The 252,500-nt window shown below is 40.7% G+C and overlaps 6 protein-coding genes across 22 annotated transcripts in view; 3 read left to right on the top strand and 3 right to left on the bottom strand.

Moving 5' to 3' along the window:
* Positions 1-52,739, top strand: part of epb41l2 (erythrocyte membrane protein band 4.1 like 2) — a 96,291-nt gene extending 43,552 nt beyond the window's left edge. The window contains exons 5-23 of one of the 9 annotated variants that reach the window (XM_081377962.1): positions 8,616-8,720; positions 10,028-10,070; positions 13,855-13,930; positions 14,003-14,221; positions 15,574-15,661; positions 18,965-19,117; positions 19,203-19,300; positions 20,404-20,576; positions 28,484-28,587; positions 32,453-32,527; positions 32,649-32,684; positions 35,010-35,168; positions 39,262-39,315; positions 40,233-40,778; positions 41,467-41,595; positions 42,001-42,099; positions 44,975-45,055; positions 46,426-46,537; positions 51,719-52,739. In XM_081377962.1, coding sequence (XP_081234088.1) covers positions 8,616-8,720; positions 10,028-10,070; positions 13,855-13,930; positions 14,003-14,221; positions 15,574-15,661; positions 18,965-19,117; positions 19,203-19,300; positions 20,404-20,576; positions 28,484-28,587; positions 32,453-32,527; positions 32,649-32,684; positions 35,010-35,168; positions 39,262-39,315; positions 40,233-40,778; positions 41,467-41,595; positions 42,001-42,099; positions 44,975-45,055; positions 46,426-46,530 — 2,343 coding nt within the window. In that variant the 3' untranslated portion in view covers positions 46,531-46,537; positions 51,719-52,739. Of the gene's footprint in view, positions 1-8,615; positions 8,721-10,027; positions 10,071-13,854; positions 13,931-14,002; positions 14,222-15,573; positions 15,662-18,964; positions 19,118-19,202; positions 19,301-20,403; positions 20,577-28,483; positions 28,588-32,452; positions 32,528-32,648; positions 32,685-33,376; positions 33,437-35,009; positions 35,169-39,261; positions 39,316-40,232; positions 40,779-41,466; positions 41,596-42,000; positions 42,100-44,974; positions 45,056-46,425; positions 46,538-51,718 lie in introns of all 9 variants that reach the window. The other 8 variants (XM_081377963.1, XM_081377969.1, XM_081377965.1 and 5 more) reach the window with 8 other exon arrangements.
* Positions 52,740-63,561: 10,822 nt separating this feature from the next.
* On the bottom strand, positions 63,562-77,761 carry LOC308698621 (uncharacterized protein). Of its 2 annotated transcripts, XM_081378826.1 has the most exons (12): positions 76,705-77,719; positions 74,334-74,405; positions 68,675-68,774; positions 67,105-67,318; positions 66,704-66,980; positions 66,436-66,616; positions 66,276-66,352; positions 65,929-66,109; positions 65,429-65,677; positions 65,051-65,222; positions 64,815-64,963; positions 63,562-64,645 (listed from the first exon to the last, which is right to left on the bottom strand). In XM_081378826.1, exons 1-12 carry the CDS (start codon positions 76,984-76,986, stop codon positions 64,467-64,469), a joined length of 2,133 nt encoding a protein of 710 aa, XP_081234952.1. In that variant the 5' UTR covers positions 76,987-77,719; the 3' UTR covers positions 63,562-64,466. The 2 variants fall into 2 exon arrangements, with proteins under 2 accessions (XP_081234952.1, XP_081234953.1); XM_081378827.1 differs by lacking the exon at positions 74,334-74,405 and having other exon boundaries at positions 63,588-64,645; positions 76,705-77,761.
* Positions 77,762-103,864: 26,103 nt separating this feature from the next.
* On the bottom strand, positions 103,865-117,621 carry tmem200a (transmembrane protein 200A). Its single transcript, XM_081378942.1, has 2 exons — positions 117,542-117,621; positions 103,865-105,858 (listed from the first exon to the last, which is right to left on the bottom strand). The coding sequence occupies exon 2, from the start codon at positions 105,838-105,840 to the stop codon at positions 104,347-104,349; it is 1,494 nt and encodes a 497-aa protein (XP_081235068.1). The 5' UTR covers positions 105,841-105,858; positions 117,542-117,621; the 3' UTR covers positions 103,865-104,346.
* Positions 117,622-141,059: 23,438 nt separating this feature from the next.
* l3mbtl3 (L3MBTL histone methyl-lysine binding protein 3) lies at positions 141,060-214,035 on the bottom strand. Its single transcript, XM_081378423.1, has 22 exons — positions 213,900-214,035; positions 211,888-212,013; positions 211,328-211,439; positions 207,520-207,670; positions 201,530-201,659; positions 198,296-198,380; positions 198,112-198,206; positions 188,687-188,791; positions 188,471-188,606; positions 186,880-186,971; positions 186,043-186,194; positions 183,642-183,718; positions 183,206-183,291; positions 182,669-182,779; positions 173,448-173,562; positions 164,570-164,672; positions 163,978-164,121; positions 160,963-161,067; positions 159,182-159,273; positions 154,324-154,478; positions 154,140-154,202; positions 141,060-142,531 (listed from the first exon to the last, which is right to left on the bottom strand). Exons 2-22 carry the CDS (start codon positions 211,987-211,989, stop codon positions 142,388-142,390), a joined length of 2,355 nt encoding a protein of 784 aa, XP_081234549.1. The 5' UTR covers positions 211,990-212,013; positions 213,900-214,035; the 3' UTR covers positions 141,060-142,387.
* A 2,964-nt stretch (positions 214,036-216,999) lies between these two features.
* Positions 217,000-228,384, top strand: tmem244 (transmembrane protein 244). Its single transcript, XM_081378383.1, has 6 exons — positions 217,000-217,468; positions 217,722-217,807; positions 219,101-219,177; positions 222,741-222,866; positions 227,991-228,035; positions 228,121-228,384. The coding sequence occupies exons 1-6, from the start codon at positions 217,376-217,378 to the stop codon at positions 228,216-228,218; spliced, it is 525 nt and encodes a 174-aa protein (XP_081234509.1). The 5' UTR covers positions 217,000-217,375; the 3' UTR covers positions 228,219-228,384.
* Positions 228,385-246,490: 18,106 nt separating this feature from the next.
* Positions 246,491-252,500, top strand: part of arhgap18 (Rho GTPase activating protein 18) — a 40,125-nt gene continuing 34,115 nt past the window's right edge. For 7 of the 8 annotated variants that reach the window (XM_081379082.1, XM_081379080.1, XM_081379079.1 and 4 more), the window contains exons 1-2: positions 246,731-246,764; positions 246,884-247,058. In XM_081379082.1, coding sequence (XP_081235208.1) covers positions 246,746-246,764; positions 246,884-247,058 — 194 coding nt within the window. In that variant the 5' untranslated portion in view covers positions 246,731-246,745. Of the gene's footprint in view, positions 246,765-246,883; positions 247,059-252,500 lie in introns of all 8 variants that reach the window. The other variant, XM_081379081.1, reaches the window with a different exon arrangement.

Below are 252,500 nucleotides of genomic sequence, written 5' to 3'. Positions count from 1 at the left end.
ATTGATTTTGGAAATGTACACATTTGTGTGTTAAAGACACACATAAAGACAATATATTGGCTATATAAAACTCGCTGCCAAATTATGAGATACTATTGAAAATATCTATATGGCCATTTTCACCCATGGTATTGATGTCAGAATTGTGGCCAGTGAAGATGCTGAGTGGCTAGTAACTCTGTAAAACCGCTAGCCACAGTGACTGGTGAACGAAAAGGTTAATGTCAATCCCTGGTTATCACTCAATTATGACTGTTTATGATTCATTCATGTATTTTAATACTCTCTCTTTACAATCACTTCATTTCAGCACAAGATTATATCTCCCGTTATAATCAATGAAGCTGCACAAACAAGCTCTTTATTATGTTGTGTTTACAGTTTGTTGGTTATAATCCCAAGCATGGAGAACAAAAGCTTTGTTTTGTGTGGTATTGAGTGAATTCGGGCTAACTTAAATGCCTCTGATCTGTCATTGCTTTCACACACTCAACTGGACATGTCTGTGATTGGTTACAGTGATCAATGCTTGAAAAAACACACAGGCCCCCCCCCCCCACACACACACACACACGTTGCACATTTAAATAGAAACGTTTTACACTCTTCACAGAGAGTGCTCACAGAATTGCTGCAATATAATCAATATCGATTACACAGTATTTGAATAAATAAATTGAAATTGATATGAAATAGCACGTAAATAAACTGTTAAAGACACGGTGCTCTGCAGGTGTTCTCGTGGTGGTTTAAGTGAGTCTAAAGGAGTGAGCGGGAGGCGTTCCCGGCGGATGCTGGAATGGGAGCAGTGCAGGTGAGTGTTGGGATATGATGTTCTGCGGTCTCATTACTGGCCGCTCTGTGAGCTTTCAACAGGCTCGGCTTTGTCCCGTCACCGGAAAGTGCTGAGGCATCACTAAGCGCTATTGTCCTGGTGTGTTCATGCACGAGACGGTGGCATGTTTGCTCAGAGATGAGCGCGACTGTCTCCGGGTCGCCCGGACGCATAAGCCGAAGCTCCAAACAAAGCATTCCAGGCGGGACGCTTTATCGGGACAAAGAGGGGCTCATGACTGCTGGACGACCCCTCATGGATGTTTCTGTCCATCCTTACTGCTCTTCTTCTTTGTGTTTCTGGCCTGATGCCAGGATTAATCCTGCTCTCTAGCCGAGACGAGAGCGTATGGACGATCCACTCAGCCAATCACAGCGCATGCACCTTCAGCCAATCACAGCGCAGTGACCTATATAACAGAAGCGCTGTGTTTTTAATGCCGTAAGATCCAGCCGTGTGTTTTCCTGGAAGCAGAATCCGGATGTGTTTGAGTTCTCTCGAATGTCCTGTTCATCATGAGACTCTCCTGATCAGGGTCGGTCTCCAGTCGAGGGACACACGAGGCCACAGCAGAGTGTGTGTGTGCTTGACGCTAATGCTTCCGGACGCTCCTTCACAATGACGCTCTGTGATTCCTCCTGTACGTCGCTGATCCTGAATAAACCCTCTTCAAACATCCCATCAGTGATTCTCTGTGACTTTACAACTCCATTATGCATCTTATTGTTCAGGCTGCAGTTGGAGCTCCTTCTTTTGTTCTCATTCATGTCTCTCTCTTTCTTTCATCATGTTCTTTTAGGCTTTCACTGTCGTTCATTTACTCTCTGATCCATTAGTTTCTTTCATACAGACCTAGTCTCTCTGTCGCACACAATGTCCTCTGATTGATAGTTTAGCAAGCAAAAGGCCTTTTAAATAGTAAAGATGGCGATGTGTGAATGTGGCATGCCGTCTGTTGCTCTCAGTCTCGTTTTAGATCTTGTGATTATGTTTGTCCCTACTAATTTCGGACTGTGACATGTCGCTTGTTTACGATCGCGTAACATTATTAAATATCCGCATTGCTATCGACTCAACCCAGAGTGACGTTGATGTGTCTTGCCGATTTCCCCTACCTGCTCACCCACACCTGTGGAGGCGGCGGCGTCGGAGGCAAGCGGGTGGAAGCGCTGTTCGGCTGAAGTCCGCCTGTGTGTATTGGACCTGTGCTGGCCTACGAGCGCCGCTCTGCCAGTGCCTTTGTATGGTCTCTTCCCTCGCATTGGTGGCTTCGACCTGTTGTTCCTCTTCGTCTGTGCCTACACGCGGCGTCTCCTCCCGCTTTCGACTCCGTGGAGTGAATCTCCTTAACCTCCGCTAAACCGGACGACACAGCTGGAGGAAGCAACATGGCCACCCTCGAGCTGCTGATGTTGCCAAACGTTAATACTTCTCAGAGTTGATTCTGTCTAACATCTATAGGCCCAATTGGCCTATTTTCAATAGATTCTGATCTTAATCCCACTACTAATCAGTTCCAGATAGATTTTAATGAGAAGATCTCACTGATTAAATCTCAAATGCCTGCGTCAGCCTATACGCCACGTGATGTCCCCGTCTGCTCTTCTATATGGTCTGTCTTTGAGCCTATCTCCCTAAATGAGATTGTCGCAACTTGCAATCAGGATGTGATTCCCACTACTCTTCTTAAGCAAGCATTTCAAGCTATCGGTCCTAATTTGTTGTCCATCATCCACAAATGTCTTCACACCTGGATCGTTCCCGAATGCTTCGGTTTTGCCTCGTCTTAAACAAACAAATTTGGATTCTACACTTTTGAGTAACTTCCGCCCAATCTCAAAGTCACCTTTTTTCTTTCGTAAATTCTAGAAAAAGTGGTTGTCAACTCCATAATCGAATCAGATCCGCCCAATCTTTGTCAATTTTTAAGTCTTCTTTGAAAATGTATCTTTTTTTTCAATATATCTTGTCTTGCCTCCTGTCTTTTTTTAATGATAACAGTATTCATGAGAAATTTCAGTTCGGTTTTAAAAATTGTCATAGCACAGAATCAGCTCTCTTGAGAGTCATGAATGATATAATGCTCTCCTCCGATACCGGGCAATCTGTGGCTTTGGTCTGTAGATCTTAGCTCTGCATTTGACCTGGTCGATCACAACATTCTCATGTCACGTATAAGGCTTTCGGGGTACGGCGCTGCAATGGTTCTGTTCATATTTAACTAATAGGAGTTACTCAGTCTGCATCGGGCAACAGTCTTCATCTGAAATGCATTTGGGCTCTGGCGTTCCTCAGGGCTCTGTTCTTGGTCCGGTCCTGTTTCATCTTTATATGCTCCCTTTGGGTTCTATTTGGTCTAGATGTGGCCTATCTTTTCATCTGTATGCTGATGACACACACATTTACTTGCCTTTAAAGCGTCATAAGCTTGCTTTAAAGCCAACATTGGACTGTTTGGATGAACTAAAACTCTTAATGAGAGCAAGACTGAAATGATCTTGTTTGGTTCAAATGATAACGCTCTTACCATACAGCTCTGAATCTGGGGGTCTTGTCTGATGACAACCTTAAATATGATAAACCGATACGTGCTGTGGTTAAGTCCTGTTTTTATCTTCTTCCTCTTTTAGCCAGGGTTAAGCCCTTTTTGTCTGCTAAGAACTTTGAGACTGCTATGCATGCTTTTGCAACTTCCCGATTAGATTATAGTAACTCTTTATATATTGGTGGCCGCAGATATGCATCACACGCTTGCAATTAGTTCAAAATGCTGCAGCACGGCTTCTCAAAGGGAAGCGTAAAAATGAACACGTTACGCTGGTTTTGATCTCGCTTCATTGGCTACCGGTTAAATACAGAATTGATTTTAAAGGTTTGTAAGTCTTTGCAGAACCAGCTCCACAGTGCCTATCTGAACGGCTGCATCCGCCCTCAGTCGAGATCACTCAGATCGGGGGATCTGATCTGACATCTGTTCCTAGAACTAGACTTAAAAGTAGGAGTGATCGTGCTTTTGCGGTCATCGCAGTTGTGGAATCAGATCTGCTTTTTTTTTTTTTTTCAATATCTTGATTATAATTTTTTTTTTAACCTTAGTTCATAGGTTTTCCATTTTTATTGTCCTTTAATTTGCTTTACTGTTTTATGTTTTCTATCTTATTGTTTGTTTCCTTGGCTTTTGTAAAGCGCTTTGGTCCACACCAGTTGTTTTTGAACGTGCTATACAAATAAAATTTTATTGTGTTTTAGTAGTATTGTAAAAACGTCCACTCTCAGCGCATGCTTCGCGTGTCTTAATGCTGTGAGATCTTTTATAAAACAAACATAAGAATGTCTTATATGCTTAGCAGTAGTTAAATTGTGAGGGTTTCTAATGTGCACAGCTCTCTCACAGATTTTCTATAGGATTCAGGTCAAAACATTCATCTCTCTTTGCTGAAGCCATTCTTTTGTTGTTTATGATGTGTGCTTTGGATCAGTGTCATGCTGAAAGGTGAAAGTCCTCTTCATTCATCTTTCTAGCTGACGGCAGAAGGTTCTGGAGATCTGGCTTGGATGTTTTTAGTCAGAGAAGGTTTGCGTCTCATAGCCCAGTAAGAGATAGTTGTCAGCTCTTGTGATGTTGCTGTCGGCCTCTTGACAGCCTCCCTTCCCAGTTTATTCTTGATGTCACTGTTGTGCCATACTGTTCTCCACTTGTTGATCGCTCTGCTCAAGTGTATCTAATGCCTTGGATGTGTTTTCGTAGCCCTGACCTGAGCGATACCATTCAACAATAACTATGTTTAGATGGACAGCAGTGATCTAATTATTGACCTTTTTCTGAAGACGACAATATTCTGATGAAGGGTTTACATGAGTTGCTTTAAAAATATTCCTTTCGTGTTCCTGTTTTACATGTTATAGAACATAGATCGGCCCACACGACCTTAATTGTGTGATTGAGGTGTGTATAATGAACTTCAATATAAGATATGTATATAATATAAGATATATATATTAGAAGGTGTGTATAATGAACTTCAATGTCTAAAATAGGAATACTCCACGTTTCTTAATTTGATCTTTAGGCGGATAAAGGCAATCAGAAATCCCTGTTTACATGGTAGTTTCTTAATCAGAGTATTGTCTTAATCGGCTTGATATGGGAATATTGTTCTCCGTGTAAACGCGCTGAATGAGATCCTGTTGATGCTTCATAAGCTCAAGGCTCCAAGATGTCAGACAAGAACAGCTGAGATTTACTTTGAGTTAATCCGTCACAAATACAATAAATCAAAGATCCATCCAACTGTTTATGTTCACTTGAGACGTAACCGACTGGGTTTGTGAGAACTTGAGAAGGGAATTTGACATCGTTCTGTGTGTATTCGACTCTTCATGCCCAACATGCCATGAAAGGTGTGTGTCGGACTGCGTGAAAGTTGAGTTTTGAATTCTCCTCAGGAGTGTGTTGTGCTTGTATCATCTCTTGTTTAACAAAGAGCATCTCCTGCTCTTTATCTTTACCCTCGTAGTTGTCTCTCTGTAAAGCAGTGGTGAAATCATCACTTCCTCGACTCTCGTTGTAGATCTGTGATCAGCTGACACTCATGAGTTGATGCTTGTGGCTCATAGATTCACCAGTAGCTGTAAATCCCTCTGGTTTGTTGAGAACATGTCTCCACCTGTGGCTTTCTTCAGCCATTAACACATGATCATCAGACAGCTGTGCAGTGAGATGAGCGTCGGTGTTTGTTTGCACTCGTCCTTCCCCTAATGCACTTTTCACTAATGCAGGCCTGCTGTTGTCCAGTATTGATCCACTGGAAACTGAAATCCATTAGCAGCATCTCTATGTGTGTGTGTGTGTTTCAGTGTTAAGTTTACGGAGCGTAACATCTGATCACTCATCAGTAAATCTGGTGCGACTGAACGCTCGGAACGGATTAGTTGGTGTGTAATTGCATCCATAACAGCAGCTTATGAGGTTTTGTCATGTCATAACAAGACACATTAAAACCTTAAACAAGCACTCTTGGTTTTTGTTTGTGTCTAGTTGATATGACCGTCACTTTGACTTATACTGTAGAAATGGGACAAAAATTCCCTGCTCTTTTGTAATAGACTTTAAGTACTGGAACCATTCACTCCTCTCTAATCCATCCAGACCATTTACTGAGACCGAACTGAAACACAAGGACATTTATCATGTTTATGATATTACAACAATCTCAACAGTCATATCATCTTTTAAAAATACAGTCCAAGTCTTAAAGGTACAGTAGCACAAGCTGTCAGTTTAATTGACAGGGTCATATTCACATTATTTCGAATGATTCACTGCGATCCATTCAAATTATGGCCGGAGCCTCTGGTTTGGGAAACTCCCCAAACTGTTTTCAAAAGTACAGAAACTAATCATTTCAAATTATAGGTTGTATTATAAATCAACCTTATTTTTATGTACATTTTCCGTCATGCTCCATTTTATCTGTGGGGAAAATAAGTACGCTAGCTGTCTTTTGTTCCTCCGTAATATTTTCTTTTTCTTTTCTGCTCTAAAAATATGTCTAAGACAACATACACTGCTCTCTTGTGGTCTGCCATCCTGATTAATGAACGCATTACACACATAATTCACTTGCAGTAAGAATTTCTAATTTTCTCCCAGAATTCTCATTCCCATCCTGGTTTTCACACACTGCATTCAAAATGTTCTGCTCACACCAAGAGCAGGAACTATATTATAATATAGTTAATATATTAACTATATTATATATTAACACAATATTGTTCTGTTTATTAAAAGCGAGCTGCAGTTTTGTCGTCTGCCTCTTAAATGCTCGAGCTCTTTAAAGCAGGATGGATTCTGATTTGCTGATGTTTTTTATCATTCATCAGCTGGAAAAAGTAGTTCTGAAAGTGATTCAAATGATATTGTTCCTCTTAGCCGTAACTAACACTGCTGTTTTTCATATTTAGAATAAGCTTTATCGTTATCATCCTTGTGTTAACCAGTCTTAAAGTAGGAAAATACAGTTTGTATGTCAAAATGACAACCATGTTCTAGAGATAATGACTGAACATTTAATTCATGCAGCATACAAACACGTTACATAATACTGACTTGTATATCTACAGTAATATTTTACATATCTGTAATGCTACGGAATTATTTCATGCTTAAGGCGAGACACGGCAGGCAAAAACATCGTTTTTTTTTTTACTGGTCAATTTTGAGATTTTTGGATATTTGTCATCAATAACATGTCAATAACATTTTTGTGGTGAAAAAAAGTCCGAAATACACATTTAGGTCTTTATTTAACTCGTGTAGTAACATCTGTTTGCGTCTGTAGATTTCGCGTAAATTCAACAAAAGTTGGCGTTATAAATCCTCCCGCCGCTCCACGATCGCTGTCTGCTTCCTGTCATCACACACACCGCTGGAAAGCTCTCTCTCTCCTGTATAATGCTGTCGGATCCAAATATGGTCATTTCCTTTTTATCAGCAACCAATCATGAAAGTAAAAGGGCTGAATGCGCAATCTCATTGGCTGATGATAAATCTTTAAAGCCCGTTTTCTCAAAATGACTTTTCTCTCATTCTCCAAGTCTGAAATCTCCACTTCAGTAGCGCCTATATACACCAAACCTTCCAGTCTTGTACCTAGTTATATTATGAAGACATTTCCAAAGGGATTTGTAAATATATTATTCCTAGCCTGATTTATATAACATTTTATTCCAAAAAACATGTCGAAAATCTTTTATTAAGGCTATTGACAGTATATTCTGATTGACAGGATAACAAAAGTAGATATCCATAAATCCCTCTGTAATCATCTAATATGTAAATACAATGAAAAAATAAATTTTAACCTGGCTTTATCCAATACTCAGATTTAGTTTTTTAAAAGATATGCAAATTAGCGCATATTTAATTAGATATTGCCTAATTTGCATATTTAAACATTAAAATACAGAAAACTTGTAATACATTTTTTTCTCATCTTAATGTACTGGGAAAGTTTCATGGTGATATCTGCTAGTTAAAAATGTTACCCTATTCACCTGTAGTGTCTCGCCTTAATATTTATGTGACTCCCATAATTTGCGCAGCGCTTCATGGGGGTTGTAGGATAAATGTGGATGGATAGCTCATTTTAACTGTTTTTTGGTGCAAGAAACCTTGATTGATGGATTAGAAAGTGCGTGAGCAGTTTGGCGTATGGGTGGGCTGAAGCCGAGCAGATTGAAGAATGCAGATCTTCCTCAATGACTAATGCTGGAAGCTCCTGGTGTCTGGAGAGGAGAGAGGGACCGTTGAGGGCCTCATTCCTCAGGAGTCACACCAACACTCACGCTATCAAGATGAATCAACAGAATGTGAGGAACGGCTCAAACGGGCCCATTATGAGCCGGCGCTTCAGACTCCACACAGTCTCCATTCAGACTCATCACAGCGCCAGCGCTGGCATTTACGGGAATACTTCAAGTGCCACACAAAAATAGCTCTTCTCCCTCATTTACTCACCATCACGTTGTTCCAAACCTGATTGCCTTTTGTTTTCGATGAAATTGTTCATGCACTAAAACTTGAGACATTTCTCAAAATATCAACAGAAGAAAATCATCCAGGTGTGTGAAGGCGAGTGATTTATTGACAGAATGATGAACCGCTGTTTCATGATTAATGGTTCTACAACTAATGAAGTGATTTGGATGAGCACCACAACATCGTCTATTAATAATGTCCAAATATTCCACTCATCTTTCTTCCTCTGTGTGTCTCCAGAAACGGGCGAAAGGCCAGTACCTGTTTTTTGAAGTCTGCGAGCACCTGAATCTGATAGAGAAGGATTACTTCGGCCTGAGCTTTAAAGACAACGCTGAGCAGAGGGTGAGTTCACACACAAGACACGGACAAAACTAAACACACCCTAACAGTACGGGGACAGCAGTCCATGTGACTCGAGCTCTGTGTTCCTGTGATGCTCTCTGAGAAGCAGAGACGGTCTATCCTGTGAGGTCACATTGGCGCAGGGCCGTGACAGTGGCCGCTTTTACCACCGCGCTGTAACGGACCAGCTACTGCCGGTGGTTAAATATTTAATAAAACATTAGCAAAAGCAGCTGACACGTTTCACCTTCTGCAGGAGCAAGACATCTAGGCGATATTTGATGTTGTGCTGCCAGAGAAAGCGAAAATAAATGAACGGTGTGTGTGAAACACTCCTTTCCTGACCAAGTCTAACAAGCACAAACTGTGTTAAATAGAAAAATAAAAAGGTATCTGTCCTACCGTGTTTTTCCACTTTTAAATGAATTGGCTCATTCAGCACGAATCCAAAGCACTGATACTGAACAAGCACTGATATTGATTAGCTGTGATCAGTCCTTTAACTGCCTTTGGTGATGAAGCATGACGTTGATGCTAAAAGCATTAGTGTATATACATGTGTTCTTGAGAGGTGCATCATGGGATTGGTCAGGCATGTTGTTTTCTAGATCTAACATCAGTCTCTCAGTCCAGCCGATTGAGCCAGTAATAGAGACCTTATGTTTTAGACGCATGTTTGTGAGACACTTTAATGTTGATGATATTCAGTGTTACACGCTTGATTCAGTTTCCATTTTATGACTGTTTTTCGTGATTTCCGCCTGTTTTCTGCGTGACTGAAATGATAGGACGCTTGTTCAGCTGTATCTATGCATACAATGCATACAATTAATAGAATTGTTCTTTCCTGTAGCTCAAACAGTAGAGCGTTGGCACTTGCAACGCCAAGGTCATGGGTTCGATTCCCAGGGAAAGCAAGAACTGATAAGAATGTAAATGTGTACCTTGAAATGTAATGTAAGTCACTTTGGACAAAAGCGTCTGGCAAATGCATAAATGTAATAAGAGAAATATACTAGTATTAAATGATATAATTCTGATATTCACAGTGGTCTGGGTTGATAAAAAAGAACGACATTTTTTTGAGATGCGTCACAAAGTAGACAGAAGAGTCCACTGTCAAGATCAGGTGCAATGGTGACCTTTCACTCAGCTTTCTCTAGGGACCCTTATGTCAGAATTCTGGACTCTCTTAAAGACAAACACTCTCCGTTTCTGCAGAGTCACAGTCACAGAAATGTGTATTTTGTTCAAACCTTGATATTGTAGTGCTGCTGCTTTACTGACTCTGAGTTGTTCTGTTGCAGTGCTGGCTGGACCCTACCAAGGAAATCAAGCGGCAGATCCGCAGTACGTGCCATCTCTTTCTCTTTCTCCACATGTGATCAGTCAGGCAGATGAAGGGGGTTTGTGGGATTCAGTCTCTGGCTCCGTCGTCCTCTCACACAGCTGTAATTATCAGAGCGCTGGAATGACGCACACAGGGTGGAGTGAGAGAGGATTCCTCATTCACACAACATTCAGAAACACAGGCAAAACCATGACAATACTGATGCGTGCTGTCAGCTGTTCTGTGTTCAGAAAGACGTGCTGCACATGCAGAGGTCTGTCCTTAAAGGGATCGACCACACTTCGGTTGAGCTGTGCTGCCTTAAAGCCTTTAACCCTGTAGAGCCTGACATATCTAATAATTGTCCCCAAAAAAAAATTTACTTTAAGTTTGCATATGAGTTTAAGTATAATTTTTGATATATCAGGCTTTTGTGGCTTCATATAGTCTGATAAAGTTAGAATATGGAGGAAAAACACCTACGTTTTATTACAAAAATAAGCAACTTCCTGCAGATGCTAATGTTTATATTGACAAAAAGAGTAAATTTTGCATTTAAATATGGACAATATAAAGAGTACATGAAAACTTTTTAACAGTGTAGCAAATACTTGCATAAAATGCATATAAATACCAATGATATGTCTTAGATTATATTTAAATTATTAGTTTTATGATCAAAGCTCTGTAGTTTTAAAGGGGTCATGAATTGTCCTTGATCTTTTGGCATGTAAGAGGTCATTGCATGAAAACATCTTGTAAGTTTCAGAACTCAAAATGTCCTCGTTTTTTCCAAAAACGGCTTTCATTGAAAGGGTTAGTTTTGGAGTCGTCACATTATGACTCTGCAGAATCAGATGAACACTTACTTCTACATTATCGCGTCTTTAGCCCTGCCACTCCTAAAGGATCCTTATGCTAGGAATTTTTTCAACTATGTGAATGTCTCAGTAGAGCATTATTTGTTTATTCTGTGCATTTAACTGTGGATTCTTTGGTAAATCAGTTGCAATTTCGGCGCAGGCTTTGCAAACCGGCGACAGTAACGCCACAAGTAACCATGTTAATTCTAATGCCTGATCTGTGACCAGTGATTTCTGATATGTAGTGTTTCATACATTCTGAGTCTCAAAATCATTTATTGCTGTTTATATGTCAGTAAATCAAGTCAGTGAGTAAACGATCAACTTCACATTGTTTCTTTTAATAGCATGAAAATAATGTTATTTAAATAGTGATTAAATTGTATACAGAAAGCGATCAAAGATAATCACTGTTAATCAAACAGTGTGAGTTCATCAGTGACTGAGTTCTGTGCTCTCCCCAAAACTCCTGTTATAGTCAATGACGCGGTCTACACTGCACAATGAATCTCTTATTTACGCTGTTAGTTGATGACCGCATTCGTGAGGGTGCAGAAATCGAGTTTCAATGATGAGATCACTGCATTCATGCGCTAAACAGTCATGTCTGTCATCGGCTACAAGCTCATCATTGCAACCTTTCATGCCACAGGATGAGGTCTAAATATAATGCCATAATCAACACTTTTCACCATTAGTAAACCTTGCGAGCTGTAATAGTGAATTCCAACATGTTCATATGCAAAGGTGTCAGCCAATCACAGCAGTGGGCGTTTACGCTGAAGTCTTACAGCAGACACGCCCCTTCAAACAGAGCGTTCAAATCAGAGGCTAAAATCCGAGTAGGAAAAATGCCTTTTATTTCTAAATTTGATGTACAAACCACACTAACATTATAAATGCACTTCAGGAAACATTATAAAATAATTAAATAAATGCAGATCATAACCCCTTTAAATCATATAATGGAGTGCAATACAATGATGATTGACTGATGAACAAATAAACCTTCCTCAAAAGCCCGATGATCATATTTTTCTAATAAATGATGATGGATGATCGAGTAAACCTCAGTCGCTTCAGTCCAGGTGAAATATAATAACAATATCAAAGTTATTCTTGCGTTTCCTTGATAAATCAGGTCAGATTTGACACAGAAAGACTCGTGAAGCTCGAGCTGAAGGAGGACGCTTGTACAGTTACACTGAAAGACTTTTACTGGATAAAACACTCTAAACTATCAATCAGAGACAGGAGAACTGCAGGAGATCAGGTGACACAGCAAAGTCTTCATCATTTATATACTGTAGCTTTAATACTGTGGCTTTATAGGGTTAAAATCTGCTTTTACAGCACTGGACTGAAGGTGAGTGTGTGCAGAACACTTCCTCTTACACTAAAAACTGAGCCATTGTTTGACATCCAGTCAGGTCCTGTATATCTCACACACACACACACACACACACACACACACACACACACACACAGGTGAATCAGATGTCTTATCTGCTTTTATGACTCAGTCTGTAGAGCGTCTGGAGGAGAGCTGGAAATAGAAAAACAGGACAGAGAGAGAGAGAGAGAGAGAGAGAGAGAGAGAGAGAGAGGCTCTCCTTCTGAAGGACACGTCTGTAAATATGGCAGCTGTGTCCTCGTTTCCAAAGACACTCAGAAAGAATGAGGTTGACTTTGTTTAGCTGCGTTCTGACCTCTGACCCCGAGTCAGCCGCAGCAGAATGATCAGTGAGCCAGCGTACATGCCGAGAGTTCATTCCACTCATTCTTGCATTTATTATTTTATGTCTGCTCTGTGAATGCGCTCATGGGTTATATGAGCCTCATTTCCTTCCAGTGGCACAGAGAGCATCACCGGGAGCGAAGCCGTCCTGCTTCTGCACCAGCGTCGCCTCGTTCATCTGAGTTAGTGCTGGCGTTCAGTTCAGCCATGACTCTAGAGGAATCATTGCAGACTGATTCATGAGAGAACTGAGAGAAAAGTTATAAATTCTAGGAAATGGCCTGGAAATACAGTATTAATAGGAACCTTTACATTAGATCTGATAACAGAAACTTTTCACCTGTTTGATTCATAGGAAATGTAACATATAATGTCCTTTACATTAAAACTATAGTGTTATCTAGACTGTTGGCAATTGTTGGATTCTGTGTAAAGTCAAACTTATTGAAGGAAGTCAGTGTAAAAACCCAGATTGATAACATTAAATGAGCAGTGTGCCCAGAATGCATAGATTTTTTATCACTAATGCTGAGCAATCTGTCGGTTTTGCAACATAATTCATATCCTCTCTCATCGGTCTAGTGTTGCATCATTTCTCATATGATTTCCCCCCCCCCCCCCCCCCCCGATCATGCTCGGATGTCCACATGAACAGGTTCTGTGGCAAACTCATCATCCTCAAAAGCCCTCAACAAAACTACACAAGGTCACAGCGTACAGTAAAATACAGGTAGTGTTATGTCGACGTCAGTGTTTTTTATGGCTGCCGAAAGATGGACCACTGACATCCAGAGACGTCTAGAAACCTGAAGACGAAAGCAACTGAGTGTGTGTCAGTCGAGTCGATGTGATCTCATGCGGTCTCAGGATCCTCATCTTCATCACTAGTGTGGCTCAGCCTTTAAAACGCTCATTTCCTAATGACGAACTAGGGAAGTGTTGGTTTGCTAATGGACTGAACAGACCCCATTATCGCCACTAGCTGCTGTATCCCATAATGCCTCCACATCTGCTTGTGTCCCTTAGTGAAAACCAAGGGCAAAGGGAAAATAAACTCTCTCTCTTTCTGACTCACACACACACACTCACACTTGTGATGTAATGTTTAGTGTAGTTAGCAGGAAGGACTGAAGCCGGAGACGCTCTACAGGAGGAAGTGCTGTTGTGTTAATCGACTCTTGTTCTCTGTGTGTTGTGCGCTAGACTCTCAGTGGCAGTTTGCGTTCAGTGTGAAGTTTTACCCTCCCGACCCGTCCCAGCTGACCGAGGACATCACCAGGTAGGTGACATCACAGAGTTCTGCTTATATCTGGTGTGATGAGGTGTGTGACGTGTGGTCTTCTCTCTCCAGGTATCTGTTATGCCTTCAGCTGAGGCAGGACATCGCATCGGGACGCCTGCCGTGTTCGTTCGTCACGCACGCGCTGCTGGGCTCGTACTCGCTGCAGGCCGAGCTGGGCGACCACGACCCGGAAGAGCATCGCCTGGACTACATCTCCGACTTCCAGTTCGCCCCAAACCAGACCAAGGAGCTGGAGGAGAAGGTGGTGGAGCTACACAAGTCACACAGGTCTGGCATCAGTCTCGTTCAGTTCCAGCAAGTTTAAGGGGAATTTATTGTAAAATTGCATCAGTTACTTTCTTGAATGCTGCCGTTCAGTGCTCCAGCGAGGACATAAACATGGCGGATGGTGTACGGCTCGCTCAGGGGAGGAGCTAAGCTAATAGGGCCCATCGTGGGCGGGGCCAGTTGCATGTGACGGCACAATGGCATTCCTGAACCGCTCATTTTGAGACACTGTTTCTGATTTATGGGGAAAATAGGCAGAGTGGATGGAGCTTTACCACAATAGGCTGGTTGTGTACACACACTGGGGATGCATAATTATGTTAAAAAACTATGTAAAAGTGAATTTAGCATAATAAGTCCCCTTTAAGGTCATAAAAGTCTTAAAGGGGTATAACAATCTTAATAATTTCTAAGAGCTCTTAAATTTGAGCATGGCTTAATGTGATTATTAAACTTAATGATATAATTAAATGAATGCACTGTTCACTGAATCACTGAATACCACACGTTTATGCCAAGCGATTGCTTATGATCTGCTGCTGATGAACTGTGACCAAATTTCTTCATGGTGTTTATATTTGTAATATGTTGTAGATGATTGAAAGAGAGTGTGCTTGATCGTACTCGTCTGTTTTAATGAGCAGCCAGCAGTAGTAAAGCAAGGAGATTTCAAAATAAGAGTCCGGTGTATTTCAGGCTTCTTTACAATTAAATAATATACTCTGCATTTTTTTTCCTGGATATTATTGGTATTTTAGTTACACAATAAACTGTGTTTGGCATTTACTTCCTCACTGTCACAGGAAGGAATGAATAAGAACATTATTTAACACATTTTAAACAGAGATATTACTAGTATTGGCACAATAACCGGTTTCTTCAAATTTTCTTATTAATATATATCAGCAAAATCCAATATCACTCAACCTCTTATATCATGGCATACAAAATAAACTAATTTCAATTCATATGTATCGAGTATTGAAGAATCTGAGATGCATTTATTTTGAGATTTTATGGGTTTGTTACGGTGCCTTAAAAAAGATCTCAAAAAGTGTAGTATTTCATATAAATGTTGAAAAAATAACTGTAAACTGATTGATTGTGACATCACTAATGGACCAGATCCAATGATTAGACTCAAATCAGGAATATATGTCCTCGTGCAGAGAGTAAACGGGTGTCTGTCTCTTCCATTCTCTAGACTAGTGTTCTTATATTAAACAGTGATGTAGTTCCTACATGAAGAGTCCTCATTGGACTCAAAGCCCGATGTGTGTCACGATCACAGGGTTATCAGGTGTAAATCTGCTCTGATGACTGATGTCTGATGTCTCCACCTGTTCTTTCAGGGGAATGACTCCAGCCCAAGCAGACGCCCAGTTTTTGGAGAACGCGAAGAAGCTGTCCATGTACGGCGTAGACCTGCATCACGCCAAGGTAGAAGATCTCCAGATGCATGATGCTCGCTCACGGTCCTGCAGAGTTCAGATCCGACTGCCTAGTAAAGCCCTCTGCGGACGCTAACTGTTTCTCATGGGGTCGTGAGGTATCTCCAGCATTTACAGGGGTTATCGCCGTCTGAATCCAGAAAGTCAGTGTTTTTCTCCCACCATCCGCGTGAAAATCCCCGGCCCAATTACCTACTGTTTTTGACAGACACCAAGGTCGTGCGGGGATTTATTCGCCGTCCGAATCCACATATCCTAGTTTACAACTAACAGTTTAATCCTTTTTGACCCCTGCCGAGCACCGTACGATAACTGGTGCGCTTAACTGTAATTTGCATGTATTTTAAAGATGTACCTTTTTTTTATTGCTGAAATGCTGGGATATTTTTACAAGAACAATATTTCATCACCGCTCCACAAAAGAGAAAGAGAAAAAAGAGAAATATGTCGGCTGTTATGCACTGATGCACGAGAACCAGTCAGCTTTATTATTACCTCGTGTAAATAAGAGGCTGCATTTACTTGTTATGCTGATTTCCATATTTTAATCCTTTTTAGATAAAATGCAAGAATATAAGAACCATTTTGAATATACCATACGCGCGTCCAGCTTCCTATTTTTAAAAATTAAATTAAATTGTTGAATAATAATTATAATTCTATTATTAAATTAAATTATTTATTTGTATTATTACAAGCATTTGACATTTTTCATTTATGCCACACGAGCAGTGCGTTCACAGGTTCGTTGTATTACAAAACTCGCTCCTCCACCGTCAGTAAATCACATCTGAACACACGAGTTATCACTGAGATGCCATGCAGAGGTGTTCTTACAGTCGTCCTCATGAGAAACGATTAGCGTGTGATAGTGCGTATGAGCTTGATTAGCTGGTTCAGGTGTGTTTAACTGTGTTGGGAGCTGAACTCTGCAGGACGGTGGCCCTTTAGGACCAGGATGAATGAACTGAATCAATGTATGAGAGTTCACAGTCATTAGCAGTCCAGTTCCAGCATGATCTGCGTTCACATTAATCACACATTCGGCTGCTTACATGGATCAGCCATTTTATTTGAGTGTGTTATGGTTATCAGTAAGATCTGTGATCTGTGACCTCTAGACCCGACAAGAGCAACAGAGGAAGACTCCAGCTGAACAAACACTCAGATAGTGTGTGTGTGTGTGTGTGTGTGTGCAAAAGAGAGAGCATGCTCAAGTCTGGGAAAAATATGTTGTTGCCATTTTTAAACCCTCTCAGGAATACCAGCTCTCCGGCACTTTTCCCAGTGGGAACGATGGCAGTCTCTCGTCCAAACTGTGTGTCTTTTTCTCTCTAAAGACTGAGGGTGAAGCTTGTGACGTTCAGTTGTCTTCATCTCATGACCTTTAAGGGCTGACACATGGTGCTGTATTAGTTAAGGTTAAAATAGTTCACGAAAACAATACAAATAAAAACTTGAACTGAAATCCAATATTCTGGAGAGCTGGACTGGCCAGAAAGGCATGATAATGTCCCGAGGCCCGGCAGCTGGTGTCCTCTCTTCACCGGCTCGTACGGGTGCGCTGATGTGTGAGAGATCACTGAGAGATGCCGGACCGCTAAAAGCCTCTCGTGGCGACAGATAGTCTGAGTTCAATCTGTTTATCAGCGCTATTGATTTCTCTCAGCGCTCTACAGTTAACACGGACAGATCAATAACCAGTGCTCGACGTCCCAGAAGCCCCGGCAATCAAGATCCATTTAAAAGCGCTCCGATAAGTGCCTGAGAGCGGAGTGAAAGGTGTGATGGATGCGCTTTGTAATTTCATTAAGACAATGAAAGAGTTTGAGTTTGAAATGATCCATAGTTATTATGTATATATGTGTGTGTGTGTGTGTGTGCATTGTTTCAATCTTTGCATCATTAAAGGGGTGGTATAATGCTAGTTTTAGCTCAAAATACCCTACAGATATTTTTATATAGCATGTTAAAGGTGTCACCTTTTGAGGGTGAGCAAAAACGCACAGTTTTTGTGTCTGTCCCTTTAAATGCAAATGAGCTGCTGCTCCCGGCGCAGAGGGGCGGAGCTTCAAGAGCTCATGTCATTGTCATTTATAAAACCACCTTTTTTCAAGTTTTGTCATAAAGGAATGTTCTTGGTTCAAGTTGAGCTCCATGTACAGTTACAATTAAAGTAAACTTGCTAACCTTATGTGTGCAAACTTACATCCAGCCGTTCAACATGTGCTGGTAACCTTCATATGACGTTCACAAGGATAAACTGAGTTTATGTGCTTTAACGAAAGAACACCAGCTTCCCTGTTCTTCTGTGACACTCTCGGGAGCGCTGACCTGCTTTACTTATACCGTTGAAAAGTATTACTGTAAAACTGAGGGACCAAACCGAAGTATTTTCATAAGTTAATAGACATTATTAACAGAAATACTAATGATTAACCAGAACATTCCTTTAAAACACAAGGGCACAACCTTTCAGGGCACAACACAATAACATATAACCATTCGGGCCTTTTTAGCTTTTATTTATTTGCATGTGACCGGGAAAGCATTTTTAAATACAGATTCAGTTTATGTCTAAAACTGTTAAAGAGCTCCTATTCTGCTTTTCCCATGTTCATCTCCAGTGTGTGATGTTGCTCATGAAGAAGCTCCAGTTCTTCTCTATTTCAGAGTCAGTGTTCCTGAACTCCTGAAACGCCTCCACTGTAGTCTTGAGTTTCTTCCGGGAACGAACACGTCACAATATTCCTCATTATAATAATTAATGCGCAGAATAAAGGGGCGGGGCCTGGTTAAGTTAGTTAGTAGTGTGTTAAACTGGTGGTTATGGTAAGGGGCGGGACATTTCCCAAACACACTTGAAGCGCTCGACCAATCACAACACACTGCTCCAGCCGACCAATCAGAGCACAGTGTGCTTTTCAGGAGGAGGGGCTACATAGAGACAGGAACTAGAATCTCTCATATCTCTCTTTGTACTCTCAACTAATTGTTCAGTTCGGTTCAGTACACACTGCGCAGAATTTTTTTTATGTGTTTTGTCAGAACCGTAAATAACTGAATTGCGTACAGAACAGGATTAAGCACTAAAAGGTGTATTGTATATTTAGCTGCAGTGTGTGTGTGTGGCCAAAATCAAGACTTTTTCAAAGGTCAGGGCTGTGAGTGTAGTTGTAGTTGAGTTATTACTGTTACACTTAAGTTCCTGAATATGAGCAGATCTTGTGCTGGAAGTGGATATGAAATGTTTCTGATGCCGATAAAGACTGGTTGTCTCCTCTTCTCTCAGGACTCTGAGGGAGTGGACATCATGCTGGGAGTGTGTGCAAACGGTTTGCTAATCTATAAGGATCGTCTGCGGATAAATCGCTTCGCTTGGCCCAAAATCCTCAAGATCTCCTACAAACGCAGTAACTTCTACATCAAGATCAGGCCAGGAGAGGTACGACTGCGCACAACCCACACACAGTGTGTCTGAGACTGATGGGAATGATCATGGTGTCTGTAATGCTGATGTTGTCTTTCAGGCGGAGCAGTTCGAGAGCACCGTCGGCTTCAAGCTGCCCAACCATCGGGCCGCCAAAAGAGTTTGGAAAGTGTGTGTTGAACACCACACCTTCTTCAGGTGAACACACACCTTTACACCCCATGCTAAAGTATGTTTCGATGAGTTGAGAGGCTTCAGGTGTGTGTGTCTGTGTGTGAGAAGGGGACTGGACTTCTGGAGTTATCAAGATTATAAATATGCAGTATCATAACTACACGTTTAAAAGGAGTTTTGTGTGATCTCCCTTCACGCGTGTATTCAATAATCCAAGATTTAGTCGAATTTCCTCCTCGCTTGTATTAAACCATAAAGGGCTTTGAATATGCCAGAAGAAAAGTTTTTATATGCATGTCCTTTAATGCGTAATGGATGAGAGGGTTCAGATCAGACAGGCGAGGGTGGAGAGAGAGGAGGGCGATCGGCTGAAGACATCGCAGTTGTGCTTGTGTGTAAGAGTCTTGTTTCCTCTGTTTGGCTCAGACACACACACACACACACCATCACACTCTGGAAACACATGATGTGGATTATCTCAGCTCAACCTTCCTCCTTTCCTTCTGTTTTCACCACCGGCTGTCACCGAGCCCTGCGTCAGATGCCTTGCTTCTGTGGTGTAATGTCAGCAGTAGATCAGGGATGGGCACGAGCGCTTGAGGACTCGTACGTGATGGCGACGATCCATCGTGAAAACGATGATCGCCCAAAAAACATTTCTCTCTTTTTCTGATTGGTTATTGCGGCATTGGGGGCGGATCCTGAGGTCTGATTGGTTAGCGTTAAGCCTGGTTTATTTCTTCTGTTTAGTCAGAACAGCTTCACCTCAAGCCGCTATTCCTTCTAGATGTTTCTTTTTCCATAACGTTGATGTTAATAATCTAGCAGTTATGTTTTCATGGACATGTTTTTATTTGTCAAACTTAATTATTGTAACAGTCTTCAAATATTTTCATTGTAATGACGGACACGCCCCCTGCACATAACCACTCGAGTGCTCGCTTTCTGAGACCTGTCAATGATTGAAATGAGAAATGAACAAAAATGGCCATCCCTACAACACGTCACAGATGTGTGTTTTGGAGAGAAAGAGCAAATGCTTTGACATCTGAGCACTGTTGGTGTGTGTGTGTGTGTGTGTGTGTAGTGTGTCCTCTGAGCGCTGTTGTTCACTGCTCTGTTCACAGGCTGATGTCTCCTGAAAACCCCACGAAGAGCAAGTTCCTGACCCTGGGCTCTAAGTTTCGCTACAGCGGGCGAACGCAGGCGCAGACGCGACAGGCCAGCTCCCTCATCGACCGGCCCGCGCCCTACTTCCAGCGCACCTCCAGCAAACGCATCTCGCGCAGTCTCGACGGAGGTACCGCTCTGCATGTGCTCTGTGTGTGTGTGTGTCACAGTAACACTTCCTCTTATTTCTAGCTGAAGAGACGCCCGTCCCTGATCGTCAGTGATCTCAGAAGCCGCCCGTCGCTGTGGGGTTCAGTGAAATCACCAGTTTAAATCAGTCTACACTTCACAATCAATCTCATATTCAAATAGTGTTTACACTTGTAGAGCAGAAGTGTGCTGAATGAGCGGATGTGCCACTGACTAACTTAAAGGGATAGTTCACCCAAAAATTAAAATTAGCCCATGATTTACTCGCCCTGAAGTCATCCTAGATGTAAATGACTTGCTTCTTTCAGACGAACACAATCAGAGTTATATTAAAAAATATCATGGCTCTTCCAAAGCTTTATGCTGCGTTCACACTGAACGCGAATAGAGCGTCTGGCGCGAGTGTTTACATGTTAAGTCAATGTACATCAGCACGTTTGCGCACGTCTGGAGGTCCTGCGGCGCGGTGGACGCGAATTCGCCTCATTTGCGCATCCAGTTCGCGCGAATTGACCATCTGGCGCGTTACCCACGAATGATTTTATTTGGTGCTTTTTGTGCATTCACGAGTTTGACACGAATTTGTGTCTGACGCCCGAGTTGAAAAATCTGAACTTTGGCGTCAGTTCGCACCATGTTAACCAATCAGGAGCCTGCTTGCTGCCGTCACATGGTGAAGTGATGTGATAAACGGGGGCAGTCCCGCTTTTCAGTTTATAATGTTATTTTATGTTTGGCCTCAATAACTTATTTTATATGTTTGGCCTCAATACATTATTTTTGTAATATGACTAATGCCTGGTGTGGCACAACAAAGCAAATCTTTTATCACATAAAAACTTGATTTCAATATATGAGACATTCATTTTGTATTGATTACTATGTATTGATTACTTTTGTATTTGAATACTATTTATTCCATATATAAATCTAGATTATATGAAACATTATTATTCTAATGTAAAGACAGCCAACATACTTTAGTGTATTAGAACATAGTTCGTGTCTGGGCGGTGTTGTCTGAGGGAAAAAAGCGCCAATTTCGCTTCAAACTTTTGCTTTTTACGCGCATCAATTTCGCTCTGGACGTGCTAATGGATTCAAAATGTTGAAGCGTCCAACTAGACGCGAATTTGACGCTCTATTCGCGTTTGGTGTGAACGCAGCATTATAAGGGCAGTGAATAATGGCCGGTTTATGTTTTGAAGTGCATCAGAGTGCATCTATCCATGATTAAAGTGCTCCGGCTCCGGGGTTAATAAAGGCCTTCTGAAGCAAAGCCATGCGTTTGTGAAGGAAAAATATCCAGATTTAAAACTTTATAAAGTAAAATAACTAGCTTCCGGCAGACGAGGCTGAGTAAATCATGGGGCAGTTTTCATTTTTGGGTGAACTATCCCTTTAAGCTCTTCTGATTGGACACCGTGTTCAGCGTTCAGCTGGCATGTCTGTGATTGGGAGACTCTACACAGAGCACACACACACACACGGCAGCGTTTGAAAGCAGCCGCCACTCGTCAGATAAAGCAGAGTGACTTTGCTAAACTTTATCATGATATACACAATATTCCCTAATTTTATATTGTCAGCAGAATTATTGCAGTAATATTGCTGATATTCAATGTTTCCCTATTGTAAATACTCTTGGTCAAAGCCAGGTGTGGAAATGATCTGTGTTTGTGTGTGAATGGCTTATGAGCATGTGATGTTGAGCGCTCAGGCATCCGTCACTGCCCTCACACACACACACACACACACACACGCGCGCACAGGAAGTCTTATCGTGTCGGGACTTACAAACGCACTGAGGCAGAGCCCAGATCTCATCGGCGCTCCATCAGAGGAGCTGAACACAAGCGTGACGGGCGAGAAGCCGCGTGTTTATCACTGAACTCTTGTGGACTTCCAGGTTATGAACTCGTTATCTGCAGGAAATCTCCCAGTGGTAAATGAGGCCAGTCATCTGAGGTCTGCTCTAGCACTGTGTGTGTGTGTGTGTGTGTGTGTGTGTGTGTGTGTGTGTGTGTGTGTACACACAAAAGTAACACACATTCTGGGGTTCAAATGTCCCCACTTGGATAGTAAAAACTTAAATCGGCTACATTGTGGGCTTCGCCTGTTTCTGTGAGGGTTTGGAGGATAGAAAACTTGACTAGCTCAGTATTAAAACACTGGAAGTCAGTGGAAAGACCCCACCGAGATACACAGCTCACTGACGGCTGAAAATCATTTGCAAATGTCTACAGTGGCTTTATTAAATGAATGCCTGTGGTGTTTATGGCTCATATGTAGAGTGACGTTCACACTCGCTGCGTTTCCATCCAAACGTGAAGCAAATCTTTTCCGAGTGCGCAAAAAAAAAAAAACTAAGAAACTTTTTTTTTTTTTCTGATGCAATACCGTGCGACATGAGTGACAGCGCTCGTCAAAGTTTGCCTTTATGCAAATGAGCAGTGATGCAGTGCAGTAGAGGTCAGACACAGGTGTACGCCTCTCCTGTTGTCCCTGAAGCGAGTGAGAGTGAGGGTCACATGATGCACCGCTGCAGTTCACGCACACACACTCTATAGGAGGATCTTTGTTGACATCTTTGTACGCATGCGCGAGTGGTTGTGTGGCAACAAATCAAACAGTATTGCGGGCTGTAAAGACGCGACGAGCACTTTCAAGAGAGTTAGCGGGCAAAATCCACAATATATAAGCACTTTAACATCTGAAGACCGGAGGAGGTTTGGAGAGAAGCTCAAAATTTGTATTGGTGACAAAATCGAAGTTATTCAAAGCCCATATGAGATCTCCGCTGACTGTGCGTGCAGCTCCCCAAACAGACGAGGCATTTATACTTGACGCAACTGTTTTGTTTTAGACTGAACACCAGACCATACAACTGATTTAGACGCGCAAACTGGGTGATGATGAGATGTACTAATATCCGTCTGCTCGGGCAGATTCGGCTCAAAGTCGTGCATCTGCGGATGCGGAGGCGCGCGCGCTGTTAAGCCGAATCTGCCCAAGCAGACGGATATTACTAGTTTTTTTATTACCTTCGCGCTCATGCGGACGCGTCGAGTATAAACAAGGTTTTACAGCTCAGCCACTTGTTTTTTCATATTTTTTTGCAAGTGGAAGATCTTGGTTTACATTTGGACTTGGGTGCGATCTTATAGGCTTGAAAAGGTTGGTGACCACTGCATAACGCAAACCCAGTCAAACGTTTGACAGCAGTAACGTTATCTTCTATTCTATGCGCCTTATAATCCGGTGTGCCCTATATATGAAAACAGTTATAAAAATGGCCATTCATTGAAGGTGCGCCTCTGCTTATAGTGCGGAAAATACGGTAGTCTGGGTGCTGTGGATCGCGGTTTGGGACACCTGAATCAGAACGCGAAAACATATGACTCGGTTGATTTGACTCAGTTTTATTATTTTTTATTTTATTCAATCTTCTATAAATACATAGTCACTAAGACTTAGGCCTACCATGAACAAAATGAGCCTCACAAACTCGATCAGTAACGTTAGGAATCCAGGCTTCGGAGCGTCCAGGTTCAATCGCCTAATTGCACACAACCATTTCTTTCGTTTTTCACGATCCTTTTCGGAGGGAATTCGAGAAAACTTTTTATCAGGCCCCCAACGAGCCGTACAATCGACCACACAGCAAGAGTGAACCATCCTCTTCTCTAAATCCTCCTCCAAACGTGCAAAACAATCAATTTACATGTATCTAGCGGTGTTTTCTGCCACACGATTCCCATGATGCAACGCGGCAAACATAAACAATGACGCCACAAAAGATCCGCCTATACCTACAGTGTTTTATCAACATCACTGTGACTTCTGACTTGTTTTCCAGTCTAAACATCCTTCAAACCAGACGAGTTAGCTGGAGGTCAGGCCAGTAAATCACTGCACGTGTGAACGGGGCTTCATTACGCTCGCTCGTTCATCTCTCGTTTATCAGGATTTCATCAATGAACCCAGATTTGTTTTTCTGCGGTTTGTCCATCGCTGTCGTTTATATGTTTTCCACCGAGCGGAGATCTTGTGTTGTGTTGTTGTGGATGGATGAAGCCACATTGTCCCGGCTCTCTGCGCAGACACAGGAAATGAGGAACATCTGTTTCCTGTCTGTGGAGCGAGCAGGAGAGATGAGCTCAGTGTGTGTGTGTTGTGTGTGTGTGTGTGTGTGCGGGAGGAAATGAGGGTTTTATAGGCAGAGAGCTCTGATCCTGCACAGAAACCATCAGCGTCAGGCTGATGAAGCTCATGACATCATCATCATCATCATCATATTTTTAATGTATTTAATAAAATATGAGCTTCACACTTTAGACCTTCTGGACTGTTAAAATTTACTTTTTTTTTACTTTTTTTTTGAGCTGGGCAGCGATTAATCGCGTCAAAAATAAAAGTTTGTGTTTATATAATATATGTGTGTGTGCTGTGTATATTTATATAAATATAGAAATATAAATATTTAATATTAAATTACATATTTTTCTTAAATATATACATGCATGAGTGTGTATTTTTATTTATATATATATATATATATATATATATATATATATATATATATATATATATATATATATACAAAATATTTATACAGAGTACACACACATACATTATGTAAACATGAACGTGTCATCAATCGTTGCCCAGCTCATGCGTCTCATCATGCAAAACAAGTTCTGTCATGGATTCCTCTCCCTCTTGTCATTCCAAACCCAAAGCTTTGAACACTGAAGCTGCTTTTCTGTGGCATGATGGGAGAACACAGCATCCGAGGTGTTCTCTAACTCTGAGGATGAGTAGTGGCGTGGTGCGTCTGCTCCAGCGTTCACGTGTTCAGAGGCCAGTGTGTAAACGCCCTCCGGCAGTGGCGCTCTCAGACGTGCTGAATTATGCATCTCTCATACGACTGACACTCAATAATCCATTATATCACACAGAACACATCATCCCTGTGCAGGACGCACACGCATGCATCAACTCGGTATGAAAGCTTCAGAGAATCTGCTTTCCCAGCTCCTCTCCTTTAAAATGACCCCATTTTTCCTCTTGCTGCTGGGAATCCTGCCTCTGTCACGGGCTGGTTGGTTTTAATAGCGCAGCGATCGCCCCCTGGTGGACGCGTGAGGCGCTGCCAGTGCCCCAGATCTGCCGCCGTCACAGAGACACATGATGGCATGGACGTCCCAGCAGCACTGGCCACATTAGCCTACTTTCCCACAGCTCAAACCAGGTCATGCCGATGCTGATGCTCCTCTATGCTGTCGCATTCATCATTCACCTCGTCCTGACGGAGAGCAGCGCACTGAGAAATACTCTATTTGCAGAAGTGTGTAGTGCTCCTCCAGGTCCGAATCCGGTTTGCGTTGTAGGAGTTGCGTGGATTGGCGTCTATGGATGTAAATGGCATTTGACCTCATAGTCCAGTCATTGTATGAAAAAAGGTTGAACAAATTGCAACAGAAGCAAACTCAACTGATTTGGTATCCTCAATATGTCCTGAGTAAGGAAAAAAAAGCCCAGAAGAATCCCATTAGGGGAAAGTTTCGAAAGACCCAAATATAGTCTATTCTTACGCCTATTCATTCTTTCTCTTACGTGAATTGGGTAAAAGTTTTAACCTTTAGATATCACCATGAAAATTACTGAGTTGATTACTTACATCAAGACAAAAAAATGTATTACAAGTTTTTTTAAATTGTTTGTTAACATGGACAAACGGTGCATAATCTAATTACGTATGTGCTAATTTGCATAAATACCACAACAGATCTAAACATTGGGTATAGCCATTAGACAGGTGAAAATGTCTTGTTGACACATAACAGTAAAATACTTAATGTTAAGGTCTGAATGAACCCGTTACGGCTACCCATGAGCATTAATACACAGAGGCAGGAAGAAGTACTTTAGAAACCAGCCTTTATTAATTATTATTGCAGAGACGGGTTTGGGTCTGTGGGACAGTTTCTGGGGATTCGCTTTTTATTTTGCCTACCTTTTGTCTTCTGCATTCTTCTTACCATTGTCTCCTGTTCTTCCCTCAGACTCGTCCCCCAGAAACAGTCCCACAGACCCAAACCCATCTCTTAATAATTAATAAAGGCTGGTTTCTAAAGTACTTCTTCCTGCCTCTATGTATTAATCTTTTTTCAGTTTTGGTCTTTTTCTAAACTTTCCCCTAATGGGATTCTTCAGGGCTTTTTGTTCCTTACTCAGGACATATTGAGGATACAAAATCAGTTGAGTTTGCTTCTGTTGCAATTTGTTCAAGGTTGACCCCCATTCTGGCTTAAAATGACTGGACTATCAGGGGTTTTAGAGTCCCAGCTCGAAAAGGAAATGCTAGCATACTATGTAATCAGTACTATCATGTTTTTTTGTAGTAAATGGAACTGGAGTAGAAGCATCTAAAAATGAGTGACCCCAACTCTTAGAATTTTAAAGCTCTTCAAAGCCATGAAACGAACATTGGAAAAAGCGCCCTGATTCAGATGGCCCTGAAGCTGCAAACACAAACTAGCATGACTGACGAGAGCATCAGGACACCGACACTCAATTCATCCCACAAAATTCAGCCCAACCAAATTATACAAGCACAACGAGAAAATCTTTAAGATAAAGAGGAGCTCTCTGGATTTGAACCACACAAACTTTTATACAACACATTTCCCGTTATGAATTATGATAGCGCTTTTTATTTATTTATTTTTTGGTCCTTTGGGTCAGATTGCTTTCTCACCGGCCCAGGGTTGGTTTTCAATCGGACCGAGACCACCTCGTTCAGGCGATCTCAGAGCGATTGTTCTGGTGCGATTGCAGTGTTCATATATTCCTAAACCAGCCGAACTAAGGGAGAAAACGCAGCAGGTTCAGACACCAGCGCTTCAGAGGAGGCATGTGTGAAACGCCCTCAGTCTTCATAGTGTGCTCTCGTTAGTACACTACATATTATGGCAAAATCTGGTTGCACTTCTGCATGCACTCCATGGGCAATCACTGCTTACTGCAAAATAAGATATACATATACAACATATGCCATCCTGTTCTATCTGAAGTGTTCATGAATTTGCTTTTAATAAATATGAATATGAATTATGTATATGAATTCGAATACACCTGATGTTTAATGAAAGATATCAATATTTAGGCATACAGTCCAAAAGTCTGAGACCACCAAGTGTTTCTTTTTATTTGAATACAAAATTTGGTATCCCTTTATATTAAGTGTCTTTAACTACCATGTACTAACATTTAAATGAATCATTTATACAGTGCAGTTATTGTGTACATGTTTTTGAATTGTACTATACACTGTTGACCCTTCCTTTACTCCTTAACCCACCCTTAAACCTACCCATCCCACCGAACCTGACCCATCTTACCCGCATCCACCTCAATAGCAGCATTACAAAGGGTTTTACAATACAACATCAACACAATAAGTATATTCTACCTGCCAATTATTTTTTAACCTAGTTGCCTAGTTAAAGACACTTAATATCAAGTGTGACCCAAGTTTATTATCAGCACACCAATTTGAGGGAAAGGTTGAATTGAAAATTTAACATGAATTTGAGACATTTGAGTAGTCACTTGGAAATAGTGCACAGTCTCATTATAAATGTTTTTTTTCCCCTCCTCAAAAATCCTACAAACTTTAATTTCCAGGTTTAAAAAATAAGTCTCAGATTTCCTGTGTGGTCTCAGACAGCACTGTTTAAAAATATGAACGTGTGTAAGGTGGGTAAAGATATGAACTGCTGGGCCAACAGTATGTGTTTGTGTGTGTGTGTGTGTGTGTGTGTGTGTGTGTGTGTGTGTGTGTGTGTGTGTGTGTGTGTGTGTGTGTGTGTGTGGCGGCAGCTCCTATGGTGAACGTGAGCGATTACAGTCACGCTGTGGACTCTGCTCTGACCGCCGGCGCTGGGGAGAACGGACCGGCCCTGGAGCTCAACTCCGACTCCAAGGTGAGAAACACCTCTATGATCTTCATCACAGGCCTCAGACTTACAGGAGCTGTGCCCTCAGTAACAACTGCTGATTACCCCGTCTCAGATGTTTCACACTCGTACTTCAACAACGAGTGTTTTATGAAAATGGGTGTCCCCCTTTCCCAATGATTTCATATATTTGAAATGAGAATATTGGTTCTGGTTTGATTGGATTGGTTGTGATAACTCAAGCTAACCCTTGAATCATGCTAGTTAAATGTTAATACATTCGGATCCACTAGTGTTTGGAAACGCACACACACACGGCTCACTCTGCTGAGTCCAGTACCCGGAGGGACCTCTATCCCCAGCTGACCCGACTGTCCGTCTCCCAGACGTGACATTTCCCTGTCCGTCAAAGGCCTGTATTCATGCGGTCCGCGAGCCCTGAAGGAGCGCTGGCATTCCTGCCGTAACCTACAGCTCTGACATGAAGGCAGTCTTTCACAGACACCCTACACGAACACCAATGGAGGATGGAAGTGCTTTGAGAACTTCATCCTGTCTGTCTAACGGCCCACAAACCGTCTTTGTGACAATAACCGAGTTATCCAGCCAGATATTGCCTGTTTCCATGGCGAACGACATTCCACCCCCCGTCCCGTCACCGGCCTGTTCATTATAATGATGTAGGACCACCCCTGATTGAGTCCCGACAGATGCCTCTGTGTGTTTCTCAGGGTGTTTTCACACTCGGTCTGAGCCAGAGTTCACTCTCTGCCCTCACCTCTCGATCACGCCGTCCTCGTGAACCCCGCCGTGAGCGTTAGCGGCCGCAGTTTACCAGTGTAGCAAGCAGGGGTGGAACGGTACACAGAAGTCACGGTTGGGTTCAGACATCAGGTTCGGTACGAGTTCGGTACAGTGGAGGGAAAAGCAAAACAGAAATACAGCAGGCTTGTGCATGTCTCAGGCTGGACCACCAAAGCAAAATAAATCACTTAAGCCTTGTATTTTTTAAATAAGTTTTATTAATAAAGTAAAGGCATAGAACCAGTTTATTTGTAGTGCACTGACAATAGTTTTATATAATTAGTTTATTAAATAAATTGATAAAAAGACAAAAAGACCTTGAGATATGTTTGGTAATTGTACCTGAATGAATTGAAAATTAATTTGCTACATTTCAGATTAATATATTTGTTTTCCTTCAAATTTTAATTAACAGTAACTTAAACACTTTGCAGTTTGAATGATGTCCTGTATAAACAAAATGACGGAGTATGTTTCCACTGTTCGATCGCGCCCGCGCCTTTCTCACACACACACACACACACACACACACACACACACACACACACACACACACACAATATAACACTTTGCGACTATTCGATCGCGCCTGCATCTCTTCCTCTCTCTCTCTCCCTCTCTCTCTCTCTCTCTCTCTCTCTCTCTCTCTCTCTCTCTCTCTCTCTCTCTCTCTCACACACACACACACACAACATATTCCAGCATTGAACACCGTTTCGGTTCAATACGAATACATGTACCGTTCCACCCCTAGTAGCCAGGTAATGACTTATTGGGTTTCACTACCAAACAAAAAAACTCCCAAAGCGTCAGTCTGCCACGGATGTATAGCATAAGATGCAAAGAATGAGCATGTTCTACTTACCTTTGAAAATCACATGATCAGAAATATTCTGCAGTTCACCCTTTAAAATGAAGCCAGATTACTTTTATACCGACTGCACTGTGCTGGAGTCCGTATGAACCAGACCCAAATGGACTCGAATGTGGTTCTCAACCTAAACAATTAAATCCTGACGACTTATAACCTCCCAGAATTCCCTAAAGCCATTGATTTTATTACCAAAACTTGACACAGATCAGCAAAATATGCATCAAATGCTCAATAATGGCCGTTGTTTGGAGACAATTTATATAGCGTTTTATAAAATACACATTCATTCAAACTAGCTTCACAATAATTAACAGAAAAAATATCATTATGTATTACTTTATTACATTAAGCATTGTTTTAAAATTCATCAATGTTTTTTTTTTTGTTATTATATTCAGATCAAGTCAGTTCAATGTAATGAAACAAGTTCATAATTATAAAGCAGCTCTACAGAAGTCAGTTCAGTGTTGATTCAGTTCGGTTAAAAAAACAGTGCAAATGTCATTATCCAGCTCAGTTCAGTTCACATTTTGTTATCTGATGGTGGCAGTGCAGTTAAATCAATAATATTCTGAATATTAACTGTTTAACTAAAACAAAAGACCATAAATAGCCAATAACTTTCACACGTTAGCCCGGATTGCTTTTAAACCAACAGGCCGTACCGAGTAGTGACCTGAAGCGAACTCCTCAGCCTGGTGTGAAACGCCCTCCTCTCCTCCCCTGAGCTTCTGCCCCAACACTGCCAGCTTTAGCTGTGATGTTGTCTAATGCTTGCCCACCCTCACACACACACACCCACACACACCCCAAGTCTCTCCTAATGTGTCGTCCCTCACACCCAGTCACTGCTGACCTGACCTCGACTCGGCTCACTGACTAATGTTGTGTTTCTCTCTCCCTTTCTCTTTCCCTGCGCATTCCACCATGTGTTCTTGCTCTCTCTTTTTCACCACGCACATTCCCGTTTCATGTCCGTGCACTCATGCAGTCTCTCTTCATGTTCCCATTCTCCCCGTCCTCCTCCACCCTCTCCTCACTCCCACCCACCCTCGACACCATCTCCGAGCTGGACGTCCTGTCCGACATCTCCGAGGACGAGCCCGACCTTCACCTCGAGCCCGACCCTGACCCTTTGACCTGGGTGCCCGACGGCTCCAGCGGTGTCTCCTTAGACGGAGAGGCTTCATCTAAAGCCCTGTCATCCTCGCCCGTGGAGTGTGTGTCGGGGTCCGAGGACCCCCCGCCCCGGCTGGGTGTGTCCCTGCTCCGGCTCTGTGAGGGTCTTCCCGAGGACCTGGCCCTCTCGTCCCCCGCCCTCCTGCCCTCCTTCCTCCTCATCTTCGCCGTCTTCCTCTCCGCCTGCCAGTCGCTGGTGCTGTCTCTGCTGCTGGCGCTGCCTCTGGCCATGTCCCTCTGCTACCTGGAGCCCAAAGCGCTGGCTCACTTCAGGCCGGCGGAGGCCATGGCCGAGACCACCTCTTCAGAGGAGATGCAGTGTGACCCCGCCGCCTAATCCGACCCCTAACCTCCCCCGTTCCTTTCTCATGTCTGCCGCCCTCCTGAAATGCTACCGTGTGCATTTTGTTGCTGTTTCCCCCCGTCCTGTAGCTCTTCTCTCTGTCCCGCTGTGCTGGAGTCCGTATGAACCAGACCCAAACGGACTCGAATGTGGTTCCCAACCTAAAGAATCGAATCCTGACGACTTATGACCTCCCAGAATTCCCTAAAGCCATTGATTTTACTACCAAAACTTGACAGATCGGCACATGTCTGCTACCGTCTGCTACCTCCCCCCGTCCTGTAGCTCCTCTCTCTGTCCCGCTCCCCCTTCCAGTGCCAGATTTTTAGTGTAAAATGCAGAATATGTTCCTGCTCGCAGCTTGTAGCCACATTCCAGTGGGAACCTATTTATAGTCCACATCCTGTCTCAAAACTCCCCGCGTTTATTAGACCTGAAACCGAATCACTCGACCAGCTCGAATCTTATACTTAACTTCAGATTTATACGCTTTTGGATCAACTTCTTAGCTGAGAATTCATCATAGTCCTTCAGGTGTTTTATAAGGTTAATAAAAAGTCGGAAAAGCAGAATAGGCACTACATCGCTCCTAATGACGTCACACACCCTGTGTGCGCTTTGATTGGGGATTCAGGCCTTCCCATCATCCATTTCACCTTTCCGACAATTTTGTCCATTATTCCACCAATTAGAGTCCACAGGTGGAGGTCGTGGAGAAGCCAGACACGGACGTGGCCACATCCGTCACCCATGAATCGGCCATTGAGGTCTGCTAACCTTCCCAGCATGCATCTGTAATCATATTCATATAATTAGCGCACAATCCAAAGGTATTGTAGGACATGTTTTGAACTAATCTTCATCTTTTATCTCTGATGGCATAAACAGACGGATAAAGGTGGCACTGGCGCTCCTGAGAAAAAGGTCTTTCACTTTTAAAATGCAGATTGCTGTAATTCAGTGTCTTTTATTTTTTAATGTCCAAATGAAAGTGATGGGGTTCTTGCATCATGGTTGTTTGATGTGAAATCTTTGCTTTCTTTGCTGTGCTGATGGTTGGTGGTTTTTTATTTGCTTTTGTTCTGGTTTTCCTGTGCTTTTTCTGTAATGTGACGTTTGTGTTTATTTCGATTGCAAATGAGGCACAAATCACGTGATCAAAAGGCCATGGATTTGCTGATTGATTGGCTAAGCAGTGCTTGTTTGATGACTTGTAATCATAATCAAATGTTGATTTTCCTGTTGGTTGGTTAAACTTCAAATAACCCTGATACAAATCAACATGCAGGAAATCTGAAGTGTCGTACATGAACCAAACTGGAGCAAGAAAGTCTGAGAGCACATCTGAGATTCAAGATCCAGTTGATGCCGTTTTCAATTCAACATTTCACTCAAATTGATATGCTAATAATATAATTTGTAATGAAAATGGTATTCGATGATAAAAATGAGCATTTTCACGGGTGCTCTCAGCCTTTTGGAGCCTTCCGTACATGTACCGTAATCATTTTCCATTACAGAACATTTTCTGATGTTCATCCAGATTTAAGACTCAAGTTCATTACCATCTGTTCATTTCCGTTTTGTTGAAATGTGTTCTCATTTTTAATCCACAGAGCAAGTTGAGAGTGCAGGGGGAAAATATATATGTCAGACATAGCAATTTAATGTTGGAGGTTCGTATGTGATCAAAACATTTATTTATTTTTTTAAAGAAAACAAAAGAAAGAGCAAAAGCATAATGGATGGAGGACCTGTGTCCCCTCTCTGGCTACTGTCCTGGGCTGCCTCTCACTCTTCCTCTCTCAGGCTTTGTGTGCATGCATTAGTGTGTGTGTGTGTGTGTGTGTACACCCATGCATAGGCTGCATGCTACACTGGGCGCATGTCTGCGGGTGAACTGAATGTACGTGATGCGTGGTGATTGTATGTATGTCTTTTGGGAATGGTTTTCATAACAACACTAATAGTATTTCCCTAACCAGACAGGTTGCTTTCTGCTTTGGTTGTGGTGATTGTTTACATTTGACCTTATAACTAGATGAAGTTACTCATCCTGGGGTGACCCCGTCAGTGCTAAAGACACCCGACCCATGATCACTTGCCAGATCACCAAACACAGGCGGATTTGGTTTGTGGTTACAAGGAAATGTGTGGCCTAAAAGTTTAAAGCTGAATTCATTGTCTAGTAGTAGATTAAATTATTTTGAAAAATGGCTAAAGTTTGGGCACATTACCCATTTTTCATGCGAACCGTGCCCCGTTTCAATCAAAATTTTCTCATCATCATCATAATTTTCTCTATAAATGAAACTGGAATAAGAGTGAGTGTTTTCTCATTATGGCGCACTCTAACTGAAGTGGCGTTCTCCGGGTGTGCCGCCCGCTCACAGTGGATATCTGGTTGTGTGTCTTTGGCATTGAGGCAGTGAATCACTGCACCGCTCCAGTCCTCAGTATTTGAACAAGTCCTGCCTCACTGCTCCCCACAGTCGCTGACCTCTGACCTCTCACCTGACCCTCATTATATGACCATTTAATCCATCCTTCAAATGTGGAAGACTTGATTGATATTATTCAGGACTTCCTGCTGTTACTTATTCATTTGGATGTGAATGGAGATGAGTTGGTGTGGTATAGATGTACAGTCAGAGCAATAGGCTATTCAATGTACAACATGTGAAGGCCTGGTTAAGTCTTCAACGGCAATCTGTTTCAAACCACGAAACGAAGTCTGTTTTAGCCAGATTTCAATAGAAATTATGCCACACCCATTCAAACTGAAGAATGAATGGGGGTGATGTAATTTTAAATGAAATCTGTCCAAAACAAAGTTCGTTTTGAGTTTGTTTCGGTGGTTCGAAATAGTTAGCCAAAAAAATAATGGGTGTGACATGATTTTGAATTAGCCAAGTTTCATTCACACAGCCTTCACAGTCTGTACTTCTGTCCCCCACAACCTCATTTTCCAAATGAAATATTCCATATAAATAACTTCAATGTGATTGTCCTAGTGGTTAGTTATTAAAGATGTTCCAGATGTGCTGTCTACATCAGCCGATCTGTCATCATGAGTGCGCTGAAGTACACTTGCAGACCTGTCGGGTGTTTGGCCGGAGCTCAGGACTCGACAGCAGTGAGGTCGGACTATTAACGGGGTTCAGGTCTCTCCATGACTAATGTGCTGGTTGTTGGTTGTCCCTTTGTCCTCCCTCTGCCTGCCTCTCCCTGGTGTGGTGGGCCCTTCAGGACTTGGATAAGACCCAGGAGGATGTATTGAAGCATCAGGCTAGCATTAGCGAGCTAAAGCGCAGTTTTATGGAGGCTACGCCCGAGCCCAGGCCCAGTCAGTGGGACAAGCGGCTGACGGGCAGCCCTGCCACCACCCTGCGCTTGCAGGCTCAAGGGGTACGTGTGCTTCTGCTCGGGGTTCAGACGCCGGCATGCCCTCGCTGTCCTTCCCCTCCTGCTCTCCTCCTCCGCTGGGTCACTGGGGGGCGTTTCTGTTGTACGGTGGGACAGTTGGGAACATATTCACAATTTTATCTTCGTAAATTAGTTGTGTAACCATTAAATCATTTTCTAGATGCATCGATTACAAATTCTGCCAATACGTCGATTTTGAAACAGTGGTGAATCGCTTGTTTCGGCCTTTAAGGATTTACAAAAATTGGAATATAGGATACTTTCCTAGGTGTGATCAGCTCTGAGATATTATCAGCACATTGCACTTTGTTATATAGCAAGTATCCTGCATTTACATGCATTTAAGGCGAGACACGGCAGGCAAATCATTGATTTTCATGCAGTGGTCAGTTTGGAGATTTTGGGCTAGTTTACTCCTTCGATATGTGTTCTTTCAAGCTGCTATAAAGAAAGCGTTGAAAATATACATTACGATGTTTATTTTACTACATTTTGTTTACTTGCGGCTGTAAGTTTCTCCCGAATTCACCAGGAAGTCAGCATTCCAACAGGACACGCCAAGATCCGTCTGTTCACTGACGTCTGTCGTGACCGGTGTCGTTGTAAAGCTCTGAGTCTCCTGCACAACGCTATCCCAAATATGGGCATTTCCTTTCTCTCAGTAACCAATCGTGAATGTCCAAAGGGGGATTTAAAGCTAACGACGAAATCTCATTTAGAGCTATTTAACGCTTTAACTGCCGTTTTCTCAAAATTAGTTTTTTGTCATTCTCCAGTACAAACATCTCAGCCTATGTACATCAAACTCTCCAGTTATACACTTGGCAGTATTCTGAAGATATTCTCAGAGGGATTTGTTAATAAATAATTTCTGGCCTGATTTATGTGACATTTTAATGAAAAAAAATGTTGAAAATCTATTTTCGGTATATTTTGATTTCCTAGGTAATGAAAGCATATATGCTGAAATCCCTCTGAATTTTTGTGTGTAAACAAAATGAAAAAATTATTTTGCACCTGGCTTTATCATATGTTCAGATCTATCTACCGAAAATATATGCAAAATCGTGCATATTTAATGAGATAATGCATAATTTGCATAATCAAACATACAAATTTATAAAACTTGTAATACATTTTTTTTATATATATACTTGTGTAAGTAATCAACTGAGGAGGTTTCATGGTGATATCTATTATTTTAAAATGTTACCCTATTCACCTGTAGTGTCTCGCCTTAATGTGCTTGCTTTCAAGTTGTTTAGAAAAAAATAAATAATAATTTGATAGTTTTTTTTTGTTTTTACCTAAGACACATTAGAAGCATTTACATAATCCTATGAATGCAAAATACAGAATCAAATCATTCTGAATTTGCACAAATCATTCCCTAACCCTAACCGAATCCAGCCTGTCCTTTAAAGCGTGTGTGTGAGCAGAGCTGCAGATGATTAGGGTCTCCTGATGAAATCCTGTAGATGATCGCATCCCCCAGCGCGAGACGGCGTGCGAACACCTGTCACTCCTGACGTCACGATGTGCTATTGTCTTACCGAGTCTAAGCAGATTTAAGAAGCCGCCTCATAATCCCAGCTGTCTCCCGCACACACTCCTCCTGTCCTCTACACCGGCCAATGGCAGCGCAGCTCTCGGTCTGACCGGTGCATCGGCTCTCTGAGTTCTGTCGTTCATGGCTCTCTCTGTCCTTTGGTTTCTTCATCACTGCTCATGTATATTGTGTTGTTTTCTGAACTCTTGTGTTTTCCAGCAGAATGCTTCTCTCATTTGTTTAGGTTTGCTGACCTCAGTTGCAGTTTTCAATCACGTTGTGTCTCTTTCAGCTCCTTCTGTTTATTTGTATGCGTTTTTAAATCATGCTTTTATCAGTCAATGTAAATGATGAGCTCCTGCCAAAGACTTTTTCACATGCGTGTTTTATGTGAGTGATTTTATTTGCACCCGTTTGACATTCTTGATTTTCTAAATCTGTGGTTTAGAAGCACTCCTCTCTGCATATGCTGTCTGTGTTCATTTTGAAATGCTTTTACTGCCATTTCTGTAGTGTGTGTGTGTGTGTGCATGTTAGTAGATCTAGTCACACTCAAGTGCTTTTGTGTTTCTCTCTCTCTCTCTCTTGTTTCTTCTGTTTCTGTGTGTGTTCTTGTCCTCGCACCCTCTCGTCTCATCCCTGTCCCTGCGGTGTGTTTTCATGACGCCTGTAGAGTTTGGAAGAGGAGCTCACCTCTCTCTTTCTGAGCAAGGCGTGCTTCTCGGGGCTGACGGCCTCCTGCAGTACCACTGCTCCTCCAGCAGAGGCCAGTAGAGTCTCTCCGTCTGCTTCTGCTCGCTGTCTCACGGCTGTGTGTTCTCTGCCTTCTCTTTAAACAAACCCAGTTCATGCTCAGATCTGGCAGATCTATCCAGTCCTCGTGCTACCAATGATGTTTAGTGAAGTTTTGTTTACTCATCAACTCAAAAAACAGCATAAGCTAAAAGATTGATTTCTTGGGATTTAAACATTTATTTTACTTGTCTACCTATAGCAGATACCTATTTCAATACCAAATAAATATATATATATATATATATATATATATATATATATATATATATATATATATATATATATATATATATATGTTTCTGCTATCAAATTTAAAGGGTTAACACATAAGATACATTTTTTGCACTTAAATGTTTTAAAAGTATTTATCGCATTTATTTATGGCTACTAGCATTACATTTATATGATCATGCTTTTATAAGCTGCACTTATGCGCACAGAAAGTTGCTTCGGACAACGCTTGCATGGATAAAACTTGTGCTGTCAAACGATTAAAATATTTAATCGCGATTAATCGCATTAATGTCATAGTTAACTCACAGTTAATCGCAATTAATCGCACATTTTTATCTATTCTAAATGTCCCTTGATTTCTTTTTGTCCCATTTTTTCCCCCTCATTTTAAAGCTCTTATCAACACGGAAAAGTGGATCGGCTTGCTTTGTGCAAATGTTTTATATTGAGTGTTCAGTTTCACACTTACAGTCTCACTCGGAGCAAATAATCGCATCAGAGAATTAGCATTCGTGTGTCTTCCGTACCGTAAAGCAAGTCGTGATTCTCGTGAGATTTGTCAGGACGCCACCTCTCAAACCATAATGTACATGCAGTCGGTTGTTATTAGTGCACAGAACACACTTATTACACGGCTACTTCCCACATCAATAAATGATTAGACATGAAATATTGATCTGAGGCGAAATATTTTATTAGGTCTTTAAACGCAAAGCTTCTGCGGAGAGAGCAAGCAGCGAGTTCACACTAGACGGACATTTAAGAGATACGGTATACGGCCGTAACACTCATTACACAGCATTTCACCACATTAATAATTATGGAGAGGAGAGATATTGATTTGAGATTAAACTCTTTTAAAATCGTACCTGTATCTCATAATCCAACAGTGTACTAAACAGTCATCGCAGAATGGCAGCCGCTGCGTTTGTACGAGACAAGAGTGGGTCTGCGATGACTTAAATACCTGTACACGGAAATTGATTTGAGTTTTAATATTTTATTAGCTCAGCAAACGCAAAACTTTCACGAGGAAAAACCGTTCCTAGCAAGAGTATAGCGCCGACTTCAGTTACAGTGACCCGGATGAGCCTGTGTTATCAGCTTTCACTGGTTGTAATCGGTGGACACACCTCTGGATGTTGCGATTGACCAATCAGAACCCAGTATTCCACAGAGCCGTGTAATAAGATCAGAGAGGTTATCTCACTGCCATACTGCTCATCAACTTCCTCTCATTGGCCAGTCATTTTCACCTCTGCCGTCGTGTGTGTTGTGTGTGTGTGTACTTGGTCTTCTAACTGTCGTCCTCCACCTCCCGAACCCGTTCCCCCAGACCCTGTGTACACCTGCTGTCTCGGGCGGTCCCATCACACGCGCGGGTTGAGACTGTCGACCCGGAGACCGCTTGCGATCAGATCGCCGTGAGTGGCAGGTGTCAGCAGTTCCTCAGAGTGTGTGTGTGTTTGAGTGACTGTGTCCTATGGTTGCCTTCAGGTTCCTCAGAAACGCCCTCCTCATCCCGAGACCGCCAGCGGAGACGCCAGCAAGGTCCTCGCTCAGCCACCTAACATCACCTGAGCAAACACACACACCTAACACTGCACACACACACATCTCATCCCTTTTCCGTTGCAGACTCAGAGATCATCATCATCTGTCTGTCCAGCCATGCTTTCTTCATCTCCAGCTTACGACTGTCTCTCTCCTCCTTATGTTGCTTGTTTGATTATATGTGTGTGTGTTGCAGTGTTTATGGACCTTAGTTGGAGCAGATGCCGTGTTTGATTCGCTGTGAGCGATGGACGATGTACAGTGTGTTCAGTGACATTCATAACTCTTGGTTTTCCAGAAAAACTTCACAGCAAGACAGATTTAACTGAGAGACAATAGTTAGGTGTGTTTCCAGAGAATAAACCCTGACAGTCGACCTGTGAAGACATGAGTTATTAACTTCATAAATCTAGCAGTTTAATTCGAGAAATGAAAAAACACACTATACTTTGTGTTTTATTACCTCTGCTTAATATGACAGTGAGCTAGTTACGGCCGCTGTGAGGGTTTCTAACACCGATCCTGAGGGATCTCTCTCTCGTCTGACCGACGTAATCAATCTCGGGTTTGTTCTTCTTCTGTTGTACAGTCGTAGATACACTATAATGGGATTTTATATTTGGAAATTAGATTTGCTGTCGTCTCCCATTCAACACTATACAAGTTTACCTGTGACGCTAAAAACTCTATTGTTGTCTATTGTCTAGATTTTATTATTATTCACCATTGTGCTGATTCTCAACTCCGTGTGTTTCTCCCGCTGAACACACTGTACATCTCTCTTACTCGCTCTGAAGTGGCTCTGACTTTGACTGAGTTTGTTTCCTTCAGTTTTTTTTTCTGTGGTCATCGTTTATGTTTTTTGCTTTTCTCTCCATCCCTCGTGTGTGTCTGTGTGTCGTTGTCTGGTGTAGAGCACAGAGGTCAAACCTGAAGTGAACGGCCAGCCCGAGGTCGTAGAGGTCGTGGAAGAGACCGTCGTCATCGAGGAGGTCATCAAAGCCAAGCCCAAAAGCCCCGCCCCCGAGACCCCGGTTACCGTGGAGACGGAGGTCAAGGAGGAGAGGAGTTTATCCTCGGACAGTGAGAGCGAAGAAGAGGCGGAGTATCACGCTCAGACACCCAGTGCCAGCATCTCCGTTCAGCAGATCGAGGAAGAGCCTGAGGAAGAACAGGAGGCGGGGCTTATACTACAGCAAGCTCCGCCCTCTGTGGTAGAGTCGCAGCCAATCACAGAAGCAGAACCAGCTGACTCCGCCCCTAGTGCAGAGGAAGAGCAAGCAACCGCACAGCCTGAGGAGGAAGAGTGTACAGAGAAAGACGACGCTCCCAATGGACACGCCCCCGCAGCCGAAGCCCCGCCCCCTCTCAGAGCCGTGGAGGAGGAGCCTCCCGTCGTCAACGGCAGCGTGTCGCGCGTGGAGGCGGAGCTCCTGCCGCAGGTTATCTGTTGCTCGGAGGTAATTGGCGTCGTGAGCTAGCGGAGACGCTTTCCCTGCTCTTCTCCTCATCTCCTCTTCCATTTCCCACTCCTCCCTCGTCCCGGAGGAAGATCCCGCTCGATCTGCGCATCCGTCTCTAGAGCTCTCCTTTAAGGAAGAGAAGCAGTATAAATGATGTGCTTCTGTCCGCTTTAACGTCAGTCATTCCATCCTCTCGCCTTTAAGTTGATTTATATTCCATCCTACTCTACTACACACGCACACGCACGCACACACACACACACACACACACACACACACACACACACACACACACACACTGGGAGCGTTGCATGGGGGGCTTATATTTTCTGCATGTTATGTATCGTCGCATGTTTCACACTTGATAGTTAGCGTTAGCTTGCGTTGATTCCTCACTCTGCTAGTAGATCTTCAGTAATGTCGCTGGCATGATTTGGTCACACTGATGATAGGAGTAGAGTCGTGATGTGTGGAGAGATCGTGCTTCTGCATGTGTGACATCACTGAAACCAAAGATCACTGACACCAAACCTGCACTCGTGTACCGTCACACGGCTGCATGCGCTAGACCAAAGACGTGTGGTGTGTAGTGGTGTGTGTGTTTAGACTGCATGAGCCTGGTCTCTGCGTGGTGTACGTCAGAGTGTGTGTGTTCCTCACACTCACGGCCTCTGTCTCTCTGTAGCCTCCTGTGGTGAAGACTGAGATGGTCACGATCTCAGACACGTTCGCGGCTCAGAAGACGGAGATCTCCACGAAGGAGGTGCCCATCGTCCACACGGAGACCAAGACCATCACGTACGAGGCCGCACAGGTGAGAGGGGTCACATGACCCGGGACTTCAGCATCACCGTGGTTTAGGAGACGTATTTGAAACAAACAACCCACTTTTATTGTCGTTTTGAAACAATGAAAGAAGGGCTTTTGAAGGGATTGTTGTTTGCCAAAAATAACTGATCTAATCTTTATTTCTAAATATACACTGTTATCTGATAAATGTGTGTGTGTGTGTGTGTGTGTGTGTGTGTGTGTGTATATATATATCTCCCCGAGGAATCGTCAGTGTCTTGTAGTTTAGCTCAGTACTTCAGAAGAGCAGCTTGACTGTCATTGAACTGCTTTGGAACTGTAACCATACCTTCATCTTCGCCATTAATGCGAACTCATGCGTCTGTGTTGAGTTCTGAACGTGTGTGTGTGCTCTGTGTGTGATTGACAGTTGGATGGTAATGGAGACGGGGAGCCAGGTGTGCTCATGACGGCTCAAACCATCACCTCTGAGTCCCTCTGCACCACCACCACCACACACATCACCAAGGTAACACACACACACACACACACACATCACCTCTGAGTCCCTCTGCACCACCACCACCACACACATCACCAAGGTAACACACACACACACACACACACACACACATCACCTCTGAGTCCCTCTGCACCACCACCACCACACACATCACCAAGGTAACACACACACACACACACACACACACACATCACCTCTGAGTCCCTCTGCACCACCACCACCACACACATCACCAAGGTAACACACACACACACACACACACACACATCACCTCTGAGTCCCTCTGCACCACCACCACCACACACATCACCAAGGTAACACACACACACACACACACACACACACATCACCTCTGAGTCCCTCTGCACCACCACCACCACACACATCACCAAGGTAACACACACACACACACACACACACACACACATCACCTCTGAGTCCCTCTGCACCACCACCACCACACACACATCACCAAGGTAACACACACACACACACACACACATCACCTCTGAGTCCCTCTGCACCACCACCACCACACACATCACCAAGGTAACACACACACACACACACACACACACACACACACACACATCACCTCTGAGTCCCTCTGCACCACCACCACCACACACATCACCAAGGTAACACACACACACACACACACACACACACACACACACACATCACCTCTGAGTCCCTCTGCACCACCACCACCACACACATCACCAAGGTAACACACACACACACACACACACACATCACCTCTGAGTCCCTCTGCACCACCACCACCACACACATCACCAAGGTAACACACACACACACACACACACACACACACACACACACACACACACACATCACCTCTGAGTCCCTCTGCACCACCACCACCACACACATCACCAAGGTAACACACACACACACACACACACACACACACACACATCACCTCTGAGTCCCTCTGCACCACCACCACCACACACATCACCAAGGTAACACACACACACACACACACACACACACACACACACATCACCTCTGAGTCCCTCTGCACCACCACCACCACACACATCACCAAGGTAACACACACACACACACACACACACACACACACACATCACCTCTGAGTCCCTCTGCACCACCACCACCACACACATCACCAAGGTAACACACACACACACACACACACATACACACATCGCCTCTGAGTCCCTCTGCACCACCACCACCACACACATCACCAAGGTAACACACACACACACACACACACACACACACACACACACACATCACCTCTGAGTCCCTCTGCACCACCACCACCAGACACATCACCAAGGTAACACACACACACACACACACACACACACACACACACACACACATCACCTCTGAGTCCCTCTGCACCACCACCACCACACACACATCACCAAGGTAACACACACACACACATCACCTCTGAGTCCCTCTGCACCACCACCACCACACACATCACCAAGGTAACACACACACACACACACACACACACATCACCTCTGAGTCCCTCTGCACCACCACCACCACCACACACATCACCAAGGTAACACACACACACACACACACACACACACACACACATCACCTCTGAGTCCCTCTGCACCACCACCACCACACACATCACCAAGGTAACACACACACACACACACACACACACATCACCTCTGAGTCCCTCTGCACCACCACCACCACCACACACATCACCAAGGTAACACACACACACACACACACACACACACACACACATCACCTCTGAGTCCCTCTGCACCACCACCACCACACACACATCACCAAGGTAACACACACACACACACACACACACACACATCACCTCTGAGTCCCTCTGCACCACCACCACCACACACATCACCAAGGTAACACACACACACACACACACACACACATCACCTCTGAGTCCCTCTGCACCACCACCACCACACACATCACCAAGGTAACACACACACACACACACACACACACACACACACATCACCTCTGAGTCCCTCTGCACCACCACCACCACACACACATCACCAAGGTAACACACACACACACATCACCTCTGAGTCCCTCTGCACCACCACCACCACACACATCACCAAGGTAACACACACACACACACACATCACCAAGGTAACACACACACGTCACTTGCAGTGCTTCATGGGAGTGGGCGGAGCTAAAGAGATATTTTGGTGCATTTTGCTTGTTTTGACTCTGATTGGTAAATCCACTGTTAAACATGATTATTTTAAAACTAAGTTGAAAGAATGCGGACTGACGGCTTCAACTGAAGCAAATACCATCGATTAGCATCCTCGGAGCTCACGGTAGAGCTGACTTTAAAGGTTTAGCAGTTACCGTTAAAAATCAGCTTCCTTGTGGAGAAAAGGTGCCGTTTTTGAACTGACAGACCGCAGTCTTCTTTTCTTTTCCCTGAACATTAAACACAGAGGAACCACATGTCAGAAGTGGGTTTAATCTGATCTAGGACCAGTGTTTAAACAGCACATCAAAACTCACACTCGCCTGAGGAAAACATGGGTGTAGGATTTACTTTAACAGTTGTTACTCAGAAATTGCTAGTAAATTCCACAAATAATTTCAAAGAAACATCAACATTAAACTTTGCAACAACTGAAATACTATTTTCTTGTAAAACGTACTAAAATAAAGTTTTAATGCAACTTTGACCAAAATCATTTTTACAGTGTACTTTAATTCACATTCCTGATCCTCTAAAACTACTTTATTATTTGTATCTTAATCCAATGTTCCTCCAGTATCTCCTGCTGAACGTTGTGTTTGACTCGGATGTGTCACATGACGTGTGTGTCTCTTTAATGATTGACAGACACTAAAGGGCGGGCTGTCAGAAACTCGCATCGAGAAGCGCATCGTCATCACAGGAGACTCTGACATCGATCACGATCAGGTGAGATACACACACACATACACAGTTACACAGAGACTCACTCACACACACACACTCTCACTCACACTCTCACACACACACACATACACAGTTACACAGAGACTCACTCACACACACACACTCTCACTCACACTCTCACACACACACACATACACAGTTACACAGAGACTCACTCACACACACACACTCTCACTCACACTCTCACACACACATACACAGAACTCTCATGTTCACACACACACACAGACACTGTTACACAGAGACACAGAGATACACATACACACTCACTCACTCACTCACTCTCTCTCTCACACACACATACACACACACACACACAGAACTCTCATGTTCACACACACACACACACACACACACTCTCACTCACACACACTCTCACTCACACTCACACTCTCACACACACATACACAGAACTCTCATGTTCACACACACACACACAGACACTGTTACACAGAGACACAGAGATACACATACACACTCACTCACTCACTCTCTCTCACACACACACACAGAACTCTCATGTTCACACACACACACACACACACACTGTTACACAGAGACACACATACACACACACTCAGTCACACTCTCTCTCTCTCACACACACACATACACACACACACACACACACACACACAGAACTCTCATCTGTATTTTTCACAAGAAAAAAGATTGACAGACTATCTAGGCCAAAGTAGTGGTGGACAATACGACCAAAATCTTATTTCATTTTATTTATCACTTTATTTATTTTTGTTATTAAAAATTAAGATCAAAGAAGTAATTTACAAATAATAGGACAAAAACAATATGATACAAAATAAATAAACAGTTTTTATTGATGTATTCAGCTATAGTGTGTCTATTTAACAGCAGCACTTAGTGTAATAATGAAATGTAAAACTAAAGCCTGGCATAGCATGTCCTCACTGACTGACCTGAATCTGGATCAGTCTCTCGTGATTTCCTCAGTGATGAGCATTAATGGCCGACCGCAGCTGATCATGTACGATACTGTAATATCTGGAGCAGTGTTCGTACAGTGTGTCTCGCTGGGCAGCAACAGTTGTAGAGGAGCTGCTCATTATAACCCTGAGCCATTCCTGTGACGCACACACACACTGCCCTGAGACACCGTTACCATAGCGATGAGACATTCGCCATCCTCACACACCGAGACGTGGTTCTCGCAGGTCCAGCGCTGCAGATGCATGTTCCCCCGTCATCTGTGTGTCATTCAGTTGAGTTTTCATTCTTCTGTTGAGTTGAGTTGTTCATTTTTTCAGTTGAATCTTTTGTTTGGTTTGTGTGTGTGTGTTTGTGTGTGTGTGTGGGTCACTGTGTGGGGTCAGGCGTTGGCCCAGGCTATAAAGGAGGCCAAAGAGCAGCACCCTGACATGTCGGTCACTCGCGTGGTGGTCCACAAAGAGACGGAGCTGGCCGAGGACGAGGACTGAAGGACAGGTAAGCTCATGGCAACTCGCCATGGCAACAGCAGCGCTCTTGACGACTGGCTCCTCCTCCTCCTCCTCTTCCTCCTCCTGCGCCCAGAGCCTCTCGTTTCTCCCCTTTTCTTTGTGTCTTTTCCTTGTGTTTGTCTCTTTATTTCCTCTGTCCTGGATCTGCCAGCTGTGTGTGTGTGTTCCTCATGCTAAAGCAGCGGAGAGTCTCACTCAGGGCTTCATTTCTGAACACACTGGATCTGGATTCATTTCACCATGAGATTACATTATTTTAGAGGCTCCTCATGAGACTCGTATACCAGTAAAAAACTCAGACTTCGATACCACAGTTAAAACTACGAGCCTGAAATAAATTTAAAACATAAGTAAACAATCAGTAATAAAATAAGAACAAATAATAAAATTACAAGCGATAACACAAATAAATACAATAGGACAAAGATGCAAATGAAATAATCAGGGTTTTCAGGAAGGTCTAACAGTCATTTTCAGGAACTGAAATGTTTAAGTAATCAAATGTAAAATAACACTGCATAATGTTCACTGTATAAATTAAACTGATTAATCCTTATCAAAGTTAGAAAACCTGTTCAGTCAAGAGCAGCGAGTCATTTTTTTCTTTGTCTTTTGTTAAACATTAAAAACACACAGCATCAGGAACATTAGGCCAAGAGCTAATGCACAGATCTGACACACTGATACTGTGCACACCTTTTCTTCCCCAACTGTTAAAGGGGTCATATAATGCCATTTTTGTACAAGCTAATATGATTCTTTAGGGTCTAAATTAAAAGTTTGTAATATACTTTAATTAAAAATTCTCATTAGTATTGTAAGAAAACACTAATTTTACCTGGTCAAAAACAGCTCTGTTTTCAGCACGCCGTTTCAGTGCATGTGTCTTTAAATGATAATGAGCTTTGCTGACTCCGCCCCTCTGTTCTGTGCGGACACCGTTTGTAATAATAACACAATAACCATAACGCGTTGTTCATTATAAACATGGGATTATGAATTATATTGATAACGTCGTACATAGAAAACATGCCATAATGTACCTGAGTGTAAACAGCCGCATTCATCGTGAAGCGTGCAAGCGATTTGCAAAGATTAATATAAAGATTAATATAAAGGTTAATAAAACGTTACACTCACTTCAGTTCCTCTGGAGGTGCAGCAGGAACACGAATAGTTGGTACCGATCCTTTTTTCAGGAGCAGCTTCTTCGCAAAACCAGCTTTATAATGACCCTCGAGCAGTCTGGTGTGTGAAATGATTTGCGCAAACATGAAAGCATTGACGTTGATCGTGGGGAATATTCCCTTCGAAAAAAAACTCATCCACTGCGTCTTCAGCGGTTCGGCTTTAGGAACATCAAAATGATGCTGTGTTCCTTATTACACCCGAGAACAGAACACCACAATCGCTTAGACGCCATTCTGCTCATAGACAGTGCTCCAGCGTATCAACAATGACGCGCAGACTATGATGATTGACAGCTCGCTCACGAGCGAGGGCGGGTCTGATTTGAAACGCTGCTGTCAATCACAAATCATGGGAGGGGCGTCCGACCGTGTGACATCACAAGATCGAACGGCTTGATTTTAGAGATTGGAAAACATAAGGAGATTAAAGAAAAAACACTGGATGGATTTTTATCATGATAGGATGGTTGTGTACAGGCACTGCCAACACACATTTCAGTGCAATCAACTTGTAAAAGTGCATGTACCATTATATGACGTTCACTTCAGACAAAACAGACTGTGTACAATCAGCACAGCGGCCAATGATCTGCGGCTCAACATTCACACAAACACCGGTGTGTTTCCGTTAGCAGTGCGGCGTCTCCCAGAAGCCCTCCCTCTTCCCCAGCTCCACCTGTGTAGATCAGCAGTGTGTAGATCAGCAGTGTGTAGATCAGCAGTGTGTAGATCAGCAGTGTGTAGATCAGCAGTGTGTAGATCAGCAGTGTGTAGATCAGCAGTGTGTAGATCAGCAGTGTGTAGATCAGCAGTGTGTAGATCAGCAGTGTGTAGATCAGCAGTGTGTAGATCAGCAGTGTGTAGATCAGCAGTGTGTCTCACAGGCTCACAGTAATGCCTGTGAATGTATTCGCAGTAGTGAGTCTCGGTACTTGCGTAGCAGATCTATTCCGCCAAGACCAAATACATTAATATTGCCATATCCATTACCATGCTAATCTCCCAAGAGCTGTCGTGACAGAACTGATATTTTGCACCAATTTCCCAGGAAATGACGATTTTGTTCATGGAAATGCTGCTTTATCCGCAACCGTTTTATGCCATATTAAAATTTTTCTATTCGCTTCTGTGACTTGAAACAGTTTTTAAGACCTTTAGATTAGTTGTGTTTTGGTAAAGCTGTCGTCTCTGAGGGGAAGCGCTGTCACGTCTCCAGCTGACCTCTTCCCCGAACACACAATGAAGATCTGTGAGCGGAGCGCATCTGAGAGATGAAAGCCCTAAGCCCTGATGCGCTTCCCTCCGCATGTCAACAGTGGCCGACTGGGATTAGGAACATCACAGCTCTACCACTGATTTCACTCACTAGAAAGTAAAGCTGAGCTTTCCGTGTTTCGTCAGCTTGATCATTTAACAGCATGTCACGTCGCACGCGAGTGTGTGTGTGTAGCTTCATCTGCAGTGGAAGACTAGCATGTGTTAGTATTCGCCGAAACACTCCGAACAACTCAACTAAACGCTCCCACCACTTTTAAACCAGCAGCTGAATTTGAGTGCCAGATCATCAGTTTTTAAAGAAGCTGTTTGCACAGTTCTCGTGCACTAGTTCAAGGAGACAGAGGAGTACGACCTCACATTTTTACACACTGCCTCCGAAACTTCCGTCATTCTGATCGGGTTCAGTTTTCTGCGTTTTTCGCATCCATAGCAAGCATTTTGAAAGGCATTTAGAGAAGCATTTCTTCTCTTTAATGTGTGTCTCCAGTACCACTAGCAGAGCATCAGACTGAGCCTCTGACATCCTGAAGTAAACTTTGAATCGCTCGGGATAATCCCGCAGCGAACTCTCCTTCCTGGACGGATGACGGACCCGATATTCCTCTTTCTTTTTAGAATTTATAAGAAGAGAAAGGAAAACAAAATCCTCCTCCCTGCTTGAAGACTCCATTTTGTATTGTTTTGTGGATTTTATTGCAACAGATTCATTAACGCGCATCGGTGTGCAAGGTTTCTGTGCGTGACGAATACGGAAAAAACGCATGCGAAAAATTTGGACTCCGTGTGCAAAGACCTTTAGATGTGTCATCACCTCAGGCTACGTCTACACTAATCCGGATAAATTTGAGAACGGAGTTTTCGTCTAAAAACACACTATCATTTTTAATCGTTTTCCAAAAGTTGCTCATCCACACTGAAACGTCTGAAAACGCTTGCATCCCCGAACTGCGCACGAGCAAATCCTGTTAAATGGGCCGACAGTGAGGTTAATCTTTAAGGCTGTCAAAACGGAGAGCATCCAGAACAACTGCGGCACAATGTCGTTCACCATCTTGGCTGAGTTGGTCATATGACTGCATCACAATATATCTGCTTTGGAGAGCGTTTTCCAAAAGCTACGTTTTCGTTGACTTGAAACGCCGTCTCAGTGTGGACGGAAGGCAAAACAGAGAGAAAAATATACATTTTCAAACTAAAACGTATTAGTGTGGACTAAGGCTTTGACTCCGAACTTCGTTATTTGAATATAATTCGAATATTTTAAAAAAATAAAGATATTCGAACGAATATTAGGCATCCTTTAATATTCAAACCTGTTTATGGGCATTATTTTTTGTAAATGTGTTTGCTTGTAAACGTTGTTTTCAATTCAGATTCCGAGGCTTTTCCACGCCTGGTGTAGTTGTGAATCACGAGCTCATTAGCAAGGCTATTATCAGTCATCTGGGCTCCGGTAGGTGACGTTAGCACCTATTTTGCATACCAAAACAATGGCCGCGCCAACGCCTACAACAACCACACCTGATGAGGAGTTTGAAATCTACACTCCTGACAATTTGAAAAGCAACGTGTGGCGCTACTGTGTGTTCCCAAAGAAACAGGGAAAAATCACGAGTAAGGACAAAGTCGTGACGGTGTGTTTTTCTTCTGAAAACATCATTGCCTGCCTATTGACATTGACTGATACACTGCCCTCTGGTGGACAGAACATATACAACTTAAATTTGATACCAATATAGGTCTTACTGAAAGCATTTTAATGGTCAAAATATTATTAATAAATGTTCGAATATTAATAAACAAACGAACTTCGAATATGATTTTTGGGCAAAAGTCAAAGCCCTAGTGTGGACATGGCCTTAATCTAACAAACTGCGTGATTTCGTGTAATTAGAAAAGTCTCCTCATTCACTGCAAGGTTGGAGGTCAGTGAGTGTATGGGAAAGGAAATGAGTGTATCAGTTAAACTGAAGAAATGACGCTGCACAATAATCGAGATATAGCTCAGCGAGATGATCACATCAAAGGCTGCGGTTTAGTTGAATAACTATAGTCTGATGCGCTGCGTGTTTCAGAGTGAAGCGCACAGTGCGTTTCATTATTACAATTATCATATACTCTTTAAAAATATTTTTTTATTTTACATTGCAATAGTAATTTACCACAGTAATGTACTTCTGTCTTCATTTTTATAGTTAAAGATGAAACATACCACTATTAATTATTATTATCGACATCAGAGAACCCTATGAACGTGCCATTAAAATACTGGATAAATTAATATAACTTAAAATAAGTGCATAATTAGTGAAACACTACAACCAGTGAAGTGAATCATGTCAGGCGAAATGAGTCCAGAGTAATCCAGAGATAAAACACTTATCAGTGTGTGAAACCACGGAAGCCGTTATGAAACGAATGGAAGTGTGTCAGGAGCTTCGGGGTAAGATGTGCCAGGGAAATGTTGACCATTATTCACGATTTGATTGGTTGCTTTGTGAAAAATGAAATATGTTCCATAAGTGAGATTTAGGTCAGGAATATAGTGCCTTTTTGCCATTTTAATTGAAATATAATCTGTGTTCCTCAACGATTCGCCTGACGTGACGCAGTGGAACAGTGTCGTGAACATGACGGCATTAGTTTGATCTCACGAGCGTCCGGATATGTGTGTGATAACTGTGTTTGCTCTTCCCCAGAGCTGAAGTCCAGCACGGTCCTCCAGGGGTCAGAGGTCATCTGTGGAGGAGAGCAGCTCTGATCCTGTACAGAAACAGCTTCATCTTCTAGCATTCAGAACCACTTAGCTAACATCTGTAGCATTTTATTTTTTTAGTGTTTGTTTTATCTCTTTCCCTCAAAAGATTGTCTTGACCATCTCTGAAGGCTAGATCTCTGTTATTTTTATTGTTAATTAGTCATTCACATTCCTAGTCTGGATTTGGAGGAGAGTCACGTCGTGGAGGAGTACAGTGTAATAATGATGATAATAATAATAATATGAGGAGCGTGAGCATATGAAGGTGATGCTGAACCTTTAGGGGGTGGGGGTGGGGGTGATGGGGGCGGGGCTAAAGATTGATTGATTGGTTTTCATGATGTGTTTTATAAGGGACCAGCAGCACAGGACAGTGGCACTGTGTGATTCCTCACTGGTGGACGGCAGTGCCAATCTTTCCTCTATGCAGTCAAGCACACACACACACACACACACACACACACATTCCACCGAGGGGAGGAGGAACGTCTTCTACCTCTCTGAGCAACAAGACGAAACCTTACAAACTCCAGAAAACTTCAAACCTTGGCAGCTCTTTGGAAAGTTTGGGATTTCAAGCCGTTTCCCGGCACCAATATTCAAATATATATTTGTAGAAACCTCGTTTTTTTTTTGTTTTTAAATCTGATGATTTTTTGGCAAAGTCGGCCTGTTCGCACTTTTAAATCTTTTTAATCTCTTTCCGATACTTTTGATGAAATGATCAAACGCGACCAAACTGCCAGTGCTAATGTCGAGCGAGGCCTGTGCTCTCTCTCTCTCTCTCTCTCCTCTTCCTTCATGGACCCTGTGTATAGCAGTTCATCGTAGAATTGACTTTCTCGTTCTTTTTTTAAGCAGCTTTGAATGATCTATCATGTTTTTATGCCCCACCCGACCCATTGTGTAACACTCTTCAAAATAAAGTTTGTTATTCTCTAATAATCCTGCTCTGTCCAGTTGATCTTCTGTGATTGGTTCATGTTTGATGATGTCAGTAGCTCTTTAGCATTAGCATCGCTGCTCTTTGTGTATTTTAAGTTCTAATAGCATTGTCATCTATCCACGTGTATCAGCATAATCGTCTGAGGTTTGTGAATGACTGACTCTAGAGAGCGCTCTACACAATCATGTCTTTACCCAACAAAACAAGCAAACTGGGTTTCACTGCTCAGGATTTCTCCATCTAATCTTTCCCCCTTGTGTTTGCTGTACTGATGTTTACACTTGTTTTTAGTCTTTATCGGTCTCTGTTCTGGCTTTCCAACAGGTGTGGATTCACGATAATCGGTGTTCGATTGACCCTTTCCACATTTGTGGGTAAACTTCTATAGTGGAAAACGAAAACTACAACAAATGTGTAAGGCCTAGTCTCAGTCTAAGTTTGCCTCGCGTCGCACATGTGTGTTTGTGTTTTGCTCCACCTATTCCTACACATTCGCATTTGAAAACAGACTCGTAGCAGCAATAGTCTAAGCAATTAACAATTACCCGAGGTGATGATCAGTGCGGAGGAGAAAGCACCAACTAAATCAAAAAGAAAACCCTGCACACTATCACTTCTTTGCATAAGTATCAAAATTATGTTATTGGCATATGGAAATGGCTGATGAAGGTCATGAGGTCATTTTGATATTTTTGTAAGTATTGATATAGTGTGCAGGTTTTTTTTTTTTTTTTTTTATTCTTATCCAGACCTGGAAATGACTCAAATCAATCCAAACTGCATAGGAGTCCTGTATTTAGTTTCCAAAGACACATTTTTCACCCTGGTGGACAATAGATGTATATTATATATACTTATTATATACACTCACCTAGACCATAAAGAGCAATCAAAAAGATTGTTGAATAAATAAGAATTATATAAATTGGAGGAAGTCTGTCATCAGATCAGTTTGAAGGACTGGTGAGATATCGTTAAAGGAGAACTCCGGTCAATTTTAACAGTGAGCGCATTTTTTTGTACATTTGGAGTGCTGTCAATACAGAGAACAACGACAAAAATTGGTGTTGCCTACACCGAGTTATTCTTTTTTTTTAAATGTGCACCCTGTTGACTTCAATGGGGCAAGTACTAAACCTGCTTTTAGGCTCTTAACATCCTTGATATGTCATTACAAGTGCACAGAAAATGTGAGTGATTCCTTCTGAGTTAACACGAGTGGATCTGACTGCAGTAGATGTGAAAGATATGGATAAAAATGATGTTATTTAAGCCAGCGCAAATACCTGTTTACATCCTGTTTTTCGGTTGAAGTCCAAAGTAGTCGATTGCCGAGTTCACGTGCATAGGTTTATCACGGCAAAAGAGCCTCTTACTGTATTATAACACGTGTAGTAAAAGAGATTTTATTAAAAGAGAGGAACTAACTACTGAATGAAGACCATGAGAAGTTCAGTACCTGAGATTGATAAATACATGTGATTGAGTTGGATGTTACTATGACAGTTATACTTTATCTTATGAAAAGATACACTGTTGTTTCTCTGCACTTATTCTGAACTCGACAATAAACTGAGTGAATATATATATGAACCAATATCAGCTATGCAATATCTACTTCAAGTCAAAAAGCATAGCAAACTGACGATACACACACTGATACTGAGGGTTATCGGTTAAAGTCCACACATCAGTGTCTGTAAGGTTTATATGCATTGTGCTGAACAGTGTCCAAACATGAGAGTGTGATGTTGAACTTTCACCTGTGCGTTCATGTATACCTGGAGTTCGAGTTCGCGTTTCCTCCAATAGCAACATTTCTATGACTTTACAAAAGACGAACAAACCCGAGAGATTGATTACGTTGGTCAGATGAGAGAGAGATCAGCCATTGTGTGTTGAAACTCTCAGACTCCCAGCTGTGTCTCTGATCTTGTTCTCTCAGCACAGGTGTGTGTGTGTGTGTGTGTGTGTGTGTGTGTGTGTGTGTGTGTGTGTGTGTGTGTGTGTGTCAGGTGCGGCTCCTCGTCTCTGTCCCGGGTCTGTAGCGAGGCCTGCTGTAGCGAGACGCTGTTTCTCTCGGGTCAGGGGTCATGGCCAGTTGTTCCTCTGCTGGAAGACACGATCAATACACACACATGAGCTGTGGAAGTCCTGCATCAGCGCACACACTCACAGAAGAACACACTCACAGAAGACCTCCAGAAACCCTCTTCTGCACAGTCATGTGTCTGTGTTATTAACCTTCGCTAACTAAACGCTGAAGTGCCTAGGCTAGTTGGTCTCCCAGTTTGACCAGTTAAACCAGCCTGGTCAGCTAAATAAAAAAGTGTCTGAAACCCCTATGAAATCAGCCAGCCGAGGCTCAATCCTCTCAGATGTTCAGCAGGGCTGATGGGAACTCAATCTCTCCGGGTCTGTGGAGGAACCGCTGCTAGTTTCTCACATGAGCTTTACGCTTCACACACTCCTTCATTGTTCAGATCATGTGATCATAAAGCCATCAGTCAGCATCTCTAATGCGTCATCATCCAAACACTGAGGAGATGTGCTTTATTCTTCTCATCATGAGCTTTTCTCTTTGATCGCGGGAAGAAAAATTATAAATGGTTTCACTTTGTTAGAAAGATACAGTAGCCTATAGAATTTATTTGTGTGTGTGTGTGTGTGTGTGTGTGTGTGTGTGTGTGTGTGTGTGTGTGTGTGTGTGTGTGTGTGTGTGTCCAAAATTGGTAACACTTTATTTTACAGTGTTTTGTTACGTTACATATAGAACTAACTGTAAATTATGCATAACATTTTAAGAAGCCGAATATAGTATATTGTTTATTTATATTTCTCTTTAAATGTATAATTACACTGTAACTAAGACACCTTAAAATAAAGAGTACATTTCTGATTGCTGTCTTAAGATGATGATGATGATGATGATGATGATGATGAAGTCTTACACTAGACGTGAGATAAAAATAATCATACGACTGCATGGAAAGATAGAGACATTTTAGTAAAATCACCTTTGATGTTTCAAAATAAAAAAAAATTGTTGCTTTTAAACACAACTCATTAGTTTATAAGTCTGAATGTGTAGAAATCCGAATATATAAATGTAAATCATGATTTACATTTATATATTCTGACTTATAACTATATTCAGATTTCATATGGCTCTTTATGTGTTTGCATTCAAAAGTTTGGTAAGATTTTTTTAAAGAAATGAATACTTTTATTCATCAAGGACGCATTGGTAGCGCTTTACTATAAGGTTTCATTAGTTAACATGAACTGATAATGAACTGCATTCTGCAGCATTTATTAATCTTAGTTAATTTCAACATTTACTACATTATTAAAATCAAAGGTTGAATTTGTTAACATTAGTTAATGCACTGTGAACTAACATGAACAAACAATGAACAGCTGTGTTTAATAAATACAGTAACACACACATGTTGTTCATTGTTAGTACATGTTAAATACATGAACTAATGTTAACTAATGAACCTTACTGTAAAGTGTTTCCACACTCATTAAATGGAGATTATATTTCAAATAAATGCTGATCTTTTGAACTTTCTATTCATCAAAAAATCCTGAAAAATACAAATATATGGCGGTTTCCACACAAATCTGAAGCAGCACAACTGTTATTTTCATCACTGATAATAATCACAAATGTTTCTTGATCATCAAATCCTCATATTAGAGTGATTTCTGAAGGATCATGTGACACTGAAGACTGGAGTAATGATGCTGAACATTCAGCTTTGATCACAGGAATAAATTACACTTTACTGTACATTCACATAGACAACAGATATTTTAAACTGTAATAATATGTCACTGTTTTTACTGTATTTTTGATCAAGTAAATGCAGCTTTGGTGAGCAGAAGAGACTCAGAAACACTGAAAACATCTCACCGACCCCAGACTCCTGAATGGTAGTGTGTGTACAGTAGTGTGTGTACAGTAGTGTGTGTGTGTACAGTAGTGTGTGTACAGTAGTGTGTGTGCAGTAGTGTGTGTGTGTACAGTAGTGTATGTACAGTATGTGTGTGTGTACAGTATGTGTGTGTGTGTACAGTAGTGTGTCTACAGTAGTGTGTGTACAGTATGTGTGTGTGTGTCTACAGTAGTGTGTGTGTGTAGATGTTTAATGAGCGGCTCTTACTCTGGCGGATCTTCCAGCTCAGGTAAGCGATGATCAGCAGCAGGAGAGCCGACACAGGCAAGAAGATCCCCGTCCACAGAAACCATCCCGGGACCTCGTTCAGGAACGCAGCCGGAGAGGACATGCTCGGCTCCGGCTCCGGCTCGGGATCAGGATCAGGACTGTGGGCTCTGAGCTCAGAGGTAAAGCTGAAACCCGTGATTTACAGCTGCTGGTTAATGCTTCACCGACTGACCTCTGAACTCCAGATCTGCTGTGTGGTTTGTGTTGTTATCAGAAGAACAAATTACATCAACAAAGACAAACACTAACAGAATTAGAGTGAAGTTCATGAATGACTTTATTCTGAACGGCTGTGATTGTATTATTGTGTGAACCGCAGATGTTGAGCTCAGAGGCGCTCCAGAGAGACTAACAGGAGAAGACTTCTAGAGAACAACTGATTATCTGTCCTGGACTGAGTTCTTCCGTGCCGATGATTGCTTGCAGCCTCTGATAAAAGCAAACGCTTTAACTGGACGTGTTTTAGTGTAAAGCAGCGCTCGGGTCATCCCGACATTGAGCAGTAGATCATAGATCAGGAGACACACAAATGATTTCTCATCCAGTATCAAGCTGTGGTGTGTGAGTCTGGCGGTCTGGTGTTCCTCAGCGTCTGACATGTTTCTGTTCGTCACAACACACTGTTGTTTTTCTCTAAAGACTGTGTGTCTTCAGTTATTCAGATGAGCACCTTCATTTTCATGAAGATTAGAAAGCCTTGATCATGTCTGTGTGTTCTGTGCTCTTGACAGCTTCATTTACATACGGTGGCATTTGATAAACCGGCCCAATGCAGCTTTGATCTCTCTCTCTCTCTCTCTCTCTCTCTCTCTCTCTCTCTCTCTCTCTCTCTCTCTCTCTCTCTCTCTCTCTCTCTCCATCAGTCTCTCAGTCTCTCTCTCTCTCTCTCTCTCTCTCTCTCTCTCCATCAGTCTCTCAGTCTCTCTCTCTCTCTCTCTCTCTCTCTCTCCATCAGTCTCTCAGTCTCTCTCTCTCTCTCTCTCTCTCTCTCTCTCTCTCTCTCTCTCCATCAGTCTCTCAGTCTCTCTCTCTCTCTCTCTCTCTCTCTCCATCAGTCTCTCAGTCTCTCTCTCTCTCTCTCTCTCTCTCTCTCTCTCCATCAGTCTCTCAGTCTCTCTCTCTCTCTCTCTCTCTCTCTCTCCGTCTCTCAGTCTCTCTTTCTCTCTCTCTCTCTCTCTCTCTCCGTCTGTCTCTCAGTCTCTCTCTCTCTCTGTCTCTGTCTCTCTCTCTCTCTCTCTCTCTCTCTCTCTCTCCGTCTGTCTCTCAGTCTCTCTCTCTCTCTCTCTCTCTCTCCGTCTGTCTCTCTCTCAGTCTCTCTCTCTTTCTCTCTCTCTCTCTCTCTCTCTTTCTCTCGCCCACTTCTTTCATTTCTTCCGGTGTCTTTTCCTCTGCAGAGATCAATGTGTTTTCTTGACTCTCCACAGAGATCAGAGCGGCTCCGCTGATTATACATCAGTCCAGCCGCTCCGATTAAACTAGTTGTTTTTTATATATAGACTATAACACTCTGTTCTCTCTGTTTGCCTCATGATTCTTGCTAAATTAGGTTTGCTTTGCTTTCTCATGCACTTAATTTGAGGTCTAGGTAAAAACTCAAAACAGACTCACAGACAAGGGTCATAGAATGAAAAATCTCATTTTCCTTGACCTTGTGTTAACATTAGTCTACTGTATTATATTTGACGCACATTTTTTTTCATGATGAACATGGTCAAGACTTTTCTGTCACTCAATCTCCTGCAGTCCTTCTGTCTCTGATTGATATTCAGACTCTTTTATCAAATAAAAGTCTTTCGGTGCAAACGTCCTCCTTCAGCTCGAGCTTCACGTGTCTCTGCTGTGAAGTGCAGGTTTCATTAAAAATATCATTAAAATTAAAATGTCATAAAAAATAATTCAGACAGTCCCTGAATTTGATTTAGACAATTACCATATTTCTGTTCATGCAATTATTTGAATTATTGAAGGAAATTATTTGAGGGAAAAATGAAGGAAAGATGGCACTGAATGTGCAGTACGAGATCAAGATGAAATGGCTTTTATGTCTCTGTGTGTTCCCTTCACTCAGCGGTGCAGTCGGTGGATACAGCTTTTCATCATGGAGTGTGTTTCTCTCCTCCAGACTGGAAGAGGATTTGTGCTGTGGACTGAAATATACGAAGAACTGCTTCCAAGCGTCTGACTCCAGTGTTTCATCAAGGCAGAATGACATATAACTGAGCGACAGCTTTTCAACTGCTTTGATTTGGCTCCAAATTTCTAAACGAACTGAAGGATAAAACTTTTGATTGCCAAACTAATTGCCAAAGAAATTGGGGAACGGGGAAATTTGCCTCACTGATGATGGCACTGTTCATTCACCCTAACAAACTCTAATGCCAGAAAGTGAACACGCATTTCTAAAGTGCTCAGATGACAGGTTTAGTGTTTTAACTGCTGCTCTCTTATGCTTTCACTGATTTAATTGGTTGACGGGTTGAAATTAACATCCTGTGTTTTTTCATTACTGATCTGAACAGAACAGAGTTGCAGATCACCAATGATCTGTGAGGTGTTAGCTTATGCGTTTCTCTCATCACCGTTTATTTGCATAAAGTATGATTGTGCATTCATGTTAATAACAATAGTAATGATTTTAATGAGGGTGATCAAGCAAGGTCCTTTGTGTCTGAGGTATAATTGTTTCACATCATCAATAACCTCAAATCACACTCCAGGTTTTATGCACTCACACCTGGCTGTCTCCCCCAGGATCAAAAAGCAAACTCCCCTGGCAACACATTTTTTAATTTTACTTGATAAAAGGGTAGCGTTCAGTGAAGAGGAGTCTGTATTCCATATTGGAGACCGGGCAATGATTGGGTGAGGTGAGAGTGTCTTTATAGTGGCATTGATTAGTGTGGTAATGAGGGACAGGTGCGGTTGATTAGTAACTAAGTCAACAGATGAATTGGAACTAAAGGTGACCGGTGAGCAAGGGAACTTTGACAGGGAGAAACAAGACAGGGGAAATGGGACATTAGTCCCCCCTCCAGAGGCAGGTGCCAACACCTATAAGCAACACCCTCACACTGAGTCCCGAAGGGTGTTTGTTGCCTGTGATGAGTTGATGGGGACCCAATATCAGAGGGTAGCCGATGGGGCTGGGAGCCAGGGTGGAGCTGGCAGAGTATGGGAAGAATCCGGTGGATTTGAGAGCATCTGGAGAGCGGAGAGACTCTGGAGGGCCGGCTGAGATGGAGGTGCTGGTAATGAAGGGGGGGCTGGAGGATTCTGACGATGGCCTTTCTGGTCGTGTTGTGGGTGTTTGAAGTGGCATTCTTGGCCATGTCGATAGAGCTTGGGACGTTCTCAGTGGCTGAAACAAAAGAGCATGGGACAGCCTCTCTGGTTGAGATCATGGAGCGTGAAGTGGCTTTCTTGGCCAAGCCAAAGGAGGTTGGGACGGCCTCCTTGCCCATGGCGAGGGAGAATAGAACGGCCTCCGTGGCTGCGACTAAGGGTCTTGGAACAACCTCCTTGGCCATGATAGAAGAACATTAGACCACTGGGACCGCCGGACCCTGGAAACCAAGACTTGGGGACCGCCGGACCCTGGAAAACCAGACTTGGGGATCACCGGACCCATGACAACCAGACTTGGGGACCACCGGACCCAGGAAAACAAGACTTGGGGACCGCCGGACCCTGGAAAACCAGACTTGGGGATCACCGGACCCATGACAACCAGACTTGGGGACCACCGGACCCAGGAAAACCAGACTTGGGGACCGCCGGACCCTGGAAAACCAGACTTCGGGATCACCGGACCCATGACAACCAGACTTGGGGACCACAGGACCCAGGAAAACAAGACTTGGGGGCCGCCGGACCCTGGAAAACCAGACTTGGGGACCGCCGGACCCTGGAAAACCAGACTTGGGGATCACCGGACCCATGACAACCAGACTTGGGGACTACCAGGACCTAGGGACCACCGGACTGAGGAGCCCTAGGACCACTGGACTGGCTCATCCAAACCTGCATGAAAATAGTCCTTTAAAGCAACCTCACTGAAATTCACCATAGCTCATGGTCCACAGAATTTCAATACTCTGGCAAAGGGGCGGCCATCTTGGGAGAGTAAGAGCAGCTGTTCGTCTGGGGGAAATGGAGCCATCTCTTTGCCTGCTGGGTTGGTCTGGTCTTCTGTCATGGAAACCCAGACGAGATGAATGTGGTTAAGAACAGTTGGGTAGCAATATAAAGATTCTAGGGGAGTGAGGCGCACACACACACATGCATACACACAAGGTGGGAATATAGATGAGGCTGGTGAACAGCATAACTGTGATGGTGACCAGTTAAGTAGCACAGTGGGGTACAGGTACATATTCCAAAGGGTTTAGCGAAGATAAATCTGTATTGCGTATATTGGAGACCAGACAATGACTGAGAGCGTCTTTATATTGGTGTTGATTGGTGTGGTAATGAAGGACAGGTGCAGGTGATCAGTAACTTAAAGCTGATCAATGAGCAAGGGAACTATGACAGGGAGAAACAAGACGGGAAATGTGACAAGTGTAAATTTAGTGTATTTTTGTAACTATGGGGTGTCTAGTGTCATCATCATTTTAGTTTGTGTGCTGGAGCTCACAGATGAACAAACGCCATTTGTGATACAGTGAGTCATCTCTTTGACATTTATATAGCGCTTTTTTCCCCACTCAAATTAGTTTATAAAGATGAAGAGAATGAGCTATTTTTATGATGTGACAGCAGTTACAGTTCACCAGAAAGCCCACTTTAACAAGTTCATGGGTGGACATCATTAGGATGAGAAACAGCTGGGATTTTAATATCCACAGTTTAACCTCAGTTTATTATTTCATGGAAGGAGAAAACTTAGTAAAACTAATAATTGTGGAAATCACTCAGTGGGAATATATCTCAAGTGTTCAGCACAGTCCTTTTCCCAATTAAAACTATTTATACATAAAATTCCATAATGGATAACATTATCTTCATAAACACTTTGATTCCATTATGATCCCATTTTAGACAAAATGATGTGGAGATAATTATGTACAAAAACCCCTCATAAAAACGTTCTGAAAAGCATAATCACAGCTTTCTCTGAATAAATATTTATTAGAGGTGGTTAGGGGTTTATTTTGCTGGAGGCACTGGCTTAGCTTCCAAACAAGAGAAAAAAAGAGATTTGACTTTAATTAGCAGCCACTGCCCCTCTATAAATGGAAATTTCAGACTTATTTGGAAAAATGCCCCAGCCTTCAAAAACAAACAAAAAAAGGCATGCATGCTAATGCAATTGCCAGCAGTAAGAACTGAATGACGTCGATTTTTCCACATTCAGTTCTTTATTATAATTATCAGTGGGTCAGAAAAGATTTTGAGCCTAACAAAAGGCCCATCTGAAATATCAGGACATAAATGTTCTAACTAATCAAGCTCATTCATAAATACGTCATCCAAGTAAAATGCACAAAAATGCTGTAGTTGTAATTACTGGGAAGAGGACAGATGTGATTTTTGTTTTCTCCTCTCTTGTTGATTCATATTGCTTTTCTGACAGCTGTATTTCCCTTCTTCATCTGTGCAATGTCAGATTATTATCTCTGCATGAATTTTCGAGATGAATATGATTATACATCCTTCATGGCAGTTTCTCTTCACAGTTTGAGTGTGACATGCATGTAGGTGATCAGAAAAACAGAATTCAGCATGTTACCTTTTCTCATACTGATTTTCTTGGTGTTTGGAGATCCTCTTTGCCAACATTTAAGCCTTCAGAGCTGTGTTAGCTGTCAGTAAAGCAGAACATCAGCTATGGCCGACTTCAGTGTCCCGTAGCCTGAGGAACACACAGACCCACATCTCCACTGCTCGCAGACTAGATGAATAGAGAGCAGAGCTGGCAGTAGATTACTAGTTTCCCCAGATAAATGTCAGTGGAAGAGATTTAATGAGCATTCTTATGTGTATTCTCATTTGTGTGTCCAGCTTTATGATTTGACGAACATTTTTTTGTCAGTTTTCTATTTGTTTTTGTGTGTTTCAGACTGTAGACGCATCTGGGTGAAGATGATGATTTTCAGGACTGCACTGCAACAAGTTTAACATGCTAAAATAAACTGAGTAAATTCATTGCCTCAAGGTCATTACTGTAATCTAATGTGGTCCTCACAATGAACTATTTTTGCTCATTAAACTTTTTAAAATAAATATAACAGATTTGTATATTTGCAGTTAATACTAAGTAATGCAATTAATAAATAAATAATTTTAATAGAATTGACTATAAACAATGAAAGATCAGTCTTGAGGCGTTACCGAGTTCCCTTTCAAAGCGGAAATCAACACTGCGTTTTGGACTGACGCTATGGGGAACGCCATCAGCACGACCGGTGTCTGAAGCACGTGTGTAAACACACACCAATAAATCATTGGCAGAAAATCGAGTACACGTCATCAAACTTCTTGCTTGTTTTTATGCACATGTAAGACGATCACTGCTGCTGAAGCACATTCGACTGAGGAAGCTGGACGTCATCATTATGATGCATTCGTGAGACTGACTGAAAGAAACTGGTACGCTGTGTTCGTCCTCGATTCTCACCCGAGGGATAGTAGTCAGCACAGTCCATTTAATTCCACTTTTTTTTTAGGTTTCCAGACATTAAAAAATATAATGCTGTCAATTTAGAATGAAATGAAGAGACACTTTTAAGAATATTTTAGAATCTCTCTTTCAAAGATTATACATAGTATACAATTTCTGTAAAACACACTTATTTGGTGTTGTGGTATGAATAATAAAAGAAACTCTTATGTGCTTAAATGCACAAGTAATCATACAGACAGCACATGTTAGCAGGCTAGAATGACTTTTACATATGCTCTCAATTATTTAGCAGACGCTTTTATCCTGAGAGACTCTTTGACCGTATATTTTGTAAAGTTTATTCTCACACCGCTGTCACTTGTGTCCTGTGCCTCTTCTCCTAACCTGTGTTTTTCCTGAAGGCCACTTTAAATGCCATGCTGTGCATCTTCTGCATCATCTACAGTAATGACCGAAGAAAGTCTGATCCCATAGAGCACCACAGGCTCACTTCACCCACACAACTAAACTAGTGAGTGTTTCTCACACACTACCAATGTGTGTTTTACATAAGAAGGTTTCTCTCTGAAACTCGCACCCTGGGTTACCAACAATGTTAGCTAAGTTGTACAGGTGTATCAAGACGGGAACAGCTTTATGAATGTTAACATGTATATGAAACACTGAAAATACACAAAACCATCTTTAAAGTCTTGTACAGCAAGTATTGCACGTTTTTGAAACAACGTTAGAATTTAACAAGCCAGCAGTCCTGATTCTCTCTCCACTGTTCTCAGCCGTTACAGACATCTGGCCCACAGAAGCTTTGTAAGCTGGGTTTGGGGCTTCCTGAGCCTCATGGGTAGTGCTACGCATACGGCGGGAGTTCCCCGACGCTCAGGATTCAGACCAGCCCTTGATTGAACCTTGACACATATGAGGCTATCACTTCCATCTTGTCTGGCTTTTCAAACTGGGCAGAGAGATCGTCAGGGATGGGGATCTTCTGCACCTCGGCCTCATATGGACCAGGGTCCTCAAACACCTTCTCAAAGATGAGGTCCATCAGTTCATCCACATAATCTGTAATACAAACAAAACGTGACTACATACTTCTTGCAATTGGTTAATGCCGTAGAAGGCCTTTTGCACATTTAAAAACAGTGCATTTTATATTATATTGTTCACGTGGTCTCTTTGCAAGTTTTCTTGGCTTGGTGTGGTTTTTACAGTAAAAGTTTGTAAAACTTACCGTACGTTGGATCTACTTTCACTGGCTTCATGGAAAATTCTCCCTTCTTGGACTTGGGCAAGTTCAATCTGTATAGCAGCTCACCGGTTGATGATGTTGCTTGGGGACGCCCAGCATTTTCGTTGAAGTGCATGGCAGCCAGGTAGAGTCTCAGGAAGACAAATAATACAAGTGTAACCCTTGAATACAATGTATGAATTGAATTCATTTCAGGACGGCAATGATGGTGTATGTACCTGCACAACGTTCCAAGAAAAGGAAATACCGCGTTCTTAGGCGCAAAGCGTGAAACACTGCTGTGAAAAGCCTCGAGCGACGAGGTCTGGTGGTGCGCGCTCATCTTCTCCACATCTTTTAAGATCCTCTTATTGGTCAAGGCCTTCTCTACTCTGATGAAGGCCTCTGTTCCTATGAAAACACGAGTAATACCACATATTTAATGTGTCGAACACAGAATCACTGTACATATGAGTAAGTGGTAATGGTTAAAAACTTTCCCATCATCTAAAAATCTAAATGCACAACCAGACAGAAGTTTGGAAAATTGTGATAGTGTGTATAGTCTGTATGAGGGGTCCACTCAACCTTTTCAACTAGTAATTGGGCAAACGCACCTGCTTTCAACCATTTGCTTTTGTCCCTCGATGTGCGTGGTGCATGCAGACACTGGGGGAAAGCAGGGTCTTCGTGGACGTGGACATCTCGGATATGATTCAGGATAGACGTCCACTTTGCCACCCTCTCTGGCCCTGATGATGATGAAGCTGCTGTCCAGTACAAGTGGTGTTTTATACTACGAATCCACTTCTTCAGTGTGACACAGTCCTTGTTCTTTGAAATCAGGACCAACTTTTTGGACAGTCCTAACAATACAAAAAGTGTATATCAGTTATGCAAATATACAGTTTATATGAAATACAAGACTATTTACCGAAGTCTCTCTAATATTGTAAAAAAATTACATGTTTCTGTTTTGATAATAATGGACACATGTCTATGATCATTTACGATACAATGTCATCAACCAAACAAACTTTTCACAAGTGAACAGAGATCCTCTTGTACTGGTGTTGTTCTCCTTCTAAAAGAGAAAAAAGAAAAGAGGACAGCATACTCTTTTCTAAACGCCAAACATCGTAGTAGTGCTTGATCCTGGCCTCCTTCAGGAATCTCTGTATTTGCGGACGACGGTCGGTCACGATACTAGTCAGAGTAACACCACGTTCCTCCAAAAGAGCAAGGCTTCTCTTCAGACCCTCCATCTCCATGTGGCAACTCCCAGCGACTTCATTGCTCTGATATAAAAGGGGAAAAAAGCGTAGTTCGCCATGTTAGCAAAACATTTTCAGTGCCATCTCTTCAATTACATTAATTTTTTTATTTTATTTCATGCACACCCAAACCGTTCCCCGTTACTGCCCACCGCACGGCTATTTCTCCCCAGCTGGCCCTCCCGCTCACCTGAACCAGCTGAAGATCAATAATCTTCTTGTTCCGCAGGTCCATCATCGTGTAGCTGCCATACTTTGCAGAATGACCTTTAAAAAACATTTTTTTTTTTACAAGTGTAAAATTGCTTTCCCATTATTCTTCAATGAAACGTACATTCAGAACTACACACCTGGCGAGTCAGCCCTCATGTCACCAGCTAGCATGACGTTCTGCCGTTGGCTAATAAGCTGCTCCAGCGTGGCGTCCTGCATCGTCCTCCACCTGTACACGATGGCAGGCTCGATGAATCTCTGCGCGAGTCTTCGGAAGGTGGCATACTTGTACAGCGGTAGAGTCATCGCCTGGAAGATCTGAGGTCCGATAAAATATATTCATTATATAGCAACATTATTTGGTACATTGAAATATTTGATACACAGCTGAGTGTTTGTCATTACCTTCTCGAGTGTGAAGAAAGAGGCGCCTGACGTATAAACCGCGGCAGTGAGCTGAAGGTTCCCGGCGGGAACGGACCCAATAATCGGCTGACTGTTCCACGTCCTGGAGAAATCACAACGTGGGCAGTTCTGCTCCACTCGGAGGAACGTGCCCATGGTCCTGGTCTTGGGGCGTGAAGCTCGTCCACACCGCGGGCACGCCTCAAACAGCTCCAGTAGACAGCTCTCATACACTACGTACTTTGACATCTTGTGGATCGGAATGGACGGCTCCGTTCTATCAGAGCGGAAAATATTTCACAGGAAAATAATCAATTCACACTCCGTTTCGAGCTGAAATAAATAGAAGATTTGTGTGATTTTTATCGTAAAATGATAATGACAAATATCATGTAACTCACGTCACATTTGTGGATTGGGTCGAAGTGAGCGAGTGTAGAGGATCATGAGTGACATCATGTGGATCTTCAGTGATCATAGATGAGCCACCTTCATAAAGCTCCTCCTCCTCCTCCTCTTCCTCCTTCAGGTCCAAGCGGGGTCTCTTGCGTGAGGGTCCTGAAGCTCTGAGCGCTGAGGAGTCGACGCCAACATCGGTGCAGGACACAGGGCCACCTTTGATCATTCAGAACAGGCATTCAGTGTCATTTAAGAATTACAAATTAAAAGAATTTCAACTTACTACAGCTGAACCATACAGAATGACAACAGTAATCGCATATAAACTAACTGCAGGAAAACATAATAATACATTGAATGTATAATACAATAAAAAAACGTTTTTAAAGACTAAAAAATACATCTATTTTGGCAACATTTGACTCAATATTAACACTTACTATTCTCTCTCTCTCTATACATATATATATATATATACACACACACACTACCGGTCAAAAGTTTTAGATCGGTAAGATTTTTAATGTTTTTAAAAGAAGTCTCTTCTGCTCACCAAGGCTGCGTTTATTTGATTAAAAATACAAACAAAAACAGTAATATTGTGAAATATTATGACAATGTAAATCATCTGTTTTCTATGTGAATATACAGTAAAGTGTAATTTATTCCTGTGATCAAAGCTGAATGTTCAGCATCATTACTCCAGTCTTCAGTGTCACATGATCCTTCAGAAATCACTCTAATATGAGGATTTGATGCTCAATTAACATTTATGATTATTATCAGTGTTGAAACATTTTTTTACATTTTTATTTCATGATGCTATGATGAATAGAAAGTTCAGAAGAACAGCATTTATCTGAAATCTACAGCTTTTGTAACATTAAACACTACCCTTCAAAAGTTTGGGGTCAGTAAGAATTTTAATTTTATTTTTGGGGGAAAGAAATAAAATAAATCAATACTTTTATTCATCAAGGATGAGTTAAACTGATCAAAAGTTACAGTAAAGACATTTATAATGTTAGAAAATATTCTATTTTAAATAAATGCTGTTCTTTTGAACTTTCTATTCATCAAAGAATTTTGAAAAAAAAAATGTATACAACAGTTTTCAACATTGAAAATAATCATAAATGTTTCTTGATCATCAGATCATCATATTAGAGTGATTTCTGAAGGATCATGTGACACTGAAGACTGGAGTAATGATGCTGAACATTCAGCTTTGATCACAGGAATAAATTACACTTTACTGTACATTCACATAGACAACAGCTGATTTAAATTGTCATAATATTTCACAATATTACAGTTTTTTTTAATTTACTGTTTTTTATCAAATAAAAAGCAGAAGAGACTTCTTTTAAAAACATTAAAAATCTTGGCGATCTAAAACTTTAGACCAGTAGTGTATAAATGCTTGATATGTGCTGGTCTGACTCTGGTGACGACATCTGCATATTGTTGCCCTATTGTTGATTTGACTGCTTCTATTTCTCTCCTCATTTGTAAGTCACTTTGGATAAGCGTCTGCTAAAGGATTAAATGTAGATGTCCAGTAAATCAGACCTGTGCTTCTGAAGGGAGGTGTGCGAGTCTTCATCCATGAGCGGGTGATTGGTGGGTCCGTCTGGCAGGCCGCATCCGCAAACCGCACAGATGGGCTTGCCTAAAGCCCAATGGAAAGAACAGTCAACACATGTTGCATACTGTGCTGGTCAGAATTATTTCCCCCCTTGGTAAATATGATCAAAGATAGCTATAAAAAAAATCTGCGTTGTTTATCCTTTTGATATTTTACTTTTTACTAAAAAAATGCAAGAATTGCACCTTTCATTGAAGAAAAAGAATTGAAACTGGGAGGAAAATCACATTATGAAATAAATGTTTTTCTCCAAAACACATTGGGAACAATTATTTGCCCCCTTTTATTAAATACTTTTTGCAACCTCCTTTTTCCAAGATAAGAGCTTGCTGCAGCATTTTGGCCAGTTTGCATGTGAGAGACGTCAGTTTGAGGCCGGCCACAGTACAGGAACCACAGCAGTCCAGACGGGACGTGCACAGCACAAATCTTTCGGAGGTAGACAGTTTTAATTTTGCAGCTGATCTCAGATGAAAGAAACCGCCCTTTACCACTGCACTGATTTGTTTCTACGCCGGGGACCAGACAGGGTCTCTGAGATATACTGGACTCACAAATGATCTTTGTCTCCTTGCTGTTTCTTCATTGCTCCGCATTAAAGTCAGTGTTTCAAGCACAGCATCTTTGAAGAGTCCAAAGACTCTTTCTGGAGATATTTATGGAGCTCCTCTTGAACATCACAAGCCTGTAAACACTTGAAAACCTGGACAGTTTTGGCAACAGTGTGGCAACTTTTTCCAGGCAACTTAACAAAGCTGTTAGATTTAATGTACATAAAGTGCTTTGGGCTTGAACTCCTCTAACTGCACCTTTCATCACTGAAGCCCCATCATACATGAGGTTTGAGCCACACACAGGAGATCATTCAAATCTTCTGATGTAAGCATCCGTGATCGACTCGGCATTGAAACTGGTGATGTTGTACGGGCTCTTTTACTGTGCCATTATCCGCATATATATTGCAAGCTTCTCGACATGACCATCCCTTGCTTCATCAGCCATAACTGCGAACATTTGAGATTTTTTCAGCTCTTCAACTAAACAAGCAGTTATTTCTGATGCACAACATTCAATCATCTCATTGTGTGAGGAAGGACAGAGGTAGGAAGCATTTGAGGTGGTTTGTAGCTTTGAAGGAAGGGGTCAAAGTTCTCCAGGAGTTTCGAACGGGTGGATTCTGGAATAAACTTCTGCTTCAGTGTATATCTAATGAGTGATTAATAATCAAGCTATTAATCAATATTTTTCCTTCTAAATATCACATGAGTTGAATGACTTCTCCAGGCTTATGATATTTTACTTACAGAAGTTAGCAGTGTGATTACTGAAATGTTATTTTCATGTATTCTTTAATGTCTGTATGAACTATCTGAGAGGTGAGGGTCTGGCCCATGCCAGGAATACAGCAACAGTGCTTGCTCATTCAGCCCGGCTTCCAGAAATGAAATACGGTCTCGTTTTGTTAGAGAAAGATCTTCAACACGTGTTAATATATATATATATATATATATATATATATATATATATATATATATATATTAACACGTGTTGAAGATCTTTCTCTAACAAAACGAGTCCGTATTTCATATTTTTCCACACTTGCACTGATATATATATATATATATATATATACTATATATATATATATAGTATATATATATATATATATATATATATATATATATATATATATATATATATATATATATATATATCTGTTCTTGTAGCTCACCATGACAACTATAGGTCACAGGGGTCACTGAAACCTATAGTTGAGTCACCACTAATGTAAGTAAATAAAAATGTTTAATAAAAAAGCATTGCTAAATTATAAATCAGATGTAACATTACGATGTCCAGCAATCAATTTAAATAGTACATTGGGTTTAATTTGTCGTTTAATGAGGTCTAATGTATGTTGTTAGTGGTGAAAATTTTCCTGTGAATAAATAAATAGATCCGACAATTTTAAGCTTGTGTTTAAATTGTCCAGTAGCAGAACTTTTGCCAAGCGTGTCTGAGGTTCTGGGTTCTAATCCGCCCTCGTATAGTTATTTTTCCTCAACAAAACCGATTATGTGTATCAGTGGTTGTATATCAGGCAGGGACACGTTTGTGTGCATTTTGTTTTGTAATTTCACCAGAACGGATAGAGAGTCTCCACAACGGATTGAAGCGCGAGTCCGAGTGAAGACAGGAGAACACAGTATCCGCGCCACTGATCGCAGCAACGAGCACTTTGATCACTTGATTTCAGAAACAACACATTTCAGCGCTAGATCGCCTCTTATTTAACAAATGAACTAAATGAATGCTCTGCTAGTTAACTGGAGATGTTTTATTTATTTGTATTGGTACATTCGTGCCGAGAGATGTTTCATAAGTGGTGGGGACATGTCCCACACGCAATTTAGGCCTATGGACTGACCATCTAAAGTCTTTACTGTTAGATTAAAGTCATGGCCGTAACCAGGGTTTGAAAATTAGTGAGGTCCGGGGTGAGGTGCAGGGCCGGATTAAGAATTCGGAGGCCCCTGGGCACAATGTGTTGTAGGCCCCCCTTAGGCAGGCCAAATGTATAGTTTGTCGAAGGATATTTGAATTTTGCATTAACAGTTTAGTTTACTGACTTAAAAGGAACTTTGTTATACTATGCTGGAGTAAATTTCATAAATGATCGTTCTTTCCCATAGGATTTTGTAAAACTATGATGGGTGGACCTCTGTCCCTCTAGGGGGGTTCGGGGGCATGCTCCCCCGTAAGAAAATTTTGTACATTTTAAGGCTAAATGCATCAATCTGGTGCTCTTTGAGAGCTCAAAATTAAGAGCTTCAACGGGCTTCAACCCATGAACTGTGCAAAAAGAAAAAACATTGACTTGTACCTGGACATTAAAGGGGGCTCAAACTTATTTTTTAGTTATGATATAGAGTTTGTCTACATTACATTATCACTGGTGTTTTAGTATGCCAAACAATTAGTGATATATATATATATATATATATATATATATATATATATATATATATATATATATATATATATATATATAATATGTATATATATATATACTGTATAAGAATATGACACATAGGCCTACTGATGATGAATAAAGTATAAGGCTATTAAATAGCAGTTCCAAAATAGTTTTTGTAAATACAAATAAGTTGGTATGTCAGACCACAATCATTTAGAAATATAGTGCAAAAACACAGTGAAAATAAGTGGCATTTTTGGGTTAAGGAAACAACAGTAACCATGGTAAATACACAATACTAACATGAGCTGTTAATGAACATGACCACTGATCCTGATGAATAGAATGAAAATTGAATGAACATAAACCTGCATGTAAATCATTCCAAACATGAAGTAAGTTGCGGAATTTATTGGCACTTTTTGGTAATTTCATGACTTACAAATTGACATCAACTACGATGTTGTTGCATCATGCTTGTAGTTTCTTTTGCGCTTTATTTATAATAAAGTGACATAAAGCGCTCTGCCGCATTTGCGCGTGTAATTGAAGAGGACGCGCAACGAGACTGACGGGACAGGAAAGTACGTTTTGTTTAGGTGAGAGACTTTTTATTTCGTAACAAGTTACAAATAACGTTAGAATAATGATACAGATCTGTATTATGCTATTGTTTTTGATAGTGTTGTAGCCTACATTTCTTACAGATAATCATGATCATTGCGTTTGTCTTACCGAATTTGGTATCTTCCTGTCAGCAATTACAGTTTGTCTAAGCTTCTTCTTTTTATTAATGCCACGAAAAACATTAAAAAAAAAAAAAAAAAATAATAATAATGAGAAAAAAGTTCAAAGCTTGTGTTTTGGAAAAGAAAATTAATATATCACTAGCCCTAACATTCAACTTTCCACTTTATTAACGTCCTAAAGTGTCACAATAAATGGGAAAAACGAGTCCAAAAGACGTATAATAGGTGGATCTGGCAACACAGAGGCTGCACCCGCGCCCTCACTCACAACCATAGACTGTAAGCTCACAACGCGCTCTCAAGCCCCGTTCACTGTTCCTTCTCTCAGCGACATGAATTGCAAACACACATATGACGTAGCTTAAACGGCTAATTAATCATTCAGAGAGCTTGAAATTTTATTTTTGAATATAAAAAAATGACCGAGGTCCGGACCTCGGTGACCTCATAGCTGGCTACGGCCATGATTAAAGTGTCCTCTCACTGAGAGAAAGAACATGTTATCTTGATGCTGTGAGAAGACTGTCTTGTTTATCGTTCGACATGTTGATGCCTAGACACACAGTCTTGTGACCTCGGAGGACCACTGACTCAGGGTCCTGGTGGCAGCCGTACAGACTATGAAGATGTGCTACTGCCTATCAGTGCAAGTGTGGAAAATTACTATGTTTATCTATTTCTTAGCCAATCATAATCTTTCAACCTGAAGTAATGACGTAGCTTAGAGCTTAGTGAAGGGTATATCTGCTGTGGTCTTTATAACTGTAAGCGGGGCGGCCTACGAACTCCTGAGTCTTGAAGCTGACTTCAGCTGAGGAAACTGCAAACTATCTTCAGTAAAGCTTTTCTTTCATTTATTATAATTCTGACTCTTGTCTTCAATTGACTGCACTTCTAACTCCTGGTCTTAATTAGTCATATCTGGTCTTTAACTGTAAACCCCCAACAGTTTCATCAACTGGACTCTACTTCTTCATGTCCTCAAAAAGAAATACCTTGCTTCCCTAAAAAGCTTAAAGCACTACCTTCTGTTAAACTGGCTTTGTAATTCCTCCAAGCAAGCACTGAAGCCCTGTGTCCTGAACTTGCCCCATGCTCTCTGAAACTGCCGAGAGCTCGTTTCCAGTTTGAAAACTATCAGACTATCTGTATTATTTCATGCTGGATGCTTTCCAAAGTTTCTGCAAGCATAGCAGAATGTGGCATCTCTGTTGTCAAAGCATTTCTGCTGAAAGGATCTCCTTTGAGATGAACTTGTTTTTGTCCTGATTTCCAAAGTTCCTGAATCATCGTGTTTCTCGCTAGATTCTGTGCCTAGCTTGCTCTCTAACTCATACTCATCTGCAATACAAAAGTAAAATACAGAGTATAATGTATTTGTATGTAAACAGATCATTTCTGATACAACTACAAAAAATGCTGTGTTATTCATAATTTTATATATTGTAGTCCTAATTTACATACACACACACACAGACTCACACACCACAAATGTTGTTTTCATGTTTTATGGGGATATTCCATAGACAAAGATTTTAATACTGTACAAACTGTATATTCTACCCATTACACTACAAAAAATGTAGTTTTTTTTCTTATTTCCAGTCATAATGTCTAAATATTCTTAAATCAAGATGCATTTACTTGATAAGCAAACTGACAAAAGTAGTCTTTTTTCCTGAGGAAAAAAATATAAATTATAAGTGCACTTTGCTTAAAAACAAGTACGATTATCTGTCAGTGGGGTAAGAAAAATAAGCTTAAAACATGATTTGTCCCCATAACATATAGGATATACCTGAACCACACACACACACACACACACACACACACACACACACACTCACACACACATACCCGCATCCAATTGTAACTGATCCTGTTGCAGGTCACTGGTACTGCCATCTGTGACACTGCCACCACTGCCATCTGGAAAGTTAAGCATCAAAACTTAAAACAATACTCTTCCTACTACTAAAGAAAACTACACGACTCTGCGGCTGATGTCTTGAGATTTCTATTTATTAAAAAAAAAAAAACTTATATGTTTGTAAATTCTTATGACTGTTACAGTGGTGGTACATTACTTTTGCACTTTTTTACTTATTTATTTTTTTACCAAATAGCACTAATATTCCTCCTTTTTTAAATATCATTGATCGATTTTTAACTTAAATACTACTTTTTATAATACAGAAAGTCATATGCTTGTTATGCTTAAGTGCTTTAAGTGCTTTTTAGGGCTGGGCGATATCTTCCAGATTCAGATCTATATTGTATTTAGCTTGTGTGCTTTCAGGCTTTGCTTTATGTATTTCCCCAGCATTGAAATCAGGCAAATATAAATGTCAGGAAACCCGATTCCTGGCCATTTAAAAAGTCATTAAATGTCAATAGACCCTTTTCCCATTTCCGGGTTTCTCAGAAGCGGAAGTCATCATAGTTGGGTAAACTTAAAGGGTAACTAAACCCCTGGTCAGAGCCTGACTCCACCCACTGGCGTGCATCTGAGACCCTCAGTGACGGAGTGATTGACAGCTGTTGTCAGACTCTAAAATGGAGAGTGACTGGAGTGACGCAAGTAGCGTTGCAACCATAGACAGTAAAAGAAATGGACACAGCGACCCCATTGGATTCAACAGAGAAAAGTGAAGTCTCTCTTCCTGATGGCTGAGCGACTGCAGACTCAAACCATAGACAGTAAAAGAAATGGACACAGCGACCCCATTGGATTCAACGGAGACAAAGTGAAGCCAATTAGAAAATCTTACTTCCTGGGGGTCCAGCGTACTGCGCAGACTCAAACCGAGCTCGACGACGTAGATGTGACGTGAGCAAACCGTCTGTCTTCTAGTAGCTGTGCCAAGATCAATCTGAATCATTCCCTTCCGAAACTCGCAGAGACGGAGAGCGTGAGTAGGAGCTGTCCATGAGCTGGAGCAGGAGAAACTTTTTGTAGGTGTTCTGATTAATTACTTTGTCATTTTGCCTCGACATCCTCCCGATTGCCCGCGAGCTTCTCCTCCTGTCCATACGGTAATCTCTCTACTGTGCGACAGAGAGTCGCGTGGCTGTGACGCAATCGTTAGCCTACTTTTACAAAAACTGCTTCTACGGGGCCATAACGTAAGATACAAGGTGATGGAGCATTTTATACATTATCGTGTTTCTTTAGAAATAAATAATGGACAAATGGAGTCTTTAAACGCCTCAGATGTGAAGTTATTCGCTGTCAAAGTGACGCCAAAATGAATGGGAGTCAATGGGATGCTAACTGCAGGTGGGGTTCCGCTAGCCAATGGCGGCGTCCGGGGGTACTTCAAAATAATACAAATCCATGCACCCTTGACTCAAACTGAGCTTGACGACGTGGATGTGACGTGAGCAACCCGTCTGTCTTCTAGTAGCTGTGCAGAGAGAAATCTGAATCATTCTCTTCCGAATCTCACAGAGACGGAGAGTGTGAGTAGGAGCTGTCCATGAGCTGGAGCAGGAGACACTTTTGCTAAGTATTCTGATTAATTACTTTGTCATTTTGCCTCCACGTCCCCCTGATCGCCCGCGAGCTTCTCCTCCTGTCCATACGGTAATCTCTCTACTGTGCGACAGAGAGTCGCGTGGTTATGACGCAATCGTTAGCCTATTTTTACAAAAACGGCTTCTACGGGGCCATAACGTAAGCTACAAGGTAATGGAGCCTTTTATACATTTTCATGTTTCTTTAGAAATAAATAATGGACAAATGGAGTCTTTAAACGCCTCAGATGTGAAGTTATTCGCTGTCAAAGTGACGCCAAAATGAATGGGATGCTAACGGCAGGTGATGGTTTGCTAATCAATGGCGGCGCCCGGGGAATCTTCAGTGTTTTCTGAAACATTACCCCCTTGGTTGCAACAGAGCTGTCATATGAAGTCAAGGACTTTTCTCCCCCACCTTCACCTGAAGTGGAGGAGGGTGAATTGTTTGTGAACACAGGGCCAGAGCCATATCAATTCGGGCTCAAACTGCGGTCTTAACTCCCGCGTCGCGATCGGCATCCGACGTAAAGTACATGCATCTGATGAGTTTTGTCGAGTTGATGCCAATAGCGCGTGCTCTCTGTAGGCATATTCATATTTTGCCGCTATGTGAAAAAATCCAGCAAAATGCGCCGGCGCGTTTGTCGACCCCAGAGGATTACCTTTAGCCTTACCATAAATTGTGATTAAAATATATATGCTCACTCACCTCAAGACGCCGCTGCGGTGGTGGAGTCCTCGCAGGAGGAGCAGCGTTTGGCACTGCGTCTCTTTTCAGCGCGAGCTGTGTGGAGAAGCCCATTTCCACCTCTATTGCGTTGGAGAAGCAATCCCGCGTAAAATGCAGGTTGCACACTCCAGCTCTAGGCGGGAACTCACGGTCTTCCAGGCCAAGTGCATGCAACCACTGGCGCCTGATTTCCAAGTCTGCTGGAAAGCTATGCAGTCCAGCAGTGCTTTTGCAACCAGCAACACTACACCTACGTACCATCCTGACCACTGTACTAAATACAGATAGATCTACGCTAACTTGAAGCTATCCTAACTGATGCAATACTATGCTTCTAACAATACTACACTAACAACTATGCTAATTAACTACCTAGGCTACACAAACTAATCTAAATAACTATATAAATGCTATGCTAAATAGATGCTAAAATACTCTATCCTGATCACAACTCCTGACTTGCTACAGTGGTTTTGACGAAACAAGATGGTTTTTATACCGCCAAAGGCTGGAACCTGCTTACATCACGGGTTTAGTTACCTTTTAAACGGTGAATGAGAGATTACATTAAATATATGTTTTGTGTGTTTGCTCAAATAGCAAAAGAAAAACTCCACAAGTGTTTTCACAACTTTCAAAAGAGTAAAAAATAGAGAGATTGATATAAGGCATTCAGAGCCGCTGTATTAGAAACACACTCACAGCAGCATTAACTAGTTTCTTGAGAGGTAATATCATACAAATTACAGTGTTATACATGTACATACATTTAAAAAAAAAAATGTAAATATAAAAAACGCGTCATCAGTCTGTGAAAAGGGTCTGCATCATTCATTAGGTCAGTTAATTTTACTCTAGTAGTTTTCACCTAACAGAGCTTCAGAACAGCTAAAAGATACCTTTCTTCGTGTTCTGCCAAAAATAAAGAAGACTCGTGATATTTATTTGTCATTGTCTGTGCTGTACTGACCGCGTTATTATTATTATTTTGACTGAGGTTGCGCACAACTCTTGCTAGGATAGGCTGAAATCACTCACGTGGTACGTGACGTATCTCTCTCTCGCTTTTTCTCTCTCTCTCTGTCTGTGTGTGTGTGTGTGTGTGTGTGTGTGTGTGTGTGTGTGTGTGTGTGTGTGCCGCTGTGCGAGGGAGAGGCAGATCTCTACAATCACCATCAGTCAGCGACAGCTCCGAACTAAGATTAAAGAACTAATATTTACTTAATTCGTATCAAATTTCCCCCAAACTCAGGGACCCGTTCCAGACCAGAAACATCCGGGACTCGAGCCCCTAATGATTAGTCCAGTGACGCCACTGCTTACACATACTTACATTTCCTTCATCTGCAGCTTTGCCTCGTTCAGTTGGGATCGCTCCCTCGTTCACGAACAACTTTGAAGCAAATCCTGCTTTATACTGTCCAAGGTTGCGAAAGCACTCCGGCTTGAAGTGATGCGCGCACACGAGCAGGTTTTTGCTGACAGTTTCTGGGGGATTCCCGCTGAAGATGAAATAAACCCACTGTTCTCTCGTCTTCTCCGAGGCGGGGACTCTGAACAGTGTCCTGTGCTCGTCTGTGCAGCCAACGACAGAACAGTTCGCATGCTTTGCTCGCACTTTTGCCATTGTGTTGGAACTGGTGACTCGCTTGCGAACCCAAATGGCGGCTCCGTGGGTGAAACGCGCAGATTAATATTATAATAAGATCCTCTTCCTACGCCAGAAGGGGAGCGAAATCTGATCGGCTTATTTGCAGAGAAAAGCTCACCAAAACAAAGTTACTGGGTTTCACTTCTCATGTGTTCTGGTAGATTCGCGCTCCTCTGGTTTGGCTGTTCTGGTGTGCTGTCCTTTACCAATAAAGATTCCACTATCAGCGCGATAAAAAATAACAACATAGCTGGACTCACGGTGCTATCACACACTTTATAAGTCTAACATGTTATTATGAACCTGACAAATTCAAAGGCAATTTGGAAAACAAACGCGCAATACTTACTTCCAGATGTGCAGCTGGATCGTGAATAGTTGGCACTGCTGCATTCTTCAGGACCAACTTTTTTGCGAAACCTGCTTTATACTGAGCCTCGTTCACAAAGCTGTCCGGTGTAAAATGATTCGAGCAGACGTAAACGAATTTTGGTAGAGTTGAGGGAGCATTTTCTTCAAAAACAAAATGAATCCACCTCGTCTTCAGCGGCTCAGATTTCGGGAGTAAATATATAGAGCTGTGTGGATTAATACATCCAGCTACACAACACCGGGAACGCTTGGGAGACATCCTTGTCAGTGCAGCAATGGCGGATGTGTACAACTCGATCAGGGCGGGGCTATGTTTAAACGGCAGTGTGGGCGGGGCCTGTGGCTTTAGTGACGTCACTAAAGCCGCATTCTGAAAACAGGTCATAGTATGGCAAGCCGTTTTAACTTTTATTCATTTCCAGGATATTAATTGTTGATGTCAAGAATTACATTTTTGATATCAACAATTTAATTCTTGATATCCAAAATGTAATTGTTGATATCAACAATTTTATTGTTGATGTCTGTAATTTTATTTTCACTAGTGAAATGCCACCATAGGCTGCCATTCAAAATCAATTGTTGATATCAAGAATTGATTTCTTACTAGTAGAAATATAATATTTGATATCAATAATTACATTGTTACTAGTAAAAATTTGAATTACTGACATCAATAAAAATTGCCATCAATAAGAAGAATCAGAATTACTGTCACTAGTTGAAATGTCTATTCTTGATATCAACAATTGAATTGCTACTAGTGAAATTTTTCATTTTTGATATCTGAAAATGTATTTCTGATATCAATATTATTTCAGATATCTAAAATGGCTTTCTTACTAGTAACAATCACATTCATGATATCAGAAATTAACATTGTCACTAGTGAAAATTGAATTATTGATATCAATTCATTTGTTGATATCAAGAATAGACATTTCAACTAGTGACAGTTGAATTCTTGATCTCAAAAATAAAGGTTTTTACTAGTAAGAATTGTTTGGAATTGAAATTTCAACAAGTAAGAAATCAATTCTTGATATCAACAATTGATTTTGAATGGCAGCCTATGGTGACATTTCACTAGTGAAAATACAATTATAGATATCAAGAATTATAGTTTTTACTAGTTGAAATTCAATTGTTGATATCAAGAATTAGCATTACTAGTGGAAATGTAATTTCTGATATCAAAAATTGCCATTGTTATAGTAGAAATCTAATTCCTGATATTAATAACTATCATTTTAACTAGTAAAAATTGAATTCTTGATATCAAGAATTAGTATCCTGGAAATGAATAAAAGTTAAAACGGCTTGCCATATTATGGCGAGACACTGCTTATGATTTATGGGGATTTAAAAAAAAAGGAGTGGGTGGATTTGATCACTGTAGGGTGGTTGTGTACACACACTGCCAACACACATTTATGTCCAAACACCATGCAAAAGTGAATTTTGCATAATGGGTGCCCTTTAAACACGGGAAAAGTCAGATCTTCATGATTGTGTCCTAGGCTATATCCCATTCCCACGAAACCGCACTAGCAGCACAACAACGCACAGGAAAATAATCAGCTTAACTGGAAACAGGTCAGTCAGTAACAAAGGAACCGAAATACAATCACAAGAAAACTAGATAAGTTGACCAGTATAAAGTGTAGGAAATAATCATACGTTTGGTTAATAAATGCAGGCCTATACATATTTGTATAAATGTGGAAAGTATAGAATATTCTATAGAAGTATAAATGTTTTTGTAAAAAAAAAAACTACTGTAACACATTTTGGTTATAGCTCAATTATTTAAAAAATAATTAAGTTAGATTAATCTTTTTTTTTTACACAAGCAACATACACATCTCTGCTGAACACTTCACGTTTTTTTCAGGACCTTCGATTTTCATACAGTTGCACTGAAAGTGACAGAAGTGCAAATGTTACAGCTTACCCCGTATGCAGGGTTAACTGTACAGACAGGGTTAGTAACACTTGTGTGTAACACACATAATTCTATTATATCTGTATAGTTGATATTGTTTGTACATCTGTATATAGATCTATATTAGATCTACGTTCTTCTACAGTAAACATAAACGTTTTCTATACGCAATGGTTAGCATAATCTGCTGAGAAAAGGGGGGAAAAAAACAGCTAAAACCAACCTAAGGTTCTGGATAATTTTTTTAGCTGGTCTTGGCTGGGCAAGCTGGGAGACCAGCTGGAAGACCAGCTTAAACCAGCAAAGATCTGCCAGACCAGACTGGTTTTAGCTCTTTTTTTTTTTCTGCCTCATACTGCGATCATAATCCCCATCAGATCGCAAATAAGTCATTTCAAACACTCGCTGGTTTCTGAAAGAGAGCTTTGAGCTGAACTGGTTTAAGATGTGTTAAATGTTGAAGTTAGCTGGTAGTCTGGTCTGATGAGAAATGAGCAGCGGAGCGTCTCCTGACTCGGATCAACTCCTCAAGCCCCAGGAGACGCTCCGGACGTCGGGATTTTGGCCTTTGATTTTTGGCCTGGCCTTTCACAGTGGAAACACAGCTATTGAAGCCCATCTAAATAAAGCTGTCTTAATTGAGAAAGGGGAGGAGGGGGGGCTCTGTTAGGAATATAGGGAAGATCTGTGACTGTGTGACTGTGTCTGTATGTGTGTGTGTGTGTGTGTGTGTGTGTGTGTGTGTGTGTGTGTGTGTGTGTGTGTGTGTGTGTGTGTGTGGCTTTTTGACATGTGTTTCCGAAGTATCTTCATCCCTGAGGGGCTCATTACTATGTTAAGAGACCAGATTTAAAGCTTAATGCCTTTCTCTCTCTCTCTCTCTCTCTCTCACACACACACACACACACACACACACACACACACACACACACACACACACACACACTCTTGTACATCTATCTTTACGAGGACATTCATTGACACAATGCAATCTCTAGCCGCTTACCCTAACCTTACCCATCACAACTAAGTGCCTAACCCGACCCCTGACCCTAAACCGACCCTTAACCTCTTATAACCTTATCCCTAAAACCAAGTCTTGACCCTCAAACACTTTAAAGGCTCTCAGAAACTGAGGACCGGCCAACATGTCCTCACTTTACTCTCTTTGTCCTCACTCCAATGGTCTAAAACTCAAACTGGTCCTCACAAAGATAGTTGTACAAGTACACACACACACACACACACACACACACACACACACACACACACACACACACACACACACACACACACACACACACACACACACACACACACACACACACACACACACACACACACACACACACACACACACTGTCAGAATCAGAGAGATTACGTTAGAGATAATCAGGCATAGATATACAGCAGTGTGGATCCTCATCTGGCTCACACAGATCACAGATATACACAGATGATTTCTGCCCTCGGGACTTTTCCAGCTTTGTTCGGTACAATCACAATGGTGATCATCACTCGTATATTTTTAGAGGTATAATAATGCGATGTTACACTCCACAGTATGATAATGTAACACTAGTAACCAGCACACAGCTGTTGGTCCGGGTCTCAGGTGCGGCTTCATAACTCTGACGAACGCTGAGGAAATCAGACGCGCGTGCAATAACACACACCACACACAGTTAGATGAGTTCATTACAGACAGCACAGCTCCTAAAACACATGATGTACACTGTTTCCCTGCAATCATTTAGCCGGACACTATTGTTTTTAAACATTTGCCATCTTTTTCCAATCCTTTATGATTCCTGGATAAAGATTTTTATAAATCCTTTTATATAGATTGCACTGACAGATTTCTAGCCAGTGAATTCTAGGAAAAATATATATTGAATAAACATTTCCATGATTTTGGAAACCCTGTTTCAGTTGGCTTGTTATTTTGAGTGCTTTGCATTTCTGAAATTGAAACTTGTTTTGTGCAGCTGAATTGTAAAATATACCAGTGTAAAAGATGTAAAAGCATTAGTAAATAAGGCCTATAGTCAAGATGCAGAAACTCATTTTCTCTAACAATGATTTATTCAGTTAAGACCAAAAATAACAAGTCTCCAATCATTCCAATTATATTCAGAATTTAAACTACTGCTAAATATTTGAAATGTTTGGCGATATTTTACGGTGTTGTATGTATTCAACAAAATGTCACAATTAAAATGACAAAATGAACACAATTTTGCAAACATTCCTTTTTTGGTCGTAGTTTATATCGTAGTTGTTACTTTTGTGGTTATTCAGTATATTGAATACCTTCTCATGAAGCAGACTGAAATATCTCCATAGTGGGGATGATGTTGCGGGAATGAGTTGTCATGGAAACAGCGTTGGATAGGATCACAGCATTATTTAGCATGATGACAGCTCTTCAGCAAATATTTGTTTAGAGGTTACAGTGGAGAGTGTCTCATTAGATATCGAGAACGCTCGGATGTTACTCACACTGTTGGTTTAATTTCAAGTATAATCCACACTAATCAACACCACGAGCCAGAGATGAAACATGAGAAGAAGTGATGGTAAAAATGAGTTTGTTTGATCACCTTAGTTGCCTCTTTATTGATGCAGTCGGACTTCATCTGACGCACTATATCAAGAAGTTATCATAGCAACGCAACATTAAAATTGACATTAAAAATACTGAGATTCATCTCTCTGATTCATTCATTTCATACTGAAACAGTTATTTATCTCTTAAGACAACAGCACAAGATTAAACAGGAACAGAGAAACATGGAGAGTTACTGGTGTATGGATATATAAAATTAAATAAGAAAATATATAGTATAATATGAAAGAGATAAAGAAGCAACACAAATAAATATGAGAATAAACTTTAAAAAAATATATTGTCAACGAGTCTCTCAGGAGTTTTGAAATCTATCAACTACTGGTAGGCTACAGTGCAGCTGAGGTCAAGTTTACATACAGAGGGATCACACAAATTGCTTGAGAATTGCTTCCGAATCCAAACAAATGGATTATTATACTTTATTACATGGCTTGGCTGAATTCTAATGTAGAATGTGGTGTGTAGAGATGGAACGGACTATTTTCTTTAGCGGAAGCAATACGCTGATTTCACGCTGCCGCCATTTTGAAATCGAAAGTGAGGCTCCGGTGGGCGATATTTTTTTCCCAGGATGGTAGGGGAAGACTCATGAATATTCATTAGGGAAGTCATCCCTGATTGGTCATTGGACAACAATGCCTTGGACTACCAACCTGAAGCTGCTGCCGCGATTGGATGTTAATATCCAATATAAGTTATAGGCCTATAGTTCATTCCTGCTTCTTTTTTTACTTTCTGAATTATATATATAAAAAATATTTTATTTAGAAATGAATTTCACTGTATATAGTCTAAATATAGTCTAAAGTATGAAAGAAATGCACAGTTTTAGAACTGACACAACATCATCAAACACAAAAATACGCCATCGCATTCACGACTCTCCTGTGATTAAAGGCGACACTTCCGGTTTTCTTCCCACCGGAGCCTCGCTTTCGATTTCAAAATAACGGCTGTGTGAAATCAGTGTATACAATTGTTTTTAAATCAATAAACTCTTTTTTAAATCAATATTTTGTGTCAAATTATTGATATATTTGGTAGGTAGCCATGTAATAAGCGGGATAATGTAGTAGTGTAATGTTGTAGTTCCAGCCTCTACCAGCAGGGGCTAATGGGGCAGTGCAAACCAGTCAAGTCATTTCCCTCTGTCATCTTCTGTTCTGTCCTGTCGGAAGTCTTTCATTCTAGATGTTTGACTGCATTAAAATAGTATCCCTTCTCTCCCGTGGATAAATATTTCAAGCAGTGTCGTCTTAATGGCCCATCAAATAAATTCATGAAGACCAGCTAGTCCTCACAAGGTTAGGTAAAACTTAGAATCTGACAAATTTACAAAATATTCATGAAGTTGAAGTAGTAATTCATTTAAAAAATAAAAAACGCATGAAACCTAACTAAACAAAGATAGATACAAGTAAGATAGGTGCATTACATTTATCCAATAGTGGCATTAGAGTAAAACAAAAAAGAGAGAAATTATATATTATATATAGTTATTATATTACATGTAATTATACTGTACAAAAATATAAAATATAACATATTTTTATAGAAAATTATTTTTTAACAAGGCTATACATATATATTTACAATAAAATATTATTTAGGGGTGTGACAAGACACTTATCTCACGAGAACGAGACAAGATTTTTATAGAAATCCTCAATGACAAAATTCATAACTGGAAAAATAGTCTGCATTTTTAAATGTTTTAACTAATAATCTTGTAATGAATGTCATTGCAGTTCTACTTTACGAGTATTGTAATAGTGGTTGTGTTATTCTTACTTATCTATATCTAAGGCTTTCTTATTGATATGTATTTATTGTATTGTTGTAGTGTATTTATTGTTATTTTAACCATCAACCTGCTAAGGACTGCAGATGAAAATTAGCCTGTATGGCTAAATCTGTCACATTTACATGTTGGACTTTGTACTCATGTTGATTAACGTGCGTTGTCCCATTTAAAAAAAAAAAAAATTAGAAAAAGTGCAGTTTATTTACAAAGCGCAAAGGGCTCTGGCATGGCGGCCATGGCGTGGAGAGGCTCTGGAATGGTGGCGGCCATCTTGGGACGAGACGTGTGTGCTGCCCACACACACAAAATAGCCATGGCCACTATGATCCGCGCTGCATCTTCCGGAGCGGACTCAGGCGGTGTCTGAAGACACAGGCTTGGCAGGCATGACGTGAAGAGTCTCTGGCTTTGCGGGTACTGTGGGGATGCAGGGCTCCTTATCCGCAAAACCCACAGTAAAAGTTGAGCCGCTTAACAAAAGGGCAGAGTCTATGTATTGGGCCAGGGAAAGTGAATTTTCCCCACTGGCAAACAAGAACGGATAGGTTTATTGAGACCCACTATAAAAATGTCCTTGAGGGCAATCTCATTGAAGTCAACTTGGTGACACAGTTCACAAAAGTCTGCCACATAATCCTTGATGGCCCGTTTGTCTTGACGAAGACGAAGGAGGGCAATTGCTGAGTTCATTGTTGTCGGTCAAGTATTCTATAACAATGTCCATTGAAGGCAAGTTGCAGAACCCAATGCAGTTTGGACATGGACATGGAGCTTACCAACCGTGGTTACACGAAACAACACTTGACAAGAAACAAGGACTAAATACACAAGGACTAATGACAAGACAAGGGACACCTGTGCACAATGAAACAATGAACCAATGAACGGAAATTCCCTTTCTCTCTCTGTCTCTCTCTCTCTCTCTCTCTCTCTCTCTCTCTCTCTCTCTCTCTCTCTATGGATTACATGCGTTTGAGAGCGCGTTGTGAATTCGGTGGTTTATTCAAATCCGTATTAAATCGATTCTTTCGGCTGTAAATACCCCAGTGTTTCTCATGTTCGGGTGTTATAGTAGATGTATCATGCGAGTTGTTTTGCTCCTCTTTTGGATTTACTCTGGTTTTTGCCTGTGTCTCCTGTGGCTGGGATGTTTTCTTGTTATTGTGTTAATAAACTGCTATGCTGCACTCAGATTCTCCTTTTCCTCATTTCTGAAACACTCCGCATTACAAATGGATTGGATTGTTTTCCACATGGATTTGCTTTTCCGTTGTCATGGCAGCAGTGTGTGTAAATTATTTCAATGGTAGCCTGAGATGTCCAGGTTGACTTGATAAGCTCGCTTGCCATTACATGCCTGACTTTCTTACCAAATGAGATAAATGAATTTCACATTCAAAATTCGACCTATCAGACATTACTGCCCTTGTGCCTTTTTTACCTATTATGCCTCATTATTGATCTACTTATATATAGTAAATTTACAGAAAGAGACAGCGCTGCACAAAAGACTGATAGCTTAAATAAACAAAAACGCAAGGGACTAAACAAGACACAGGTGAAATTAATAACCATAAACAAACTAGAGATGCGAACAAAGGAAACAGGAATGGAAAAACAAACTTTAAGTCTTAGGGAACCGAAACTAAAACAAAACCAAACATGTCAGTACGCCAAAGAGAGTTTATGCTTCAGTATTTTTTCTAAAAAATATGTTGTTTAAAGTTTTACCGAGCCCGATCTCACAGGAAAACGTACAAATTCTACGAGGTGGCTTATTCGTACGAATTCATACGACCTGACTCGTACGAATTAGTACGTTTTTTGCAAAATCGTACATATTTTACGAATTGGCCAATTCGTATGAATTCATACGAATGACCTACCCCTGACCCCGCCCCTAAACCTACCCATCACGTGGGTTTAGACAAATCGTACAAATTCGTACGAGTGAGGTCGTACGAATTAGTACGAAATAGCCAACTTTTTATCATTCGTACGAATTCGTACGAATTGGTCGTGAGATAGCGTTGGTTTTACCTGTATCTAAATACTGTATGTGCTTACATAATTTGTGTTAATGAACATCATATGCTTGAGATGTAAAAAAAACAACAAATTACTGTCTGTTCCTAATATCAACTGAATATCCTGATCCTGATCAAATGCAAGGCCGTATCCAGATCAGATGGAGGACCTGCACCTAGACACGAGCACAACGCATCCCTGAAGTGCCAGCAGAGATTGTGTTAACTAGACTCTCATCAAAGGCCTCATCGACATGACAGCCATCGGCACTGATCCTCAACAAACTCGTCTCCATACCGGTGTGATGACTTTGATCTTAAACCAGATGAACTGGATAATATTCTGAATGTTCTGAACCAATCTGAGGTTGGATTCTCCAAACAAGATTTTTTTCTCCATTCTGTCACTGATGGAGTTTTGGTTCCTCGCCACTGTTGCCTTTTTCACCTTAAGCCGAGTTCAGACTGCACGATTTTCAAAGTAGTCGGGTCACTGTTCTTTTCACACTGCGTGACTATCTGGGGTAACATTCAGTTGCTGGTGTGTTCACACTGCACGATGCATCGGCGACAGGAGGTTTCACATTGCATGACTTTTAGGAGGAAGAATCGCCGACAACTTCTGTCTGGTCCGCAAACTACGTTTCGCAACCAAACACACGCGAGAAGTGATAAGGAAATAGCGCAAAATCCCGCGTGCGTAAGACCGCAGTTCTCGCGCGAGACTGAAATTGTTATTAAAAATTATAGCCTGCAAGAGGCTTGCGATCCAAATTGTCTGTGCACTGGTTTGCAGCGAAAAGGAGAAAAAGAAAAACATATTAGGCCTATGCATGAGGAAATGGCTGGGAAGACAAGGGGAGCAAGGACTGTGTGTTCTGCAAAGAGAGTTGGGGGTAAATAAATAATGTTGCAATGTGCTGCTGTTGCTGCTGGTCAAGCAAATGTTTGTGCTTTGTTTCTGTTTGATATAATTGTAAATATATCTATTAAAATACTGATATTGTGGCCTATAACTCCTCCCCGAACTCCCCGCTGCTCTGTATCTTGCTCTCTCATTGGCTATCGGTCATCGCCGATGTAGTTTTCAGTCAGAACACTTTCACACAGCAGGATTTTGAATCGCCGACAGGTCCAGATATTTAGCATGCCAAATATCTCACGGGCGTCGGCGACTCGTCGGCGATTCTCTCAGATCGCGTCTTTGCTCATTCACACTGCGTGATTGTCACTATGTGAACGAGCACCGATTTGCCTGTGATTTCGGGCATTTGTCGGCGATTTCTCAAAACCTGTCGGCGAGCCAAAATCGGGGCTAAAATCGTGCAGTCTGAACTCGGCATTAGTTGCCATTGGCTTTTGGCTTGCTTAGCTGGGGACATTAAATTTAACATTTCATTTAATATTCAACAATAATATTGATCTTCCTGCATTGACACCATTATATGAGAACTAAACTGAGCTGGACGATGACATCATGGTTTTCTCCAGAGCGGCTATATATATAAATTAACTAAATTAATAACTTTTTTACAACAGAAATGAACCATCACTGAACTTACTTAAGCTGGACTGTGACGCTATTTTCTTCTCGAGACAAACTTTGTTGCATTATTCTCCTGTTATCTCTGTAAAGCTGCTGTGTTGTAAAAAGCGCTATAAATAAAGCTGACTTGACTTGACGACTTAAACAAGCATGTTATTTCAATATGTCAAAAACTGTTAACCCTAAAATGCATGTTTTGCCAAACATGATTTCTAAAAGTGTCAGCCCAGATCTGGCCCACATCTGGTACGGGTTGGATCCACATTTATCAGATGTGCCCCGGATCTGGGCCAACACTATGTTGCTGTCTGGGTTTCATATGGCGGTCCTTAGCGACTCCGATCTAAATCTAACATGGATGGATCTCTAACTGGCGCAATAGTATAAAACTCTCCGGATATTTTAACAATAACAAAAGATTAAAATAAAGAGTATTTTGTTCCCTTTTGTAACTTGGAAGAGTTCAACTTGAGCAGTCATTGGAGATTCAATTATTGTTGCGCAGGAAAATTATACTTGCACTATTACACACCTCGGGTCGCTAACGACCCTATACACTTTTTACAAACAATTAATTAAGTAATTTAATTAGACATTCTTTCATAAAAAGGTTTCTTGTTATGTTGTTTATAATGATTAGATCAAAGACTAATAAAAAGGCTGATGTCTAACTTCAAAAAAATGAATGAGTAGGTGGTAAATTACGTCCTGGGTCGATAAAGACCCGAGGTGTGCGTTCAAGGGTTAAAATAAGCGATATGAAGGGCTGTATGCCTCACTGTGATGTTTTCCTGACAAAGGGATGACTGATCCAATCCAACATATAAAGAGTTACAGTAGCCTAAACGGGACGTAATAAATGCATGTATGACTCTTTCAAAGTCTTTGCGTAGCAGGTAGGGCTTGACCTTAGCCAAAAGTCTCAGCTGGAAAAAACTAATCTGTTTGTCAAAATTAAAAGCACTGTCAAAAATCACAGCCAGATTCTTGGTAAAAGGTCGAATATGGGAACCTAAAGTACCAAGAGCATTTACACAGGCACTAAAATGTACCGCACGACCAAACACAGGAAAGGATTTCCACATGATTAACTTGCTTTATTTCAGCATTATTATGCATTATTATGCATTATTATGCAATTCTGTTATTCCAATTTAACGTACTTACGTTGGGTCAACTTAATTTATTAAGGTTGATTCAACTTATTTACTATGGTTGGGCATAGCTTAATTTAATAGTGTCAGCCCAACTAATTTGCAATGTTTTGGACCAACTAATTTACTTAATTTGCATTCAACTTAATTAAATATAGTTGAATCCAACTTATTTTACAGTAGTACAATTACACCAGTTAATAAAGTTGATCCAATCTATGCAATTTAAGTTAGCCTAACAAAAGTGCTTAATGCTGAAAGAAAGCCATTTAATCACGTGGAAATCCTTTCCATGATTTAATTACATGAATTCAAAGAATAGCTTTTGAGTGTTTAAAATCTATTAATTAATTAATACATGTTGTTCATTTAAATTAAAACCACTTTGCGAAAGAGGTTTAATGCATGTACAGTGTACTCTAAGTGCCCAGCCCTAAGCTAAACACAGTCGCCACTCTTCTGCATAATGGTAACCACAAAATTCAAAAACATTACAGAAAGTCCTCTAAGTTTCTAACATAACTGAATATTAAACACTAACATTAACTAACAACATCTTTCCATTTACAGAAAAACACATAAAATAACACTTTAATCCCTAATTTTACCCTCCTAATGCAGTCCCTTGCAAAGCATGCTGGGAACTACAGATCCACTGCCCAGTTAGTTGTCAACAAAAATGATTCATGTAGTTTTCACACAAATTAATTAAGTAAACTTAATTAGGTTGATTGAACACAGTTAAATTAAGTTGTGACAAAATATTACACAGTCGTGTTACTTTAGCTTATTTTAATTCATTAAATTGAACAAGAGGCAAACATTCTTTTTTTGAGTGCAATTTCAGTCTTATTATCATTGAGACAAAGAAAATTCTGATCCAACCAAATTTTGAGATCACTTGAGCAGTTCAACAAAGGCTGGACAGTGTCCTTCTCATTGTTTTTTACCGACAAATAGATGTGTACATCGACTGCAAAACAGTGAAAAGAAATGTTATGTTTTTGTAAAATAGAGTTCTTTGTTAAAATGAAGCCTGAAAACTTGGATCCTGTTTCAACTTTCATCTGTTTTTCCCCATGACAGTATCAGGACAGGCCGAGTAATCTTACTCACACTGCATTCATCCACACTAGAGAAGAACTGTCATCTAGTTCAAGTGAGCTACAGCAGCGCTTAAGTGCTTATTTGTTTTTGTGTTGTTCTTGTGTTATTTGATTTTGTGTTGCACACATCTCAAATTAATGTTCTTTATTGATTTTCAGCACTTCCTGTATACAGGTATGTCATTTCTGCACCATTTCCTCACTAGATTAATGGGAATGGAAAGCTTATCCAGGTATTTTCTAGTTTGTGTTTGTCCACCAGGAAGTGTTAGGATTGTTTATGGCAAGATAGGGCCCCATATCTGCAACTGAACCCCTAGTGCCACAGACGGCTGTAACACCCGTCCTTTCTCTCTCCTTTTCCACCTGTCCTTAACCTCCCCGTCCCGCTGACCTCTCATGACAGCTTTTGTTTGGATGAACAGCATTCAAGTGCAGTCCTTCAGCTCTCATTAATTCTGTTTTGGTCCTTGACGACGATAAGAGATTTCCAGCGTGGAGCCTCGAGTGTGACAGGGAGATCAGCGTCGAGGATCGGCTCTTCTGTGTTCAGTCGTGTTTAATTGACTGTGCGGAAATCTGCCATTAAATCTAGGCTTGTTCTACTGAAATGACTGCATTTGTTCCTTTTGCCCTGTAACATGCGTCATAACCATAAAAATTCATGGGAAGGGAAATGAGGCATAATTATTTCATGCAGTTGGGGATAAAAAAAAACGCAGTGGGTAATTGGCAATTAATCCAGTGTTAATCAAACCTAGCTGAAGGTGGGGGTGGAGGTAGAAGCTGGAGTCTGGCTGTGTCGCCATGGTAACGAAGGATGCGGACAGAGCATAAAAGAGTTTCCAGTAGCCTTATGTACATGTATCATATTCATATCCAACAAAAACAGTCAGTCATATAGAGATCTTGCCGGACTACTTCAGCATGTTACCGTAAAGACAGCAATTTTACAGCAGAGTGCAATTTTGCTCTAAGAAATGTTTTTTGCCGCATTCATTTCTTGTTCTTTAGCTGATGAAACAGTTCAAAGACAAGCTGAGCATAATAGTGACGAGGGAATACAATAGCTCTCAGACACACAGGTTTCCTATCAAACCTGTAAACTTTGTGATCAGTGAGTTTAGATCACTGTGCTTTAATCTATCACCGGTCCATTTAATGACACACGCACTGTTCTGTTCTCACTGTACAGTGGCACACAGATGATGTCATGACATGTGATGGCATAGCCAAAAGGACTTGTTAACAGTGCTGACACCTTGAGGCACTGCATTTGAAAATGTGCAAACGTGAAGAAGATTTGTGAGCTGTATGCGTCACATGACTAAAGTTGCATCATCGTTTTTAAATACCTCCGGTTTCACTGTCCACACTACAACACAAAACTGCGTTTTCAAAAAGCTTAGTTTTCATTAATTAAAACGCTGTCTCAGTGAGGACGGTTGACCAAAATGACGAGAAAAAGACGCGTTTTCACACGAAAACATTTTAGTGTGGACAAGGCCTTAACCTGAATGAATTTCTTTCTTCTGTTGGTCCATCAACTGTTTGGTTACCAACATTCTTTAAAATACGATTTTGAAGTTGGAGGAGAAAATGAGATGGAATTTTTCGCCCTTCTTTACCTTTCTGAACCGGAGAACACAGACAAATAACTTAGATGACGTGACGCGTGACCTTTCCAACGTGATGACGCAATACGTGGCGCATCTCAGAGATGATACACGACAAGCATTTGTGGTTAAAAAGTATATATATATTTTTTTGGTGAAAATGTCTGATCGTTTCGCGAGATAAGACTCTTATTTCTCGCCTGGGATCGTGTCGAGACTTTGAAGCTGCATTGAGACGGACATCTGTACCTTCTGTGAACATTGGTATAGTTGGTTGCCATTGAAGTCCATTCTGTGTAGAAAAATCCTGGAATGTTTTCCTCAAAAATCTTATTTTCTTTTCGACTGAAGAAAGACATGGATATCTTGGATGACATCGGGGTGAGTAAATTATCAGCAACATTTTTTTTTGAAAGTGAACTAATCCTTTAAATCTTGTGGTTAGTTAAAGTCATGTATTCGGTTAAACAGGCAACATGATGCTATCCTGATAAACTAAACATATAAAGCCACAAATGGAGAAAAAACAGCGGCCTGTATCAAATCAAGCTTTCCTCCAGCTAAAACAATCAGCACTGTTTTATCTTCTGCCTTGCCCGACGCACCATTTCAAATAACTTCCTTTATACAGTCAGGTGCTCATTATTGGTATCCATATATGGAGCAACTGGACATTAGTGATTGCTGATAAGCATAGTCTTGCTGGCTGGTCATTACTGTAGATTCACCATCTAAATGGTAGATAACCATATAGTGCTAGTATATAAGCATTAACATATATAAATAATTGTGAATCTGAAACTTCAAATTGATCAAATCCAATGATCAATGTTTTTTCTTTGTCCATGTTTTTTGCATTCACCACCATTACTTTCCCCCGCTGATGGTCATAAATAGATGAGTGGAAAAGTGACTGAAACAGATGAATAGGTTTTGGAACAGAGCTTGGATGTGCACAGATGTTATTTGTAGAAGTGCAGCCTGGACTTCAGTAAATAATTAAAGGCACACCATTAGAAAGAGTCTGAACACTAAGTGTTCCCGTGACCGGTGCTCCACAGAGCTGCCATTAATGAGCAGAGCTTCTCGTGCATCGGTGTGCTGTGGATCACTGTCTGTTAGGATTGTCTATGGCTAGAGAAGGTCAAACCGTCACTGTGACACACGTCACGCTAATCTAAGCACACTAGTTTCTCTCCTCCGAATACAACTAAAAACATACTTTAAGTGTATTGACTTGACACACTTCAAAAGGAAAAACTGCCCTGTTCCGACTACAACTAAACAATCCAATGCAATTCTTAGACTGCAAATATCCAGTTTTAAAAAATAAAGATTTAAGCTTTCAAGATGAAGAAGAAATTCGGAACAACAATACCTGGAGAAACTTGAAATAATGAAGTTGTATAGTGATAGCTGAAACAGGTATTCGTTTTGTTAGCTTTGAAATTGCAATACAGTAGGCCTATGTGTGTTGTTTCTGGACTACTGTGTTTTTCTAACTCACTCTGTTGTAATTCCTACACTGCTCACAGGACAATATGTCAAAAAATAGGGGCTTTTTTTAGAAATGTAAATTTTGGGTGTGCTCCCAGTTATTTTTAAAATGTCTTGTGATTTAACATTGTTTATGGTGTCATAGCAAAGTGAGGCAGAGCAGCTGAAATTACAGTGGTGTTCTGTTATAAGAATCCTGTCCTCTGGATCTGAGATTCACTGTGGCAGCGGTTGCTCTAGCAGACAATGGCTTGATACGCACATAATAACAGCATTGGGTTGCCAAGGGTTACAGCCACAGTTTTTTGTGAGGGCAATTACTGGAATTCTTAAAATGCGTTTCCTTCTCTCTGTTAAAAAGGATGTTTTCTCATTCTCATCACTTAAACAGTCTGAGACAAACATGATCAAGTGTTTAGAGCCGTTAAGGGACTTGTAAAACAAATGAGATTCCTTTTCTCAATTTAACCCATAACTATTACCTTAAGTCCTATTTTTAATTGAATGCGCAACTGTTGTTTTGAGATAAGAGCATCTACCAACAAGCTGCGCTGCTCTTTCTGTTGTGGTATAGATGCAGACTGCTGTGTTGATGTGATTTATTGAGGTGTAAGTGAGTAGCAGAGAGCTCTTCAGCAGCGAGACTCCTCCGTCTGTGGAGGATATTAGATACCTTGATTAATGCACACTCTTTAGTGATGTTGTTTCAAGCACCGATGAAGTAGGTGGTTAATCTGGCACAGATTAATCTGTGGTGTTTTCCTCGTCTTTATAGCACAGGGTCAGTTCAGGGGGCCAGGGAGGCGCCGTCAGTTCAGGGGGCCAGGGAGGCGCCGCCAGTTCAGGGCGCCAGGGAGGCGCCGTCAGTTCAGGGGGCCAGGGAGGCGCCGCCAGTTCAGGGGGCCAGGGAGGCACCGCCAGTTCAGGGTGCCGGGGAGGCGCCGACAGTTCAGGGGGCCGGGGAGGCACCGCCAGTTCAGGGCGCCGGGGAGGCGCCGACAGTTCAGGGGGCCGGGGAGGCACCGCCAGTTCAGGGCGCCGGGGAGGCGCCGACAGTTCAGGGGGCCAGGGAGGCGCCGCCAGTTCAGGGCGCCGGGGAGGCGCCGCCAGTTCAGGGCACCAGGGAGGCGCCGCCAGTTCAGGGGGCCGGGGAGGCGCCGCCAGTTCAGGGCGCCGGGGAGGCACCGCCAGTTCAGGGGGCCAGGGAGGCGCCGCCAGTTCAGGGCGCCGGGGAGGCACCGCCAGTTCAGGGCGCCGGGGAGGCGGCGCCAGTTCAGGGGGCCAGGGAGGCGCCGTCAGTTCAGGGTGCCGGGGAGGCACCGCCAGTTCAGGGGGCCAGGGAGGCGCCGTCAGTTCAGGGGGCCGGGGAGGCACCGCCAGTTCAGGGCGCCGGGGAGGCACCGCCAGTTCAGGGGGCCAGGGAGGCGCCGCCAGTTCAGGGGGCCAGGGAGGCGCCGCCAGTTCAGGGAGCCGGGGAGGCACCGCCAGTTCAGGGGGCCAGGGAGGCGCCGCCAGTTCAGGGGGCCGGGGAGGCACCGCCAGTTCAGGGCGCCGGGGAGGCACCGCCAGTTCAGGGCACCAGGGAGGCGCCGCCAGTTCAGGGGGCCTGGGAGGCGCCGCCAGTTCAGGGCGCCGGGGAGGCACCGCCAGTTCAGGGGGCCAGGGAGGCGCCGCCAGTTCAGGGCGCCGGGGAGGCACCGCCAGTTCAGGGCGCCGGGGAGGCACCGCCAGTTCAGGGCGCCGGGGAGGCACCGCCAGTTCAGGGGGCCAGGGAGGCGCCGTCAGTTCAGGGGGCCGGGGAGGCACCGCCAGTTCAGGGCGCCGGGGAGGCACCGCCAGTTCAGGGGGCCAGGGAGGCGCCGTCAGTTCAGGGGGCCAGGGAGGCGCCGCCAGTTCAGGGCGCCGGGGAGGCGCCGACAGTTCAGGGGGCCGGGGAGGCGCCGTCAGTTCAGGGCACCAGGGAGGCGCCGCCAGTTCAGGGGGCCAGGGAGGCGCCGTCAGTTCAGGGGGCCAGGGAGGCGCCGTCAGTTCAGGGGGCCAGGGAGGCGCCGTCAGTTCAGGGGGCCAGGGAGGCGCCGACAGTTCAGGGGGCCAGGGAGGCGCCGACAGTTCAGGGGGCCAGGGAGGCGCCGACAGTTCAGGGGGCCAGGGAGGCGCCGTCAGTTCAGGGCACCAGGGAGGCGCCGCTAGTTCAGGGGGCCAGGGAGGCGCCGTCAGTTCAGGGGGCCAGGGAGGCGCCGTCAGTTCAGGGGGCCAGGGAGGCGCCGTCAGTTCAGGGGGCCAGGGAGGCGCCGACAGTTCAGGGGGCCAGGGAGGCGCCGCCAGTTCAGGGGGCCAGGGAGGCGCCGTCAGTTCAGGGGGCCAGGGAGGCGCCGCCAGTTCAGGGGGCCAGGGAGGCGCCGACAGTTCAGGGGGCCAGGGAGGCGCCGCCAGTTCAGGGGGCCAGGGAGGCGCCGTCAGTTCAGGGGGCCAGGGAGGCGCCGCCAGTTCAGGGGGCCAGGGAGGCGCCGACAGTTCAGGGGGCCAGGGAGGCGCCGCCAGTTCAGGGGGCCAGGGAGGCGCCGTCAGTTCAGGGGGCCAGGGAGGCGCCGACAGTTCAGGGGGCCAGGGAGGCGCCGACAGTTCAGGGGGCCATCTTGGTTGATGGCTCAGGCATGGCGGTGGCCATCTTGTCTCGAAGACACAGGCGTGAAGGCGACCATCTTGTCCGAAGACACGGGCATAGAGGCGGCATTGTTTCTGTGTTCACTTCCTGTGTTTGGTTCCTGTTTTTCCTTGTACCTTGTTTGTCACCATAGTTACCCTCATTAGTTCCCATGACATCAATCAACAACACCTGTCCCACGTCAGCCCCTTGTTAACCAGTCTAAAAACCTCTGTGCTTCAGTTGTTGTTTGTTGGTCGTTACTGCTGTTTGTGTATTCCTGTCGTTGTTCTCCTGCCTTCTCTTTATGGCTTTTACCTTTGTTCCTGGATTATTTAGCATTTATGTTTGTCTATTAAAACTTGTGCTTGCATCTGTATTCCCTCTCTGCCTCATCCCTGCTTACACGTTACAATTATATTATCAACAATAGCGTTCATGAACAAATGTCTACTAGGAATGGTGTGAGAGAAGGGGGGGGGGGGGTTGACATGTTGTGTTTGCCTCGAGGACGCAAGAACACTCATTAAAATTCCTGCAACATTCATTTGGTCCATCTATAGACGTCACAAGAGAATAGCACTTAAAGGATGAGCCTGGGAGAGAGTTAATTTAAGAGAGAGACTAGAATCACACATTTAATCCTCTTTACACTCAGTCATGAAGCAAATTCAATTTTTAAAACCAATTTCCCCAATTTACAGGCAGCAGCTGTTTCACTCAGTGTGATGATACTCCACTTTCATCATGTCAGAGGTGAGAATGGTGTCTGGAGAGGTAAAGAGTGAAGGTGAAAGGATAGGTGGAAAAACAGAGAGATGAGAAAGAGAGAAAGTCTGACGAAGAGGACAGATAGGGAGAGATGGAAGAAGCTTCATTCTGATGCTGTACAAATATCTGATTGGGTTAAGAGAGGATTAAAACTCTTGTCCATGGTGAAACAATGAAGTTAAAAAATAATTAATCACAATAAGATGATGAAGAACGAGTAAAAGGAAAACATTAACACTAAATACAATAAAAAAACACTTGTTTTTATAAAGTTAAATGTCATACTATTCAAGTTGCTATAACTAATATTTGTACTGATTCAAGGGTGTTAGTGGCTTGTGAACTCTGTCGATATTTTAAATGCATAAATGCTTAACGCACTATTTTCATGTAAGAGCATGTCAGTCTGTGTCTACTTGAGTTTTGTGTCAAAAACACAAAACGCAGTCCCTTGTGTCAAAATGCGATTATTAAATGCTATTAAATGCAAAATGCTATTTTAAAGTTTCCTGATGTTGTTGTGGAGTCTCCTACAACAGGTTTACATGCATCAAATGTCAAAAAACTGTTTCATTTTCTCATAATATACATTTGCACATCATCACATTTTCAATGATTCTCAACCGACTCGTCAGATGAATCAATCTCTCTAAATCCCTCCTTTCCGCGAGCTACTCTGCTCTGATTGGCCAGAAAGCTCAGTCTGTTGTGATTGGACTACCATGTACATGTCAAAAACAAAAACGCCCATTGCCATAACAACGCCAGGTGTCCTGAGGCTTCCTACACCGTAAACTAAACACAGTAACGAACAATGCCGTTGATTTTACCATATCAATTCTAGTGTGAGTCCAATAATGAAATAATGAAACACTGGAAGAAATGAAAGCTTTATCTTAAAGGAGAACTCCGGTCAATTTTAACATTGAGCTCATTTTTTTGTAAATTTGGAGTGCTGTCAGTACAGAGAACAACGACAAAAATCGGTGTTGCCTACACCGTGTTATCCTATTTTTAAAATTTGCACCCTGTTGACTTCAATGGGGCAAGTTTTAAACCTGCTTTTAGCCTCTTAACATCCTTGATGTGTCATTACAAGTGCACAGGTCATGTGAGTGATTCCTTCAGAGTGAACACGGGTGAATCTGACTGCAGTAGATGTGAAAGATATTTGAAAGTTGAAAAATGTTGCGTTTACTTCACACAAGAGCAGCCATTTTCCCGTTGCCATGGGAACATTATGACAGTTGTAAGTATATTAGTAGCATGTAAATTTACGTTACAGTAAGAGATTGGAAGCACTTATTTTAACAGAAGTCTGTTTTGTATAGCTACCTCTGTAAAACAGGAAGCACACATTTTATTTTTTTATATTTTATTTATTCATTTTTATAGAAGTTATAGCATATTCCTTTTGTTAAGCTACAGAACTTGTTTGACTCATTAATGTTTTGTAAGTTTGAGCCATGTGTTTATTAAGGTCTGAAATCAAACAAGATGAGAACTTAAATATTCCCAGCACTTTCTGTAATGTAGTATGCTTCCTTATCATAGGAAGTAATAAGAAATGACTCTTTATATTAAGGTAGTAGTCTAGTGAGAACAGGGTGGTGGGGGAATCACTTTTTTTTCTCTTTTTCATCAAACTGCAGTTTTTGCAAGTTCCCGCAATTTTTGCAAGTTCATCGCATAAAATTGCATAAATATCCTGCAGATTCCATCAGCATTTTTAAAGAAAACGTGCCGCATAATCAAGAATTTTTGCCCACAACAATCACAAAAAAAACTCCGCATTTTTGAACTGAACCCTAGCGCTGTCCTGCAGATTGAGCCATGAGCTCGTGCAGCTCTGTCAGAAGCAATCTGTGCATGACATAAATGCATTCGAAAACGTAACATCTTGCAGTTTATTTAGTAAATGTTTAAAGCCATTTCGCGATTTAAATCATCAAGCTGTTTTCTCTCAATTATACGATTCACATGGGTCATTCTTTTCAATACGTAACATCTGTATAAATACAGAAAAATCACATCCCTGTGATTGGTCAGATGACAAAATCCCTCCAATTTATATAATTCTTCTTTATTCAAAATTCTTCCCTAATTGTACTTTACTGTCAAAGTGAAACTCCTTTGCCCGGTGCCCCGCAGACACAGCATCATCTATGACTCTCTCAACATTCACCTTAAGTGACATGACCAAAACTCACTATATTCATTTGGTGCCACCCGTGAGACCCACTAAATTCTGTATGTTGTAAGAGACTGCTAAATTAGTAGGATAGGAGGGCAGGAGAGCAGCCATCTTCTGAACGCTGGGATGGGCCACTGTCCTGCTGTCCTGCTGTCCTGTCAACAAAGCTGATGTGTTGTAGCCTCATTCTGGGTGGGTGCCATTTTCTTTGCTAAACATTTTTTCTCGCATGTTGGGTTAGTAAGGAAGTCCGGGAAGAGTTTTGTTGTTTATTTGTTTGTTTATTAGTTTACCAAATCTCTTACATTCTTGCTCTTTTGTTCTCGTTGGTAACTTGGTACACTTTTGAAATGCTACGCCCCTACTGCCCCTAGACACAAAGGGGACGTAACAGTATGTTTGTGCATGTACATGCATAATATGCTCAGAATTCATAAGAAAGAGTGCTTTCAGCTTGAAATATTAACACAGTGATAAAATATTGAAACGGTGGCGTGATAGGGATTTATACTCTTAGTGGATCTGGACCTCTCCTGGATCTTGTTCCTGTTTTGGAGATTTTCAGCATTTGAAATATTAATTATGATTCAGGAAAAAAGTATGATCTCAGACATGTTGTTTTGGAATGTCTTTCTGTGTGGAAATGCATTAAAGTAACTGATTTTTGTCATGAAATACTGTTTTTGTGTGTGTGTTTGTGTCATACTTATTTCAGTCCACTAAATTAGTGAGGTTACAGACTGTGCCATGTCACAAAAAAACATAATTTTAAAAGCTTTGACATCAGAGCTTTTTACCATTTTCAGGAGATATATGTCCATTTTCATAGCTTAGACTTTTTAGAGAAAGAAATGTCATTTTTGAGAGTCATCACAAATAGATGCAGACTAAATATTTGTACAATATGTATAGATATCTCAACCAAATGTTTATAGATAGAATTACAAATGCTGGATTGCTACAAGGAATTACTGATATGAAATGAGAATGTTTCCTCTGTGACGAACCCTGAGTCTGTCCAGATGTCCAAGTTGTCCATTGCAGTGTTTCCATTGTGAGGGGCCTTTGACGTCACTTTGCTAACTGGCAGGGGTTCTTGTGTTGCTATGGTGAGATTCTGTAACCCCAGTCACAGCGGGTGTCGGTAAGACAGGACCTTAATGAGACACGCAGGCAAATAAAGGTTCTTCTCTCCAAGAGACAACTCTAATTATAGTAGTTAAAAGAGAAAACGTCAAAGGATGACATTATAGGTATTCTAATGAAATAATGTTTTCATTAGCTCATTATTCATTTTAATTGCGGTCACATTTGGCTGTAAATGGTTTGATGATACATGATATACAGTATCAAATTAGCCAAAATTTGACACGGCGCAATAAAAATAAAGACTCTAAATAAGCGTTAAAATTAAAGTGTTTGTAATAATCGTACTTTGAATATAACGTATGTAATTCAGCAAGGTGGGCATTAGTTGAGCTGAATGAGTTTCCCAATGCTGCTCCTGGGAAACCCTAATCCTGCTCATTATTAGATGTCTGAATTCGGTGTGTCCAATAAGGGACACGTAATACACGTGTAGTGTCTGGGTCGCTCCGGGACAATGATTAGGCAACACTTCTCTATATCACTACAGTTGGTGTTAGAGAATCCTTGAAAATAACCTTGCTGTTATTACAGCTGTTTCCAAAGAGTTTGTTGAATATTCATGCAGAACACTGAATGTGAACTTGTAACACCACAGTAAGTGTGTAATATTCTGATGCACTAACATCAAGCAATAACAAAATGTGGATATGTGTGGCTGTATCCTATTACCAAACATGAGCTGTAATGTGGAGTATCCTTTGATTTCCATGGAAACAGGACGGAGTGGATTGTCAGTCACACCCTGACTGGTCATATTACTCCAGATGGATCATATCTGACTGGAAGCAGAATTTGGCAGTACTTTCAGTGATCCTCCTCGATCTGCCCCAGATGACCACACAAGAGCTGCTCGCTCTTCTCACAGGCACTTTCACATTGACAGTGGGCCTGTTGCTCTCAGCAAACATGAGCATGCAAGGAATTTAGGGCTGATAAAATAAGGAAGTTTTTGTTTGTTTTTTTTCTCAAATATTCAAAGCATTTTAGGGGCTGCTGTCTGGTCCTTTCACAGCAAGGTCACGGAGAAAAATGTGCAGTGATGTGCGGGATGACCAACACTGAATGTTGGACTGCTTAAAAAATAAAAAGGTACAGGTTAAAACCACATGTGAGTTTTTAGTAACATACAATTTAATCAAATACTATATTCAGAATTTAGTTTGCTCATTTTCTTTCATAACACAACAAGTGAAAATAGAAATTAGATTTCCTTGCATGGCGCTAGCAATAGCTTTGCAATAAACTGAATTCCCAAGAAACATACGTGCTGATAAATTGTGGGGTGAAAAAATTAGTTAAATGATGCTATTTTAAAAGTTTTTGATTATTTAAAAATGTTTGTTAATAGGGTGTAATAAAATAGTTTAACATGTTTTGCAATGGATACAGGCCTATTCATGAAGTTGACTTTATTTGGTATCAGAACTAATATGGTGGTAATTAGCCTAGGCTATTTCGTAATGTCATTAAAGCGTTTAAATTGGCAATCACTTTTGATAATTAAAATCTGGCAAACAATTTGGCTCTAAATGGCTAAGATCTATAAATGGGTAAGCTGTAAGCATGGTGGTGTCCAGTAAGCGACCAACTATGGCAGCGATCCAACGTGTCCTTGTATTGAATCAAAGACAGCGCCGGCCGCGGAGCCGTTTAGTCCATGTAAATTTTTTTATTCGGCAAAACTTAAGCCCTTTTGACATTTTGCCTGACGTGGCTATATTAAAAAAAATTCGCCTCCTAAGACAACTCATTATGGAGCTGCTGGACCTGGTGGTCCCCACCATATTCTGTATCTAACTCTCTCTCTCTCTGTTCATTGTAGATAGGATGCTTTTTATTGAAAACATTAACCAATGGCAATCAATACCGCATTAAACAGAAGTAACTGCAGCTGCTTGCCAATCAATTCTGATTGTAAAGTACCTTACCATTAATAATAAAGTGTATTACATAATTTTTAGAAGCCGTTAAACCCATGTCAAGAAGCGGCACGAGTGGCACAACGGGATAAGGAGGGTGGATGATTAGCGAGGGATACCCGGTTCGTCTACCCGTCACAACATATCGTGTGAACATATTAATGACAATTTGATCATTTAATTAATAGTCTATATTTTACTGATCACTTAAACTATGTTAAAATAAATGTTACTGGAATAATTTGAGGAATGTTTCATTTGCATAGAACGTGTTGTCTTTCTTCACGCCGTAATGCACCTTCGCGTGAAGTGGAAAATCGATTCCCGAGCAATCGATGCCAACTAATTCAGCACCTTCACTTGGGACAGCGCCTTTGTAACGTCGAACGTAAGAGGCAGCGTGTTAAGAAGCTTCCTAAGGGACACTTCGGGGAACACACTTAGGAACATAAACAACTTTGGTAAGATATATCTTTCGAGTCTTCTTAGCGCGCTAAGAGTGAGCGTTATCGGGGAACCGGGCCCTGATTTCTACAAAGCCATTCCTTCCGAAAAGCTCAGAGTGCTCTGATTGGCCAGCTGACCCAGTGTGCTGTGATTGGCCAAACACCTAAAGCGTGTGTCGGAAATGTAATGCCCCTTACCATAATCGCACATTATTCAGTGAAAGCCATTTTTGCACCAACACACTGGAGAGCCGCTCGTCTCGTAGAGTGAGGATAATTCAGAATGGCTTGTGGGAGTGAAGAAAACTCTTGGCTCCGAAGCGAAAACACAACTGCATGTTGCCAGCGTACTTCCTTATATACCCACGAGGTGGGGGCGGAGTTACACTATGCAAATTCCGCAGACCACCTAACTCGTAGTGACCACGAAAGGGAACTATAGTTACAATAAATTTTATTAGACTTAAATCTCATTATTTAGCTTCATGTTGTTCCAAACCTATATGCCATTTCTTTTCCAGTAGATGGCAAAAGAAAGTCAGCAAAATCTTCATACAGCTGTTTTATACAAGCACAGTTCATAGTGATGATGTCTGTCATGCTCCAAAAAGGACAAAAAACCCAAAACCATTAAAATAAAAGTAGTCAAAACAGGACGTTATCTGGAAAGGTTGTGTTTATTCTGAGAAACAAGTAAATTATACATTAATGAGCTCTCTTTAAAAATATCAGTGTGTGTGTTTTAAACAATAAATTATTTAAAGTAAAATAACTAGCAGTGCTGGTACAACACACATACTGTAGGACTCAAACAGACAATAGATCCTGTCTGAATGATAACGAAAACAATACAAACATATTTGAACAAGTTGCACTAACCTGTTGTTTTCTGCATTATTAGCTCTACCCATACTTTTATTTAGCATTACGGCTCACTTTTTGTATCTCAAATTCTGGGTGAAATATCATTTTGAAAATCCAGTGAAGAACAAAACAAAATAAAGCAGTACAACTGCTTAAGCTTTCTGTTCAAGGGCCTTGTGATTTTTATCTGTAAATTTAAAAAATAATTTTCAATAACTGTTTTCTATATTGCAGCTGGACTGTGGAGGCCAAAAGCCCATGGATTGACATTTGACAGCTCAGTTTTAAAATCTGGTCTCTGAGGTGCCTCTCTTCAGACAGTTGCTCATAAATTCATCATGCTCAAAGCTCAAGTTATTGTGAGACCTGGAGATCATAAGAAGTTTCTCCTTTTTAGTGTAGTCCTTCTTCACGGCCACTGGGGGCACTAAAAGCCTGTCCATAGGGTCCTCTTTGTCCTCCAGTTTAGTGTATCCTTTACTATTACTGCGGTCCAATCTGGGCCAACTAGGGTGTTTCCTCTGTTCGGGCTGGACAGTCAGCATTGTGGGCGCTCTCTCTAAATCCAGAGATTTGGAATGGGCTGACAAAATGTGGAGGGAGCTATTGGAGCCGAAGTCTTTACGCGCAGCTCCAGGTGACAGGAACCTCCCGCTGGTGGACCCAGGAGACAGTGAGGAATGGGAAGATGTGGCGGTAGGGGATTCGGTGGCTGAGTTGCTCCGGAGCAGCAGGGCGCCCGGAGGCTTGAAAGCTTTGGCGACATAGGGAACAGGTACTGTTAACGACTCCAATGACGGAGGTCTGGAGTGGACCCTGTTCTGCTCGAAGTCCTCCGTGATGCTATCGATGTCAGGCTCATCAATGACACAGTTGTTGAGTTTGATGACGGGCAGTGTGAAGGCGCTGATGGAAGAGGAAACGATGGAGCGTGTTTGGCATTTCTTGAGCGCGCCACGCTTGTCCTCCCACCGACGACCACCCTCATCATGGAACCCAAAGATACATTCAGAACGGTCCTTGTAAGTAGGCGACAACAGGCCAAAGCCACCTCGGGCCTCACTCATTAGACCCTCGTCGTCCTCAGCCGAGCTGGTCCTGTGGGAGAACCGGACGTCACCATCCAGACCGGAGAAGGACATTAGAGTGTTTGCTGCGAGCCGTGAGGCAAACTGGCCATCCAGACCGAAGGAACGGATCTCTGTGTCTGTGTAGGGACCCATGTAGGCCCCATTCGTCCACTTCTGCTCCTTAATCCGCAGGCTGTGAATGTCTATGACGGTCGAGTACATGTCCTTCATGTGGATGATCTTTGTCTCACGATCCCTGTTCTCGTGTAAGATAGCATTAGCACAGATGAAGATAAAAATCCCAATTCCCATAGTGAAAGGACCCAACATCTTCATCTTCTCGGAATGCAGGTGCTTCTCCAAGAATTGCGCAATGGAGCCCACCTGCTCTTGGCCAACCTGCGTATCGTTCCTGGACAACTTGCTTTCTGGTGCCTTCTGGGGGTCCTTATGAGGCCAGTATCCAAGAACAGCCATTGCAATGCCTGCCATGAGGATCAGCACTCCCAAAACCAGGAAGAATCCTGAGGCCGAATACAGTCTGATCTTCCCTCTTACTACCACCACATCAGCTCTAGGTTTACGCTTGGTGCATTTCTTCTCAGGAGCAGGGCCTGGGCTCTGGATTGGCAGATGATACTGAGAGCGGGTGGAGTCTTGTCTTTTCAATGCTGCGAGCCCCGTGATCACCCCACCCGTGGCAATCATTGCTGTGACAATGCAAGCCTGCAAATAAAGAAATAAACAAGTGTTTAAGTAAAGCTCGAGGCTTCCCACTTGATTCAAACGTCTTATCTTTGAAATCTGTCTCAGTCCATCTCTAGGTGTTAGGGAATTTGTTTGCTGAATGCTGGTTTAAGCACTGTTGGGGCTATTGTGAATCTTTTCAATTGTTTTTTAAATGCTACCCTTGTCTTGCTTTATACACAGAGCAAGCAAAACAAAGTCATGATAGCTGCATAATTATGATACACAAGAAAAAGAGAACAATGAATCAATATTACAATGTAACACAAATCATAGCATAATGGAGCTTTGTTTAAGAAGATGTCTCCATGTCTTGATCCCTCCACCATTGTAAATGCAAATGTTTGAAATCAAAGATAAAATCATTCTCTGAAAGTTTGATTCTATAAATAAAACACTGAAGCATTAGTCAAGAATGACTGCATATTTACAAGTCTGGCAATGTGATTTTGACCAAGTCTGCTGACCAAAACCTAAACAAAAAATTATTTTGTCAAATCTAAGAGATATTGTGTATCAATTTACTTGCATGGCTAATCTCAATCTTAGTGCTAGGAAAGAGCAAGTAAACTGAAATGTTTAGTATCCCTATATGAACTGTGAACTAGGATGTTTAGCATGAAACCAAAAACAATGTGTAATTTCACAAGTATACTGTAGGCTAAATTATTAGGTCAAAGAGAGACCTAATAATTGCTAAGAAAGAAGGTGAATCACAGTTTTCAGACAGAAGTTTCCCATTGTAAATGTATCTGTCATTTGAATGGTGAAAGTGTTTTATACACATCCCTGAGGCTCATTGCTCTCCTCTCTGCAGGGTACAAGTATAGTTTTTGTAAAAATAAATAAATAATTAAAAAAAAATGTTACAGGTCCTGGGCAGTCGAGAGGACTGTAAGAAGTGAGACACTTAACTTAACAATAAATGAGAGAGACAAGTGTTAGTGGTTACTCAAGCGGTGCTCTGTATTGTCTTTTATTAAACATTTTAAGACACTTTAAATCACAGTATTTATAAATGCATTGAAATGGATATTAAAACATATAAATGCTTAAATTAAATCACAATAAATAAATAAGACCTAACAATATGTACACAGATGCTTCAATTGTCACAGTCCAGTTGAAATATAAGGTGAGGAAAGGAAGTCCAGCAGTATAAAGTTTTTATTTAACAAAGAACTAAAAAACCTAAACCTCAGGGCACAAGAACAGAACAACAACGAGAATACAACGAGAACTGAAAGAAACACAGGGTTTAGACACACAACAAAAACAATCAATGAAATGAACCTCAGGTGTAACTGAATTAGTAAGCAAGGCAACAAACACGGTAATTAACACAGGCAGGAAAACTAGAACAAAGGAAACGTACAAAACACAGGAAAACTGAACATAACCCTGACATATCCCCCCCCCCCCATCAAGAAGGTGCATCCTCACGCCTCAATAATAACACAAAGTCCAACAGAGGAGGGCGGGAAGGGGCGTAGGTGGGGGACGTAGGGCAAGAACAGAGGGCAAGAGGGGTCAAGGCAGAGATTAAGGTGGGAGGAGCCAGGGTGGGAGGAGCCAGGGTGGGAGGAGCCAGGGTTGAGATTAAGGTGGGAGGAGCCAGGGTGGAGATTAAGGTGGGAGGAGCCAGGGTTTAGATTAAGGTGGGAGGAGCCAGAGTGGAGATTAAGGTGGGAGGAGCCAGAGTGGAGATTAAGTTGGGAGGAGCCAGGTTGGAGATTAAGGTGGGAGGAGCCAGGGCGTAGATTTAGGTGGGAGGAGCCAGGGCGGATCTTAAGGTGGGAGGAGCCAGGGTTGAGATTAAGGCGGGAGGAGCCAGGGCGGAGATTTAGGTGGGAGGAGCCAGGGCGGATCTTAAGGTGGGAGGAGCCAGGGTTGAGATTAAGGTGGGAGGAGCCAGGGTGGAGGCTTGGCTACTGGACTTAGGGAGACGACTGACTAAGATTAAAATTACAACCAATAGCCGAAAATGTGGAATCGTATCAGTATTTTATATTCCGAGTTGTGTTGCGGTAAAAATAGCAACAGGTAGCGCCAGTAGCTCACAGAGTGCAACCATTTGATTTCATCGACACAGAATGCACTGCGCACCTAAAATGGTGCCCACTTTGTGCAAAATATGTATAAAACGAGGTGGAGTTTTTAAATAACGTAAAACTTTTATGGGTTATCTACGGCTATCTATGGGTTATTTATGGGTATAGTTATAGTTATCTTTCTTGGTGTGGATGGGCATTAACAAAAACCAGCAGACATTAGGAATGTTTTGGCCTTCCCTGTAAGAACATTGTCATATATCTGATTTACCTTTGGTTGGTTTCAAAGTTTTGTATCTACAAGTAGCTTTCTTTATTAACATCTGTAGCACAAAGGGATCTTATTTCATGCAGTGCCAATAGCCACCTGCGCCTGTGGATTGTAAAAAATATTCAGGCTATGCTGTTACATATTTATATTTGTATTGCTGAAAAGTAATTACATTCTTTTTTGGCTGCATGTCTCTATCTTTCATATTTCAAATGAAAACGCCAAAAGAGTTTACAGGCATAAGAGGTAAGCTTCTGTCTAGTGTTCATTTTTGATCAATCAGTCAGAGCAATTAATGACTAAAGTGATGGCTTAATGTCAAAACACACAGAACAAATAAGATCCCCTCGGCTGAAGGTGATCCCTCTGAGCACACCCACTCATTCTGAGTTTAGGAAGAGATATTGGTGGTGTTTTCTCTTCTGATGTTGACTCTTTAATATTCATGGCAGGGGGCAGAGAGAGAAAAGGGTGGAAGGTTGAGAAGAGAGGGATGTCTTCCAACCTCTTCTAATAAATTAATGACTTGATGAATTTACAAAAAAATCAAATGGTCAGTCCACTATAAAATCATTAGGGAGGAGACAAGACAAAGGTAAAACATTGTATTTGACTACTTCCAATGGGATTTTCATCTCCATTGCTCGCATTTTCACTGTATTTTAATCTTTATTAGTTTCACATCTAATTATATGCAAATTCATTTTAATCAGCACTAAACAGGTGGTGCCCAAGGCCATGTAATCAGCTAGTCCTGGTATGGTGTTGTAGTTATAATTCAAGAGTATGACGCCGGTGAAGTCAATGATTGTGTACGACACAAGGCGAGTGGTGCAATACATACACAAAGTTATTCTGCTAAAAGGCAACAAAGCTGTGAAAATAAAATGTTAACAGAGTTGGAAGCTTGGGGATAGAAGAGGTGGAGATTATATAAGCAAATATTAGAACAAAAGCACACATTATGTGATCATATAGCCAACAGTCTTCTGTTGTCGGCTACAGTCTGGAACGGGTACTTTCCTCTAAAGAATGCTTAACTCGCAATGAGCCGTTTCTAATCGCCTGTGAGTTTATCAGCAGCTTCACACATCTAATCATCAAACATGTGATCCAAAAGACATTCACAATCACTTGTTATCTCTTTATCAATATTTTATTTTAGGCATTGGTTTTCAGTAAAGCTAGAGAGGGAATGTGATACAAGAAAGCTAGTTTAGGAGCATTTCACGAAGTGCTAATAACAGGCACTAGTTGATCTGAAACTCGATTTTTGTAGGAGATGTTACACCCAAGCAACAGTTTTTGCTGAAATCCCTCCACAGATTTACACACACAGATTATCTATACAGATAGATTTCATGCAGTACTTTTATTTTATCTTATATAAAAAATGTATATCTCATACAAGTATAACTTCATGTAATACACCGGATGGTAAATACATGGAGTCTGGTCATTCTATCTTATTATTCCACTTTTCTCATTTCACCTTGTATAACAATCATACGTTTTGATTAAAGACAGGGCGGGGCCTATTAGATTAGATTAGAATTAAATTAGAAAAACTTTCCCGATAGGGAAACTGGTTTGCCACCAACTTAGACCATACAGCCAACAAACACAACACACAACTAACAGACAGATAAATAATTCTGCATTAAGAGACAATTAAAACCTGATTAAGAACCAGTGAGACTTGATTAGTTAAAGATTCAGTTTCACAATTCAAAAGTGCAGAATACAAAAACTGTAAAAATAATGTTTAACAATTAACAGTGTTCGTTGAAATATCTGACCGCTACAGGAACAAAAGATCTTCTCATTCGCTCTAGAGCACCGAGGCATTACCAATCGCTCACTGAAAGAGCTTCTGAGTCCTTTAAAAAAATTGTGTAGTGGATGGCCTTCAAAAAGCAAGACAATTTTTAGTTTCAACCTTATCCTCTTCTCCACAGTAACCTCCAATAAGTATGGGGTAAGACCAATATTTTGGAGTCAAACAGTATCAAACAGCTCCACCCCTTTTTAAAAGTAGCCAATAGCATTTCGTTTATATCACAGTTCGACCAGAGCCGTTGAGCCACAGTCTAATAGATCCCCTTTTAGATTTAAAATAAAAGTGTTAGTAAAGCAAAACCGTGGTCATAATCATGCTGAAGATGTGTAGTTTGAAAAATGTGTAAGTTATGTTGGTGCATGGCACCAGTGTTATCTCCTTTACTCGTCACTGTTTCTAATGGCGAGTCTGTCGAACCGTTTCTCCTCCTAATCTCATCCATATCTCTTTAAAGCTGCTCTAAGTGATGTTGGGTGTCAAACTAAACGTAGGCTAGCTCGACCCTCCCTCCTCCTCATCCCGTCCACTCCCCCCATCGGAATCCTGGCTATTGCAGTAGGTCAGCGAACACCCGGTTTGTAAATCAACCCTCCACAAGAGGGTGCATCGAAAAGATATAATCCAGTCTTGTACTGTCTATTGAAAACCACAAATCTAGCTGTTAACAAAAGTGCTTTAACAAACAGTTTTTTTTCAACAAACCTATATTATTAATTTTAAAATAAAATTTGGTGCATTTTTAAAGCACCTGCAAAGTTTAAAGTGTCACTCAAAACACTTTATTATGAGCCATGTCTTCACTTTACAACACACAGCTTCAAAAATGCTTACCGTAATATAAAACATTTAATTAATGTTAATTTTTAACTATTTTTATTTTTACTAATTTAGTTGATAAGAAAATTAAACCAAATTCCCAAAGATTTTAAATAATAATTTAAATGTATCAACATCTAACAAAAAACGGGAAAATCATCCTTCCATCTTTTACATTTGAGTGTCAAAGTTCACATTTTAATCCCACATTCCTGCATTACTCTCTGTTGCTTTTAATGCATGATTCAGCGTCAGCGCCACGGGAGCAGCATGTGTTTTTCCAGCATGCAAATATGAAAGAAAAATATGACACTTTACAGTTTAAAAGAGTATAAAGATGAATGAACTCCATAAATTCCTCTGCTGGTCAGGTGAAATATTACAAAGCTGTCATAGTTGTGCATTTGTTCAGAAATCAATATTTTGAAACAAAGGTCTCCTGGTGATCTACCGTCCTGCAGAGTTTAATCAAACCAGTTTAATTTAGCATTTACATTGGTCTATCACATTCAAACCCAACATGAAACGGTTTTCACCCAATGAGGCTGTGCTGTGTGTTGTAAAGTGACAATAAACCTCACAATAACAAGTTTTGAGTGACTCAGTTCTCAGTAAACACTTTGCAGGCGCTCTGATCGCTTTAAAGTGCACCAAATTCAGTTTATTTTAAAATGTATAAAATTTTCGTGAATATAAAGCTATAGCATTTCACCAGTTTTGTAATGAGAAGCAATTTTCCACGAAATACTATAAAAGCAGCCTTCTTGTCAAGCTATACCAGTGATGTATAAGAAAGTGATGAAAATAAGACACTTTCTTGTCAAGAAAGTGATGAAAATAAGACAGAGCTGTACAAAATGATTGCACTGAAAAACAAAATCGCATTCAGCATAATTGCCAGCGAGTTCTTGATTTGGCCTTGTGGTAGTAATGTGACATTTGAGTAGTTTCGTAAGGGCCATCTCAGGGCCATGTCTAAGCATACCGATCTCGCCACAGTGCTGAGACACTTCACAATGGCCCTGAGCTTTCTATGGCTGTAATGACACCCGCTAGCTTCCACTGCTCGCTATCGTAAGTAACAATGTCTCAGAACAGTAACAATGTAGCGGAACAGAACCAGGGGCCAGTTACCGTTTTTATTTTTATTTGTTTAAGAAAATTTTTTATGTTATGTCATTGATTATCACACAATCTGTAAGTGTCTTGTCCTGATGTTATGTGTTGAGGACCACAATGGAAATAAGTCCTGGACTTTATTGTGTTTTTATCCTCGATTGTATTTGATGCCTTTTTGTTTCATGTGTAAGGCATTTTTGATATAATTAAATAAATCAAATCAAATTCACCCGGTGGAGGGCCGGGCGGAGAATCCTTCAGTTTGTTTCTGTTACGCCGCTGGTCTCACAGCCAGTGGTACCCAAAATCTCAGCAAAGGAGCAAATTCCTCAATCTCTGGGTTACAAGAAGTGTGGGTTGACAGTGGGCAACACAGCGCCTTGTAGTCAGAAGTGACTCAGGTTGCTTTATGCATTTCACATCCCAGGCGACCTCAATCGTGCAGCCAAGAGCTCCCACGCCAGCATACGTCCAGGGAAGAGTGGCGACTCCACCCCCGGACAGTCCAGCTGATATGGGACCACTTTGGACTCACTCAGGGGGGACCCTCAGCACAGATGCACTGGCCCCCAGGCCTACGCAAATATGTGTTTCCCCCCTGAGCCTACTCAAGGAGGACAAGGAGCAGGTCTTGATGGTTGCGTCTTACTGGCCTACACGGACCTGGTTCCCAGAACTCATGCTCCTCTCGACAGCCCCTCCCTGGCGGAATCCACTGAGGAAGGACCTGCTTTCTCAGGGACGGGGCAGCATCTGGCACCCGCGTCCAGATCTCTAGAACCTCCAAGTGGAGTCTCTGGATGGCACGCGGAGGGTTTAAGTGACCCACCCCCAGCGGTAGTAGACACTATCCCTTCAGCGAGAGCTCCCTCTACGAGGCAAGTCTGTAGGGAAACACGACTTGGTAGTCAGGTTCCTGAGAAGCGCCAGGAGGTTGAATCCCCCTCTGCCATCCCTCATTCCCTCTTGGGACCTATCCGTGGTCCTGATGCACTTACAGAGAGCCCCCATTAAGCCTTTGCACTCAGTGGAGATTAAAATCCTGTCCCTTAGATAGCACTCCTGGCTGCACTCACTTCTATTGATAGCCTGGAGTTCATCCCGAGACCTGGATACGTGCCCAAAGTTCCCACCAATCCTTTCAGGGACCAGGTGGTGAACTAGCAAGCGCCGCCCCATTCGTTACCTGTGTCCCGTTCGTGCCCTGTGTTGTACGTGGTCCACACACAAAGTTTCAGGGCTTTGCAAAGGCTCTTTGTCTGCTATGGAGGACAGCAGAAGGAAAAGGCTTGGGCAGGATGTGGCCTTCGCAGCATCCCTTTCCAAAACTGGAATAGGCAAGCTTTCCCAGTGTTATCCAACAGCCTCACTGTAAATGGTGAAAGGAACTCAATGATTGACAATCTTTGTGATTAAGCAGTCCCCTTCTCTGCCCCAGCCGGCAAACTCAGAGCGCTAAGGAGTTAGTAGTTGTGGCGACTTCCATAGGGATCCCAATTTGTCAGTCACTGACGATTAACATCAAATGTGACTGACTGACAGGGAACGTCTAGGTTACTAATGACATTAATACCTGTCGCCACAACTCCTGTGCCTTCGCTGACAGCCAGGACACCGTCTCGGCTCCGAAGCGAAAGCTTGATGTGAGTATTGCACGCACGCCCTTATACACCCGGAAGCGGGGATGCGGTTTGCGATGCAAATCTCACTAGCCAACGTGCATTGGCTCGTTCTGTTTCCACTTCAAGGTGATTGGGCTCTCAGGCGACACCCCAAATTGTCAGTCACTGTCGATTAACGTGGGAATGGGAGTTACATTAGTAACCTAGACGTTTCTGAATTCTACATATAACACCTTTACAGTTTTTTTTTTTTTTTTTTTTTTACATTGCTTATACACAATTTCTTAAACTATGGCCCCATTTCTAGAAACTACACACGCAACCACAAAACTTGAACACAACATGCAAAACGTTACACATCTCTTGCAAGAAAAAAATCGTTTTTACTTGTTCGTGTGCAGTGGAGTGGAGTTCAAACGTACATGTATGAGCACAAATACACTGTATACTGTATGTATGCAAAATTTATGAATTTTACACAGTAATGGAACTGAACCTTAATCAACACTGGAACTGAACTGAATCAACAATGAACTGACTTGAGCTGTATAATGACACTATTGACTTGTTAAAGCTGGTTTTCAGCAGAACTTGAATTTGTTGCTATTTTAAAGCTGCTTTGAATCTCCGCTAAACTTCACAGATTTCCGTGAAGGAGCGCCGCCATGCGCATGCGTGCCAGACGGAGCGCAATAGAATAGGAGCGCAATAATTCTGCCTAAAATATACATATTGCTAAAATATTTTTTGTTGGACAATAAATGTGCCATATGTAGAATTTTAAACTTACAAGTAAGTGTATTTTTATGATAGCGGCGGTAACTCTAAAGTTACTTTTGTAATGGGATAATAAAATGTAGGTTAATTAGTCTGTGCTTTTGTTTGTATTTATTTAAAAATTTAGTTTAGTGACTTTGAAAATAAAATCATTATTTTTGGTTTTTAGATTTTAATGTGTCAGAATATATAATAATGTGGTTGTAACCCTTTGTTTGCACATAATGCATACCAGAACCTACATGGTCACATTCACCATACTGGTTTTCATAGCCTTCAATATGAACATTATTTGTAGGACAACCTATATATAAATATATATTTAAAATAAATACAGTTATTTTTTTTTTATTCAAGTCGAAAAACGTAGAAAATACAGAGATATATACCATATATTGCCATTCAACCAAAAGATTCAGATACTATATTTTTTTTTTGGTCATTTCGCCCTATCCAGTGTTATTTTACATTTGATTACTTTATTCAGTTTCTGTAGTATTTCTGTACCTGAAGAGTGTTAGACCTTTCTCTTTTGTCTCTCTTTCTTTGTGAAAAAAAAAAGCCAATAATCGGGCCATGCAAAATGCACAGAAAGCTGGGATCGGAGTTCTTTTGAGGTTCTGGTGTGAACAAGAAAGGGTCTGAGGTCACATGTGGCTAGTTCCCTTTCTGGTTAACTTTAAGTGAAGTGGGTTTGGTTCTTTTAAAAGGAACTATATGTGAAAACAAGTGATCAGTTTATGTAAGTGTTTTCACACAAGATCATTTTGTGAAGGCAATCGGGAAATTATTGTGAAATTGGTAGAGTTTTCTAAATGAAACAAATGAGCTGTAGTTTTGAACGATCTGTCTAATGTAGAGAACTGTGTTAAGCATTTTGCCAATTTTGTGTAAAGCAGATAATGTGCTTGTAGTTTTGCAGACTTGGTCTGAAGATTAGATAGTGAATGGTTTCACTGAGTGAGCATCAAGTACCACTTTTAGTGTGTAAACAATTTGAAAAAAACGTAATATGTAAGCTAAATGTATTCATACATGTATATGTGTAATGTATAATTATACTGTACAGTAAGTGAAATGTATATTTTTCTTTTATAATTTTGTTGTGAGGTAGAATCAATAATATATTGAGAGATTTTCTTGATGGTGCCTAGATTTATGTATGAATATATGACTACCCACGGTCATCTGTTGTTCATAAACAGATAAGTGGGTGTGTGTGAGAGAGAAAGTGTGTGTGTGTGTGTGTGTGTGTGTGTGTGTGTGTCTATGTGTGGGTGGCAGAAGTAATAAAGTCCTCTCCAGCCCAATAATCATATGCTCTCCAATATTGGCAGGGCCGGTTCTAGACATTAGGAGGCCCTAGGCAAAATTCATGTTGGAGGCCCCCCACCCCCAATAAAAAAACACTTGAAACAAAAATGATTCCTAACCTTTTTATTTATACAACATTTAATTTTAAAAGCAGTATATTTTTACTTACACAGTACATAAGTTTGGACACATTACTATTTTTAATGTTTTTGAAAGAAGTCTCTTATGCTCATCAAGCCTGGATTTATTTGATCAAAAATACAGAAAAATAATATAGTGAAAATAGTTAAAATTTAAAATAATGGTTTTCTATTTTACTATACTTTATATTTCTGTGATGCAAAGCTGAATTTAGTGCCACGTGATCATTCTGATTTATTATGTTAGAAATGGTGCTTAATATTTATTTTATAACCTGTGATACTTTTTTTCAGGATCTTTGATTATTAAAAAGTTGTTTTAAAAAAGTCTTCACTGTCACTTTTTATATATTTAACACATCCTTGCTGAATATTCCTGTTTTTTTTTCTCTGTATTTTTGATCAAATAAATGCAGGCTTGTAGAGCATAATAATAAACTTCTTTCAAAAACATTAAAAATAGTAATGGGTCCAGACTTTTACCGGTACTGTATGTACATATTAATCAAACTTTATCTAAGGTAATCTCTTTTTTGTTTAATGAAGATGTTATTGTTGTTGTTGTTATTTTGCTGTTTTATTCAATTTATTCACAGTTCCAGAATCCCACTTCAGTAGATGAGCATAAGTGATTTTATATTGCATTGCTACCTTAAATATGCTATACACAAATCAAGTGGAAGAGAAAGACACGATCGCTACTGAGCAGAAAAAAATATATAAAGTGATATTATTGGCGTAATGTCTGGAATCTAATCATCAGCAGAATTTAGAAGATAGACCCATAGATATGAGATCCTTTATTTGAAACATTTAAAAATGTTGTAGTGTGTTGGCTTTTTAACTTAGAATACAGACGTCTTGTCTTTTAATTGTGTAGCTTTTTTACTAGTCAGCTCCCGACGCGATGTTATTCATTGTACGCGCAAATTCAAAGCGTCGCGTCTTGGGCACGTTACGCTCGCGCTCTTTTAAACTCGTAATAAAGCGGTGAATGATTTTTCCAGAAATGACGCTGATCTACAGTACAAGTTTATATTTAGAATACATTGCAATCACTCCAAAATAGATGACGACAACTCACACACCTGCATTATGAGATGTGCTTCTTTGTGTGCTTATTAGGCTTTTGCCTCGCAGCACCTGATGGATGCGTTCTTTACACATACTTTCAGAAGCCGGCACCCGCTTTGTAACGGACACATTAATTGGTTTAACTGTAGTAATGTAACAGTCTATGGTTAAGATAAACATCGTCACTATTTTTAGTTAATAAATAAATATTGAAATAAATTGTAGATAGGACATTTGTACATTTTTTTTTTTTTTTTTTTTGTCCCTCTGTCTGGGCCCCATCCCGCCAATCGGGCCCTAGGCACGTGCCTAGTTTGCCTTTGCGTTAATCCGGCTCTGAATATTGGTATTGTGTTGATCTGCTCATCTGTCTGATGGATAGATACTAACCTTTAACAAACCTGCTGAACATTTCCTTTAGCGCATCATGCACATAAAAAGAACCTCTCAAATGTTAATACAGAAAATACTTGTGAGACGTGAAGAAATACATTTGCAGTCTAAGCGTAATGACGAAAATTATCATAAAACATCCATAAAAATCGACCCCAAAACGACCACCAGATCCATATATTTGTTCTGATTTACTATTCAGTAATAAACCCTGACACTTATGTTTACTGACCAATAATACACACCTGTATGCTGAGATCCTCCTCCTGATGTTATGTGTCCATTACGCACAAGTAGATCTCACGATCATCACCATCATATTTCCACTCCAATGAAGAGGATGATTTAACTAATACTTTGCTTTAAAGGCTGTTTTTTTGTAGTTTCATTATTCAGTCCATCGGATTCTCTCTGTTTGGATGTTTGGAGAGAAAACTTCCATCTGAGCGCGCGCGTCCTCTCCATCTCAGCCCAGCGCGCGCCAGCAGCTGGATACGCGCTCGAGACAAACTTCACGATTCTTAAGCAAAAAAATGTGGTCTGAATGAGAATATCTAAAAACGAAATAAGTTCGTCTTTCTTTCTCTCCTTCCTTTTTTCTTTCAGCTCCCCAGTCGAACGTCTTTCCTCGTCTATAAATCCACAATAAACAGTTCAAAGGCGAGCGTGATATCCGTGATTTCACTCAGATGTTTGAATACTCCTATCAAACAGACGAGCTCGTGTCGATAAAAGTCACTCATATTTGGTTGCATTATTTTAGTAAATAATAAAAGCTAGTGTTCTTTGTGAAGTATCTCCTCAGAGGCGCGGTCTCGAGGAGCAAATCGTTTGTAAGGGGAAGAGCGCGAGCGTTGGCTTTTGTACTCCCACGTGACGCCATTCCAGATGACGCACACTGACAGAGGGAGAGAGAGAAAGAGAGAGAGAGAGTGCGAATTTTAATAATTTGCGTGGGATTGAAAAAAACAACAACTAACAAACACAGTATGTTACACCAAACCAACACCGACACGATCATTTCTTGGATGTAAATATTTCTGTAGCCTAGGATACACGTGAAGGGTGTTTAAACAACCACAGCTGCTGTCATTACAATGTGTGCATCTCTTATTAAAGAAGATGCACTTTGTGCATTTGAAATATAGACAGTATTCTCGCGCAGCCAGACTTTCAACACGTTCAGTGAACGGTGTGGGCGTGACGTCTGAGGCTGAGAGACTGTGCAGACAGTGACAGGGTTGCTAACTTTAAGCTGGAGTGAGATTTTGATGACATGAGCCGAATCATTGCAACATCTCTTCTCTTCTCTGATGATGAAGGCAGGGCAACCTGTCAATCACGTCATGAGGTCCACCAATAGCAAACCACAACCATTTAACCATCCAATCAATTCCCCACGGATTAAATTAAGCCCTGCCCTACATTAGTTCTTGTTCCAGAAGCGTTTCACTCGGATATATGGCACAATAGTAGCCTGGGAAAACCCAGACAACTTCAGGCAAATTTAGATTTGCTCTGCAAGTAGTCTGGCAAAGAGCCCATTCAAGCCCATTTCTAATCCTTCGAAATCGCGGCACCAATCAGAAACGTTGAGGCGGGCTCTACACGATGACGATCGTTCTGATTGGTTGTAGGTCTATCCAATTGCGCCCATTGAGCGACGTCCGTTGGTGAAGCGCAGCAACTTTTAAATGCATTATTATATTCAAATTGTTAACACACGAGGACAGTCTCCATGAAAGACCCACTGGCAGATGAATGCGCTACTACATTTCTCTCCGAAACGGTAGGAAATTAAATTAGATTTAATAGAGGATTTTAATTGTGACAAGATGATTGACAGGGCAGTTTACGTGACAGGACGCACGCGACAGATCCGTCCGATAAAGATGACGAAGTAGTATGTCCCAAAGCTTGCCTACTTTTTTGCTACACATTCAAAAGTAAATACCTTTTCTTCACAAAAAGAGTACATACTTTTATGGCGTAGTGTAACTTAGGACGCAGCATATGGCTTTACACGATGACGATCGCTCTGATTGGTTTTAGGTCTATCCAATTGCACCCAGAGGCATTTGAGCGACGTCCGTTGGTGACGCCCCTTTGGAAATTAGTTATTAATGAAGCTTTGCCAGACCATAACTCAGTTATGGTCTGGTTTTAACCAGGCTAGCGCAATAGGAGACCAGCGCAACTTTCTTTTCATGATGACTATAATATTATACTAATGTTGAAAATTTTCCTATTAGCCTAAGGCTATGTCTACATTAAAACGGATACATTTGAAAATGGCCTTTTCATTTGAAAACGCTCTTCGTCCACACTTGCATTTTGAAGCTTTTCCAAAAGATCACGTGAGAATTCCTTGTCATTGTCTTGTTTTGTAAGAACTCGAAGGTGATAGGCTTTCTAAGCGAAACCCCATTCGACAGTGTGAAAGTGAATAGCACATACCAACAGGCGCAATACTCGGTATAAACATAGATATTATGGGTTCAGTATGCGTCACGTGACTAAACAATGTCTAATCGGTTTCAAATACCTCGTCTTCACAGTCCACACTTCAACGCGAAAACTGCATTTTAAATTTTATCCGTTTGGGAGAGTGTTTTCAAAAAGCTCAGTTTTTGCAGGACAATAAAAGCATCTCAGTGTACACAGAAGGCCAAAACAGAGAGAAAGAAGAAATATTAACTGAAATATCTTACATTAATTTTTGTATTTTCTACTACAGTATGTGAGACAAAAAGGGATAGTTAAAATTAAATGTTAAAGGGATAGTTCAACCAAAAAATAAAATTAGCCCATGATTTACTCACCCTCAAGCCATCCCAGGAGTATATGACTTCTTCTTTCAGACGAACACAAAGCTAGTTATTATATTTTATAAAGTTATAAATAGGGATATTTTTCTAACAAACACATTGCTTCGCTTCAGAAGGCCTTTATTAACCCCCTGGAGTCGTATGGATTACTTTAATGATGGATGGATGCACTTTTTTGGGCTTCAAAATCTTGTCCTCCATTCACTCCCATAATAAAGCTTAGAAGAGCTAGGACATTTTTTGATATAACTGCGATTGTGTTCGTCTGAAAGAAGAATGTCATAAACACCTAGGATGACTTGAGGGAGAGTAAATCATGGGATCATTTTCATTTTTGGATGAACTATCCCTTTAAGAGGTCAGAGGAGTCTGGTGCGGGAACACTCACACATTCACTTCTTTCTTTTAATCTTTGAGAAATTCAATTACTGACTAGATTCATTACTATTTCTTTATTTTCAGTAAAATTTACACAATCTGTTCTTTCCTTGGGAAGTGTTTTCTCCTGCACATGGCAGTTAAAGAGTTAACATAGTAAAATCCTTTATCTAAAAGCCTACAGATGTCGGCATCTGTGTGGTTTCCTGTGTTTATGCTGTGCATAGCTGAGTTCCCAAGGCTTTCTCTCTCTCTCTCTCTCTCTCTCTCTCTCACACACACACACACACACACACACACACACACACAGATGAATATACAATCTCTCTCCTCGCTCTTTCTGTCTCTCACTCTCTAACAAGGGCTTTAATGACGTGCTATTTTCTCTTAAAATGTCTTTATTTTACACCCTTTTGTGGTGATCAAATATGTCTCTACTTCATTAACAGCTTTTAAAGATTTATGTTTTGATGTTTGTTATCTGCTTGTTAAATTGTGGCGTATCTCGCCAGCCGTTTATGGGAATGAATCCCTGAGATTTCACTGTGGAGATAAAGGTCAGGATCACACCGCACTTGAGTGTACAGTGCCTATAGGAAGTCATCATATCCTGTGAAAATCTTTACCTTTTGTCACATTACACCCTGGAAAATAAAATAAATTATGTCCAACTTTTATGAGTTGTTTGTACACATTATAACCCTCATAACCCTCATAACCCCAAAGTAAAAATAGCATTTTAAAACATTCTGTAGGATTATTACAAATTAATTAGTGAAATACCTAGTTTGGTAATGTAGCCTATGGTAGCCTATAGTCTAAGTTTACACGAAACCCTTTTCAACGGTAAAAACGTAAAACTTTTATGTGTTTTGGCTGTTCGTTTACACAAAAACGGCGTTTTAGGTTCCTTGAAAACTCAAAGTTTTGAAAACGGTCTCCGTGTAAACAACAAAAACGCAAATCTCTGAAGAAGATGACATCATACACATGCGAACGTGTTCAGTCTGTAGTGTTTCAGCGCCATCTACTGGCCTGGCAGCAGAAAACAGCGTTTTTAGTCGTTTTCGCGGATCCGTGTGAATGGGGATCGTTTGGACAATGGTGTCGTCTGTACGTGCGCGGGAAACTCAAGGGAAAAACGTCTCCGTTTTAAGCATATTGTTGTCGTGTAGACGTACCCTAATATAAACATGCTCAGGTGCAACCAGTCAACTTCCAGATCAAACGCCAGGCTAATGACCCCACCTGACATTAATTGTAGTGGTTTTGATTACTTCAGAATAAAACCAGCTGTTTCTTGAAGATGGAACTGCAAGGGAAATTCACCATGGTTGGGAAAGTGTTTTTCAAAAGGCCTCTGGGATAAAGAAAGGCACAAGTTAGGAGAAGGCTACAAAAACATTTCGAAGGCTTTATCTCTGAGTACTGTTCAGAGCATTAGGAAGTGGAAAGCGTATGGCACCACCAACACATTGCCTAGATCAGGCCGTTCGTCCAGACTGGATGACCGAGCCAGGAGGACATTGATAAGAGAAGGTATCTAGAGGCCAAAGGCAACTTTAAAGGACTTTGAAGGACACTGATGTACGTGTCAACTACTGTATCTCACAAGCGGTAACACTTTAGAATAATGGTTCATCATTAATAAGTAACGCAGGACTAAGGAGTAGTACTACATTAACACTTCAGCTACTATTAACTATAGAAACAAGCTTAAACTAATCAGTAAGTAATATAAAATTGATAGGAGATAGTTATTTATTAGGTAATCAATAATTAGTTGATGAGTTGATGAGCCTCATTAAGAACTATTAACTAACTGACAAATTATAAAGAACATTATCGTGTGTCTGAGTCGTAATCAGTCATAATATTATCTCTGAATATAGTCATAATGCATCATACTCAAGTGGCCCCTAGTCACTCTTCAAGGACTACTAGTGATCTGGACCATTATTTTAAAGTGGAAAATATGTTTTTCACTTTAAAATAATGGTCCAGATCACTAGTAGCTCCAGCATGGTGACTATAGGTAACAATTGAGTTAAGTGTTTGTGTAAGTGATGCATTTAATGACCATGTTGAGAGTAAAAGAAGAGTAACATCGCAGACACGTTAATGTAGTAATTAGTAATTATTTAGTAGCGTTTCCTGAAAAGTGCGACACTCAGTCTTGTTTGCGCTATGCAAAAACACACCTGTAAGAATCTGGCAAAAGGTGCGATTGTCTGATGATGAGACCAAAATTGACCTTTTTGCACTGAACTCCAAACACAGCACACCACCCAAAACACACCATACGAAGCATGTTATGTTGTTGGGGTGTTTCTCTTTAGCGGGGACTGGGCGATTGGTCAGAAATTAAAAGGGTGGTATAATGCCCTTTTCACAAGATGGAAAATCAGTCTCTGATGTCACCTGAGTGTGTATGTGAAGTTTTAGCTCAAAATACCCCACAGATATTTGTATATCGCATGTTAAAATTGTCACTTTTTGAGGGTGAGCAAAAATGCACCGTTTTGTGTCTGTCCCTTTAAATGCAAATGAGCTGCTGCTCCCGGCACAGGGGGCGGAGCTTCAAGAGCTTGTGTCATTTTACCTCACACACACACATGCACTGAAAATTTCAAAATCTTTTAGCCTTTTATGTTCAAACCGGAGTCAGACAATGATGGAGAGACTCGAGAAGAAGTGACAACATGTAGAAGCAACAGGACATTTCTGAATGGTTAGTTGATGAATTTATGAAGCTGATGTGTAGTTATCTTCTAGTCAGTGATTAGCATATTCTGTCTTGATAATCTATAAATCATGTTCCCGGGGGCGGGGTTTATGTAAATTTTAGGGTCGGTGATGTCACTAACCCGGGAGGAATGTGGTGTAGTCTCTGCCAGCCGTTTGTTGTAGTCCTTAAAAAGCGATTTCTTTAAAAGCAAATATCTCCCTTTGCTTTGAACTTTGAGCGTTGTAACTTTGCAGATGTTGTTTATGCTCAAACAGCAACATTACACGCTAACTAAAGTTAGAAAAGTGAAATCATATTCAACCACCCCTTTAAGGGAAAATAGACGCTGCCAAGTACATCCAGATTCTTGAGGAAAACCTGTGTCCCTCTGCTGGACGGCTGAAGATGGGCAGGTCATTCAGCTTCCAACATGACAATGATCCTAAACACACCGCCAAAAGAACAACGCAATGGCAGGATAGGAAGGTGAATGTCCTTGAGTGGCCAAGCACTGACTTAAATCTGATAGAAAATCTGTCTTGAAGACTTGAAGAGAGCAGTCCATATCTGCTCACCACAGAATTAGACTGAACTTGAGCAATTCTGCAAGGAAGAATGGACAAATATTCCCCAATCTAGGTGTGCAAAGCTACAGACATATCCAAAAAGATCAATGGCTGCAATCAAAGCAAAAGGTGGCTCTTCAGTGTATTAAATCAGATGACTTTTACAATGCGGTTATTCTTTTTCAGTTTTCTATTAACTTTCATAACTGTTGACTTTTTCTTGCATTAGTTTGATGTTGTAAGGCAAAATTTGTAAATAAAGCTGGAAAAGCTTTGATTTCAGGCTGTGACTATTTCACAGGGGTATGATGATTTTCTATAGGCTCTGTATATTACACAGCAAAATCCCCAGAGTAAAATTAACTCTGTTCAGAGAACATTTGGTCCCTCTCTACAGAGAGTTAAAATAACTCTGAATCAGAGTAAAAGTTAATGAGATACTTAAGTGATTAATTAAGTGATGATTGGGCATTAATGATGAACACCTGCTGTTAACAAGTTCTCAGCAGAGGAGGATTAAACAACTCCATAAACAGCATTACCAGCTTCACTTATTACTAACCTGACTGACTTTATTTCTGTCATACGTTTACAGAAGTTCGTATTGAGAATTGAGGTTTAGATGTTGACGATTTATTGAAAATGTATGATCACCATTATCGTGATGAGTGTTTCCTTTAGTTGGGCAGTTTGACTCTTATCTTATTTTTTTTGAGTTTGTGGTTTTTGTAACAGCTTGTACCAAAACACGTAATTTGTTGCAAAGAATGCCAGATGCAAAGATGTTCAGATGATCTAGTTTTCAACAACAAAAAGTAGAATGATGCGCTTATATCATCACTGTCCAAAAGTGGTCATTTGATGTTAATAGATTATATTCACTAACAATACTCTCTTGCCACAAATTGGACATTTTGAATTTTTTAAATACATAATAGGGGAAAAAAAATTTCTAAGACACAGACATCAAGAATCAGCTTATGAATCTCAACAATGGTGACATGTTTCATGCCGCAATGCATCCTGGGAGCCATGAGTTTTATACTATTGTGGCTCCCAGCATGCATTGCAGCATGAAGCATGTCACCATTGTTGAGATTCATAAGCTGATTATTGATGTCTTTGTTTTAAAAAAAAAAATTCCCCCATTATTTATTTTAAAAATTCAAAATGTCCAATCTGTGGCAAGAGAGTATTGTTAGTGAATATAATCTATTAACATCAAATGACCACTTTTGGACAGTGATGATATAAGTGCATTTTTTTTACTATCTGCTGTTAAAACCTATATCACCTGATCATCTTTTTTTGGCTTTCTTTATAACAAAGTACGTGTTTTGGTAAAAGCTGTTACAAAAACCATAAACTCGCAAGAAGAGTCAAACTGCCCAACTGAAGGAAACACTCATCACTATAATGGTGATCATACATTTTCAATAAATCATCAACATCTAAACCTCTGTTAATTCTTAATAAGACCTTCTGTAGACGTCTGACAGAAATAAAGTCAGTCTGGGGTGTGTTTCCCGAAAGCATCGTTGGCCAACTATGGTCGCAAGTTCCGTTGTTACCAATAGAGTTCAATGGACATTGCGTTGAACTTGCGACCATAGTTGGCCAACAATGCTTTCGGGAAACGCACCCCTGGTTAGTAATAAGTGAAGCTGGTAATGCTGTTTGTGGAGTTGTTTAATCCTCCTCTGCTGAGAACTTGTTAACAGCAGATGTTCATCATTAATGCCCAATCATCACTTAATTAATCACTTAAGTATCTCATTAACTTTAATTCTGATTCAGAGTTATTTTAACTCTCTGTAGAGAGGGACCAAATGTTCTCTGAACAGAGTTAATTTAACTCTGGGGATTTTGCTGTGTAGCAACACTCATTGCTTGCTTTTGGGATCTAAAGGAGCATTTGGACCCGGAAACGGTGACATACGGGATTGGGACAGACAGTAGCCTACAGAGAACTGACAGGCAACAAAGTGAAATACCCATGAGGCTGTCGGCTACGACCATTAACAGTTCAAATTTCAATTATTGCCTGTGTGTGTGTGTGTGTGTGTGGTTGTATGTGTGTGTGTGTGTGTGTGTCTTCCTGCCACTATCTTCTCTAGCTCACCTTTATTTGATTGACACAGGGAAACAATGAGTGGTTTAGAAAATAAAGGATTGTTATACAGTCTTTGAGAGGGAGACGTGCATCTAATAAACCTGCTGGTTGGAGCAGATCTCGCGGTTTAATGCCGTTAAAATGACATGTTTTGTCCTCTCTTCAAACATTAGTACATGCCTGCTATCCCAGGAGGAAAACTGCACATCCGGGATGAGTTCTCTTTGCTTTTCAGCACAGGCCCGGTGTCCCTACCCTTAAACTAGATGGAATAAACAGGAGTTTGACATTAGTATTTTGGCATCCATGAAGGCATCGCTGAATTCTGCTCATGAACAAGATCTCATAGTCTGATGAATGTTTTATTCAAGCAGAGCGTAGGCAGCTGGGAGCTTGTGTAGTGTAATACATATTCCTGCTGTGTTCATGTGTTTTTTCAGCGTTTCGGTGAGTACAGTATACACACACAGAGTATAAGGGGCTGTTCACTCCAAGGACGGTTACTATAATCATAACTACAGCTCTTTACACTGCTGAAAATAAAGCTTTTTGTTTTTTTTCTCTCACAGCGATGCCACAGAAGATCCATTTTTTTTTGTTCCCCAAAAAGCCTTTAAAGTCCCCCTGTGGTTAAAATCCAACTTTTTATGTTATTTATATGTCTATGTGGTGTTTTTAATATGCTTTAAGACAATTGCTGTCTTTTCCATATACCTGGAGTGAAGGATTTGTTAGCATCTCTTTGCTCAGCTGCCAGATGTGACTAATCACTCCAAGAACTCCAACAATCATCAGTATGTCATGCTGTTATTAATTTGGGTGCTCGTGAAGCATCTATGAAATAGGGGTGATTTATATGTTGATAGCAAAAAAAAAAAAAAAACTTTTTGGTCAGAATATTCGCCTACTTTTGAATGGCCATTAATGGAGAAAGATTCTGTTTCACACCTGAAACAAACTAAGGGCCCTATTTTACGATCTGAAACGCAATATCCAGCACAAAGCACAAGTAACTTTGTGGGCGGGTCTCGAGCGCTGTTGCTATTATATCGGCGGGATAAATGACTCTTGCGCCCGACGCAAATCTAAAATGTGTTGGTCTGAAGTCGCTTCATTACTCATAGGTGTGGTTTGGGCGTAACGTGAAATAAACCAATCAGAGCGTCATCTCACATTCCCTTTAAGAGCAGGCGCGCTTGTTCCATGGCGGATTGCTATTATAACGGCGGATTTGCCAGGAGCGGTTCACAGCCGAGGAGACCGACGTTCTCGTCAGGGCCGTAAAACACAGAGAAGTGACATTGGGGATGGAGAAACACACCCAAATTAGCTTCGGTTAAACAGGTGTATGATAATTTGGGTAAATGTGTAAGCTAGATTTACGCCTATTATTTCACATCTTCATAGACACAAAATGATTTCCCTCGTGTGGTATAACATGCGCAACACACCGCTGACTTCAGACGAGGTTTCTCCTGGTCAGTGGAATTGTTTTCTGAAACTGCAAAATAGCACCAGGGAATGTTTGCGCCGGAACACGTCTCCTCTTTTCGCTGAACCGCCCCCGGGAGCGCAAGTTCATTCCCTAATTTACCGACATGCGTCTGTGGAGGGAAAAGGTGCAAAATAGGAATGAAACATGCGTCAGTGTACAAAGTCAATTGCGCTGGGTGCAAGATAGGGCCCTATAGCTATGTTCAGACTGCAGGCAAATCAGTGATCAAATAAGATTTGTGTGTACAGAGTCTTTGGAAATGTGACGAGGCTTTAAGACAGATGCAGGACAAAAGGAGGTGTATCTCGCTCTCCAAATAAACATCCTATCGAGTCTTTTTTTTTTTTTTTTTGCTGTCCAGACTTTCAAAAACCCATCTGGATGTGCAAGAAATCAGATTTTTTTCTGGCAGTCAGAACACAGCCTATATTCCAATGGTCTTGGATTGGTTGGTGTTTGTCGAGGCAGTGTGACTAGTCTTCTCCCACAAACACCTTTTAAAGGGTTTTATCTGTCACCTCCAAACTACTCTGTGTTGTCACGAAGCGTAAGAGACTGCTTGTGTGTGTGTTGGGCTGGTATGGATCCCCACACATGAAGGGAAATCCATCTGTTGTCTGAATTACCCTGATCTGTCCTCAAACATTATGTAACAGAAAGCTGTTGGAGCAGTATTCGACACAGAGTTGTCAGCACCTTATAATGCTTGCACTTTACATAATTCTAACACATTATAAGTGGAGCATTTACTCATAATGAGCTTAAAACTGACTCATTGTATGTAAGAAGCATGCATGCATTCCTCCACAGTGAACATATCTGGCCTTCATGACAGCATCTGGCTTTCCTCTTTTAAGATGATCTTCTTTTCATGAATAATTAAATGAGAAAGCAAATATCAAAATCCTGCATCAATGCCAGGTGGGATTCCTGATCCCCCCCCCCCCCTCATTAAGAGAAGAACATGCCTATTTTTACCCTCTCTTTGACTATAGTGATCACACCTACGCTGTCTGTGGCGTTGGATTCATCCTCCGCTGCTCTTAAGACTCACGTCTCTATCCATCTCTTCTGTAATGCTGGCTCAATTGAACGCTTGAGTAGAAAATGAAGATGCTGTAACAGTGCTTACTCTACAAACCCCAAAGGTTGAGCACACATTTTCCCCAACAATTATCTTCATCTAGTCTTAACACTTAACCACCAAAAAATGTCTGTGGTTAAAGGAGCAGTTCGCTCAAAAAATAAATAAAAATAAACCTTTACTCGCTCGCCCACATGTTGCTCCAAACCTGTATCCTGCTCATTTAAAACCTTATTAGTTATTCGCACAGTTTGCATATTCAGACTTGGCACATCAAGTTTAGTGGTGAGCTGGGTGAGTCATTTTTCACAGGGGCGGTTCATTTCGTCTTATCTACCAATCCGATGTGGCAGACGACTTGTGTTGGACTGGGCTCTGACAATAAAAGGCATTCTTGTTATGACCATTAAGTTGGACATTTAATTTTCAGATCTATGCCTCAAAAAGTGAATACATTGATTATAACTACTGCATATATATAATTGAGTACCATAAAATCCCCTGAAAAATACAAAATATTTAATAAAAAAAAACATTATCGAACTAAAATATAGTACAATCATTTCAATAAATATTTCAAGTCATTTTTGACCAAACAGTACAGAGGGTTAAGAACTGATTGGTTCACTTAAAGTCCCATCTTTAAAGTCCCACACTTAAAAATCATCTTTAACCCACCCTTAAACCTACCCATCCCACCAAACCTGTCCCTAACCTACCCGTATATACACCTCAATAGCAGTAAGAGTGTTTTGCAATATGTCAACACAAGTAGTACACTGCATCTAACACATTAGTTTTTTTTTTTTTTTCGCAAGTACATAATATGAAAGTTATTTTAAAGTGTTACCCACATGTAACAAATTTGTTTGCATCAAAAGACTATATTAAGGAATAAAGAAGACATACATAAAATTTGGTACGGTGGACCCATTTAAGTTAAAACAAACCATCTACTGTACATCTGATTGGGTTGATGATTTCATCTGACATATCTAATGAATTCTTCTCCCTCTCTTGCTCTTTTCTGTGCTGTCTGAGATATTTGGGCTGCAGAGTGAATAGATGAAACTGCACATGTGCATCTGTGTCTCATGTTCAGACATCGGGACATCTCTCCTCAAAACATCTTTTGCTCCAGCAGAACACCAGCCATGGAATACCATCTGTTTCCAATCCGAAAAGGCCAGTCATATTTTCCATATTCATTACAAAACAGTGGGAGACATTTCTCATTTGACAACTGCAGTCCCCCTGTGGTGCAAATCCAGCTTTTAATGTAGTTTATACGTCTGTGTGATGTTTTTAATATGCTTTAAGACAAACCATGTGTAAATTCATAAGTCATTTCTCCTTAAAACTGCAGTGAACCAAAGACAGTCTCAAAAACACGCTTTGAAATCGCTGGTGTTTCTGACGTCACAAACTACCTTGTAACCAATCAGATCAACGTGTGATCGCCAACCAGTGGATCTCTGAGCTGAGTGAGTGAGTGAGTGGAGGCGGGGCTCATTTGCATATTCATAGAGTCACGTATACTAAATTAGGCAAGGGTGTCGAGTTACACTCAAGATATTTTTAGGCATGAAGGCATTTTTTTTCCAAGGAAAATCTTTTAAATATGTAATTTTGGTGATCAAAGATGAGGCTGAAGGGATACAATTATTGACTACAGGGGGACTTTAAGAAATGTGAACACAGCATAAAGAAATAAAACTGTTAAAATATTTGTAGGTTTAAAAAGAAAAAAAATGTACAACAAAACCTGTTGCAATAAAAGGAGAAAGATTATTGTGACGAGTCTTCCATACTCCAGAATGCATGAGTAACTGCAAGAAACTGCAGGCTGTGGGTTACACAAGGTAAACCAAAGGAATAAACCATCAAACTACAAGAAAGCCCATTAGCTGCAGGCATACATTCCATGTAACCCAAAGACCTGCGGGGATTTACAGGGATGTGATCTGCCCTGCTGATTGACAACACATGCCAGAGATTATGCAGACAGCCACAAATGAGGAACTAGTGCTGCATCTGAAATCAAACACTGTATACGTGTCACAGTGTCTGGTTGTGTTTCCCTGGGGTTCACTAGATGTCCTCGTTCTCACGGTGTCATTCACATTAGACTACATTTCCCAGCATTCTGTTCTGTCACTTATCTGATCATTGCACTCAGCTGGTTCCCATCACCTTGTTAGTTCTGTGTGTATATATGCCCTGTCTGTGTTAGTGTTTGTTACGGAGTCCTTGTTATGTATCACACCATTCATCTCCCACTGAGGCAAAGGATTATCAAGGCAGCTATTAAAAATATCCTTCAATGCTGCCTCGTTATATCCCATGCCTCTCGAGAGAGTCCAAAAAGTCTGAGATAAACAACCCACCGTCTGGCCCCGCTGGCGTAGGTTCGCTAAATTGAGGAAACGTTCCTTCCTCTCCTTCTTAGTGGTTGGGGGAAGGATATGAAAACCCATATCGCTGGATCTATGCAGTGGGACGGAGTCCTTCTGTCACGCGGCACACACGGGAAACAGGGATAGATCCAAATGCAATTTTTAATGGGTTAATCCGTATCCAATATCCAGTCCAGGCAAGGGTCAAAACCATATAAGCAATCCAAAAATACAAATAAACAAAACAAGAACAAACAAGAAAACAGACCTTCAGAATGGTGTGATACATAACAAGGACTCCGTAACAAACACTAACACAGACAGGGCATATATACACACAGAACTAACAAGGTGATGGGAACCAGCTGAGTGCAATGATCAGATAAGTGACAGAACAGAATGCTGGGAAATGTAGTCTAATGTGAATGACACCGTGAGAACGAGGACATCTAGTGAACCCCAGGGAAACACAACCAGACACTGTGACAATACGGTGTACTACAGTACGGACGTCACGGCTCAGTGCATGCAGTCAGGCGACGAATACAGTCAGTCACAGGCAATGCACACTCCAAACCAGAAGGGGGTGTACGTGGTAATGCAATGCTGTTTGCTAACCGCCACAACAGGAAAAAGAGCAGAAGAAGAACAGCGCATGTGCGAATGATTTGAGCGCTTGAAAACAAGTCCCAGATAGTGCGCACGCGTCAAATGCGTCTTTCTGCGCTCATGGACAAAGGAGTAAACTTGAAAGGCTTGTGCACAAGTTTTCTTTTTCATTATTCTATTTATTTTGTACTTTTGTAACACAAGATGCTTTTCAGTTTTGTAGCTATAATTGTGACCAAATACCTTTTGTCTTTTTTATCAGCCCTGCAAATTAAAAAGACCTATACAAGAGGGCATTCTGTTTACTGCGTAGTGCTAAATGCACTAAAGGAGGCTGTACTGTACCAGCTAAACTGTACTGTACCAGGGACTAAATGCAGCTAGTTGCAACAAACTACAAAATAAAATAAAATAAACCTAGCATTTTGGATTTGTTCCTTTTCCCGGTAACACTTTCATTTAGGGTCCACTTCTCACTATTAAGTTGCTTATTAGCATGTATATTACTAGGATATTGGCTGTTTATTAGTACTTATAAAGCACATATTAATGCCTTATTCTGCATGACCTTATTCTACATCCCTTAATCCACCCAATACCTAAGCTTAACAACTACCTTACTAACTATTAATAAGCAGTAATTAGGAGTTTATTGAGGCGAAAGTCATAGTTAATAGTTAGTTGATAGTGAGAACTGCACTTTAAACTAAAGTAGTGGCCATTTTTCCTATTGTAGCGAACTCGTATCGAACCGTGACCCCACAACCGGGGTACGTACCGAACCGCGACTTCTGTGTACTGTTACACCCCTACTTTATAATATTGTCAGGGAATACCAGACTCTGAGACATACAGTTAGTTGAACCCAAACAGGTATTTATTGAAACAGATGATCAGGTGCGTAATGAGGAAGTTTGTGATAATCTGAGCAGAATATAGGCTAACAGTCTGTGTTTCTTTACCAGGTTTCAGAGATATTGACTGTGACTGGAGCGTGGTGGAGCAGGAGCACACACCTCTTCAATGACAGGGGTAAGTAGCCAGGTGAGTAAACAGGTAAGTGGGATTCACAGGACAGGAGATCGGCGGTGGATATCAGGAGTCTTACTAAGAGATTTCTGGAGTTTCACAAGGAGATCACTGGAGTCTTCTCAGTATAGCAGATAAGGAGCCGGTAATCCACATTGGAGACCAGCTGATGAGTGACAGTAGCCGTGTTTCCATTACCCTTCAAATTGCGCAAATTGTAATCGTGAATTGAAAATACGCCCAATGGAAACACGTCAATTTCGCAAAAACTCCCATTTATCGCAAAAAAGTTCTTACGCTCGCATGAGGGGGTTTTCAGGCAATTCAAAAAAGAAATATTTCGCAAAGCTGCAATGGAAACAGTTTTTGCGCATTTACAGTCACCTGACGTAGATGACGCGGTGTGTTTGGACAGAATACGAGACAGAGCTCTTTATTAAACTCATATAAGACAAAAGAATGACAGGAATAATGGATTCTAAACCTCAAATAAATGCCACAATCAAGACCTAGAAGCAGAACTGAGGGAGAAACACCCAGAAACTCCTCATATGAGCCGCTCACAGTATAATAAGGGTCGTTCCTCACCATTAATGCTTGCAAACACACACACATCTCCTTCCATTAATAATAATGGCCAGTGCAGTGGCTGCTGGGATATAGTACATAAACCCACCAGCGTCTGTTAACATGGTTTTTGGAATGACTTTACTGATCGCGAGAGGAAAAATGAAGTTTTAGTCACATAACATCAGTTAATGGAAACACCGTCATTACGCAATAGTTTTTTGTCGGCATTTAGAAAAAAAATCGCAAAAGTTTTGCGCAAATCTGTAATGGAAACGTGCCAATGAGGTGTGTGCTCCTGTACTGTTCTTGATTGGCGTTCTGATGAGGAACAGGTGCGGGTGAGTGCAGGTGAGGGACTGGAGGGATGCTGGGAAATGTAGTTGAAGATGGGAAGATGGAGAGTGTATGTGACGAATATATATATATGTGTGTAGTATGAATGGAATAGAAACGTACTTGCCTTGTCACTGTCATGTGACCTATGGTGTCAGTCATCACTTCACTGTCATTCACAAATCCAGATAGTAAAGTGTTGCACTGCAGAATCTCGGCAGAAGTGGGTAATCCGAGTAATTTTTGCCTGCTTTGAGCAAAAAGGTTTTTGAGTTATATGTATTGGGACGTTTGGATGGGACATTGGGATGTTTTTTGCACATACTATATTGTAGGGAAGTATTAGATTTCTGGTAGGCGATTGTAACTGCTGACAGATATTAGCTGAAGGAGGTAGTGATGTGGGACTTACAGTAATATTTTGAAAGACAATAAGATGAAAAGTACAATGAGGGTTTTACTGTACAATACGGTAAAAAAACTAAACCAGCAATGACGAATAAACAGGGAACTCTGAACTAGGCGAGATCAGCGATGACGAAGACACAGGAGATTCTGAGGTGGGCGGGATCGGCTGTGTCGGGAGAAAAAAAGGAGACTTTCTCTTCTAAACTTTCAAAACAATTATACGCCACATAGTCCAACTTCAGCTCACTCTCAGTGGTGGGATGGTCCTTCTTCATACCATCATACTCCACCAAACATCCCACGGCGATACAAGGTGGTGCAGCTTCTCAATGCCACATTGATGGCAGTGATTTCCATCTTTCTTCTCATTTTTTTTAGGTCTGGTATTCTGTAACATTTAGGCTCCAGTAAAGATGAAGATGATCCAGAATCAAAATCAAAGTTACATTTTTTTAAAACTAAATCCACTCAGTTACAAACAAAAGCGAGAAACAGTGTGTTGTGCACAAACAATACCAAACACTGAATGAACCAAAATGAGGGACTTAATACACAGTGATAATGAATAAAATACAACAGGTGTGACCGTGAAATCAGTAACCATGGTGGCGGGAAAATGAGGACAAAGGAAACATGAAACCATAAGCAAACTAAAGCCCTATTGGGACGGGATTAACTTCACAAGGGTAGATGGAGTGTAATTTTACCACAGGACGTCTGTAATATTAATGGCCAATTCGCACGGGATAAGATATCTCAGTAAAACTAGCAGATTTGCATCGCCGTCACCCTCCTGTTGTGTATTACGTTGCTTCCTGATATCATGTGTGCAAACTTATAACCTATATTTATAAAACAGTTATGTCCGGTCGAACGATGTATTAATTAACTTCAGATTGGATTGTGTTGGTAATGGCCACTTACCTAACGCTAAAAGATGTTTCGTGCCTCTAACGAGTGCTGTCGATCTTCTTTTTGATCGTAATGGTTTGTGGAAAACACTTGAGTTTTGCCACAGACTCGTCCCAGCGTCTAGAACGCAACCGAATGCTTTTCCAAGCGTCTCCATACTTGAAAAACCACGGAAAGCTACTTTTAAACAGGAAATGACGAAATATATAGGTACATATTTACAGCGGGTCTATTCGCATGGGATTAGTATGACCTGAGGTTATTTTTCCGAACCTTTTTACTGAAGGTAAAAGCCGCTTTAAGCTTTACTGACATTGTCTGTCATGATCACTGAGATGCACATTCGGACGGGACTAAAATCACAGAGAAGCACTGGTGTCATGCCGCTTGAAAATGTGTTTGTTTCAGCAGTTCAGTGTGGTTTGTTTATCTTGTAACCATAGTAACTTAGTACTAGTGCATGTTGGGAAATAGGAAGTAAAATTGCCATGCGGTAATCAGCTACAGGAATGTGTGAGCTCTATCAGTCGTTCTGAGTCGATCGCTTTTCCTTCTTCCTTTTTGCTAAGGCAACGTCTGTAAGTATTTCTCATCGTGTAATATTTGGTTACTGCTTACTTTTAAGTTAGTAAGATTATTGAGATGGTTAAATTAGTTTGTTTATTGCTGCTGGTTGTTTCTACTAGCTTGATTGTGTTTATCATATAGGCTATGTTAGCTAAGTGGTGCTACTTACACTGTTAGGGCCCTATTTTAACGATCTGAAACGCAAGTGTCAAAGCGCAAAGCGCAAGTAACTTTGTGGGCGGGTCTTGGCGCTGTTGCTATTTTCCCGGCGGGATAAATGACTCTTGCGCCAGGCGCAAATCTAAAATGGGTTGGTCTGAAGTAGCTTCATTATTCATAGGTGTGGTTTGGGCGTAACGTGAAATAAACCAATCAGAGCATCATCTCACATTCCCTTTAAGAGCAGACGCGTTTGTTCTAAAGCGGATTCCTATTGTAACGGCGGATTTGCCTGGCGCGCGCCAGGAGCGGTTCACAGCCAAGGAGACCGGCGTTCTCGTCAGGGACGTTGGGGATGGAGAAACACACCCAAATTAACTTCGGTTAAAAAGGCGTATGATAATTTGGGTAAATGTGTAAGCTAGATGTATGCTTTTATAATAACTATCTATCTATCTATCTATCTATCTATCTATCTATCTATCTATCTATCTATCTATCTATCTATCTATCTATCTATCGTAATAATGTATGATTTGCAAAAATGAAAACTGCTGCTTATGTGTAGATGAGAGAATCAAAGTGCATTCGCGTTGTGCACACGCTACATTGATTATGGCCAAGCATGCGCCCTTAAAATAGCATATGAATAACATGCGCAACGCGCCACTGACTTTAAACAAATTTTTCCTGGTTAGTAGCGCAATTGTTTTCTAAACCTGCAAAATAGCCAGAGGGAACGTTTGCGCTGGAACACGCCTCCTCTTTGCGCTGAACCGCCCCGGGGAGCGCAAGTGTATTTCTTAGTTAACCGACGTGCTTCTGTGGAGGGAAAAGCGCGCTTTGCGCGGGTGCAAAATAGGAATGATACATGCGTCGGTGTACAAAGTCAATTGCGCTGGGTGCAAGATAGGGCCCTTATTGTGTATTTGAGTTTGATTAATAATATAGACATCTCATTGTACTGTATTGCAGTTTCACAAAATTCCCAGTAAACTTCATGGAAATGAATCAACTGTGTCCTGGAGTTTCTTGGGAGTGTTTAAGCTGAATGGAACATAGCCCATGACAACTGGTAATTATTACTTTACCCCACCTCTCCATGATACACTAGTCCTGTCCGAATAGGGCTTGAGAGTCCTTGAAAATGAAAAACAAACTCAATGACAGTGTGTGACAGTAACATTGTCATTGTATTTTTTTACTGTAAAGTTCTAGCAATCACAGCTGCCAAATTTTTGCCATAAATTTAACAAAACCCAGGAAAATAATAAACAGCAAATATAAAGCCCACCAGCGCATATCTGAATATGATTGAGCACGCAGAATGTCACCAGCAGCTTTTCAGAACATTAAGATTTAGAAAGTGAGGTCTCCATGGTGATGCTGATGCATGTTGCCGTGACGCTGGAGAAGGAAAACAACTTCACACTGAGGAAACAGTTACTATGTGCAGTCTGCTCATTTCTGTGCTGATTGCTGTAATAAGAAGGACGAAGCCGAGGCCTTGTTAGTTTAAAATGAATCAATGTTTCTTTTTAAAGAATATTTTGTGAAATGGGGTTGTGCTGTCTCCAGCATATAAACTGTTCATCAATCCATTTATATCAAATTTTACAATTAATAGTACAATGCCTATGAATACATAATGGAGCAAATTCATTTGAGATGTTTTGAAGTCAAACCAAATGATATATTTTCCATTTGTTTTGATGCTAAATTTTCGATTATTGGACAAATACCTAAAACATGTAACTTATGTTGCTCATGTTAATATGCAAGTTCATCTGTTATTGTTTCTGTTGCATGCCTTATTAGCCTATGTCACAAATACTCTTTTATGATGTATTTATGCATGTGTGATGATCAGTGTGCCAGAAAATTCTCACTGAGCACAGAACTGATCTACATTATCCACTTCATACACCACACGTCACAGCAGTTCAAAATACAGTCACTGTAGGCCAATAAACCTGGAGAAAACACTATCGGGAACACTTCATTTTGATGGTCTCTTTTGAACATTCTACTGACTATAAGTAACTTTGCAACTACATGTAAACTAACTCTTAGGGCCCTATCTCGCACCCAGCGCAATTGACTTTGTACACCGACGCATGTTTCATTCCTATTTCTCACCCGCGCACAGCGGACTTTTCCCTCCACAGAAGCACGTCGCTAAACTAGGGAATGAACTTGCGCTCCCGGGGGCGGTTCACCGAAAAGAGGAGGCGTGTTCCGGCGCAAACGTTCCCTGGTGCTATTTTGCAGGTTTAGAAAACAATTGCGCCACTAACCAGGAGAAAATAGTTTAAAGTCAGTGGCGCGTTGCACATGTTATTCATATGCTATTTTAAGGGCGCATGCTTGGCCTTAATCAATGTAGCGTGTGCACAACACACACACACTTCTGCTTCTCTCATCTACACAGAAGCAGCAGTTCTCATTTTTAGAAAACCATACATTATTACGATAGATCTCTTTTTTACGTCCCTGACGAGAGCGTTGCTCTCCTCGGCTGTGAACCGCTCCTGGCGCGCGCCTGGCAAATCCGCCGTTATAATAGCAATCCGCCATGGAACAAGCGCGCCTGCTCTTAAAGGGAATGTGAGATGACGCTCTGATTGGTTTATTTCACGTTACGCCCAAACCACACCTATGAGTAATGAAGCGACTTCAGACCAACCCATTTTAGATTTACGCCGGGCGCAAGAGTCATTTATCCCGCCGGTATAATAGCAACAGCGCCAAGACCTGCCCACAAAGTTACTTGCGCTTTGCGCTTTGACACTTGCGTTTCAGATCGTTAAAATAGGGCCCTTAGAGTATTAGTAGACTGTCTGTTTAATATCTGCAAACTCTTTATTGTGATGGTCCTCCAACAGACATTCTACTGACTATAAGTAACTTTGCAACTACGTCAACTTATTCTACTAGCCCGAACCCTACCAGTCTACTAATACTCTAATAATACTCTAATGAGAGTTAGTAGACATGTAGGTGTAACGTTACGAGACCATCAAAATAAAGTGAAACCACGTTATCTTCTTGTTACGTCACGAAACACAAGATCCAGTTGCGAATGAAAGGTGATGTTTATTTATGTAAACAGCAAAAGATCAAGACAAGAACCGTGACATTATCCCACCCCGTCTTCTGACGCTCCCAGAGGGTCCTACTTGGCGATTGTAATCATTAACAAGGGAGTGGTCCAATATGTCCCGGGCAGGAACCCAACTCCTCTCCTCCGGACCGTAACCTTCCCAGTCCACCAAATACTGGAATCCGCGTCCCCTCCGCCTTGAGTCCAGAATACGACTCACCGAGTGGTTAGTGGTGTTCGTTGATGTTCCAAAACAAGTAGCGTAGCGAAATACAGTTTCTGTCGTGTTCTATTTGGCATTTTGTAAAATCCCATTGATTTCTGTTGGAGGACTCATTGCTCGTTGATATTACTGCGCTTCAGACTCAAATATCGAGCGGAAGTTTATACGCGGTTGTGAGTTATCTGAAAAAATAATTCCACTATAGCAAATAACACGGATTGAAATCATACATTGCGCCGATATATTTGTTTTTAATCATCAACGAACACCACTAACCACTCTGTGAGTTGCACAGTTTTGAAAACGAACGTTAAGGGTTGTTTTAAGGACATGTTCGTGCATGCCCGTAGCCAGCCACTCTGAAGCGGTCAAAGGCGATTCTAGAAGAGTCTAAAAGTCGAGACAGGATCCATCGTCAACATTTCTGTGTCCACCATTCTAGTTCATCCAAAACAAACCAGAAAAGAGACTCAAAGTGCTAAATACCGGAATTATCCTTTAAGTTTCAATTCGTGACACCCTGGACGCTGGTTACGGAAGCATGAATGAATATTGAAAATTCATACTGTCAAATTTCTTTGAGGGCCTGTTAAAAGCACATATATATTTCCCTTAAAACTAAGATAGTGAGATTACAAGAGCAGGAATTATCTGTGAGTTTGTAGATAACGAGGGAAGGATGACAAGAATCTGGGTGAAATGTTAATTAATAGATTAATGAGTTTAAAGAAAGGAACGTACACAAGACGAATATATAAAGCTTCCTTCCAACACCAGACACATGTTCAGACTTGCCCAGTGTCCGTCATAGATCAATCCCTGGAGAATGTTGTTGCCGAGCACATCAAGTTCCAACACTTTTGACAACATCTCCAGAGATCAACAAAATAAGCCTTTGGTAAGTGTAGACATAACTGTATGATGCAAGTAGTAGATATGTTTAAGTGGCTCCAGCTGTCACATTTTGTTCGCAGATATTTCCTGCTTTTGTCTGTGGGCAGTTGCAGAAGCTGGATGAACAAACTCTGAGTTTCAGAGTATGTTTAATGCTCAAGAAAACAAACAAATCTAACCTGGTTTAGATCGAGTTCAGAGAGATCACAATGCATGTTCTCTCAGGGTTTTATTAAAGAGGGTTATCTATTCTACCAGTACCAATTTTTTTGGAGATCATTTCAAGAGTCATTAATCACATTGGGCCCTATCTTGACTTGCACCCAGCGCAATTGACTTTGTACATGACGCATGTGTCATTCCTATTTTGCACCCGACGCACAGCGGACTTTTCCCTCCACAGACGCACGTCTGTAAATTAGGGAATGAACTTGCGCTCCCGGGGGCGGTTCAGCGCAAAGAGGAGGCGTGTTCCAGCACAAACGTTCCCTGGTGCTATTTTGCAGTTTCAGAAAACAATTCCGCCACTGACCAGGAAAAAACGAGTCTAAAGTCAGTGGTGCGTTGCGCATGTTATTCAGAGGCTATTTTAAGGGCGCATGCTTGGCCATAATCAATGTAGCATGAGCACTTTGCTTCTCTCATCTACACAGAAGCAGCAGTTTTCATTTTTAGAAAACCATACATTATTACAAGGAAAAATATTACCACACGAGGGAAATCATTGGTGTGTCCATGAAGATGTGGAAAAATAGGCATAAATCTAGCTTACACATTTACCCAAATTATCATAAGCCTGTTTAACCGAAGCTGATTTGGGTGTGTTTCTCCATCCCCAATGTCACTTCTCTGTGTTTTACGGCCCTGACGAGAACGTCGGTCTCCTCGGCTGTGAACCGCTCCTGGCAAATCCGCCGTTATAATAGCAATCCGCCATGGAACAAGCACGCCTGCTCTTAAAGGGAATGTGAGATGACGCTCTGATTGGTTTATTTCACGTTACGCCCAAACCACACCTATGAGTAATGAAGCGACTTCAGACCAACACATTTTAGATTTCCGAGATCCGCCCACAAAGTTACTTGCGTTTCGCGCTTGATACTTGCGTTTCAGATCGCTAAAATAGGGCCCATGATGTGTATGGATCATGTTCCATGTTTTATTCAGCAAGACGTCAATCAATCAATCAATCAATCAATCAATCAATCAATCAATCAATCAATCAATCAATCAATCAGTGGTTGAGGAATACTGCAGTATAGTATACTAATGAAATCAAATCCTGAAAACCAGCAGCAAAATAGACACCACATTTTAATCTAAATTATGCAAACATTATAAAAGACCATTGTGTTGACACAGACGTTTGGATCATCAAGTTTATTTGCAAATGAATTACAGTGAAGTTTAGTAGTCCACACTACAGTGCTGCACATCCACACTAAACCATTCCTTATTTACACGTTTTTATACTTCATCTTAAATCCCCAAACATCACAAGCTCCCGTGACAAAAAAATTTACATGATAAATGAGTTTTGAATATATGAAAAATCATACAGCTGAGTAAAACCAGCATTTCAACACTATACAATTGTTTAGGATTTGTTAACAAACGTGTCCACATTCCATCACTTCATTTTAAATAGTCAAAATATTAAACGTGAATAAATGTGAAGTTTCCTGTATTTAATGCTGCATGCCTCAGCAACAGAAGCAAAATTAATACTCATGTCTGTATATTAAAGGAAAATTACACTTTTTTTCTTATACTGTGCACATTCTATAACAAAATACCAAATATGGCTCTCACAATGTTTATTTGTGCCTCGAGTGTAGCTTTAACCCTTCATTCTCCATTTATACATCCACCGTATCGAAACAAAAAAAGAGAGAACATGGAAAAATACATTGGCCTTTAAACTTTACACACCGCAATCCATGACTAATGACCGCAGTCATGATGAAGAAGAGAAGGACGGTTTATGATGCATTAATATGACATCACAGCACACTTGAAGCATGAAAATCAAAGAGGACCAGTGTTTATCTGTTGCACTGATATTCAAACACACCAATCCTTCACGCAGAACTGGTGTGATGAGGGATTTCGCAAAAAGTCTTATTTTCTAACCTCACACTTGCTCTTTTGAGTTAAATTTGACTAGCTCTCTAAAGTTCATCTGAACATGACAGAGACTGACTTGAATGGAAGCATTTTCAGGATAAATGATGACGTGCAAAGGACACAGATATCCCTCTGCAAACACTTAAATGATCAACAGCTATGAATTAAAGAAGAGAAGAATGAGTTGTAAGAGAAACTCTACCTGGAAACAGGCTCTTCAGTGCATGTACCTGCATTCGTCTAGCACCTGAGTTCAGAAAGGCGCTCCGATAACCCCTCAGCGAACGAAATATACATTCTCACCCACCTCGTAATGAGAGGGCACGACATGAAACCATCATGTGACTTAATAACTGCATACATATACACGTTTATAAAGGATGGTGCAGAGAAGTGTCTGTCTAAATGAATTATGAATGTCATTAAATGTGCTCAACCTGCTCATTCTGGCGTGATCTAAATCTTGTTCAGCATGTGCAATAGTGTCATGTATATACTGTATGAATCTTCACGACGAGCCCTTTGACTGAAGCGGTAATGGACGCTCTCGGCTCTGCGGTCCGGGCGGGTCAGAGTTCGTTGCAGGCCGAGTTCTCAGTGGTTTTAAACATCAGGATGGAGTTGTAAATCTTCAGCGCAGGTCCTAGTTTAATGCTGAGGATCTTCACCAGGTCCACCTGAGTCAGCAACAGGAAGGCCTCTCCGTCAATTTGCTGAAACCAAACAACAATAAATCAGCTGATACACACACACACACACACACACACACACACACACACACACACACACACACACACACACACACAGCTGTCAGTGCTGAAGATGAAGGTTCGTGTCATAAACTACTGACTGCTGATCTCACGTCTGTTTACAAACAGAGACATTTGGCATCGTGAGACATTTGGTGATTATGGAAGCTTGTTTCCGCCACAGAATAAAACATTTTAAAAGATAATTTGGACTTTTTATCTCACAATTGCGAGTTTACATCTCGCAATTCTGACTTTATTTCTCAGAACTGCGAGATATAAAGTCAGAATTGCGTGAAATAGTCGCAATTGCATCTTATAAAGTCAGAATTCTGAAATTTTTCTCGCAATTGCGACTTTATATCACACAATTCTGACTTTATAGTACGCAATTGGGAGATAATAAAGTCAGAATTGCATGATATAAAGTCGCAATTGCGTGTTATAAAGTCAGAATTGTGAGATATAAACCATTCTGAGGTTAAAAAAAAAAAGTCTCTTTTTTTTCCTTAGAATTGGACTTTATATCTCACAATTCTGAGAAAAGATGTCAGAATTATGTTATAAAGTCAGAATTGCGTGATATAAAGTCGCAATTGCGAGAAAAAAGTCAGAATTCTGACTTTATAAGATGCAATTCTGACTTTATATCACGCAATTCTGACTTTATATCTCGCAATTCTGACTTTATATCTTGCAATTCTGACTTTATTTCACGCAATTCTGACTTTATATCTCACAATTCTGACTTTATATCTTGCAATTCTGACTTTATATTTCACAATTCTGACTTTATATTTCACAATTCTGACTTTATATCTTGCAATTCTGACTTTATAACACGCAATTCTGACTTTATATCTCGCAATTCTGACTTTATATCACTCAATTCTGACTTTATATCTCGCAATTCTGACTTTATAACACGCAATTCTGACTTTATATCTTGCAATTCTGACTCTATAACACGCAATTCTGACTTTATTTAACGCAATTCTGACTTTATATCTCGCAATTCTGACTTTATTTAACGCAATTCTGACTTTATATCTCGCAATTCTGACTTTATATCTCGCAATTCTGACTTTATATCTTGCAATTCTGACTTTATTTCACGCAATTCTGACTTTATAACACGCAATTCTGACTTTATATCTCGCAATTCTGACTTTATAACACGCAATTCTGACTTTATATCTCGCAATTCTGACTTTATATCTCGCAATTCTGACTTTATATCTCGCAATTCTGACTTTATATCTTGCAATTCTGACTTTATTTCACGCAATTCTGACTTTATATCTCGCAATTCTGACTTTATAACACGCAATTCTGACTTTATATCTCGCAATTCTGACTTTATATCTCGCAATTCTGACTTTATATCACTCAATTCTGACTTTATATCTAGCAATTCTGACTTTATATCTCGCAATTCTGACTTTATATCTTGCAATTCTGACTTTATATCTTGCAATTCTGACTTTATTTCACTCAATTCTGACTTTATATCTCGCAATTCTGACTTTATATCTCGCAATTCTGACTTTATATCTCGCAATTCTGACTTTATATCTTGCAATTGTGACTTTATATCACTCAATTCTGACTTTATATCTCGCAATTCTGACTTTATATCTTGCAATTCTGACTCTATAACACGCAATTCTGACTTTATTTAATGCAATTCTGACTTTATATCTCGCAATTCTGACTTTATTTAACGCAATTCTGACTTTATATCTCGCAATTCTGACTTTATATCTCGCAATTCTGACTTTATATCTTGCAATTCTGACTTTATTTCACGCAATTCTGACTTTATATCTCGCAATTCTGACTTTATATCTTGCAATTCTGACTTTATAACACGCAATTCTGACTTTATATCTCGCAATTCTGACTTTATAACACGCAATTCTGGCTTTATATCTCGCAATTCTGACTTTATATCTCGCAATTCTGACTTTATATCTTGCAATTCTGACTTTATTTCACGCAATTCTGACTTTATATCTCGCAATTCTGACTTTATATCTTGCAATTCTGACTTTATAACACGCAATTCTGACTTTATATCTCGCAATTCTGACTTTATATCACTCAATTCTGACTTTATATCTAGCAATTCTGACTTTATATCTCGCAATTCTGACTTTATATCTTGCAATTCTGACTTTATTTCACGCAATTCTGACTTTATATCTCGCAATTCTGACTTTATATCTTGCAATTCTGACTTTATATCACTCAATTCTGACTTTATATCTCGCAATTCTGACTTTATAACACGCAATTCTGACTTTATATCTCACAATTCTGACTTTATATCTTGCAATTCTGACTTTATTTCACTCAATTCTGACTTTATTTCACTCAATTCTGACTTTATATCACTCAATTCTGACTTTATATCATGCAATTCTGACTTTATAACACGCAATTCTGACTTTATATCACTCAATTCTGACTTTATAACACTCAATTCTGACTTTATAACACTCAATTCTGACTTTATATCACTCAATTCTGACTTTATAACACTCAATTCTGACTTTATATCACTCAATTCTGACTTTATATCATGCAATTCTGACTTTATATCTCGCAATTCTGACTTTATATCACTCAATTCTGACTTTATATCACTCAATTCTGACTTTATATCTCGCAATTCTGACTTTATATCTCGCAATTCTGACTTTATATCTTGCAATTCTGACTTTATTTCACGCAATTCTGACTTTATATCTCGCAATTCTGACTTTATATCTTGCAATTCTGACTTTATAACACGCAATTCTGACTTTATATCTCGCAATTCTGACTTTATAACACGCAATTCTGGCTTTATATCTCGCAATTCTGACTTTATATCTCGCAATTCTGACTTTATATCTTGCAATTCTGACTTTATTTCACGCAATTCTGACTTTATATCTCGCAATTCTGACTTTATATCTTGCAATTCTGACTTTATAACACGCAATTCTGACTTTATATCTCGCAATTCTGACTTTATATCACTCAATTCTGACTTTATATCTAGCAATTCTGACTTTATATCTCGCAATTCTGACTTTATATCTTGCAATTCTGACTTTATTTCACGCAATTCTGACTTTATATCTCGCAATTCTGACTTTATATCTTGCAATTCTGACTTTATTTCACGCAATTCTGACTTTATATCTCGCAATTCTGACTTTATATCTTGCAATTCTGACTTTATATCTTGCAATTCTGACTTTATATCACTCAATTCTGACTTTATATCTCGCAATTCTGACTTTATAACACGCAATTCTGACTTTATATCTCACAATTCTGACTTTATATCTTGCAATTCTGACTTTATTTCACTCAATTCTGACTTTATTTCACTCAATTCTGACTTTATATCACTCAATTCTGACTTTATATCATGCAATTCTGACTTTATAACACGCAATTCTGACTTTATATCACTCAATTCTGACTTTATAACACTCAATTCTGACTTTATAACACTCAATTCTGACTTTATATCACTCAATTCTGACTTTATAACACTCAATTCTGACTTTATATCACTCAATTCTGACTTTATAACACTCAATTCTGACTTTATATCACTCAATTCTGACTTTATATCATGCAATTCTGACTTTATATCTCGCAATTCTGACTTTATATCACTCAATTCTGACTTTATATCACTCAATTCTGACTTTATATCATGCAATTCTGACTTTATATCACTCAATTCTGACTTTATATCACTCAATTCTGACTTTATATCTCACAATTCTGAGAAATAAAGTCAGAATTGGGAGATGTAAACTCGCAATTGGGAGATAAAAAGTCGCAATTATCTTTTAAAATGTTTTATTCTGTGGCGGAAACAAGCTTTCATAGGTGATTATTCATCACCATGTAGTTATTTTTCAATTTAATAGAAAATGTGCTATATATAAAATAATAATGTGTTGATGTGGATATGTATGATCCTATACTGCACAAATGAAAGGTGCTTCATCTCAGTTGATTATTTTCTCTTCATATTTAGATCAGATCATTTAGAACTAAGAATGCACCAATATTAAAATTCCAGCCGATACTATAAGTCGATAATTATTTTCATATTATGGCTGATGATAACGGATTAATGTACAATACTGAAACAATCAATTTGTCTAAATAAATTAAAATTAAACCACTAAAAACTAAAATCAATCACTTTAAATGCTACAAGTGAATTTAGACAATCAATCGCATGATTTACAGTGATTGATTGAGCATGACAGTTGTGTGCATGGATGGATTGGCTGCGGGATATTAAGAGTGTGACACTGATTTAATCCAACAGTTCAATAAACAAGAAGTGATTTATGTTGAGTAACTTCCATTTTAGATGCAATAGTTACTTACCTAGTCTTTCTTAAAAAAAAAAAAGAGAAGCACTGCTGTTCTAATATATATTAGCAATCTTGCAGAAACACTTGACCTGTCAAAATTAGTGGAACACAATAATCTTTTATAATATAAAAGAGAAAAAAAAAAATACAATAATTTTCACCAGTGATCTGAGACTTTTGGACCCCAATGTCTGTCAGCACTCATTCATGCAGTTCCCATTGGCACATAGTAAATAAAATTAGAAAACAAAAGGTAAAGACACAGAAGAGAACAGGAGGAGAGAGAGCGGAGGAAGAGCAGATAGACAGAGAGAGAGAGAGAGGAGGAAGAGCAGATAGACAGAGAGAGAGGAGGAAGAGCAGATAGACAGAGAGAGAGGAGGAAGAGCAGATAGACAGAGAGAGAGGAGGAAGAGCAGATAGACAGAGAGAGAGAGGAGGAAGAGCAGATAGACAGAGAGAGAGAGGAGGAAGAGCAGATAGAGAGAGAGAGAGGAGGAAGAGCAGATAGAGAGAGAGAGAGAGAGCAGGAAGATAGAGAGAGAGAGAGCAGGAAGATAGAGAGAGAGAGAGCAGGAAGATAGACAGAGAGAGAGGAGGAAGAGCAGATAGACAGAGAGAGAGAGAGGAGGAAGATAGACAGAGAGAGAGAGAGAGAGAGCAGGAAGATAGACAGAGAGAGAGAGAGAGAGAGAGAGCAGGAAGATAGACAGAGAGAATTAAGACACTTTTATTTTAACAACAATTATAAACAAACATGTTTGTTCAACACAATATTATGATGATGATGATAACAATCACTCATCATCACAACAAATAAATAAATAAACATTAAAACTTCAACACCAATTCATCTTCATAAACTGTACACAAGACATGATTTATCCCCCAAATTTCCATAAACCGCTTTAAACGCCCAACCAATTTATAGTACGCATATTCCACTCTGAGACGAGAACCCACTAGGCCCAAAAACATGAAAATTGGATTTACTGCACCTTGTCCTAATATCTTATTTTTTCTAGTTTTCCAGATGGCTAATTTTGCATTACCAAAAAGGAAATTAAGTAAAACCAAAACATTCTTTTGCTCAACGGTGTACTTTGGACCAAAAATGAACAACTGAAAAGAAAAAGTTTCACCCAAAGATGTAACCCACTCTGTTAACAAAGAAAACAAATCCATCAACCTTGTACATTGCATGAACAAATGAAAGACAGATTCAGTCTCTACACAAAAAGGACAACCCGCACTAACACTAGGATCAAGATGCACCACATGTCTGTTTGTAGCTATACATCCGTGTACAATCCTCCACTGGAGGTCACCAGTCCGCTGGTCAATCGGACGTTTGTACAGGATACGCCAACTACCTTTAGGGGAAGAGTCAGTGCCAAAAACCTCTGTCCATTTCGTCGAAAAAACCCCAGCCAAAGAATGTAAATTAGACACCTTTACACAGGTGACATAAAGGGCTTTCTTTCCCACTGACTCAAAACCATCCATTTGTGGAGTTCTGAATGACAGTAGACCTTTCCTCTCTTCTTGCCAGTCCCCCACCGCAGCACTTACAGTCAGAGAGGGAAAACAGTACTCACATCCACTTCTCCATTCATCTATTATACCTGGATTGTCCAGGAAAGAGCGATAGTTAAAGTCCAGCTCTCCAATCACCTCTGTGATGAGCTTTTGTAATACTCTTGTTGACTTAACTCCAGCTCTCCTGCCCAAGGTTTCCAGACTGGTGTGTAGTAAATGCCCCAGCTTTGTGCACCCAGCAGACAGTAGACGCGCACGCAGAAAGGCTGAGGATAAAAGTCTTGAAGGCAGGAAAGAGTTAAGAAACAATGGCTCCTCCAACAGCCACATCCCCGCAGATACTTCAGGTGGTCTTGAAAGTGCAAAAACTTTCCAGGCTTCCAGAACAGATTTATAGAAAGGAGTCAGATCTAAAAGCTCAGTCTCTTCTAGCTTCATCAGAAACAAATGCTTATCAAGTCCCATTCCACCAGCTCTTCTCAACAGTGCCACTGCGGTGTCAAACCATGCACTGTCATTGTTGTATAACAGTCTCTGGGCAGCTTGTAAACGAAATGTCATTAGCCTGGATCTGATATCCACCAAACTGTGGCCTCCTTCTTGTATCGGAAGAAAAAGTACAGAGGAACGTACCCAATGTTGTCCAGACCAGAAAAAGTTAACCAACTTTCTTTGTACCTCTTGCACTAGTCCAGCCGGTGGTTGTAACACATTCAATCTGTGCCACAATGTGGAAGCAACCAAGTTATTGACAATCAAGACTCTCCCCCTGTAGGATAGCTTGGGTAGCAGCCAAGTCCAGCGAGACAATCGGGTGCATACTTTCTCCATTACACCCTCCCAATTAAACCTCTGAAAATCATTTGAACCAAAATGAACTCCCAATATTTTTAAACCTGCTTTGCCCCAATTAAGCTTTCCTGGCAGTGATGGCAAACATTGTAGAGGATCTTGACCTGCCCAAAAAGCCTCACTCTTGTCCCAATTTAGCTTTGCTGATGAAGCCTTCTCATATAAATGAAGGACTTCAGACAGAGCAGTAATATCTTGCCCACTGCTAATCAACACAGTCACATCATCAGCATAAGCAGTTATAGAGACATTTGTATTCGGAATCACATTTGGTATTGAAAACCCACATAAAGTCTTTCTTAAATTAAAAAGTAGAGGTTCAATAGCAATACTGTACAACAAACCAGACAACGGACAGCCTTGTCGTATTCCTCTTTGAACAGAAATGGGTTTACTCAAACCGCCCCCAACTTTGACCATACACGAAGCGCCAGCATACAGGAGTTGTATCCAGTTTAAAAAACCTTCCCCAACCCCAAAAACTTTAAGTAAGTTGAATAAATAACTGTGATCTACCCGATCAAAAGCTTTTTCCTGATCTAGGGCAACTAATCCAACTCCTAAATTAAATGTTTTACAAATGTCTAAAATGTCTCTTATTAAAAACAAATTATCCATTATTGACCTATTTGGTATGCAATATGTCTGATCTTTATGCACTATAGTGTGTACGTATTTCTTTAACCTATTGGCAAGACATTTTGACAAGATCTTATATTCCGTGGTCAATAAGGCAACAGGCCTCCAGTTCTTTAACAAGGACAGATCTCCCTTTTTAGGAAGCAAAGAAAGAACAGCACGGCGACATGTGACAGGCCATCTTTAAAAAAAACCATCTTTAAAACATTCACAGAAAACCTCATAGAGATCAACACCAAGAAGGTCCCAAAAATGTTTATAGAACTCTGATGTCAACCCATCAACACCAGGGGAACGCCCCGCGCTGAGCTGTGTGGCAGCAGATGAAAGTTCCTCAACCGTTAAAAAAGAGTCCAAGGCAGTCTTAGAATCAGAGTCCAATTTAGGAAGGCCTTGAAATAGCTGTTCAGCACAGTCCAAGTCACAATGTTCTGCAGTATATAAACAGGAATAAAAGTCCACTGCATGATGACGCATTTCTGCGATATTAGTGGTGACCCTTCCATCGGGCAGACGGAGACAAGCCATTTGTTTGTGCTGTGCTACTGAACGTTCCAAGTTAAAAAAAATATGCACTTGGGGCATCCATCTCATTTACTGCAATAAACCGAGACCTCACCAAGGCTCCTTTCACCCTTTCATTCAAAAAGGACCCCAACTCACTCTTTTTTTGTTGTAAACAGTGAGACAGACCAGGATCATGTCTATCCATCAAATCTTTCTCTATTGAATCTATAGATCGTTCAAGAGTTTGAATAGCTTTCTTTATCATATTTGTGGAATTAACTGTATATTGCTGACAAAACATTTGTATTTGTGTTTTTCCAATTTCCCACCATTGTCTTAGACTTTCAAAAGTATGTTTTGTTTTTTCCAACATTCCCAGAAACCTTCAAAATATTTACAGAAGTTAACATCTTGTAATAATTTGCCATTAAAATGCCAATATGAAGATTTCCTTGAAGACTTTGATAACACCAATGACATTAAAACCATATGATGATCTGAAAACCCCACTGGAAAAATTGAACACTCAACAACCCGATTACTAGAACATTTAGATATATAGATTCTGTCCAGACGGGCAGCACTCACTCTATCATCAGATACTTTTACCCAAGTATATTGTCTGGCAGTATTATGTTTAATCCTCCACATGTCTAATAATTCAGCTTCTTTTACTATTTTAGACAAGTAAAAGGAAGATTGCATATGAGGTTCCTCAGAAGTTCGATCAATGGTAAAATTTTCTGTGCAATTCCAGTCTCCCCCAACTATCACATTATCATTATTGTGACACTGTTTCAATATTCCACTTAAAATCTTAAAAAAAACCAATTCTCTCATGTCCCACATTCGGTACATACACATTTATGAAACAAAAAAGAAAACCTTCAATTTCAGCCTTCACTAAGACAAGACGACCTTTTATAACTTCTTCAGAGCTTAAAATATTAACTCTAGTTTCTGGAGAAAAAAGAATCGCCACACCTGCACTAAAATTTGTCCCATGACTAAGTATCTGTTGCCCCTTCCATTTAAGAGGAGGAAAGACAGACACAACAGAAAAATAAAGAAAGAAAGGAAACCCATGTGATGCATTTCTGATCATTTTAAGAACTTTTTTTTTTCTTTCCTACATTTTCTTATCGCTGTAAGATGCTTTTTTAGTCGAAAACGCTTCTTTTCACTCAAAATATCGAAACCAACTGCTTTTTGAAGAACTGTAACAGACCTAACAAACTTCTCAATGTCTGGGAAAAAATCTTTAACATTCACCTGTTTACCAAAAGTATCATCCAAGAAATTATTTATTTCCTCAAGGGTATATAAGGAGATTTCCTTTTGAAGATCTCCCTGTGAACCCTCAATGTCAATTGAATCTGTCTCATCAGACATGGCATCAATATTATCATTGCCTGTACAAGTTAATAACCCACTCGAATTAATTTCATCAGCTTCCTCACCATTACAGTTACTTTGCTCAACATCGCTGTTACCTGGTACAATAACGCTAGCTCCAGCTATGGGGTTCTCTGCATCCCCGCTACGAGTGACGTCACTAGCGCTGCACTCAGCTGACTGTATTGGCACCACAGACACTGTCTCAGAGATGACGCGTGCTACTGTACCAGTATCTGCCTGTAACCCAGAAGGACCTGCGATTTCATTGTCAACTGAGATGATCACAGCATCAACCTCCCCTTCTGAAACTATTTGTTTCGCTCCTCCATGCTCTTTGCGTGGACACGCAATCCGCTTATGCCCTATGTCACCACAATCAAAACATCGCAAGTTGCCAGTAGTTGCATAAACCATGTAAGATCTCCCTTCATGCTTTACACGGAAAGAAACATCCAAAGTATTTTCTGGAGAGTCCAAAAACATATACACTTGTCTTCTAAAAGACTGAACATGTTTTAAAGACGGATGTTTACAACCTAAAGAGATCGTTCTGAACTCACTAGCAAACTTACCGAATCTCACTAATTCGCGTTCCAACGCCTCAATAGAAATGAAGGGCGGAATATTTGAAATAATGATTTTACTAGAAGGAGCATGAAGCGGAGTAACCTGTACAAGATTATCACGTATTACAATACCGTTTTCAATCAACCTACAAGCAGTGTTTTTCTCTTTTACAAATACAACAACCGCTTTGTTCATTCGGGAGGCATAAATAATACTTTCAAACCCTACCTCATCTCCCACTGCCCCGAGAACGTCCTCTACCATAACACCATCATCAGGTACACACCGCACACCATGCTGCAAAGATAGAGATGGCGTCTCTAGAGACGCCATCCTATCGCGCAACTTAGTTGCGCTCAAAAATGAATCACTTACTATCAACAACAAAAAAAACTGTCAGAACATGCAAAAGAGGGGAAGAAAAGAAAAAGAGAAAAAAAGACAAGGAAAAAAAGAAAAAAAGGAAAAAAAAAGAAAAAAGTTTTGCAGTTCAGTTCTCACTCAACGCCACTCTCACCCCCAAAACTCCCAGCATGCAGAGAGAGAGACAGAGAGAGAGGAGGAAGAGCAGGAAGATAGACAGAGAGAGAGAGAGAGAGCAGGAAGAGCAGATAGACAGAGAGAGAGGAGGAAGAGCAGGAAGATAGACAGAGAGAGAGAGAGAGAGCAGGAAGATAGACAGAGAGAGAGAGAGAGGAGGAAGAGCAGATAGACAGAGAGAGAGGAGGAAGAGCAGATAGACAGAGAGAGAGGAGGAAGAGCAGATAGACAGAGAGAGAGAGAGAGAGGAGGAAGAGCAGATAGACAGAGAGAGACAGGAGGAAGAGCAGATAGACAGAGAGAGGAGGAAGAGCAGATAGACAGAGAGAGAGGAGGAAGAGCAGATAGACAGAGAGAGAGAGAGAGAGAGAGGAGGAAGAGCAGATAGACAGAGAGAGAGGAGGAAGAGCAGATAGACAGAGAGAGAGGAGGAAGAGCAGATAGACAGACAGAGAGAGAGGAGGAAGAGCAGATAGACAGAGAGAGAGGAGGAAGAGCAGATAGACAGAGAGAGAGGAGGAAGAGCAGATAGACAGAGAGAGAGGAGGAAGAGCAGATAGACAGAGAGAGAGGAGGAAGAGCAGATAGACAGAGAGAGAGAGGAGGAAGAGCAGATAGACAGAGAGAGAGGAGGAAGAGCAGATAGACAGAGAGAGAGGAGGAAGAGCAGATAGACAGAGAGAGAGAGAGGAGGAAGAGCAGATAGACAGAGAGAGAGGAGGAAGAGCAGATAGACAGAGAGAGAGAGAGGAGGAAGAGCAGATAGACAGAGAGAGAGGAGGAAGAGCAGATAGACAGAGAGAGAGAGAGGAGGAAGAGCAGATAGACAGAGAGAGAGGAGGAAGAGCAGAGAGAGAGAGAACAGGGTTATTTAAAGCTCTAGCCCTCCGGCCTGATTAACACTCTTGTTAGTGGTTAACAGGAGAGATGCAGTGACGTGGGATGACTTGACATGGCTAAAAATGATTTCAATGAGATCTTCTCACATATCCCATCATGCACCTCTTCCTTAAGCACCATGAGATTCTGTTCCTTAAACGCTCCAGTTACTCCTCACGATGAAGGACTAGTTAAGCATTTCTCTGAGGATTCAGTCATTCTAACTCTGCTCGTGATTAAAGGGAATAATTTACCTCCTCTCTGAAGGTGCGCACTTGTTCTTTGCAGCCTGGAAGTCCTTGGATAAACTCAATCACCTACAGAATACCAATGAGGATTAAACACTGCAGTTTACAACAGCTGGGTTCAAATCAGCTGACCTTAAATAACACAGCATTAACTCAAAGCGTAACAGGTGTGATCTGGAGATCTGTGTACCTCGTCCACGCTCCACGCTGCCACTTTCCCGGCCGTGATGCCCGCCACTGTCGGAAGCAGCTTGCTGTGCTGATCCCAGCAGTGAGGCATGCTGGGAGACGGGCTGGAACATGGCATGAATACAGACTGGTGCAAAGCCTGCTGCAGAGTCAACTCTAAGAGAGAGAGAGAGAGAAGGAGAGAGAGAGAGAGAGAGAGAGAGAGAGAGAGAGAGAGAGAGAGAGAGAGAGAGAGAGAGAGAGATATTAAAGAGCTATTCTGCCCTTTCTCAAAGTCTTGCTGGTGTTTCAGGCTCTACTAGAACAGGTTTTCCTGCTGTAATGTTGATTATTCTCCTCATATTCTCCATTGTTGCGGCTCCTCTCTTCCCAGTCTGTCAGTAACGCTCTGTTTACTTCCTGTCTCTATGAAGCCCCTCCTCCTGAAAAGCACACTGTGCTCTGATTGGTCAGCTGGAGCAGTGTGTTGTGATTGGTCAAGAGCTTTGAGTGTGTTTGGGAAATGTCCCGCCCCTAATTACCATAACCGCCAGTTTAACACACTACTAACTAACTCAACCAGGCCCCGCCCCTTTATTCTGTGCATTAATTATTATAATGAGGAATATTGTGATATGTTTGTTCCCGGAAATAAACATCTCAGTTACGACTGTAGCCTTGGTAACCTGAGAAAGGAACAAGACTGCGTTAAATCCATTTAATGATAATCAATATCCATCCATAATCCATAATCCATTTTCATGAGGGCAAGCGGACACACAGCTCTGCTATAGTTACATCATTACAGCTTTGACTCAAATAGGCACAAATGAGAGTCCACAATTAAATGTACAGTAAAAGATATTAATTAGTTGTTTTTTTACAATCACTAGGACACATTTCTCAATACTTAGGTCACTTTTTCCACTCTCTTCACACAGAGATCACAGCATCAGCCTATGTGAGGTAAACCGAGGATCATTTATCATTGCTTTGACACAAAATGCATTCAATGCCGACATCTTTCAATTGACATGAATTCTTTTCTCACTTAGACACAAACATCACCAAAACTCAATGACCCTACAGGCCAAATTGCACACGTTTACATTAAGTTAAAAACCTAACACAACACAAACATGACTAAGAGAAATTTGCACCATTTCTACAGTAATACCATATCGAAATATATTCCGAATCCAAGAAATCCCATGCTATCAAAGCAATTAGATGAAACTGAACACCAACACGTTTCAGTACCATCCAGTCAAAAGGGGGAAACTTAGGAATAATTTTGTATTTTGTCTTTCAAGAGATGTGTAATAGCGTCCCCTACCGTATAACAGTGGAAACACGGATTGCTGGAAAATTCTGTTAATGGCGGGGAAAGCGTTAAAAGTATCCATGTCTGAATCCTGCGTCTAATACCACACTACACATGACAGACAAGCAAGAGTGACTCTTTTTCTCAGCATTACTGCCGTTTCATTATTATTGATGACATCATAGAAAGTGGCAGGTCTGATTGGCTGAAGTAACACTAATTAAACTGTTTAAATCTGAGAGATATTTGTTGATATTTGACAGTAAAAAGTAAATCTTGTTCAAAATTGCTTTCCTCATTTGTGGACTTCACCTTGTGGCTGTTGCTATTTTTCATTTGTTCGGAACCGCCTTACGAATAAAGTAGCCATCTTGCGGCGCCAAAAGCCATGTAAATTCATCAGCTTCTCTGGCACAAAAACACAATCGCAATCGAACTCTGCTTCGGACTAAGTGTGAAAGCACCCTTATATTCAGACTCAAGAAAAAAACACGCTCGTACTTCAGTGTGAGTAGCGCTCTAGTGATGACACTAAGGTGAATGAGTGCTGTCAGTACTGGATAATCACTGCACAGTTATGAGTCTATGGACGCTCAGTTTCAGACATTCATTAGCAGAGCACATAGCCAGTGGGAACCATCTGATGTCTGTTATATAAACACATAAATGTCTCTGATAATGGCTCTATCCAAGTCATTAGCTGTCATAAAAACACTTCCTCAAGGGAATTCATAAAAACCACGCGGCAGAGTACATCTAGACATCTAAGTGGCAATAGAGTATGTTTGTTCTCACAGTCTATTAAACCTGGATGAAACTCTCCTCAATCATCCTCTAATGTACTCCAGTGAAAAAGTTAAAAATGACACGAACTTGCACTAGAAACTCAAAAAGACAAATGAAGTGGCGACGAGAGTGCATATATCAGGTTATGTCTCTGCAGTGTGTTTGTTTCATATAATTACTGAGGCATTAGAATCTGAATGCATTATGGGATGCCAGTGCAAAAGCCACAATTATTTCTATAGCGCTTTATACAATAGAGATTGTTTCAAAGCTGCTTCACAGAAATTAACTGGAAAATAACAGTGTTAATGCTGCAAAGTTCATCAATAAAAAAACAACGCATTTAATTGAGCTGTAAAGCAGCTCTACAGAAGAAAATAGTGTAATTATTCACATCAATTCAGTTGATTAAGTTCATTTGAATAATAGTGTTGATGTTGCACAGTTAGTGTTATTATTCAGTTGAATGCAGTTCAAATTTGCTCTCATTTGATAATATCAGTGCAGTTAAATCGATAATATTACTGACTTTTATAAACAGTTTAGTGTGTTTTTTTATTAAAGTCTCATGTCTCACAACAGTATTACCGCAGTTCAACAATCAATTAAAACAATATTGACTGAATAAATATCTTCTTTTGAGTCCTGCTGTGGTGAAAGCACATGAGGGTGAGTAAATGAGGACAGTTTTTTGGGTGAACTATCCCTTTAAATTCACCCCATGCTCTTTTAATTGTGATTCAATCTGTGCTAAAAGAAAATCTGCCAAAATTGTCAATTTAACATTTGATCCAATATATTATGGCATGTGTGATGGGGAAATGCACTGCATAGTGGGATTGACCCATTTCCTCAGAAACTCCCACAGTTCCACTTAACTTCTGGCTGGATTTACCGGATTTAAGCATATGCCCAGGTGCACAAATCTAAAGGTTTTTGGTCCACAATCACATTCATCATCAACACATCTGTCCTCACTGGCACTATCCCACCACACTCAAGCAGACTCGGGCAACTCCACTGCCTCACAACCCACTCTAACCATACAAACAATCCCTGAGGCCTCCAAACCGTCTGTGCTCATTCTGTGTGTCCGTCAGCCGCTCACGACACCATTAATCACCATCACAACCGCTCTCTGCTGCTTTGAGTCCGGCTTCATCCTCTAGAGGAACCGTGTCAAAGCCACATCCCCGGCCGAACACCCCCAGGCCCCGGCAGCCGCTCATGCAGGTTTGCATTATTTACCATCAGGGAGAGTCATGGCTCTCGTCATCTCTAGACTGGATCACTGCTCTTCAACTGAACCTCTGCAAATGATCCAGGATGAGCCCTGATATACTCACCGCAAAGTTATTTGCTTTTTTATTCTTCGCTTTGGGGTAAAAATAGGTTTTCCTTTTCAGTGACGTACTGTTAGCGAACATCCCGCTGGCGTCCGCGCTGCTGAGAGCTAGTTTATGTAAATATGTGCTGAGCGCTTTCCTCTCAATAACTAAATAAACACACGATACAAACCCAGCGGTGAGAAAACAGCAGTTCAGAAAGCATCTGATCAGTGTTCGCACCAGCTCTGTGATTCAGCGCTCCAGTCACGTCATGTTTATTTCTACAGCACTTTATACTATAGATGTCTGCTACAGTTTTACTGTATTAAACAGTGTCAGTGTCGCTTTCAGTTAGAATTACAGCTTCAGTTTCTACTATAAAGCGGTTCTCCAGTGTGTTCATGTTTTTACTCGCGTCTGAACAGAACATTTACACCTCAGAGAGGGCGGAGCCTCAGAGCCACGCCCACCTATTACATCATCATCGCCACAGACCAATGGGAGGTCGAAGGTGTTTACCAGCCAGAGCGAAATTTTCCAGAAAGTTGCTTTAGCGAACTCCCAAAACAAACTCCAAAAGAACTTGATTTTGACCCGATTTTGTTCGTTCTTCGATTTCACTTGAAGTATATCGGGCCGCACGTTGCACCTCTCTTCATCTCACTTTACTTGTAGCTTTTCTGCTCACATCAAGTTCAAGAGACATCTAAAGATGCCATATGTTAATTCCTGTCAGTGAACTCTCAGCAATACTCATGTTTCTGCCTCCAAATGATCTGCTCTCAGTAGAATAAGCGCACCGACTAAAAGAGCTTGATTTATCGAGGAGAAGATGAAACTAAACTCATTGTATCCGCAGCGTTTGGGGTTTGAGTTTCGGATGTTGTGACCCGAGGTGCTTCAAGTACTTTAACACCGCTAAGCTGCAATAAACTTCTTCATTAACGTCCTCATCATTTTTTCTTACATTACAATTAAATGTGTCTCGAGCCCCAGAAGATTATCCCTCGCAACGCCCACGACGCTTCCAAGTCCACCCTCACATCTCTCACTGTGCGACCGGACGGAGTTAAAAAGCTTTTAAGCCGAGGAACAAAGGACCTCTGTTTGAAACCAACCCTCTTCCTCATTAGTGACTGCCACTAAACCTTCGGAGAGGGAGAGGGAGAGACCGGCTCTTCTGGAAGGAGACACAATCCCAGCACGAAACAGGAAGGCAGAAAGAGAGATGGAGTGAGTCATCACAGGAAGAAATGATTTCAGCTCTTCGGCAAATACGAATCACATCATCAACATTGGATTTCACACATTTCAGACACTGATTCTGTTGCTGTGTGTGACCGTTACCCTAGATGGCCCCTTCCACCTGATTTAACCTCTAAAGAAACAGTTTTTGCGTGTAAATATAGTATGAAGATACATTGATGTCGGTGTAGATCTACCTTTGGATTCGGTGACTGATGACACCTCACTCTCCACTTCCTCTTCCTGCGGCGGCTCCTCCACCTTACGCACTTTACAGGGACGACCAACCCTGAGGGAGAACATCATCACCACATCATCATGACACCATCATGACATCATCACTTCATCATGACATCATGACATCATCACGACATCATCAGAACAGCACCCCAGCAAACGCTTTTCTAGCATTCCCAATAAGTTATGAAAACATTATTTCTGAATGTTCTTTGAACATAAAAACATTTGGTAACACTTTATAATAACTGTACACTATTAATCATTAGTTATGCATTACTAAACAGTTAATTCATCATTTATAAAGCATTAATAGACATTAATAAGCAGTTTAGAAATACAGCTATAAATGCTTTATTCTTGATTTATAAGCATATCTATAATGTGTTTAATAATTGTATTTTCATACTTTATTAATAATTTATAATTTCTAAATGAAGTATTGCATTATTTACAAACCGGTTATTTAGGAGTTGTCAGTGGTTCATAAGATCACTTAGAAAGTGTAAGTAAATGATTAATAAACTGTTTAAATACATATATTCAGACATATATAGTTATAGTTACTAATAAATGCTTTATTAACATGTATTTCTACTGTAATTCAGGGTTAATTCAGGGAGTTATAAAGCATTTAGTAGTGGTCAGTTCACTATGTTTGTGAGCTCATCTAAAGTGAGGACTAGTTATGCTTTATAAAGCGTTTATAAAGGAGATTTAAAGACTGTTAATATTTCTATGTTCTGTATCACTGTGTGTGTTTGTGTCCTTTTTCTGTTTAGAAGAAAACTGAGTCTTTAAATCTCCTTTATAAATGATGTTTAGAGGGAAACTGAGTCTTTAAATCTCCTTTATAAATGCTTTACAAGGCATAACTATTCCTCACTTTAGATGAGCTCACAAACATAGTGAACTGACCTCTACTAAATGCTTTATAACTCCCTGAATTAACCCTGAATTACAGTAGAAATACATGTTAATAAAGCATTTATTAACACACTAAGTAACTATTACTATATGTCTGAATAATAATACGTATTTAAACAGGAAACACTTTTGAGAAATTGACGTGTTTCCATTGGGCGTATTTTCAATTCGCATTTTCAATTTGCGCATTTTGAAGGGTAATGGAAACGCGGCTACTGTTTCAGATACAAGGATCTAAAATCTGCACAAATATTTCCAGCTGAGGTATGATTTTGCATATATTTCATGTGTAATATAAAGCTCATTATGCAAATCCCTTCTGTACAGTAAACAGAAAATTCTCAAGGCTATTTCTGAACAGCTGAACAGGAGAAATGCAATCTCAGGATAAACAAGTGTATCTTCCGAGATGACGGAGAGAGCCATAGTACGGACCAAGTCATCGCAACAGACTGTGTGGAAAATAAAGCTCTGTTGACTAACGGGTCATTATGTCAACAGCGCAACCGAGAAGCGTCATTTTACTCCCAGTAAACAGTGAATCAGCCTGTGAGACGGCGTCAGGGACAGCTGTGTGTCGCTTGCATGTGTGTGTCAGAGGATCTTCTGTTTGCATACAGACAATTAAGCATTTGTTAGGAGCATTTATTACACATTATATTCCCCCGGACATTTTAAACTCATTACTGCAATCTTCATTCTCATTAGTTGTATATTAGTTGAATTGTAAAACGGTCATGATAGTGTTTTGTTGTCACTGAGAAACACTGTAAAAGTTTGATTTTCTCTCACCAAGTGAGTGACTGAATCTAACCTTCGCTTGGTCTCTGTGACGACAGGCTTCTTTACAGTCGTTTCCATGGCGACGGTTGCCGTGCTGGGCTTCTCCGGGTGAGATGGGGCAGGGGTGACGGGTTTGCTGGAGAAATGGAGGCGAGACAGTGAGAAACGAACACATCACTGAAGGTGTGCAGAAGGCCAGACATGACAACGTCCTCAGTTTTATCTCAAACAACACAGGTGTGGCTTTCAGGGCCTGTCATGACGTGATAAGCAAATCAAAAGTGTGACTATGCTAATTTATGCTAATGTGTTTGCATGAGCAAGTGTTACTCTTTCCTGAGCATGCCTTTGACTAAATAAATAAATACATTCAATTTCCAGATTATAATTCAAGTAGCCATAATTCCTTTGTCGCATTTTCCATTTGATTTTTTCCCACTTGGAATGTTGCACCAAAAATGTCATAATTTTATTTGGTAGCCCAGATAGCAGCATAGTGTCGGCCCAGACCCGGTGTGGTGAACAAAGATAGACTTTGACTATGGCTTAGATATAGTAGATAGTCAGACTTCAGATCAGGGCCGTTTGAAGGACTTTGGGGGCCCCAAGCAAAATGGACATGGAGGCCCCCCCAATAAAAAACATATTATAATATGTAACCATATTCCATCCGTTCGAAAAAAAAGTTGCACTAACTGTTTGTTACAAGCAGCATTTGCCGTCAGGCAGGTAGCTAACATAAACATATTTTTTTCTAGCCTACGGTAGGCTGCCTACTGCTGCAAAATTACACTAGGCCTATTTGTACAAGACAAGTGGAGCTATTTTATCCAGTGTAGTTTATCACTTACCACTAGGGGTGTAATAAAATTCACGGTTCGGTTCAATACGATACACTTGTGTTACGGTTTGGTACGTTTTCGATACAGCAAAAAGAAAGAAATGCCAGAGAAATTTCCTTGATTTATTTATTTTTCTTCTTTTTTTTTTAAATTAAAACTAACATCATAAAATATGATTATTATTTTTTTACTTTGAGCAATTCTGGAGCTATAATTGACTCTTCTTAGGAGCATATAAAACAAAACAGCTCCTTGGAAAAAATTAAATGTAGCCTAATATTGTAGTAGTTATAAACAAATGTTTATTTTAGTTCAGATTAACATTTGAGGGCATTGTATTCATAATATCAAAATAAAACCAACGTAATGTTACTTGAAGGCATTATAGCCTACTATTCCTGCCAAACTATGTGAATGTTTCTCACTAGATCTCGCAGCGATGTTACTTCTGTGGCGAATTTAAATGCTTTCTTTACTGGATCTCTTATTAGTGCTGTGTAGTAACAGTGTCGCATGATCACGATCGGCTCGCGCTGCACTGGTCCAAACTGATAAACAACAGTCCGTCAACCACACAATAATGAGCAGTTTCGTTCCGCTTGCATTACGTTTGCCATTTGATGTTGGGCAATGTTGTGGTCGCGCCGGCGTCTCTACATTATGAGCGCGCTTGCCTTCGCGCAACGCGCCTACATTTGAAATAACGAAATTTTGGTCGGCAGGACAAATGGTCCAACGAAAACGTTCGGTTTGAAAATGCGTACCGAACACAGAACCGAAAGCCTCGTACCGAACGGTTCAATACCAATACGTGTATCGTTACACCCCTACTTTACCACTATCTTGTTTTTTCTTTCCTCATCTTACTTTCTCTTCATTCTTTTCTGGCTTCCTGAAGCATAATTCCGCTTCATGATGACTGCCGAGGAGTTTTTTGTATTTTGCGGCAGCAGAGATCACGTGGTTGGCTGGCTGCTGTCAGCGACTACTGAGAGGGGCCCCCTTGAGGGGGATCCCGATAACAGTGTCATTGCACTTTACTGCATTGACTATCAAAGGGGCGCTCACACAGTTTGTCGTTGCATTTTATTCTTAACCAGTTGTTGTCTTGGGGCCCCAGGCCAGCTCGGGGCCCCAAGCAATTGCTTGGTTTGCTTGCCTTGTCGCGACGGGCCTGCTTCAGATAGACATCTAAATCAGACCGTTGCACAAAGCACTGCAATGCATTCTGGGTAAAATAAGACACTTTTCAAAACAAAAAACATGGCGGATCGAGTAAGCAACTGCTCAGTGCAGTTTACCCCAGCGGAGAATATGTGTTTGTTGGAGGAGTTTAACAGTTACAAGGACATTTTACTTGGGAAATTTAGCGGAGAATGTAGAAACAAGATGAAATGTGTAAATTCTGAGCCATTTTCCCTCTTCTTTTGGCTGTTTGTAATGTAACTGATTGTTACTGCTGGTTGCCAAGGTAACAGAGTCTTAGACCTCAGTTAGCCTGGGGGTAAGAGGTGTCTAATGTTTTTGGTCTAAATTAAGTCAGTCTTTATTTTTGTGAAACAGTCTAACTTGCATTAGACTAGTCTACGAGCAGATTTTAGACTTGTCTAACACTATAGACCCGTCTAAAATAGCTTTGTGAAACCGACCCCGGCCCACATGTGGATTCCAGATGTGAGTTTCCATCTCTGACATGGTTGGCAACATATATAAGATCAAATGAATAGGCCAGAGACATCATGAGCTGACTTTGATGTAATAATAAGAGGTTATTCAAACGGTGTGTCTGTCAGCTGAAGGCGCAGCTCGAAAGTGTAGACAGCTTCATTAATTATAACCGGAGTCATTCAGTTTTAATGCATCGCAAAATGCCACTGAGTGAGAATGAAACGGCCTGTTTTTGCTACTCAACACAACTATCACAAAACACACACACTGTCATTCATCATCGAGACGAACCAAGAGGACAGAAACCTTTCAACAGGATGATATGTGTCCATTGTGTTATTATTGTGTCGTGTGGAAAACGTGTAAAGATTCCTCGTGTCATGTCGATAAACATCATGCAGGGGGTGCAAACTTATGCACTTAACTATTAATGCAAGATTGAGCTCATCATCGATATTTCCCGCTCAGTTCAGCAGTTCTCCATCATAGAGGCCTTGTGAATATTTAAACAGATCCTCTGAGAAACGAACACTCACTCATTAGCGTCAGCTGGAGTCTCTGCGCTGGGTTCTGCTCTGCGCGGGCGACCCACTCCGGCTCCCGGCATCTCTCCGCTCAAGCGATCCGGCAGAACCGAGTCCTTATTAAGGTTGATATCAGAATATGGGCAACCCACAGCACTGAAACACCAGGAAGCGTGGGTCACTTCACAAACATGACTTGCTATCATTGTAGTTCATTAGCTGCTTTCTATCTACGCTGCAAAAATGTATTTTCTTCAGTACAAATATTGCAAGATACGTTTACTGGAGGAGCACAATGACTTTTCAAATGACTGTTCAATCAAGTCCAGAATCAGACAGAGCGCTCTGAGACACCTGGCACATGATATTACGATGGCTATCAGTTTGCCACAAGGCAAAGAACAACATGCAGCATCAAAACAGTGGATTATCTAATGACAGTTGTTTTGACATCCACATTTTTTGCCCTTTCTGAGAAAATTACTCTCATTTAATTCACACCAAAACTTCATGTGACGTGTGAATATACTGTATGTGCAAACAGGCTTTGGACTGCAGTGATGCTGAAGACAGGACACACACACACACACACACACACACACACCTGTGGTGTCCAGAGTAGCGGGCTCCTTTAATGTGACCCACTCCCTTACAGCCTGCCGTGGGACAGCCGCCCTGCTCAGATGTCTCAAACATGTCCTGAGGAGCTATGAAGACACACACAGAAACACATCACATATTATACACATCATCCTCACTCTGGAAACCACAAAATCAGTTGATATATATACAGTGAGATTCAACAGTTTACAGCACTGCCGAGTTTTACAGGACTGTTTTTGATAAACACAGCTTACAGAGCTGCGGGTTGCGTTGGTTTGGGCTACTTTTATAAAGTGCCGTGGCTGCAAAATGGTTTAGACGACTAAAAATGAAAACAGATCATTTGCTAGTGTGTAAACGTCCTTGAAATGAATTCCTGTTAGCCTAATGGCCGCTGAAAGAGCTTGTGAAGGAGAGACAGCATGGAGGAGTGTTTGACAAACTAGAGGTCATGCGAGTATCGCACACATGAGGAGTTTTACAGCAGATTCGTTGAGTTTGCCGTTGTAGATTAATTGCACATTGATGCTTGTGTGTAGACAAAACAAAAGTGAAAGTGGAAAGTAACAAAAGTAAAGAGAAAAGAGTATGTAGGCTATTAATAGTGGCCTTAACCTGAGATCAGAAAATATCAGAGGAATTCAATTTAATGTGTGTATATATATATATATATTTTAAAGCTGCAGTCCGTAGTTTTTCCTCTTTGTCACCATCTCTGTTTGAAATCTGCAATTGCAGTTATTCGCGGAATTATCAACTTTACGTGGGTTGTGCCTCGATCAATGATCAATGATTCCCAAATAACCACTGAAAACTGTCAAAAAATCTAACCCAAAGTCCAATTATTATGGACGTTATCTGACATTAAGCGTTTGCAGAGCGGCTGTGGGTTGACTCCCCACGGTTCTCATGGACGCTAAGTTAAAAGTGGTGGGTACAAAATGACTCATGACGAAATCTGGTGTGTACGCGTCCCCACCGTCCCCACCGAAATCGACGCCTATGGGGTAGGTAGTGGTTGAGGTACATAAAATGGTGCTCCACTTTTCTAATCTGTTGCCTTCTCCATTTTTATGATAGAGACACTATAAGTGTGTTTTTTTCAGATGGCGTTCATTATCTGTCGTGCTCTGTGTGTAATGGAGGTAGCAGCATGGGTAAGTCTCCTCTGTCAGCGGCTGGGCTGTACAAGAAGAGGTAGAATGGAAAATGAACACCTTACTCGTCTCATGCCTACATAGCAGCAGATGGAGATGATATCGGTGTGCCTTGTATCACACAGCTATAGTGCTGGATGAAAGAGACTGGGCAATGCCGCCTATCGCATCCCACTCTTTTTCTGTCGCCCTCTCCAATATAAAATATGAAGATGGTATCAGTATCCTCCGATATTTTTATAGGGGTGAATGCATCTCGCTTCCTCATCCGTTGCCCTTTCTGCTACGGGGGGTACGGAGCGACGTGTTCCCTCTGTATTCAGATATAATAGGCTGGGCTGAAACGGAGAGTGGGGAATAGAGCCACTGGCGTCTCACTCTCTCTTTGCCGTCACCTTCCTCCAGTCCTGGCCGTTCAAGGGTGGTATTGATGTGCTCCCTCTATATTTTAAATGGGCTAATACAGATGAGGAAGGTGGGAAATACTGCCACTTGTGTCCCATGTTCGCGTCTGTTGCCCTTGCCGGTACCGGCAGTTCAGAGGAAATTCTGATAAACTTCCTACGGAATCACATTCATGTAGCCAGACATGGGGCCCTATCTTGCACCCAGCGCAACTGACTTTGTACAGCGACGCATGTATCATCAGCCAGAGAACACCACTGTTGCTGGAACACTTAGTATAGAGCTGGTAAGTCCCGCCCCTTCCGCTAACCCCACTGGACCTCTAGGTTGAAAAATCGTCAATGCAAGTGAATGGGAGAAAATAATTATTTTCTGGTCCCGTTTGAATTTTGCCATGAATGTGAACATATGTTGTCTGTGAATTTTTTATATAACTTTTTGTGTAAAGAATGCTCCAATTTAGCGGGTAGAAGTTTGATACGGTTAGACTTTGAGTGAGAGCACTTTGTGGACTACAACTCTTCGATACAACTCTTCGTCTACAACTCTACTATATCAACTCTTCTTAGAATCATACCATATACTGTCAAACTCGTAACATGGAAAGTTATATAAAAAATTTACAGACAACATATGTTGTTTTCTCCCATTCACTTGCATTGACGATTTTTCAAAGAATGCTACAATTTAGCAGGTAGAAGTTTGATACGGTTAGACTTTGTGTGAGAGCACTTTGTGGACTACAACTCTTTGCTGCTTTCGACGCGTTTGAAACGTCAACACCACTCGCACACGGACCAGTGTTAATTTCGTTGACGAATAATTTTCGTCATTATTTTCGTCAACGACATTTTTTCACAGACGAAAACGAGACGATAACTAAATAAAAACTAGTTTTGAATGACGAAAACTATGACGAAAATCTATTGACATTTTCGTCAACGAATAAAAACTAGACGAAAATGTTAGATAGTGACGATTTGGGAAGCGATCCGGTCTGATGTCCTGCGTTTGTGGTAGATGCGCATATTTGTACTGTGACGTGCTGATCTTCCCAGCGGCACACGAGTTGGCATGTCTCATCAAACGTTAAAACATGTAAACGTCTGGGAGAATGAGTAGAGCAGACATGTAGATCTGAATAAGAGTGACGACGCAAAAAAAGAGCTCTATTCGGTACGGTTTTCTGTGCGCACACACCCGACCCGCGAAGCGTGCAGCCACTCACATAGACACCTATACAGCGCGCGAGTACGGAATTGAGCTCTCTTTCGTTTCTGAATCGACAGATACACACAACATTATGTCTAAATGTCCGTTTTGGAGAGTATTCACGTAAATAATGTGGGTTATGTCTTAAACAGTTGTGAATGTATCATATGTGAATGTGCATCAGTGCAATTGGATCCGCATGTCAATCGACATGATCCGATGTCTTAAAGTGACAGTGGGTAATAAACCTAATGCGGTCTGTGTCCTTAATATTGATCAAGCAACAAAAGAAAAAGAGAAAAGCATTCACTGCTCGTTAATAGCTTTAAAATAAGGATTAATTATATTTAATTCATACAAATAAATATGTCTGTTTGAAAGAATAGAGAATGATGTATGCAAGTTATAAAGAATTCATATGCTATCATTCATTGAAAAAGAAGACTGTTTAGGAAAAGTGTTTTATTTAATTTTAGGACATTTTTTAAGTTACAGTAGTTAAATCTGTATCTGTATTGCACGTTCAAACTTTAAAATCATTCATATTAGCAGGTTAATGTTTTCTCTGGGAGTATATGGGTTTGGAAATTTTAGAGAAATTCTAAATGAATGCATTTCAATTTAAACCCATTATATTTTAAATCAAAATTTGCTGTCAAAATTAACACTGATGTGAGATTATCTTTTGTGAAAAAGCTACAGTCAGTGTTTTTGACATTAAGAATAAAAAAAAATACGTTTTGTATTACAGCCGTTAAATCTGTGTATGTATTGCATATTCAAACCTTAATACATAACAGACTGATAAACATTTAGTCAGGTCAACTGTCGACTAGATTTAGTCGACTAAAATCTGCTAATATTTGTTCTACTAAAACAAAACTAGACTAAGACTAAAAGACTTTAAGACTAGACTAAGACTAAAACTCTTATGATATTTAGTCGACTAAAACTAGACTAAGACTAAAAGATTTCAGGTGACTAAAATGTGACTAAAACTAAATGGTGTGTTATTCAAAAGACTAAGACTAAGACTAAATCAGAATTTGCTGTCAAAATTAACACTGACACGGACACTAGCTCACGGATCCCGCTAAACATGGCTGTGTCTTTGGTGCACTTCACCGCCTTCTTTCAGGGAGAGGACAAAATCGTTTAGGTTGGCGAAAACCACGGGTAAGTCAACTTTATGGGGTGACGTCACATCGGCGACATGTAGTCTTTCTCGTTATGTCTTTTCCACAACTGCTAGCCGAAGAATCACACCATATACTGTCAAACTCGTAATATGGAAAGTTATATAAAAAATTCACATACAACATATGTTCACATTCATGGCACAATTCAAACGGGACCAGAAAATAATTATTTTCTCCCATTCACTTGCATTGACGATTTTTCAACCCAGAGGTCCAGTGGGGTTTTACAGATGGGCGGGACTTACCAGCTCTACAGGTGTCAGTTCTATTTCTAGCATGCACGCTTTCCGTGTTTCCGTTTTCCAGCCCTACTCAGGGTTGTGTAGTTATAGCCATTTTTATGTTTTTTCCATGTTATAGCGCCACCAAGTGGCCAGTTGCCCCGTAAAATATCTCATTCCGTTCACGAGTTACAGCCATTTTAGTAAAAGTGGCTCCTCTCACTTTGAACATTTTGGCGGCCCATTCGAATAGTAATTTTATTTTATTTTATTATAATTATTGACAATCAGACTCCAGACAATCTTGCTGCACTGGTTTGGTTTTGATCAGGACAAAAACCTAGGACTAGTTTGCAAAAGTAGGTTTTAAAAAAAATCCAAAATACCCGAACATTCCGACAATCGAATCTGAGCTAAGGATTCCAGCGATATAAGACACTTGAGCCTACGCCTGACGGTTAAGGAGCTATGAGCAGTTTCACACTTGTGAGCACAGCAGCGCCCCCATCAGGCCGGTCGGGGCGAGTCTCGGTGACGTTGTAGACAGTGTAAGAACTACCAGCCTGCAAAGTTTCAAGTCTATCCACCTTATTCAAAAAGACTGAAACAAATCATTTCAAATCATAAGGTTGCCCTGCAAATAAAGCTGATCTGTCAATTTGACTGAATGAACTGTCAATTTTCCTTCATGACTTATTTTCAGACATCATGAGAATAACGTTATACTTGGTATTTTAATGTGACATGTTACAACAAGAATATCTATGGCAAGAGCTCTTTTCAGTCGCTCTCTCTTTTCCTCGTGATTATTATTTTTTTTTTTTCGCTGTAAAAGTATGAAAAAGGACAACATATACTGCACATCTGTGGTCTGTTCTCCCGAATTTAATTTACGATATATATTCCATTAATAACTCTGGAATGCATGAAGAATCTCTGGTTATTCTCCTCAAATCCTCTCGTCTCTTTCCAGGTTTGTTTTCACAGGTAAATGCAATTTATAATCTGACAAACTGACGGAAATCACTTTGAAATAGTATCACGTAATGCTGAAGTTAATGAACATTTTTGATTAAGGCAAGTTACATGATACAGATATGTATATTACTACAGTGATATTTAACCAAAGACTCGCGCTTTTGGGGTTATTTGGGCTGCTGAAATACCTTGTTGATGCTTTACACTTTTAAATTTCCTATTAATGTTCGATGGTTTCAGGGTGAGTAGATTGATGTAATCTCATTGTGACACTTTTTTAACGTATTGCGTTCATAGAGCGAGTGTTTCACTGATTGTTTACAGCTTAACGGAAGTTACACCCAAAATTCGCGCAAAGCGTCATGGGGCGCAGGAATAAAGTGGATATATGACTTACGGTTTGGACTGCCTGATCACTTTTAGGTGAGAATGCTGATCCTAAATTTGAGAAAATTACAACAGGATTTCAGCGCTACATGCTTGAACCCCTAATAGAATTATGAAATATGCAACAGTTTATGTATACAGTATACTTTTATGTCCCAGGAGTTCATTTATTATTTAATTTAATAAAAAATCAAAAAATTGTTATATGAAGGTCATCTTTTATTACTTTAGAATTAATTATTTTACCCTTGCCCCAGACAAAGACTTTCAATCTACAAAAAAAGTATAAAATTCCATCATAAAAAAGAATATAAACTATTACAATATTTATTGTGTGAAATTATTTCTTTACATTTGTATGCAAATTTGTGGTTGTGGCATCATTTCTGCAGTGACCAAATATTTTGACCCTAATAAGATTTAATCAAAAGTTGAGATAAAACCGTGAGCTAAAAATCATATAAAGTATTAATACAGTACATACATTTATGTAGAAAGCATAAAGACTATGACATAGATACATATTTAAAGAATATATAGACTCAGACATAATATACACAAACTCATATATTGTCTTTCACTGGTTTTTCTCTCTTCTCTCACACTCATTTTGTTTCTCTCTCTCTCTCTCTCTCTCTCTCTCTCTCTCTCTCTCTCTCTCTCTCTCTCTCTCTCTCCTCTCTCTCTCTCTCTCTCTCTCTCTCTCTCTCTGCAAGTCGGTCACATCCTGATGCCAGTTTCTGATTTCTAAACATTCCTCCGATCCGTTTCCATGGACACAGAGGAAGGGAACGAGAACGAGAAGACGATTATCAGCCAGACTGACTGACGAAAAGCTTATTGTTCAACAGCATTTTCCCATCATCCTCTGGAGCTAATAGAAGATATTGACAGGAGAGGAAGCCAGAGGTCTGTTAGACCTCCATCCCTCTTTATATCCACATAATTACTTCTCGATCTCTCTAAGCTACAATTTTCCATTAAACAAGGAGAGCGTCTGTCATGTAGAGGGTCTGAGGCGATCAGTCTGTTTACAGATATGATGTACAGTAGGGCACTGCTAGAGTGGCTAATAACTGAACACTTATAGTTTTGTCTGAATCACTTTCTTAAAAATAGTCAGTACTATAAAAAATAAACCTGATCTAAAAACATCTATGTAAAATAGCCAGACATTTGCACTGCATTATCCATACAATGCAAATAATCTAATCTTAGTCAGTGTCTTTTGTTGTTGGAAGGATAAATATTGAAGGAAGAGCATCCTAAAGGAAACTGAAGCTCGTAAGAGACCCGTTGGGAACACACTAATTAGGCACCATCTTCATACTTCACACAAACAGCGCATTGCGAATGAGAGGCACAATGAATTCAGATGTTAATAGGACACAGTAAATAATAAGTACATGAACACTAATGCATTGTCCATTTTAAGTAGACGCAACTATTTTATTGATATTTGCAGTATTGAATTAAATATATACTTAGCCTGTGATCGTGTCACGGTTCACGAATACCTCATTTGTTACTATGGTTACTGATGTCATTCGTCATTCAGGTGTGTGTAATTAATCTGTCTTGTTTGCCAGTGTGTTTAAGATGCTCTGTTTCAGTTGTCAGTGTCCGGTGTCGTCTATGTATACGTGTTATTGTAGTATTCCAGCCTTGATCTGTATTTGCCTTTTGGATTATCTATTAAAGACTTTACTTTGACATTCATTTTCATGGTCATGTGCCTGTATCTACAACCACCAGTTGTGAGAGTTCAGCATTTCCTTCGCTTTGCCTGACCAGACGTGATGTGACACACCGACATGTGATGAAATAAATAAAGTTGATGAAAGGCGTCTTTTCCATGTTAATCAGAGTTTTTGTCCTCACCAGCCTTATAATTTTGCATGACCTTCATAGCCGCACTGAAAGTGATAATAGATAATTCACATCATTACTCTAAATTGAAATGTATACATGTATTAAAGCTGCTTTGAAGCAATATGTATAGTGAAAAGTGCTATACAAAGATATATGAACTGAATTGAATTAAGTTCATATATCAGAAATAAATGAAAGGAAACAAGAACATTCAAACTGTGAACAAACAAGTGTATTCAGTGACAAAGATTGTATCAGTCACTCATTACACAGTATGTCATTTTAGCTGTGATTTCTAAATGATTTGGTTGTGAGTGCAGTGCTCTTGCACAGAGACTCCGCCCACACGCTCTTCTGATTGGCTGTGATTTCTGATTGATTTGGTTGTGAGTGCAGTGCTCTTGCAGAGAGACTCCGCCCACACTCTCTCCTGATTGGCTGTGATTTTTGATTGATTTGGTTGTGAGTGCAGTGCTCTTGCAGAGAGACTCCGCCCACACTCTCTCCTGATTGGCTGTGATTTTTGATTGATTTGGTTGTGAGTGCAGTGCTCTTGCAGAGAGACTCCGCCCACACTCTCTCCTGATTGGCTGTGATTTTTGATTGATTTGGTTGTGAGTGCAGTGCTCTTGCAGAGACTCCGCCCACACGCTCTCCTGATTGGCTGTGATTTTTGATTGATTTGGTTGTGAGTGCAGTGCTCTTGCACAGAGACTCCGCCCACACGCTCTCCTGATTGGCTGTGATTTTAGATTGATTTGGTTGTGAGTGCAGTGCTCTTGCACAGAGACTCCGCCCACACGCTCTCCTGATTGGCTGTGATTTTTGATTGATTTGGTTGTGAGTGCAGTGCTCTTGCACAGAGACTCCGCCCACACGCTCTCCTGATTGGCTGTGATTTTAGATTGATTTGGTTGTGAGTGCAGTGCTCTTGCAGAGAGACTCCGCCCACACGCTCTCCTGATTGGCTGTGATTTTTGATTGATTTGGTTGTGAGTGCAGTGCTCTTGCACAGAGACTCCGCCCACACGCTCTCCTGATTGGCTGTGATTTTTGATTGATTTGGTTGTGAGTGCAGTGCTCTTGCACAGAGACTCCGCCCACACGCTCACCTGATTGGCTGTGATTTTTGATTGATTTGGTTGTGAGTGCAGTGCTCTTGCACAGAGACTCCGCCCACACGCTCTCCTGATTGGCTGTGATTTCTGATTGATTTGGTTGCGAGTACAGTGTGCTTGCAGAGAGACTCCGCCCACACTCTCTTCTGATTGGCTGTGATGTTTGATTGATTCTGAAATTTGGGATTGCTCGTCGCTGGAATCTTATCGCATCACGTCTGTTCAGGACACACTCTTATCTGTAAGAATACGCGTCTTCGAAGGCCTCATAGTATTGCTGCTTAGTGTGTGTCATGGGAAGGCCAATGGTTGTGTGTAACATGTACTCACTGATTGGCGGCTGCAGTGGATGTCCGGTTTTGGCGCACCAGCCGGCAGGATGAATATCTGGGCTATCTGCATCGGTCCAGTAATCGTACTCATCTGTCCAGCCATCAAAGTGGATCTGAAAGAGAGCAATGCAGGTCAGTGTTATGCAAATAATAATAACAATAATATGTCTTAATTTGTATTTTGTCTTGCTTTCCAGCAAAAATATCTAAACATCCTTGAAACAAAATGTTTTAAAATAAAAAAACAAAATAAAATGTTTTCCGGAAATATATTAAACTGTTTAAAATGTAATGTTTATGTTAAAGTTTTTTCTTTCTCGTCTTAGTAAACCTCACTAAATTGAGTTTTTAGTTAAATTTAAGACAAATCCAGCTAACAGGAAACATTCTTTTAAGGTTCTCTCAAAGTTACAAAGGCACATTCTTTCAGTAAAGCTAATAGAAAGTTTGTTCAAAGTTATCTGGTCTTTCATAATGCTCTCAAAACATTAGCACAAACACTTCTCCCCCAAAATGTTTTAACTGGACGATCGTCTAATTTGTAAAAAATTTCCTACTTGTTTCAGAATGTTCAGAAAACATACAAAAATAAACGTTCCCATAATATTTGCAAAACAGAATGTTCCCTTAACGTTCACATAACCGAGAAAACCTGTTTTTAAAACACTTTTTACTACAGAAACTATCAAAGTAACTGCAAAAATGATTTTCATTGTCAGAATGTTATAAAGTCTTTGCAAACTGGACGTTTTGAACGCTTATAACATTTTTAGAGGAAAAACACTGAAAATGAAAATCCTTTGTGCAGTGACTTTGATAGTTTGTGTAGTGCAGTGGTGGTTAAATTCCCATAAAGTGCCCGAGGTTTGAGAGAAGAGTGGCGTCTGATGGAAAGCATGAGTGGTTAAGGCTGTGAGCTATTACTGTAACTGATGGCAGGTTTGATCGACATCGTGCCCTTAATAAATGCACTTTAGGAGGGATTATGCTGCAGGGTCACGCTGTCTCTCTCTGATGACGTTGCCTGAAAGTCACTACAAATGTGTGCTGGATGTGTGCTGATAAATAGAGATCCTACTCTTATATAAGGTACAAAACACCCCGAGGCACGTCAGATGAAAGCAGGAACAGCTTGGCTAGTAGCATTTCAATGTCCCTTGAGAAGATTATCTTCATATGGCAAAGCAGATCTCCAGAGACGCTGACGTTCGAGCTGGAATCAGAAGCGTTGGCAGAGAGCAGACTGCTGGCAGGGGGATCCGGTCACATCGAATTGTAGACGCTCAACTCTTTAAAAAGAGCTGCTGCGATCAAGACAATGAGAAGAAAAGAGCAGCAGCCCTTAAAGGACAGCCTGTCTCCAGGACTCGGATCAAACCGGTTCCTGGGGAATCGGGAATGGACGACAGAGGCGAGCAGTGTTTTCAGTGGTGTTCACAGAACTGGTGGCACTATGTGGACATCCAGACCAGACTGGCTATTTTAACTCACGGCATGACAGTTTGAGATAAAGAAATGTTTCATTTGCATCCTTCTTATCGGTCGCTCTGTTGTTTAATCTCCTTCCAGTTTGCATGCGTCTATTTCCACACCTCCATCCATGACTAAATCAATTTGAGCATATCAATATCTCTAACCACATCTCGCTTCCCTCGGGCTTTGTTCACACCAGTTTCATTGTAGTATCATTGAGATACCATTATAGTTCTTGTTAATATTTATTGTTAATTTTATTTTCATCTTAGGTTTAGTTAAAGTTTCAGTACTTGTTTTAGTTTTTTGTCTGTGTAGTTCTAAAAGTCCCCCTGTGGTGCAAATCCAGCTTTTAATGTTGTTTATGTGTCTCTGTGGTGTTTTTAATGTGCTTTAAGACAAAGCATGTGTAAGTTCATAAGTCGACACCATTGCTGAGTATTTCCTCCTTAAAACTGCAGTGAACCAAAGACAGTCTCAAAAACACGCTTTGAAATCGCTGGTGTTTCTGACGGCACAAACTACCTTGTAACCAATCAGATCAACGTGTGATCGTCAACCAGTGGATCTCTGAGCTGAGGGAGTGAGTGGAGGCGGGGCTCATTTGCATATTCATAGAACCACGCATATTAAATGAGGCAAGGGTGTCGAGTTACAGTCAAGATATTTTAAGGCATGAAGACATTTTTTTTTTCAAAGAAAAAATGTTTAAATATGTCATTTTGGTGATCAGAGATGAGTTTTAAGGGGTAAAATTTTTGACTACGGGGGACTTTAAGTTTTAGTACGCAGCTTAAGTCATTTTAGTACTTAAATTAAAGGCACAGTGTGTAAGTTTTGACGCTAGAGGTCGCTTATTCAAAACAATAACAAAGGCGCCACTTGATGACGTGAATGAGTGTGGAATCATGGGAGTTGTTGTCTTCACCTCCACAGCCGATGGAAAGCAATCCGATGGGAATCATGTTCATGGATGAGTGAATGTATTAAAGTTTTACTAACGTTACTGAAATGAAATTCGAAATTCTAAAAAGATTTGAGATCTTTTAGTTTTATACAGCCTGGATTTTAGACTGTTTAATTTACAATTAAATGAACTATTTAAGGGTGCACAGACACACAGTGTGGGGTTTGAGTCGGACATGACAAAAAATCAAATCGTCTTGTCTCTGTCCTGTGGGAGAGTCGAGGGCGTCGCAGAAAACCATCAAAGACTCGGACGTAAAAGTCAATTACAGCTGCTTCAGGAAATATTGATGGGGTATTTTAAAACGCAGTGGGAATCCACCAAACCCATCCAGTGCTCCGGTGAATGTCAGCGAACACAGGCCATGAGAGCGAGCAGGACTGGAGGAGGTCATGCTTGAACACATGAACATGACAGACACGTGTGAACCCAGTATTGAGTGTGTGTATAAGAGAAAGACTGATGTGTGAACGTCTGTGGAGGATCACGAATGATGTGTGCGAGAGTCAGAGAAGAGTGTGAGACAGACAATAACATGTGTTATTTCTCTCAGTCAGTGTCAATGACGTGTGTGTGTGTGTGTGTGTGTGTGTGTGTGTGTATGTGTGTGTGTGTGTAGATTCTGCTGCCACCTTGAAACCAACAACTGCAATTACACTCAAATGGTTACAGTATATCATTAGTGCCCTTTGAAATCCATTTAATTTTTTCCCAAATACAGTTTTCATTTTTCTGGACTGCGCTTTATGGTTACATAAAACGTCTAATTAAGTGAAATCATGAAACCTATACAACTGAAGGGAAGTGGGTAACCTTTTATTTTGAGGGTCATGCTGTGGTTCAGTGGTTCAGGTTAGCAGTACGCCGAGAGCGAGCAGCAGCGCTCACTGTGCTCTCACACTGCCAGCTTGTGCAATGCAAATACAAACAAGCATCCTCTATTGTGTCACTTTTTCCAGGATACCCCTGTCTGTCACATGCTTTCATATATACTGACCCATACATATGCAGAACATGCTGTTTATATGCAGTGTACATGATAAAAATAATCCTAATGTTAAGTAATGGGATAAAGGCGCATTTTTCTCTTTAAACCACTCGATGCACACATATTTAGCTCAGCAGTTTTGATGATGCACGTGGAAATTTGTCCGATCCATGACTCGATCGCCGACAGCAACGCAAAGTTGATTCTGCACTGATTTTATCTAATATTTAATGCTTTTTTTATTATTTCATATTTATATAGCAAATGAGAATCAATAGAATTAATGACCATATTTCAAAACAAAGTTCTTGTTAATGATTTTCAGTTTTGTTCAAGGTAATTAACCCTTTAGAACCGGCTGTGTCGTCGCTGACACATACCAGCAAGCTGTATATATTTTACCGTAATTCTTCAACCGTTTGCACTTTCAAAACCATTCAAATTGCCCCTGACAGTAGACAACATGCGCTTTTAGGCAATATACGGCTTATTACGGTAAATGACAGCAGCGCGGGAAGGAAGGATTTGAACAGAAAAATATAAAGTGCGGCAGGTTAGAGTGTTTTGGATTGCGAGAAACGAACAAATACATGGCGAAAGAAGTGTTAGACAGCAGAAGAGGGGATTGGGATGATTTTTAATGAAACTTGGGAAGCGGATGGCCGTTACTCTTTCACGTATCTTAGCATGTGGTGTGTGCATGTATGTGTGTGCGTGTCTATGAATGCGAGCATTTGTATGTGTGCGTGTATGAAAAAAAGTGTCCTGAATGAAAACTGTGCAACCCAATGTCACAAAAAAGACTTGTATATATGTATTATAGTTCATTTTTCAACTTTAAAGTGTTAGTTTCTTTCGTTCATGATTTTTCTGTTTTTTTTTTCTAAATAAAAATCAGTACATTTATTCTCGTTTTTTTTTTTTATTCTATTTTACAAACTCACCACACACAGTAATGGTCAATAACTGTAATTTGTTGAAAGCTAATTTGAAAAAGATGACACCTTGCACATGAAGATAGCACATTGTTTAAGAATTTTACAGTCAAAAAAATCTAAATATGTGAAAAACACTTATTTTAGCTTCAGGTTCTAAACGGTTAAAGCAATAGTTTTTCAATAAGTGGAGATTATAAAAAAGTATGGCATTTCTTGTGAAAGGCACAATAATTAACATGTTAATAAACAGCTACAGACTTTTCCATCTGTTTACATGATCAGATTCAGATGGGAAATATCATATATTAAGTTGAGTGTCCACCTTATTTATATCTTATAGATTATCTTTAAATATAGATAATCACCATATTTATAATGAAACCATCATATCTAAAAAATATGATATTAATCATATCATATAATAAAATATAATTTATTGACGCTTTATTGACCTTTACTTTTTTAAATAATTTGTTTCTGTATTTTTAAAATTAACATATTTTAATTACAACTTATCAAACATTTGAAGGGTAAATATGCAGAAATAAGCCAATAATTAATGGTTAACTGAATGTATAGTAAATGTCTTTTAGGGCAACACTTTACTTCGATGGTCCACTTTAGACATTCTACTAACTATAAGTAACTTTGTCACTACATGTCAACAACCCTTCATTAGAGTATTAGTAGACTCTTAGTGTTCGGGTTAGAATAAGCTGACATGAAGTTGCAAAGTTACATATAGTCAGAATAATGTCAGCATCACACTAAAGTTATAAAACAGACAGTCTACTAATACTCTAATGAGAATGAGTTGACGTAGTTATTTATAGTGTGTAGAATGTCTAAAGTGGACCATCGAATTAAAGTGTCACCGCTCTTAGCCATTATTTACAATAGTGTGTAGTAAGTGATTTACATAAAGTTACATTTCTGTGATGTATATATTAACTTAACTAAACAATAAGAATCATTATGTTTAGTGTTGGTTTTTGAGTTTTGAGTAATAAATTGCTGCATGTAATATAAAAAAAAGTGTAATAAAGACAATTTAAACCCCCGGTTCTGAAGTTAAAAGTATATCCACATTAATTATTGATTTGCATGGCACTTATTAAGCGATGTTCAAGTTTATTCAGCAAGTTACCACTAATACAGCACCACTAAAGACAATTTCTGGTGTGTTCATGCTTAACTACTACATAAATAACGGCTAATGTAAATATAATATAATAACTTTCTGCATACATAATGGCTGAAATCGCCTTTCTCTTGGCTTTATGCAGATTCTGTGAAGAAGGGCTGTTAGGTTGCTGAAAGCTACTTCTACTCATCTCCGTCGCATCACTCGCTCGCTCACGTTGCCTCAAACCAACTCTCAAAGTCAACTCTCATTAAAAATGAACGACTTCAAGTGGCTCTGTTGCTCAGTCGGAGTAAACAGTGCTGGATTGTTCTCGGCCTTGTCAGAGTCTTGCTCTTAACATTTAGAAAAACACTGCAGCTGTGCTAGTTTACCAATAAATTACCATATTTTACAGAATATAAATCATGTCTTTTTAAATCCTCCGAAACAAGCAAATATATTAACGTCAAGCATGCAAAACGTACATATCTGGATTTGTGCCGAATAAGAGAGTTACGTAAGTGTATTTGTATTGTGAATTTCCCACACACCAGTGGTCAGGGGTGGCATGTTTATAATGAATGACTCTATAATTTACATTTGTTTTAAATTTGCTGTGGAGTGAAAAATAGCTTTCCAAAAAATACAATATACATGCATCACCAGTTGAGTCATTTATCAGTATTGTGAATCAAATCCAGTGCTGTCATAAATCGTGATATGCTGAATATAAACATTTATCACCGCCTCTTATAGCAGAGATGACTGAAAACTGGAGAAATCTGCCTCATATTACATGCATTCATGTGCAATGAGAGCACTTTCAGCTCCATCGGTGCGCCGGAGGACTGGCAGATCATGCTTCTGTGTGGAGCAAAGCTTCACAGGAGAGACGGAGCTGGGATGAGTCCTCCTGATTGCTCCTGAACTCCCGAACAGACGGCGGAGAGATTGGGAGATATCATGGGATCGCCCGCTACCACTGCATCTCACTCACAATTACAGTGAGACACTGGACTGATAAAGATGCAACACAAGCAAGATCATGCTGCGAAACTGATGAGTAAAGACTCAGAAGCAGATCATATTCAGTCCCTATGAAGGACACAATCTGTGAAAAAGCTCAGCACTATGACGTTTAATGCACATAATGATGAATAAAATCTAAATGTGTTTTGAACCATGTGTTGTCCTTCAGCTGCCAGAACCTGTGGGCTCTATCTCGCACCCAGCGCAATTGACTTTGTACAGCGACGCATGTATCATTCCTATTTTGCACCCGACGCACAGCGGACTTTTCCCTCCACAGACGCACGTCGGTAAATTAGGGAATGAACTTGCGCTCCCGGGGACGGTTCAGCGAAAAGAGGAGGCGTGTTCTGCCGCAAACGTTCCCTGGTGCTATTTTGCAGTTCCAGAAAACAATTCCACCACTGACCAGGGGAAACCGAGTCTAAAGTCAGTGGCGCGTTGCACATGTTATTCATATGCTATTTTAAGGGCGCATGCTTGGCCATAATCAATGTAGCGTGTGCACAACACACACACACTTCTGCTTCTCTCATCTACACAGACGCAGCAGTTTTCATTTTTAGAAAACCATACATTATTACAAGGAAAAATATTACCACACGAGGGAAATCATTGTTGTGTCCATGAAGATGTGAAAAAATAGGCATACATCTAGCTTACACATTTACCCAAATTATTATACGCCTGTTTAACCAAAGCTAATCTGTGTGTGTTTCTCCGTCCCCAATGTCACTTCTCTGTGTTTTACGGCCCTGACGAGAACGTCGGTCTCCTCGGCTGTGAACCGCTCCTGGCAAATCCGCCGTTATAATAGCAATCCGCCATGGAACAAGCGCGCCTGCTCTTAAAGGGAATGTGAGATGACGCTCTGATTGGTTTATTTCACGTTACGTCACGTTTATTTCAAACCACACCTATGAGTAATGAAGCGACTTCAGACAAACCCATTTTAGATTTGCGTCGGGTGCAAGAGTCATTTATCCCGCCGGTATAATAGAAACAGCGCCCGAGATCCGCTCACAAAGTTACTTGCGTTTCAGATCGTTAAAATAGGGCCCAATGTGTCAGTGTAATAATGAAAATAATGATCTGAAATCAGTCACTGAACACCTGAAGGTGTCGCTCATAAAACAATGACCTTATAACACTAACAACAGGTAGAATTACACAATGATTTATTTTGTACAATTTCTTTACAAAACAAGAATGACACTCTACTAGGGCTGTCAAGTGAAAATTCGAATTTCGAATATAAATATAATAAAAAAAAAAACGTGCATTCGAATTTTTGGTGTGTAAAGAGGCGCGCAAGACATGATGATGATGTCACTGCCGCGGTGTGTTTCTGTTAGCTAATCCAGTCTACAGCGCTGCGTTGTTCACTTGTTGGTGGCAGAAATTGTGCAACAACACACTTGACCATTTTCACATTGGTCAGAGCTGAGTGTGTGAGTGTGTGTTCATCAGCTGGAAACACTGTCAACAGAAACACTCAGCACTCGCTCAGATCAAGAGGAGCGTCTGGTGTTTTTGACCAACAATATGTAGATGTAATGAGTAGAAGTGGAGTGTTTCTGAATGGCGGTTTGCTATTTTGGCCCTGTCCCAAATGGCACCCCAAAAGTGCGCATCGAGGGCGCATATCGACCGCAGAGGGGGCCCTTCTGAGGCTTAAAATGACAAATGGGACACACTACGGTCTCATGGACTTAACGGACACGCGCACACGGCAGCCATTGTAAGTCCACAAGACCGAAAGTGCATATGAAGTGTGCCATTTGGGACAGGGCCTTTGTGTTCATGTAGTAACGTTACATTACACCGTGTGTTTTCTCAGGTTACTGATGCACTTACACAGTTTTATGCACTACTGTGACCTAATTTTCCTTGCATGCACATTAAGGAAATTATACTTATAAGTTAATGCACTTAAAAAAGTGAATATCCTTTCAGTTCAATAAAAGATGTGATGCTTGATTTGGTTTATATTTGCTTATTGCGCTCGCTTGCGCCCTCTTGTTGTCATAGGAGACAAAGTACGTTTTTCCTCTAACAATTATATTGCCTTCAGAATTCAAATATAATAGAATTTGAATTTTGCTAATATTTAAGAAAGAAATTTGAATTTAGCTTTTCAGCCATTTTGACAGCCTTACTCTCTACTGTTTGTTCTTCACTGCAGTATAATACATGATCCATCGAGTTTCGGTGGTGTTTGTGTCTAAGTGAGACAATAATTGATGTAATTTGAAAGATTGGATGTCATTGAATGTGTTGTGTGTGATCCACAGTTTATCCCACATAGACTGATGTTGTGCTCTCTGTCTGAAGAGTGTAGAGAAAGTGACCCAATATTGAGAAGTGCGTTCTAGCAATTACAAAAAAGGATTAATGGATAATATATCCTGTTACCTATTGGAGTAAAATAACCCAAGCTTTAAAATAATTATTTTAAATTGAAGATGTGTTAATATATGTGATTAATATATATTTGATCATTTGCTGCCAGGGTTTATTTGAATGTTCCTTTTGAATTTCCCTGAGGTATTATAGTATGTGTTTTTTTCTTATTTTGTTTTTTTGTTGTTGTTTATTTCAGTATTTTTGCTGCTATTCTAGCTTTGTAATTTGTTATTATTATTATTTTTTAAAAATTCGAATCATAAAAAAAAAAAAAAAAAAGGTAGTTTCTCACCCGGAGTCGATGTTCATCCGTATCAACCACTGTGGCCACTCGGATCAGAACAGGATTCCTCTTGTCGACCACCTCCAACTTCATACCGGGCTGAAAACTGTGAGGAGGTTTCTGCAGAGAGAGAGAGAGAGAGAGAGAGAGAGAGAGAGAGAGAGCGAGAGAGAGAGAGAGAGAGAGAGAGAGAGAGAGAGAGCGAGAGAGAGAGAGAGCGAGAGAGAGAGAGAGAGAGAGAGAGAGAGAGAGAGAGAGAGAGAGAGAGAGAGAGAGAGAGAGAGAGAGAGAGAGAGAGAGAGAGAGAGAGAGAGAGAGAGAGAGAGAGAGAGAGAGAGAGAGGGAGAGAGAGAGAGAGGGAGAGAGAGAGAGAGAGAGAGAGAGAGAGAGAGAGAGGGAGAGAGAGAGACTTGTTCAGGCAGATGTTTCAGCATGGCACCACTCAGAGCCAGGGGTCTCTGCTGATGTTTGGTAACACACACACACACACACACACACACACACACACACACACACACACACACACACACACACACACACACTCACCACTTTGAAGGCTCGAGCAGGAGCTGGTAATGAGCTGGTCTCTGCCAAGTATTTCTCCCAGGAGAAGTTCTTCTCATCAGGGTAATCTACAGCACAGAGGGTGTGAGGCGGGTCCCGTCAGATTAAAAGAGTAGTTCACCTCAAAATGAAAACTTCCTGATAATCTTTCACTCATACTGAAGATTTACAAATGAATAATTTAATATTTTAATGCTGAATGGATTTCACATGCACTGAAGATCTAAACCAGCACAACATCCTAACGTCGTCTTGCATCTCTGAGATTAGAAACTACAGCGAGCGGGGCTGAACTTTCCTTCTTCCTCCAGCTCTTCATAGTCCTTCTGGAGCACTTGCATAATAGTGTTTCTAATCTCAGTTTATTTGGGGGGAAATAAATGTAGGTTTTTTGAGATGATTTGTGGGCCTGCATCACCTGGAGGAGTGGTGAGTGTCCTGCCGTACTCCAGACACCAGCCGACCGGATGGATATAAGGACTGGTTGCATCACACCTGCAGAAAACAAGATGTGCACAAATGCATTTTAATGCAATAAAACATTATCCTCTATTTCATGCGTTAACATTCTGAATCCATTTTTTATTCATTAAAATTGAGCCCTTTAAATGCACATTTTGAAAAAAATTTAATTCTTCTTTTCTTCTTTTTTGGACAGGAAACACACATTAAAATTAGTGCTGGCCAGCGATTAATCGCATCCAAAATAAAAGTTTGTGTTTACATGAGTTATGTGTGTGTACTGTAATGGTAAATGGTAAATGGACTGCATTTATATAGCGCTTTCACAGACCTATGGCCACCAAAGCGCTTTACATAGCCTCACATTCACCCATTCACTCACTCATTCACACACCGACGGCGGTGTCAGCCATGCAAGGCGCCATCCATTATATAATTATGTTATATAATATAACTGTAATTATATCATTATTTTTATATATATATATATATATATATATATATAAAGAGTTCAGATGTAAATGTGCCATCTGAAATTTTCTTCTAGAATGATCATTTTTATAAAGCTTGTATATTTAAGTTCAGTCATTTCACTTAAATGACAATTAATAGGTAATTTGCATGGCCATTTAAGTGAAATTATTCAACTTAAATATACAAGCTTGATAAAAATGATCATTCTAGAAGAAAATTTCAGATGGCACTTGCATGTATATATTTAAGAGTTTTTTTATTTCTACATAAAATATTTATATATAATTATATAAATAATATAAAAATATATATACAGTATATACATGCAAATTTTTCTTAAATATATACATGCATGTGTATTTATATATACAAAATAATTATACACAGTACACACACACATATATTATGTAAACACAAACTTCGCTGCCCAGCACTAATTAAAATAAATCAAAATACTTTAACAGAGCGAAATATTGATGTTTACACACGTTTACTTCATAGTTCTCTAGACGAAAGCATCATTTCTATTCATTAGCGTGATCTGATGAGCATTAGTGGCTTCAGATGCTGTTTGTGCTGTCCAGTAGATCTGACACTGACAGTGTTGGGTCTCGGCTGGACGCTCGTGGAGAATCAGTGATCTAACAAGATCCAGACCACACATGGCCACCAACATCTGATGGTGAGATGCTGTAACAGAACTATGTGCCAAAACACACACCAATTCTTCTCAACTACTCAAACTGTGTTTGAATAAAGTGAAACAAATGTGTGTATGCGATGTTTGAGAGGTGTAGTGGGACGGTAATGCTGTGAGGAGACGTGCTGTCACTGTCTCAGAGCTGTCAGATCTGATAGTGTGACTGAGCGAGAGAGAGAGAGAGAGAGAGAGAGAGAGAGAGAGAGAGAGATAGAGAGAGAGAGAGAGAGAGAGAGAGAGAGAGAGAGAGAGAGAGAGAGAGAGAGAGAGAGAGAGAGAGAGAGAGACAGAGAGAGAGAGTCCTCTTCTGAGTAATTCATGAGCAGCTAAAAGCTTTCTGCCTGCTCTATACAGGGGTCTGACACACACACACACACACACACACACACACACACACACACACACACACACACACACACACACACACACACACACACACACACACACACACTGATAACTGGGTCACTGATAAGAATGAGAATGTGCTGCATGTGTCTCCTCATGACTTACGACCGATATAATTAACGAGATCCTCAACGAGACCCTTGATAGATTTATGCCTGTTCAGTTTCATCTATTTCATCACAATTTTTAGCCAATATGTATGTTTGCAGAACTTGCATAGAATAAAAAATAACTCTACCCAAATGATGCTTTCATTCAAATTTAAATATGATGCTTTCATGTTGTTTTTGCCCCACATGGTTTCAATAAATGTTTTCATTATCTTCCCCCTTATATTGGGGTAAAAGGTCAAACTTTGTTAGGAGAAAAGCCACAGTGATCAGATTTTTTTAAAGACAATCCAATACAAAGGATGAAAGAGAATGTCATGGGTTATTAATATTTTAAAAGAGTGATCTATGTGGTTAAATTGAGAGAAATGCCAAAACTTAATGATTCTACCAGAATTTCATTAATATGAATGTCTGGAAAAATATCCTGTTTTAGGATTAATGAGTAAAAATCACTTTCAGTACTTTACTATAACAACACTTACTGGTTTAGGGTTAAAATTAGGGTTAAACATTCATGTGGTCATGCAAAATGCATACGCAACGGCTTCAAGCAAGTTAGTGCATGTTTTGATTTTAAAAATAAAAATTGTCATAAAATAAAAAAAAACAGAAGAATTTTTATTATTATTTAATTAATTAAAATTATTTCTTTATTTAGAATTTACCAGTAGTCATAGCCTTCATCCCAGTTGTCGAAGTGCACCAGGAAGCGGCTGTCCACCATGTCGGAGACCGTGGCGACACAGATGAACGAGGGGTTCTTCTTATCGATCGCCTCCAACTTCATCCCGATCCTGAACCCTGACGGCGTCACCGTCTGAGAAACACACACATCCAATCATACACTCACACCAAACATATTCAGACACCAGTATAGTTTCTGATAGTTTCACTAGTGTGTGCAGGACACTATAGTTCATTTATGAAAGTGAGGAGAGCAGAATAAAGTAAACTGTGACATATTACGCACAAATATTCTTCATCCAGTGACTACCACGAACATTTGGGACCAAAAATGATCCAGACACTTTGACCTGAGCATGTTTTGCTGAAGTGTTTTTTCTTTAATTGCTAATGCGACCTTTAAACACCACAGACTGAACAAAGTGAAATATCAACTGAGTTCATAACTCTGAGTTCTTGTCATATTTTATTACCATTTTCTAAACTATTGTGAATAAACTGTGATAATGTGAGAAATGTGTCTAAATAAATGTTGGTTTGACTGTATCTGGAGCATGTCATGATCCAATCAAATCCAGATGTTAAAATCAAGCTGAACTATGTCATGTTATAATAATATAAGTGAAGTGTGTAGTGTAAGTTAAATGTGCTGAGGATGACAGTGTCCTGGTCTAGTGAAAGTGCTTTATTAAATGAAGTGAAACAGTGCCATCTAGTGGAAATGAGACACACACACACACACACACACACACACACACACACACACACACACACACACACACACACACACACACACACACACACACACACACACTCACCATGTTCTGGTTCTGGAAGAGGGCTTTGGGTGCCGTCTGTATTTTATTCAGTTTGATGAAGGAGGACCAGCTGAACTCTTCATCCTTCATCCCTACAGAGACACACACACACAGGCCATGTGAGGAACAACACACACACTGCTGCAGTCGAAGTCAACACACACATCACAACATCTGCGACACACACACATTCATTATTAAAGAGTTTCAAAAGCATAACGCTTGTTCAAGAATGCACTACATTTTAGTAACACTTTACAATAAGGTTCATTAGTTAACATGAACTAATAATGAACTGCACATATACAGCATTTATTAATCTTTGTTAATGTTCATTTCAACATTTATTAACACATTATTCAAATCAAATGTTGTATTTGTTAACATTAGTTAATGCACTGTGAACTAACATGAACAAACAATGAACAGCTGTGTTTAACTAATGTTAACGAAGATTAATAAATACAGTAACAAATGTATTGTTCATTGTTAGTACATGTTAGTAAATACATTAACTAATGAACCTTATTGTAAAGTGTTACCAATACTTTTAAATATTCATCTTGTGTTTCTGCTGTATTGCATTGCTGCCAACTTTTGAGCTTAGCTTGGAGTGAGATTGGTTATTGTCATAAGTGTATTGTGATTGTCAAAACATTTTAGTAACTAAACTGAATTGTATTAGGTTTAGTGACAACATGTTACAATGTTTATATGGTACAATTTCTGGTAAGCTACGTTTTGTTATTATTGCTTGACACAAATTTCACGATTTCAATTAAATTAATTTCTTGCGATTTGATTTAATATGGACTCATTTGGATAAATATTAGGTACACAAGATAGGCGTTAATTTTTCTCAAGAAAAAAAAAGCTCACCTAATGCTGTAAACATACACAGAGCCCTATCAGCTGGCAGTGTAATTTAAGGTTAAAAATAACTCAAATTAAATATAATGCATGTTTTTTATTATAATAACAACTTTAGTAAAAGTAAAATAAAATACGTCAAATAAAAATATAATAAATATGTAATATAGTACACATATTTAGCAAAATACTCTCTATAGCTCTATTTTTCTAGCCAACTATATTATGGTCATTAAATGGCTTTCCTGAGGTAAATGTGACATAATTGTTCTCCAGCTGTTTTATTGACCCTTTCCGCGGATGAAAAACACTGATTGATCGATGTCATTTATGAGGAATTTACATTTCGGTAAGTTGTACTGTATCTTTCAACAGTGTTCGTGTTTATTTACTATTAGCTAGTAGAGATGATCGCTCGGGATCTGTCACGTCACATTTACAAACGCTAAAACGGTATTTATTGTTTGAATTTTGTAATAAAAGTGACAGAATCTGAGAGCTGAGATTTGTTTTCTATCATAAGTAACTGCTCTGTCCTCTTTGCTTCGCGATTTTTCTGTGCGTGAGAAAATGTATGTGTGGCGTGAGAGCGTGTGAAAAGTGTCAATCGCGTGAGTCTCACGGTGAAAGCTCTGTGTATTGTGATCATGTGATTAACGCTGATTCAGGATTGGCCAGTGAACACGTATCGGGTATTCTGTGAGTTTCTGGTGTCTCTTGCCTTTAGGTGGATGCAACTTGTGTCCGGTTTTCTCACACCATCCCGCAGGGTGGATGTCGGGAGAGTTGGAGTTCACCCAAAAGTCATAGCAGTCCGAATATTTCTCGAAATGCAGTCTGATTCGATGTCCCAACACCTGCAGAAATGCAAAAATTGTGTGAAAAGTAGAACATCATATTCCTCTTTCTGCATCTGCTATTAGAGTAGTGCTGTTACCTCCGCGATGGTGAGGACGCAGTACATGGACGGGTGTTCGGGGTCGATGCCCTCCAGCCTCATGCCAACCCTGAAGCCGTTCTTACACTGCGGAAATGACTGATACTACACACACACACACACACACACACACACAGAGAGAGAGAGAGAGTCCAGTCACACACTCCTTGCACAGCTAGAGATGCACCAGCATACAAATGCTCACTAATGCAGTGCATTCAGAAAATTTCTACATTTTTTCACATGTTGTGATGTTGCAGCATTAGGCCGTGTGCGTTTTTAGTCACATGCCAGGCACTCTCCTGAAAACACCCAGCTTCAGGCGCTTGAGAGCGCGTCATAAGCCCCTTTCACACAGCAATCCCTGTAAATTACTGTAAAATTACCAGAACAACTTTTACCGGTCAATTCAAAAATGTCAAAATTGTCAATTTTATTTGTATAGCACCATTAATTACAACCAAGTTTGACCAATGTGCTGCACAATAAAAACATAACAATAAGACAATACAATATAATTAATAAAAACACAATGCAAAATAACTTCCTCATTGATTATATGCCAAAAAAAAAAAATTAGTTTTTAACTTAGATTTAAAGACAGACAGCGATGATGCAGATCGAACACAGAGATCGCACAGTCTAAAAGTTGCTTGTGTGCCGTTCTGGCTCTTTACCGGTCACAGACCATCACACATCAGCTCCAAAGCACCCATAAACTCTGTGATGATGTCATTAACTGTAAGTTATGCCTTGCTCCTGAAGAAGGCTAGTTATTTTATCATACGTGACAGTAGCGCTAACTGTTCCTCTGAGTTGTTGACAAATCTATCACACCGATTTGAAGACATCTGTAAACAGTGCTGAGTAAACGCATCATTTGCGTCATCATTTAATGAATGGCCCAGACCTGTTACTCTTTTAACGGCTTCTGATTGGCCCAAATCACTTCTTACATCAGCTGACCTCGTACGTGCAAAATACCGGTAATCTTCATTCCGCCTTCACACAGCGCATATATCAGTAATTTACTGGTAATGTTACAACTTCCGATTCTATTGCCGAAAAACCAATTTATCAGTATATTTAAAAAAGGTCCTGTTCACACATGATCTGTTACTGGTAAATTACCAGTAAAGACTGTGGGCTCTATCTTCCACCCAGTGCAATTGACTTTGTACACAACGCATGTTTCATTCCTATTTTGCACCCACGCACAGCGGACTTTTCCCTCCACAGACGCACTGCGGTAAATTAGGGAATGAACTTGCGCTCCCGGGGGCGTTCAGCGCAAAGAGGAGGCGTGTTCCGGCGCAAATGTTCCCTGGTGCTATTTTGCAGTTTCAGAAAACAATTCCGCCAGGAGAAATATTAAATCTAAATCTAAATGTTACATCTAAATATTAAATCTAAATCTAAATGTTAAATCTAAATGTTAAATCTAAATCTAAATGTTATTCATTATTTGACACTATAAACCATGCTATAAACACACACTGACCTCCTCGAGATTTTATTTTGGCACTTCCGGTTACCGGCATTTTGATTTTGCATATTAGTTAAATATTTAGTTTCACCCAAAACATTTAGATTCAACATTTAGATTTAGATTCAACATTTAGATTTAGATTTAACATTTAGATTTAGATTTAATATTTAGATTTAACATTTAGATTTAGATTTAACTTTTAGATTTAACATTTAGATTTAGATTTAATATTTAGATTTAGATTTAACATTTAGATTTAGATTTAATGTTTAGATTTAACATTTAGATTTAGATTTAACATTTAGATTTAACATTTAGATTTAGATTTAATATTTAGATTTAACATTTAGATTTAGATTTAACATTTAGATTTAACATTTAGATTTAGATTTAACATTTAGATTTTACATTTAGATTTAATGTTTAGATTTAACATTTAGATTTAGATTTAATATTTAGATTTAACATTTAGATTTAGATTCAATATTTAGATTTAACATTTAGATTTAACATTTAGATTTAGATTTAACATATAGATTTAGATTTAGATTTAATATTTAGATTTAACATTTAGATTTAGATTTAACATTTAGATTTAACATTTAGATTTAGATTTAATATTTAGATTTAACATTTAGATTTAGATTCAATATTTAGATTTAACATTTAGATTTAACATTTAGATTTAGATTTAACATTTAGATTTAGATTTAATATTTAGATTTAACATTTAGATTTAGATTCAATATTTAGATTTAACATTTAGATTTAGATTTAATATTTAGATTTAACATTTAGATTTAGATTCAATATTTAGATTTAACATTTAGATTTAACATTTAGATTTAGATTTAACATATAGATTTAGATTTAGATTTAATATTTAGATTTAACATTTAGATTTAGATTTAACATTTAGATTTAGATTTAATATTTAGATTTAACATTTAGATTTAGATTCAATATTTAGATTTAACATTTAGATTTAACATTTAGATTTAGATTTAACATTTAGATTTAGATTTAATATTTAGATTTAACATTTAGATTTAGATTTAACATTTAGATTTAACATTTAGATTTAGATTTAATATTTAGATTTAGATTTAACATTTAGATTTAATATTTAGATTTAGATTTAATATTTAGATTTAACATTTAGATTTAGATTTAATATTTAGATTTAACATTTAGATTTAGATTTAATATTTAGATTTAACAATTAGATTTAGATTTAACATTTAGATTTAGCATTAGATTTAACATTTAACATTTATGTGTAACATTTAATATTTAGATTTAACTATTTAAAATATCTCTAAGTTGACAAATATTGTTTTAAATGTGGTAAAAAGTGACCGTAAAAAATTCATACCAGTTAAATACAACATTGTTTGAAGCTAAATGTGACAAAATGTTGCTGTTATTTTAAGCATAAGACGCTTTACAAACGGCGCCCCATACTGGCGTGCGTCTGGCAAATCCGCCGTTATAATAGCAATCCGCCACGGAACAACCGCGCCTGCTCTTAAAGGGAATGTGAGATGTCGCTCTGATTTATTTCACGTTATGCCCAAACCACACCTATGAGTAATGAAATGACTTCAGACCAACACATTTTAAATTTGCGAGAAACCCCACAAAGTTACTTGCGTTTCGCGTTTGATACTTGCGTTTCAGATCGTTAAAATAGGGCCCAGAGTGTGAAAGGGGCTATAGTTTGTTTCTGAATGTCAAAATGTGTCGATTTTCTCTGACTCTTGTTTTACATAGCTTTGTTGTGTCATTGTGCTTGTTGTCGCCTGTTGTACGAGAAGGATATGTGACGGTTGGTCATGTGGTATTTGACCCAAAGCCACTTGTTGAAGTCAAGCCTGCAAGGTTAGCAAAAAAGTGTGTAACGCCTGCTAACGCTGTGGTGCGCAGTGAAGGAGACCAGAAGCCGCTTTTTAGAGGAGAGGCTTCACTGCACTGAATAAACCACTTCTGTGTGAAAACGGCCCATCAATTAATCTTCAACATGCTAGCTCTTAAAACATTCATTTTGGATTTATCTATTATTAGAGTTTACACTGAAAAAATGCTGGTTTATAAGAGTATGACAGACATATGATTGACTGTCGCACAACTAGACTGAAATTCAATGACGTCAAGGCTGTAACGTGATTGGTTATCAAGGCACACGTGATCAAAGTTTGCTACGGACACACATATCTCCCAATAATAAGACCATCTCTGATTTGTCCCGCTCTTCCTGCTCTGTGATTGGATGGCTGGGTAACAAATGACAGAGATGAGTGCTACATTTTTCCCAAGTTTTCCCAACATTTTCAACTCGAGCATCCGGAATAAAACGCTCAACACTGCCGCTTTTAAATACGCAGCCCTCCCATTAAAAACCACTGAAAAAAATTGGGGGGAAATTCTTTGGTGGACACACAGCCATATGCTGAAATGATCAAATTAATCTACACTTCATAACCTAAACGACAAAACAAAAACCAGATTTGTGATAACTTTGCACATTTATTAAAACGAAGAAACTGAACCCCTAACTTTTTTTGTTACGGCCAACAACCAATACGATGAACTGATATACTGAGCCGAAGAGAGCACACGTCACTCCTCTCCTCACAGTTGCCGCTCGCATCCAATTCAAGTCACTGACGTTTGCCTACAGAACAACCACTGGCTCTGCCTTTGACCTAAACCAGAGAATGTCTAATAAGGAGAGAACTTCCACTCTCAGGAAACTTCCGGCTTCTGAACGGGTTGCAGTTCCACTCTGGCTCCACATGAGGGCGCTCACAGGACGAGTGCAGTTCCACTCTGGCTCCACATGAGGGCGCTCACAGGACGAGTGCAGAATGAATGGAGGTCTATGGCGCTATACCCCTCAAAATCCACTTTTCTCAGGATATAATTTTTTGTCTAGTAATTTGAATGTTGTATTCGAAAGGAGATGCAAAGGAATTACACATTGCTGGGTGTTAGATTTTTTAGAGTCACTTATTTGCTTTAAAAAGTCTTTTAAAATGTCAATGACGTCATACACATCGTACGACCAGAGATACTGCTTTACGGCAATCCTTCAGTCACTCTGGAGCTTTCAGCTCTGCACTTTCTTTCCTCTCAAGGCATCGACAACACAGCTGACACAGGCAAACACACAACACAGCTGACACAGGTAAACACACAACACAGCTGACACAGGTAAACACACAACACAGCTGACACAGGTAAACACAACACAGCTGACACAGGCAAACACACAACACAGCTGACACAGGTAAACACACAACACAGCTGACACAGGTAAACACACAACACAGCTGACACAGGTAAACACACAACACAGCTGACACAGGCAAACACACAACACAGCTGACACAGGCAAACACACAACACAGCTGACACAGGTAAACACACAACACAGCTGACACAGGTAAACACACAACACAGCTGACACAGGCAAACACACAACACAGCTGACACAGGCAAACACACAACACAGCTGACACAGGCAAACACACAACACAGCTGACACAGGTAAACAAACAACACAGCTGACACAGGCAAACACACAACACAGCTGACACAGGTAAACACACAACACAGCTGACACAGGTAAACACACAACACAGCTGACACAGGAAAACACACAACACAGCTGACACAGGTAAACACACAACACAGCTGACACAGGTAAACACACAACACAGCTGACACAGGCAAACACACAACACAGCTGACACAGGTAAACACACAACACAGCTGACACAGGTAAACACACAACACAGCTGACACAGGCAAACACACAACACAGCTGACACAGGCAAACACACAACACAGCTGACACAGGTAAACACACAACACAGCTGACACAGGCAAACACACAACACAGCTGACACAGGCAAACACACAACACAGCTGACACAGGTAAACACACAACACAGCTGACACAGGTAAACACACAACACAGCTGACACAGGCAAACACACAACACAGCTGACACAGGCAAACACACAACACAGCTGACACAGGCAAACACACAACACAGCTGACACAGGTAAACAAACAACACAGCTGACACAGGCAAACACACAACACAGCTGACACAGGTAAACACACAACACAGCTGACACAGGTAAACACACAACACAGCTGACACAGGAAAACACACAACACAGCTGACACAGGTAAACACACAACACAGCTGACACAGGTAAACACACAACACAGCTGACACAGGCAAACACACAACACAGCTGACACAGGTAAACACACAACACAGCTGACACAGGCAAACACACAACACAGCTGACACAGGGAAACACACAACACAGGTGACACAGGTAAACACACAACACAGCTGACACAGGTAAACACACAACACAGCTGACACAGGCAAACACACAACACAGCTGACACAGGGAAACACACAACACAGCTGACACAGGTAAACACACAACACAGCTGACACAGGTAAACACACAACACAGCTGACACAGGCAAACTCACAACACAGCTGACACAGGCAAACACACAACACAGCTGACACAGGTAAACACACAACACAGCTGACACAGGCAAACACACAACACAGCTGACACAGGCAAACACACAACACAGCTGACACAGGCAAACACACAACACAGCTGACACAGGCAAACACACAACACAGCTGACACAGGCAAACACACAACACAGCTGACACAGGCAAACACACAACACAGCTGACACAGGTAAACACACAACACAGCTGACACAGGTAAACACACAACACAGCTGACACAGGCAAACACAACACAGCTGACACAGGCAAACACACAACACAGCTGACACAGGTAAACACACAACACAGCTGACACAGGTAAACACACGTGCTAGAAGAGTTTTTGTTTTATTGTTTTAAAAGACCACCCCGAAAATACACACACACGATGCCATCAAGCGGTATCTCTGGTCGTAATCAGTCTTTCACTGACCAATCAGCGTTCATTAGCAGAATGCTAGCGTGTTATGGCCAACAACAACTCAACCTGTAAGAAATCGAAAGGACATAAGTACTCGTTCATTCAACTTTCGACCTATAACCCATGTTGAACTTGCAAAACCTACAATCAAATCTGAGATTTCTCAACGGCAATCGGGTGAAAGAGACACATTTAGCCGTCTAGCTCCATAGACTCCCATTCATTCTGCACTCATGGGCGATCGCCCCCAGTGGAGCTCTGGTGGAACTACAACCAACATTCGGTACAATAGGACTTAATAGGGAGTGGCCAGGCTCTACGCATACGGGCTCTGCCTAACTCATTACTTCAAACTTATGTACCATCCTGCGCTCTGCAAGCGAACGCCGCTATACCTGGACTGTTCCCTGCTGGAGGAATGATCTGCCTAACTCAATCAGGGGTGCGTTTCCCAAAAGCATTGTTGGCCAACTATGTTCGCAAGTTCCGTCGTTATCAGCAGTTCAACGAGTCTGTGTTTCCCGAAACCATCGTTCTAATGAACATTCGCAAACAGCATCGCAGAGTTGTGTGTTTGGAACGACAGATCTCGACTTGTGGTTAGAAGAGGAGCTTCTAGTTTGCATGACATGTGGACTCAATAATTCCTGATCTTGAGCAAAATAATCAAGCTGACATTCAGTGCAACCTGTGTCTTTTATTTAGAATACATACAAATGTCATTTACGACTTTTAGTGTGTCGAGATTTAAAGCACCATTTCTGAAGAGTGCGCATGTGTACGTGCTCTAGTGTGTAAGAACGAGCCTATGACTGAATCTGGAAGTAAAGCAAAATAACTGAGAAAAAAGAGAAATAGTCCTCAGATGTCATGTCTGTAATCTATAGCAAAACATCTTGCATTAATTCGATCTCAAACAGATTCATTAAAAGAAGTTATTACTCCACCATGTGCGTTACGTCATAAACCAGCGTGGTTGAATGACCACTTTGCAACAATACGGTTTCGGGAAACACTCGTGACTAGCTAGTTGATTTCTTCAACGATGAATCGCACTACGCTAGTTAAGCCGCGAGTTACGGCGTTGTTCGGGAAACACACCCCTAAGCGGCCGAGTCCGGAGCCACGTTCAAGAAACCATTGTTCCATTGAGCCATTGTTCTCATTTGTCAGTCGCTTGGGATAAAAGCGTCTGCTAAATGAATAAATGAATAAATGATTTACTGTATGAGCCAGATAGATAAACCGTCCAGCGTGTGTAAACCTGTTTTCACAGAAACCTAAAGCTCTTCCCTGAAGTTCTCCGCCAGTGTAAAGCTTGAGGGTTTGACTGTTGTAATCAAGACAGCATTGTTATTTTATTACTGTAGTTCCAAGTTAAATAAATATACTTATTATGAAATATTATTTGGCTTCCTAAAACCCCAGTGTGAATGTGATGTGTACTGTCTGTGACAACTATCACAACTAAAAAGGTTAAGTCCACTTTAAAATCCAAAATAAGATTGACAAACAGTGCATATTTACAGTATTGCCATCGTGTTAGTTTGCAGCTGTAACATGAAAATACAATCCATGTAATCAACAATCCTTTACTAGATGCCCAGCTAACGGGACGTCCTCAAAACTTTAGCCGAACGTTTTGGCGAGGTTCACTTAAATTATGAACAAATGTTCTTCCAGTAACATTACTAGAATGTTCGATCAAAGTAATCTGGTCTTTTATGTTTTCAAAATGTTAGCACAAAAACATTATACATCAATCATGGCATGTTTTTTCCAAAAATATTTAGATGGATGTTCGTCTAACTTTAACATGAACATAACTTGTTTCAGAGAAACATTCAAAAGCAACATTTCCAAATGATAAAAATGTTCCCTTAAAGGGGTGGTATAATACCCCTTTTTGCAAGATGTAAAATAAGTCTCTGATGTCCCCAGAGTGTGTATGTGAAGCTTTAGCTCAAAATACCCCACAGATATTATTATAGCGTGTTAAAATTGTCCCTTTTTGAGGGTGAGCAAAAACGTGTCGTTTTGTGTGTATCCCTTTAAATGCAAATGAGCTGCTGCTCCCGGCACAGAGGGCGGAGCTACAGGAGCTTGTGTGTGTGTGTGTGTGTGTGTGTGTGTGTGTGTGTGTGTTTTAGCAGCTCCGATTCCAACACACACTGAATATTTCAAAATCTTTTAGCCTTTTATGTTCAAACCGGAGTCAGACAATGATGGAGAGACTCGAGAAGAAGTGACAACATGTAGAAGCAACAGGAAATTTCTGAATGGTTAGTTGATGAATTTATGAAGCTGATGTGTAGTTATCTTCTAGTCATTGATTAGCATATTCTGTCTTGATAATCTATAAATCGTTTATGTGTGTCCCTTTAAATGCAAATGAGCTGCTGCTCCTGGCAAAGGGGGCGGAGCTATAACAGCTTGTGTGTTAGCAAATCCTATCACCTCTTCTCAGCATGGACTCACTCCCTTTGTTGCGTATTCAGGGGGCTGGGTTATGTAAATTCAAGGGTTGTTGACGTCACTAACCGAGGAATGTGGTGTAGTCTCTACCAGCCGTTTGTTGTAGTCCTTAAAAAACAATTTCTTTAAAAGCAAATACCTCCCTTTGCTTTGTACTTTGAGCGTCGGAACTTTTTAGATGTTGTTTATGCTCAAACAGCAACATTACACACTAACTAAAGTTAGAAAAGTCAAATCATAATCAACCACACCTTTAACTTTTGAAAAACCAAGAAAAGAAAAGCTTTCAAAACATGTAAAAAAAACTGTACGTTTTGAATGTTCAGAGAACAATAACGTACGTCTTCATAACTTCACAGGAATGTTAGCAAAACATTCTTAGAATATGTTTGCAAGCTGGGTGTAAGTTAACTTTTTAAAATATAAGTGTGTATAAAAGCGGAATAATTTCCACTGGCCCGTGTCGTGTGTGTGTGTCGTCTCACCTCTTTGAAGAGTTTACTGGGGGCGGCGATGGCTCTCTCCTGCTCCAGGTACGAGGCCCAGCACCACGCCTTCTTCTTGCCTCCATACGGCACCGCTGCATCATGGGAAACAACCACAGGTGTCATCATGGCGATCATGTGACTGTCGCCTGGAGGAGTGAGTGTGTGTGTGTGTGTGTCTCACTGTATCTGAGCAGAGCTGCGTCTCCTCTGCGTTTCCGCCGGCCTCGCGTAGCCCCGCGCGCCGGTCGCCGGCTTTCTTTCTCTTCCTGTTACACACATTAAAACAGGAATCTAGGGTCAGATCTGCTTCCTCATCAGCACTGGCTAACAGAAGAAACATATGAGAGTGAAAGTGACGTGTAGTCAAGTACGGTGTCCCATTCTCTGAATTATTGATCATTATCTGATAATTATCCTTGTTTGTGTCCCTGTTTATTCTTGATGTGTTCTTCACGATCGTTGTTACATGTCCTGTTCTGCTTTGCCCTAAAGTGGATCTAGTTTTCTCCCCTACAAGTTTTTTTTGTTTTTTTATTTATTAAATAAACACCTATTATCCCCTGCGTTTGAGTCTCTCCCTTACATTCAATCCTGACAGGAGGAACCTTAATTCAAGATTGAAAACACTTTTCACAAGATTGAAGACTGAAAACAAGTCCTAATATCGCATGCATTATCATTATGGTTATTCTGAAGAAAATTATTTAGTTTAGTTCTTTTTGTGAAACCAGAAAAAAAAAATTCATTATTAATTATGAAATCGGCCTAATACTGATTGCACACAGTATTGTGTATAGTTACCACAAATGGTGTTTTAAAAGGTTTACATGTGTAACATTATGATAACTTGTTTATTTAACTTTATAGATTTTTTTTATACTCTACATTCAAAGTTTTTTTGAGGCTGCAAGTGGAAAATAATGAAGTTTTATTTTAGGGACTGTTAAAGGCACAATATGTAGTTTTTCGCCACTAGAGGTTGTAGTTTTTCATATTAATAAAAGCTGGATGGCTTGTGTTGCTAAATGGCATGCAATTAATTTTAAAGGGGTCATATAATGGTACATGCACTTTTACAAGTTGATTGCACTGATATGTCTGTTGGCAGTGCCTGTACACAACCATCCTATCATGATAAAAATCCATCCAGTGGTTTTGTTTTAATCTCCTTATATGTTTGACCATCTCTGAAATCAAGCCGTTCGATATTGTGACGTCATAAGATCGTACGCCCCTCCCGCTATTGTGATTGACAGCCGTGTTTCAACACAAGACCCGCCCTGAGCGAGCTGTGACAGCCGTCGTCATAGTAGTCCGCCATTGTGGATATGCTGGAGTAGAATGGCGTCTAAGCGATTGTGGTGTTCTGTTCTTAGATGTAATAAGGAACACAGCAGTCATTTGGATGTTCCTAAATCCGAGCCGTTGAAGAAACAGTGGCTGAGTTTTGTTTTTGAAGCGATATGCCCAAAGGATTGACGCGGGGATTCCCTCACGGGGATTCCCCACGATCGTCTGTGCTTTCATGTTTGCGCGAATCATTTCACACCAGACAGCTTCACAAACGAGAAAAAACGGATCGGTACCAACGTGTTCCTGCTGAACCTCCAGAAGATGTGAGTGTAATGTTTTATTAACCTTTATATTAGTATTTATATTAATCTATGCGAAATTTGCAAACCTTGCTGCAGGCTTCACAATGAATGCGTCTAAGGTTTACACTCAGGGTACATTACGGCATGTTTTCTATGTACGACATTCTCAATATAATTCATAATCCCACGTTTATAACGAATAACACATGGTTATTGTGTTAGATACGGTCAGAGAATGTCTAATACGGTGTACCCACAGAATAGAGGGGCGGGGTGAGCAAAGCTCATTATCATTTAAAGACACATGCACTGAAACGGCGTGCTGAAAACAGAGCTGTTTTTGACCAGGTAAAATTAGTGTTTTCTTACAATACTAATGAGAATTTTTAATTAAAGTATATTAGAAACTTTTAATTTAGACCCTAAAGAATCATATTAGCTTGTACAAAAATGGCATTATATGACCCCTTTAAAACATATTGTATGGTGGAGAAAATGCAGCATTACTGTTACTAAAAATAAAGCTATGTTATGTTAGCCACTTGACAAGACAGTGTTTTTCTCTGAGGCACGGTAAAAACATGGTAATCGCGGAAAAATCAAGAAAACAAGCGATTCAAACAATAAGACTAACATTGTTGAGATATATAACAACGATTAATGATAAATGAATCCATACAGTTGTTCCCTTGGCTAATAAAACATGTAATATATTAAAGCGTCTTTAGTGTTTCCATGGTTTCTGCAAAATATAAACAGAAATGGAGGATAACGCCGGTGTGATGTCATTGATAGGCGACGCACGGACACTTACTTCTCTGGATTTCAACATTCTTGGAAACATCTGGGATAATGGTAGTACACCAAAACACAGTACTGTGCAAAAGTCTTCAGGCATGTTAATACCCCATGTTTATTACATTAACCATGTTAATGTAATAAAAATGGTTTTAAGTCAGTTATTTCTATCTTTTGCTGTAGTGTGTCAGTAGGAAATATCAGTTTACATTTCCAAACATTCTTTTTGCCATTAATTGAAATAATCCAGTGAGATTTGTGTATGCACAATGAGTCTGACAACAGCCGGTATGATCTGATCTCACCATCATCGAGTCCGTCTGTGATTACATGAAGAAACTGAGACAGACTAAATCCAGAAGAACTGCGGGAACGTCTCCGAGACGCTTGAGGAAACCTTCCTGCAAAGCTACAGGACTGGGAAAAGCACTGGCACTTGTGTTAAAATGCTGTAAAGTGAGAATGCTTTTAAAAAATAAAATCAATTTATGATTTAACTTCTATTAACTAATTCAAATCAATATATGGTGTAACGACCCTTTGTTTAAAACAGCTTTTGTCCAGGTACACTCGCGCATAGTTTTTCAGGGAGCTTTGCAGGAAGGTTTCTTCAAGCGTCTCGGAGACGTTCCCGCAGTTCTTCTGGATTTAGTCTGTCTCAGTTTCTTCTGTTTCTTCATGTAATCACAGACGGACTCGATGATGGTGAGATCAGATCATACCGGCTGTTGTCAGACTCATTGTGCATACACAAATCTCACTGGATTATTACAATTAATGGCAAAAAGAATGTTTGGAAATGTAAACTGATATTTCCTACTGACACACTACAGCAAAAGATAGAAATAACTGACTTAAAACCTTTTTTTTTGGGGGGGGGGGGGGGGCGGATAGTAACATGCCTAAGACTTAAGACTAAAATGTCAACACAGTGACCTCTCTCTGTCCGACCCACTCGTCACTGCTCTGTAAAGGATATGAAAGTGGAGGATGAAAAGAAGAGTGACAGTGGGTAAACTGACATAGTCGTCGTCCTCCTCCTCGGGGACCTCGATGGAGCTGTCCACGTCTTCAGTGCTCCTCTCCGTCAGACGGGATCTCTTCCTCACCACCACCTCTCCGTTCGTCCTGGAGCCGTCTCTCTTCAACGCTCTGTGACGCACCACAACATCACTGCAGACTCAGAGAAAACTACAGATTCTTTATTCATTTGTGCATCCTAATACATAGATGCTTTTTATGGCTTTTTCGCCTTGCTTAGTTGGGACATTTAATGTAATATTCAACAATAATATTGATCTCCCTGCATTGACATCATTATGTAAGAACTGAACTGAGCTGGACGATGACATCACGGTTTTCTCCAGAGCGGCTATATATATAAATTAACTAAATTAATAACTTTTTTACAACAAGAATGAACTATCACTGAACTTACTGAAGCTGGACTGTGATGCTATTTTCTTCTGGAAACCAACTTTGTCGCATTATTCTCCTGTTATCTCTGTAAAGCTGCTTTGAAACACTCTGTATTGTAAAAAGCGCTGTATAAATAAAGCTGACTTGACTTGACTGATCTACTTTAGTTTGAATGACAAAATACTATTTGAACAGAGACATGTCCTGTAGATATAAGAAAATAATGTTCATGTCAATAATTACCCATCTCATAACCATCATCTTGTTTGTGTTTATATGTGTGTGTGTGTGTGTGTGTGTGTGTGTGTTTGAGAGAGAGGAAGTGCTGTGGGGTATAGTGTTCATCTTCATTACACATGTGGCGTTATGTCACACAGATTCACTCATTCAATAACTCTGTATTCATTCTCAGGTTAAGCATGTGAGAGACCGGAAAGCCCCAGCACAACATCCTGTGGCCTCTTTCTTAAAACAGTATTTACATTTCTGCCAACGGTTGCACCAGCCACAAGTGTGATGAATATCTATGTTTAGTAACATTTTTTTGCCAGACTTTTTTTTAATGCTAACATTTTTTATTTAACATTTTCTTTGTAATGTCACTCTTTCACAGTAATAAATGTATAAGCAATTTTGCTAGAAAATGATACAGCAGTTTTTGTGCAACATTACTGATTTGAGTCATTCGTAGCTCTATATCAATATGCAATACATCAACGCATCAGAAACACAAGCAGATGTTGAGCAATGCTGTAAAAACCCAGTAAAGCACACTAGGTTGTGGTAGTCTTGTGCCGTAGAAGCTCTAAATTGTCTATTAATTTTAATTTGTGCATTGCCTGATTTGCATGAATTTAGCTAAATTTCTTTAGTAAATTTAGCACTAAAACTGAACATCATCACTGAGCAAAATTTCTCCTTAATTCAAGTGTGAATTCTTCCATAAATCCTTACTAAGGATCATTTTAACTTATTATATCTCAACAACAATTAACTCAGCTAATGAACAGTCTATATTCGTGGGATACAACAGTGTGTGTTTCATATGTTTGGTGTAATTCATACCCTAAAAAAAACAATGAACAATTTCCCTGACATTTCTAGACATTTCATGACTGTGGGAAACTTGTGTGTCCAAACACTGCACTGCACTCAAGCTGACCTTCCTTCTTCATGAATAAATGTTCCGGAAACCATATTGCCTGTAATTTCCTTCTTGACTTGTTTGATCAGAGAGACAGACCTCAGGTTGATTTTACACAAAAGTAGACTAAAACACATGCCACTTAGTGTAATAAGGTCATGTGACTATAATTCAGCAAAGCTACTGTTTGAAATATTTACAATACTGCTATTGTTTCACATGCGTTTTTATTAGGGATGCACCGAACATTTTGTCCGATACGATAACTAATTATTCTTTATATTTGAAAGCCGATAACGGATTTTTTAAATAATTCTGAAAGCCTGATTACAAAAACAAAAGTCTCACCATTAAAAGCCATGTCCCAAGCACACGATTATAATGATGTTCTCATTCTAGTTTTATGTAGCCGATATGACAGATTTGCGCTGCACATGTTGCACTGAACTGTATTTAACTTTTTGAAGAGATTTAAATCATATTTCAAGCATTTCAAAACAATCATGATGAACAGTGCACATCTGAAGTGTCTCAGCTGAAGGAAATAATATATTATTTATCGGCTTTAATATATCGGCCAAATTTTCTTATAAGGCTAATAATGATAAATCACCCAGCTCGAGGGGCGGCACCAAGCATGCATCTGAAAATCTCACTGCACGCAATTGGATAACACTACGACCAATCACAACAACAATCCCCATACGCTTAGCTACCAGCGGAGCTAACTGGTAGATTAGACTCTTGCCGTATCCGGTTTGGCCCTTTTTGCAAAGGAACGATTGCAGCGGCGTCTTCTTTTCCTCTTTTAGAGAAAAAGCCGAGTCTAACTCGTTCATTGTAGTGGCCAAAGCCATTTCAAACAACTGGTGTTCATCCAGAGCCATCTTGCATTGTTTACTAATGACTTCAACGTCACAGCGCTGTCGTATTCTGTTTAGCTTGCCTCTGGCCCGCCTATATCAGATAACCCACTGTGATTGGTGCAACTCGGATACAAGGGCATATTTAATGAGCATCATTATGCGACGCCTGAGTAAACTCGCTAAGCAAATTCAACTTGTGCTCTCGCGAGAACTCTGGATTTTCAGGGTACCGTTTCAGGGTGTTGAGAACGAAACCAAAAGAGCCTCCCCTCTGGGGAGCCCTCAGGAACTGCACGCTTCGGGACACAACGGTTTCCAGCGAACACACGCTGCTCTGTCTGCCCCACAGTCTTGCAGCCAGGCAGTGCTTGCGTCCGCACATCGAGAATCTTTTCGACCGAACCCTGCCAGGGAGAGCCGCTTCAGGGGATCGAGAACGAATCTCGAATTATACCCGAAATCCCTGGTTCCCTTATACAGGCTATAGTTCTTTCCGCCCACCGAATTTCAACGGGGTGCTTTGGACAGCAGGCGACCCACAGCAGGATCGGGTATTGAATCAAGAAGTAAACTAAGCAAAGGAGGCTATAGAACGTATTCCTCCGCCGGAGTCCGGGTTTTACAGCCGCTACTTCATAGTTCCCAAGAAGGATGGGGGGGTTGTGTCCAATTCTAGGCACTAGAATCGGTCTCTGAGGAGATTCAGGTTCAAGATGCTCACTATTCCCATCATCGTGAGCCAAATCAAATCCGAGGATTGGTTTGTCACGATAGATCTGAAAGACACATACTTCCACATATCCATCCTTCCATCTCACAGGAAGTTCCAGAGGTTCGCTTTCGGGGGCGAAGTGTTCCAATATCGGGTTCTTCCGTTCGGCCTAGCTCTCTACCTTCGCACATTTACCAAATGCACAGATGCAGCTCTAGCGCCACTGAGGCTTCAGGGTGCTGAACTATATCAACGACTGGCTTATTATGGCCCATTCACAAGAGATGGCAGTTCAGCATCAAGATGTCTTCCTTGCCCACATCCAGAGCCTGGGGTTGAGACTCAACACAAAGAAAAGTGTGTTGGCGCCAGCCCAGAGAACCACGTTCCTGGGAGTGGTGTGGGATTCGGTCACGATGCGGGCACAATTGTCTCACGCACGGATCGAGCCCATCCTGGCATCGGTGACCAGCTAGGCCAAGCCATCACTGTAAAGCATTTTCAGAGAGTGTTTGGGCTCATGGCAGCAGCGTCTAATGTCATTCCGTTCGGCCTGCTGCACATGAGGGCCCTACAATGGTGGTTGAGAACCAAGGGGTTTTCCCCGTTCCACATGATCAGGGTTACGTGCAGATGCCTTCGTTCCCTATCTATGTGGAAGAGACCTTGATTCCTGTCCCAAGGTCCCGTACTGGGAGGGTCATGTCGCCGGGAAGCAGTTTCGACAGACGCCTCCCTCACGGGCTGGGCCGCGGTAATGGACGGCCGCTTTACAAGAGGTCTATGGCAGGACCATCATTCCCCCTGGCACATAAATTGCTTGGAAATGCTGGCGGTCTTCTGAGCTCTAAGGAGTTTCCTGCCAGACCTCAAGGGTCATCACGTTCTTGTCAGAACAGACAATATGGTCAGGGGTGTCCTCTCTAAATCATCAGGGGGTTCTGAGATCACACCCTCTATGCATACTGGCGTATCAGATCCTCCTGTGGTCAACGGGGAGACTGTTGTCTCTCAGAGCAACATCCATCCCAGGGGACCAGAATCAGGGAGCAGACACCCTGTCGAGGCAGGGGCTGAGGCCCGAGAATGTAGACTCCACCCCGAGGTGGTGGAGTTAATGCGAGAGGTTCAGCCCAGTGGAAGTGAATCTGTTTGCGTCTTTGAGAGACGACACACTGTCCACTGTGGTTCTCCCTCACGCTCCAGCCCCACTGGGGTTGGATGCCATGGTGCAGACGTGGCCGAGGCTGCGTCTGTACGCATTTCCCCCGATCATTCTGCTCCTGGGAGTTCTGGAGAGGATCCGTCGCGACGAGGTCAGTCTACTTCTAGTAGCTCCATTGTGGCCGGCCTGAATATGGTTCTCAGACATAAGATCGCTCCTAGAGGGCCCTCAATGGGAGATTCCCATCAGGAGGGACCTGCTGACGCAGGCAGAGGGCTCAATATTTCACCCTTGGCCAGAGCTATGGAAACTGTGGGTCTGGCCCCTGAGGGGACACAGTACCTAGAAGCCGGTCAGTAAGAGTAGTCAAGACCATACTCAGCTCTAGAGCTCCCTCCATGATGAAACTGTCCGGCCTAAAATGAATAGTTTTCACCGTTTGGTGTGGAAAGCGTGAGGTGGACCCAGTTAACTGCCTGGTGGCTTCAGTGCTGGAGTTCCTCCAAGATCGCTTCTCGGCTGGTCTTACCCCGTCCACACTCAAGGTGTACGTGGTTGCCACTGTGGCTTTCCACGCTCCTCTGGGTGATGGGCCCCAGGGGAGACATCAGCTGGTCGTACGTTTCCTCCGTGGGGCTTGGAGGATGAGACCTGCGGAAACCAGAGTTCTCACATGGGACCTGGCAGTGGTTCTCGAAGGGCCCCCTTCGGACCTCTAGAGTCGGATGAGGCCAAGAACCTTTCCCTCAAGGTAGCTTTTTTATTAGCCATTACTTCTCTGAGGAGAGTAGGAGATCGTCAGGCCCTTTCTATATCTCACGGGTGCCTGGAGTTTGCTCCAGGTGATATTAAGGCTATCTTGCATCCCAGGCCGGGCTATGTGCCTAAAGTGCCATCTAATGTGGCACGGCCTACGGTTCTGCAGGCTTTTCATCCTCCACCTCACATGACGGTGGATGGAGAAAGATGGGCCACCACTCATACTTTCATCAGATTCTATAGCCTGGACATTCCTTCTACGCCAGGCACTCTAGTGCTCTCATCCTAAGTGTGCCTGTGCGCAGCTTCACACTGGGACAGGCAGGGCTCGTTGTGGCTTAGTGGGTACTCGTTCCCCAAAGTGTCGTCATCGATGCAGTGCGAGTTCCCTCGAAAGGTAACGTCTCGTGTTACGACTGTAACCCCTGTTCCCTGAGAAGGGAACGAGACACTGCGTTCCTTTGCCACGACTCCCCCTGCCTGGGAGCGACTTGCTTCATCACAGTAGTGTGCCGGCGTCCCTTTGTAGCTTCCGTTACATCATGACGCAGCACCAATTTAGGATTGGATTAGTTTCATTCATACTTCAGATGCATTACAGTAAGAGCGTTCCCCCCAAAGTGTCTCGTTCCCTTCTCAGGGAACACGGGTTACAGTCGTAACCCGAGACGTTTATTATAAGCACACTGCAGTTTTGTTGTCTGTCACTTTAAATTCTTGCGCTCTTTAAAGAAGTATGGATTCTGATTGGCTGTCAATGTTTTCATCGTTTACACTCCTTCTGAAAGTGATTAAAACGATATCGCTCCTCTGTGTCGTTCTAGTTGTGCTGTGGACTCTGCTACTCTTTAATATTTATAATGATTTCAAGAACCATATTTTATGGTTATAGTTATCGTCCATGGAGTGATGAGTTTGGTCCACAGTAATCGTGAGGCTTGACTTACTCTTGCTGGTCCTGCTGCAGACAGCGCTCGCTGCAGTGAAGTCCATCAGACAGGAAGTCCACCACAGAGCCCTTCCTGTTACAGCGCACACACACCAGGCCTCGCTGGGCCCACGACGCCTCCTCTTGTGAGACCGGCCGCGAGGACAGAGCTGAGGGAAATCAGGACAACACAGAGAAAATGTACAATCCTCAGGGAGATTAAACATCATTCACATCACAATATTCCATTAACTGAGTGACTGATCCTAACATTACTGACCAATCATCACCTGCGGTCTCAGACAAACCTGGGCTCTCTTCAGATGAAAGTCTACGGAGAATCTGTGTGTTTGGATTGCTTTATTGCAAGGTTAAATCAATCTTGAATCATTCCCAAACTTAGGGATGCACCGATATGAAAATTTTGGCCGATACCGATAACCGATAATTCTTTATATTTAAAAGCCGATAACCGATATATTGGCCGATAAATCTAAATTCAAATTTTTATATAATTTTTGAGAGCCTGATTACAAAAACAAAAGTCTCACCATTAAATCCATGTCCCAAGCACACGATTATAATGATGTTCTCATTATAATTTTATACAGCCGATATGACAGATTTGCGCTGTTGCACTGAACTGTATTTTCTTTTTTTGAAGTGACTCCAATCATATTTCAAGCAATTTAAAGCCATCATGGTGAACAGTGAACATCTGAATTGACTCAGCTAAAGGAAATACTCAATTATTTATCAGCTTTAATATATCGGCCAAATTTTCTTATTGGGCCGATAACGATAACATTAAAAATGAACATATATCGCCCGATACCGATATGGTGGCAGATATATCCTGCATCCCTAGTACGAGTCCCTAAAAACTTTTTACTCCAGAAAAGCAAAGCTAAATGTTGATTTAGAAGCTATCATGCTGTTTGTTTGTATGTGCATGGCAAGTACTGTGGGATTCATCCATATAGATAATTTAAAACAACACATAATTATTTACAAGTCATTCTTAAAGGATTTTCTGAAAGCAAACACTGTATAATTAGAAAGCTTTATCTACACAAAGACTGTTTTGATGTATAACTCTACATCAGCTCCAGTGGCGATCAATGTCACTAGCCTCACAAAAGAGAAACATCAAGTCAACTTAAGTAAAGTTCAAGTATATTTTCCAGTAAGTATATACTCATTACTTTATGCAATAAAATCAGCATACTAGCAGTATAATTGTGTGTACTATTTTCATTACTTCTTGGGACTAAATTGGCCCACTTTTTAGTTTATAAAAGTATTTTTAACTGTACTTTAAGTGTAACAGCAGTAAACTTTAAGTACACAACTAAGTAAGTTTTTCTTTTCTATTGCGACTATGTGAACTACACTACAAGTGAACTCACAGGTATACTGTTTGTTTATAAACTTTATCTCACTTTTTAGTCTAATGTAAGTGAGTGACTACTTTATGAAGTATGAGGTTTATGAAGTACACTCTCAGTAAACTACTATTTAGACACTCGTGTATTTTTATACTTCTAAGTTTACTTTATGTGAATTTAACATCATACTTATACACTGAAAAAAAAAACATCTTGAATCTAAATGGTTTTAAGTCAAGAATATTATTTAACCTAAATACCTTCATTTGTCCCAACAGAACTAGTTTATATGGGTTAAATCAGCTCTTTAAGGTAACACTTGCAGGTTAGCACTTTTTACAGTGCAGTTTATATTTTATTTTGTACTTTTAGGGTGTGTTCACACTTGCCCGAATTGGTTTGATTAAAGCGAACTCTGGTGCGATTGCTCTGTTAGAGCGGTTCATTTGAATTAGCGTTAATGCTGCCATCCGAACCAAACAAGCAGACCGAGACCGTTAAAGAAAATTGGTCTCAGTCCGCTTCTAAATGAACTCTGGTGCGGTTCGACCGAAATATGAACGCAACATGGACCAAAACAGGATGTGATGTCACAAGATGTGACCCTAAAAAGGACAGATTGCTCAGCTTCGATTATAGTCGTTCCTGTTAAGGTATTAATGTTTGTTCTTGAAATGGACCTTTAACTGAACATCACTTCATATATGTAATGAATCAGGTGATTGAATTGTGACGGTAACTCAAGAGTTCACTGTGCCATAGTAAACGTGTTGAATCTGTTCACCTGCACTGACGCGATCAGCTGAAATCACTGTCAAAAGATGCTTTTCTCTTTCCAGATTCTTTTAATCACATTACTGTGTAATTTAGCAATTTCTTTAAGGCAGATTAAAATCTCATTCCAGCCCACTTGAGAACTGCATCCACTATTTTTTACCACTTTAAAGGATTATTTCACTTCAGAATTAAAATTTCCTGATAATTTACTCTCCCCCACGTCATCCAAGATGTTCATGTCTTTCTTTCTTCAGTGGAAAAGAAATTAAGTTTTTGAGGAAAACATTCCAGGATTGTTCTCCATATAGTGGACTTTAATGGGGTCCAATCAGGGTACAACTGTTTGAATAAATAAAAAAAAAGGTAAAAAAACGATGTTGGTTGATTTTGAAATTTGAGGAGAAAATGAGATGGAGTTTTTCGCCCTACGCTCCCTCTCTGAACCGGAACACGCGTGACCTTTCAATTACGTAATGTGTGGCGCATCGCAGAACTAGTGCAAGACGAGCATTTGTGGTTAAGAAGTATATAAATGTTTATTGTTTTTTATAAAATGTCCGCTGGTTTGTCTAGATAAGACTCTTACTCCTCGGCTGGATCGTGTCGAGACTTTGAAGCTGCACTGAAACTCACATCTGGACCTTCGACCCGTTGGACTCCATTGAAGTCACTATATGGAAAACAATCCTGGAATGTTTTCCTCAAAAACTAGCCTGGTTAAAACCAGACCATTCTCAGTAGTAACTGAGTTATGGTCTGGCAAAGCTTCATTAATAACTCATTTCCAAAGGGGCGTCACCAACGGACGTCGCTCAAATGCCTCTGGGCGCAATTGGATAGACCTAAAACCAATCAGAGCGATCGTCATCGTGTAAAGCCATATGCTGCGTCCTAAGTTACACTACGCCATAAAAGTATGTACTCTTTTTGTGAAGAAAAGGTATTTACTTTTGAATGTGTAGCAAAAAAGTAGGCAAGCTTTGGGACATACTACTTCGTCATCTTTATCGGACGGATCTGTCGCGTGCGTCCTGTCACGTAAACTGCCCTGTCAATCATCTTGTCACAGTTAAAATCCTCTATTAAATCTAATTTAATTTCCTACCGTTTCGGAGAGAAATGTAGTAGCCTAGCGCGTTCATCTGCCAGTGGGTCTTTTATGGAGACTGTCCTCATGTGTTTGCAATTTGAATATAATAATGCATTTAAAAGTTGAACGGACGTCGCTCAAATGCCTCTGGGCGCAATTGGATAGACCTAAAACCTATCAGAGCGATCGTCATCGTGTAGAGCCCGCCTCAACGTTTCTGATTGGTGCCGCGATTTCGACGGATTAGAAATGGGCTTGAATGAGCTCTTTGCCAGACTACTTGCAGAGCAAATCTAAATTTGCCGGAAGTTGTCTGGGTTTTCCCAGGCTACTCAAAAACCTTAATTTCTTTTCAACTGAAGAAAGAAAGACACGAACATCTTGGATGACGTGGGGGTGAGTAAATTATCAGGAAATTTTAATACTGAAGTGAACTACTCCTTTAAGAGCATAATCTGCAGCTCATTCCCGTGGGATGTTGCTGTGTAAAACTTGAGACAGTAACAAAGGGGCAAAGTGTCTTAGGGAAAGGGCACTGAACACCAGACGTGAGTGTATTATTGTGCGTTTACCCTCTTGTGCCGTGGGGACGCTCCACGTGGTGGTGGCGTGAGCTTTTTTGCCCCTCTCCTCCTCCATCTCGTCCGTTATGACCTCCAGGACCCCAAACTCATTCACCCGGAACTGACACACACACAACAGAGACGCTCACACACTGCTGGATGTACACGACTAACACACACAGGATTAACCCAGCAAGCAATTTTGCGTTTTAAAGACATCTAATAGCCGTCCAAACACAGTCCAGGCATCTAGGCTAAAAAAAGGAAAACTTTGGGCTGTCAGTGAGAATTTAAAAGACGTCTAATAGCCCAAGAATAGACTAGTCATCAACTAGATACAAAGAGTGAAGACAAACACCTTGTAATCACTGTTTACTTTGCTTACATGATGGAATATCATACATCTCGCAAGTTATTTGGCAAAAATGACATGTACCCAAACCATATTTTGGCTAGAAGTGGGTTACCTAAAGCCGGACTATATCGGGTCTATAGTTAACCGAGACGGTGAAATGACGGCTATTGCATGCTGGGAATGCAGTTTTAAGGTTGCGTGTGTGTTCCCTCACCTTGAGCTCACTGCCGGGAAGAGTTCCCACTCCGTCCTTCCAGTCCATGGCTTCGTACACATCAAACTCTGGAGCGGCTGCGCTCGGGCCCGACGTCTCCATCACACACGCACACACACGGCTAACCTGCAACAGCACACCACACCTCACACACTTACACAACACACCACTGAAAATCTTTCACATGCACATTAATTCACCTCTAAGTGTGTTTTTACTCCAGGAAACCAAAGCTAAATGTTGATTAAGTATTAGTTTTTGAGGTAAAATGCAGCCCTGACATGTTCTTTACAGGGATTGTGGGATTCATCCGTATACTAATGAAAAATCATTTCAAACACCACTTGTGATTATTTTAAAGGTTATCCCAGCAAACAATTATGTAAACAATTACTATGTTATTTTAGCCCAGAACTGGTTTAACAGCTGTCATCTAATGAATTGCACTGTTTTGTGCATTTAGGCAGTAGACAATGCATTTGTAAGCTCTCTATCATTTATAATCTATATATATATCCTAAAAAATATTAGAAGAAGTCTTCTTATCTGTCCTTCAAAACCTTTAGCCTAAAAGTCACTCCTGAACAACCATAAACCAATGCAAATGTTTCTATAGCTTAAGTAGCAAGCTGATCTGGAAGGACGCATAAACAGGCTATGAACACACACACAGGCAGTGTTTAGAGCACACAGTGTGTCTGCTAACTAAAGCCAGTTTAGCAGGAGTGTGTGTGAGTGGCGCATGAGGCCTACAGCGTGTGTGTGTGTGTGTGTGTGTGTGTGTGTGTGTGAGTGTGTGTGTGGTTCCCTCGGTCGCCGACAGGGGTCGCTGAGCCGCGGCGCTACTGGAAACTTTCAACAATGAAATCAAAAGAAATGCTAGCAATATTGTCACATATTACAACATTTCCTGTACGCATCGCGTGTTTTGATTAATTTTAACATCGTTTAGCATTAAATTATTAAGTCAAAGTTGAATAATTGTGGTATATCTGCACGTGAAATGATTTTCGCTGCTGCATTTGGTATTTATTCGGTTGTATAAATAAACTAAGTTCATTTTCTCAACGAATATTTAAAATCTCCGTGCAAATGCTTCACTTTTTTTAACGTGAAGTACATACGACATCAAAATCGACATCTACTCAGATAATAGTTTTTTATTAATGATTTTTAGATTAAATTTGTAGACGACGATGATGATGATGATAGAAATAAAATGTTTTTTTTTAATGAAAAACAAATTAAAATAAAATACATGAGTTTTAACGCACCAGGTTTTTTTTCTATTAAACGCGTTTGCTTGGATTCAGCTCTATTATATTAAATAGTTTACACTGAATGAGGTGAAATTATTCATCTCGACGGTGTTATTTTTCCTCAAATATCGACGAGGACGAGCAGTGATGACATATTTCAGACGGCGCAGTGTCAGATATTAAAACACTTTTCTTTAATGTGTTTTAAAGGCAGTTTCTCAAAATGGCGGAGCAGGAATTATATTCACTATATAATTGAAAGACACAGGCCTGGCGAATCGCGTCATTATTGCTGATCAATGACATTTAAAGTGAATGATTGAGCAGATGATCGCAGGGCTGATCGAGACATGTTTTGTTTCGCACGGTCAGTTCCTGCCATGTACAGGAGCGAATGCACTCCTGCTTTGCATTATTCTACACACACTCATAATACACGCTTTATTCCTGCCATCAGCCACAAATACACACTTTGAACCTTTCTATCGACTGCGTCTATTTTGAGTGTCATTCATTAGCGTTATTCTTTATTTCATACTCTCTCTCTCTCTCTCCCTCTCTCTCTCTCTCTCTTCCTGCTGCTCATATTATTGATGACACGTCCAGGCGTTTTCTACTTTATATCTAACTTTCATTATTATTCCGTCGCATTAAACCTCCCGCGAAAGTCTAACACGGTTTATTATACAGTATACAATGCTACACAAGCAGTTTATCCTAGCGTGCGATTGTTTTAATTTGTCTGTTTCTTACCCAAATTCTCCCACGAGTACTGAGAAATTGGCCAGGCGGACTCCAGTGCGCATGCGCACAGCCGTCGCGCTTCACACTCGCCCATCATGACAATAACGAAAGTTTTGCGCTGAAACAATCCCGACGAATCTCGACGATATCGCGCACGGTCACGGACCCTCCGGGCTCGTCTCAAACCTGTCTGTGCGGCTTTTAATGCGCAGCGACGTGCTCTGAGGGCGTAAAACATCGCCATTTCTGTGTTTGTTACTAAGAATATATTCCTGCGCGCGACCGACCCTTCCAAAATGCGCATAGACACCTCAGTAAATACAAACAATCAAACTCTGGAGTGTTGCGTGTGGTTTTATTGAGAGGAGATGGAGAAATGTGACAGTGTGTGATAGCTGTCTGCATTGCTCTAGTCGTGTAGGTGAACATATTTAACTAGCTATACTTGCTGGACTACTGAACTGAACAGCAAACACTGGCTCTACTGTTGTAGCCTATAGCCTACTAAACTAAACAACAGCCCAGCTAACGAAAATATATCACAAGAACGTTTTGCTATCTTCCCATTAAGTTATGAAAACAGTATTTCTGAACATTCAAAATGTCCTGCTTTGTAAATGTGTTCTGGTTATGTGAAAATTCCAGTTTGTTATAGGAACGTTGCAGTTGAATGTTCTATGAACGTTCTGAAACTAGTAACATGGTAAACACGTTACATGAATAATGTACTGTTTAAACTATTGAACTATGTTACTAAACTGTGCTGTACAGAACCACAAAATAGCCCTTTTTTACTTTAGAACAACACAAAGCTATAATGGACCACTTAAAACAATATTGAGTTATACTACCCTAAAGAAATATAAAGAAATACACCATATTCAGCTGTACATAACAATAAATATAGCCTACTAGAAAAATGAATTAACTGAACTATTCAGAACAACACTTGGTACATTAATGTACTACACAACTAAAATATACTGAATTATGTTCTACTATACTATAGTCCAGTCTTAATTAAAATAGGTGGGATTTAACAGTTGATATGAATAACACACACACTTCTGTTCTCACAACACGTAAATGACACTTTTAATGTAATAATTTTATCTTTATATCTAAAAGGTTTCACAGACAGGTCTTAGATTAAGCCAGGATTAGACCTTAGTTAAACTAGGACATTTATGTAGCTTTTATAAACGTGCCTTGGTAAAAAACACTGTGTGCATCTTCAGACAAAACAATGACACTGATATATTTTAAGCTCAAATATGCATTTTAGACTCAAGCCGTGTCTGTGAAACGGGGGTAAATCATGACAAACATTGATAAAATAAACTGGCCAGGCTAAGTAATCCAGAGCTGGATTTAAGCAATTTGTTCATGTTAAAACTGCTAATTATCAGTGCAATCCAACTGTAACTCAGACTTTAACTATTGTCATCCACACTTGATCTAATCAAACTCTAGTTTAGACCTTGTGTTATTTGTCTGGTAATCCATTTAGACTAGAGATAGACTAGACTAGATGTAAATATTTTGTTTGCTAATTTATTAAAACAAGAATGAAGTTGCAGTATGTACAGTAGTAGGTGGCTTTGGTTTTAGTTTTAATTTAAATTTTGCGACTTCCAGTAGAGTCAAATGCTAACATGAAAAATGTAGGCCTGTGTTGCAAATAGAGTTCAAAGAGTCAGATTTTCAAGGTAGAGATGTGGATTGATTACAGACTATATATTTATCTCTACAACTTCATATGGTCTTGTGTCAGGTTTAGCGCTGGACCTGTTACTGTATATCTACAGATTCAGTTCTTCTATTACATTTCTTATGTTAGTCTTGTAAGATGCTCTGATCATAGAAGATCGCAATTAGCACCAAAAAAAAATTGTTAAATATTTCTTCATCTATAAGCTGCTTTGTTTACTACCTTTATTGGTATCAATGGTTCCATGAAGGACCTTTACCATCAATGGAATCTTTCCATTCCACAAAATGTTCTTTAGTAGAAAACGGTTCTTTAGATTTTTTAAATGTTCTTCAAACTAAGAAAGTTATTTTTAAAAACAGATCGCTGAGATGTTCTTTGGTTCTTCCATGGCAGGAATGCCCAATCCTGTTCCTAAAAGGCCAGTGTCCTGCTGAGTTCAGCTTCAACCCCAGTTAAACACACCCGTGTCTGAAATCGCCCCCGTTACCCTTAAATAGGGACGTATTTGAAGGAACAGCCATTTGTAGTGGTGTGGGAAACCATAAGTGCACTCATTCAATCCCACAATGCACTGCAATAAAGTGTACAACTGATGTACTCTCAACAGTTAGAGAAAATCCCATAATGCACTGTGAGCGCCACTTGTCGAATGTATTCCCGCGTCTGACCAGAAGATGGCGCCAGGATCCATCCATTCTCCAAACCGCTGGTCCAATGTGGCTACAGCGTAATATCATACAGATATATACATTCCTCTCTAATTGAGTGTTATATGCTAGTTTCCATGACAGAGTTCAGGATAAATCTGTTCATTACGACTGGAGCTGCCAGTTTGCTACGATTCAAATTATTATTAAACCGCACAAACGATGCAAACCATTCCTCCAGGCGTTTGCAGTGTGTTTGCAATCAGAGCATTAGTGAGGCCAGGCTCACGGTCAGCGTTCACATTCATCAAGGTGTTCAGAATCTCTCAGCAGAACCTCACTTAACTACGTAGATGTGTCTAGAAAGCCACTGTATGTGCAGCACTGAGAACGTTCTTCACTGGCTTTACTGGAGAAGCCAAACATGCTCCTTTTTGGCATATAAATTTGGATGATATATATAAAAAAAAAAAAAAATTGAATTATCAGAAAATTCGTTTTTTTTTTTTAAATCAAAGTATCATAATTAAGTGAACACAGGAATAAACAGAAAATACATTTGGTATACTTTAGTTTGAGCGCATGCCATTAGAATTTCCTTTATTTAATCAAATTTAATCACAATGTTCCCTTTTTAAGTCTTATATTATATGATTTTAATGTTTTCATTTTTGTAAAGCACTTTGGGGCGACGTCTGTTGTTTGAAAATGTGCTATATAAATAAAGTTGCTTGCTTGCTTTCAAATCGATCCTAAAAGGTGCTTCCCAACAGGGATGACCCGGTTCTCAAGCAAGTAGGCCTTGATTGTGTGCGTAGACCTATATTGTTTCTGAAATCTGCACCATTTCTAAAATGTGTTCACAAGTTAGCAATGCTAGAACAGAAGTATTGTTAGCAGGTGTGCTAATGTGAGGTATTCTAGCGGGTCCTTACTGAATGAGGGGTATTTTTAGTGTGTGTGTGTGTGTGTGTAATTAGTTAGCGTAGACCAGGCCTGTCGGTGGGCTTTATCCTCAACAGATTTACGGGAGTGTTGCTAATCTTATTAAGAGCAGCCATGACAGATGCGCAGATTCAGAGTTGTGCTACTGCTAGCGTCCATCAAAGAATCGCCGGCCATTCATGTTGTTGGACTACTGTTGCCGGTGCTGTGGGACCACTCTGATCAAACGCCATGGCCAGCTGCCGATCAACGGCAAGATCCAGGACACATGGGTAAAGTTTGAGCCACTCCAGCATAGTTCACTTACTATAGCGCCACATGTCTATATGCATTACTTCCAGACGACTTCTGTGATTGATTGACTGAACAACAGGCACCGTTTTATTGAGGAAATAATTCAGGCTCATGAACAATGGAACATGTTTGATTAGACACTGCAAAAACAATACTGATTAAACTACGACTATAACTTGTGTAGACATATTTCCCAGCAGTCAAACAACTGTGTTGTGTGTTTATTGCCAGGCTGTTCTTGAAAACCTGCTGATGTGTATGGTGTGCTTCTACTCGGTCTACTATATTGTGGTCAGTCTCTGCATCGGCATTCTCAGGTGAGGTTCTCCACACTGAGCGGCACTTCCACTTCCTCTCTCACTCTCTCTCTCTCTCTCTCTCTCTCTCTCTGTGTGTGTGTCTGTGTGTCTGCTTTTTATGTGGTGATCGTCTGACTTCCTGTATTGAGCAAAAAACAGTCTACGTCAGTGGCTCTTAGCACTTTGTGATATTAGTTTCATGTAAATCACTGCTGCTGTTCTTTATGCATTCACAAAATGGCCAGTTCTCCTATTCAACCCATGAACATCATGTTATTAATTAACATATTGTTGGGCCTATGCTATGGTTCATGTTATATTTAAAACATTTAAAGGTTTGGATGTTTTTTTTGTTAGTTTTGTGCGAGAAACATGTGTCGGTACACTATGTGATGTGACATCTGCACTCTCGTAGAATGAAAAGTTCCGTGGGGTTCTAGAACTCGAGGGTTCTAGACTCAAACACTTCTTGCCAAAAAGGTTCTATATGAGGAGAAATGTCTTAAATGATTGCATAATACTTTTTTCTAGTGATAAAGTTTGTTTACGAGCTGTTTAATTAATACAATTGAATTAAAATACAAAATCAATTAATTTAAGCTAAATCCATACAATGATCACATTATGGGAACCCCTAAAAGGTTTGTGAAGTGCCTGACGGAACCCTTTATGGTTCCATGTAGAACATTTCCTTCTAAAAGTCCGGGGCCTCGTTTATAAAATGCATGTACGATCGGATTTGATCCTACATTCCTTGGACTTCATCCGACATGAGGAGGAACAAATCAGGATTTATAAAGGCAGAAACTGACGTGAAAATATTCTTATGCATCTGGCAACTGTAGGGCATGTGTACCAACCTTTTGTGCTCATATATAACAGTAATAAAAATAATCCATAAAGTTTGTACCATATTTGTGGGTATTCTGTAGATTTATAAAGTGTGATGCATTTAGGATTTTTTTTTTTGTGCATATAGACGTTTAAAAAAATCGATCACAGGAACATTTTGTAAGTTGTTGTATGTTCACATTTAGGATCCTTCCACACACGTCTTTATAAAAGAGTCTCCTGAATTTTGTGATGCAAAATTAGAATAGAGCAGGATAATTTCTGATGCAAATTGAATTCTTCTCTCCTAATCCATTTGTTTTTGTTTTTTTTTAGCTACAATAAACTTAATTACAGTAGTAAACTATTAACGTAATCACATTCTTGATCTGAACTAATGTTACAGAGATGTTACAGAAATTAATCAAGCTGTTTGGGTGTTTATTTGTTGCTGTTTGTTTGTTTGTTTGTTGTAATCAGGGTCGACGAGGTTGACAGCTTGTTAGCGCCTTTCGACTACACCACTCAACCATCATGGCAAAGTCCAAAATATTTAGGTAGGCTTGATTCAAGGATACAGTGGATACTTTGTGTTGTGTAAAGTTGTAGTTGACTGAACACTGGCTCAAGACTAACACTTGCAGTCACACAAACTTTGCATTATGATCTGCAGTTGAGGGCTGTTTAACCCTCATCCTCCCATTCTGTAACATATCCTTCCCTCGCGGGTCAAAATGACCCGAAGCCCTAAAATTCCAATTTGTCCAGAAAGGTCATATCTTTTCATTTTTATAATATTTTTTTCTATTTTTACATTTTTTTTTGGAGATATATATATATATTTATATTTTATAAATATATCTAAAAAAATATATATATATTATTTTTTTATTAATAAATAATATATTCAAGCACATCCCTCACATTCTTTTAACTTAAATTCAAATAAACATTTCAAAACATGCATAAACCAGCTCAGATCAGCTCAAAATATGTCACGTCACTTCTGGTGTCTTTGCCGCCATCTTGTGGAAAAAAATAATATATCATGATATTTCATGACTCTTGCCACTAGATGGCCTTGTAGCTCTATATGGATCAAATGAGCTGTTCCTCTGGGTCCTTAAGTCAGTCCTTGAATTTATCTCTTCAGTGTGCATTCGGATACACTTGTAGACATTATTAAATAACTTTAAATAAAGTTTTAGCATCTTTAGTTTGAATTTGGAGCATTTTTAGTTTTTTCTATGAATACTGAAGCATTCCTCGCATTCCATTCATTCCTAAGGGGGTCGAATTGACCTGCGAGGAAAGGTTTTGTTTCTTTTTTTATTAAAACCACATAAACTCCTCAAATCCAGTAAAACATTTTTGTGTGTATTTGTGGTTCAAGTGTGACACAAGTCCTAAGGTATTGGACCCCTCAGATTTAAAAAAATAAATAAAAAAATAAGTTTCGGGTCAAAATGACCTAAGGGAAGGCAGATGCTGAGAGTTACATATTGTCATAATTCCTGTCTTGTGTTCCCCTTGTCTTGTGTGGACATTTGTCATTTCCTGTTCTGTGCCATGTTTTGTAGTCCTTTGTAGTTTTTCTTGTCTTTTAGTCTCTCCGGGTGTTTCTAATTAGCCACGCCCCCTTGTTAAGCTTGTTTGCCTGTGTATTTAAGCCCTGTTTCTAGTTTCAGTCTTTGTGAGTTCTTAACGTTGTATGTTGGCTGTTCCCCGATTCCTGTTCCCCGAGTCCTGTTCCCCGAGTCCTGTTCCCCGAGTCCTGTTCCCCGAGTCCTGTTCCCCGAGTCCTGTTCGTGGAGCCCTGTTCGTGGGCCCTGTTCCCGAGTCCTCTTCCCGAGTCCTGTTCGTGGAGCCCTGTTCCCGAGTCCTGTTCGCGGGCCCTGTTCCCCGAGTCCTGTTCCCCGAGTCCTGTTCCCCGAGTCCTGTTCCCGAGTCCTGTTCCCGAGTCCTGTTCCCGAGTCCTCTTCCCGAGTCCTGTTCGTGGGCCCTGTTCCCGAGTCCTGTTCCCCGAGTCCTGTTCCCGAGTCCTGTTCCCGAGTCCTGTTCGTGGAGTCCTGTTCCCGAGTCCTGTTCGTGGAGTCCTGTTCCCGAGTCCTGTTCCCGAGTCCTGTTCGCGGGCCCTGTTCCCGAGTCCTGTTCCCCGAGTCCTGTTCCCGAGTCCTGTTCCCGAGTCCTGTTCCCGAGTCCTGTTCCCGAGTCCTGTTCGTGGGCCCTGTTCCCGAGTCCTGTTCCCGAGTCGTGTTCCCCGAGTCCTGTTCCCGAGTCCTGTTCCCCGAGTCCTGTTCCCGAGTCCTGTTCCCGAGTCCTGTTCCCGAGTCCTCTTCCCGAGTCCTGTTCGTGGGCCCTGTTCCCCGAGTCCTGTTCCCCGAGTCCTGTTCCCCGAGTCCTGTTCCCGAGTCCTGTTCCCGAGTCCTGTTCGTGGAGTCCTGTTCCCGAGTCCTGTTCCCGAGTCCTGTTCCCCGAGTCCTGTTCCCCGAGTCCTGTTCCCCGAGTCCTGTTCCCGAGTCTTGTTCCCGAGTCCTGTTCCCCAAGTCCTGTTCCCGAGTTCTGTTCGTGGGCCCTGTTCCCCGAGTCCTGTTCCCCAGGTCCTGTTCCCGAGTCCTGTTCCCCGAGTCCTGTTCCCGAGTCCTGTTCCCGAGTCCTGTTCCCCGAGTCCTGTTCCCGAGTCCTGTTCCCCGAGTCCTGTTCCCGAGTCCTGTTCCCCGAGTCCTGTTCCTAAACGCCAGAGGAGAACTGGCCCCCGACTGAGCCTGGGTTCTCCCAAGGTTTTTTTTTCTCCATTAGGTCACCTAATGGAGTTTTTCAGTTCCTTGCCACTGTTGCCTTTGGCTTGCTCAGTTGGGGATACTTAATTTGATTAATCGATTCAACAGTGCTATTGATCTGCATTACCAAACGTGGATGTTTTACACCAGAAACATACACTGATGTACTATTTTATTTAATACTGTGAAGCTGCTTTGATACAATCTGTATTGTGAAAAGCGCTATATAAATAAAGTTGACTTGACTTGACTTGACTGTTCCCGAGTCCTGTTCCCCAAGTCCTGTTCCCCGAGTCCTGTTCCCGAGTCCTGTTCCCGAGTCCTGTTCCCCGAGTCCTGTTCCCCGAGTCCTGTTCCCCGAGTCCTGTTCCCGAGTCCTGTTCCCCGAGTCCTGTTCCCGAGTCCTGTTCCCGAGTCCTGTTCCCCGAGTCCTGTTCCCCGAGTCCTGTTCCCGAGTCCTGTTCCCGAGTCCTGTTCCCGAGTCCTGTTCCCCAAGTCCTGTTCCCGAGTCCTGTTCGTAGAGCCCTGTTCCCCGAGTCCTGTTCCCGAGTCCTGTTCCCGAGTCCTGTTCCCGAGTCCTGTTCGTGGGCCCTGTTCCCGAGTCCTGTTCCCGAGTCCTGTTCGTGGGCCCTGTTCCCGAGTCCTGTTCCCCGAGTCCTGTTCCCAAGTCCTGTTCCCGAGTCCTGTTCCCGAGTCCTGTTCCCGAGTACTGTTCCCCGAGTCCTGTTCCCCGAGTCCTGTTCCCGAGTCCTGTTCGTGGGCCCTGTTCCCGAGTCCTGTTCCCCGAGTCCTGTTCCCGAGTCCTGTTCCCGAGTCCTGTTCCCGAGTCCTGTTCCCGAGTCCTGTTCCCCGAGTCCTGTTCCCCGAGTCCTGTTCCCGAGTCCTGTTCCCGAGTCCTGTTCGTGGAGCCCTGTTCCCGAGTCCTGTTCCCCGAGTCCTGTTCCCCGAGTCCTGTTCCCGAGTCCTGTTCCCGAGTCCTGTTCGTGGAGCCCTGTTCCCGAGTCCTGTTCCCCGAGTCCTGTTCCCCGAGTCCTGTTCCCGAGTCCTGTTCCCAGGCAAACAAGCTAAACAAGATAAGACAGGAATTATGACACATATAATGCTGATGTATATTAACAATACATGACACAACACAATTTAGTGATGGTACCAATTAACAATAGCGGAAATTAGCACTTATTTTTCACAGAAATTGGATCTTGGTAAGTTTTGAAACTGAAGAAGCGCTGATTTGCTGATCTCCTTCTGATTAGAGAAGTTCTGATGTTTTGTGCATAATAAAACATGCGTTTGCGTCGGCAGTTGTCTTTCAGACGTGTGTGTGTGTGTTTGTTGTGCAGTGAGTGTGATCTCCACAGAGGTGACATACGTTGTGGGCGGTCTGATATTCGCGTGGATCGTGGAGGAGTGTGTGTGGGACTACGCCATCACTGTCACACTGCTGCACGTTGGACTGACCGTAGCCGGTGAGAGCATCTAAACACACATTAAAGACCTGAGATTAAGCATATTTGGTCAAATCAATTTGACAAGTTAACCTGAATGCCTGATATTATGGGTTCAAAACAAGGCAAGCAGTAAAATGCTGTCAACAACCTCAGAAAATAATTTAATTTAGTCTTTCAGAAGAACGAGAATCCACTGATGGCGATTCGAGGATGTGAACACATGTGCAGTTTTATTCTAAAATGATAAACATGATACAAAACAAACAAAACAAAAATTGCGGATGCCAATATCTTGTGTGGCTGAAGGTCGATATGTATATATATATATATATATATATATAATTTAGAAAAAAATCACTGGATTTAAAAACAGGGGTTAGTTATCATCATCAATGACTTCGCATTACCAATCCTTCGCATAAAAATCCCAGGAGTCGAAAAAGAGTAGGGGTTTAACCCCGGCATCCTGGCCAAATTTGCCCCTTGGCCTCTGTCCATCATGGCCTCCTAATCATCCCCATATACTGATTGGCTTCATCACTGTCTCCTCTCCACTAGTATGCTGGTGTGTGGTGGGCGTTCTGGCGCAATATGGCTGCCGTCGCATCATCCAGGTGATGCTGCACATTGGTGGTGGTTGAGGAGATTCCTGCCTTCCATGTGAAGCGCTTTGAGGACCCAGAAAAAGCGCTATATAAATGTAACAAATTATTATTATTATTAATAATAAATTTTTCAGTGGTGCTGTATCTAGTCTTTCTGTTTGAGAGCTTTTGACTCAGATACAGCACCGGACGCTCCTATCCTCCGATCACCTGGGACGGCACTGACCCCTGTCAGATGCGTCCGTCTGCAACTAAAAAGGGAGATCAAAGTTAGGAGAGTGTAAGAGCGGTCCACCGCATGGGGGAGCCTTTACCTGTTGGCACAGCTCCGTCCACTGGAGCGAATCTGGTGCTTCCTTTTTAGTGAGGTCTGTCAGCGGGCTGGTGAGATCAGAATGATTAGGAATAAACCTCCTATAATATCCCCACCAGCCCCAGGAACTGTCTCACCTCCTTTCTGGTCTTATCAATTTGGGGACGAACCATTCCATGTCCCAAGTGAAAGCCCAGATACCATACCTCCACATGCCCGTAGCCCAGCCACCCTCATTGATCTCAGGACAGCGTGCAGATGTTCCAGATGCCGTTGTCAATCATTACTGTATATAATGATGTCATTATAGCGATCTCTGGTGATATTTCCATCACGGCTGGAGCAAACGCACGGGACGGGGTCACGTTTATTATGTATGCTGTGCAGTTTAGTCTCGTGTTTCCTCGTAAGGCACTGATCATGTTGGTACGATCTGTGACAAAAACTATCTTACTGCCCATTTCTGTCGCATCAGTGACAAATACTCTGAGATTCTGCGGCAGGAGCCTTCGAATGTTTTCACCCGTCTTTAAGGTGCTTCGGTCGAAAGGGGCAGCAAAAAGCACTCTTGAATGTAGCTCAGATTGGTCATTAATGTAATGAATAGTTGCCGACAAAAATGACGTTTTATGATATGTTTGTCAATATGTCTGCTGTAATTGCGCATCCAAACTTGGATATTATTGCAGTGATTTCGTCAACAACACCTTTCACCTTGGCTGGGCTTGCTTTTTTTGTTTTTTAATAAGAAAAATAAAACAAACGTTCTATTTTTGGCAATTGTAAAGGCTTTTTCTTACCAAAAGTGAAATGAATAACCCTCAGGCTGACAGAAACGCAAATTCAAGCCTTATACAGTGGAGGGCACCGCTCGAACAAACCTCAAAGTTGTGCTGCTGTTCTGGACCGAAGAAGAAGAAAGTTGAGAGTCAACACTCTTACTTCAGAGGTAAAAAATAAATTTAAAAAAGAAACACAAATGTGATGTTTATCTAAAGTGATTTTTGCTTATTAGTATGGTTGAATTGGATCATCGAAGGCCAGCAGCAAAGACATTGGTTAATAAAGTGAGATTAAATAAACAAACTAACTCATATATTTTGTTGTGAATTTAGAAGTAATGTGTTTACTAGTAACTTTAATTCTTGAAAAAAGTAATCTGATTATGTAACTTTCGCTACTTGTAATGTGTTTCGCCCAACACTGGTCCTGATGCGTTTGCTGCAAACACTAAATTCAGCTGATGTGGGGTTCAGGTGCATCGAACTCCAAGGAATAATTCAAGTAAACAAAGAAGTAAAAAGCTAGCAAATCTCACCATTTTCTCCTTTAGTGCCTTTGACCTAAAAATGTTGATAAAAATGTAGATTTTTGTGTGAGCATCCCTAATATAAGAGCTAAATCCTGATGTGTCTCAGTCAGTGCTGCATTCATCAGAGTACATGATGAGTTTGAGAGATCTATTAGTGGAAAAACATCTTCACCCACACAACACACTGTCAGCCTCAGACGACTGTAAAACAGCCTTCAGCTCTTTTCTCTGTACAGTGAGAGACCTGCACTGTGGCGATTGAATTAATTAGATTAGTGAATACACAGAATTATGTATTTTTCTTTTGATCCGTGAAGTTGCCGTTCTGGAAAATGACGTAATTCTTAGTAAAAAAGGTATGTTTACAAAGGCAGATACAAAGAAGTGTAACCCTGGCCTGTGGCTATTTGATTTCTGTGATATATATTTGTATACTGTCAGAGTAATCAAGCTTGAAGTAGCAGCTTCATGTTGTGAGTCTGCACACCTCACTAAAGCACACTCACTAGCTGCGTTTCCATCACCCTTCAAATTGCGCAAATTCAAATTGCGAATTGAAAATACGCCCAATGGAAACATGTAAATTTCGCACAAACTCCCATTTATCGCAAAAAAGGTTTTCCACTCGCATGAGGGGGTTTTCAGGCAATTCGAAAAAGAAATATTTCGCAAAACTGCAATGGAAACAGTATTTGCGCATTTACAGGTCACCTGATGTAATGACGCGGTGTGTTTGGACAGAATACGAGACAGAGCTCTTTATTAAACTCATATAAGACAAAAGAATTGCAGGAATACTGGATTCTAAACCTCAAATAAATGCCACAATCAAGACCTAGAAGCAGATCTGAGGGAGAAACACCCAGAAACTCCTCATATGAGCCGCTCTCGAGTATAATAAGGGTCGTTCCTCACCATTAATGCTTGCAAACACACACACATCTCCTTCCATTAATAATAATGGCCAGTGCAGTGGCTGATGGGATATAGTACATAAACCCACCAGCGTCCGTTGCCATGGTTTTTGGAATGATTTTACTGATCGCGAGAGGAAAAAATGAAGTTTTAATCGCATAACATCAGTTAATGGAAACACCGTCATTTCGCAATAGTTTTTTTGTCAACGTTTAGAAAAAAATCGCAAAAGTTTTGCGCAAATCTGTAATGGAAACGCGCCTTGAGACACTGAAGAACAGAGACACTAGCTATGTTTCCATCCACACGTTTTTATCCGAATTGAGTGATATCGAATGAAAAATGCCTTATGGAAACAGTAAAATTCGATTGAATTTCATGAATATCGACTCAAATGAAATACGGTCGGTCTCATCGGATTTTATCTTGATCGATATACGGCTTATGCGATAAACGCTGATGGAAACGATAGATGGCGCGATCCATTTTGTCTAGCAAAACTTTGTTCGCAAATGTATGCTTGAATGTTGTGCGATTCAGTGCGAAAATGAAATGGAAACACCTTAAAATGTCTCAAATCAATTCGATCTACCAATTTGATCGCAAAACAGCATGTGACGTCATTACGCACAGGTTTTTATTCGCTTTAAAGCCGTTGGATGGAAACACACATTCACCAGCTTTATTCGCATGAGCTTTTTTACCGAACTTCAGATAATTCGATTGACAAGTGGATGGAAACATAGCTAATGTATTCACATGTGCATAAACCAACCAGATGAAATACAGGAACGTGTCCAGTGTGAACGGCGTGAAGCTTGGACTGATCGAATCGATTACTGTGGTGTGAAGGCGGTCAGTGACCAGGCACAAAAATATAAGGGCTTCTACAGACATTCTTCTACTCAATGCTTTATTTGTATGGCATAGGCAGATCTCTTTGAATTATCTTTATTTGAGAGCTTTTTCAGCAAATATTGAACTACGGTAGTTGCCAAAGATGATATCCGGAGGGAATATTTGATTTCAATGGCCCTCATTTATCAAAAGTGAGTACACCAAATTTCCAGCGTACACCTGGCGTACACCCAAAACTACGGTGACTTTGAGATTTATCAATATGGACGTTGGCGTACGGCACGCTCAAATCCTACGCCAGCTCAGGAGGTGGTGTACGCACGTTTTGAGTGTTTGGCTAAACCATTTGTTCTTGTGTGCAGATCTCAGAGCCTAGGCTGCCTACAGAGACACGTTTTTTTGACGGCATGCTTATGGGGCGGGCAGCTAGCGGATCGTTAGGAAAGATTCGATGAATGTGATAAAAAAAAATTGGGCCTGAAATCACTGATACCACCTTTAAACCATCCAAATATGAGGAAAACAATAGATATTTTTTTACAAATATTACAAAATAATTTTTGCAAGCTACAGGTTTTATTTTACTTTGCAAAGAAAAACAAAAAGCTGACATATATCAGTAGTCATTAAAACTTAATCAGTTATTAATATTTGGTTGGCTCACTGTTTTTGCATGCTCAATTTCTTTGTATGACAGTCTGGCCAAAAAATTATGTCAGCACAATTTGGCATGTTTCATTGCGTTATCATCACAAATAAAACAACCAACTCCAAGCACAACTACGCAATATGATTACAAAATGATGTCAATTTTTCTAGGCCCAACATCACTTTTCTCAACTACTGTCAATCATTTCAGAACTTTTGCACATTTGATGTAAACATTTCAACCAATGCCACTGAAAACTCTCTTTCTCTGATTTCAGAGAAAAAAAGATCAAAACTAACGGCATAAGTGTCCACACCCCTTTATAATCGCATATGTGTTCAGAATGAACTAATCAACATCATGATATTCTGATATGATTTATCTTTGTTTCATTGTATTAAAACCAGCAGTTTTGACTTTTTATATCCACTATAAATGTATATTTGAAAGCACATGATGTCTAATTGTCTTCCTGTCGTTTTTGTTTCAGTTATGGCTGATTTTCCCTCAACAGAGCACTGGTGGATTGCTCTCGGTAACTTCTGTTCTCTAAAGTGAATCAGGCCACTCATCGTGTGCGTAATGTAATGATAACTGTACGTCTGTCTTCTCTCCTTCAGGCTCTGGGTTACTGATGATGATTTCTGGAGGGCAACTCATGGCTTACCGACTCTTCAGAAATAATTTTGTACATCCCGCAGATCTTCAGAATTTCTGACACACTGAGGAGAATGTGCAGGGATCAATATTCTCAGTTTTGTACTGTTTTAACTTTTTTTACATCATGGTGTAGTTTGAAATGATTTTGTTATTCCTACTCAATATTTTGCATTATGGATTTGTTTTGGAAACTGCTTATGCTGATAAAATAATTCCAGTAAACCATGTTGTTTTGGTGGCCTTTCTAACATTTTTGACAAAACACTAACTCTTCTATAACTCTTCTGACTGGGCTAATAATAACCGCCTAAGTAGTTGAGGACACGAATGCTCTACCCTGGAAATCCAGAGTTCTCGCGAGAGCACAAGTTGAATTTGCTCAGCGAGTTTACTCAGGCGTTGAGTAATGATGCTCATTAAATATGCCCTTGTAGCCGAGCTGCACCAATCACATCGGGTTATCTGATATAGACGGGCCAGAGGCGAGATGACGACAGCGACAGTGACAGCGCAATCATGACAGTGATTGGTCGTAGTGTTCTCCAATTGCGTGCAGTGAGATTTTCAAATTCATGCTTGGTGCCGCCCCTCGAGTTGGCCAATTTTCATTACTCAATGCCAGACCCTTATGCTGGGTACACACCAAAAGATTTTTTACATCTTATAAGATTTTCAAAATGTGATAGACCACAAACATGAGGACAAAAAATCCTAGATTTAACCGTTTGCTCCTATAGTGTGTGGTGTGCCATGATGTGACAAAGACAGCACACACACACGAACAGATCTTCAACCAGAGTCTCGACTGTGAACACAGGAAATCTCGCAAAATCTCGCGAGACTTCAGAATAAGCATGGCGGACGATATGCAGGAAGAAATTGCAAAAAAATGAAAATATATTCATTCTTTATTGTCTTTATTTATTCTTTATTGGATTTATTGTCTCTTTAGAAAAAGTTATTTAATCCCTCGATAGAACCTCACTGAACCCTTAACACTCAGCTTCCTGCAAGTGTGTGTGTGTGTGTGTGTGTGTGTGTGTGTCTGTGAGGATGACCGTGTCTTCCATCATCTCGCTTTCTGATTGGATATTGTTTCCTTTAACGTGATAATCTCCAGAGCGTGCGCGCGTTTGTCCTCCACGTCCCCCCACACACATCAGGATTTCTGATTGTAAATATTAAACATGTTGAATATATATGTTTTGCGATCGGGGCGGCTCCGACGTTCTTCCGAGCAGGTTCGGACACTCTTAACACACCTCACACCAAGGGGAAACCATCAAGATAATCGGGACACAGCTAGGATTGTCGGAAGGGGGGAAATCGGCCCAAAATCAGCCCGATTATCTTTTGGTGTGTACCCAGCATTAATCTTTCAGATTTGGGTCTGGATTTCCAGGCTTCGAATGCTCTCGAGTCGCAGAGGAGTCAGAGCATCATCCATGCACTTGATGAAGGTGTCTAGGAAGGCTAGGCCGAAAGGAAGGTACTGGTATGCTTTGCCCTGGTAAGCTAAACTTGTGTCACTGAACACAGTCAGCCCACTCAAGGACTGACCTAGCATGCCCACTCTTTAGTCCTGACATAGTTTTTCTAAAGCCGGTTCCCACATAGCAACATTGTGTCGGCCCAGATCCGGCCCACATCTGGCACATGTGGAAAGATGATCTGGCCCACATGCAGCGTGGAATGACGGCTCACTCCTGTTTGCCAGATCTGGGCCACAAGCAGGCCATAGCAATGCCACATGTCAGCAAAGAGCAAAGAAATAAACCAGAACTGGACCTTATCTGAGCCACAAAATCTGTGTATATTAAATAAAGAGTCATCTCAGCCTTAATAAGCCTGTTAACAAGCATAATTACTGAAGGAAAGAAGAGAACAGAAAAAGAGACGAGTAGAAACACAAGAACTACAACTGACTTCAGACACAGTCTACTTGTTACAGTTTCACTTATTACTAACCAGACTGACTTTATTTCTGTCAGACGTGCACAAAAGTTTTTAACGAGAATGAACAGGGGTTTAACTCTAATGTGTTTCATTAGAAGTCACCATAACAGTGATCAGTGTTTCCATTAGTTGGGCTCTTAACTCTTATTATATCTTTTGTCTTTTTTTGCTGCTGTGACGGTGTGTTTGTCAAACACATTTGCAGCAGCAAATACAGCTAAAGTGAAATGAGATCAGGTGATGATTGTTACCTGTTGATGGATTTATAATCCTCATGAAATAGACTGATTCACTGATCTAACAATTGTGTTGTACCATTAATATTCACATCACTAGCCCTGTGTGACTGCAGCATGAGATCCAGCAATATTATAGCAATCAGTTAGAAGATTTTGACAAACATGAGCATGAAAAGTTAATCTCCGATGACACACAAAGACATCAACAATCAGCATGTGAATCTCAACAATGGTGTCGTAGGAGAAGTCACTGCAGGACTGTGAATCAAACCTTCTGACACCGCCAGATTTTCGTCGAGGTAAAACTTGATCGCAGTGGTCATGAATCGGCTTGTCGGTGAGCATGTCAAACTAATGATTAAAGACTTCAGATTTTAGCCTAGGATCAGAGGACTCTTTAAGGATTTGCTAAATGTGTCTCAGACGGTCAAATCGTGGCTAAAATCATACTGTGTGCACCCAGCTTAACTACTGACTAAAGACACACACACACAAGAACAGAAACACACTCAACAAACATGCAGCTTCTGAAGACGAAGAAGCTGGCGACGTACATTTCTGGCATCTATTTATGGTCTCAGTAGGCGCGTTTCCATTACAGATTTACAGATTTGGTTTCCATTAACTGATGTTATGCGACTAAAACTTAATTTTTCCTCTCGCGATCAGTAAAGTCCAAAAATCATGGCAACGGACGTTGGTAGGTTTATGTACTATTGCAGGTTGGTAGGTTTATGTACTATCCCAGCCATTGCACTGGCCATTATTATTAACGGAAGGAGATGTATGTGTGTTTTCCAAGCATTAATGGTGAGGAACGACCCTTATTATACTGTGAGCGGCTCATATGAGGAGTTTCTGGGTGTTTCTCCCTCAGATCTGCTGCGAGGTCTTGATTGTGGCATTTATTTGAGGTTTAGAATCCATTATTCCTGTCATTATTCTGTCTTAAATGAGTTTAATAAAGAGCTCTGTCTCGTATTCTGTCCAAACACACCGCGTCATTACGTCAGGTGACTGTAAATGCGCAAAAACTGTTTCCATTGCAGCTTTGCGAAATATTTCTTATTCGAATTGCCTGAAAAACCCCTCATGCGAGCGGAAAAACTTTTTTCAAAAAATGACGTGTTTTCTTTGGACAATTTCAATTTGCGCAATTTGAAGGGTAATGGAAGTGCGGCTAGTGACGTGTTATGTTGCCACGTCCATACATTTGACCAATACGATTGCCGTGTTTAGACATGTCTTTCAGACACCGCCTCACGCAGGAGCTTTTCCATAGCGTCAACTGCATCGCAGCGTTTAAGATCCACTTTGGAGGGGAATTGTTTACTGACACGATGCAAAAGATCTACAGGCACTGAATTAGGCTTTTATCTCAATTGAATTTGTGGTGAAATGTGACCTAGACAAGTTTTAGGGGCTGTTTACACGACACCGTCTCCATGTAAACAACAAAAATGCGAACCTGTGAAGACGATGAGGTCATGCACATGTGTATCACGTGTTCAGTCTATAGTGTTTCATCGGCATCTAGTGGCCTGGCAGCAGAATACATCGTTTTTAGTCGTTTTCGCAGATCCGTGTGAATGGGGATCGTTTTGACAATGGTGTCGTCTGTATGCGGAAAACTCAAAGGAAAAACTTCTCCGTTTTAAGCATATTGTTGTCATGTAGACGTACCACCTTAGAAGGGAACTATAGATGTAGTAGTACAGTTAAAGTGTGCTCTAATCCTGAACAGCCGCTGTCCTGTAATCCGGTTGGATTAAGTGCATGAAGTATTAGCAGTAACACGCCACCGCCTCACGATAGTTATGGTGGAAAGCATTACCAAATTGCAAATTGTGTCCATTATTTGGTGTATTTGGTCATCTCAGCACCCGATTTAATATATATCTAAACATGGAGAGATTCCACAGGCGATCAGGTCTTTCTGATCTGCTTAATACATCCAAGCAGCTGTAAAATGACTGATTCAACATAAAGATGAGGAAAAAGTAAAATAGCAAAGAACTCCTGCCTGCAGTGCAGTGTGTGGTCAGGTTTTCTGGCGGCGTCCTGTGTCTGAGGATTCTCTCGTGGTGTCAAAAATTCATTAATCATTTAATGGGATTATGCATAGGCGGAGAGAAGGGAAGCAGGTGAGGTGCGTGAGGACTGAGCTCAGCACATGCTGCCATACGGGGGTCACACAGCCCTCTGACCCCGGCCGAGGTCATGGTCACCAAACTGGTGTGTTACCTGCAGCTCTGGTGAGTACGCCGGGCTTTTTATTCTCGGTGAGACCGCTGGGATCTTTTAGAAAAGGACGTGTTTGAGGCACAAAAAACTGTTTAGATCAAGAGTCACTGTATAGATCAAGTGTCTGTATTTGCTGCCTGTAAAAACATGGCAATTTAATGTTTACCAGTATGTTGAATTACGCATGGCATTGTGTGGTGGGTCAAAGGAGATAAACTTAACACAGTTATCCTGACAGATAATTACCAGGACCTTTTCCGTTTGTGTCTGTCAAACGCTGCTGGATTTTTCTCCTCACTAATGTCACTTTTAGTTGATCATGTCTGAAGTCTCGTTGTGTTTGAACCAGCTGGTGTTTTGGTGATTTTAGTGGATGTATGAAGTCAGTTGAAGAATCACATGAACCAGAAACATCACCCACTAACTAACTAACTAACTAACTAACCACAAACAAACACACAGCATTAACCGTCTTCATCTTCAACGCTATGATTTAGCTGTTCAAACCCGACAAACTTGATTGTTTTGATTATAAAGTGTGTTTGTGCAACTTTCTTTACTATAAGTGATGCTTGCTTTGACATAGGACTATAGTTAAACTGCAAAGACATTCAGACAAATTTTAATACGGCAAATATCTACATATCATTACCAAACCTTTTTCTTTACAGTGGTTGTGTGATTTTGACTTCTCTGCCTGAAACTATAAATACAATTTAATTGGTTGTCAAAATCATTGCAAACATTAATGCATTTGATGATGTTGATGAAATTTGATAACAACATCCATATTTTTAGAGAAAGTAAACTTCATGAAACGCGTAGTGCATCAACACGCTGATTGAAAATGCATGATAACCGCAGCATGTGTGGAGCAGCTCTGACACCTCCGCTATTAACAGATAACATTTCAGCCCATTCTTCAGCCGGCCTGTATCCATTTCACCCTGAGAGAGGAGAAGCGCTGTCTCCTCCGGCAGAGCATGAGATTTCTGTGGAGTTTGAGCTCAACGTTTCTTTCTCAGCCGTCTTCCTCGTGATCTGAATCTAGGACGCTGTATCTTTTGTGATGCCACGTGTTGCTCCGAGTTTGACTGTAACCGGTTGTTAATGGCCGTATCTAGGGAACGACTGCACTGAAACAGCACTTTCCACAAACAGGGTTGTTCGTCACAAACTGAATGACAAATAGAAGTTATTATTAGAAAAATGATCCAAGGACAAACAGTTTTCTTTATATAAAAAATAAAAAAACTCAAGAAGAGCTCAGAGCATTGAATGAAGCTGAACTTTCCATGAGGATGATGATAATAATGATGAAGATCAGCCCTGAATTTGAAGCTACAATCTGTAGAGCTCCTCAATGTGAACCAGGACACTGAACAAATGCGTCTGACGCCAGTGATTACATGTGGCTTCAGCGCTCGTGTCTGGCTCATCTGTTTCACCATGAGGGTTAAAGCTACACTGTTTAACTTTTAAGTTGATTCTAAGCAAAAAACACTTTGTTCTATCAAAAGTATATTTGCTCATTCATGTGTAATTACTTCCACCAACTAATCAAGTATTCTTGTAAGCGTAAAATCTGCCATTTATAATACATACAAGCGAGTCGATCGAATGGCGGCAGCCATGTTGCGCCTCCATCTTGAAAATACATTCGCCAAAGAGGGACATACCTGGAAATTCAAGCTTCGCCTTTCGCGTTTTACACTCAGTGGCGCCGTGACGAATGCGAGGGGGAGATTACTCGCGACTGCCGGCAGATTTTAAAGATTGCTGATGGAGGATCACGCCTTTTTTCGAGGACATGTAGCAGAGTCGCCAAGGAAGCGAAAGAGAGAATTAAAACGTCAACGCGAAAGGCAAATCAGCAAGACCAAAGTCAATACTGGAGTAACTTTTCCCAGATGGAGAGAGCTCATGAGGAGCAAAGATTTTAAAGCGGACGCCGAAGTTGCCTGCTTTCTTCTCGACAGGTAATTCAGCCTATTTGTGTAAATTCGAAGTTTTATAGTTGCTTGTCTAACCATAGCATGATTGTGCATAACGCCAGAACGACCTCTAGTATAACTTGCGTTACTTTTCCTCGCGTCAATGGTGAAAAAGGATTGTTTTGTAACATAAACCTGTGCTGCGACGGATCGCAGGTGATGAATAGTTTTAAAGGGGTCATATAATGTCATTTTTGTACAAGCTAATATGATTCTTTAGGGTCTAAATGAAAAGTTTGTAATATACTTTAATTAAAAATTCTCATTAGTATTGTAAGAAAACACTCATTTTACCTGGTCAAACACAGCTCTGTTTTCAGCACGCGTTTAAGTGCATGTGTCTTTAAATGATAATGAGCTTTGCTGACTCCGCCCCTCTGTTCTGTGCGGACACCGTTTGTAATAATAACACAATAACCATAACGCGTTGTTTATTATAAACGTGGGATTATGAATTATATTGAGAACGTCATACATAGAAAACATGCCGTAATGTACCTGAGTGTAAAAATAGCCGCATTCATCGTGAAGCGTGCAAGCGATTTGCAAAGATTAATATAAAGATTAATATAAAGGTCAATAAAATGTTACACTCACTTGTTCTTCTGGAGGTGCAGCAGGAACACGAATAGTTGGTACGATCCTTTTTTTCAGGAGCAGCTTCTTAGCAAAACCAGCTTTATACTGACCTCGTTTGTAAAGCAGTCTGGTGAAATGATTCGCGCAAACATGAAAGCATTGACGTTGATCGCGGGGAATATTCCCTTCGAAAACAAACTCATCCACTGCGTCTTCAGCGGTTCGGCTTTAGGAGCATCAACATGATGCTGTGTTCCTTATTGCACCCGAGAACAGAACACCACAATCGAGACGCCATTCTACTCAGTGCTCCAGCTATCAACAATGAACGCGCCAGTTGGCGCGGGCTATGATTGACAGCTCGCTCACGAGGGCGCGAGGGCGGGTCTGTGTTGAAACGCTGCTGTCAATCAACCATTGTGGGAAGGGCGTCGATTTTGTGACGTCACAAAATCGAACAGCTTGATTCAGGAGAGGGGGAAACATATAAGAAGATAAAAAAAAAAACACTGGATGGATTTTTATCATTTTATGAAGGTTGTGTACAGGCACTGCCAACACACTTTTCCGTACAATCAACTTGTAAAAGTGCATGTACCATTATATGACCCCTTTAAAGGCGCAATTTTTTAAGCTAAATATATAAAAAAGGACATACTAATGTTAATCTTGGAATAATACGGCCACCGTAGGAGTTAAAACGCCCTAGGAATAGAAAGGAACAGAAACTAATATTCACTGGGTAGTCATATACAATTCCATCGCTAGATGGGGGAAAATATCACACGGTGCAGCTTTAAGATGTGGACAGCCACAAATAAACTATGCCTATTAAGAATGATAAAGACTCAGAGATGATCAAACTGACCTGCTACTCTCTAAAACTGACCATGTTGTGGCTCAGACAGCTCAAACATTAGAGCGTTGGTCATGCGTAAGGTCATGGATTTGATTCCCAGGGAAAGCAAGAACTGATAAGAATGTAAATGTGTACCTTGAAATGCAATGTAAGTCGCTTTGGACAAAGGCGTCTGCCAATGCATAAATGTAAATGTAGAAATGGATGCAGATGAGAAGGTGAGCCTCTGTAATGGCTCTGTCAGAATGATGTGTTTGTTTGGCTGAAGACGCAGAAGTGAGCTGTGAACACTAGAGGGCAGTCTCACAACTGAAGAAGAGCTCGACAAGGACTCTCAAACCTGCCATTCGCTCTGTGCTCATGTTTTCCCACCCTAAGTTATCTATAAGTAAGAAGCTGATAGATTGACTTCCTGAAGATTGTTAACACTGCACTCCCAGAAAATAAAGTACATAATTGTACCTTTAGGGGTACAATGGCTGTCACTGGGGCTGTACCCTCAAGGGCACAATATTGTACCTTAACCTTTAAAAGAAATGGTACATATATGTATCTTTTAATGCTTTTTGATCCTCAAAAAGATACATATATGTACCTTGAGGTCCAATAATAAGCCCTATGGGGTACGTTAGTGAAGATTGTACCTTGGGGGACAGAAATGGACTCCTACTATTTCTGGTGTTCTCCTAATATTGCACTGTGTTCAAGTTGTCCAAGATGTCAATAGAAGAAGAAAAAAAAAGACCAAATGCGTTAGCCAAAATAATCCAAATATGTGAAAAGTTGCACAAAAAAAAGCATGCATGATAAAGGTAAACAAAAGACTACAAAAAGACTGCAAATCTGAGATAAAAAAAACATTTGGGTCACAACATTTGTCATTAATGACAAACCCCTAAACCTCAGTACTAAACTTTGTCCCTTGTCCCATCATGCTTCGGACGGCACGTGAATGATTCCTGAGGTCATGTGTTTGTTGAGGGCAGCGATCAGACGCTCCATGCTGAGACAATCCCACAGACGTCCAGCACATTTGTACATGCTTTTTGTTTTTTTTTATACTTTATTTGAACATTCAGTTTACAATGTGAAATAACAGAATCAGAACACAACAATAATTATTAAGAATAACAAAAATATAAAAATAGTGAAAGAAAACACTTCAACAACATCATCGCACAAAACAAAAAACAGTTAGACAGTGATGTAAAAAACAAAAAAAACAAAAGCAAGACAAGAAAGACAGAGGGCATTACTTAAATGAAAAGATATCTAAACATTTATTACGGTAAAAAGTTTGTAGGTCTTGCAAGTTGTACATGTTCTGAGTGCTTTTGGGGTAAGGGAGGAAGAAATTGTAATCAAATAATGTTTTATCTCTCATAAGAATACCAAAAAAATAGTTTTACAATTTGAAAACTTACATTTGTGAATATAAAATCTACATAGGAAAATAATTAGTATAACTGAGTATAACTGAGTATAACTGCACGACCAAAACAAGAAGAATAGTTTCAGTGTCATTCTGACAGAAAGAGCAGTTAGTGTCAAAATCAAATCTGAATTTTTTTTTAAAGGGATACTCCACTTTTTTAACAGTCCAGTTTTACCGTTTTCGAATCCATTCAGCCGATCTCCGGGTCTGGCGGTACCACTTTTAGCATAGCTTAGCATAGATCATTGAATATCTCTCATTCCTGCGTGATAATCAAGAAACTTTGCTGCCGTACCATGAGTGCAGCAGGCGTAATGATATGACGCAGCGCCTGAAAATAGTCCCCAGCTCGGCAACTTCCAACGTGACCAGGACTAAGTTTGTCTAACCTATTAGACCTATTTTCAGGCGCTGCGTCATATCATTACGCCTGCTGGACTCATGGTACGGCAGCAAAGTTTTGTGAATATTACACAGGAATGAGAGTATAGTTCCTAGCCATATCAGCCTAGAAAATCGCAACTTTTCATTTTCCGTCGGTCTTAGTACACGATACACTACAGAAGAGTCAAGTTTTAAATAGGAAAAATATTGAAACTCTTTGGTCATTTTTTTGAGAGAGATGCTAATGGTCCTGTCCGATTCAATGATCTATGCTAAGCTATGCTAAAAGTGGTACCGCCAGACCCGGAGATCGGCTGAATGGATTCGAAAATGGTAAAACTCGACTGTTTAACTCTGGGGGAGTTGTAAAATGAGCCTATTTCCAAAAAAAGTTGAGTATCCCTTTAAGAAATTTTTTGACTGGGTAAATATTATGAATTAATTTAAAATATATTTCTTTTACTTTGTTTGTGAGGAGAAACCTTTGTTGTGCGGACCATATATTTTTCCAATTTAAATGATCAAAAAGACCATTCCAACATGAGATTGCAGGAGGGGCAGAAATAATGTTCTCAAGGAATAGAACTCTTACTTTATAATTTCTTCCTTTTTTTTCAGTGAAACATATCTCACCAATAGGAGTGTTGACAGGTTCAAGAGCACATTTGCACATGCCAGTCAATAGCATCATGACGGATGGCGTTACAGGTCACATGATGATTTCAACCTGGTGGCTGTAGTAGCATGTCCATAATCACTACATAGTTAGTTTCTACGAAAACTACTCGCATACATACTTCCCTGTTAACAAATATATGTTGTAAGAACGTGCTAACATTCCCTTTAAGAAAATGTTATTTCCAGTGGTGTGCCGTCAGAGCCAGCAGGGCCTTCTCTGCTGGCCCTGTCAAAATAGAATTTTTTTTTTTTCTAAAATTAAATTAATGTGTGTCTGAACATGTCTAAATTCAATTACTGTCTATCAGTACGTTACAATTATATTTCCAGAAAGAATATGGTTATTTTTTGTGAGTCTGAGCTGGATTTTACATATGTCATCTAAACGCCGTGGACCAGCACTAGTAGTATAGCTAGCCTTCCGTTGAAGCTGCCGTTTTCCAATTGATCATAACTTTGACTGACGTGTTTTATCAGCCAATCAAATTGTGATGCGTATGACAGAACGCCCCAGAGGCCCAGCGATGTGTCGATGGCTAGCCCGCGCTGATGTCATCGACATGGGTGGGCAGATACAATACATGTTTGTGTACAATAACAATTTTCAGGAAAAATAACATTACGATGTCCAGAAATAAATTTCATTAGTACATTGGGTCATTTTGGGTACATTTGTCATTCTAGATCTACCAATTTTGTTAATACCGAGAATTTCCACGTGAGTAAATCCATTGATAACTATGCAACTTTAGTGTTCGACGATGGTCCAGTGGTAGAACTTTAGCCAAGCGTGTCAGAGGTTCTGGGTTCGATTCCACACTCGTATAGTTTTTTATTTTTATTTTACCGAATATGTTCATCAGTGGTTGTATATCAAGCAAGGCGTTTGTGTGCATTTTGTTTTGTAAGATTTCAACGAATAGAAAGTCTCCGCAACGGCGATAGATTGAAGCGCGCATCTGAGTGAAAACTGTGCGCGAGCCACAAGAGAACACTGTATCCGCGCCACTGATAACAGCGGCAACGAGCACTCAGCTTGAACAACACATTTCAGCGCTAGAATGCATCTTATTCAACAAACGAAAATTAATGTCCTGCTAGTTAACCGGAGATGTTTTATTTATTTGTATTACTAACTTACATCCGTGCGCGAGATGTTTCAGCTCAGCTTTTATAATGTACAGTGGTGTGCGTGTGCGCTGAGGTTGAAGATCAGCTGTCTCGTCGTTGATGTTACGCAGTGCATACAGTGCATGATTGTATTTTTATTTTTATTTGGGGGGGGGGGGGGGGGGGGTTAGATCGTTACTGAAGGCCCTGACTGAAACCCCACGGTACGCTACTGGTTATTTCTATTTCCCTGATTAGTCAATCATTTTATCCCTTAAAACTCATCTTTGATCACTAAAATGACATTTAAATAAATTAATTTGTTCATGCCTTAAAATAGCTTGAGTGTAACTCGACACCCTTGCCTCATTTAGTATGCGCGGTTCTATGAATATGCAAATGAGCACTCACTCACTGAGCTCAGAGATCCACTGGTTGACGATCACACCTTGATCTGATTGGTTACAAGGTAGTTTGTGACGTCAGAAACACCAGCGATTTCAAAGCGTGTTTTTGAGACTGTCTTTGGTTCACTGCAGTTTTAAGGAGGAAATACTCAGCAATGCTGTCGACTTATGAATTTACACATGGTTTATATTAAAGCATATTAAAAACACCACATAGACACATAAACAACACTGAAAGCTGGATTTTCACCACATTTTGCAGACAAAACGGAAATGTTACTTTTGAGTGTTCTGAAACAAGAAGTAACAAAAAAAAGGCTCCATGAACAATGTATAAATATGCTTATATTTTTAGAACATTAAGGCCAGATAACTTTCAAATAAAACATTGTATTAACATTACTGGAAGAACGCTAGTTAAAGTTCTAAAAACGTTTCCTGGTGTTTAGCACTTCATTAACAGACGGAAAGTAGGCTAAGTTCTTCATCAGTACCTACTCTGACCATACACAATTCTGGACAAAGCAACTTTTTTATTTTTACTTAAACCAGTAACACATAACCCCACGGTGGCACACACAACACTCATTACACTGTAAATTACGCCTGATTTTCATTTTCATTATCAAAATGATTATTTTCATTACACTGAATGCCGTACGAATGGCACTCGTTCTTAAAGATTTTAAGAACTCTATAAAAACTCCATAGTAACCATCTTTGACAACTACCAACCACCTAGTAACACCATAGCAACAACCCAGAATACGCTAGCAACTCCCTAGCAACCGCCTAGCAACCATCCAGAACACCCTAGCAACCATTCAAAATACCCTAGCAATGCCCTAGCAACCATTATAAATGTACGATGGCACACACAACTGTAAAAAAAGTTGCTGCCTTCATTTTTTAAGTACAATCAACTTGGATGTTTAAGTAATTTCAACTTCAACTACATTAAACTGACTTTAAAAAATTAGTTGAATCTTGTATAACTTCTGTAAAAAAAGTTGAAAATTGCTTTACTTATTTTGACGAGTTAAAGCAATGTAAAAACACATGTTGTTATAACTCTTTGATCATATAATTTTTTTATCTGTAGAAATGATATGCTTTTGCTTTTGTTGCAGAAATTACACCATTCACCTAAGGCAGTTGATGCTTAATTATTAATTAGTCAATATTTTGATTGTGTCACTAACACACCATGCATGATTGTCTTCAAAACCCTCTAAAATCAAAAAAAAATTTGTTATTTAAATAAAATAACTATTATTTAAAATTGTTAACTATTAATTGGTAACTATTATTGTTATTTAAAATATATGATAATACCACATGAGACAATGCCAAATCCATGTTTGTGTTTTCTGCCGTCCTCATTAATATTGTGTATGGGTCTGATAACAGATCAGCTGAAAACAAACATGAGCTTCTGTTTTGACCGTACACTCACACATGACAACTCCAGCAGCTTGCAGACGCTCACGCTGAACAAACGGCTCTGATGATGATGGCAATGGAAACGTGCGGTTGTGTTCTGAAGAGCGTTAAGGAACTGAACTGAATAAATAATGTCCTCCAGTGTACCGGTGTTCCTCCACTCTCAGCTCGGCCCAAACACAGCCATCAGTGCTCGGACAGTCAGACCACAGTGTGTTGACACACCTTCAACATCTCTCACATTATCACAGTTTATTATGACCGCCGCTAGCGTAGCTAGCGAAAGCGGTCATATAGGGATTGTCAAAGTTTTTTTTTTTTTTTTTTTTTTCGTCACCTTACTGAATTTTTCGTCAACGATACCAGGGACACCGAAGCACCGGGGAACATGAAATTTGGTGGGCATGTAGCCACACTAGACTTCTGAGGAAAAATTTCGTTTGGTCCCCGGGGGCCACTCCCCCCCCCCCCCCGCGCTGGGCCCCCCCAAACCCAAAAAAATGCAGTTTTTCCTAAATAACTACCTGAACCGTGGCACCGAGGATGAAGAAATTTTTATGGTATGTTGGTCTACTAGACTTTTACGGAAAAATTTCGTTTGGTCCCCGGGGGCCACTTCCCCCCCCCCGCGCTGGGGCCCCCGTAAATTTTTCGTCAACGATACCAGGGACACCGAAGCACCGGGGAACATTAAATTTGGTGGGCATGTAGCCCCACTAGACTTCTACGGAAAAATTTCGTTTGGTCCCCGGGGGCCACTCCCCCCCCGCACTGGGGCCCCCAAAACAAAAAAAAAATGCAGTTTTTCCTAAATAACTACCTGAACCGTGGCACCGAGGATGAAGAAATTTTTATGGTATGTTGGTCTACTAGACTTTTACGGAAAAATTTCATTTGGTCCCCGGGGGCCACTTCCCCCCCCCCCGCGCTGGGGCCCCCGTAAATTTTTCGTCAACGATACCAGGGACACCGAAGCACCGGGGAACACGAAACTGGGCATGTAGCCCCACTACACTTCTACGGAAAAATTTCGTTTGGTCCCCGGGGGCCACTCCCCCCCCGCGCTGGACCCCCCCAAACCCAAAAAAATGCAGTTTTTCCTAAATAACTACCTGAACCGTGGCACCGAGGATGAAGAAATTTTTATGGTATGTTGGTCTACTAGACTTTTACGGAAAAATTTCGTTTGGTCCCCGGGGGCCACTTCCCCCCCCTGCGCTGGGGCCCCCGTAAATTTTTCGTCAACGATACCAGGGACACCGAAACACCGGGGAACATGAAATTTGGTGGGCATGTAGCCCCACTAGACTTCTACGGAAAAATTTCGTTTGGTCCCCGGGGGCCACTCCCCCCCCCCGCGCTGGGCCCCCCCAAACCCAAAAAAATGCAGTTTTTCCTAAATAACTACCTGAACCGTGGCACCGAGGATGAAGAAATTTTTATGGTATGTTGCTCTTAAGGGCCCACATCAACCTAGCCCACAATCACTCATTTGTGATTTGCGCCCTATCCCATAAAAAATGAAAATGCAATATTATTCTGCTTTAATCGCCCCTATCTTCAGTGGAGATGTTCAGAACTGCACCATATTTCATGTGTATGATTAAGTTGACATCCTCTGGGGGTATCCTCTGCTAAGTTTTGTAGAATTTCATCCATGGGGGGGTATAAAATAAATTCATTTATGTGCACATTTAGTGACTGTACACTCATCGGCCTGTAGATGGTGCTGTTGAGCGAAGGGTTGCTGGTTTAGGATGATACTGTCACACACACACACATGCAGGAATACAAACAAATGCAAGCATGCACACACACTGACATCCACACGCACAGACACACACCCATACACACACATACAAATCCACATGCACAGACACACACACACACACACAAACACACACGCGCACACATGTACGCACACATACATACACGCACAGACACACACACACACACACACACACACAGACACACACATACACAAACACACACACACATACACACACACACACACACACACACACAGACAGACATGCATATACTATTACTTTTTTTAGGTATATACATAAACACGCAATACAGCCAAATTACTCCACGTCATTTATTTTTGTGGAAAGCCAGTGCAGGCCTGAGCGGCGGTCATATTTTGTACCGCGATGCGGTACATCTAGTTCACTATAGTTTAGAAAATGGTAATAAAATATGAGCAGAACTCAGTTGATATTTGACTGGTTTTGTCCGTCCTTCTGTTAGACTGTCTCACACATGAATTATGTTGAATATCTGTCAGCTGTTAAATTTAACTACACAATTAGATAATACCAGTTTAGCTCAACCAGTTACCAAGCAATGCTTCATTGTGTTCAGTCTGTGTGTAAAAGGAGCATTAGCAATTAAAGAAAAAACACTTAAAGGGGTGGTTGATTATGATTTGACTTTTCTAATTTTAGTGTGTAATGTTGCTGTTTGATCATAAACAACATCTGCAAAGTTACGACGCTCAAAGTTCAAAGCAAAGGGAGATATTTGCTTTTACAGAAATCGCTTTTTTAACAGCGGTAGAGACTACACCATATTCCTCCCGGGTTAGTGACATCACTGACCCTAGAATTTACATAAACCCACACAAATATCTGTGGGGTATTTTGAGCTAAAACTTCACACACACACTCTGGGGACATCAAATAATTATTTGCCATCTTGTGAAAAGGGCATTACACCACCCCTTTAAGCAAAACATGGTCAGTTCAAAGTGAAAAAAAAAAATGTTTCAATTTTTTTTTACAAATTTTACTGGTAGTCACTGTATGAAGAATTTTTGGGTATAATATGTCACAGTTTAATATGTCATCGGGAAGGAGGATGTAATATAATCTTGACCGTGGGGCATATTGTTGTTGTTGACACAAAAAAGGCAAATTACAGGCAAATGGAACAAAACGAGCACACGTCTCAGCTTTAGGCTTGTACTGGGTCACCGAATCTTCTGATTGGCTCTGCTCTTTGTGCAACGATGACATCAGCAAAAGTATATTTCTGACTGGAAAATCCCTAAACGGGTGTGTCTGAGATCGAAACCATTTTAAAGGGATAGTTCACCCAAAAATGATAATGATCCTATGATTTACTCATCCTCAAGCCATCCTAGGTGTATCTGACAGTCTTCTTTCAGACGAACACAATCGGAGTTATATTAAACAATGTCCTGGCTCTTCCAAGCTTTATAATGGGAGTGAATATTACTATAGATTTTGAAGCCTAAAAAAGTGCATCCATCCATCATAAAAGTAATCCTTACGACTCCAGGGGGTTGATAGAGGCCTTATGAATCGAAGCCATGCGTTTGTGCAAGAAAAATATCCCAATTTCTAACTTTAAAAAACTATAATCTAATAAACTATAATAATAAGCCCAGCTCGTTGTTTGAACCGCGAGAGGCGTCGACTCTCACCTGAGCTTTCGCCACTCCTACATCATGTGTCAGGTCAGAGGTCACTCATCATGCGTCGGGTCAGAGGTCACTCATCAGGCGTCGGGTCAGAGGTCACTCATCATGCGTCGGGTCAGAGGTCACTCATCAGGCGTCGGGTCAGAGGTCACTCATCAGGCGTCGGGTCAGAGGTCACTCATCATGCGTCGGGTCAGAGGTCACTCATCAGGCGTCGGGTCAGAGGTCACTCACCATGTGTCGGGTCAGAGGTCACTCATCATGCGTCGGGTCAGAGGTCACTCATCAGGCGTCGGGTCAGAGGTCACTCATCATGCGTCGGGTCAGAGGTCAATCATCAGGCTTTGGGTCAGAGGTCACTCATCAGGTCAGAGGTCACTCGTTTGCGTCGTGTGAGGTCACACATCGGGTCAAAGGTCACTGATCACACGTCAGGTCAGAGGTCACTCCCCAGGTCACTAATAATGCGTCGGGTCAGAGGTCACTCGTCAGGGTCAGAGGTCACTCGTCAGGCGTCGGGTCAGAGGTCACTCGTCAGATCAGAGATCACTCGTCACGCATCGGGTCAAAGGTCACTAATCACACGTCAGGTCAGAGGTCACTCCCCAGGTCACTAATCACGCGTCGGGTCAGAGGTCAGGCGTCAGGGTCAGAGGTCACTCGTCAGGCGTCGGGTCAGAGGTCACTCGTCGGATCAGAGATCACTCGTCAGGCGTCGGGTCAGAGGTCACTCGTCAGGCGTCAGGTCAGAGGTCACTCGTCAGGCGTCGGGTCAGAGGTCATACGTCATGCATCGGGTCAGAGGTCACGCGGCAGGTCAGAGGTCAATCATCACGCGTCGGGTCAGAGGTCACTCTTCCACCGGAGCCAGACTCACGTACAGACAGTGCTTAATTTGAGCCGGATCCTGTTACGTAAAATGTAACATTTGGGATTTTTGCGCTCCGGCACCGTGAGAGACAGAGCAAGTGCCGGTTAATGCAGATTTAATGCAGAGGTTATGTTTCGCTATTGGTCCTCAGCATATATTTTGATCAGCTTTCAGTTCATAATCACTACCATTTGGGTTGGTGCTTACTGCTGATTGTTTTCCACGCAGTAAAACGTAAAGTTTAGAGACAGTAGCATAAAGTTTGGAGAGAGTTACACCTGATGAATTATTGTAATATACAGTAGTCAACATTTGAAGTGGATCAAAACCTTTCATCAAAGTTATCATTTAATTCTGAGCAATACCCGTTTTACAACTTAGAATTACTTTTGCTGATCCACTTCAAATGTTGACTAGGCTACTGTAAATTAGTTCATATTAGTTCAAAATGTCAATAACGCAGCAGTCAAGCATATTTTCATTTTCCATATCCACGAGTAAAGCTGATGGTGTTTCTGATAAAAAAAGATCCCGAAGATGGACTGCTAAAACTAATTAGAACAGCAGGAAAACACAGTTAGATCAGTCAGAATCATCAATGTAGTGGAAAAGATATGAGGTGCCATTATTAATTAACGGAACTAAGGTAATTAAATTAATACACATCAGCTGAGATGCGAGTTGAGGTAAATCACTGGGGATCAATAGATGCCGCTGTGCAACAGTATATAAACATTATTTAATCTCTGAGGGACTGACTGAAGTTTACTGTCTAATTTAAAACGTTTAATCGTTTTTTTAGAGCAGCACAACATGAGTCTCGGCCTATTTTTTACAGTCTATGGACTCTCAGCCCCGCTGCACTCGTATCTTTTATGTGTACATACGTTATTAATATTCATGAGTCAAGCCTTCACCATAATAAACGGTAACAACGTATGCATTTCAGCCAATCAGGTGGGTAAGCGTGACATAACGTGATTAATATTCATTAGACGAGTCTTCGCCACGCCAGGATTGGTCGTATCGCCGCCCACGGGGCGGAGCTTCATGACTCTGATTATTCATGTTGTCAGGGGAGAGTCGAGCGGCCGCAGTTCGTCCGAAGTTACACCGAAACTTCCCTAATAATGTGGCACTGAAGATGAGTCGACAGCAGGACGAGCAGGGCGTCGTGTTAACCGCTTACACCAGCAACACTGAAGCCGTGCTGAGAGCAAAGGAAGAGCAAACGGAGTTTCTAGGAGCGAGGTGAGGGATCGCATGAACGCATTCATTTATTACCCAGAGCAGTGTGCACTATTTATGGCAACTGTATCCTAGGGCTGTGTGTCAAACCTAGTGAGGTGCGCGCCACCATGCTGCCTTGTTAGGCATTACACAGCCCTGAAGATGGACAGATCTTGTGGAGATTTTGTGGAAGTTTGTTAAGCAGCTGCTGGTAACCTAATATCGCTGTTGAGTTGTGTTTGGTGTTCGTGTGGTCTGATCTACTTCAGCTTTTGAGAGATTGTGTAGTAGGCTATTTGGGAACTTGTTCTGTATATTGCTTAAAGGCAGGGTTGGTGATTTGTTCCAGAAATTGTTTTTTGTCATGCTGTTTGAAAGTCTCTTCAAATCCTGACAGCAATCAGCAATCACTAAGTTAAGTGGTCTAAATATATGTGTGTGTGTGTGTGTGTGTGTGTGTGTGTGTGTGTGTGTATACAGTACCAGTCAAAAGTTTGGAAACGTTACTATTTTTAATGTTTTTGAAAAAGTCTCTTATGCTCATCAAGCCTGCAGTAAAAAAAAAACAAAAAAAACAGTAATATTATGAAATATTATTACAATTTAAAATAATGGTTCTCTTTTTTAATATATTTTAAAATGTAATTTATTTTTGTGATGCAAAGCTGAATTTTCATCAGCAAGTACTCCAGTCTTTGGTGTCTTATGATCCTTCAGAAATCATTCTAATATAATGATTTGATACTCAGTTATTATCAATGATGGAAACAGTTGTGCTGTTTAATATTTTTTTTATAACCTGAGATACTTTTTTTCAGGATTATTATTTCAGCTTAAATAAATATACATTACTTAAAGGTATAGCGGAGGATTTTTTACCTCCGGGTCGATAGCCTATACTATTGGCCCTCCTAATTGTCAATCATTCTGGTGAATCAATCAAACTTTTCAAAAAGTGGAGAGGGCGGGTCTTATCTAAAATTCAGAAAGATCCTCCGCTATACCTTTAAACCATCCATAAAACAACCATTAACATTAACATTAACAATGCAACTATTATTATTATTATTGTTCTATTTATTTATTAAAAGGAAGTATATTTCTCATCAAGTTTTCTAATCATTTTTATATAATTCTAAAATAATAACTATAACAACTCAGTAAAAAAAAAATCACTTGTGTTTTATTTGTTAACTAATGTTAAGAAATAACATAGCTGTTCTTTTTAATAGTCGACTCATTATTGAATGATCAAAGCTGGTAAACACTGCAGTGTCACATGACCAAACCACAGGTCTATCAGTGGCTGATGCTGATATGATGCAGTTCAACGGAATTACAAAAATGAGATGTATGTTATATTCCTGAAATGCTACAAAACACTGACATATAATTCACACAATTATATCCTCAGCCGATAACCACACATCCTCACAGACAGTGTTATCAGTGGATAATGGGTTACGCTTAGCCTATATTTTGAGTGAATATTATAGTAGCGTGCGTGAATACAGGCACAATGGGACACTTAAGATTAGCTAGCTAAACTTCAGTGTTTATAGCGTAGGCCTACTTGTTTAGTACAAATCCAAAATATAAAGCTCTAGTCTTGGAGTTTATTAACTTAACATTTTTTAACTGATCTTCTACATTTTTTTCCAGTTCTGTTAACTTCACTGTTAATGCATTTCATGTTAATCTATTGTGGGATGTCATTGATGTAGCTAATATAACATATTTGAACAGCTTCAATGACAAACGGTCAAACATGATGTTCTTTATAATTGGCATCAGCCATTGAAAATCCCATTTCAGTCGACCAGTTTTAGAAGTCACCATGAAATGGAAGTTGCGCTGATATGTTCTTCCCTATTCAGGGCTTTTCCTGGATCAAAAAGGGTCTTCGGTGGAGTAGCCGCGTTTCCATTACCCTTCAAATTGCGCAAATTGAAAATACGCCCAATGTAAACACGTCAATTTCGCACAAACTCCCATTTATCGCAAAAAAGTTTTTCCGCTCGCATGAGGGGTTTTTTCAGGCAATTCGAAAAATAAATATTTCACAAAACTGCAATGGAAACAGTTTTTGCGCATTTACAGTCACCTGACGTAGATGACGCGGTGTGTTTGGACAGAATACGAGACTGAGCTCTTTATTAAACTCATATAAGACAAAAGAATGACAGGAATAATGGATTCTAAACCTCACAATAACTGATCAAATAAGGCTTTATTCACTTTGGCGGCCGCCAAAAAATGTTCAATGCAGGAAAAACCGCTGATATTGTGCCGTATATCTGAGTGAAACGCTTCAGGAACAAGAACAAATGAAGGGCGGGGCTTGATTTTGTCTGTGGGGAATTGATTGGACGGTTGAATGGTTGTGGTTTGCTATTGGTTAGGGATGCGCTGATCCGACATCGCCTCCGATACTGCCGTTCTTTGCCGGATCGGGTCTCGGGCAGACCAGGCCGATCTAAATTGTGCGTATACTATTCTGTATTGTTGTTAAGCCTCACAAAAACATAAAGAACCATCAACTTTTCATGCACTATATTATAAGTGTTCAGGAGCCATTCCATAGTTTAGTGACGTAGAGATGAATATTGAAGTAGTTAAATTCACGTAAACTCTTTCCTCAGTCATTCTCCATTCAGCGTTCAGACAGCGCGACGCGTTCGGGTACGACAGTCAACACGATGAAACTCTCCAAGATGATTCAGTGTTACTATTCAGTTCTTCACTGTAACTGACATTTAAAACTGTTAAAAAGAAAATGCTAATAAACTATTGCATTGATATAATACCGGAATACGCATCAATATCTCTTCCCTTTTTGCTTTGACTTTTCAACGCTTCCAGCGCATCATTCAGCGCTCGGGATGCGCGTAATAAGCGCTCTGTATTGGAGCCTTTCATATCATAATACTTTTGTGCAATGAAAGATTATTAATAGCCTTTCTTGTAATTCAGAGCTCTTTGAAGCTCCCTCACGTCGTACAACACAACGAACGCAATCAAACATTTAAAAAAGCACCACGTCGTTACTGTGCGTTCACACCAAACGCGAATAGCGCATCAAATTCGCGTCTAGTTGGACGCTTGAATATTTTGATTCCATTCGCGCGTCCAAATTGACGCGTAAAAAGCAAAAGTTTGAAGCGAAATTGACGCGCGTCTGAGGCGAATCCGCTTATCTGTTTGCAAGATGGCTGATGTTGATCGAGCATTCATCGAGAGAGAGTGACCGCATCGGAGCGAGGATCTATGGCAAGCCGTTTTAACTTAAATTGTACCCAGCGTTACTCGTCGTAATTGCATTTTTACTTGTAAGAATTAAATTAGAGAGCTCTACAGTTCAATTCTTACTAGTAGCAATTACGCGTCGTGACGTCATTACTTGGCGTGGCGGCCATGTTGATGGCCTTGTGAATGTAAACATACAGCAAGTCGAACGAGGAGAAGCAGAGTTGGGAGAAAGAAAAAAAGATGTTAAAATCCCGAAAAGGATGTGGAATTTACCGGGATACGTTAACTATGGAAGCCAGGGACCGGTATGTGGACAAAATTGGCTAAAATAAAGTGTAGTTAGTTGCTGTCAAACCTCCTGTTTTTTCCAGGTTTCTCACGTATTTGAGCTCTTTTCCCGCTGTCTTCCCGTTTTAGTATTTTCCTGTATAGGCTAATATCCCGAAAATGAAAATTTCAGCATTCATCTTTCTGTTGCCATCCCTCTGCTGACAGCAAAAAATCGTACTACAAAACTGCAGTATGTTAAGCGAGTTGTGAAGCTAGGTCTAACGTGACTTTGATTACAGATTGGCGTGAAATCGTGCTCTCACAACAACCACGCTGTTATCTTAAAAAGGACAATGTCACGCTAAGGTTGCCTTCAAGTAAGCATAACGATGCTTTGAAAACATCTGTTTCGCTGGAAGGGCAAGGGGGTAGCAACAGGACAACAGTACGGAGACTGACAGGTCCGATGGAAGGGCTAACGTTAATGTTATGAGAATAAGTTATTAAAATACGGGATATTTTACAGGAAAATTTGTAACTAATCCCTGGCTTGCCTATTTAACGTATCCCGGTAAATTCCACATCCTTTTCGGGATTTTAACATCTTTTTTCTTTCTTCTCTTTCTCCCAACTCTGCTTCTCCTCGTTGACTTGCTGTATGTTTACATTCGCAAGGCCATCAACATGGCCGCCACGTCCCAGAATGCAACGCGGCGCCCAAGCCCTATTAGAGAGCTCTACAAATTAATTTTTACTAGTCATATGTCTCCATTGACTTCCATTCATTTTTAATTACGGAGCTCTACAATTGAATTGTTACTAGTAAAAAAAGGAATTAAAGATATGTATAATTGCAGAGCTCTGTAATTGAATTAAAGAGCTCTGCAATTGCATTCTTACTAGTAACAGTTCATTTTGGGAATGTAATAAATATTGACATGACAATCAATTTGAAACCCTTACTGTTGCATATTTGTTTTCAGAATGGGATTTTTCCTGTTAACAGGATTTCCTGTTTTTCTGACTTCCCTTTCTGACCTTATACTTACCTCAAGTTGCCTTTTGGGATATACATGCGTACATATCATACTTGCATGTTGAGAGAAGTTTATTTCAGCATCATATAAAATAAACAAGAATTATAATAACAGTATTAAAGCAAACACAGCTCTGGTATCGGAATAGTATCGGCCGATATCCAAATTCAGGTATCGGGATCGGAAGTGAAAAAATGTGGATCAGTGCATCCCTAATTAGTATATATTATAATATATTTACTTGTTTTTCATGAATGTATTTTACAACAATGCAAAGAGTAACATTTGAACAGATTTAGTGCTACACTTATTCACTTTTATTTCTTCTCCGTCTCCACTAAATAACGTTTTCCCACTAAATATTTAGATTTTATACAATTATTGTGCTCTCAGGATTTTTCCATGGTAACTTTTGCTGTTGAATTTTCAACTAATCTAGTTTATAATAGTATTTTGTCATAGATTATGATCATATCATTTTTTAATTTGTTATTTTTCTTTATAATGATGTTTAACGCACAAAAGATAAATTATCAGTTCAGCAAACAGAGGTATAGAAATTATACACTGATTAAAAAAAAAAAAACTGCTGATATCGGATCGGTATCAGCCGATACTTAGGTTTTTTGGGATCGGATCGGATCGGTTCTGAAAAAATGGGATCGGTGCATCCCTACTCTTATTGGTGGATCTCGTGTGATTGACAGGTTGCTCCGCCCTCGTCATCAGAGAAGAGAATAAGTCGGTTTTGATTTCATGGTGCCTTTAACAGAGACGTCTGAACTAATGTCCACTCTGTGATGTGTGTGTGTGTGTGTGTGTGTGTGTGTGCTCCTGCTGGAGCTGACGGTGGTGAAACGGGATGCTGGCGGTTATGTGTGTGTGTGTGTGTGTGTGTGTGCTCCTG

This window comes from Scardinius erythrophthalmus (assembly GCF_964197995.2).
Source record: "Scardinius erythrophthalmus genome assembly, chromosome: 11".
NCBI lineage: Eukaryota > Metazoa > Chordata > Actinopteri > Cypriniformes > Leuciscidae > Scardinius > Scardinius erythrophthalmus.
Note: the sequence above shows the minus strand (reverse complement) of the source record. Positions and strands in the feature narration are given on the sequence as shown.

Excerpts from the sequence above, each read along its gene's own strand:
- LOC308698621 (XM_081378826.1), bottom strand. The coding sequence starts at position 76,986 with ATGGTACGTAGGTGTAGTGTTGCTGGTTGCAAAAGCACTGCTGGACTG. Across the intron at positions 66,981-67,104 it reads ACCCAATCCACAAATGTGAC|AACGGAGCCGTCCATTCCGA; the intron begins GTGAGTTACATG and ends CCGCTCTGATAG. Across the intron at positions 65,223-65,428 it reads AAGCAAATGGTTGAAAGCAG|GAACAGAGGCCTTCATCAGA; the intron begins GTGCGTTTGCCC and ends GTGTTTTCATAG.
- tmem200a (XM_081378942.1), bottom strand. The coding sequence starts at position 105,840 with ATGATTGCCACGGGTGGGGTGATCACGGGGCTCGCAGCATTGAAAAGA.
- l3mbtl3 (XM_081378423.1), bottom strand. The coding sequence starts at position 211,989 with ATGGAGACGTCGGGCCCGAGCGCAGCCGCTCCAGAGTTTGATGTGTAC. Across the intron at positions 183,292-183,641 it reads GACACTCACCACTCCTCCAG|ATTACCCTGATGAGAAGAAC; the intron begins GTGATGCAGGCC and ends TCTGTGCTGTAG. Across the intron at positions 182,780-183,205 it reads CTGCTCGAGCCTTCAAAGTG|AAACCTCCTCACAGTTTTCA; the intron begins GTGAGTGTGTGT and ends CTCTCTCTGCAG.
- tmem244 (XM_081378383.1), top strand. The coding sequence starts at position 217,376 with ATGTTGTTGGACTACTGTTGCCGGTGCTGTGGGACCACTCTGATCAAA. Across the intron at positions 217,808-219,100 it reads CTCTGCATCGGCATTCTCAG|GGTCGACGAGGTTGACAGCT; the intron begins GTGAGGTTCTCC and ends TGTTGTAATCAG. Across the intron at positions 219,178-222,740 it reads GCAAAGTCCAAAATATTTAG|TGAGTGTGATCTCCACAGAG; the intron begins GTAGGCTTGATT and ends TTTGTTGTGCAG.